Genomic DNA, 288,358 nt, shown 5'->3' on the forward strand with positions numbered 1-288,358 from the left:
CAACCATTTATCATATTTACTTACCTAAAAAACATCTTTAAAAAAATCACTTTATCAATTTCCCCTTTATAGTGTTTACTTATTTCTTTGTTATTTACTTTTAAGGATTGTAATCTATTTTTTTTCAAAGAGATATCTTAGTATAATTTGGTATAATGTAGGTTTGCAGCTTCCAGCCTACATTGCCCCAAATGTTTTTAAAGCACAGGGAAATCTCAGTGTACAGCATATATACTTTTAAATTATTTTTTTAAACAATTCTTTATTTTTTAACATGCACAAAAATGATTTATTGTCAAAATTGTAAGCTATCATGTCGCACAGTAACGCTAAATATAGTCTGTATGCACTACCACTTAAAGGCTTTTATTGTGAAGGCAAACCCAGTTGACTGTAGGTCTCTGGATGTTTGTTGGTTTTTATGCAGCTGTCAGGCAGGTCACAGCCAAATTATGTTAGACCTGATAGGTCTTTTATTCACATTAATTACTAGGGTGCACTTATGTACACCGAGAACTTATGTCAAACATGATTTTTAAATCAAATCTTGCATTGAGTTCATGTAATCCTGTTGAGACAGCTTTGCATCATTTTCGGTTTTTCCTTATCTGGTCTATGTGATGACTGAATTCCTCTGGGATGCACTTATCTGTAGTTAATTGCATTTTCCCAGTTTATGAGGATTGAGGAGTCTGGAAGATCTTTCTCAAGGGATGCTGGTCTCAAGCACCACCATCAGCCCACTTAAAGTATTACATGTGCCGGTTACTGTCATAGCCGCACTGTCAATTTGAGGTCATAGATTTGGTGTCAAAACTCTGGTGTGTCAATCAAAAAAATCAGAGATATTTATCTGTAATTCACTTGTCAGAAAATAATGACCCACCAGCTGCTGGACATATTAAAGTTATTAAGGTTTCACTGAGTGGAAAAATGTGCAGTATTAACATATTTTACATGTAAGAAATCCTTCTAAAATATACAAATACTTTACCTAACGCCAATGTTACCAAGCAATTTATGTCGTATTAGTGTAGTATTTAATGCTGTACTTCCATCCTAATGAGCTGACATTAACCCATTAACCCCCTTGACTTGTGATATAATTTGAACAGATCACACAGACTGAGATGAGATGCTTTCACAACTTTATATAAAATGTACTAAAGCAGCAGGGAACAATATAGCAGACCATCAAAATCCAAGTCATTTTCATTAGTAAAATGTGTATCCAGTGTATTTACATAATTTACATACTCTAACGGTCATTTATCATAACAGGCTCAAAAAGTCACAGCACATGTCACGATTAACAAATCCTGTTCATTATCATGGTCAGTAATCTGTTGTTCAAAAACATAAAAAAATACACATGCTGACTAAAAATGAGGTCAGAAAAGGCACATATAAAAATACAATACAAAAAAAAAAGAAAGAACAAGCCCTTTTAAAGTCCAGAATGTCTTAGTTAAATCCAAAAAATTTACTCATCATACAAATCCCAACCACAGCTGACCATCCAAAGAAAAAAAAAGATGAACTTAAATCTTTCCAAACCTGGTGATTAAGCCTTTATTGATTGATACATCTAAGCATTCAACTGGATGTCCTTTGCATGTAAATATTTAAGCAAATTGCATCCATCTTTTTGTTGTATATCGGGCTCCCACACTTCTATTTCTTGTTTTAAAAGGGAGCATTTATACATTCCTGCAGCATTGAATCACCTCATTCCTGTTCAATGCCCACTTCATTTTCTGTGTTTGCCGCGACTCCCTGAAGTAAATCAGACACCAACAACTGAATGTACGAGTCAGCTGGCACATTTTCTTGCTCCTCTACAATTAATGCATTCTCAGTGTCCTGACATGAGGTTATGACAGTGTATTCTTGGGAGCCTTGTTCTTCAACTGTGACTAAATACTCAACATCCTCAGTGTCCGATTGTAATTTGAAGCTTCCCTCGGTGTCCGGACATACAGCTAGCATAGTGTATTCTTCAGATCCTTCTTGCTCAGTCAGGATGTAATATTGGACATCCTCAGTGTCCAATTGTGTTTTGATATTGCTTTCAGCGTTTGGACATACAGTTGAAGTATTTCCAGAGGACTCTGCAGGGTCACTTGGGACTAAATACTGTAAATCCTCAGTGTTTGACTCTGCTTCGAAATGTGGATGATGTTTTTGTTCAGTGTCTGGTTGTGGTTTCATATTGCCATAATAATACTCTGCTATAATCTGAGTATTTCCCTGGACTTGACTGTCGCAACCTGCGCTCACTGTACTCCCATTCATCTGCGTTATAGCCTGAGAATCTATTAGGGATTTCGTGTCCTCATTATCAAGCCATGGTTCCTCAATTTTGAAATTATCGAGAAAACGGATGCGATTGATGTCTGGACAGTATCTCATTTGCCTCACAAATCTACCCTGTCCATTTGTTTTCTTGGCCGGTTCTTTCAGGGAAGTGCTTTTCTTCTTTTGTCTCTTTTTTATGAAGCTTTGTGGGGCTTTGGGGTCAAACACAAATGGTAATTTAAAGATCTCATGTGCTCTGTCGAGATTTCTCTCATATTGTTTGATCATGTTTTTGATTTTGGTTGCAGTAGATATGGAAAATTTCCAGCTCCTGTAATGTTGTGAGCTAATATCAAAGTTGTAGTCAAGGATTTCAAACACAGTGTGTGGGAAATAGTGTTGTCCTTTCCTATAAGCAAATGTATGCATTTCATACACTACAGCTCTGGTCAATAGCTTCAAGTCCAGTTTTTCTTTGTCCCCTGATGTTGATGTCACATCTAGGTCCAGACCTATTTGTGTGCAAACTGGAAAGCTGGTTCTCTCCCCAAAATGTTCCTTTGTTCTTACAACATGCATATTTTCACTTGGTAATGTGGCTCTTTTCTTCTTTGTCTGCAGTGCAAGCCTTCTTTTTTTGGTTGTTTCCTTTCTTTCCGTTTTCTGCATGGCAGATACCTCTTTTAGTTTACTTACATCTCCAGGGTCTCTGTGAGGACATGGTCGAATGACAAAAACTTCACTGAACCAAGGAAGCCCTTTGTCATTTTTTGCCATCATTTTGTAGAACTGCTGAGCAGGAAAAAAGTCTCTGCTCTGGAAGCCAAAGTTGAAATTGTGTTCAAGGACCTCATTAATGATCTTATATTTTGACATCCCACACAAGGTTTGGGCAAAATTAGTCAGTTCATTCATAATCCCCAGTGTCAGTACATGAGTGCTCAGTTTGTTCTTTGGCTGGTCCTTGTTCACACACAGGCTTAAACCAATTTTCTTACAGCTAGGGTAACTCTGCGTGATTTTTTCCTCTATCGTAGGGAATGGATCATTTGAAAGCTTTTGTCCCGAACAATTAGCACCCGCAGACACTGTGTCAGTCATTGTATTTCGATGAGGATGATTCCTGTAATCGGGACCAGAATCATCCTGATGAAGCTTATGGTTGTTGTCTTGGTAGCATTTAGGGCACAATGTAGTTTTTGCATAATTTGACTCTTCTATGGACCTCAAGTCAGGGAGTTCAAAGGGCATTTTCATTCGAAAGACGCTGGGTTTTCTACATGAATTAAATACTTGGATCTTTCTATGAATTTTCTGTGCAAAGGCAACACGGTGCTGCTCATTATTCAGATTAAGATTAAAATTATACTCCAGTATATCTGTCATGAAATGCTTTTGGGCTGACTGCAGTGCTGTAGCAAAGGTGTAAACTTCAACCATGACACCATTGGTCAATAAATTTGGATCAAGATTTTGGTTTACTCCAGATCCCAATTTGAAATCCATGCCTAATTTCTTGCATCTTGAGTAAGAATACAGTGGGCAGTGTTCTTCATGAGGCATACAGAAAATGCGCTGGACATGATTAGCACGCAATTTCCACAGATATTTATTATCTTCATTTTGTTGATCAATGTCAATAGAAGTGCCTAAATTTCGGTCTGTGGCTGGCAGCTTGGAAGATCCAGTAGTATATCCATCTAAACTGGGGTTGTCCTGGCAATCCAGTTTCGCAACTACTGATACATTTGTTTTAAGGCGCTTCCATTGCCTTCTTTTTACACAATTTGACAGATTCATCCGATCCTTTGCAAGTGAAATTTGCACAAGGAAATCTCTAGCAAGGTCAGAATCTCCACTTTGGGAATCACAATCAAAGTTATGTCTGAGGATATCAAGACATATCTGCTCAAATGTACCACACAACTGTTCTGCAAAGTTTGTCACTTCAGTCATTGCCCCTTTGGTCAGTTTTCCTATGTCCATTTTTTCAGTTGGTGCATGGTTGTTTATATATAGCCTCAGACCTATTTCCTTGCAAAAGGGATGATGGTTCTCACTTTGCTGTGAAATATGCTCTTTGGTTTCAGCATGTGAATTTGGAGGGTCACAGTCCATCCCTGATATACTGCTGGGGTCAAGATTGACACTGCCTGTCTTCTGATTTGCCTTTGTAAATGACAACACAGGAAGTTCAAAGACCTCTTTTGACAATCTGACGGCATCTTCACAAATTTTCAGCTGTCTTACTGTGGTCATAATTTCATGCTCAAAAGTATTCCTAAGATCTTCACTCTGGAGGTCGAGGTCAAAGTTGTACTCAAGAATCTCCATGATGAAATCTTGTTGGGATGAATTCATTGCCAAGGCAAATGTAGCAACTTCAAGCAGAACAGATTTAGTCAAATCAACACTGAGGTTTTGCTTTGGACCAAATCCAACATTGAACTCCAGGCCGACTAGCTTGGACCGGCAGAAAGAACGGTCGAGAGTGGTGAGAATTTGTTTCATGCGGTTAACACGTAACTTCCACACGTTGTTCTCTGTTTCAATTTGCTCTTGTTCCACATTGCTTTTGTTTGTTATATTTATTGGAGTCTGTGGTTGTTCTTCACCTGCACATGGCTCTGTTTTGTCAGGGTAACTTCCAAACAGCGGGTTCACATTTGAGCTTACGATTGGTAAACTGGATGAACAATCAGTGTTGGTAAGGAAAGGCTTGTGGGTACCCAAATAACTTGATTCTTGTTCTCCATGTACGTCTGGTCTCAACAATGAACAACTTGTTGGGTTTTGTGAGTGATCCTGATTACTAGCTTTTACAGAGTTTGTGACTATATCTGAGTCTAGATCAGACTCTCCTAGATGACATGTGTAGCCATGGCCAGTCAATGTTTGATCGGCACACAAACCACTGTGATGTGTGTTCATCTCCTTGTGTTCAGACTGTCCACTTCTGCAATTTTTGGTTATGTGTCTGTTTTTTCTTTGTTGGGCCCTCTTTGCCTGTTTACTTTTTAAATCAGACTGCCTTTGTTTTGTTATTTCCTTAAATTGATATAGCGGGACTCTCATATTGGACAGCACGTTTGTTGGTGATTTTCTGGGGTGTGTCTCACAGGAAAATGGATTTTCTTTGAACTCTTGGCTTTTTTTGAGACCTGTGGCAGCATACCTTTTCAGCAGGTTCAATATCTTAAACCAAAGTCGAGTTTTTGCCTCTTTACTTTTTATGTCAAGTTCAAAATTATGCTCTAGCACAGCCAGAACAATACAGCTGCGGGTGGCAATCACTGTCCTACGGAGGTGAAGTAGTTCTAACATCACACCATTTGTCAACAAACCTGGATCTAGACTTTGTTTTGATCCAGCATCAAGGATCAGACCAATTTCTTCACAACAGGGGTATGAGGAGGAAGGAACATCATCTCTCAAGTCTTCTGTTGACTGTGCACCTGAAGACTTTAATTCATTCTCTTGTTCACTTTCAGTAGCATGGTGTCCATCTATGTCCTCTGAGAGACTTTCTGTGTTCCTGTATTTCTTAGATGGTGCTGGTGACCACTTGGATTTTTCCTCTTGTTCATTGTCGTCCATGGTATCCACTTCCATCAAGAGACCTTTAGTTTTACAGTCTGTAGATGCCATGTTTAGTCCATTTCTGCTGTTGCTGGTAAGTTCGGGGTTAGTTGTGTCAAACAGAGGAAAAACTTCTCGTTTATCTTTGGGTGTTTTTTTGATTAGGCTTGCGACTTTGTAACGAAGTCGAACTGTGAATAATTGTTTGTTTTTCAATCGAAGATCAAACTTGTTCTCCAGAAAATCTGGGAAAAAATGGTCTTTACCCTTGTAAACCGTTCTAGCAAAGTCACAAATCTCAAGCAAAACACCATTCGTCAACAACTTTGAGTCCATTTTTTTCTGTGTGCTGGATCCAACATCAAAATCTAATCCTAATTTATTGCAGTGAAAGAATGGGTCTGGACCTTTTAAGTATTTCTTTCCATGCATGATGCGCCACTGCCATATTATGTTAGTGTCAATCATCTTTTTTTCCTTCAGACTGCAGGTTACCCTTACATCCATCTTCTATGATCTTCTACGTCTATGGAAAAAAAGAGATCAATGATACACGCATCTCAGCTTTAAGTCACACATTATCTGAAACATCATCTGCCATTGTGTGTCATTTAAGAAAAAGGAAGCTGGTAATAGCTGTGGAGGATTTGCAGGTTTGTCTCTTAGTTACTGTAAAGTTAATATCTTTGGATTTTTTTCATCCTGGTTACTTAAGATGGACATTTTCCTTGGCTGAAGTAAACAAAATAATCATTGTTTACAACTCCAGAAACTGTGTTTTCTGGTGCTTATATACAGCACAATTTCTATCTGGCAATATGACAATCAAAAATCCAATCACATGCACAAGTAGATAATGCTTGTTACAAAAACACTAGACTAACCAGGTTGCAATGACAATCACTACCACTGTTTTTAGAGAGGAGATGTAATGATTGCCCAAAGGTTTCTTTTCTAATGTTTTGTATGGTATGCAGCCCATGTGTAATCTTTTGCTTTTTTCAAGACATTCTAACCACTTTGTAATGCCACAAAGCTGCAGCATAAGTCGTAGCTTAGTCTCTCCAGCAAATGTTTTGGGGAATGGGGTTGGGATTGGTTTGTGTCATATGGATTTATTCAGGACGTCACCTCGCACTTAGATCTAATTTCAGGAATATCACTACATATTGCTGTCCATAGGGAAATGTGTGAGAGCTCAAAAAACTGCTCCACATGACAAGGACAACCCCCAGACGTGCTGTTTCACATACAAATCAGGTGTATTGTCGGTTGGTAGTTACATGCTTAGCCATACATAAATGAGAAAAGGCAAAACCAAAAACACTTCTTGACAGGCTTACAGGTCAAAGTTCAAAGTGTGCTTGCTGAGACTGCCTATCTGTCCGAACTATTTTGATTAACTCTTAATTGTTACACTATTTTTTTAAGGCAATAATGCCAAACATTTGTTGGTTCCAGCTTCTCAACTGTTTGGTGTCATGCATAACACTAAAGTGAATACTGAATACTGAAACAGAAAAATAAATGGCATTTTCACCATTTCCTGACAATTTACAGACAAAATGGCTTTAAACTGATTAAATGAAAAACCATCTGCAATAATTGCCCAACACTGAATTAATACTTTCTAACAAACCAGCAAATTTAGTGTGATTTAAGGTAGTACATACCTCATAAAACCTAATTTAGTTAAGCCAAGACATTCCTCCATGATCCATCACATCCTGCCCATACTTCATCTTTGCATCCATCTGGCCACTCTGCACAGCTTTTCCATTTCTTCACGATGGGCGATGAAGCATGCAGGTGTAATGTAGCTCCTAACGAAACAAGTTTGAATGTTAGTTCATTCATGCATGCGGAGCACTACAAAAATAACAATAGCAGAGTTTTGTAAATATGAACCAGTCACAATATGACAACCTATTTGCGTGCATTGCATTTGACATACATTGCAAAATTAGACAAGCACATTTACCAAATGCTGCTGATTCTAAAACATATGTTCAGATAACTGCTGTGGTTCCACCTGACAAATTAAAGGAAGACTCATACTTTCTGCGTCTGCGTGGCTGTGACGGTTTGCATCCCCTTTACTGACGTCCACACGCAGCCCAAAAGTTGTGACTGTGTGGACACAATGCATTGCAAGCATGCCAACTGCACATGTGCTAGAAAAGCAAACAGCACTGCCTGTCTTGTCTATCCTCTGCGTACGTAGGCTAATATATTTCTCTCTCCAAGCTTTTCTTTTTTATGATTTTTTCTTGTTGTTCAGCGATACACACACAGGGGTAGATTCAATGTTTAGGGGCCCCACACAAACACTTTCTTGCTTTATTCTCACATTATTCTTTTTCTAACTGGGAATGTAGGTATTGGCAATGGAAGAAGTACTCAAACCTTTTTTTTTTTAAAGTAGAACTATTAACTTTCTCTGAATCTGCAACACAACGAGTAACATTTATCTGTCATGTAAATACAGTAGTAGACTATTTTCCTTTGAACTAGAAATATACAGTTTTTCAAGTGCTTTGGAGGGTACAATGAGTTAGAATAGTAACATAATTAAATATTTTCCATATAAACCTAAAACCGTTTAGGGCCCCAGACAGATGCATACCTTGTCTAATATTTAAGTCCACTCTTTCATACAGGAACTCATCAGCTGCAGCCCTGTGTGAAACAAACAGGGGCTGTGTTATTATGGGCGTGTTTTTTAAAGAGTCAGTGAGCACAGATTATTGCATTTAAATGCTCATCAGATGAACACTGCACAGCGGTTTGTAATATCCATAGATTGGATTTTAAAACTTAAAATCACATTGTGTTTACTAGCACGCACACGTGGGACGCGTCTGTGCCCGAGAACGCCCGAAAGTATCAAAGAAGGCCACAGCTGACCGTGGACGCGCAAAACATGAAAAGGTTTCACAAGTTTGAAAGAAGGGTTTCAACAGCTTTTGGTACGATGACTTAAACACTTTTATGAGTGCAAGATGTGTCCAGTTGTGTAACTGGCCCCCAACATGGCCCCCAGCTCACGATGTAAACACCCACTTTCAGTGCAGCAACACACCACCATGTAGTTTATAGTCAGACATTCCTAGGTCCGGGGTATCAATAAAGTTACCGTACCCTAAAAGATCACTTGTCAATTGTATTATTCCATCAACATACAAAAGTTTAAGGAGTCCTAAGAAGTAACATAGAAGTTAATTATTGAGCTTTCAGAGCTGCTGCTCTGAAATGGTTAAATCACTGCTTCACATGACCGAAATACCAGGAAAAAACGTACCTTATGGAAGTTAGAAGTGAACAATCACCGACGTACTCTTCTCTCTCATGCCGTTTTCCAAACAATGACTTAACGTGTAAATAAAATCTCTGAACTGCACGAGGAACGATGCAAAGCTACGACAGGAAGTGATGACAAAGAGCAGCGCGCGCAGACTCCAAAATAAAGACGTCTCAGAGCTGACTGTTAAAAACAGATTGTACACATACCACAATCATTTCCATAAATTAGGAAAAAGGGCATCCATTCATTCATTGCTATATTTAGATTTTTAACACATAATTGCAAATACTCAGGGGTTAAATAATCACTGAATGATTATTTGTAAGACAGGATTTAGTTCCAAATTATTTCTGCCTTGTAAATAAGGAAACAAATCCAAACTGAGGACTTCAATAGTTTATTTCAGAAAACACATTATCAAGCAACTGAAATCCATTGACTTTCCAGCCAATTACTCCACAGATAAACTTAAATATTTTATTCAGTCATATCAATCAGAAAGAATTGAACCAATTAAATTTTGCTTTAGTGTTAGGATGATGTGTGATTTTATTTTTTTTTGCTAGCTGTGAGATGAAGGCCTTTGATTTTCAGAGCAGAAGATAAACATAAGTGCAACACTCTTGACAAGCTTACGTGCTGAAAGTTGACATGGCTTCAGCTTTCCAAATACAAAATTTAAACCCAACTTTTGAAGGAGAATATTACACAACTAAACATAAATCAGGAATCTTCTTGTCGTTTGGATACAGGCTGCAGATAAGTTTGAGTTACCTGGTTAAATGTTGCTATTTTGACACCATTTAGTATACATTTCATGTAAATCATTTGTTATGCATCCATTTATGTATTTATGGTTGAATGAAAAAAATAATCCCAACTGGACTGTGACTGCACACTGCTGCTTAGTTGCACAAAGATGTAGTCACTGCAATATGTGAAAATGTCCTATTCTTATTAATTCTGGAATAGCCAGTAGTATTAGTTGAGGTGCGTTCAGGTGCATTCAGAAGGCCCTGAACAGCTGGTTTGGCATGTATCCCAGATGGAGGAACGAAGTTTGGGCCTCTCTCTCGAGGTTAGCCAGCTCACGGACTGTCGGGGCCAGCACATCCACGTGACCCTTGTAGTTACCACCTGGATGAGAGCAACTGGTCAAGCTCAACATAACAGCGATGAATGTAATACATGTCTATAGCCAACTAGCTTATAACCTTGTGAAATATAATGTAATGTTCATTACAATTATAGATATTTCAGTGTATATAAGTGCTTGACTTAAAGATTGGTTACTATTTTTAAAGCCATACCACAACTGTGCAAAAACATACAACCATAAAACAATCATCAGTGGTCTTTGTTTTCATTCCCTCCTTTTATTCACATACCTCCCAATGCTCTGCGCTGACCGTAAGAGACCTTTCCATCAAACTCATCCACAGGTACTTTGATGTCAGGCTCACACTGGGTGATGGTGCACTTTAGATGTTCCTCAATATCTGACAGAAGCTGCGATCAGAGCAAAAGGGAAAAAGGGCACAAGCATGTTGGGTGACGTCATTTAGAGACAGGGACAAAAGTGGGTGTGCTTGACCTTTTAGTGCTATGAAGCAAAACAACTTTACTGCTCACTAGGATTTCACAATGAATATATTCGATTTCACACCCCGACACGCACTGTAAATCCGAGGGTCCCATTTCTACCGGGATGACAAATCATGTTAAAAAGCCCTCTGCTGGTTGGGAGACAGTGTCGCATTTCAAAACAGCAAATTTAACTTGCTGCCTCAACTTGATTCAGTTTGCGTCAAGTGTCTTTGTTCACCTCTTTCTCATTGTACCAGATGGTGCAACCTCCGTCCTCCTTCAGTCGGGTGTTGTAGCATCCTCGGCCTCGGTTTGCGCAAACGTGATACCACACCTGCACACATGAACAGATATGCTTACAACCATGTCCAAAACAAATCAAGAACGTGTATTTTATCATCCAACCTACCTTCTCCTTCTCCATAGCAACCAAGGAGATGGCCAGACCCATTCTGCAAGTTGTAAAGAAATCAGGTAATATTTTTAATTTAATGTCCTTCAGATAAATTGTAAATGATGAGGCATATTAGTGAAATTGTAATAATGAACTTGAAAACCAAAACAACATGCAAATGCACACAGATTTCCAAGTGTGCGACTGCTAACCTTTCTGCTCTGCCCACTCTGCCGATACGATGGACATAGTTCTGCTTCTCATCTGGCAGGGTGACGTTAATCACTGGAGAGAAAAGAAAACATCTGTGACAACCAAATGGCAGGAAGTGGACATGCATGTGTAAAATGCAGCAATCATTTTTATTTTTATTTTTCACTGGAAGTCTGATATCTTTCTGTTACCATAAGGAACTCCGTGGATGTCAATCCCTCTGGCAGCTACATCTGTGCAGATCAGGTGTCTCACTTCTTTTCTCTGAGAAGACAAGGAAACCTTAAATACAGAACAACTGGTTTCATATTTTCAAGCGACATCATGAAATTAGTGTTCTTTTACCTTAAAGCGCTCCAAGTTATTTTTCCTCTCGTTGGGCTTACGATCACCATGGAGACAAACACAGGACAACTGGTGGGTTTTACTGTCTGGACCTAAAGATAACGGAGCATGTCATGGAAAAAAATAAATAATAACATCAGTCCCTTATATTAACGTGTGTGTTTGCGATATATATGCGATGGAATGTTGCCTCTTTTAAAACCTGTGGTTGCTGAAAAGGAAATTCTCAAATGGCACAAAGGCCTCCTACCTCCTCCCTGCTGAATGAAGTACTGCTCCATGTTGTCACAGTCAATCTTGGTGCGACAGAAGATGATGGCCTGGTCCATTTTGTGCTCTTTGATGGCCCTCACTGTGTACTCGCCCTTCAGTACCTTAATAGCTTCTGACCACATTTCTAAAATTCACACAATCAAAAGGTTTGTGTTACCAAGACCTCATTCATGAGTACTGATGGAGGGAAAATGCAAATATAAGATCTGTGTTGTTGTTGATGTGAGTTTCAAAGAACCTTCCAAGACTAAATTTGGCAGGGAGAAACTTTTTTAATCTGTAGCTCTCACCCACCTGCTGAATTGGCTCCTGGTCTGGTGTTATCTTTGGCATGGACTTCGTCAGTCTACCACAGCAAAAGAGAAAAGGCAGTCAGCACATTACTCTAAACCAAAAGAAAGAAATGACAAACAACCTGCAAGATACTCTGCAAGTGTAGGAACCTTCCAGCTGGAGCACTTATAGCCACGCATACTCCTATGTCACCATGAAATGTTTCCTTCGCCAAGCAATGGAGAGAGAGAGGGGGGGGCTCGCTCACCCTGACGTGGTTCTTGCCCAGCCGCTCCCACAGGTGATCATTCTTGGGGTTGACAGGCACCACCACATGGTGGACAGTCTCGGGAACAGAGTCCTCGCCCTTCAGGTCCACCCATGTGGGAAAGTGCATGATGCGCTCAGACAACTTCTTCACGTCAAACGAATGCAGCGTGGCTGAGCACACAATCACCTGGAAGAAAGGAGATCAGCTGATGCATTTAAACTACTACAAGGTGCACCTCACCTTCAGATGTGAAAACTCATACAAGGGTCAATGACGTATAAGGATTTATTTAAAAATAATAAATATGGGAATATCTATTGCAGTAATTCAAACATTAAGAATGTTGAGTACACATAAATACATATGAAAATAGTAAATTAGGTGTTTTATGTGTTTTTCCATCTCGATGAATTAGAACTGACCTTAAAAAAGTCATGTGGTGCGACCATGATCTATCTTAAAATAAATGAATTTAAGTGTTAAGAAAACAAATTATTTGCATGTCTTTTAAGTTTTTATAACTAATAATCTCATATTTATGTTTTTATAATGTCACAGTTGACTTCTTAAATGTATGTAAGACTTATTTTTCCTGTAAATTGCTTAAAAATGATTGAAAAATTTTAAAAATACAATTCAGTTAAGCATACTGTAGCAGTGATTAATATTAAAAGTGATATTTTACTCTGAATTTAATACAGTTATTGGTATTATTGGTCGCACCACATGATATTTTGTCACTTTAAATAACAGAAAAATGACTAATAACTTGTGTTTTTTGAAAAGTTAAAGTGATTACATATAAAGGAAAGGTACTACATATATATGGTATTTTTTTTTATCAATGTAAACCTTTTTGTAACTGAAAAAAATGCAGTTAGACTGAAAATGTAGGCGTCACGTCAGTGACCCACATATTGTGATTTAGTTAACAACAGATGAGCACAACTGTAGTGTTTAGGGTTAGAAAATGAAACATACTCATTGGAAATTTGATCTAATGTGCAAATGCAAATGGTTAATCTAATGTATTTAAAGCCACCACTTGAAAATATGGAAACTTTCTGGGGATTCAGAAAATGCTTTGTTAACTGTTGTGATCATTAAAATTGATTTGTTCAGATCTAACATGCATCTCTACATCACTTCATAAAATATACTGAAGAAACTGTCAGTTAAATCACGCATTCAACTAATAATAAGTGTTACCTGCAGCCTCTTGCCATCAGAAGTGACCTGTGGGATTTGGTTATGGATCCTGTTGATGAAGTCAGTATAGCCTGCTGATAGGAGGCCATCCTGAGGACACACAGAACCCCCAAGAATGTTCACTGAAAATACTTTGAGTTCTCAAGGGATTTTGATTTGAAATAAAATCCAATATTTGTACCAATATTTTTACATTTACACATTTCTTGGCTGTAAACAACCAGTGCTTCTTAATGTAGAAGCACCTAAAAGTTATGTGAAAACACTGTAGATGTGTTGTACATACACACTCATCCAGGACAAGAAAGCGGACTTGGGATAGGCTGAGTTTCCCAGTGGATATAAGGTCGTCCAGTCTGCCAGGTGTTCCCACCACAATGTCGATCTGATCAAACACATTGAAGGCAAAAGCGGAACAGGGAGTAAAACTGTCAGTATCTAGTATCCTGTATCTTTCTACACTATTCAACAGTGTCTAAGACTAATTGAATGTTTATTCAGAGACAGTTCATGTCACGTACCCCTTGTTCCAGAGCAGCCAGCTGCTCTTTGGCAGCCACACCGCCAATTACCAGTAGTTCCCTGCGGTGACAGATTAAAATTACACACTGATGGCAAATGGTTATACTTGAGCGCTGGCCCCATCTCCTGGTGTCAACCTTGAATTACACTTTAAGTGAGAAACGTTGGCAATGCAAAATTTCATAGAAACATTGATCAACAAATTGTTAATTTAGCTGCAGGATTAATTTCTGTCTGCCTCACTACTTTTCACAAATGTATATGAAATTCTTTGTAGAATTCATGGCTTTCTGCAATGTATGTCAGCCAATGTGGATACCAGCGCTATGAAACTGAGTCATACCTGAGTTTGGGATTATCCACATATTTCTTAAAGTGCTTCACATTGTTGAGGGTCTGTTCAGCCAGTTCTTTAGAAGGCTCGAGGATCAGGGCTTTGGGTGCATTGGATGTTGGTTTCAGCTGACTCACTTTGGCACTGCCTGCACAAACAGAAGAGTCAGTTAACATTGGAATGGACCATTACACTGTTTGTAGTGGCGCTTTACATTAATAATGGCAATTTGTATGTGGTTTTAAAAATGTCAAGTAAAAAGAGATTCAATTATAAAAAGTATGCATGCATCATCCAATTAAACTATTATTGCTAATATGAGACATGAAGTAGAATCCACCGACCTGTCTGAGAAGATTTGACTGAGTGACCGTCTGGTGCCTGGTTGAAGGCGACAAACCCACTCTTAGGTTGATGTTTTAAGTCTTCTCCTCCAAAGTTAAACTTCAGCTCTGCATTCTGGCATACAAAAAAGCGAGATAATAATTTGTATGGTGTAACCTGGCACCTCTGGGTTTGTTACCTACCACATTTGAAGTGTTCTTGAGCACTTACCTTGAGCACACAGGAGGCAAAGAAGGCCTGATTCTGAAGATTTTTAGGAATCTCAAAAGCCAAACCCAGGTCATTACCTGGCAGAAGAAAACATAGAGAAAAGGGGAGAGAAACATAAGTTAAGTTGCTATTTACACTGAAACCCCAGATGTTTTACATATTCATGATGGTGAGAATCATAACTAATGTAGTGAGACTACCATTTTTAGAGAAGGAAATTTGGCTCTTGTCAAGATCCAGGTAGCATCCAATAGTATCATGCATGGTAAACTCCTGCAAAGACACAAAGTTAAAAAGAGAACATACGCTTGAAAATTATACTCACAATTTTTTACATATTAAAATAACACAATCATTAGTTAACTGTTACCTCGCCATAGCTGTCAAACTGCTTATTGTGCGATTTCTTTCCAGTCCCACCAAAACCAAACCCATACTTATCGGTTCCTAGAAAGAGAAAAGAGACCAGGATTGAGTAAATTCTCTATTGAGACATTTTATTTGAGCTGCTATATGTTTCTGCAGCATAGATATTGCATACCCAAGTCAAGGGCTGCCTGACTTGTGGACCAGCCAACACGACACAGCCCCTGGTCATGGCAGGTCACCTCATAGTAGTACTTCCCTGAACACAGAAAGACATTGACGAGGACAGGTGAGAGGAAAAAAAATCACTGTCAAAGACTAATAAAAGGATAACAGTTACACAGATAATTTGGTGATTGGGTTCCCTGTGTGTAATCAGTGTGTCTTTAAATGTTTAAATTACCTTTGGTGACGCCTTTTGTAGAGCGACAGCCATGCCACTCTTTAAACTCTCTGCTCTGGCAGCACAGTCCATCCGGACCAATTGCTGTCCAGAAACAGAAAAGCAACAATTGTTCGACAGGGCAAAAATATCAAAACTGGGATATATTGTAACATATGGTTAGACTGTCCTCTAGAGTTTGAATGGGACATTACAGGCTTATTTTTGCTCCACTTACCAAAGGCTGAACTGCGGTCATAAGGATTCATCTGCCAGCTGTTGAAGACTGAGAAACAATAAAGACAAACAAATCAAACATCTGAAGAATCACAGCATCACAGACCTTAAGCATATCTACTTGAATAGTTCCACCACAGTAACCGTGATGACTGACTGGTTGTGATATATGCAGAGGTCTGGACATCAAGCAAGATTAGGTTAGAGTAGATAACTATTAAGATGTATGACACCGAATTTCTGGTAAACTGTGACTTAATATTGTTATTAAAATCCAGAAAACTGAAGGTAAAGATGTTCTCACTAGCTCCTCCAGTTTTGATGGCTGCTCTGCCCTTCTTGCCCTCCTTCTGGTCCGACAGGGTCTCGTACACAATCTGGATCACAGGGATACTGAATGCCTGAAGTGGACAAGGGAAATGATGAATAACTATCACACTATGGCTCTAGGGCTGCAACTAATGAGTATCTTAATTTACAATTGCTCTACTGTTTATTTTCACAATTATTAGTTTAAACAATTTATTAAGAGGCAGCAGTGATGTCTTTAGTTTGCTTGTTTTGTCTGACTAACAGTTGAATCCTTCACAACTTCAAATCACAGTCATATTTTACAAAGGAAAACAGCAAATCGTCACTTATGAGAAGTTGAAACCAGAAAATATTTGACATTATGCTTACAACAACAACATAAATTATTATTTTAAAAATTGCAGAGTCATTTTCTGTTGATCAATGTTGCAGACATCATTGAATCTCCTTTGGGCTTCATTTAAGTCATTTGATCTGAGGGTGAAATGTTAATTGAATCAAAAGCAAATACAATAGTGCTGCTGTCCAGTACTTACTCCTGTTTTTCCGCTACCAGTTTCTGCTGCCTGGAAAAACAAAAAAAAGAAATGTCACCTGTCAAATTTGCAGTGTGCAGTGAAATGGGCAAATGTGTTTGAGACAGCTAAATGTTTACCATAAGTACATCTCCTCCACCAAGAATGAGGGGAATGGACTCTGCCTGGATGTCAGTAGGTAGCCTGAAATCCAGTGATTGGAATAAATCAATGTAGTGTCTACTGTTTTAGGTTAATTGCATTTTCTAAAAGGTAACTACAACATGAAAAGAAATCACATCATATGCATTAGGTTTAGCAATTCTGATGTGCACATGAATGAAACAGTCTGGTGTTTGTAGAGTGACTTACAGCCAGTCCATCTCCTCCACAGCCTGCGCGATTTCAGGCATAACCCCCATTTCTGTTGAACAAATGTCATAATGAATGGTTCAATACGCTTTTAAAAGTCGTTTGGGGGTTGACGTAAACCCCAACAATATAAATGTATTCAATAATCTTACCAGAAAACGCTGCCATCGTAGTTGCTTGCTACGAGTTCAATCCGACCGGATGCAACGTGTTCGACTCTCTCGCGAGATTTGTTAAGAAAGCAGTAACTTTAACTCATCACACTTCAAGAGATTATTTTAACTCAAACCATGATTTTCCCAAACCTTGACCAAGTAGTTTATGTGCCCAAACCTATCCAGGCTTTAACCACAGCGCCGTCACACCATAAACCAGCAAGACAAAAATATTTTGAAGCGGCAAAAGTGGGGTTACCCTACATTGATGGGGTTACCATGTCGACACGGTGCACCCCCAATAGCGGGCCGTACTGCCAGTGTTATCACATTTAGTTCCGGATGGTTTTACATAAAATACTGTAATCAGTTGCGGTGCCAGTCCCACATCAACATTTTTATTATTGAATCTCTCTATACACAGGTTGGTGGTCGCTGCACCTGTGTGGTTAGCAACAATTTCCAAACGCGGTTTTACTGGATACACTTTGTCCCGTGCTGACCGCCGTAGACTTTTGACAGCTGGTTCAAATATGGCTGAAGATAGCTTGTTAGAAGGCGAAGATGAAAACATTTTATACGATTTACTTGTTATTACTGAATGGCCGCCAGAGACGGACACTCAGGTTAGTCATACTTTTATTATGGCTCGTTTTCAGCCCGCCGTGTTGGTTGTGTGTTGAACATTTATGTGTAAAAACAGCTTCCGAAAGTGAACTATAATCAGTTGCACGGGGTCAGCCGCGAAAAGCCACGTAGCATAAACAAACTGTTAATCTGCTGGTTAAACAAACTAAATCTGCACATTTTTATATCACATTGCTAATTAGTGTAGCTCTACTGCAGTATCCATAGACAGACATGCTCCTTTTAGAAGGCAACCATTCATTTGTTGCTCCCTGTAGCAAGTTTATACTGTACTATTAAACCCATCTAATGTCTTATCTGAAGTCCATTATCAGCAAAAGATAAGTGATGACGGCATAGATTTATTAAGATCACCTGTCACTTTCTTTACATTTGCAGTTGCGAGGCAACAAAGAGTACAACACCTCTCTTGTTGCTAAAGCCATCACAGGTAAGTTTCTGTTTTACTTTGACTTGTGGTGCTGTGCATGCTTCAAAGGTGGCAAATTACTTCACTGCAGAACAAGTATTATCCCCCACCTGTAAAGGTTACAACCAGGTTATCTACTAAGGAAAACTTTTGCTCTTACCAGAATACAACATAGGAGTTGGTAGCAATGGAAAATAGACTAGCAATACTGTAAAGGAAAGGCAATTTATTTGTAAATCAGAGTCAACACATCAAGGCAATTCAAAGTGCTTTTCATAAAACATAAAAGGCATTGAGACAAAATCTTTAAGAAACACTTCATGAAAAGACATTTAAATTACAATTAAAAAGAGTTATTTAAGAGTTACGTGAATAGAAAATAAAATAAGACAGATAAAACAGGTGCATAAAATATGCAGTGCAAGAAATGAATCAAAAGCCTCAAATTTGATTTCATGAAAGGCAGCAACAAAAAGAAAAGTCTTCAGCTTTGATTTAAAAGAACTGAAAGTTGCAGCAGACCTCAAGTTTTCTGGAAGTTCGTTCTAGATATGTGGATCATAAATGCTTAAGACTTCTTCCAGCATAAAAACACAAGATTAAATCAACTATTAGGACTACTACTTTTGAAGAAAATGTCTTTATACGCAACATCTGCATATCTACCCTGTTTTAAAATGGAGAAAGGGTGATAGGTCACATATAGATCTGTGTGCAGGATAAGATAAACAAATATGTAATACATTAGATATAATTTGTTGAGGCCATGTTGGCATAACTCCAATGACGCCAGAGCATCTGTAAGTCAAAGAAAGTGTTGATGAACTGTTGCTGGTCTTGTTAGTTGCTAAAATGTTATAGCAGTATAATTTGACCGCCTTTGCTTGGATTTGGTTAAAGAGACCAAATATCATTTCATGCTGTCCCCAGTTTCTAATCTATACTGTGGTAAGAGACCTTCTGTATGCTGATCAATACAATGTGACATTATCACAGTTACCATTACTATGTATTCTAACTGTGATCCATTGTTTACAGGCCCATTCCGCTTGATCCTACACTACTTGTGGTACAGGTAAGTTCATCATCACTATCATATAGTCGGAGGCTAACAGGGAGGACAGTCTGTCCTAACTTACACATGCTGCTTAATTTTAATCAGTGAAATGGACTGACATGCGACATGAAGTTTTGATTATTATAACAGTTTTTAGAACAAGTGTGTGTGGCTGAATACACATTTGACTTAAACCACGTAACACCTAAACACTGCTCTGATTTTTAATGTTGGTACACTTATGTTTGAATGGGCTACCTTATAAATGCAAAGGTGTGTATACATTTCAATAACACTGTACATTTAATTGACGCAGACTTATCAGTTATTTAATGAGTTTTTAATGGCAGGGCTGAACTAGTAAAACAATATTATACCCCTTATAGTATTTGTATAGCACTATTTTAATGTGCAAATCATAAACAGGGTTTCTCACAGGACATTGTTAAGCAGCTGCTCAGATCATGTTACATCTGGTTATCAATTAGTCAGCAGATGATGGCCCAAACTTACCTTGCAAAGCAGCTGGGTTTGTGAAATCATACAATAATCCATCTGGTCAGGCTACAAGTTATGTGCTTGACCATTCAGCGTTTTATGTTTTATGTGATCTTGTGATCTCGCATATCCAGCTGCATTGTAAGGATACAGGGTGGTAGACAGGTGATTCATCCAATCACCTGTCAAGTATATATTTTTTGAAAGTGCCCAGTTTCCAAGGAAAACTTTTCAGATGGTTTCACTTATCAAACCAACTGATGCATCACGTTAGGCCTAAATTATGGCATGGCATGAAAAAGGCATTTGCTGTGTGAAAATAGGTGAGGTAGCCCACATCTGCTTAAAAGTACTGCGAGAAATGTACCATAGAATGGTATTTAAAACAAATGCATTTTTCCCCCTGAATATTTCTTAGCCATGATCTACTGTTATGTCAATATTACATCATATGAAGACAATGAATATTCAAGGTTTAGTTAAGACATTGGTGTATTTTATTTATTCCATAAGACAAATACAGGGGAAAGAATATAACATTAATTTAACAGATGTGAACACAACTGCACTTTGACACAGGCCTTACTAGGCTTAGTTGATCAATATGTCCTGAAATCCACTACAAGGACTCATACACATAGCTTGCATTCAAGATGCACCACATATTTCTGAAGATTTTATTTTGCAGTGTGAATCTGAATAAACTGACCTCGTTCACCCTGCTCGTACTGCACACTGTGGGATGGAGCATGTAGACAGATGGCTAGATGTGGCCTGCAGTGGATTCTGTAATGCTCTACCACCGAGGCTTGTTAAGCTTGTCAGCAGGTGGTTAGCTGGCACCATCAATAACAGTTAAATATTTAAGAACTCCTCTAGCCATCTAACGGCCCTCCTCCTTTGTGGATGAGATCGGATGAGGAATTTAATTTGATTTAACCAAATAGAGTAGGCCCACAGAGGTTGTGCAGCATCACTGGTATCAACTATTCTCAAAAAACTATAACTGAGACTGTAATGAAATAGAAAAAACACTCACACTGTAATTAAAAACAATTACAACAGAGGAGTTAAACAGTGATTAAAATTTATAATAATTTATAATTCAATATTACAGTCGAAAGGGAAAACTAAAATCTTTACAGTTCTGGGACTGTATTCACATCTGGGTCTAAAAGTAATTCACAAAACATTTTAGTGCTAAAAGTTGGTAGAAAAGTTAGAAGAAGTCCAGAAGAGTTAGTTAAAAAGACCTGCTCACAGGCAGTCAGCTTCTGCAGATAATGGACCTACTTATGTCAGTGATTTGGAAAAATACAATGATAGTTAACTTTTAAATGGGTATTCTGATAGCAGCGAATTAATGATCCCATCCAACGATCCAGTCAGCTTCAGTTTGTGGTACAGATAAACTTAAAATATCTCAGCAGTCTGTCAGAATTATTCTTTAAACTAAAACACGCTGCCCAGATTTCTGTTTGACATTTCAATGTCACCAACTGAATTAAATAACTAAAGCCCTGCTTCACAGCTGTGACTGTAATATCTGGTGAATTTGGTGCATATATTTATAATGACTACATCAAAGGATTTGTAGAAGAAGATTTGTGTGTTTATGTGTGACGAAATATCACACGCAGATACAATACCTAATGAGAAAATATTTTCTTTAATTTCATGTATGAAATTAGTGACTTATTTTGAAACGTTTAAAATATTTTCATCTATTTACTGATTGATCATGCCTTCCTTTCCTGTATATTTATGAGTATTTTATTTCACCTACACACTTGTCAACCAATTACATTATACATAGTGATTGATTTCACTCAGCAGCATGATGTCATCCATCAGCCAATGCTGATGTCAACTTCACCCCTTCTTTTACTCTGGAGTTTTCTCAGTCCCTCTTACAAGTAAACTCTTAGTTAGATTCCTGGTAGTAAGATAAGATCCTTTGTAAATATGAGTCTGTGAAGCAGTTATGGAGCTTGTGTTAATTTTCGGATTGTTTTGACCCCTGTGAATCTCAGCCCCACCAGCTCGTCTCTGCCTCTTGGGCTTCACCGCCTGGCAAACAAGCAGATCAACTGGGAGCTGGTGCTTGCAAGGTACAACGCACGCACGCCCGCACGCACGCACGCACGCACGCACGCACGCACGCACGCACGCACGCACGCACGCACACACACACACACACACACACACACACACACACACACACACACACACACACACACACACACACACACACACAGTGATCAATACCTGAATGTGGACTACTTTGTTGCTGACATGCACTAAGCCTTCCTCTCCTTTGGTTGTCTCTCCCTTCGCATACCCTCTCAACCAATCATTTAACTATACTCATTACAACTGATAAACCAAGCAGAAAGGCAGTTTTTAATTGGCTATCGATTCAACCATGTAAGACAGTGTTAAGCGAGGTCAATTGATGTTGCGCATGTCTATTAGTTTGATGTACTCGATCCTTCTGTTTCCTTTCTGTCTGCCCCGAAATCTTCCCTCATTTCATTCCCTCTGAAACTATTTTGGCTCTCTTTAATGCTCCCAATCATTATTGTTCCTCCTCTTCAAGCCGCCTGACCTGGGCTCCAATTGCAGTCTTTATCTATTTTCCATCCATCCTGCCCTTCTACACACACTCATAAACATAAAAAGCTTGTCTTCTCTAATCTGTCTGCATAATGTGTTTACTTCTCAATCTCCCTCACTGATCTCACCTTCTGCTCTCTTTCCTCTCTCTCTCATTTATTTTTACTTTGTTCATTCCTGACCATTCTCTTGTTTTTTTTCTTTTTCTCCACAGTAATGGCAAACTGTTGGCAGTGGTTCAGGACCAGTGTGTGGAGATTAGGTAATTACTGAACCCTATCCTGCTGTGTGAGGCGCTCTGCCTGTGCATGCCAGTGATAGAGAGCCATTTAATTAATGGGGTGATTTATCACATCTACCTTAAGAAGAGCTGCAGTCTCAGCTTGCATCTAAAGAATGAACTTTGTTTGGTTTTTTTTCAGTTTACTTTGAACATCAATACAGTCAGTTACAGGACAATATTTGAGTCATTTTTTGTGGCTCTCATTTTGCTCTCATTTGGTACAAAATAAAATAAACTCAACATTTTGAGAATACTAGTTCTCCCTAAATGTGTATATGTGTGTTGGTAGGTGTGAGAGAGGTGTGTGTTGGTAGGTGTGAGAGAGGACATGAGTATGTTTGCGCTCATTTTGAGTGGTTGTAATTATTTCCAGGCACAAATCCAATTTTCCCATTTACACAGACAAAATGTACTCACTCAGCAATGTGCTCTATTGACAAAATGTAATTCTTTGAATGGAGCAAATTTGAAATGAAAATCAATAGCAATGAAACAGGTATACAAATATGTCTCGCTCTCCAGAGGCTAATGAAGTGCCTTTCAAAATATGTGCAGCATTGGCTCAGGAGAGAGGAGACTGGTTAAAGGGAAAACCCTTTAACCATTTTGATCCTCTTAAACATTTAAATATGTGAAACATGCTGAGTACCAAACCTCACTGTACTCAGAACGGTGCTGTGTGTTCACCTCTTTAGAGCAATCATGTCTTTCCACTCATGCTTCAGCCTTGTGGGTTTCTTTTGTTTTCTTTTTTTCACACAACTGTTGTTTAATCACACAGTGTTTTATAGCCTGGCTGAAGCATTAGTTGATGTGAGCGGGTGTTAAGTCAGCTCAAGGCCTTATCCAGTGAGCTCTGTTAAGAACCAGTCTAAACACTGCCTACTCTCAAGGCCTAGTCGGCTTGATCCATTGAGCTACTTTAGTTGGCAGGCTATCAGTGGCTGTTATAACTCACCTCATATCAGTTCATATATGAGGCTAGGTGTGTGTACTTTTTTTTTTTTGTACTATTTTTGTGTGTGTTTACTTGTCAAGCTGTGTAATGCCACTGCTTTGTTCCTGCTCACTCTCACTTTATGTGTGTCTCCTTCTCAGGTCTGTGAGAGATGACTTCGGCTCAGTCATTGGGAAGTGCCAGGGTAAGAACCTTTCCCCATGTTTTTATCAATCACATACTGAGCTTCATGGTAATGAAAGAGAGGAATCATCATAGCTCACCTCATTTAACACCCCATTTAGTTTATGAATGATGAGGTTACTGTTGTGTAGTTTAGTCAGCAGTGGCGTCATGCAGTCTTTTTTGGCTGGACCGGCCAGTGAGTGAGAGATGACGTTACACCATTGGTTAGCCGGCTGAGTGTTGGAGTTTCCCCATTGGCCATTGCTATTTTAAAATGAATTGATGCGAGATGATGGAAGTGCAGGACAGCAGAACAACACAGGGTGACTTTGTTTCCTGCTCCGAGCTCTGACACTGTCTGCTCGGTTGTTATATACCGTGCAGTCGACTAAACTTCTGTTTAAACAGAAGCGATCAGTGTCTCTACTGCCACCTCCTCTACCGTCTAGTGTGATCAACTCTTCGGCTGACAGCACCGTCAACAGCTGTTAGGAGAGATGCTCAACGCGCTTGGATTTTTATAACTGAACTAACACCAAGAAGCAAACTGTTTATTTATCTGATGTTTTCACATCACAAACGATGAAAACAGCATTAAAAAACAGATCTTGCAAGTAAATTATGTGACTCATGTAGAGTTAACAGATGGGTAATTATAATAGTTATAATAAGTTATTTTTCAGATCAAATATTTCCCCCATAATTGTAGAGGCCTGGTGGGTCAGATGAGTCAACCAGAACTCCCACCAGGCCAAAAAGAAAAATGTTTTAATGCCAAACATCCATTCATTTGGAAATCATTTGTTTTTTGGGGCATATTTGTGCAGCGCTGTTCTGAGATGTGAGTCAACTTTTGTGTCGTTGCCTGGGAAACTCTCTGTAGAGTCACTTCTTTTCGAGGAATAGGGTAGTATGAAATGTGTGTGCATAGTGATTGCAAACAGCAAAAAAGCGATGGTGAATGTGGGTGGAGGAGAGGAAAAGGTTAGCAGTAAATTGTAAGTCTGGCAATAAATGTACAGTACAGGCTACAGTGTGTGAGTTAATAAATGCTACAGCCTCTTAAGACAAAGAAAAGTCATGTTTGTTGGTTCCCAAGTGCTGGAAAAGAAGAATAGTGAAGATGGTTAGCTCAGAAGCCACCTCAGAGGAGTTGACCTAGCAGAAACACTGGTATCAGTAGTTGTCTTTGTTTTTGCTCATCTACTTTGAGTTTATTTCAAAGAGAAACATCGATCATAGCAACTAATTGGAATGTGTGAGTGTGGCTGTTAACAACAACACAGATAATCACCCTCATCCCCTACATTGCCACTCATTAAGCATAGCCTCATAGTGGCTGTTGAAAATAAATTGCTTTGATTGGTTGATTAGCTGCTGAAATGGCCAGCTCCATCGGTCTTAATTGCTCCATCTAAAAATGATGAAGCCCAAACTTTCTGCAAGTTGAGAGGTTTTAAACATATGACACAGAGCTGAGTTAAATAAGCATTTAGCTGAAAATGTTTCTTGATATCTTTTGCATATGTTTTCTTACAGATGTAATTTTTGCACTAATCAATAAGTTTTCATTTTTTTGGGTCAAATTTCTATGTGTAGTGTAAAAGGTGTTGCTAGTAGCTATAAACTCCCAGAGAAGTATCATGTTACCTTTCAATTCCTCTTCACTTTGCAGAACATGTTAGTGTCTTTAAGCTTATTGTTTTGGTTTTATGGTCTGCAACTAAAAGTATTGGTGAGGCTCAAACTTGCATTTTAGGAGCTAAAGACATGGAACGTTGAAGCAAAAGAAGTTTTGTTGACAACACTCCAAGAGCAGAGAAAACTTCTTTGTCTTTTTATGAAGGGACGCCAAACACTCAATAATTGAAGAAGTACAAAGAGAGGGAGAAAGTGCAGTGCTACTTAGCTTACATGAAGAAAAACCCTTCAACAGCGTTTGCTAGAGGTTTTTATACCTCTGCTTCGAAACATTTTTCTTCAATACAGGCTCAGTAAACTGTATTAAAGCACTCTATCAAGTTCCAAGGGCAAAAATAAAAATTAATGGTAATCTTTCAAATTGCTTTAGGCTGGAAAGATCTATCAGACATGGGTGCTGTCTATCAATGCAAATCACCAGCTCTGTTGGCGATTTTCATTGAACCCTTGGCTCAAGCAATACAACAAGATGAAGGCACTGAGGGGGTGGAGGTGAAAGGCACAGAAAACTGAATTATTCGCTGATAATCTACTTAAAACAACTAAATATCTGTCTCCCTAAACTAATGAAATTGTTAGAATCGTATTACTATTCATGTTACAAACTCAATGTGGCAAAAACACATGAATAAATGATAGATTATTCCCCATCACAAGCTATTCAACAAGTAAACGATTTCAGATGGAAAAAATGCAATAAAACATCCAGGAGTGATTATTACACATAACAAAATTGTATAGCTCTAATTATAAGGCTCTAAATCAGGAAATTCAGAAAAAGATATGAGAAGATGGTCAGTACTTACACTAGTCTTTAGCTCCAGGATAGAAATCAATAAGATGAATGTGTTACAGAGAATTCTGTATCTGTTATAATCTCTGCCAATAGAAATACCTGAGTTACAGTTTGTGGAGTGGTTTGGGAGGGGGAAAAAGCAAAAAAAAATAAAGTAAACAACTTTTCAAGTTCCCAAAGACTAAGGTGGGGTGGCGCTATCAAATCTCTGAGAAAATTATTACACTGCAAGCTTTAAACATAGTACAGAGGGATGCCATGTCCAAAGTGTGATAGGAATATGTTTCAGGAAAAGAAGAAAATGCTTGATCCAATCACCAAATTAACTTTGGTTTACAGTGTTTAAGAAATGGAAATTTGGAGAGGGTGGTTACAGTTTTGAGCAGGATGGCTTATGACTCCAAATTTAAAAAAGGGACCCTTGATGACAGGTTTGAACAATTGGCAAACAAGGGCATTACATCAATACGCCTAATAAATTACAGGGGCACAATTAAAAGTTCTTAAAAATAAATAATTTAATTTGGAGAACTGAGATTGGTTTAGGTACCTGGTTTAGAAAAATGCAAATCACACTCATGTTATCCAGTTGAATGGAAATGATAAAATACTGGGATGATGTATGGGGATAGTCGAAGCAATATTGGGTTATGAATGACCAAAGACATGTGTGGTATTATATCTCAGCAACCTGACAAGGGAAAATGTTCAATGTGAAGACCGATATCATGTTAAAGTTCTGTTAGCGGCGACCAAGAAGGCAATTTCCAGGAAATGGTGCAAAGAGGACTCTCTTACTCAGAAACACTGCCTGAACACTGTTGAGGTTATATTTGATATGGAAAGACTCACACATGTACTGAGAATTCAACAACAGGAATTTATTGAGAAATGGGACAAATTGACTACTTGTAAGACACCATTACAGCCTCTGAATGGAAACGGGGATATCTGGAGTTGTTTTGATATGTTATGCATGGCATATGCTTGTTCTTTGTCTTGTTCTAGATGGAAAACAGTCAAACTTAAGTAAAAAAGAAAAAGAAAGGAAGGGTCTGATATTGGATAAAAATGCCACATGTTGTGGATAATTGAAACTAAAAATAAAAAGATCTTTCTTCAATTTTTTTTCTTCACATTTTTCACTTTTTCTGCACGCACTCTCACAAATACACAAACATTGTCCTAAACAGTGATCAGTAAATAGTCCAGATTGAAACTTGTTTGGGTTTTGTCAACATTTTGCCTCCTTCCTTCTCTTTTTCCCCCTCCTTTGCTAAATTCTTTTTCTCATTCTCATCATCTTTCCCACCCATCTCTCTCTCACACTATATTTGTTCCGCTCTGGCTAGCCGTCATTGTGGGCCCGTTGTTCTAATGGTTCATTGTGTGGATAACAGTAGCCCCTGGGCCTGTGTAAACCCCAACCTCGGTCCTATTTTTCATTCCATTTCATCTTTCCTTTTCATTTTATTTTTACTTCATTTCATTTCACGGAGATTTGTCCTAATGGATTTTGCTGTGATCCTGCCTTTAATGGCATTTGCTTTTAATGGAGGAGCGTGTGCATGAATGCGTGTGTTCATTCCCTCATTTCTGCTCGTGCATGCGCTCACGTGTGTGCATCCTTGTGCGTGTTCCTTGCTTCCACACCTGTGTTTCACTCTCTGTCTCTTTTCTCTTTCTCCCTTCTATCTATCTGCTCCTGTTATAGAGGACTCGCCTCCCACCCCCGTACATAATTCATAAGTGTTGAGCTCTGATGAATGCATCTGCAAGGCTTTAGATAGAAGGCTTCTATTGGGTCATCGGGTGTAATTCTCCCCAACTTATGCCCCCGGCTTCTTCAGGAGAGAGAAAAAATAAAAACAGGACAGTAGCATCCAATTTTCCAGCTCCCCAAAAAAGCCATCTATGTGGAAATGGAGCCCTTTCCGCTGCAGAACAACACACTGTATACAATTCATAATGGGAACGAGATAGGGAAGGAGGCAGTGTGAGAGTGAAATAGAAAAGGGATTGAAATAGAAAGCAAAAGAGCCAAACGAACGAGGAGGCGGTGCTTAGTACCTATGGCTCTCATAATGGCTGCATGTTCTTGTCTGCTCCTCCTCAGCTGAAAGTCTCAAAGGTGTGTTAAATTGCCTACTTCCTGAGGTGCTCTCTGATACTTAGGCCTTAAAATTTGGAGAGCTATTATTTCTCTCAGTGGGTGTCAGATTCATTGTTTCTCCTTCTCTCTTTCAACGCCTCTCTCTTTCTCTCATTCTCTCTCTTTGTCTGTCTCGCCTCCCACCTCTTTCCCTTTGTTCTTCATTTAAAATTCTAGTCATACAATATCCAACGCCTCCATTCGTTTGCGGTATTGCCCACAAGGGGTTACAGCAGCGTTCCTCATCCAAGAAATTCAATACAATAACGCCAATAGCACTGTTATGTGATATCAACAAAAACATACCTTCCTTTTCATAACTTTATTGCTTAGCAGGCACAGCACCCCTGGTGGCATATTATGTTTCACACTGTTCGTCAAATCTGAGTCTGTGCTAAAGGTTATGTCTAACTGAATTTAAAAATTGAAGAAATAAAGGAGACCTATTATGGTCATTTCCAGCTGGATATTTTTAGTCTGGGACCCCACTTGAATAGCTTTGCATGATTCACGATTTAAAACATTGTCTTATGCTGGTCCTTTGTGCAGCCCCTTAGTGGAGCCTCTGTCTCTTAACAGGCAGTTTTAGCTCCTGTCTCTTTAAGGCGCCCCTCCCAATGAGGCAGCCTTATCAGTGTTATGTTAAGTTACCGCTGATGCAAACCCAATATTTCCCGCTTTACTGCTTCATATTGAAAACTTTGAAAGGATTAAATAACAAGAAAAAATTTGAGTAAATTCAATGTGTTTCTTACTGAATTAGTAGAGCTTGGTTAGCAGTGCTAGAAACCAGTCGACACAACAACATATGGACATATTTGGAGCTATTTGTTCAGCGGATCAATTAGAAATAGTGCAGAGACGACCAGCACACTGATTTTAATTTGCTGTGTTGTGTAACTCGACCCGAGTCTTGGCGTGACTACCCTCAAAACACTGGAAAAATGCCACAGTGTTAGCTGAGTGGAGCAGTGAACTCACACTGCGTATGGAGCAGATGATCATATAAAGAAATCTGTAACGTGTCGACACCGGCTTGGGCTGAAAGTAGAAAAAATGTTGGAAACCGAGCATTCAAAGCAGTTTGAAGCTGGTGCTTTTTGCTCACAGGGATTACTTCTACCTTGTTATTTGACACTTTGGCCATTTGGTGTTCTTGTACACAGCACATAGTTTGTGCACGTTGTTTAAAGATAATCAAAAAAGAGTGAGGATCAGAGGCTGGCCAGACTGTCCCAGCTCCTCTATCAGAGGGACGTATGACAGCGAATCCTTGAGAAAGTGCCAGCAGGCAGGGGGTGCTTTATCATAGCGATATGGTTACACTCACAGCACTGCTGAGCCAGCAGATTGGTAAAACAGAAGCCTATACTTCAATAAAAGCTGGATTTATGATCTCCGCTCTCCTCCCCCTTTCTCTCTGTCTCTCTTTTAGTCACCCCCCCCACACAATGGGTGTGCGTGTGGATATGTGTGTGCGTGTCTTCGAGAGACAATTATTGAGACGTATTACTCTAACTATCCTTCATAGATGAATTGGATAGGTCCTTAGACACACTGTGTTGATGTATGGCATTAGCTTTATCCTTCTTCTCCCATCTGTATTCATCATCGGCACACCACAGAACACCAGGGATTATTCACAGAGAGTTTTCTCATCTGGCTTAATAAGAAATCCTCGGCTCCCTGAATCTCTTGTCTCGCTTTCTCCGCTGCGTTCTGTTTGTATGAGATTTCAAGCTTTCTTTTTTTTTTGTCTGGTACAGTGCCAAAGGACCCAAACCCCCAATGGCGAAGGGTGGCATGGAGCCACGACTGTACCCTGCTGGCCTATGCTGACAGCACCGGCACCGTGCGACTTTTCGACCTCATGGGCAGCGAACTGTTTGTCATTCCTCCGGTAATCATGCTAGACATCAAACAACCTCTCCCCCCATTAAGCTCTTTTTGTGTCTTTTTTAATTTCTTGTGCATGCATTGATACTAATTGTAAGTGATTAAACCTAGCATATGGAAACCCAGCATTCATTTGGCTCCTTTTCAGTATTATCTCCATATTTTCCTGCATTATGTTGCATCTAATATGAATGTGTGTATAAACTTTCCATGATTTATCAGTGGGAAGTATTGCACAGGATGATTCTGATGTTTTGTTTCTTATTGAAAGCATCAGACAAACTTAATTAGGCAAATGTAGTTTCCTGTCCTGACAAAAAGCATTTTTGACTGTATTTGAAACCTTTGAGTTCCACAGTTATGAGGATTGAGACATCTATATCTTGCCTCCAGACTTGATTGGGCCTTTGCCTCAGCTCTTCTCTTTCATTGTAGCTCACATTTACAGGGCACTTTGAGCTGCCTGTCTCCTTGTCAGACCCCCTCTGCTCTGTCTTTGTCTGTCACTTCTTTCTCATCCATCGTCTGTTGCTTTTTGTCCTGCACATCTCGCTTTCGTCTCCCTTCTTTGCTCAGATTTTCCCTTGCTTTTTCCCTCCATCTCTATTACCACCTCTTTTTAATTTTTCACTCGCCTGCTGCACCTCCAGTCCTCCGCCGATCCTCTTTTCTGTCGCTTGCTTTGTGCTACCATTTTAAGTCCATTTGCTCTTCCCTCTCACTTTAATGCCCTCTGTATGCCACATATTTTCATTCCTCCTTTTCTATCCATCATTCTTTCCACTCCTTTATCCGCTCTGTCTGAGGCGATGAGTGCAGACACTCGTCCTTCTCCCCAGCCACACTCATCTTTCAAATTCTCTGATCGTCATTCCTTTAGTGCATCACCACTCTGTTATGCATCTACAGCATGTGTGCCTGCACACTTCCATCAGCAACCCCCCTGCTCTGCTGTACTGTTTCTCTTGTTTGTCACTGTTAAGTGCACACATCAGTGACTTGCTGCTATTTCTGGAAGAAAATGATAAAGTCAATTTGACACAAAGTGTGCATGGATGAAAAAGATAAAAATGTTCTAATTTGTCACCTCTCTTTCACGTTCTCTCTCTTGTCTAATGTTTTTTGTCTGTCTTTTTTCTGTTCTTTATCAAACACATTGAGTATGCTGTATCTTTGTTGTTTTTCCTTGTAAAAATTTGATGGGGGCACAATCTGATAGATAATTATACATGTTTCTCTAAGTCTTATGATTTCCTCCTCTGTTTACATCAGTCACTTTTACATAACCTCTAACCCTTTTTTTCTCATCTCACTCATGATCCAGGCGGTGAGTTTTCCTGGAGATTTCAGTTGTGCAGTGGCAGGCCTGATGTTCCTGGAGTACACAGCCAGCACTCAGTGGTCAGCCGAGCTGCTCGTTATCACATATGGTGGCGGGCTCAAGAGCTACTTAGTCAGGTGAGAAAGAAATCTTCTCCAACTACACAGAGAAATTGGTACCTCAAAGCCCCCTCTCATTAGTAATGATATCTTAACTAGCACATCAGAATAAGTACTATTGTGGTTCTGAAACCCTGAATTATAAAAGTTTAAGTCATCATAAAAAATATTAGATTTTTCAGGTGCCAGTTCACTTGGACACCTAGAATCACTCTGAGCTGCTTTATTACCACTTACACACAGAACTGACATTTCAACTACCATCATCTTACACTCCTCAACCAATTTTAGTTTTTAGTTTAATCTTAGTCTTCTAGTTTTTGTTCTTCAACTGCTTTCATCGGTTACACATCAACTGACAATTCAACTGCTTTCATCTTTTCAACTGACATTTTGACCATGTGCTTCATTTTCTCTTTAATGCTTCAGTGCTTGTTGACAGACACTTAAACTTCCACTGATTTCTTTCATGCCACTTCAACTGATTCAACCAGCTCAATTCATCATCTACACTTTGACTTATATTGCAAATCCTTTCAATGCTTGAGCTTCAACTCAAGTTTCAACTCCTTACTGCACTTCCATTTCAACTGGTAATCACACTTGCTTTGGCGCAGTTCAATGTCATTCAGGGCTTACAGTTTAACTGAATCTTTAGCACTTCAATTTTAACAGCTATTTCAACTTCTGTCATTTCAAATGTTAAACTGCAAACTTTCATCAGCTGGCTGTTTATTAGCAGTTTATTTCTGTAACAATTTCGAGGATTTTTCACCTACAACCATCCTGAGCTGCTTTAAATGCATGTTCTGTATATTTTAACCTTTATATGTAAATGTTGAGGGGAGTGACATTTCTTTCTGAATACCAATTCCCTGGCTTGCCAATCCTTACTCAATCACATTTTGAATATTTGATTAATGACATCTGATTGTGTGTGTGCCTGCCTCCAACAGTCCCACAACTTCCCTATTAATTTAGCATCATTTAATATCGCATTATTTTATTATTTTATTTCCAATTTGATTCTGCATGATTGCTGCAGTCACACCAAGCCTCGTTGCACTGACACTCCAAGACACAGGATGAGATTGTGCATGCGAGTTGAATCTTGATCAGAGCGATGTCCCACTCTCTATGACTTCCCTTCAATCCAGCGAGCGCACTGTAGTGATATATGCTGAGGACGGAGAAAAACGCTGATTTATTTTTCTATTACAGGCAGATAAATGGTGTTAGCTGCCTTTGAAGCCGTGTGTGTGTGTGTGTGTGTGTGTGTGTGTGTGTGTGTGTGTGTGTGTGTGTGTGTGTGTGTGTGTGTGTGTGTGTGTGTGTGTGTGTGTGTGTGTGTGTGTGTGTGTGTGTGTGTGTGTGTGTGTGTGTGTGTGTGTGTGTGTGTGTGTGTGTGTGTGTGTGTGTTTGTGTTTGTGTGTGTGTGTGTAGGTAATTAAGATGTAAGAGACATTTGCACCGGATTTACTCAGAAAGTGCTGGCTTGTTTTTAAAGGTTCATTTTCAGTTTGGAGCTTACACTCACTCTTCCTCCTCATATGACTGCATTTCAATATTGTCACTTAAACACTTTGAATTAGGAATTCAGTATTAGAGCCGAGACTTGACAGTAAGTCATTTCTCTCTCTCTGTGTGTGTGTCTCTCTCTCTCTGTCTTTCTGTCTCTCTCTCTGTGTCTCTCTCTCTCTGTGTCTCTCTCTCTCTCTCTCTCTCTCTCTCGCTCTCTCTCGCTCTCTGTACCAGTACTTCTATGTGTTTGTGAGTGTGTTTCACATGCACACAACTGCTTTGCTGTGCCATAATCACCTACATGAAGAAGTTTTCAGCTCATTCCTTTGTGCTGTCTTTCTTTCCCCCTCTGTTTTCTTTACCTCTCTGTACAGTTTACATTGCAAGGAAACATTTCCCCAGTGAGATATCCAAACATAAATTACATGACATCTCCTCCAGTGCCAATTTAATTTAGATTAGACTAAATATTTCATATTCATGTCTCATCTTCCCCAAAGCGGTTGTTGCACCATTAGGATTTTGTACACGATTGTTTGGTGTTTTGATTGTTTATGTGCCAGAGTTCAAATATAGGTGATTTATCATCTGTCAATATTCTATCTTCTGTCTGTCTCTGTCTCTGTCTCTGTCTCTGTCTCTCTCTCTATCTCTCTCTCTATCTCTCTCTATCTCTTTATCTTTTTCTTTTTCTTTCTCTTTCTCTCAGTGTGGGAACCAATCAGAACTTCCAAGAGAACCACAGCTTTAGTTTCTCTGCCCACTACTCTCGTGGCATCACCTCAGCTATTTACCACCCTGCCCACCGGTAAGTTAATTGTCACCATCATAACACACTTTCAACTTGTAGTGCCTATGGACCATAGTTGAAATAATGATTCCCAAGACATTTCATTTTCTCTTCTGGCCGCTACAGTTCAAGCCTACATCTATTAGAGCAGCGTTTCATCAAGAGTGTTAAATTCAGACATCCTTATACATCAATCCAATTTCATCCTTAAAATCATTACAAATGATGCTATAAGATAGCATGTAAAGCTCAGATATTATAATTTGAAAGCACCCAAGTGATTTCAAACACTTTCATCATTTGACATTTAGGGGCAAAACAAGTTTACACTAACATGTTGTCAATATGCTCATTAAAGTGTGTTTTCTATTGATCACTGTGCCAGACACTACAGCTCACTTTATATGAAAAACTTGCTTTGTAGATTGGTTATACAGTGAAAACACACAACATTAGGATTCTTTGCAGACAGTCTTGCACAAGGATAAGGTGCTACATTATGGAAAAAGGCTTGGGGGATTACTCAGGAATAAATGAACCAATCATTTTAATGCAGCACCTGCAGGAGTATACTACGGCAGTCCAGAATGTCCTTGGCCTTCCTCACCACATAGCATTCAAAGGTTTCAGTTAATTATGTCTGGCTCACCCTCTGTGACCTTACTGTTTTCACCACGCTTCCCACGTCTGCACATACCATTTAGATTTAGTTTGGCTGGTGAAGCTTGGTTTGGCAGCTTAATGGATTTTGGCAGCTACTGTCAAGTGTTTGCCAACTGATAGATGAGATGAAACTTTAATGATCCCTGTGCGAAAACTGGGTCAGCAACGGAGAGAATAGAATACAGAGAGAAAAAAAAGGTGAGAAACTTAATATTAGAAAACAAAGTTTCGAAAGCTGAGCATACATGTAAAAAAATGCAGTATATAAATGAAGGTGTAACATGTTCAGGTTGAAGTAGATTCTATGGAAGTAGCTATTCATATTGTCTGGTGCACAGATGGGATAGCACATTTTCAGAAATGATTCCAGATGTGCTGTTAGACACTGTGATCTTTCCATTATCAGATTTACAGATGGGAGTTAATGCACTGTATGTACATATGAACGTGAAGAATATGCAAAAGTAGTCTGTTCTACAGAAACCATGGGATCACACTATAAAGAAGGAAATGTTTAAAGTCAAACATGGGCCACTATTTGAACATGAATTAGCTTTTTGTCACTTGACAAAGTAACCTTCAGCTTTTTGCTCCGTCTAAATGTCCACTTTGTCTGCACCAGGGGGCACTGTTGAGCTGAACAGCATTGCCTCATCAATACCCCCCCCCCCCCCCCCCCCGAGTTCCTGATCGCATCTGTTCTGTTTCACTGCAACGAGTATGGAGACCTACAGATCACTGAGGTCACTGTAGTTTTGTTTGTGTCTTAACTGTGCTTAGCCACTGATTGCACCCAGACTTTTACCTTTTGGTAAACAACTTTTTAAATCCACCACTTAAAATGGCACTTGTGCTGTGTGAATGCTCACTGATAACCCAGCTTGAACCCAGTCTGAAGGATGACCTCACAGTCACTACCTTAATTTGCTGCTCTTGTTATGTATTGTCAATTGATCTGTCAGTTAGCAATAGTGGAGGTGAGAACCAAGTGTTTGTGCTTGTTTTCCAGATTGCTGCTGGTGGGGGGATGTGAGTCGGGGGACGACAGTACATCCAAGGCCTCTTGTTATGGCATCACAGCCTGGAGGACTCTGTCTGGTTCACCGCACTACAAGCAGGTCACCAGTTATGAGGATGATGTCAATATGGTGAGGAGACCACACATACAAACCTATGCGCAAGTAATTAATGCAAATGTAAAAAAAAAAAATGCCCACAATTGTCAACTACTTTCCTCGTCATTTAGAATCAGAAGAGAGCTTTCTTCAAGATCCCCAGCTTCAGGCTGTTTCCCAGACAAGGAGATGAAAAGGTAACTTTATCTTTCTGTTTGCCTCATTTGAGATTGTGAGCATTATCCTCATTAAAAAAATGTCTGCCCTTGCATTTGTGTTGACCAGGATGGTGTATTCCGCATGAGTCTAAGCCCTGATGGCACCCTGCTGTCTGTCATCCACTTCTCTGGTCGCCTGTCTGTCTGGGACATCCCCTCGCTAAAACAGAGGGCCACATGGAGCCAAGACCAACAGGTACACCTCTAAGCCACTTGTGTGTATGTTTGTGTATGCATGCATGATTTTGCTAATGCAAAGTATACCGGTGAGCCTTGCAGTTGCGCATCCTGGTAATATTTTGTATATTAGATGCTTGACTGACTGTATTAATGTAATATCTCTCCTGTGTGTGTGTGTGTGTGTATGAGTGTGTGTGTGTGCGCCAGTAAGTGAGATGGCTTTGGGAGAACCTATATTCGCAGAATGTTTTGCAGTGTGTGCGGCGTTTGTGTATGTTCTGCTTCACCGCTGATCTGAGCTGGCAGAGCCTCTGTGTGTACTTGCTGTAAGTGTAAACAGGGTTAACAGATTAATTTCCTCCCCCCCTCTCTCCCTTTCTTCTTGTTTCCCTCCCTTCTTCTCTGGTCCCTCCATCCTTCGGTCCTCCCCGCAGCCAGGATTTGAGGAGATCAATCCAGAGTGGAAGACATCGCTGGAGAGAAGGAAAAAAATAAAAGGTAGTTTGGCCTGCAGGGCTCAAGACAGCCGACTTTATTGCTGACACGGCAGTGCACAGCGGATACAATTGAATGATCTTTGACATGTTTTATTCACTGTATTATACAGTTATTTAGACATAGTTACATACTGTATGCCAAGGCCAGCAGATATTTTCTCCTTTAGTGTCTATGTCTGTGAGTGTGTATTTCTGTGCTTGTGTAATTGCCTGTATGTGTCTGCATGTATGCTGATTTGCGCAACTGTGCAGTTTTTTGTTGTTGTTGTTGGGCCAATAGTAATGACAGCTGTGACAGCTTGTGTAAACAGTGATCTGCGTGGGAATCTTTATCTCATGCATGACACGTAATAAACATGCCCACATTTGTAAATATCTTGTAGAGAAGGAAACCGATTAAAAGAGTTAATGGGGTGTGTGATTCCATAAGGCAGGGTTAGTAACAGCACAATGCATGTTTAAATATGAGGATTGTCCTTTTTATTGTCTTTGGTCAATTTATAATACTACTCTTATGTCTCTCCGTACCTTTTTCCAGATAAGGAGCAGTACTACCCACTGGAGGACGTGAACTGGTGGAGTGACAACGTTTTGATTCTCGCTCGCTGCTCTGGCTCTGTCACTGTCTCCTCTGTCAGGACGCTCCGCAATCTTCTGGGCAAATCCTGTGAATGGTTCGAACCCTCACCTCGAGTCACCGCTGCACATGATGGGGGCTTTCTCAGCCTCGAGGTAAATGTCAAGACAGTGGTGTGTGTTTGTGGTTGGTTGAAGATGCGGGAGGAGTTTGTAAATTCCAGTACGGCTTGCGAGACTCATGCGAGCATCGTTTGTAGATTATAGATGTCAGACTTCAGGGGTTTAAAAAGGCTTATTGCAGAATAGGAGGGTCAATTCACGGGTGCAGAAGGCTGCAGTCTGTTCTTTTTGTTGTATCTGTTATAGATCAAAAACACTGAAGTGCACTGTTTCATGTGCAAGGAGAGTCTGTTGTACAGTTAAGTCGACACAAATGTGTGCATTGATCTGAGATCATTAGTACAGCCAATATGTGAGTGTGTATGAAAATATATAAAAAACTGTGATGATGAAATATCTATCCCTGATTCTTTATTCACCCACAAAGGCCCTGATATCCCATCACCCTCCTCTTTTTTTCAGTATTTCGCTTACATTTTTATTATTTTATCTGATTGCACACAAAATGAGAGAGAGAGAGCCAACTGCCAACTTTTGGGAAAGGTTTCATCAGCCCGCTTTAGTGTGGAGTGGGGGGTAGTTGTCTCTGTAGCTGTATCTACAACTGAGGGTTTGTGTGTGTTGAAATTACCTTGAACATGGGGCTGTGTGTGAAGATAGTGTTTGTATAGTGTATGCTTCCATAGATATGGAGTAATGGGACCTTGTGTGTTTAAGTACATGTGCTGTACATCTTCTCTGCTCCTCATTAATTAAAGCACTTATTGTTTTACAGGTGCTAGATTGTTTCATAAGCCTTGGCTGAGAGCAGAGCAGCTGGATTGGGCATGATTTTCCTCCAGTGAGCTAAAACCTAGAGGGGTGTCAGTAGGATATATGAGGACTTGCTGCAGTGCACAGATGAAAAATGGGCAAATAATTTTTCCCCCAACTGAGGCAATCACAAAACTAGAGAACAGGACAAGACAAGTGGAAGAAAGTACTTTGGACAGCTTGAATTTAGATTTTCTATTGAGGAGCTTGACCTTGCTGTTGTTTTGTGTGCAGACAGCCTGCTGATTAAGTGTGTTTACCAGCTTAAGCACAGCTAGTTGTAAACCGTGCTGCATTGCATTCATTTTTCATTCATCACTTCCTGCTGGCAGAGAAATGTCCATCCTCAGCATCAGAATTGAATTCTGGGCAAAGGTTGTAAATCTGACAGTGTCACTCATCAGGAATGGGTGCTCATCTGTTTTGCAGCCTTCAGTTTATGATTGAGGCCAAAGGGAACAATGTGTTTTTATGTAAAAAAAAACAACTTTATGTCAACCGTGGCTTTATGAACAATTCTAAGCCATATGTTTATAGTGTCATTCAAACATATATTTAAATCACTTATTAATATTATCTTTTTACTGATTCTTCTTTGCATCTGCATCACTGAAACCTACATAATTTTTTTCTGCTTCCATCCTCATCTTCACTTTTGTCATCTGTCTGTTTATCTCTAATCCCATTTTTAATGCTATAGTTTTTCTTACCCACAGTGTGAGGTGAAGCTGGCCCAGAAGCGTGGGCGTCTCGAGAGCAACCTGAGCGGCGGAGCCAGCGAGGACGAGGAGGGCGATGATGGCGGGGACTCTGACTCAGATGACGAGTCCTCAGCCAAAGCTCGCTACTTCGGTTACATCAAGCAGGGTCTGTATTATGTGACGGAGATGGAACGCTTTGCTCCACCACGCAAGCGCCCCCGCACTGTAATCAAGAACTACCGTCTTGTCAGCCTGAGGTCAACAACACCAGAGGAACTGTACCAGAGGAAGGTAGGATGCCGACACACACTTGTAAATGACTGGACTGTTTGTGTTCGTGTACCTACTACCTGCTGATGCAGAACCTAACTCACTTCAACCACTAAACTTGTGGGTTTTGGCAATAGCTTTGATTTTGTTTCACAATGTGCTTTTTGAGTGCTCCTCTTGACATTCCCTTTAGCTGGCAGGGTCAGAGCTGAATTCAGGTGGATGTATGCAGACAACTTTATTGGTGCCTTCCTTTTCAAATTTTAGAAAATGTGCTTTGTGGCCTGAGCCTATTGTCTGTAGGAGTGCTTTGAATTTTGAAAGTGCTCGATCAGAGGAAGACAGTATAATGAGACCGCTGTATGGTTGCAGTTCAACACTGGTTCATTTATTGCCCAGTTTTCGGTTCACTTTACAATAAACTTGTCATTCTGAGAGGCACTACTCCCTTGAAACTCAAGTACTGTTAGCACTGCAGTAGTTTTGGATACATTTTAAGGATGGCTGGTTCCCAGTCGAAGTATCCTAATGGTTAGGGTTAGACTTTTTTGGTGATGTGAGTCAAAAAGTTCCGTCTACTATTAAAAAGATTATTATGAAATTTAGTGCAGGTGTTCATGAACTTCAGTGATGAATTTAACGTCATCAAGTCAAATGTTTAACTTGTCTAACAGGACTAATGACATTACCATCAATCTATTTCACTTTTTTATTTTGTCTTAATTAGCATATGTTACCATGCTAACATGTTAAACTAAAGGGTATACATAAACAGTACGTGCCAAAGATCAATATTTTAGCATTGACATTGTGACCATTTTAATATTTTTTAACTCAAAGAAAAAAAGAGAGGGAGTACAGTTAAATAAAGTCACTTTTCACTTTTCAGGTTCAGTTTACTTATTTATTGGGGCACACACACAAACAAAACACTTACGTGCTTTGGCAAGAAAAGCTTTCATTGGTGTTCATGCAGGAACACATTCATGTCTGGGATTGAATGTTCTTTTAGCTCAGCAAACAAACAACTATTACAGTGCTGATGTGCAGCTCTCTGTCCCATACTGTTATAAATTCAATGTGGCAAAGAAATTGATAACACTATTTAATATTTCAAAGATGCTCAATTTCTAATTTCTAATTATACTTAAGTCAGATGCACTATAATACCAGTGATTTTTTTTTGAGCAGCTGTCAATTGTCTTCAATAGTGGGGATTTCATTTACCATGAAATTCTTCATTTGTTTTCACCCTTTAAAGGCAGAGGCAGTCATTCTGGAGAAAGATTGTTGTTATTTGAACTAAACACCCAAACAAGTACACCGCTCCCTTCATGCACCTTCAGACGCTCCACCCCCCCAAATGAATGGACACGTATTGCTAAGGCAACTGCCGAAAAAGAAATATGGTTTAATTCAGAACAAGGCGTCAGCTCTAGAGTCACTTCTGTTCTTCTCGCTCATTATCAAAACAGAGAGAAAATGTGTCTCATGTGAGCACAACAGTTTGTCCACACTCTCCGCCTCTCTGCAGCCTCCCCACTTTTCACTCAACTTGTTGTTGTGACAGAAACAGACACAGGGTGTAAAAAAAGGGGGGGGTCTCCATAGGACTGTCTCCGATTCATTGTGGGCTGATACATTTAATAAAGTACAAGCATTTATTTTCTGTTTCTGTGTGAGGCGGCCTTGGCCTCTCTCTCCCATCATTCAATAGGGGCTGGAGACAGGAGACTGTAATGTCCTCACACAGACAGATGACTTCCCCCTGTTCTGTGCACGAGCATGAATACCCCCTGCTGCTGACGGGCTGGAGTAGTGTTGTATGGCTCGCTCTGTGCCCATTTACAGACCCCGTACTGTGTACGAACCCGTTTTTAAAAAAATGATTATTTTAGCGCACACAGAACGGACAGCTAGCTGACTGTGAGAGATATTTACTGAATTTGACAAAAAGTGCATTTGATTAGAATCATTGACTTTAGCTTTAATTAAACTTCAACTGTAGGACGTCATATGAAAACATTATAACGGGCTGATCTGCAAAATCAGTTTCCGACTAAATAAATCCTGTGTCAGCTCAATAAAGTGCTATTGTTTTGTTGGATCAGCTCCAGACTGCTGTTGAGGAGAAATGAAAACCAAGCAAGATGTTCAGTCTGCTTTGAGGCTATTGCTCAGTCCCAGGGGTTTCTCTGAAATGCTAATTGCTGCATTAGAAATATGGCTGTTGTTGCTACTCACTACAAATTGCAGCAAAGACAACAACATGCTCTATCATAAAGCACAGCGAGAGTGGTATCGGCTCTCAATGGTCCCAAGTTTGAGCATGGTTCATCAGTCATTTTTATGACCCATCATCTACTGCCTTCTTCATCATTGTCATCATCATTAGATGCCATTAGTCATCACCATCAATCCTAACAGTGAAGAGTTACAAAGTAATATATCATTATTATCTCTTTCTAACACTTGGTACCCGCAGCACTTCCCCAGCTGCTGCCACTCTTTTCCTTTTGGAATTGTTTTTTTCCTTCTTTTTCTTCTGTTCACATGTACCGTATGTAGGCGTTTGAGTGGAAGGGAGGAGGGGTGGCTGTATTGTCTGAATGTGTGTATCAAGTCGACTGTATGTCTGTATGCATGTATGCATTCATCTTTGATTTCTTGTACGTCAATCCTTGCATAATAATGTTTACATTACATTTTTATGGTTTGAAATTTCCATACTACAAGCACACACACACAGACCACACACACTCACTCACACACACACACACAGAAACAGGAATGACCTAATCTTTCCTCTGAGATTCACCTCAGTTGAGGTTTGTGGTCCAATTGATTGTGAATAGACCAGAACAAGTGATTTGGGGTTATTTCCTCAAGTCAGAGGCTCTTCATGTATTTAAGAGTTTGATGGTGCGTTCGGTGGCGTAACCCTGCCAGTGTGAGTAACTTAGCTCACTGGCAGGGCTGCTAACAGTTTTATTAGCTGAATCCGGAGAGAGAAAGAAGCTGTTTTTGATGTCCTCCTACGTGAGGTTTAACTGTGTGGGGTTCTTATTGCCCTCGAGGAACCACAGTCTGGCTAATGTGTTGCTTTATACTCCTACACACAGAAAGAGATGGATACTCAATGTGTGTGTGTGTCACTCAGTGTATTTGCACACACACACACACACACACACACACACACACACACACACACACACACACACACACACACACACACACACACACACACACACACACACACACACACACACACACACACACACACATAGTTTCACAGACATTAAGTGGGCCAGTGTAAACTAAAGTGTCATGCTGTTGTTGAATGACACTGATATAACACAATGCCTTCTTTTAGCATCATTATGTTTTGATGTCTAACCCAGGGCATATTTATAATAATATTAATAATGATAAGAACAGCCACTACTACTACAAAATATATGCTAACAAGACTATGAAGTAGACAAGCCACGCTAACAGCTCTATACACCCCTGTCCTTTGAGCTAAATGTTAAAGTCAGCATGCTAAGAAGCTCAAAATAAAAATGGCATCATCAGATCATACCCTCCAGTACATTGACCATCAAATGCCAGAAAAAACTATTGACATTTCCCTCAGTCTCACCTGTATAGTTGTGTTTAGAGCTAAATAGCAAATGTTAGCTAACACGCACACTAAGATGATGAACAAGCCAAACATTGTACCTGCTAACAATTAGCATCGTCATTATGAGCATGTTAATGCTAGCATGTAGACCAAAGCACAGCTGTTTCTGAGTACAGCTTCACAGAGCCACTGGTGTGACTGTAGTCGTTAAGTCTTCTTTTTTATTGTACTTTATTTAATTTTGAGTTCCAATATGTACTCTTGATTCCTCCTTTGGGTTTTCTCACTCTATTTAATTTTCTATATTCTTCATATATTCCCAAATATTTCATTCCCTTTTGGCCATTCCCTTATCCTTCCATTGCAAACTCAATTCAGACTGTGTTGCTTTCCTACACAGATTGAAATCTGCATGTTTGAGCTGTTCCTATTCAGGCTTTGAATATTCAGTGTGCACACTCAGGATTTCAGAAGTGCCAGTGCTTGTGCACAGGTTTATTCAAACCTTGGTGTCTTTGTCCTTCAGTGTGATGGAAAATGGGTCCTTGGACTTTTCTCTCGCCTGTGCTTTTTTTCCATAGATATTTGGTTTTAATACTATGTGCTTTGAATTCATTTAATGCATTTAAACGATGTATTCTGTTTAGGACCACAGTGCATGGAGATTGAATCGGTAAAAATACCCTTGGGACACTAATAGGATGAAACAAAAAAACCTAAATATACCTCACAGAATATAAAAAGCTGTTTTATAGTTTTGTTTTTTGTACCCAACTTCAATTTTACATCAGAAAACTATCTGTGTTCCTTAATTAAAATTGTTGTCTGCTTAATTCCTGGACAAGCTCTTCATCAGCTGGGTTGTTCCTTTCATTTCACAAGCAGTTGTCTGCATCATCTACAAATTAATGTTAGTTAGTTAGTTGATGTCACCTTGGTGCAAATAAATCCTGCTTGTACTTTGCTCATATCCGCATTACTGTGTATTGTGTGCATTTTCTTATCCCACAGATTGACAATGAGGAATATGGTGAAGCCTTGTCGCTTGCACAAGCGTATAATCTGGACTCTGACCTAGTCTACCAAAGACAGTGGAGGAAGAGTACCGTCAGCATCGCGTCGATACAAGATTATCTGGTAAGAGATAGAAGTAAAGAGAGTGATGGATATGAGGAAATGAGGAAAGGAGGAGGTGGGATGGTTATCAGGAGAGAGATGTAAAGAGTGGTATCAGAGTTTTGTTGTTTTGTATGAAACGTCTGATAGGAAATATACAGGATATGTGTGTGGGTGAGTGGGGGCATAGCACGCATTTAAGTGCAGCACAGCCCCCTTACTCTATTTCACACATAATTTTAACCAATTTGTAGCAAATTTTCACACCCTCCCTTCCTAATTCTGTATTTCATTTTACCCCATCATTTCTTCTAAACTCATTCCCTCTGCTTCCATTCCTTACATCCCACCCAGAGCAAGATCCGCAAGCGTTCGTGGGTGCTGCATGAATGTGTGGAGCGCGTCCCAGAGAATGTTGATGCAGCCAAGGAGCTGCTGCAGTATGGCCTGAAGGGAACGGACCTTGAAGCACTCATAGCCATAGGAAACAGAGAAGATGGGGGCAGGTAGAGAATGCAAGCACACACTAATGTGCTTCCTGCACATGCATAAGTCTGTAAATGACAATGGATTTTTGTCAGTGTATATTTGCCTCATTGCGTTCGTACATGTTAATCTTTATGTGTGTGTGACTTTACTGCCATCTCTCAGGTTTATTATGCCTGGTGATGTTGACCTGGATGACCTCCCATATGAAGACATGCTGTCAGACAACGAGGAGCTGGAGATGAAGAAGGAGAAGGAAAACAAGAAGAGACAAGAGCTGCTGGCCAAAGTCGACTTCAGCAGGTACACTGCCTGTCATAGTGTAGTGTAGCGTAGTCAGCTCAGTGAATCAGCTAGACAGCAGATGAACACAGAGAATCAAAGTAGACAGAAACGCTGTCAAAGTTCTGAACATAAGAGAGGATTTATTTGAACAAAATCACCAGGGCAGGCTGGAAGTTAGAGAGATCATCACCAGCTGGAGGACCAAGACTTAAAAAAGAACTCCAATCATTTAGTTTTGCACTTTTAGAATTTTGGGAGACTTGTAAAAAGAAAAAAAAAGAAATCCTAAAATTAAACCCTCGTATGAGTGATGCTTCAAAAACACAGATTCCTAGATTTCCCATAATTCTCTATCATAACACCCATACTGGTAACAAAGATATCTATTGAACCCCAGACCACCGGTTAGTGATGCAAACCTTATTTTAAAAATCTAAAGTCTACAAGGCCGACTCAAAATAACGTAATGACATCATCTAAGGTTATTTTATCACTGTTGAGAAAGGTCCTCTCAGGCCATCGAAGACATTATGCAACTGTTTTCACACGCTGAGAAATACTTGTGAAATGTAAACTGATTTTTATGTGTAAAATCAGCTGAATGCCCTTTTAAGTGTTCCTGGGCAAGTTTCTGAAGCCCTAATTTCATACATATAATCCTGTTACAGAATGGTACTTCTTTGGAGACGGGCGTATAATTTTTCACTAAACTTTTAAGAAAAGCATCTGAAACAACATGACGCAACACCAGCTTCTGACTCTCAGTAACAGCTGTTGGGTGGGCGGTTAAAATCCCACGAGGGGAACCTGATGCTGAACCATGTAAGTTGCCTTGTCAGCAGGGTTTTTGCCCACTGTTTATAAAGCTTAAATTAAGCCATTATTTTTATTCCCGCTATCACTGTAATGATGTGGCGTAACGACCAGAATGGGATTTTGTTGAAAGTGAAAGAAAGAAGAGATTGCAGAGAAGGTGCAGACAAGAAAACCAGGGAGAAATGTGTGAGCAGGCTGCCAAATTTAACACTGATTGTTTGATTAGGTCACAGACGGGAAAGGGGATCATAAAGGCAGGGACATTAATGAGGATGAGGGGGAGAGAGGGGGAGAAAGCGTTGGCGGAGATTAGTGGGTAATCTGCTGGAGGTAATTTATGCCTTTGTTGTTAAGTGCCCAGGGAAAGACTAATGAAAAACCCTTTAGTGATCACTAATCACTCCTCATACAAACACACACACACACACACACACACACACACACACACACACACACACACACACACACACACACACACACACACACACACACACACACACACACACACACACACACACACACACACACACACACACACACACACACAATAGCTTACCCCGTATTATGAAACATTCCATTATAATGACTGAAGGGAATATGCATATACTGAAATAAACAATGCACATTTAAAATGCATCTGTGTACTGTGTTTATGCAAGCAAGCATTGTGCATATAGGTATTTCAAGCTTCAGTTGCTGGATTGGGCTCTCTCTATTGTTCTTCTCACTTCAGATACTAAACCAGTGAGCCTCCAGTCTGCATTTGAATGAGAGACCAAAAAGTATAATACCTCCCCTCTTCAGTTCCCTCTTTCTTTTTGCTCATTTGATTTTCTTTCTTTTTAGCTCAATTTGCAGTAAAGCTGTTTAGCTTTATTGCAAACGTGTAGTCCTTACTGGATAAAGTAAAGATTAAGGCTATGAAAAATATAGAAGAGTGGAGTAAAAAAATCAATAATTTGCCAACATTAAAGAAACCATTACATTAAATTGTCAGTGAATTGCCTTCTTTAAATATTCCTATTTTTCTTCTTTATCTCTGAGTCAGGGTGTCTGCCTGGCAGCTCATACACATGTCCCCAAAATGTGTTTATACATATTTGTGTATGTGCGTGTGTTTGGGTGCAGAGAAGCCCCTTACTAATGGATCTAACCATGGTGCCTTGAGGCCTGCGGCAGAGGCCAGAGACGCATAATAATTCTCTTAATTTTTTTTTAACTACACCACCATTACAGAAATGGCTCGGTATCGATCACATCTGCTCTGAGTACATCCCAGTGTGTCTGTGTGCACGTGTGTGTGAAGGCTCTTGTGTATAGATATGGACTGTATTTAACTCCTGACTGTCACATCTCATTTTGAGGTCGATTGTGCATGAATGAGAGAAATGAATCCACCAGACTTAAAAAAAAAAAAATCAGTCACTACAGTGAACCAAAGTTATTGGTGATTATTCTTAATCACACTGATTACTTTTGAGTTAAAAAGAGCAAAAATAACTTTTGGAAGTCGCTCTTAAAGCATGTTATTGACTGTTGTTGTCTCGGAGAGAATCACATTTTCAATAATTAAGGCAATTTGACAAGCAAATGAACTCTTGCTGTAAGATGCTGTTAGAAGTTCATTTCAGCTCTCAGCACCTACAGATTTTTTAAAGCACCTGATAAAAAGAAGAATGTTTATGTACCACTCTGGCCTCTCTTCCATTTTTAAACATGCATTTCTCCTGTAACTACCACTTTTACTACCTTATGCAATGTGTTGCACTTGCAGAGCATTCACTTATCCTGAAAAGTAATGACACATAAAATACAAACTTCCTCAGGACTTGGTTATTACTTTGTATTTTTACAGTAGTTGTCATGTAATAGGTCAGTGTCTTGCATGTTTTAAAGCAGTTGTATTGTACGGAACCTGAAACCGGCCCTTGCTATTATTTTTTAAATACCGTTATCTCAAGATCACAAATTGATTATCTCGTGATCCTGAGATAACAAACCTAATTTTCTCCTGATAACTGGTTAATTTATCTCATTATCTTACGAAGGCAAAAGACGACTTTTGATTTCTCGTGATCATGGGATAATTATGGAAAACTCGAAAATGAGTGCCTGGTTCATTTGAATGAACATATGAGAGAAAACATCCAATGTCAATGGTGTGTTTACAACTACAACATTTTACATGTTTTTTACAACTTGCCCTGAATCCTTACTTATAAAAGCAATGTAAAAAAAGACAATATCTGTGCGTGTCAGTGAGCAACAAAGTTGCCCAGTAGATGTTGCTATCTTGACGGTATCAAATGCTTTGAAACTGAACAATTTACAACACAAAAAGAAAGCTTTGTGTCTCCCATTACTAATGCTGGCATGGCACTCCTGATCTTTGATTAACATTACAATACTAAAAGGAAATGACCTATTGTTTTCCCATGATAACTGATTGATTATCTCATTATCTCAAGATAACACATTTTCTTGAGATAAGGGAATGATTAATTCCTGATCTCAAAGTAACGGCACTAAAAAACATAATTGCAAGCACAGCCAATATTGGCTTCCGTAGTTTTGACAATATGCAGGCAATTTTATCGTTTAGTTTCCTCTCGTCAGTTTATGTTCATATTAAAGTGTAATTCAAAATCCACCATGCTGCTTTGACTTTCTGCATACAATAACAAGATGGACAATACATCAGTTGTGGTGTGTGTGTGTGTGTGTGTGTGTGTGTGTGTGTGTTTGTGATAGAGAGAGTGGAAGGGGTGTGAAGATGAGAGTGCAGTTTGCTGCAAGGTGTTTATGTCCTTATCTGATCTGATTCAGACCTCAATCAGAAGTCTCATTTTCTCATTTGCTCCAGCACTGGTCACGTGTATATGTTTGTGTGTGTGTGTGTGTATGTGTGCACATATACTGTGTTACCTCGAGCATGTGAAGGCTTGAGCCGATGTGTTGGGGGTTTTTTTGTGTCAATTTATGCAGTCCAATTTTGTCTCTCTCATTGTGTGATAATCATTTTTATCACACACTGCATCTCTGTGCACACGTGTGCACACACACACACACACACACACACACACACACACACACACACACACACACACACACACACACACACACACACACACACACACACACACACACCTTGAAGCAATCAGGGTCCAGTCTCTTTACATTATTGTAAATATGGAGGCTGGACAGTTAGATCTGTTGTGTTAGATCAGTCCTACACAACAGACTTAACTGTCCAGCCTGCAATCTCCATTTGGATGCATCGCAGTGTTTATGTTCATTCTGGCCCTCTCTTAACCATGTTTCTCCCTTGAGTCACTGTTTAATGTAAGGGCAATTCAGGGAACCAATATACTGTAAACCTTTACAAAGGCAGAAACACTGCTCCCCTTTTTGTGTACAGCCAGGTCGCACATTTGTATGTGTAACAGTGCACTACACAATGTTTATCCTGCACCTCAGTGGAATTCAGTACTAGGAATAGCAATTTAAAAGCAAGAGATGTGGACCCGAATTGAACATTTATCCACCTCTAACCTGTTTGTGGCCATTCCTTTTCCACAATACACTGTATCTCCCTGGTGTTGTTCAGGTAATTACACTCATGACAAAAATATTAGGCCTTTAATCAATGACTGACGTGCCAGATGAAAAATTAAGGGATTTCCAGGTTATTACATTTAATCGTGAGTGGGATATGGATGTCTATATCACATTGCATGACACTCCATCTAATAGTTTCTCTATCTAATACTCAAAACTACAAATGTAGCGAACACCAATGTCATTAGGATACATTGTTTTGGAACCATGAATGGCAACGCCCCCACCCCCTAAACCAATGCCTCAAGCATGGCCAAAAAAAAGTGCTTCTACAGATTTGATTTGATAAATATTCTTGCATTCAATAAATAAGTTTAAACCTAAGTAAACCAAATTAAGAAGGAAAAATATCTTCATGTTTTTTATTCTGAAGTAGACCAACCATTTTGTTTATTTTTAATTTATGATGGAGCCATCATTTGATAATCCAGAGGAAAAACAACAAACGTGTGAAATAGCTTTCTAACATCTCATCTCATCTCCGCTCCTTCTCTCCCTTGCCGCCCCTCTTCCACTTTGCTTACTTTGCTCTGAAGAGGCAGAGCAAAGCAATAATTACCACTTGTACGAGTGCTAAGCCGTCACTCTTTGATGTGCCAGAGAGTGTGTTGAGCCAGTGTTAATCTCTGTTAGTCTGTGTATAGGAACCCTGATGAGGCCTGATAGCATGCTCTGTAATGAGGGATTATAGATTAAGACAGCGGTGGAGAGGTCAGCTCCCCTGTGGTCATACTGTGCTTGATCCAGGCCAAGTTTTTTTAGGGAGCTTTGGCCAGGTCAGGTTGTTTCCTTGTGGATTTAAGGTTGGCATGGAGAGGATCTTTAAGTATCTAGTGAAAAAAGGTTCTGTTTTACATTGAGTTTGTGTGAACCAAGGAGACGTACCGGACCACTAGCAATAGTTTGCAGTCTTGTGGTTCCTCTCCGTTGGGCATTCCTTGAGTAATAGAATTGTTGGTTGATCCTATATAGCTTAGTGCCTTGGTGTTTGTGGTCATCCAGTTTAATTTATGGTCATGATTAAATGGCATTGAAAATGGATTTGATTCTCATAGGGCAGTCAGTCAACTCATTGACATCCCATACATAACAACTGAAGGGTTCTTGTGGTCATAAGGAGTTGATTTGTTCCCCTTAGAAAATGATTAGGTCTAGAGGGCACTGTGTGGTATTGTATTCACCAGCCCCAAGCATTGTTATATGGTTCCCTGTGGGCACACTGTATAGGGTCAATTTACAGTTAATTTAAAGCTTGAGTGTGTATTAGTGCAGCGCGTAGACTCGGAATGGAGTTTGGTTTGAGTGTTGTTAAATAAAAAGACTATTCAGATCTTGTAATTTGACTTGTCGAGGTCACGTTTTAGATTGGAGATTTTATGTCAATTGTAATGTGTTGTGATTTGGCTTGCATGCTGCATGCTGTGTTCATTAGTGTTTTATATGTGTGTGTATGTGCATGCTTAGGCTGACTCTGGAGCAGAAGGAGTTGTGTCGGAGCCGACTGAAACTACTCTCCTACCTGGACCGGCTGGCAACATACGAGGTAACGACAATCACCTACCATCATTAGTACCTAATCATAGTACATTGAATGAATCCTTCGAAATCATGGTTCTTAAATCACTTGAAGTCATACAGAAATACGATAATTTGCCGTTTTAATTCAATAGGTGTAATTCGTGTTGAAACTAATGGTTAGTTTCCAAATTAAATGATTAATTGTTAGTCTATAAAAGGTCGGCAAATAGTGAAAAATGCTTATCACATTTTCCCAGAGCCAAAGTATGGAACAAACAGAGTGTAAAGCGGCTACATCAGTTTCAGCTGTCACTGTAGTCATCCCCACTATAACACAATAACAAACACTGCATGAACAACTTTCTTTTTTTATTTTTTGCTTAACTTACTCAAACAAGCAATTGACTATCAAAATCGTTGCCAATTAATTGTCTGTTGAATGGCTAATCCATTAATCAACTAATTTAATCTAATATTTGAGAAATGATTGTAACCTACAGTCTACACTGGCAGCATATTGTCATATTGGAAGTGAACAGTGCAGCAGCAGCCTTAAGCCTTTTAACCACTGTCACAACTACACAATCACTATAAATGTGCACTATACATGTGTTACGTATGTAAAATGGAAGAGACCCACAGAATTCCGTTCCACTTAATCTGGTCTAACAAAGCAACATAGGCATCGCCATCAAAAGTTATTTGCATTATCTGTAACCAGTCAGAGACATGCACCATACAGGATGCTCATTGCAATTTAAAAATACAGTGCTTCCTGTTGTCAGCATTGTTGAAACTGCTTCTCTGTGCCAATTGGTCCAACTTGGGGCCTTTAGGCTCAGTGGAGTCTGCATGAATGTTTTCCAGACTAATGTCTCATTATGAAAACTGAGCTCAGGAGATTTAAGCCTTTTTCTTTGAGGCTGTAGTACTTTTAACTACTGTTAAAATTATATTAAATTTAAGGGTCACTTAAGAACCGGTTGGCCATTGCAGATAGGACACAAGCTCATCTCATTTTTTTGTTTAACAGTCTTCATTCCTTAGTTGGCTTCCCATTTGCAAACCATACTTTCTCCTTTCATATTCAATCCCCCCAAAGCACAGAGGCTTTTCTCATCTGTCCACTATTGACACTCTCTCTTAACCCGACTAATCCCATTAAAAATATTGAAAAAGCTGTTAAACATACTTGTGTGAGACGCATTTTAAGTATGTAAATAAAGGAATCAACCTAGCTGAGAGACAAATGAGCCTTATTTGAACATATGGAAGTAGGGTTTTTTAATACAATATTAATAATAGCTCCACAGTGTAGAAGAATCAGTGCTGCAAAGATGGATACATGCATAAAGTGTTACTTTGACACCGGCAACTACTTAACTCTGGATTTCAGATTTATGACGAATAATGTTAACACACACACCTTTTTCTTCGTCAATAAATGACAAATGAACAGAGCCACACTTTTTCACACGCAGGAGAGGAAAGATGAGATTTTATCCTGCCAGATATTCAACTCAGACAGAATGACGTGTCTCTTTATTCGGACATTGTCATGGTAACTGCAGCACTCGTCAGATTATTTTTGCCCCAATCCATTTTCCCTGGCTGTCTATGAATATGATATTAAGGGTTTTATCATCCCAACTTGGGCTGGCTCTGTCTGCATATGGCCCATTCAGAGGCTATCCATCAGACACACACACACACACACACACACACACACACACACACACACACACACACACACACACACACACACACACACACTGGTAATAGGGATGCTACAGAGGATTTTATACACATAGACACAAATAAATCCATCTGTGCCAAAGGCCAGGACAACAAATATTCCCTCCTGACATATGCGTGTGCACACCCTTCCACACGCACACACTCGTATCTTCCTCAAATGGCCCCAACTAAAAGGACAAGACAGCTGTATGCTAGAAAGTTAAATAGCGTCTCTGTTGACTTTGCCTCAGTGCATTCATTTGCAGTCACATCTTCTACTTGCTCTTTTCCTCTCATCTTTAGTTTGACTTTCTACCCACTCACACCATTTTCTCTGTAAAGATTACCCTGTGCTTTACAAATTTCCTTTTCATGAACTACAGTTGTACTCTGTCTGCTCTCTCTCTGTCTTACTTGTGCTCTCCAGGAGATACTCGGCGGTCCTCATGCAGCGGAGGAGAAATATGACGCAGAGTTCTTCAAGAAGTTCCGCAGTCAAAACATTGTTTTGTCAGCAAGAAACTACGCTAGGGTAAAATCAGTCTCTCATTTTCTCTTACAGTCTCTCCATAATCATTTAACTTAATCATTTGGTACTCTTGATATATTTTATTTGACTTTTTAGCCTATTTGTTTTCTAGTATAGTGTATTAGAATGTACTAAAATAAATTTCCATCAATTTTCTTCCATTTCTTTCAGTGATTTAATCACATAATGTGCAATTTGTCTCTCTTTTTCTCCTCTTAGAGTTAAAAATGAGCTAAATGAAAGTTAAGATTGCAATATGCATTTGTTTGCCTGCAGGAGAGTAACGTGCAGGCTCTGGACATTCTGTTCACGTACCATGGAGCAGAACTTCTCCAGCATCGGCTAGCTATCCTTTACAACTTCCCAGAAACCACCTCTCCACACGAGTACACCATCTTGCTGCCTGAGGCCTGGTGAGACGCACATAAATACCTAAAAAAACAATGGAACAAAACGTTTAAAGTGCACTTTAGTTAGAAATGAGCAGCCAGGTTGAAGCCCAGCATGAAACACTTGCATGGTATTGGAGTCTACTCACTGAAGACTCAAAGGAAACATAAACACTATCTTCTGTCATTGAGGATACTGTTTCAGTGAGATTTACCAATTCAGTTATCCTGTGGAAGTAAATAGATGAACAGGGGAAGAAAATGTTATTTAAATTGCACCCTGGGTGTTTTTACATACATTGACAGGAATGTGAGGATTTATGTTTTTTGAATTACAAATACACATGAACCATTTTATTCTCTTTGTTTGTGATGTCCTCAATAGGAGCAAAAAAATCCATTACAATGTCTGACGAAAATTTAGTCAGATGTTAATGTTGTATATAAAACACCCAAAGTCTGAACAGGGACATCTAGACTGGCCCAAAACTTGTTGTCTGTCATTTTATATTTTCTAGTTTTAGTTTTTTAAACTTCCTTTCCCCAACATTTCACTTGAACTTGTGAACATGGCAACAGTGTAAACATACATGCATTATCACAGGGGACATGCAGCTTCTATCATGTCTGAAAATCCACATTTATAGTTGCACTTCTCACTACATTTCAAATCAAAATCACCTAAAACTGGAATCACACCTCTCTCAGAGCACACTCAGAGGTCTTTCTGACTTCTTGTTTCTTCTCACCTTCACACAGCAGGAATCTTTCTGTCGTGCTCTGTTAGCACGCACGCACGCACAAACAAACCTGTCATCTGGGCGTTCTGATGTTACATACACACACACACCTCAAGGGTTGACAGTGCCAAACACAGCAGAAGTACAAGGACAGAGACGTAATTGCTACTTCCAAATTTACATACAAACAAAATTTGGACATGTTAAAAATGATACAATACTAGCTGCAATAATTGCAATTGCATGCCATTCTAGTTTTCATTGCACAGCACATAGCTGCTTTAGGATTGGAGTAACGCTGAATGGGGGGAGTTGGGGATAGGATATGTGAGAAGGAGATGATACTCCTCTCTATTTCCCCTCGCTTTTTTCCCCCCTTCCTCCATTTTTACCATTATCTTTTACCATATTTTCTCTACTACAATTTTTTTTATGTGTTCAAAACAACATATGCATTTGTATTTAGAGAAATGCATATACAAACCCAAACTCCCCTGCAGTCATAAGCTAAAAAACACAGTTATAAATGTTCTTACAGCTTCCAACCACACACACACACACCCACACCCATTCCATCGCTGCTCGCTTTTATTAGCCATGTCTCAGTTTGTATGGAGGTCAGGCGGCTGTGGCTCTGCAGTGAGCATCCATCATGGCTCTGCTGCTGTGGGGCAGTTTCCTATTTTCCCCAGCTTGTGAGCACCAACTGCTGCTCTGACAGAGCTAACTCCTGCACTGCAGCAGACGGAGTCGGCTCAAGCCATCTGTTTTTGAGCTCACTCGCTATATACTAAAGTCTTGTTTCTTTGGAAGGTGAACATTTTCTCCTGTAATACTGATCTGGTTTGTAAGGGGACCGCTTGCCGTGTGGAAGAATGCAGAGTAGCAGTATTTTGTTGTTGCCTGTAGGTTTAAAGGGTTGGCCCAGTTGAAATAAAAATAAACTCTGCTCCAAGTTTGTTTTGCATATCCATTTCCCTCCCTGCCTCCCTGCCTCTCTCAGGCGGATGTGAAGTAGATTAGGAGTGCGGATGTAGAACAATTAATTCCTCCCATCGATATCTGAGCTCTCACACCAATATTTACTCTCCACCCTCAAACCTGGCTCTCTTTTAATGAGGAGAGAGAACCAGGAAGGTGGTGAATGAGGTTTGCAATAGAGGTTGAATTTCTCTGGGACCTCTCAATCCTTGTCATCCCGGTGTTAAAATTCCAATCTTAATGCATGAACTTGTGCTGGAGTGTTGGTTTAAAAAAAAAAAAAAAATCTTCCCACATCTGCGCGTTAACATAAATCATATCTGCTACTTGGACACTTCTTATGTGTTTTGTGATAGGATAGAATTATGGCGATGTTCAAAACCGTCGCAGCACGCGTGCACTCGGCCTTTAACTGCACCAAAGCTATAGATGATTTGTAGCCTGCGCTATCTCCTTGAGTTTTACAGCCACTGTACATATTTTTCTGTCTACAGACAAATAGATAACAAAAAGAAATGCATTAATCGTAGAACAAGAGATAAAACGGTGTTTGTTCACCCCAGTGTCTCCGTATGTGTGCATCCATTCGTATGCGTCTGTGTGTGTGTTTGTTTATTTGTTCGTGTGTGTGCGTGTGTGTCTCGGTGTCAAAGTGTCTGAGTCTCGTCTGCGCTGACATGCGAGGTTACAGAGTCATTCTTCACTTTGGTTTCTTTTCTTGTGTGTTCCCTATTTATCTCCCTCAGACCTGTCACCCTCAAGGAGACCAGGAAGAAGTAAAGCTTAGCACCAACATGGCGTTTAGGAAATAAAAAGCCCTTGCTATTTACAACCAAGGCACGACTCAGACTCTTCAAAAGTTCTTTGACTTGTTTATTGTTGTGTTTTCGCCCCCCTCCCTTATTATGCTCCCACTGTTTCCATTTCGCATATGTTGCTTCCTCTCACCAGAGTTTCCCTATAGTTTATGACCATGTTCAGTTTGAGACAGTAAATGTCTTCACTGATTTATGAGGTGCCATTATGGGTGTGGTGAGTGAGACTAGAGGGTTGCGGTTTATCTTTTGGATCCTGAATAGTCATTGTTCTGATTGATATTTGCAATTGTGTATGTTTTACCCTGAAGCTGAAAATCCAGTCTCCTTCTTCTGTGCTTTTTTCTGGCTTTGCCCTTTGCCTTTGCTTCTCTCTTTCTCATTATTCTGTCTTCTTTCTGCCTCTCTGTTGTCCTCCCTCAGCCTGGATGACAGAGATGAGTTGGTGTTGATTCCCTGGGACGAGCAGAGACACAGAGAGATGGACTGGTGTGAGACAGAGGAGTGCAGGTAAACAGTTTACATCACCTTTGACTTAAAGATGCCACATTTTGGCATTGGACACAAATGAACCAAACTTGGAACAATACTTTAATATAAATTAGATCCATCGCAGTAAACTCTCTCCATGCCCATGATGACAAAGACCTTCACAGAATTTTAAATAGAATTTTTTTAAATTCTCACTCCATACAGGCCAGATGCTTGTGCTGGCATCATTACGTGAAACAAAACATGACATCCTTATTATCCAAATGTTAAACAGGACCATAACAAACTAATACCAAATCATGCTGTGCTGCCAATTTATGCCATTTGCTTGTTTTTGTAGGGAAGCCAGCCTCATTTACAATTTTATTTAGCACGCTCTTTTTATTGTTCTTTGGTGTAGAGTCATAATATCAGTGGACTATTGCGATACACTTGGCCTGGAATTACAGGGTGAAAATTCAATACTGTGATTGCAGTTGCAGTGATGCCAACAATGTCTATGATTGTGCCTATGACATGGTTTGTCACCCTCACTTGCTTTATTTTATTTATTTATTTTACTTTCCTACTATTTTTCTTTCTTCTGTTTCAGTTTATCTTCTTTTCTCTCATCCATATGTATTGTTATTCTCAACAAATCCCATAAAAGGACCAAACATCCCTCAGTACCTTTCAACTTCCCTATCCAAATAATAGCGTTCAGCCCCAAGGCCATTGGTTCCCACTTATAATGTAAGTCATGTAAGAATATGTTGCTTTCATGCTTTTGTTGGGACTATTTTCAGCAGTGGATTTGGTGGTGTTGTGAGTATTTACAGCACCATAAATAAACTACAGTGCCCATGATGTTGTAATGTCACCCAGTACAATGATGTTGTTCATTAATGTGTTTTCGGGGAACAATCAAACTCTATGGCACAGAGGAATAATAAGTATTCTATAACACTACTTGTTAGTAGTGTTATATTTAGCAGAAACTCCAGGAGTAATGGATGTCTTGTACAAAAAGATCCATTGACAAACAAACTTGATCGATGAAGGACACAACAGCTACATATCAAAGTGCCTGTGTTGACACAGTGAAATCATGTCTGTTAATATATCAAGTCTGAAGGAAAAGAGTAGAACCACTCTCAGTTATTCAGGCAGCGCCCAGGTGACCTTGCCCCTAGTCACAACATCCCTATAAAATAGTTTACTTTAGTGCTGTCTCTATGGCAACAATCACAAAGCTCGGTCGGCTTTACCGGGAAGACAGCTGTCTGTCCTTCACTGCTGAAAATAGGAGCATTTCATATGTAACACATGAAAATTCCTTTATAAGTAGGATCAATCCATCATTGGTTTTGGTCTTTCTATGAGATTTGAGATTTGTTGACATGAAGAAAAGTATAGAATAATACTAGACAAAAAATAAAATAAAATCCGTATTAAAACAATCTCCTCAAACATGCACTAATGTCTTCCTCAGAGCGGTGTTGGACCAGAACCTGTTTGATGACGACAGTTTCCTGTACGAGGAGACTTCAGAACGGCTGAGGTTCCGCACGGCTACACCCTCCATCCAGCTGCTGACCGACTGGTACCAGACCAGAGCTCGGGATATCGATTCCTGCTCCAGACAGGCATGAACACTTTTGTTGTTACGTCTTCCAATCGTGGCTGGAAACCGACAAGAGCTCTGTGTATCAAAGAGGCACATACGTAACTGCTATAGCGACAAATAAGCTTTTGTCTGGAAGGGATTTGGCTTTCGCAACTTAATTTTCACCCTTTATTGAAACGCAATTTGTTTTTTTAGTGATCAAAATCAGCCACTAATGGTAAAAAATTATTGATTAGAGTGTATCTTTTTTCCGCACGAGCTGTGATTCAGACAGCAGAAGAGATGATGCCAACCTCCATCAGTCAAGGTCACTTTGATCCTATCTGTGGCAGTCATTATCATATTTGCCATATGGACTTCTAATGAAGAGTAACCAAAGCTTCTGTCATCTGCGTTCTGTTGCTGTTACTGAAAAATAGGACTTGATAGGACATGTTTACTGGAGTAATGGGATGTAACCGCTGGAGCTGCCCTCTCTCTCCACCCACACTATCCACACCGCATCTCTGTCCCCTCTTTACCTCCTTCACAGTCATGGATCAAGGTTGTCAAATCTCTTTTTGTCTTTGTGAGAGGACTAACTAGGGTTCAGTCAGATCTTTCCCCTTCATTTCTCCATTTCATCCCTTTCACTGGGTTGTAAGGACGATGGAGGAGAAGAGATTTTGGGGTCCATTGCTCATTTTTGAAGACAACTGGGGAATCATGTCTTTCATCATCCACTCAAGGGAAAGAAAGAGAGACAGAGTTTGTGTGTAAAAGGAAGTCTTTGTTAATCTCCAGGAATCACACCCGTACTTTCTTTCATTCTTTCCCTTGTTCCTTTTTAATTAGACCTCATCTTCTTTTTCTCTCTTTCACATTACTCCAGGAGCCTCTTGGGACTGCCCCAACTCTCTCGTCTCTTGCTTTTTCACACACGCACACACACACACACACACACACACACACACACACACATACACACACACACACACACACACACACACACACACACACACACACACACACACACACACACACACACACACAGAGACATGACATAAAAAGACATTGGAGCTGCCATTTGCCAAGCTTTTTTCCTCCTGCCTGCCCTCTTCACTTTTTCATCTCATTTGTTCTCTCTCGTTTGTACCATCCTCCCATCCCTCATCTGGCCGTGTTTATGCTTGGGAGAGCGTTTTAATGGAGGAAAATGGGGTTTGATTAAAAGGAGCCACATCAGAGGAAACTGAGGTGGACTGAGCCAGTCACAGAGCGGCAGGAAGCGAGGAGCTGAATGGGAAGATTGACAGGATGACTCAGATAGAGAGACAGGTTTGAAAAAGCTGAGAATGGAAGCGCAACCAAAAGAAAGAAAAAGGATATAAATACTGGGGCAACATCCCCAGTTAGGTTAGAGTGTATTGGAAATGTACAAAGAGTGGAGGACAGTATAGCGTAGGGGATGGAAAAAGATGTTGAGGTAAAAAGGGAAAGCAATCTCATGGAAAGAGCTGTCTTGTGCGAAAGAAAATCGCTGGTTATAACGGGGTAAAGGGTAGAAATATAGGATATTAAAAACAAGTGCTGTTTGAAACACTGTTGGCCACAAAATAACACAAAATGAGAGGGTGGCTTAGGAAAGCAGACAGAGAGGAGAGACGGGTATATAGAGAAGGCAAAGGGACAGACTGGGCAGTTCAAATAGAGGCCAATCATGGTGAATGTTATAGGTGTTAAGGATGAAAAATTGAGCAGAGTTGAAAGAGAAAATGTGAAAATGATGTTTGGTACTGGTAAAAGAAAGGGCCGAGATGGGACACGGAGCAGAGACAAAGAAGACTGAAATCTCCTGGTGTGGTTGGAAGGAAAAGGCAGAGAGAGACAGAGAAAGAGAGAGAGAAAAAAGACAATGTGACAGCGCAGAGAACGATGAGGGGAGGGGAGGGAGATGAGGTCGTAATTAAAAAGTGTGAGATTTTAACATCTGAATTGTCTGTGGTTAGCTGGGGAATCTATCTCTGGAGAGCAGGAAAAGAGAGAAGGAGGGAGGGGTGGAGAGAACAGAGGATCTTTACTCACAGTTAGATCAATAGACTTCTCTCTCTTGTTGTATCTAATTGCACAGGCTCTGACTCAAGGTGATTTGGGTTTTCTCTTGTTGTGCACAAGCATGTGTACATTTTACAAATGAAACTGTACACTTCTTTATTCAGCAAGAAATGCATTGAGATAAGGTGGAAATGACAAGGTTGCAAACCCAGCGTGTGTGAGTGTGCGTGCACATGCTCATGGGCAAGCAAAAATCTGCGCTAACTGCTGTGCCAAAGGGCTCTCCTTCACTAAAAGGTGGAGAGAAAGCAATCATCACTACATGGCCCAGCAGCATCTGCTATTGATTGGCTAACATCCACAGGTGGCTGAGCATCGATTGGCTAGGCATGCTGCCAGTGTATAGGTGGCCGGATATCGATCGGTTGCTCTTCTGGTTGGAATTTTATCGATCAGAGTGGCAGGAAGCCTAAATCTTCTTAGTTTTATTGTCCAAAGACTAATGATTGGATTTTTAGTAATGACTGACAGCTACTTGTTCTTGGATTGGTCAGGATATTGTTTTGTTCATATCCTAGTTCAGTGACCGCAGCAACAGTATTTCAATGATGTGGCGCCTGGTGCACTGCTGTAAACACCCTCTTTATGCACCTGTTGCACAAGTTACTTTGACTGGGTTAATTAGATTGTGGAGAGAGATACAAGGTAATGTATAGACATGCAACACAAAACAACTGCACCACAAAGTGCAGCCACAGAGTTAATCCACACAACACAAATACAGTGTCCATGTTATATTGTCCACCCTCTGTACTTTGCTTAGTTAGACAGCATCCTATCAGATGCAGAATTTGAATGTGATCCTTTCCTCATCATACAGGACTTCTGTAGTTATTTTTTTTGCTGAATGTAGTGTTGGTCAACTTAGACAATAGAGTTGAACATCAGCATAGACATTAGAGAGGCTTGTTACCCCTGTGTTTAGGGTTGCTGTGATCCCGTCAGTTTAATCTAACTTACACCTGACTTCATTTGGGATATCCTGATTCTTATCTAACATGCTTGGTATTGGTATATGCTGTATATATCAAATCCACCACCCCCACCTCCTCCCCACCCCCCCGATAGTCCATGATAGTATGCTGTCATACCAACCAGATTGGATGACCAGTAAGCTAGTCTTAAAAAAAAAAAAAAAAAAAAGGTCTTCCGAAGATTTCAAGAAAAGTAGAATGATGTTGATATTTCGCACTGACTGTTTGAAACTCAGCATTTTTCTTTTGTTGTTTTGTCTCCTTTCTCATTTCCATTTCTTTGTGTCCATCAGGTGGACTGTGCCTTGTCACTGGTGCGTCTTGGGAAGGAGCGAGAGATCCCAGGGCTAGAGCTCTTGTGTGATGACTTGGTCACCATGGAAACACTTGTGTATGAGACATCGTGTGAATTGAGTCTGACACTCAAAGATTTGCAGCAGCTCAGCGACATTGACAAGCTCCGCCTGCTCATGAAAAATGTAAGTGGCAAATTTTCACATTCTCATTTTTCTCCATTGTATAATTTGGAATTATGAAAGTCAAACATCCAACTGACAGAACAAAAAAAAATATTAAAGGTTGTCTAAGGGGAAAATGCCACCTCAGAGTCTGTTTAGTACCATAACTAATCATTTGAACTAAAGTAAACCGCTACTATACTCACTTTGTTCCAAGGGAACCCCTGCTGCTTCAAATACCTAAATGTGTTGTCTTGAAACATACATTGTCACCTCTTTGTGAAAGTAATTTACAAAAAATGCCAATACAGTCAGAATACTAGATGCATACTATACAAATATCAATATCTGATATCCTCTGCCGAAAGAGGACAGACTTAAAGTTTCCTATATGTCTTTTCACTGTAATGTCTCAATATAGAGCAAGCAACAACTGCTGAAAAAGACAAGAAAAGTAAGATAAAAACTGACCCTAAATATTATGGGTTTTGATCATAAATGCTCAGTATTTTGAGACAAGATACCTTACATTGACCATGATAACACCATTTATGATCTAGGTATGAGTTTAAACCAAGGAACAGGAAAGACTCCATAAACCTTGGGTTGAAATCGACACAAGTGTGAAAAGGGAACCTGTTCAAGTTGTTGGTTTGAGATTTGTATCGCTTATACCATAAAAATGAACCACCAGACATTTGCTGATGTACCTTTTTCTTATCCAAAATGGTTTAGGTATGAAAGATCATTTTGTTAATGAAACTCTCCATCTGTGCACCATTAAAACATCATAGAGATGTGTCATTACTATTATTATATTCTAATAGTTTTGCATCTTTACATTGAAACATTTTTTTTTTAAAGTATCCTCATAGTTTTGATCAAATGCTTTTTGGAGACAAACAAAGCTTTTTGTTTTAGTCTCTGCTGACAGAATATCGCTTTAACAACATTCCACTGTGTTAAATGTACATTTCTCAGCAAGCTGCTTTGTGTAGTTCACAGTGTGTGGGGGTGTTTGTTGCCAGTAAAAAGAAATCTTGCTTGTCATTTCTGTGCGATTACATCTAATTTTCAAGTTCCACAGTGGGTTTACCTTTATTGTTGCTTAGAAGAACATAATGAATGCAAATTGCATCTTCAATGGTCAGCAACGCAAATAGAAAAATTGCACTGAATAGCAGTTTCACAATAAATTTCATTTGATTTGATTTCCCTGACATTTGACAATCCAAACTTTACGTGCAACAGCAGCGGGAGAGCTGAGAAAGACCGTTCATAGCAGGTACTACAGTTTCAAGTCCCCTTAGAGTACATAATACGAGCTGTCCTCTAAATTGTAGCTAATAACCGCCGGCTTTAGCCTGTGAGGATCACTGCCAGTAAGATCTGCCATACAGGCAGACAGCCAGCAAATGTTGTTGACTGCACTAACACATGCTGTTTGACTGGTACTCCCTTTGGGCGCTGTGAGTATGTGTGAGTGTGTACGTCTGTGAATGTTTACCAAACTCGCCTAGATTAAATGTCCCTCTTTGCCTGTGTCTGATGTCTTTCTTTATCAGAGACACAGTACAGCAAAGTTGTGTGTGTGTGTGTGTGTGTGTGTGTGTGTGTGTGTGTGTGTGTGTGTGTGTGTGTGTGTGTGTGTGTGTGTGTGTGTGTGTGTGTGTGTGTGTGTGTGTGTGTGTGTGTGTGTGTGTGTGTGTGTGTGTGTGTGTGTGTGTTTGTGTGTGTGTGTGGATGCTCTCTTATCTGTATATCCTGAGTCAGAGCTGTGACAGGGTGGGTACGAGGCCCTGTGTAAATGCAGTTTAAAGTCATTTGCATTGTTACAGCTGTATGCACATTTTTGGGCAATCCTTGACAAATTACATATTTTGGTGGGTTTTTTTAAATTGAAAAGATGTAAACAGCCTCTAAGTTATGGAGAACAACACACTATTTTCAACAAACATGAATGCATCGATATTTTTTATACCATTAACTGAACAACAATAAAAAAAAAAAAACTAAAATAAAATGTGAAAAAGTTTGGGCACCCTACATAGTCAGTATTTAGTAACACCCCCTCTAGCAGATATCACAGCTTGCAAACGCTTCTTTTACCCAGCTAAAAGTCTTTCAACTCTTGTATTTGGGATTTTCTCCTATTCTTTGCGAAAGAAGCCTTGCAAATGGCTTCTAGCTCTGCAATATTCTTGGGCCATCTTGCATGCACAGCTCTTTTAAGATGTACCCACAGATTTTCAATTATATTTAAGTCAGGGGATTGTGGGGGCAATTCCAAAACCTTCAGCCTGTGTCTCTTGAGGTAGTCCATTGTGGATGGTGGAAGTATGTTTAGGATCATTATCCTGTTGTAGAAGCCATCCTTTTTTCAGCTTCAGCTTTTTTACAGATGTTTGCTTCCAGAATTCTTCACTCCACCCTTGCAATGTTTCTGGTGCCACTGGCTGCAACACAACCCCAAAGCATGATTGATCCACCCCTATGTTCAACAGTTACAGGTTCAAGGTTCAAGTTATTTTTATTATTCCCAAGGCAATTTGGTTTATAGCCAGCAGTCATACCACCACTCCTGACCACCTCCTGCTAAATCTTCCTGCAGCTTTTTTGCAATCAGATGGGGGTTTTGATTTGCCTTTCTGACCAGCATATGAGCAGTTTTCACCAAGAGTTTTCTTGGTCTTCTGCATCTCATCTTGACCTCCACAGTTGCCCTTCACTGCCATCTCTTAATTACATTTCACACTGTGGAAACTGCAAGCTGACAACTCGCTATCTTTTTGTATCCTTCCCCTGCATTGTGGGCATCAATAACTTTCATTTTCAGAGTCTTACACAGCTGCTTAGAGGAACCCATGGGTGCTGAGTGTTTGCACAAGGTTGGAAGAGTCAGGCCTCAGGCCTAACAAGCTGATTAAGAATCTGAGACTTAAGAACTCTTTGGGTGTCCAAACTTTTGCACATGCCACAATGTTTATTTTATTTAATTTAAATTTTTATGCATGACATAAAAAAGTAAGTAAGCATTAATGTTTGCAGAAAATAGTGTTTTGTTTCCATATCATAGAGGGGCTGTGTTTACATCTTTTCAATTAAAATATCACCATATATGTTATTTGACACATGGTGCCCAAACTGTTGCACATTAAAATGAAGAAGGTAAACACGCTGCCTTTTGTTTTCACAACCTCAACCAAGTTGAATACAACAAACGTCTCTGGGACTTCATGCTGCTGAAGTTCAAATATTCCCCAAAATTAGGCAGAAAGACTAAGCACATGATTGTTATCAACAAAGAAATGTTTTCCTGATGCCCTCTCCAACCCCGCCCACTGGCTCCCTGGCCAGGAAGCCAAACCAACCTCACCAGCAGGAGGCAGAGAGGGGCAATAATTCAAAACAGTTTAACTGTGTGGGATGCAATTCTGAAAAAAATATCATTTCAACCTGCACTTTTCTACTGTTTTGTCAAATATGTTGGTGAAATGTGTTCAAAAATTGGATAAAATACCTAGAGCATAAATTACAGTAAAATACTGTATGTCACTGCACATTCACTGTTTGACAGATCTGAATGCCATTTTAAACATGTGGCATCTCGTATCTAAAGGGCTTCCAAGAGAATTTGATAGCAAATGGAATGAAGACTGATTGATTTTGCATATTTAAAAAATATTGTGACTTCTCAGTGGTTGGTTGGTTGCAGTGAGGCAAGCTTTTGTCACAATTCGGTGGATGTGCTGAAAAAATCTCAGCTCTGTAGGACATACAGATGATTTATTTTGATTTTTATGAAATGTATTATGTGAAATATCTAGAAATGTAGATTTGTTGTAAAAGGCCCAACCCACTATAATCTGTAATTACCAAATCATATGTATTGACTGAGTCATGACCCTATTGTGTTAATTGAATTTCATACAAGCCCATGAAGCTGATTACAAAATAGGAACTTTTTCTTATATGTGCTGCCCCCTAGTGGCAGATTATCCTGAGACTGTGGAGCGAAGTATGGATTTAGCCTCCGAACACATGCACCAAGTTAGGTTAGAAACTCTTCAGCCAGTTTTGATTTATGAGCAATTATATAAAATTTAACTTAAAGACACAGGTTTAAACATGTATCATTTCCAAATGGATTTATGTATTGAAATTTCAAGTCATTAGAAAATAAAAAAAGAAAAAATCAACTAGTGTCATACTTGCACCAAACAGATACTGCACTCACTCACAAACACAACTTGAAGGCACAACAACCTCTGGTTAAACAGTAACAGCTCTAGGTATTAGTGTTGACAATGGAGAAGGAACAAATCCATCAAAGTGCACCTGTTCATATCAATTTTAATACACTTATAAGCTGCCTCTTCATTTCTTGTTTGTAAGCAAATGTCTTTCTACCACCAGTCCAGCACAGAGCGCTATGTGAAAGATGCCTTCCAGTGGATGGTGCCGTTTCTGCACCGCTGCGAAGGACAGAAAGAGGGTGCTGCTAAAGCTCTGCTCAGAGAGTACCTGGACAGCCTGGCACAGCGAGACCTCAGCCTGCCCCTCATCATCTTCCAGCATTCCAAACCTGACGTAAGTATCAGAACACACCATAATACATGTAGGATGGGGGGGTGGGGGCCGTCACACATGGATGGCTACCCATAGACGTAGGGACAGCAAAATGAAAGTGCACACACAATCTTCCTGTTTGGCTGTTTGTGCTCTGTCAGGGCCAGTGTCATAGCCCTGTGCTGTAAATGTTATATTTATGACCCCATAAGGGCAAAGCCAAGGACAGGTCTCTTGGCTATTAGGAAACATGCACACACACACACAAACACTCAAGGAGAAGAAAATACTCATAGTACAGGCTGCAGGGTCAGTCATTCATGTCTTGATACACACGTACTGACCTCCCCTCCCCTGTGTCTCCCCTCCAGTGCCAGCAGAAGATCATAGGGGACCCAGACCAGCTGATGGTTGTTGCTCTGGAGTGCATCTACAGCTGTGAAAGAGATGACCAACTCAGCCTCTGTTATGACATCCTGGAGTGTCTGCCGCAGAGGGGCTACGGGTCAGACACACGTCCTCATGCACATACACACTTTGAAATGCCCACTCTTGATATTTCTTTGATTTAATAAAAAAAATTAAAATACGTTAAATAACAAATGACAGCACTAAGGGCCCTATTCTGACTGCACAAGTGCAAGGTGGTAGGTCTTAACTTCACGGACAGTATAGTTGTCTCCATGTTCCCTCACTGTTTTGGTTCATGTATGAGGAGCAGCGCAACGTGCAAAGGGCTGGGTGAAAGTGAATAGAGATCTGTGATGTGGTGATTATTAAATACTCTCTCAACCAGTCATCACTGCTCTCATAGCTCGGAAACAGTTGTGCCAATCACAGTTAAGTACAAAAACAACAGCTCAGCAAACGGAAAGCTTTTCTTCAGGAAATGTCTGGATGGTTCAGAGTGTCACGTCATGAACACACATCTCCACAGATCTGCAGCCAAAGACAGATGGCTGCAGATTTCATCAGATTTCATCAGGGTCAGTTACTATAATAACAATTTGGTGAAGCTGTTTGTATGATTATATCAGAGCAATGCTGTTTCAGCAATAATTGTAATATACCTCACCTTGCAAATTGTCACACAGTTTAGAAATGAATGATACACAACAGTGTTTGCATCAGAATGTGTTTAAGAATAAAATGGAACTCTACTTTTGCTAAAAAAAAAAGAAGTTGGATAAGAGGCTGTGATCAGCCCTATTTAACTGATGCCTCCTTCATAAAAAAAACTGAATATATTGAGTTATAACTGAGACTGGTCAGTTATTGTGTCGGAGTGCGTGTGGTTATACTGTAGCAGTCTGTTGTCATCAGACTTAATCAAGGTAAACACTGAACGGCCGTGCATAGCGGCACTGCATTCTAGGGCACTTCAGGACTGCAGGTCTATCAGCATATCAGTCCTGCTGCCCTCAAATGCTGCGGAAGAAGCATTCAGTATAAAGCAGCTATGGATAGATACTTTAAAAATCACCCACATTCATTCATAGATCAGTGCAGACTAGTTTACTGACTTTCCTGCTTTAACCACATTAAACGTTATTTTCTGTGCAGATTTTGGTTGGAGAGGGTTTCAAGCATTAATCTGTTGTTGCAGCATGTTTGCTGCAAGTATTTAGTTTGATCTTGTGGATAAAATCACCAAAGCAGCAGCAGATAGATATTGCACCAGAAACAGACAAAGTTCTGACATGTCTGTTTTCATCTAGACCAAATTACAACCAACATACAACAACTGTCTCCTACCACCTGTACAAGGTGCGCTCTCCACTGGGCACAAAACTAACACACTGACAGGTAAAGCGAGTTTCAGTGCTGTTTGTGCTGGTTGTTACGCCTCCATGAAAATGCAACTCTAAGATTCATTTAAATCATGTGAACCATGATGTTAAGTTCAAACATACAAACATAAGAATACATTGGTCTCACCATTCCCACCTTTTTTCTTTCCCTCTACCTCTCCTCTCTTCTCCTAGGACCTACAATAAACTTTAGTACTTTCTGTATTTCTGTCTACCACACTTGACACACCTTTTCCTTCTACTCCTCTCTCTTCCATGCTTAACTCTGACTCAAAGGGGCCATCAGTTATCCTAGCTATAGTCTATACAATATTTTCTACCTGCTACAATTGCTGTCTGCCCCTCTCTCCCCCAACTCCTCTGTAACACATTTTATTTCATATGGCAGGAGGCCCTGTCCTTTAAGTCCCCCATGAGGCTATGTGGGTATGCAGTGCATTTGAAGGAGAGTGAATGATGAGAGAAAAAGCAAGAGTAAGAAAAGAGAAAACTGTTGATTAAATGGACCTGTAGAGTGTCAGAGTAGCTTAAATGAATTCAAATGACTCATTCTTAGATGGATTATCCTTTCAGTGTGCACTTTAATTGGAAAATTGAATTACTACTATAAGGAGTACTTCATATTTGCTCTTGTCAGTTGGCTGCAGTGAGGCAACTACTCTTTTCAACAGTGACGTCTTTTGCCCTTTTCAACTGGCGCACATCACTCGTTTTAGCTACACATGTCTATCGCACACTCACAGCAGGGAATAACTGCACTGACATCCGATATCATGGTCCAACCTGGGAGCATTGCTGACATAAGCCAAGATGTATTATTTTACTACACGGTGCAACAATACAGTCTGATCATGCAGGCAACCATTTTTAATGTCTTGCTATTCAGATTCAAAGTAGTTTGTCGCTCTGTGGTTTTGAGTTTTGTTCCCCTCATACATTCCTTTTCCTAAGTTCATCTGGCATTTTTTGTTTTCTGGTCCATTCTTTTTTTCCAGACATTCACAGTTGTAATTTCTGTATTATAGTATTATTTATGCAAACTATACATTTCCTCCTGTCGGTGCTTTAAATTAAAGGGTTGTTTCACTCAACTGCAAAACCCCCCCCAAAAAGTCTTCCTTCCCCTGAGTTGTACCTAGCAAGGCTGATTGTGTTGGTTTAATTTGCCCAAATTTAGAGAGATTTCATAGATATTTTTATCCTGAGATTTCTTACACTACACTACAGATTCAATGGAGATAAATGGATTTTTGGTGTCCTATTCGCAGCAATAGAAAACAACAACATTTAACTCTACTACAGGAGAAATTGTACCCATTAAAACTGTAGATATAGTGATGTATGTAGTTCTGGAAGAAACCTAACTACTTTACAGTAACATTGTATTATAAATACTTGGCTGTATGTAATACTGCATGTTTCTGTCAAAATCAGTACAGTACTGCATTTCATACTAAGCATTTCACTTGAGTCAGAAAAGCTCTCTTTCTGGACTGTATGGATTAGCAGTGCTGCAAAGCTCTACTGTATATGAACTGCCTTCAACTTCACATTTCTCCCAGGAGTGATTTCTCTGACTTACTAAGCTCCAAAATTGCTATCCCAGCTCAGAATATTACAGATTTGCAAGCTCGGAGAGAAAACATGATTTGGTAGTTTCAACCTATTTTTTAAAATGTTTCTGTGTGTGTATGTGAGCGAGAGAGACAGCTTAATTAGGTCTAAATCTGCTCAGAAGAATGTAATGTTCATCCACCCTTAGAGAGTGGGACATGCAATAATGGTCAGGGGACTAGATGGTGAGAGGGAGAGAAACAAAACGAGGGGGGAAAAAAATCAAGTCGAGGAAGAGCTGGAGGTGGAGTGAGAGACAGTCAGAGCAGAAGAAGAGAAGGATGCAGAGAAATGGATTGAGAGGTCAACTTTCTGTGTGTGTGAAGAGAGAACTGGTGTACCCCCCCCCCCCCCCCCCCCCCCCCCCCCACACACACACACACACACACACACACACACACACACGCACACACTCACACACTCACACACTCACACACGCACACACGCACAGAAGGTTGTTTCATCAGGGTCAGTACACTAGTGGGGGACAGGCCAGCCTGACCCAGAAGCATCATGGGGTTTTATTTTTAGTGGGGAATCGGTACAACCTCACAGTGGTAGGCCACACACACCCACACATACAGTACACTGTGAACAGTGTGCAAGCACAAACACAAATACAAATACACTAAAGGCAAGACACTGCATTTATCACTGAATGCAAACAGTACTTTATGTTCTACTTTATTTATTCCAAGTAACTTACTTTGAGGACATGGACATAAATTAACCTTTTGTTTGTGTGTATGTGTTTTATTTTATCCTACAGGCCAGAGACAGACAGCACCGCATCACTCCATGATCAGGTGGACAAACTAGAGAAGCATCTCAGGTACAGTAACACATTCACACTAACTTCGAGCTGTCATTCCATCCCCCATTCCCTCCAGTTGATGTAATTAAAATATCTTTTGGTTTTGGGCTGCTTATCAAAACAAGGATTTTTAACAGCATTTTTCACAATTTTTGTACATAAAATGGACTAAATGAATCTTCATAACCAACAGATTAATTAATAATACTTCTTCTATCTATACATCTCTCTCATCCCTGTTGGCCAGCAATTCAAATTGCTTAAGAGAGCAGCTCTTCAGTTTGGTGATTAGTGCTGCTTTGCTCTGGAAATGTTCACTTCGTAGCAACACTTATTACTTCCCTCCCTCATAATGAGCCTGATAGAAAACACCAAGAAGGAAAGGAGACATCGATGTGCCGTCAGCACACACACACACACACACACACACATACACCTAATATCAAAGGACCGCTGTGTGTCCCATGGTATTCAAACAGCCTCGGGCATTTTCTCTGTTACAGGTTAAAATCACCTGCAAGTCTCTATCTCTCTCTAACCTCCTCCCCTCCCCCCAGGGTGAACTTCCAAATACCGAGAAGTGATGAGGAGGAATAAAGGAGGATAAGGATGAAGGCAGGGCAGAGGGTGGGAGCCTGAAGGGAATGAAAATGTAGATGGTAATGATGATGAGGAGGAGGGGGAAACAGCATCAGGAAAGCCTGTGTTGGAGTGTTGGCCTTTACAGACAAATATCCACACATATTTACATGTAGACACACACAACTACACGAGAAACACACGCACACACACACACACTCACCGAGATGAATCAGGCAGTAAATGCAAAGTGTCTGCTCTCACAGTGCCTCCAGAATAAAAGCTGTTTTCAGCTGTTGCCACTACCGCTCACTGGCATATGAATATGTGCGCAGGGAACATGAAGACACTCCCACACACACACATTAACACTCGAGCAAACACACATACACACACGGTTGTAAATATCAGACCTTGTTGTCTGTCTATGTCTCTTGCGCACATACACACATCCACTCACAGGCACCTGTTTACTATGGTAATGAGTTGCAGCAGAGAGTGAACATCTGTAGCAGCACGACCCTGTTGAGACTCGGGGTGCCATGCTAATCCCACACCAACACACACACACACACACACACACACACACACACACACACACACACACACACACACACACAATATCACACACACACACACACACACACACACACACACACACACACACACACACACACACACATACTCACACTTTCTCCCCCTCTGTCAAATAAGACTGCCAGCGTTCACATCCTAGACACACAAACACACACACTTACAAAGCGATGCTGTCTTGTTGGCGTGCCGTTTATCATGTTGCTCTTCAGTCTTGCTCTACACTTTCTCCATCTGCACTGTGGTTTGCAAATTACTTTCAGCTGCCAAAATAATGAACAGCTCAGAGCACACACATCTTCTGTCTGTTTCCTGTGTGCTCTCCCTTGGTTTGTTCAGGTTTTATTTTCCCCTGTTTTTTCTCTGTTGGCATTTCTTACCGTAATACCTACATCTGCCAATCATCCTGTCTACCCAATTTACTGAAAGAATATGTTGATCAATGTGACTCGAAACTGCATGTCTGGTTTTGTTGTGCAATTTTCTGACTTTTTTATGTGATTACATGAGTGGGTAACTGTGATGCTTATGATTATATACATATTTGTGTATATACTTTATAGTGTGGTGGAGGTTCTGGAGAAACACGGCCTGCAGAAGCCCATCTCATATGTGAAGAACAGTCAGAGCAGTGAAGAAGAAGCTCACCAGCTAATGATCAAACTGTGCCGCCACACTGGACGCAAGTATGGGCTTAAAAAGACACACATAAAAAGATTCCCATGAACTTGGAGCATGGTATATTTACACATGTTTGTCTGTGTCCAGAAACCCTCCAGTGAGCGAGACTGTGTGGAGAGGGCTGTTGCAGGATCTGCTAGACATGCAGCAGAATGTCTACACTTGTTTAAAACCAGAAATATGCCACCAGGTAATGCACCCAGGCAAAAAACAGCAAAAGAATATATTAAAATCATATTCTGTACCCAATTGCTATCCAGATTGATATGTTGAATAACAGTATTTGTACTAAAACATATAAGAAAAAGTGGACTTGTGATTTAAAGTTTAATTGTCACACTAAATGCACATTTCTCACCTTGAATAGTCCATAATTCACACATTGAGCTCCACGTGTCCATCTCTTGAACCACTACCATACAACTACTCAAATTATGACAATATCTCTTTTTTCCTCTCTCCTCCCCGACTGCTGCAGGTCTTCGTGGAGTCTCTGTTGTGCTCCAGTCGTGTGGAGAACGTACGCCTGGCAGGGCAACTCATGCACTGCTCCACGGTATATTAATTATAACTCGCAACTGTATTTCAAACAGTGCATTCACGCTGCCCATTGGGGTCTCCAAATATTAAAAACACCCGTAATGAATGCCACAGTCTCATTGATCTCTCGATTTTTAAATGTATTCTTCCAGGTCAGCCAGGATGTCCCTGTCAGCTTGTCTTTCCGTGGTAAAGTTTATACTCTGAAGGTGGCCTACAACAACAGCGTAGAGTTAGCATTGGCTGCTGCCAGGGAATACTTCAACTCCTCCACAACGCTGACGGACCCCTGCATGGGCCTGGCCAGGTGAGGAGGATAATGAGAAGTGTTTGCATGCTGAAGAGAACCAATTTGAAATTCTGAACATTACAGTGACTGACTTTGTCCAGAAAGGTCTTGCTACTTCTAACTTCCTTTAGGAGCTCCTTCAGATTTAGAGCCGAGCTTTACATTTAATTGGAATAGTTAATGGTTAAGGTTAAAGGTAGACTGTACTTCTGTATTGCTGTAAAGGTAATTCATTACCATGTAATAGTGTTTGCATGCTGTCTGAGATGTCAACCTGGGTTGTTGTGATATATGAGAAACACCATTCATTTGTGTGTGGGTGGACGTATGTTTGAGTGCTCTCTGGGCCGACCAGGAAAAAATAATTGCATTTCATTTCCTATGTAATACATTATAAGAAGTTTATACCAAATGTTACGTTTTGTGTGAGTGTTGCATGTCTGTTGCTCATTTCACATTACACAGGGGTCCAGTGGGTGTCTAACCTTACCGTCTGTTCCTAGTGGGGAAGTGGGACAGTAATTGGGTCGTCATTCATTTATAGTAACTAACACAGAGGCCCCCCACCACACATTTGGACAACATCATCCATTGTAACCCTCCCACAGTGTGTGCATGTGCATCTGTGTGTCTGTGTTGTGTTTGCATCTGAGATATGAGACAGAAAGTAGTGTCTGAACTTGTGCCCATTGCTCTGAAATAAATAGTCTATACAGACGGACTGCCTGTGCCCGTTAGATTAAAATAGCTGCTCCACAGACATACATTTGATCTTGTGTACTAAATATCAAAGACACACACGCTCGGACAAATACACAAACTGCACCTGCTTGTGTCCCAAACGGTTGCGGTCAATGGCACCAGGCACAAGTTTACACAAGGACAAAGAGACTGTTTAAACAATCATGGGAATCCCCTCCAACTACTCAAGTGATCCAACACCATCACTCAGAAGAGAGACACTTTAACGTGGACATAAAAAATTGATAGAGAGAGAAAATATCAAGCATGGTAGTATTGACAGCTCCTTGAAAATCAATTACAAATATTTGAATTCACATATTTTCATTTAAAGCTGTACTAATCAATATTTTCATATGATCAATGGGTTAAAATTAATATGAGTAATGTGAAAGGTGTTGCAGAGCAATGTCACCCAGTTGCCCTCAACACTATGGAGCTTTTTTATCATCTTTCAGCTTCTTGTTTTAGTTTTATGGCATGCAACTTAACTGTTCTGGTTCGTCCTCACAGCTCTCATCAACATCGTCTCCACCCACAGTAGCCAACTGTTTTCAGAAAAAAAAGCTCTCCACTGCACGCTATCAGCCCAGCACCAAACAGCTGGCAGTCAAAGTCAGCGACAGGCATTTACTGTAGCTCCTGAAGTGCTTGATATTTCTCTCAGGAGTGGATAGCTTAATGGAGAGTAAATATTGGACGTGCATTTGCCAAATGGCTAGAAACATGACTCCAAATGAATTTTAATCAACAGTGTGCAGACGTGTTCTCCATAACAGCTTTATAAGGTGATAATATGTCAATTTTATGATTGTTTCAGTGGCAAAAAAACCCTCCAGAAAAAACAACTGATGCAATTTTAAGGCTTTAAAAAATTCAGAAATAAAGACATGCTTGTTTCAGTAATGGAAAATAGACTTATTTGTACGGTTGTACATGCAATACAAATTTACATTTATTTCTGTAGGGTTCTTTTTAAAACTTTTGCTTCCAGTTGGTCCCGGTAAGTTTGACCCATTATTCTCGAACTTAATAAAATATTTTCTTGCTTTTCATCTTTTTATCTTGGCTTTTTAAACTTCAGGCTAGTTATGGCTGTGGCTTACACTTTCCTGGTACTCTGCTAAGAAAGGATCAGATATTTCAGCAACTATATTAGCTGAATACATTTGAAAGAAGCCAAGAAATGAGCATTGAAGGGGGTGATTTAAGTTGCTGGTTGTTTCTCCCCTACAGTATTTTAGAAATAGCTTGAAATAGCAAAAGCAGAACTAAAGAAAGAAAAAAAGAAAAGACTAGACAATTCACCATCTGGTATGTTCAAGAGGTGGCAGGTCTCAACTACGCTGTTCCATTGACTGTTCCATAAATGTTTATCTGTGCCCTTGTTTGAGTTTAACAGGAAATAGTTATCTGAAAATTATCGAGTACATCCTGCGAAGCACACAGTGACTCTTGAAACTGAAATAGACATTTTTCCATCGTCTTTTCTCTATGCACTAAGGCACACACCCCTGCAGATACTTCACAGCTTGAGTACATAATCAACATGACCTCCTTCTGTCTCTCATTCGGCCCTCTGCAGCCTTTCCTCTGCTCTCATTTGCCAGGACAAACCTCTCATTCCGGGCAAGAACACAAGCCATGCTCGAAGAGTGGGGAGCTGTGTGCGGAGTGTTTTGCAGAGTGTGTGTCCTCTAATTTGTTAACAATATCGAGTCAGCCGGTTTTAAAGATGTGTGCTTTGGATCGCTTTCATTACGCCATTAGAGATTCTAAGACCCCCCCCCTTGTCTGTAAGTTGTCTTTGTCTGAACACTTTTAGGATTAACTAATACTGTGGGTCAGTGTGTGATTCTTCATGAATGCACATTCCAAGGACAAGTTTCGTCTCTCCTTATCTCACTCAAGTGACGCTGTCGTCAGATCTACTCTCTGAGCTGTTGTTTTATCTGGGATTTATGCTATTTATAAATTAATCATTTTGTGTTCTTTCTTCTCTCTCAATCACTGCTGTATTTTGTTTTCCTGCGTAATTGTGATATAAAAAAAAAAACAGGCAAAAGAAGGGAGTACTCTTGCATTTTAAGCAGGCAAACACACATTCACTGCAGTTTTGCATATGCTAAGTGATGTGCTACATAATCCTATTAAGGGTAATGAGTGTGGATTGTTTTGCAAGAGAAAACTCCCCTGTTGTAGATCCGTCAAATTAGTCTAGACTTTGTAAATAAATCCATTTGAGTGGTCTATCCATATTTCTGATCAAGCTGCTGAAACTTCACAGACTTTTTGCTGACAGTAAAAAAACAGTCTTTAACTTTGCCAGCCTGTGCCAACATAAGTAAAACTTGTTTAAGCCTTCCCACTCAGTTTGTCGTGCCATCAAATGAGTTTCTTCCGCTTTACAATCAGTTGCTGGAGTACTATCCATAATGATTGAATGTAAGTGACTATTAATGCTTCTTCATACTTAAAAAAGTACAAAAACAACTTTGCTGTTGTTGTAGCATCTCCTGGCTTTAAGAGTAAATACACAATACCGTAGCTCAATAAAACACAGTGAACACCTCTTAAGTGCAGAAGGACACAATATATCACTGTAGCCTTATTATATTGCATTTCAATAATATTAACAACACTCTTAAGACTGACTGAAAATGAATTACAATTCCAACCATGATGTATCACTTTCAACCCTTTTAACTCACAACTCTTGGATAGAGTGCTCACAGGTGAGCATTTTTAAATCCACTACAAAAACACATCAGTAATTCAGCTTTAACCTTTACATTGCAGTCACCAACAAAAACACAGTAGAATAGTGCTGCAGTTTCTTCAGACTAGCACGCAAAGCTAAACACAACATAATGACAAACATGCCCTTATCAGCCAGGTGCTAATCAAACAAAATAAACAGTTTTGCGTCATGTGGCAGACACGCACTTACAATGTTTACACACTTTATGTTCTACTGTGAAGATTTTCACCTCCAAATCGGACAAATTATAACGTTACCTCAAGAAAACATCTTGGAAACGAATAAACATGAAAAAAAAAATCGGAAACAAAGATTTTTCCATGTATAAACAATAATTGATGTTAATGTATTTTGATTTCAGCTTTCCTGCCTTAACTTAAACTTCCCTCCTTCCTTCATATTAAGTTCATATCATAAGAACGTCAACTAATATGTAAATAAATTCCCTCTTCTGCATTCCGCAAGGTTAACTTGGGGACAGATTAATATAGCTGATTAGTGGTCACATGTTCCTGCTTTAATTGGTTGTTTTCTGCATCAGGGCGTGTCTCCAGCTGATCACAGACTGTCCTCCAGCCATCCAGGAGGAACTGGACCTCATCAGTGCCCTCAGCCAGCTGGAAGGCTTCAGCGTCAGCATCCTGCCATTGCAAGGTACAACGGTGTGTGTGTGTGTGTGTGTGTGTGTGTGTGTGTGTGTGTGTGTGTGTGTGTGTGTGTGTGTGTGTGTGTGTGTGTGTGTGTGTGTGTGTGTGTGTGTGTGTGCGTGCGCGTGCGCGTGCGTGTACGTGCGTGTGCGTGTGCATGCGTGCGTGCGCGTGTGCGCGTGTGTGCGTGCGTGTGTGCGTGCGTGCGCGTGTGTGCGTGCGTGCGCGTGTGCGTGCGTGTGCGTGTACGTGCGTGTGCGTGTGTGTGTGTGTGTGCGTGTGTGCGCGTGTGCGCGTGCGTGCGTGTGTGCGCGTGCGCGTGTGCGTGTGCGTGTGCGTGTACGTGCGTGTGCGTGTGCGTGCGTGCGTGCGTGTATTTATAGTGGGAAAAGAAATGCTCAATTAAACACAGAGGGCTCATATTCCGGAATTTGGCATCTTAGAGTCATTCATTCAAGTGTTCTTAATTTAAACTCAGACTGAGCTCATATAAAGGTTGAAAGGACATGCAACATCCTACCTGTCTCACTCCCTGCCATCAGTTCCACCATCCCTCCATATGTCACTTCTTCTTACCACTATACCTCAATATATGGTTATTTATGGATCAACTGTTGAGCAAACAACATCTGCCTGATGGCCTAATTAGGATTGAAATGTTTGGTGTCTATGTGTGTGCCGTGTATCTAATTCCTCCCTTTCTCTGTCTCTCTCTCTCCATCCTGCACAGACACACATACACCTCTTTTTTGCCCCATCTGTACACTTGACCAATCAGTATTCACCTCCACGCTCTTTCTTTCACTCATTTCTGGCTTCACATCGGCACCCTACCCAAGCTTTTTCCAGGCACTGCTCTCTGTTAAAGAGAAACAGTGGAGCCAGAATGAACCAGCTTGGCCCCTCATCACCTCACCTCTGAACCGAGTTGTTGTTAGCCCCTGAGGCCTCTGCCCCCCCCCTTCCTTTGCCCTCATCAAACTGAGCTGCCAGTGTCACAGTGCCACTGTGACAGAGAGCACAATGAACTGCCATCTCTCTTCCTCTTTCCCTCTCCTTCTTTATGCCCTTCCTTTCTTTGCATCAATTATCCCCTGCTTTTTCTTTTTTTCATCACTCCTTCATTGCCCCACTCTCTCAATCCTCTTTCCCCTCACGCTCAACAACTATTTTCTTCACTGCCCACTTATTCTCACCCGCTAGACAAAGTGAGAGCATAAGAGAGTTTAAGAAAGAAGGAAAGGAGGAGGGAAAAAAGTAGTTTAGGACAGAGGACAAAAACCTACAAAGAGAGGGGTGAAAGGGGGGAGTTGTATGGGTTTTGTATCAGTGATTACTGTCTTAATACCTATTTCATTGCTTGGAGCCAGACTGGCCCTGAGCAGGGTCTGTATTGCCTGAAGTGCCCTCATACTATTTATTTCATCCAACTCAAGGACTCACACATACACACTGGATATACACAAAGAAATAAACTTTATTTGTTATTTTCACACCAAAAATACCCCTATCCCTTCACATACTCACAAACACACACAAGTATAAAGCGAAAGAATTTGAGCATAAGTAATCCGTCTCCTGCAGCCCTCCTACTGCGCCTTAGGTGATGCGTCACACACAACACCCTCCTCAGAATTCCCTTTAGGCCTCGCCTAAAGTGATGCCAAGCCATAGAGATTCTCAGCGGGGTGCAGAGAAGGCACAAAGGCCTGCGGAGGCACTTAACATGCCAATGCTCAGGTTTTACAGTGCAGGTTTAGAAATGAATATGGAAATAGATTTCTGGAGTTTTTGAGCTCAAAATTCTAAAAAAAAAAAAGAAACCTGTCAAAGAATCCCTACTCCGAATGTGGAAGAACTGATATGCTGCAAGATATTATATGTACAATTTAAATGCATATGACTAGTTTTAAACAATTTGAAATGGCTAGGGGTTATGTCCTGAAATGGTATATAAATGGAGTCGTGCCAGAATAGATAGTTCCCACACCCAGACTGTTAAATGATGAAGGTACAGCCACAAAATAAAATGTGCCACTAATTAAAGGATTTCAAGTAACAAAAGCTAAACTGTTAACTGGCTCCCTCAATTCTAAGAGACTTTTTCTTAAGATGCTTTTCTTAAATGTAGTGATTTACATTATACTGGATTCATACTACCAGTGTTCTGTTTATGTGGTCTGTGTCTGTTTGTATTTTGATGTTTTAATGAACCATGTTTGAAAAGCCATTATCTACTTTTGTGGACAATAAGGTTGTGTTCTACTCTCATCAGCATTGGCATATACTATATGTTGGCCAATGTGCAAAAGGAAATTGCAACAGGATGCATTTGAACAGTGCCTAATTAATTTACATAGATTTGTGGAGACCTGTTTTCACTGCTTTTTCTATTAATCAACTTAAAAGACGATTCAATGTTACAAAATACAACTTTTAAATACTCTTAACAGTCACTATATGTTAATTTGAGTGTTATTTTATATAAAATACATACAATACAAGTTGATTTGAAACGTTTATGATTCAAGTTTTTATTTTTTTATAATAACTTAGTTTCTATTTGTTTATCGATCACATTTTGCTTGTCATTTTGTATTTAATATAACTGTCACTTTGATTAATAAGCATATTTTTCAAAATGTAATAATGGGTACATTTGAAGGATTTTTGCTACTGATAAGTAATCGTGTTGAAAAAATATCCACAGAAATAATTGTCTGCACACTGAATATAGAAAGTTCCCAGAAATAAACATTGATAGGGTCTGCTTCTATTAAGGCAGCAGCTGCAGCCATCATTGTAGATCATTTGCTACCATTCCATCATCAACTGTAAACTGCCCAGATTGAATAATTAACAAAAACATGTCTGACACCCTCCTCTTCTGCCCCCCAGTGCGTCTGCGGTCAGACCGTCTGTCTCTGATAAAAGAGTGCATCGCCGACTGCTCCACCGCCTACAAGCAGTCCACCACTCTGCTGAATCTGGCCTCACTTCTCAGAGTTGCAGGTATGACAGCTGACACTACTGGTTTCATCACATCACTCTTGTTTTACTCTTTGAGTTTTATCATGTTAAAAATGTATCTGAGGCTGACATTCAATATACCAGACGCTTCTCCGGTGGCGGGTTTCATGACAAAACTCATGAGATTAAGTGAGAGGGACCGCCCACACGAGGCACAGAGACGTAACCCAGCTCGCGTGGGTACTTTCAGCGAGTGCAGTGGCAGTTCTCACACTAGAGGGAAATTCATCTTCATGAGCGGCTTTGCAGCTTGCAAGCAAAAATCCATACTTATGCACACACACATACACATACCCCGGAGGAGCGAGCAAATTTCATTCCCCAGACACATTGCTTGGGTGCATTTTAAACCTTTTTTCTGCGCTCAGGTTACATGTAGTTTTGACAGTCAGGGATGGGTTCAGTGCTAGGTCATTAAGTCAGCTACGAATACCAGGGTTTGCAGAAGATGAATGGTAGATGTTGTTTCTGAATGGCACCCCATTCACAAATACATACAAGTCATTTTTACCTTTCTGTCCCCATTTTAGCCCAAATCTCAGTCACTACTCCTCATTGATGATGACATTTAATAGAACATTTTATGATTTTGAAGCTGGTACTATTTCCATGTAAATCATTTTGCAGTTCTTGTGTCTGTTGTAGAACTGTAAGGGTCTTCTGAATCTCTGTTTACTGCCTCATGCATCTTTAATAACTAACTGATAAAAGTATTGATCTTCCAGTTTCTTTCATAGCTGACAGGTGCTGATAAGGGGCATGATTTGTTGAACGTGTTTACGGTTTGCAATTTGTAGACAATATTTGGGAAGATTATTGACCACTCACAATACTTTTTTAAGGATTGGCATCGTCTAGGAGAACGGCTGATGCATGCAGCACAGTGCACATGTAGACAGTGAACAGTGAAACCTGCCAAGCATTTGGCTTTGTACAGACTGTAGAGAGAAAAGGTGAAATTAAACATTTTTTCAGGTTATTTCTCAGTGCACTTAAGGATGACTCAGCTTTTTAAGCAACATCCTACACACTCACGAACCTTACCAGTGTGGAAAAAGATTCAAGTTCCTAGACTTAGCTTTGGGACGCCTCTCCATCCTCTCCTCTCTACTTTCTTCAGGAGGGAGTGCAAACTCTTGACCGAGAGAAGTGTTTACATCTAGTTGTTATTCCAAAAGGGATTTTCCTATTTCTAATTTATTCGTTGTTTTTGTTTTTTTAAGTTTTTGTGTGAGCTTTCCTATCTCCCATTTGGCATCACAAACTGCAGTAGCAATCAGTAAACTCTGCTGCAAAGTGCAAACTGACCATAAATGCAGAAATTGACACAACAAATAACAGTTGAATTATTTAACATTTCTGCTTAAAATTATTTTAGTGAAACTATATATAGCTATATAATAGTAAATGTGACCATTCCAACCCTCAACACTGTCAAAATAAATGGACAAAGATGTCATCCTCCTCTTTCTGTCCTTCAGTATGACATGAACAGTGTAGACAGCACTCTTCTGTCTCTATCACGGTGTTTGTTTCATCTTTCTTCTCCCTTCAAGAATATCAGTTGGACTGTTATGTGACTGTCTGTCTCTCTGTCTCTTAACTTACTGCTCTAGCTCGCTCTCTCTTCTTCCTTCTCAGAGTCCTGTCACCAGCTAAAGGAAGCCTGCTAACTGGCCTTGTGGCATTTCTGTGTCTGCACTGCTCACATTCAGTCAGCAGGCAGCTCTCACTGTGTGGTTTCGGGAAAAAAAAAGAGGCAGAGGGAGATGAGAAGAGGAATAAACACATTTTTAAATAAATAAATGCAGGGGGGAGGCTTTTGAAGGGCGCATAGCTCCAGGGCTCGGTGGTGAATATTTAATGCAGGTATCACTGGCACACCCGTTAAAAAACCCTACGGCTTTGGTTCCTGCCTCAGCCTACGTAAAACATTCAGTCGTATGGATTAGGGTTGAGAAAAAAATTGTTTTTGTGTGAATGAATCAATAATTATCATACACCAAATAAGAATTTAATTGTGCTGACTTGGAAATGATCTGGATGATAATGTCGTCATCCAGTAAAGAGCCTCGGGAGGTCACGTCGTAGTCTAAGCTTATTAACTGGAGTGTTTTTTCATTTGTTGTTTGTCTGACATTCCTCACCTTTGATCGGTCCGTCAAGGACAGGTAAAGTCTACAATTGGATTTCCAAGATGTGTGATTTGGATCTTGTTGAAATAAGGCCAGAGTATGTTTTGATAAAAGCATCTGGTCTAAAAGAACGCAGGGGGAACAAAGGTTCGCCGACACACGCACAGCACACAAAAAGCTCCACTATATTGGGGTCTTGACAGCTTTTGAAAACACCCTTTCACCAGTCACCCTGAAAATATTTGACCAATACCTCTTTCCCCCTCACAGTAAACATCACATTTCTATCCGTCACTCTCACACACACACACACACACACATACACACACAAATCCAGTGCCATCACATCTCAACCCGGTTCTTTGATCTTCAGTGTGCAAGTTTGTTCAGAAGTCCTGTTTCTGCCCGTGCCTCTTTTGATCGCCCTGTCTTCTCCTTTTTGTTTATTGAGCTTCGACAAAGATCAAAGGTTGTCCTGAGCCGCCACACAAATGTTAACACCCCAACCAATCCCACCAAGATATCACACTGAGCTTATTCCTGTTTAGTGAGACACCAAGATGTATATATATTTTTTTTAAATATTTCATTTTCCCTCTTTTAGACGAACAGACACTGCAATAACTCCATTTATGGTCGACACTGATTAAAATTTAGTGATGGGGGGCTGGTCTGGTGGTGCTGCTAATTTATTTAGATGTTTCAACCTTGATGTCTGTTTAAATGAGTGTGTGTGTGTGTGTGTGTGTGTGTGTGTGTGTGTGTGTGTGTGTGTGTGTGTGTGTGTGTGTGTGTGTGTGTGCGTGTGCGTGTGTGTGCGTGTGTGTGCGTGTGCGTGCGTGTGCGTGTGTGTGCGTGTGTGCGTTCCAGGAGATGATGAGACCACTCGAAAAGGCCAAGTGCTGACCTTGTTGGCAGAGCAAGCTCTCCAGTGTCTGGACTTCAAGGCCTCCTATATCCACTGCCAGGACCTCATGGCTGCAGGTATGTAGTTGACAATGGAGAACTGAGAACAGCAGTAGATGGCAGTAGGTATCACAAAGTGCAATAAACCCTTAAAAACAACAACAAATGTAGCTGTGCCTCCTGACTACATGAGCGCAGTGGTTCCACAACACACAGAAGTCTGTCACACATTACACCACCAGCAGGGGCCCTTCTTTGTGGAGTTTGCATGACCACAGACCAAAAACATACAGATTAGGTTAATTGGTGACTCTATATTGGCTGTAGGTGTGAATGGCTGTCTGTCTCTAATATGTTAGTCCCATGTTTTACTAGCAACCTGTCCAGGGTGTACCATGCCTCTCACCCAATGTCAGCTGAGATTGGCTCCAGCTCCCCTGCATTCAATTTCACTGAGGTCCAATATGTGAAAATTTACTCAAGTGAAAGTCTGGAATATCATAATGTCCATCATGTTATTTTTCAGTACCTTGAAGTAGCATTGTAGTTACATCAGCATCTGTGTCTAGTGGGTAGATTGTAGACTGTCAAATAAATACAGTATAATTCATTTATTAGTATTTACACTGAATTTGTGGGATTCAAATAAATAATAATTAAATAAGAATAAAAAGAGAATAAGATACATTTTCTTTTCTTATATCAAATAAAGATATAATTTTAAAATAAAGTGCATGACAGTTTTGATTGTGCTTCTTAAATAAAGTGCTTAGTTTTAGAAAAATAAAAAATAATCCCTTTTTACTTTTAAATTTAACTTAAACCATAAACTTAATTTCACATATAATAACTTTATAACAAAATATTTCAACACACATTAACTCTTTTCTCCGTGTGTATCTCACTGACATGTGTTGGATGTGCACGGATTTAATTGGCTTTAATTAGCTTCACGTGAGAAGATTGGCTATGCACAGTCGTCTGTGATTTTCCAAGGTCTGCTCCACTCTTACCGTAATAGCTCAAGAAGCTCGACCAGGTCTGGATAGGACGGCGTCTGGGTCTGGATCCGGACCGCAGTCTGCCCATTAGTGACCTCTGCTCTAGAGGATAAGTGGTAAAGAAAATGAATGAATAATTCATTTAGTCTCAAACTGTCAATTTGGAACACTGTGGACTGTGGAAATTCTGAATACTTAAATTAATAACTACAACCAAAATTACCATATCAATAACTAGTATAGGTTGAAAGTAGAGGTTGGAAGCATTCATTCTTGTGCAACATTAAATAGACCAGCATTTCTTTAAAAGATAATAAATAAATAATAATAATAATGCATTATATTCAAAGGCGCCTTTCAAAGCACTCAAGGATACCTAAATGTAAACTATGTAAATAAAATAAATATACGTCTAAAAACAGAAGTGCGTGTGATGAGGTGAAACAAAAGGAAATGGTGACCTTGAACCCAAAATGGTGGAGATGAGACTTGTGTTTGTTTGTGTTTGTGTGTGTTTCTTTGTTCTGCCTCCATATGTTTCGTGTGCACAGCATGAACATGTATGAAACAAAGGAAGTATGCAAAACAAGAGCTTCGATTTTCCCTTTCCTTGTTTGTGGTAATGTTTACGGTCCATTCAAAGTATATAATCTGTGTAGGATAACAGTGTCAGGTTAGGAAATACATTAATTTACATGCAAGACATAATAGTTACTGGATGTGTATCCAGTTCTATGAGCACATTTGTGAAGCATGATTAACATCAACACAGCAGGCGTGGCTACCAAATAACATAACTATGACAAAACATCACAATAACAAAGCTCAGTGAATAATGTTAACCAAATCGATACATGTACAATGAGAAAAGTTAAGCAGTGCTGTGCTTAGCTGTGTACTCCATCATACTATGTTATGCCTAGTAAACATTATCAGTCCATGAAGGGAGTTCCTCGCCAACGGAAAGTTGATAGTTGCCATAATAAGTGAGAGTAATAATGGCCAAAACTGCTAAAAAAGGAAAAGATTGAGGTTGTTAAATAAAAGTTAAATTAGTGATGTAAAAAAACCACGAGAATGACAAATATACGTCACTGAATCAGCAGAAGACACCAGAATAAATATCACTGTGCTCTTTCAACCACAATTTTCCATAGATTATCATGGCTTGTGGCAACCCCCATGGTGTCCATTCCAATGTTTTTCTATGGTTTCAAACCTTTTGCTTTGGACTTCTCACATCCTGTCTTCATGCAGGAGAACAATAATAAGGAGAGCTGTACCCATGTATGTAAATCTAGTCCAGTATTTCCCTGAAGGTTTTTAAAGTGGTACTTAGACAATGATATTTTGTCTGTCCCCATCTCGTGTTACACCACTAAAAAATTTAACTGGAGAGGATTTCACCGAGTCTTCCCACAGTGCTGAATAACGGGAGACAATGTGGATGTGAAAAAGATGTCGGGTAGAAAAGAAGGTGTAATCAGATAAGCACCAGTGTTCTCTGTCGGTGAACGTAGTGGGAATAATTCAATCTGTTTGTAGGAATGAAGTCAGGGTGGTGTGTTGGTTTTTGACTGATAAAGCTGGAACAAATGTAACACAGTTATTACAGTATGTCTGGCTGATATTTGCTTCAAGGGGAAACATGTTTTAAATTTAAATACATATTAATATCCTGAAGGTTTAGAAGGTTACACTTTATTGTATATTCATATGTAAGGTTGTTTCCTCTGCTGTTTTGTTTGACATATTCTTAAATTTCAGTTTAAAGTATGCTCTACCTTATGTCTGTCACAGTATGTATTTAAACACCTTTATCTCCTATCTGATGCCTTCATTTTAACATTATCACATTATCTCTCTCTCTATTTCGACTTGCCTCCCCTACATATTTCCTTTCATCTGTTCTTCCTGCAGGTTACAGTCCAGCATGGGAGGTATGCAGTCTGCTTGGCCAGTGTGAGGGTTACGGAGAACTGGACGCCCGGCAGGAGCTGTTAGCCTTTTCCCTCACCCACTGTCCCCCCGACAACATCCACGGCCTCCTGGCTGCCTCCAGTGACCTGCAAACTCAGGTTGCTCTTTCCTTTCCATTATAGTTCAAGATCAATATTGCTTTTCATACACCAGTACTAGTTCTTAATAATAAAATGTGTAAACAAACAACCATAACATGTAATTGGAGAGACCCAGTCAATACTGACAATGTTAATAACATTAAGTAACATAATATATAAAATTGTATGGATTCTGAGCTCCAAGCCTAGCATTAGTGTGTCACCACACATCCAGTCCCACTGTGGTTAACCAATGCTGTCCTATCTAAACACATTGTTGTTAGGGGAAGATATATATATTTCAATTCCAACAAGAAGATTTACCTTTTGTGTTGTGTCCAATTTGCCTCAAAAATACTGCATGACATAACGTTTCAGGGACAGGATTTAGAGAAGCACTTAGTGCAGTTTCATGAAGAGCCAATAGAAGATGGGTTTGACAAAAACAAGCAAACAATTTGGAGTCTATTTCTTCTTAAACAACAACCTTTTACATAAGTGAAAAAAGACATTAGCGCACCAAAACAGATACTCCGTAAAAATCCCTCTTTTACTGTACAACTATACCAGCGTAATGGAGGTAAAGATGGTTCAAGGGGTCAGTTTCCTTTTGAATTTTGTCAGACTTGTTTTTGTTTTTCATGAACTACTGCAAAGGAACAGCAGAATTTAATTTGCATCTGAGTCAAGTAAAAACATTTTAGGGAAAAACTGGGGCTTCTGCTTTCTCACCTTTTAGTTGACCCAATTGTATTTACCTTAAAGTTTATCTATCACATTGCTTGACTGAAACAACAGGTTATCTAATAAAGTACCGAATCTCATCCTTTGTTTTCCACCTTCATGCTCTCTGTCCTCCAGGTGCTGTACCAGGCAGTTAACTATCAAATGGAGCCTGTTATTACAGAGAGTGGACCAGAGGCCGACATGACAGACTCTCTAAAGGTTTGTTTGTGTTAGCCTCCACATGTAAATCTGTGTATTTTTTCTGTGCCTTGTCTTATATCTGCTCTTTGTCTGAGTTGTGGCTGTCTCTTCTACTATTCTTGTGTGGGTGTGTCTCTGCCCTTAAGATGGGTTTGTGTGTTTTCCTATTGCTCCATATTTGATGAGGTGTAAATCTAGTGTTAAGGTTGCACAGCTCTCTTGGTTTATTTATGCCTCCCTTCTCCTCCCCTTCAGCACCGCCAGCTTTATGATGCCATGAGTGGGTGTTAATGTTTCATGACTTGCATTGCATCCCCTTTTGTGTGTGGATGGGTGCTCATTTGAAGCTGTCTGTTGTCATTTTATTGTTGTATTGATGTACCTACGCTCCACTCCTAAGCCCTTACGATGTGTGTGTGTGTGTGTTCTCTCTTGAGGTGTTCTCGTATCTATATATTTGTGTGTGTGTGTGTGTGTGTGTTGTTTTTTTTTTTTTTTACTAAAATCTTGAGCGTATATGTGTTTGGGTCCCTTTCATTCCCTGACCCACAATCCCCTGCCATATAAAGTATTGATGAAAGGCACTAAACGATTTGGCTGCAGCCCACTGGCCCTCTAAATTCTGATTGTGCAGTAACTAACATACCATGAAGATCGGTGGGACACTTTAAAAAAAGTATAACATAATGCATTTTGCAGTACAATGCACCATTCTATTTTTTCAATTTCTGTTCATTTAAGAATGGAGGGAACTTTCTATTTCTAAACTAAACTTAATCTCTCCTTTAATTCTCATAATTCTTAGAATGGCTGAGCAGTGTGTGCAGATATAGATTATTTTTTTCATGTTAATCTGGCAAAATCCTGCTTTACTTTACTAGCTTTACTGTTTTGTCATAAAATTATAATAATGAAACTGTTTGATTCAACTGTGTAATCTTAGAGACTACAGTTAAAGAAAATCACAAATGAATCTACCCCCCATTTACTCAGAGTAGTCTGCCTGCCTTTGTGTGCCTCTTGGCACATTTTGTGCATATTCAGTTTTATCCCTTATTTCAAAAAAGGTAATATTCCTACTAAGCTGTTAACATGGCTAATGAAAATGAATATTCTACTAATATTCCCGTTTGCATGCAGAAGGTTTTCAGGGTTTCTCTCTGCTCCAGTAGGAACGGGAATCACAAAATCTCTGCAGGCATTGAATTGAACCAGTGAGGTGAAAAACATTAGTGAGCCATTGCCTAATATGTATAAGGGATATTGATGTGACTGATATTATAAATTTATAGTTACAGGAACTAGGTTGTCCCATGATGTTTACTACACAGCTGAGTGTGTTTGGTGCATGACACTGAGTCGCCACAGTCAGTCCACGGCTGCATGTCAGGAAAATAACCCGTCCCCTCAACACCCATTGTGGAGAAGGCACGCTCTGTTTTTCCAGCCTGTCCTGAACAGCTCTCCACTTTTCTCTCATTCCTCTCCTCTGTCTGCCTTCCTGTTCAAGCATAAGTCATTTAGCCTGTGCCGGAGTGAGTTACACAGCCAGTCTGTCATGCCCTATCTCAGCCTTGCAAACTGTTGGCTAGTGGATTTGTTTACAATGCACAGAGCTGACCGTGAACAGGCAAGAGGCCATGTGATGCAAACTGTGGTAAAAAACCCCAATTGAGGCGCATATTCTGAATGAGCTGTATACATGTCTAAACAATGCTCCTAAAACCTGAATAATATCAGTATATCCCACGTGTCTTAATTAGGAAATGCCATATTTAGAATAAGGCCAGAATAATAGTGGAATATAGGGGGTGTGTAATACACTAATATTACGCTGGATTAGAGATGCATGCCAAAAAGAACATTTCTAGTCAGAAGGAAAAACACACCTAGTTTTAAACATTTGAAAGACTTCACAGCTGAACAAATCCGCCACTGGTGGAAAACTTTGAAAAAATCCTATTTTGATGCAAAGAAGCATAATGGCACAAGCAGCTCCAGCTGTTCCAGTTATAACGTGATAAACAGAGTGTGCACAGCTGCATATAAACAGGAATATTAGTAGAATATTAATTTTCATTAGCCATGTAAACAGCTCAGCAGGAATATTGTCCTTTGTTAAATAAGGGTAAAAAGCTGAATATTTTGTGTATGTAAAAGTAGTCACTGTATGTCTCTCATACAAGGCTTAGAGGGCCCTGTGCACCCTTAGCAATGTAATTGTACACAAACAAACAAACAAACACATAGAGAGCCCTGCTCTTATCATGCCTCTCTCAGGTAACTAATAAAAAACCCAGAATACAACCATATATAATACCACTCTGATACTCAAGAGTCCACAGCTCAAAATGTGTCCCTTAGTCTAATAGCAATACAGATGTAATGATGAGGAAAATGAAATGTTTAGAGGATCCTGCAGCACCAGAATAGGATAATGAAAGTTGAGGACATTTCTCAGTAGCTGCTTCTGCAGAGACACCAGATCCACATATTAGAATAACATGGCTGTCTTTTGTTTTCTTTTCTTTTTTTTGTCCATTTGGTTACTGCTATCACCTGCTTCACCCCAGGCCTGCACTCCCACTGTGGGCTCCTCTGTGGGCACAGCAGGAGACTTGCTGCACAGAACTACAGCTAAGACAATGGAAGTATTGACCACAACAGGAGTGACGACCAAGGCTGTGCTGACCGCCGTCAGTGATCACCGCTGGTGGAAGGAATCCCTCAACTACCTCCGGCCTCTGCAAGTAAGAACAGATTTACATCTTTTATGTGATCAGCTGTGAAGTTACTAATGAATGAACTCACTTACTTACTAAATGTGTTTTGTTTTCATGTGTTGTATTGACATATTTGTGTTTATGAGTGCATCAGCAGCAGTGGGATGTGAAAGACACAATCAAAAACTTCATCGGCAACCGGGCTACATAGTCTGTTTGTGTGCGTGTGTGTGTGTGTGTGTGTAAAAAGACAGTCTGTCACATTTCTTCTCGTGCTCCTGTTTCTCACACACCCTTGCTAACAGACCTCATCTGCTTCATCCGAAAACAACCAATCAAGAACTCATCTCTTGCATAATTAATTGGCCCACCTGTTGAATATTTCAATATCTGGTGGTTGTGGTCACAGGTTTCTAAGGAAAGAGAAAAGCAGAGAGAATGTGAATTGTGGGACAGAGAGAGATGACAGTGCTGTGGGCATGTTGTGAAAGTTTAATGATGTTTTGATGGCTCCTCAGGGTCATGATGCTGGGACCAGTAGTCAAGGAGGGGCGTGTGAGAACTCCAACCTTGAGCGTCAAGGCTGTAGCCCCTTTTATCAAGAAATCATTGATGACTCCTATTTAGACCTGGTGAGTGGCTTTAGAACAGTGTGTCTCATAGCTCATTATTTTTTTCTTCCTTTTACATTTACGTTGTCCTTATTTCTCCTTGTTACATCAGGGTACTTTCTGAGGTTCTAGCAAAAATGCCTGAAAAGGTTCACGACTTAAGACATTTAATTAGATTATTTTTTCCTCCAATGACTTATAAATTCCTACTAAAACAGTGTTGAGAGAAAACGAATATTGATTTCAGACTAAGTTATCTAAATGCCAAAAGCAATTTGGGAGTACTAACGTAAGAGGAAAAGAAGGGTAAGTGAAAATGGGAAGAGATACATTTAAGAATGATGGTATAATAGCCAACAAAGCTGGAAATGTGCTGAAAATATGAAATATAACAGTAGAGTTTCTTTGTGTGTTACATGGAGGGTGAGAGATGAATATTGTAGAAATCAAAAGGAAAAGACTGTCCACAGAAGAGAGTTATGGAGGTAGAAAAGAGCAAAAGTAAGAAAAGGAGTTGTTTGACCTTTATGCCTAGAAAATGGTCGCCCTGGGCTATGACTGGGCTTTTTACTCAGAGACACAAATCATGTGGATAGCTAAAAGAGTGGACGCGAGGGGAAACAGAGAAGGCCGATACATCTCTTCTCATGACATTTTAATAGGCCTCTCCAAATCCCTTCCTCCGCTCCATCTCCAACATTCATCCATCTTCCATCATCCATCTACCAATAATGGCTCCCTACGTCCATCTGTCTATGAGCCGGCTGATCAATGGGATTGTTTTTTACCTTAACAGTTCCAATGAAGGAAGTGGGGAGGGAGGAGAGGCTGATTGAGAGAGAAAGAGAGACAAATGCAACATGACAGAAAGATGGATAGAGAGAGAGCAGCAAAGATAGACAGGGAACTTTCTGTGTTAAAGTGATAGCTCTAAAGCCAGCGAGAGCGCACATTTCATTGTTCACCTCTCAGACACTTGAGAAATAACTTGGTGTACAAGAAACCTATAAATGAATTATCAAAAGGCCCTGTGTTGAAACACTTTATTTGACTCTGAAGTTCATTTGTTTACTCCATCCCTCATTTGTCTGACTCCCTGGGAATTGAGACGCTCAGTCAACTCAATCACATCTCCTTGTGTCATTTTTTGATCTGCTCCCCCTTCTGTGGGGATTCCCTTAGAACAATAAATATTATGTGTTCATCACTCTCTTTATTCTCTGTTCTTTCTTTTAGAGTCAAGATGTGTATTCAGCCTGCAGAGACGTACCTCCGGAAAACTTTGCTGAGGTTTTGCTGAGGACTGGTAAACTGGCTGAAACCAAAACTGAAGGAAAAACCCCGTTTCCTGCTACAGAGGGTAAGCATGCACAAAAAGCCTACATATAAGCAGACATACTGTACAGTACAGATTAAGCTTAAATTTAACCCAGATTTGGTTGCCCCTATTTATTTCAGAATTGGGCTACAGTTTATTTTTGCCAGATTGTTTGACACCCGATTAAATGCCCAAACAAACAACAATCTGAATGGATTCATGGAATGCGGAAAATTGGAAATTTTGGTGGGTATCATGCAGTTTTAGCAGTTGTCTTGATTTGTTTATTTTTAATATTATTAGAAAATGTATAATACATGTTGCAGTTACCACAGTGACTGAGAATGTGCTGTGCTAGAGATATAACTGAACTTCAGTATAGAACAGACAAACAATGTCTGTATCTTTGCAGCCATATATTTCTTTTTTCCCCGTCTTGCACAAAGTTACACCTCCTGTCTCTTTATTGTCAACATTTATTCAGGCATTTTGTTTGAATGAATGAATTTTCTGTTGACAATTCCAATAAAACCAATCAGAGGTTTTAGGGTTCATTTTCTGTGTGGGTTAGGGTGACTACTGACTACCCTACTGTGACTGGTGGACTGATCCATACAGTGTGAGAATAGAAGTCACATGTTTCAGATGTGCAGAAAGGTCAACCAAAACATACTGTACAAGAGGGAAAAGACATTCATACAGTGTCTGCCCAGTTTTAATGTGAAAGCTGAAAGTTATGCAATAAATGTCAGAGTTGTCTATAGCTGTTCACTGCATAATTTGGGGAAATCAGATCTTAAACATTATTTATTTTTTGAATATTTTGTGCTCACTTGAGCCCTCACATTGATTTTTTTCCAGAATTTATGAATGCTTTTTTTATTTTTTTATTCAAGATTAAAACAGAGGAAATCCCCAAGAAAGTACTCTGTGAATGTTTTGAGACAGCATGAGATAGAGTGAAGTGTTAGCCATTGCTCTCTATTAGTGAAGCTGTATTTGCTGAGAGTGCAACATGGTTCTGTCTGAGATTTCAAGAATTCAAGATCTTTTATTTGTTACATATGCATACAATTATGTATATTGAAATGTTGTGTCAAACTTTCAGGCAGTGCACAATGCAAGTACAAGAAATTATAAAGTTATGGTCATATTTAAAAAAGCTATATGTTTATTTATGAATGGAAGAGCCAACAATAGAACAATAAAACAGACAAGTATTTAAATAGCAGTTGTAAGCATACTATACAATATAAGCAGTAAACATGGTTATAAAGTAAACAGTGCAGATAATAGTGTAAGGTAGTGTATAGTATAGTATAGTATAGTATAGTATAGTATAGTATGGTATGGTATAGTATACGTAGGTGAATGTCCTTGGGTATATTGTCCTTCAAGAGTTTGTTGTTCATCGTTCATGGCTCTGATGACCTGTGGGAAGACTCTTTTCATCAGTCTCTTAGCATGTGATTTTTGGCAAATAGTCCACTGCTTGGGTGGTGGCGGTACTTTACTATCCTCCCGGCTCTGCTTACACATCTCCTGTTGTATAGGCTCTGCAGGGACGGAAGCACAGAACCCATAGTGCACTCAGCTGATCACGCAATCCTCTGCAGGGCCATCCTGTCCTGAGAGGAGCTGTTCCCATTCTAGGCGCCTATGCTCCCCATCTCCATCAGTATGTTCTGCACTGCAGCAGAGGGAAGGATAGCAGGACATTTTGTGGGACCTTGAATGTCCTCTTCTCTTTTAGGTGATACAGGTGCTGTCTTGCCTTTGCTATCGCAGAGTCAATATGTGTAGCCCATTTTAAATTCTCTGTACATTGAGGTACTTAAAGCTGCTCGCCCTATCTACTGATGCCCCGTTGATTTGCAATGAGGTGTAAGACCTCTGTCATTTCCTGGCATAATCCACAACTAGTTCCTTGGTATTACTGACCTCCATTGAAAGGTGGTCAGCCTGCAACAGGCCTGTCACCTCCTACAGATGGGCTGCCTCATCATCATTCAAGATGTGCCCCACTTCAACTGTGTCATCGGCACACTTTATGATGGTGTTGGAGCTTTGTTTAGCCACGTAGTATATGTATGAGAAGTACAGCAGAAGGCTCGCCACACAGTCTTTGGGGACCCTAGTGCTGAGGGCGACAGGGTTGGAGGTGTGTCCACCCTCCCCTGTTGTCAAGGTGCAAAAGTGTGGTGTGCAGTACCTGGAAGATAGTGGATCCGTTTGGGCTGTAGGCAAATTGCATGGGGTCTAAGGTGCTTGGTAGAAAGAAGCAGGTGTAGTCGTTTACTAAACTCTCAAAGCACTTCATGGCTACTTAAGTGTGGCTATAGGTGTTAGTCATTCATGCAAGCAAAAGAAGCAATCTTTGGCACAGGGATGATAGTGGACCACTTGAAAGATGCAGGGACCATGGACTGGGCATAAAAGAGGTTGAAGATCATTATGAACACTGGAGCCAGGATGTCAGAGTAGGACTTAAGAGCCCATTTGGAGATGCTTCAAACTGAGCAAACTGTACAAGGCATTCAGCTCTTCAACCTGCAAAGCATTGGTACTCACTAGTGGGGCTTGCTTGTTCTTATTGTCCATTATAATCCACAGATCCTGCTACATGTGCCTGGAGTCATAATTGCTGGCAGTGTGATTCCACTCTGTCCTTTATATCCTTCCGTAGCCTGTAGGACACCGCTTTATATTCCTCTATATCTCCACTGACGAGTCCTGCGTTGTACACTGCAGTGCAAGCATTTGCCACTGTCTCTCTTTACTCTGCCCTCTCCTTTCCTCATCTGTCTAGTCAGGGAGCCCATATGTGGTGGACTAGGGAACAACATGGGAAGAATAGCCACCTATTGATTAATTAATGTATACCCATGCATCCCTCGGCAACAGTAAATAATGATGTGTCACTGTGGCGATACCAGAGAGATAGCATCAAGTCAAAACATCAAGGCCATGCAGTGTGATGGATCACAGCTGCTCGCCAAAATCAATGCCACTACAAAAATAAAGTGTGTGCCTGTGTATGTGTGTGTGTTTGAATACTAATACATGGGTACTGAAGAAATGCAAGGACCACACTTTGCCCATGGAGTGCCAACGCTTCGATATGCATACACACAACTCTCTCTGTCACAAATAAATGCATTCACACACTCACACATTCCACCAAATCCAAGCTTTCCCCCCCCTCTCTCTGTCTCTCTCTCTCTCTCTCTGTGCTGCCGTCATTCAAATTAATATCTCTTTTCTTAAAAGTCACCTTCCCTTCAGAGCTGCTGCGGAGTGCAACGTGTCGAGAAAGAGAAAAGCCGGTCTGGATGGCATCACGTCCGATAAACCTTCGATTAATGACTCCCGTATCGGCCCGCCACGCCGGCTGTCCTCAAAAACAGACTAGGAGTTGGCCTTTAAGAAAATAAATATATTGATTTTTTTTTCACCTGGCCCAGATAAGGTGGAAGTAATTAATGATGACACAAGTGGAAAGTGACTCAATAGGATTGAGCTGAGTAAGGTGCAGAAGTGGGCAACTCGGTGTGAGGAGACACAGAGAGAGACACACACACACACACACACACACACACACACACACACACGCACACATACATACATGCATGCATACCTGACTACACTCTACACACACACATGGCCGCATGTTGACCGGGCCATAATCAGTTGTTTTTCACACTACCTGCACAAGTGAAATACCGTCCCACTAACAGTGTGCCCGATTTAGCTGACACAGGAGCAGAGGTGTATAAATATGTGAAGACACACAATTCTCAAAAACAAGGCACACACACACACACACACACACACACACAACACACCCAATCTCAAATGCCCACTCCTCTACGTGGCACCTCTTTATCACTCTCTCTGTTTCCCTCCTTCTCTCACAAGCAGAAATACTGTATGCTTTTAAGTCAGGGTTATCTATTCTGTGTGTGTGTGTGTGTGTGTGTGTGTGTGTGTGTGTGTGTGTGTGTGTGTGTGTGTGTGTGTGTGTGTGTGTGTGTGTGTGTGTGTGTGTGTGTGTGTGTGTGTGTGTGTGTGTGTGTGTGTGTGTGTGTGTGTGTGTGTGTGTGTGTGTGTGTGTGTGTGTGTTTACCCCTCTGGTAATTCCTGTCCCGATGGTATCAGTAGCTTTAGAGAGGCGTGTAATCAGCTCATTCTGAGGTGTAGCTCATTGAAACCCGGGGGGTAGGAGAGGAGGGGAGAGAAAAACGAGAAAAGGAGGAGGGTGGGCACTCCGCTTAAGAAAGCTGTTATGGCTCTTTAAACTGGTGCATCACTCCACCCCTGCTCAAACACAACTACATGCGCACACACTAAACCTCCAATCATATGTGTCAGATATGGGCCTGCGTGTGCACATATGCATATTAGCATGCATTTTGTTCTGCAGCATGTGTCTCCCTTTGCCCCAACCTCTTTCTCTCTCCCAGTGTCCATGCTCTACTTTTCTCTGTCTGTTCCATTTTGTCTCAACTTTTATCACCAACACAGGCTTTTGTTCTCCTTGGGTCTGAGACTACAAAGTGATTATGTCTGCCTCTGCTTTTCTCTGCACTCTCCCACAGTTTCCTTGGAGTGACTGAATATGTGAGCGAGTGAGTTGATTTAGGAGTCCATGTATGTGTGGTGTTCGTTTCTCATTGAGTAAAATTAATGTAGTTAAATGAATATAGTTGGCTGTGTGTGTGTGTTTTTCTGCCTGTTGTGGTCTCCGGACCCAGCAGCTACAGATAAAAGTCCATCCTTGTGCCCAAAGCTCTGTCTAGACTCCAAATATCATCAGCCTTAGAGGCACTAGAAAACATGGGCTGTGGCCTAATTCCATAATACTACTCCTAAGCAGGTTTTGAGTGTGTACTGTGTTCAAACTGGAAAAGTGACAAAATCAAGTCAGTCAGTAAGCTTATTAAAATAACAGTTAAGTCCATTAATTTCTTGCATTCTTATTGCAAAACTGTGTATTTTATATAATATTATGTAAATATTATTAGTAGAACTAGTCTACCAATTATTTTCTCAAGTAATCAATTTAATGGGTAAAATGCCTGCAAATAGGGAAAAATACCCATCAAAAGGAAGAGAGGGAGACAGAAGCTAAAACGGCCTGTTTTAGACAGAGGCTCAACTGAGGGGCTGCATGTAAGTCCAATATAAGATAAATACGGAGGTTTTTAAAACAATGTAAGTCATACAAAGATATTCTAGTCGATCACCAGAATATAATTATAGACCTGGAAATGTGCATGATATGTCCCCTTTAATCAGTATATTGTACGTACTGTAAACCTTGAGTATGCATTATAGAATTGGGACACAGCAATAGATTGCCCAGGAAACTTTTTGTTGGAAACTACTTATCCCCAGTCGACATCACCAGGTCTGCCAGATCGCTGGTTCAAATGGACTAGTTAAACACAGACTCTTATAATCAAACCTCTCTTGTCTTCTCTGTGGATAGATATGCATAGGCTAATTCTGCATTCAGGGGACTCATCCTTAAAGTGCACTTAGAAGTTTTGATTCATCTGCAGTGCACTTATTAGAAATGGACATGTACTTACTCCTTAAAAAAAATGATTATTTTTTATGCAAGAAACTACATGTGCACACACACACACAAAACCAACACTTGTAAGCAACATATGCAAACACACACACATACACACACACGCACAAGCAGACGTGCACACAATAGCCTGGCAAGAAGATGGACAGAATCCCAGAACTCAGGGGGGATTGCTAATGACGCTTCTTGAATTCATCTCCCCCTTTCTTTTCGTCTTCCTCTATTTTTACCTTAGCTCTCTTTTGTCAGGCCCACAGAGAGGTGTATACTGACAGGCTCTGTCGTCTGTAATCAGCTAACGTGGGATGAGACTTGTCCAAGAGGGGAGGGTTGGTTGTTAATCTTCTGTGCTTTAGTTAAAATATTTTCTTCCCTCTTTCTCTCTCTCTCACTATCCCTCCATTCTTCCCAGTTTTGCTGCAGCTGGCCAATGATGCATTTCCCAGGGACATGATGCTGGCTCTGTCCTACTTACTGGCCCTGCCTCAGGTAGGTGGACACAGTCATGCACACACAGCTTTATTTTAGACATACTGACAGACACTCTTGTCTTTATGTGAATGTAAGTGTGATAGTACTGGCTGAGTAAATCCATATCTGCTATAGATCCCTTACCATTCTTTCTGGATGAGTTATTGTGCCAGACAGTCTTTGTCATCAGTGTGTCAGAATCAAAATCATTCTTAAAATGGTGCAAAAAAAAATGTTGCTGCATAGCACATAATGGTAGCAGTTCATCAAAAGTATCACGCATCAATAATTCAATGTCGTTCTTAGTTCAATCAACATTCACACAGACTGTAAATGTCCACTAGTTCCCCCTACCTGCTCTTGCCACCTGCTTTGACTTTTAAAGTATGATTTCATGTTTATTCACGATGTGACTGTTAGCTGTCAAAGGAACAGTCAGTGTACTCTGATAATAAAGACAATAAAATGCTATACAGAGAAACTTACCAACGACTGCAGTAAATCATGTTCAAGTTGAGGGACTGAAATCCCTTGTGAGTCTCAACACTTGCAGCATAACCAGTAAAACAGTGCTGGAGTGAATATTACATAGATATTTCCTGGAAAGCTTGTTAGCTCCCCTTGGATTATACCAACATTACTGACAAACTGACTGACTGTGTGAGATGAAATTAAAACACAAGAGAGATTCTGTGTTGGTGCTTAGTTTTTTTTCTGTGACATTGAAAAGGTGTATGGCAAAGTATAATTTGACACGTGTATCCTTTGTGCTGGTTGACTGAACTACAAATGATTACATTTTTGTCAGGGCTGATTTACATCCCAGAAAAAAAACAGTTGTAGGGAAACAGCCATGACATGAGCTTCAAACATCTTTTTCAGTTCATTTTTCACATTTTTTGTCTTAACTACAGCCACCATGAAAATCCTGTGATGACAGCATCTCACTTTCTTCTTCTATCCGTTCATCAATCCAGGTACTGGATGCCAACAGGTGTTTTGAGAAACAGTGTCACTCTGCCTTGTCCCTCCAGCTGGCTGCCTACTACTACTCCCTGCAGATTTACACCCGCCTCATGCCCTGCTTCAAGGACAAGAACCACTCTCTCTACCAGGTTAGCTGGAACACCATCACAGTTCTGTGTTTGTGTGGGTGGGTCGTTGAGTGACTGAAAGTACTGTATTTGGTTATATGCTCAGTTTAGAGCTCTCAGAGTCTATGTGCTCCACTGTAAAGGTAATTAGATACAGATAACATTGAAAAACAACAGGTATTTGTAACACTGATATGAAATTTAAAATTTAAAGCTGTGTCTGCAACAGTGGCCCCTGAAGATTGATCTGTTTTGAGCAGAAGGGTTTTGAAGACGTTTTTTGAAACCTAAGAGGCCAGTATAGGTTTTAGCTCTGTAGTCACAGCTTTTTAAAGCCAGGGAGCACCATAGTAAAACACTTTGTCACCCATGGTTGAAGTCTACTGCAGGGTTGCTGGAATAACTAGCAGAGCAAAAGCAAGCAGGTGTCTGGGTGGCTTTTGACAAGATCACAGAAGTTACAGTGGACCGAAAACAATTGATACTTTGGGTTGAAGTTTCAATGTCAGTGTGAGACTACACAGGTTTATCATAATTACTGTATATTGTACTCCCCGTACATAGCCGGAATTTTTGATCAGGCACTGGTCGGTCGCAGGAACATCTTAAGCGAAAAGTGAAAATTAACCACCGCACACTGAACTGACTTTACTGTGACTTTTTTTTTTTTAAGCAAACAACACGTTTTGCCTGCAGCTATCTCATATTATCCCAGCAGAAAAGGTTAGGTTTATTATTATGTTCAGCAGAGGTCTGTATTAGAACATATGCAGCCATATTATGTCAGTATTAGAGTTTGAAAAGAAAACTTACTAGCATATATAAAAACTATTCAATCAGGTACTGATTCTGTAGTTTCTACAGAAGCTACAAATGTGGCAGTGAGGTCAAAAACTTTGAGAGGAGGGCTATACTGGGGAATTAACAGTGAGAAAATGATTTAGTTAATGGATGATCTACTGCCAATTAGGTTTCCCTCACTTTTTGAGTAGTTTTAGGTAATTATGCTGAATCCAAATTCAGGTGTCATTTAGAGCATTTAGAGAGAGACAAGAATAGTTGAGCCAGACTTTAAGTGCAAATTAGTGTGTCATCTGCATAGCGCCAATACACAACTAGCAAACTAGTAAATTTTCTTTAAGGGGTGGACCGCAATGTTTTATTTACATAACATCTCACAACATGCACAGTGCTCATTCAACCACATAACGTATTCTAGTGTATCTCGTAAAAAATGTTCAAAATTTTAAAGTCACAAATAATAAGAAAGTTGAGTCACTGTAGGTAAGTGTTATTACTATCTCTCTTTTACTGTTTTGAAAAGACGATCACTTTTCAGTTCACATTCTCAAACATTGTTTGGCCTCTGAGACGTAGACCATTGTTCCTGGCAAAGTGGAAGTACAAAAGCCTTTTGTGCTGTGATGTACAAATAAAGCTACAAGTCATCATTAACGGAGCAAACTTGGAAAACAATGCCCAAGTTGAAAATATCAAATTTTCTTTTTACACATTAGAATAGTAATACACTCATTAATACTTTAATCCAAACCCCCCACCAGAATGTCTGTCCTTTTTTTTGTGCATGATTGTTTTAATATATGTGTGTAAAAATTAATTGTTTTCCTCAACATGCAAATTTAACGTATTTGTTCAATATGGTGACTATCTAATGTCACACATGTAATATTCTGAAGCCATGCAAGCCATAGGTAGCCACAACAGGCTATAAAAAGTATTTTAGGAAGGATATTATGTTCCATTTCTTGATATAAAGTGCGATAAAGTAAGCAGGAAAGTGCAGAACAAAAGATCTGAATAAATAAGTGAGAAGTGAAAGAAATGGGTAGTGGTGGCAGTGATATCTCGGGGTGATTGGTTGAGAATAAAAGAGGAAATGGCTCTGACCTTTTCCTTGAGTGGACTGTGGCTCTCATGGGTTTTAGTCCAGGTGGAAGGAGGGAGGTAAAATGTTGAAATAAAAGAACAGTAGCAGGAAAGAGACCAGCGAAGCAAGTGGATAAGTGTGTCCCAGTTGACATTCAAGGTCAGGACTGTGCGCAAATGTACAAACACTCCCACTCACACAAGTACACGAACAAGTTATTCTCAACACCCCACACACACACACACACATGCACAAGTGCTCATCCCCACACATTGACACACACATCATCCCTGCATCCTAATGGTAGTAATCACTCCCCAACCTGCCACAAGTGAAGTTCAAGTCCATTAACTTAAAATATATACTGCTTTTTCTCCTCTGCTCTACACTTTGGCAGTTGTTCCTTCATTTTTACTATATATTTTTTTATCTTTCATTTTAGTGTGTTCTACCAGAATGAGTGCTTGTTATCGTTGTGCTCCAGGTCTTGACTTCACTCAACTCTTATTGACGAGGCAGTGGCGACTTTTACTCTAACACTGAGAGTAGCAAGAGGGAGGAAAACCTTTCAGCCCCTTTACCTTAGTTCCTTTCTCTACATTCACCATTTAGCCTTTTTAACTTCTCCAGTATGTGCTCTGTATGTCTTCCTCATTTTTTCCCCCATTCCTCCTTTCCTTCATTTTTTCCTGTCATTTAAGTTTAATGAATTGCTTTGTTGGCATGACAGTTCTGTGTTCATGTGTCTCCATGCTGCTTGTATCTGCCCGCATTATGTGGTCTTTCTGCTATCGTTTCTAACTCTCCCCTTCTTCACTCTGTTTAGAGTCTTTTTTTCCCCCATAGGCCTGTCTTGCTCTTGTCGAATCATGGGCCTCTCCACAATACAATCTTGACTGTGCATACTTTATACATTTCTCTTGTGCTTTCTTTAGCTCACTCGCTTTCTCTTATCTTTGAATGGCACACATGGTACAGTGTGTGATATTTAATTTCAGATATGTATGACAGGGTGCTCGCATGTGTTTCACATCTGAATTTCTTGCACGCGCCTGCTTTGCATTGCAAATGAGGTTAGAAGGAGAAGAACATGCTTCTTACCCAAGCATGTGTTTTTATTGATTTTGTATATGTACTGTCTGTCTTTTTTGTGCGTTCTTTTGTGTATGGTATGTGTAACTTTAGGCTAGCATGTTTGAGTGTCAGGATGTTACATCTGTCTTTGTGTGACAGCGGATAGTGTATTTGTGTATGCGTGTGTATGTCTGTTGTGGTGTGTCAAGCTTGTCTCCAAGTGTTTCCCACTCCCATTTGAAGAGCAGTAACACTGTGTCTCAATAACTCTCCCTCTCTTTCAATTCTCTTGTCACTATCACATAATTTCATACCCAAGCAATAAGACACCAAACACTCAAGCCACTGAAGTCATTTAGTTGCAAATAGGAACAGAATCCTCTGAGGGTTTACTTGAGGTGTTTGATGTGTTTTTAAAGCTGCAATCAACAGCATGTTTCCTCACTACGCTGTAGATGTAGAGGTTTTGGAACTGAAGCTGCCTGCCAAGAGAAAATTGAAACTGAAGGCGAAACAAACAATTCAATCAATTCAATTCAACTCAATTCTATTCCTTTTTTTAATCATAGAACCTTACCACTTAACTTAAATATTTAAAGCAGTTGTATCATAAAATACTGTATATGTCACATACAATACAATTCAAGTAAACACACATACATTACATGTACATACACGTCACATAAAATTAATCTTGTCAAATTCTCAATACTTAAAATATACCTCATGCACCACAGTTGCATCTCTGAAGTAAAAATATGAGCAGACAATATTATCCACATAGCAAGATTGTTAGTGCCTGTAAGTGTTTGCAAGTGTCTGCTCTTAACGTCCACTATCAATGAGCAGACTACATGAGCATACAGTGAGCAGAACAGATCTTTACATCAACAAAGCACATTTCCATACCATAGTGCCCATCAAGATTCTTTTAATTGCCCCTTGAAAGGATTGATCTGTCATTTGCCACTTTAAAGATGCCACATGTAGCCAGTTTAATTTTTTTAAAGAATAATTACTCCATAAAAATAAAAAAAAAAGGAGTGGATTGTCTACCAAGAAATGTTTTATTGACCGTAGTCTCATTTGTTTACCGCAGTCATACTAATATATCTCAGTTAAATTGACAACAATGTATCAATGTTTAAAATGTACCATGTAGCACACAAGTTAAGTTACACTTTATTAATCCCGGTGGGGAAATATAAACTCTGTATTTGACCTATTACACTGTAACTTACAGCATTTGGCAGCCTCAGCATAGCCCAGGGACCAATTCAAGTTCTGAGGTCACTGCTTTGGTCAAGAGCAGTCACAGGATTAACACAGAGATCTTAACATACATGTATGTAGACTGAGGAGGGAAACCCACACAAATATGCAAACTCAACACAAAGACACCACTGTCAGCCCAAGAGCTGTTCAAATCTAGGAGCTTTATCGAGGGAAAAAAACTACAATTTCAGTCTTATATTTAGTAGTTTTTGCTATTATTACTGTTTGTAATAATATTATCTCCATCAAGTCAATGAGATTTAGGAATGCTGCAACATCAGTAAAAATGAGTGCGATGAGGCAAGAAACATGAGCAGTCAAACCCCAGGTGTTAGTCAAATTTAATTGCTGCAGAAATTAAGAGAAAGTGTAAAATTACATTGATGATGGTTTTGGCGCACAGGTGCTTCTGACTCTGTGAGTTCTGACATCCAGATTGGCAAAATACACAGATTCATTAAGTAATGATGCTACCAAATTTGTTATCAATGTATCTCTCTGCTCTCCGTCTTATTAGCAAAGAGCAATGTACAAAAAATTCAGGTAGCAGCTGGCAAGTCATGTCATGTTCACATTATTTCCAGTTCACATTATTTCCATGAGTAACTTCATAACAGACCAGAATTAAATTTTGCTGTTGTCAGGTTCATGTTCTAGTGTCTGTACTGGACCAAAGACTTTGTAAGGGAAGAAACTCCTCTGTAAATACCTATGTACAATCACAAGTGGTCTCCGAGGGATACATCTTGTTTAGTAAAATGAGTCGCTGATTGTGTTACATTCTCCCACTTAAACTTTGATTCATGTTAAGCTTATCAATTTAATAGTTTTGAAATAGGGCCTTTAACGTTTTTATCAAGTAACAGCAGTGGTTTGAAAATAAATTAGAGTGTGGCCAGAGGGGACCACCTCAACAGTATAAGACTGTTTTGAATATACAGGAGCATCTACAGAAAGGCAGCTGTTCACAATCATCATATTAACCTACAAGAAGACACAGAGTCTGTGATGGATTACATCAACAAGTGTATTGATGACATAACAGTGACTAAGACGATCACTGTGCTCTCCAATCAGAAACCATGGATGACTGCCTTCAGAACAGGTGACAAGGCAACTCTCAAGACAGCAAGGAATAATCTCTTTCAGGGAATCAAGAGAGCAAAATGCCAGTTCGCTCTGAAGATTAACGGCCACTTCACAGACAGCCTTGACGCACAGTGCCTGTGTCAGGGGTGTCAGGGCTATCAGGGATTACAAAGCTGCCCCACAGGTCTGACAGTGACCCCTCCCTGCTTGACCAGCTAAATAACTTCTTCGCACGCTTTGAGCCCGCCCTGAAAGAAATGCTGCTGCCTGATGAGCAGACTCTGTCTCACCCCAAACCAGTGTTAGGAGAGCCCTGTACACGACTGATCCCTGCCAGGCTGCAGGACCAGATAACATACCTGGACACGTACTCAGGGACTGTGTGGTGCAGCTGAAAGATGTCCTCACAGACATCTTCAACACCTCTCTGCACCAGGCTGTTGTACCCAAGTACCTCAAGTCTGCCACCATCATAGCTGTGGCAAAGAAGTCCCCTGCATCGTGCCTACCGATGACTACCATATGCATATGGGGCCAACAGGTCCACTGATGATGCAGTATCCTTTGCCCCTAACTCACCTGGAAAACAAGGACACACACATCAGATTGCTGTTTATAGACTTTAACTATTTATTTAAGACCATCATACTAACATTTTAACACCATCAACAGCTGATAGAGAAAGCTGAGCACACTGGGCTTCAACACACCTCTCTGCGACTGAATCCTGGACTTTCTCTCACTGCCATAGAGAGGGTCAGCAGCACTAAGTTCCTTGGGGTGCAGATTGTGGATGATCTGATGGTCCATCAACACCACAGCTCCGACCAAGAAAGCCCAGCAATGCCTCCACTTGGTGCAGAGACTGAGAAAGGTGAACACCTCACCCACCTATCATGATCAAATTCTATAGAGGAACCAATGAGAGCACCCTGACACACAGCATCACTGTCTGGTATGGGAAAGTTGCTGACCACAAGTCCCTGGAGACAATAGTGAGAATAGCACAAAAGATAATGGGGGTCTCTCTTCCCGCCATAGCCGACAGAAAGGCCTCCATCATAATTGCTGACCCCTCCCAACACCTCTTAGCACTCCTGGCGTCTGGATGGAGGCTCCAGAGCTTCCGTGCCAGTCTGCCAGACTATGTAACAGCTTCTTCCCTCAAGCCATCAGGAATCTGAACACCCTCCGGACCCTGCCCCCTCCCTGTCCCCCGACACCACTGAACCAAACAAACTAACATGCACACACAAATGCACCAGCATCTTTTTCTGACAGATATCGCTTCAACCATTCAAGTACTAGCTGTTGTTAGTGGCCGTATATTTAACTGCTACAGCCACTTTCCTTCCCAGGGACTGATGTCGCACTTTAATGACACAACAGCAGTAACCACTTTCTTTCTATCTCTGGGACTGATAGTGATAGTGATTGTGCACAGGTAGAGCACCATCTCTCTATTATTTATTATTTTCCATTTTTGAGTGAGTGTACATTATCTTCTTCTTCCCAGTGATTTAAATGACAGCGTTTTGTTTGTTACACATGTTGGAGAATGGTATTTTGCTTCCATGTATGCTAAGTGTGTGCACTATGGAAGTGACAATAAACATGATTCTGATTCTAAAATATGCTTTGCCAAATTCAGAAAGCTAGTACTGTTATTTCAATAGGTTACACCTGTACTATCTGCTAAAGAACTATCTATGAATTTTGTAACAAGGGAACCCCAAAACTATTTCTGTTCCATTTTGAATATTGCTTCTTTTTGTTCTAGCCTTTTTAAACTGTCTAGTATTACTACATACAGAGGTCTACAACATTCAGCTCTCTGCCTCTTGAAGATTCTGTTGCCCACTATTGACTTTCAAGATCTTTAACTGTTACTTTCCCATCTGATTACGGCCTCCAGGCTCGACAGAGCAGCACCAGGCTCAGTGACACAGAGGATGGGTTTCCATTATTTCCCAAGGTATAATGAGCTGATTTCCACTGGCTCGCACTGGAAGTTTTCATTATACCGACTAAAGTGCTCGTTTGCGAAATAGAAGCGCTCTTTACTATAATTGTACTGCTGGTGGTGTTGATACCAAATTGCACTATAGCCTCTGCTTATGTAAGTATTAGGTAATGTCTGTTTGTGCTATGCTTGTCAATGTTTGAATTTACTAGTTTTTCCTTGATTGTGCATGTGTGTGTATTTGTGAAAATGCTTTTTCTTAGCGTAATTGTAGTTGTGAACGTGCAGCCACTGTATAGCAATATGCTAGGTAAAGGGAGTGAATTTTTTCACTCAAGCATTTATCTTTGACCGCAGTTGCCATATCACACTCAGTATTGATCGCTGGCAATTTTGACACACACACACACACACACACACACACACACACACACACACACACACACACACACACACACACACACACACACACACACACACACACACACACATGCATTTAAAAAAATTACACAATTGTACTTTTGTCACACAGATTAAGTATATTATGCAGAAAAACTGCTTAACTCTCATTACAGCATTTAGCTTTATAATAAAATCCCACAAACCATTGCTTTACCTTCAGTTCACAGGTAGTCACTGAATTGGAAAGACAATTTTCATCTTTATAAAGTATATAAATGAGTTTTTCTTTACCTGAAGGCAATCTGAGTAGTGTGGATAGAGTGTTAAATTTTTCAGGCTTTAACGATAAAGCACAAAGTTTACCAAAGCACTCAATAGATGGGATTTATATTGGGAGCAAGGATGAAAGCATTTTCCTAATAGCATTGAGATTGCTTGATGAAACAGCACTTTGCTTACATCTAGTGACATTTTGTATTACCTGGGGCCATTGCAGATGCTTTTCAACTTATGGCTTTGACAGGATTCAAACTGCCGGTTGCGGGAGCCGACCTTGGAAGTGCCGGACCATTGAGTCAACTCCCTGTTGTTGAATTGACTGGAATAATGAATTAGACTGAATGACTTCTCCATCATATAAACGCACCGCAGACCCAATGACTTTGCTTTCCTCTTTTTGTACAAATTGCACCCGTGTACCACAATCATTAGCAGTCTATATTTTACCCATGGGAGCCGTGTAGAGTAGAGTGGCTGCAGAAAGGGCCCTATTAGACAAATATGCACTCTGAATGCACTGCTGCAGATGACTGGGGATGTTTGAGACTAAGTAGATTCTAAATCTTTGATTAGATGCACTGGCCTTGACTGTGCTAGGTTACAGCTGCTCTTCTTGCTCGTGCATTTGCTGTCTTTTTGGCAGGCATGTATCATGCTTGTGATCAGTCCCCGTCACGATATATTATGACCCACAGTGCAGCTGAGCCTGTTTGTGGAATGATTATTCTTTCAAAATCGGTGCTCAGTTTGTCTCCCCTTTGCATTGCTCCTAATTATGTGCACATACTGTTTACACCATTTGCCGAATTAGTGCTAATGAGTCCATTGACTGTATAGCTAAGTGTTAGGCATAACATAAATACAACTCATTAAGATCATTACTAGCTTATTCTCCAGAGGGGGAAGGCATGTCTGTTTCTTTATAACCTCTGTGTGATCCTTACCACACAAAGAGACAAAGAGAGTGTGAAAAACGAGGTTAAGCTCAGCAATTGTGTGTGTGTGTGTGTGTGTGTGTGTGTGTGTGTGTGTGTGTGTGTGTGTGTGTGTGTGTGTGTGTGTGTGTGTGTGTGTGTGTGTGTGTGTGTGTGTGTGTGTGTGTGTGTGTGTGTGTGTGTGTGTGTGTGTCATTGAGGATCTGATAAAAACACACACAGAATTGTATTACATTGAGAATGTAACAAACAATGCTTTTTAGGGGTGCTTTGTTGTAATTAAGACAAATGAACTCTTTCTGAGTGTGAGACCCCTGCAATGCATTTAGACATGGATTTATTGGACTGCCAGACTCCTCTGAAGTGGAGCTCCAATGATTAGTCAATTAATCGAGTAGTTGTCAACTATTAAAATAATCGCCAACTATTTTGATAATTGATTATTTGTTGATTATTTGACTCTTTTTTTCTTTTCTTTTTTTTAAAGAAAAAAAGTGATTTCAGCTTCTCGTTTTTGTTTTTTTTAGTCCTTTATGACAGTAAACTGAATACCTTTTGGTTGTGGACAAAATAAGACATTTGAGGACGTCTTCTGGTCCTTTGAGTAACAGTGATCAGCACTGTTCACCATTTTCTAGACCAAAAAACTTCGACAAATCGACAAATTAATGGATAATGAAAATAGTTAGTTGCAGCTGCACTTAGAAGGTAGGGAGATACCACACTTGTCTTCATGCTGGTGACAGTCTGTCAGTTTTTCAGTTGGTCTAGGCTGGGTATCTTAGCAATTACTGGCTAGATTGCCAGGATATTTGGACATTATTTTTGAGTGAAATGTCAAAAACTGTTGGGTGGATTGCTTTTGGTTCAGACATTTATGTTCCCCACAAGGTGAATTATAATGATTCATTTTTAATCCAGCATCCTTATGTCAAACTTTCAGTTTGTCCAATACTTTGGTTTATGACCAATGCCTGCACAACTATTAGCATTCGCATGAGCCTTACATGTTCTTTGTGTTTTCTCCTAATTAGCAAATGTTAGCATACTAAATGGTAAACATGGTAAACATATAGATGAACATCAGCATGCTAGCATGGAGATCTCATTTCTTCTTTCTTCAGTTTGTTAGGATTTCAGTTGTATACTCTCTCAAGAATTTTATAGGTAATTATGTTTGAAACTAATAAATATGATCTATCTTTATATATATGGTTCAAATTTGTGAAACTTTTTGTATCACTAACAGTCTGGGGAAGGTTTACATATGGCACAAGTATCCCACATGAGGAACAGTGGGTGGCAAAAGATTAATGTGACTGATGATGTGACTTTAATCAATTTGAATAACACACAGTAGTTACTGGAGCATTATCTTATCTCGCATATTCAACCATGCAGCTTGGAAGAGGCAAAAGAGTTCTGACTGAAATATAATAACACGGGAAATTAAGACGGAAAATGAGAGAGCAATTGAGAAATTTGAAACAGAGATGTAGACTTTTTATTTTTAAACTGTTCCTTCTTAAGCAGCATCACAGTAAGGAGGGGAGTATAGAGAAAAGAGCCTGTGGCAGTGTTGGAATAGCTAAAGGGGAGTTGGAGAGAGCTGGCTTCCTCCCAGCTGTGTAACATCACACTCTACCTCATGCAATTAGACTTTACATACGGTTTATACATTCTTTCCTTTGATGAAAGACTAGAAGTGGCCTTTTTAGATACTGGGAAAGAAAATAAGCAAGTAATTAGATAAGAAGCGGAAGGGGAAACAAGAGGAATTAGTGTTGCCTTTGCTTTATTTGCAGACAATTTTGATTGTAAATAATACTTATTAGAAATATTCTGGAGATGCTTTAGTAACAAGTTGGCAAGGATAAAGAATTTAAGATATGCAAGAAAAAATACTGTGTGTAGAGGTGAGGCGGGGATATGTGGATACATCCAGATAGCCCAAAAGGATAAAGACTGTAGATGAATGACAGAAAAAGTGAGCGAGAGAATGCAAACAGCATTTGAGCATGAAAGCCTTATTTCAATAAAGTTCTTCAAATGTCAGCCTGTCCATCACACCACCAGCAGGCTTTCTTCTGTCGCTCTCTGTTCTCGCTTTTCTGTCATTCCTCCCTGTCTGAAGATGCTGTCCAAAATGGTGCCAGCATTAACTAACACCACCCTCCTCTCCTCTCCTCTCCTCTCCTCTTCTCTCTTATTCCCCCCCAGATGTCTTAATGTCTTATCCATACACTTTTAATACTCTCCCCTTTTTACCTCTTCTCCTCATTCTTCCTTCTGTCCTGCTTTTGAACTGTGAATCCGCCACCAGGACTGCCACTAAGGCCACTTTTAAGGAGATACACATATGCTAAAAAGGAGGAAGAGATGCACACACTTACACTTACACATACACGTACACACACATTTCCAGCAGTCATAATTACCTTATGCAAATAAGATCAACAAATAACCATCACATCCTGCTGGGCGACAGCATATAAGATGCCAAAAACCAAATTCAGGAGCTCATTTAATTAGAACAGAGGTGATGAGAGAGATACAGCATTCAGCTACCTCTCCCTGCATTTGACACTCTCAATCATGAATGTGTATCCACTGTCGAATTCCCCATAGGCCTGAATCACAGTAGCAATTATGGTTCTTGATACATTTACTCATATTTTCTAGGTGTGCATGAAAACGGGGCATATTGAATTGCCTGATTTAACTCTGGTGCAGCAGTCAATGTCTTCCCAGAAACAAAATTATAGCAGTAAGGCCAGGATAGTTGGTCTGCCCCTATCCTTTTCCGCTGTTTTTTTTTTTTTTTTTTTTTTTTTTTTTTTTAAATTATAGCCGTTTTTGAAAATAGCCTCATTAGTTTGTCACAGCAAAGCAGAGGAGGACCTGTGAAGTTTTTGATACCACACAGTGCAGGGTGTTTGAAGCTCAGTGTGTGACATGGTTAAAAGATGGATGAGCCTTAATGGCAGTTTGCATTTGGTCAAACCTGGTTGAAACAGTGTAGTGCACCAGTCTATGGGAAAGAATTGCACTTGAAAGCAAATAAGGTAAAAAAAAATAAAGATGAAAAAGAAGTATGACAGACATGAAGAAATAGTTAAGTTGTTTATGGTGCATGGTCATGTTGAGTAATGTACAAAAAGAAAAATACCAAAAGGGTATAACTAGGGACACAAGGGATTATAGTCATATAAGAAACACAATATATATACCACATTCTTTTAAAAAATATCTGAGAAACAGGACATTTCCATAAACATTCCTCTATCCTCCTAGAATTTCATGTACTGGCCTGAGAGGTTTGGATTTTTTAGTAAAAACAAAACAAAACAAAACAAAAAAAACCTTGCCAAAAAAGTGTAGCTTAAGAGTTGTGCTCTGTTGTAGCTATAACATTCCATAAATTGTAAATATTTAAAAGATTGGATATTGGAATTGTTATTTTGTTTTCATTACTCAAATACTGATAACTTGACATCTTTGTATAGAGCAATAATTGCAGTAATTTCAGCTTATTTTGTTTTGTTTGTTTTGTTGTTAATGAATTTCTGGGGAAAAAAACCAGAGTAACAAAACTTTAGTTTCTCTAATTTGTGCAACCTTCCAATATGCAGATTTTGCCACATTTTGTTGGTTAACACTTTTAACATGCAGCCTAATGTAAAACAAAACACCATGCTTATGCATTCAGAGCTTTCAGGAATAAGCTCACTGGCCAAAGTATTGTGTTCACTCCCCTACGGCAAATTATTATTATTTATTTGTGTTTGTAGTGGGCATGATAATCATACTCAGGATAACCAGATTTGACCTTTAGTAAAACCAGCATGAAATAACTTATTCAGCAGCTTCTTGTTGTGTAAATGTAAAAATTGTTCCCCTTGTCACAGGCTGACCCAAAGGAGCTGATTCGATTGGTCACACAGCATGTGTCTGCATATTCGGGTTGGCCGGAAGAGCTGCAGAACTTGATCAACCAGCTGCAGGTGTACAACGAGCGACTGACAGACTTTACGCAGGCACAGGTGTTACAGGGTCTAGGCCGTGGAGTGGATGTCCAGCGCTTTAGCTCCGATTCTGACTACAAGAAGGAGACCATCCTGGGTCTCACAGAGTAAGTAGGGAGGGGACAGGGACCATTTTTTGTTGCTTTGTGTTCAGGTTAATGGTAATAGTTGTAATTAATCATATATATATACAGTAGACAGTGTGCTGTACTGTAGCTGGTAAGATATGTTTTATTTTGTTGAAAACATGTATTTTGTATACCACATATGCATGTGAGTGGGAGTTATGGCTCTCTCTGCTTTAATGTGATAAAATTTGATCTTCTTTTTTCCCTTCTCTCTGCTCATGTGTCGACATGTGCTTAGGACACTGGATGACAACGTGTACAGAATCTCTGTGTCTCTGGCTAAGCGCTACAGTGTTCCTCTGTGGGAGGTCTACATGACTCACCTCGAGTTCCTCTTTACAGATAGCGGGTACAGTACATGCATACACACACAAACACACCAACACACACAAACACCATACAAATGTACGCTCACCATCACATAAGCCCTACCAGTGCATCTTCCATCTCATATCATCTCTTACTAACTTACAGATGTGTGTTACTTCACATCGTCTTATCAATTTAAAATACATAATGCTTAAATGCCCCTGCAGGACATTTAAAACCTGCAATTTTGTTTTGATGAAAGCAAACGTGTCACTTGTACTTATGTATTCCAATGTCTGATAAATTTTGTCTGTGTCTTGTTTTGTGTTATGTTCTGAAAAGTGTAATAGAAAAAGTGAATCTAAGTAGCACCACTGCCTTTGAGTTATGGCAAAACTTGCCTACATAAAATGCATGCTTAAAACACCCCAGAGTAAATCAAACATGCAGTGAATGTATGTGTGTTTGTGTTTTAGAGGGAGAGAGGTTTTGTGTGTCAGAGTCTATTTCCATAATTTATTTGCTCTCTGACTTCATAGCTGGGGATCTGACTAGCTCGGCACCTTTCCTTGTTTTAATAGAATGCCTTTTCAGCAGAGTTGCGATGCGTGTGTGTGTGTGTGTGTGTGTGTGTGTGTGTGTGTGTGTGTGTGTGTGTGTGTGTGTGTGTGTGTGTGTGTGTGTGTGTGTGTGTGTGTGTGTGTGTGTGTGTGTGTGTGTGTGTGTGTGTGTGTGTGTGTGTGTGTGTGTGTGTGTGTGTGTGTGTGAGTTACGCGCACATGTGTGTGCATCTGTGATAAATATCCTCCTGTCGCATTCTGATATAAGGAAATGGTTTATGGACTCTACTTAACAATAAATTACAACCTATACCTTCCTCAAACCCTACCACAGCTGCTCTGTGTGTGTGTGTGTGTGTGTGTGTGTGTGTGTGTGTGTGTGTGTGTGTGTGTGTGTGTGTGTGTGTGTGTGTGTGTGTGTGTGTGTGTGTGTGTGTGTGTGTGTGTGTGTGTTTGTGTGTGTATGTTTCCACCAAAATCTCTAGATCATGACAAGTCCTTGAAGAATATTGATATTATAATCTTGACTAGAAGCATCTGTAGTATGTATATTGATTTAATGGATGGATGCTGAGAATAATAGAAATAGGAAAAAGTTTAGAAAAATATTTATACAGACAGAAGCATAAATGCAAGATAAAGATGACTTTTATTGATCCCTGTAGGGAAATTTGTTCTTTTAATTTCACTCATCCTAATTATTTAGGATGCTCTAATAAAGCAGTACTAATACATTCAAATTTTTAATTTTTGTATTAATATTTAAAACCTGTCTGAGGGCATTGTAAGTACTCATCCAGCAATTTCTTTTACTGTAAAAACAAGGCAGACTGACTATTTATTAAATTATTCAAATTTATTTCAATCAAACATCACACTGTTTCAGAAGGACACAACTGTTATCATTTTTTATGACATTTAACTGAGAATATTAGGGGTATTGGATGTAAATGCAGGAGAAATTCATTGTCAATGAAACACACGGACATTCATACTGATATTGATGAAAGTGCTAATGTTACTATATGGTAGACATCTGCAGCAGATATGGTAATATCTTGGTCTAATGGCAACGTATGGGGGAAAAAATGCAGAAATGTATTTCAGGTCGAATGAGTAGAAAGACGCTGCGCATTCATCATTAAGTGTTTAAGAAAAAACAGAGAGCAGAGAAAGGTCTTTAGGTAGAGAAATACCCACAGAATCAGTGTGCGCTGGGAGGGAGGAGGGGAGGCAGGGCCAGATAGATGGAGGAAGAGGAGATGGATGATACGGCCAGAGTGTCCCTGAGACAGTCCTATTAACGCAAAATAAACGCTTTAGAGGAATCAATGCTCTGCTAAACGCCACCATCGTCAGCTGTACTTTCTCACCCTGTGTGTAGGTCTTTGTAGATGGACACAAGAGCCTTTTAGGGACATGAATTTCAGCCACTTTTATTGACACTTTAATGATGGCTATTAAAGCATTTAAATGACTAAATGACAAAAACGGAAAGGTACTGACGTGTTTCTCAGAACTCACCTGTCATTTCAATTGTACTCTATGTCTATTTTCTTTGCACTGCAATACTTTCCTCTGGCTCAAAACGAAACTGTCCAGATACATTTTTTAAAATACCTTGTTTGACTTTACCTGATCCAAACATTTTTGTGTAAAACTGTGTTAGGAAGCAAATTACTAGGGATGCTTTCATCAAAATATCAAGAATTTGTTGCTAGTGTTGCCCGTTAATGACATAAATGCAAGATACAAGATACATAAATGCAAGAACATAACCTGTCTTGTTTGGTTTGTTGTCTTTTTAGAATTTAGCTGATACATTTAGGTTAAATAAAATCAAACATGGATTACTTCAGGCAGCGCACACACGCATAATGTGTCCCACATAGCTGAAAGTCAGCTGATCCAAAGAAAACGCGTTTGACATTTCAAACAACACTGCTTCGAGCTCCTGTGCGGCTTTCTGTGTAGATCAATGTTTTCCCATGATGAGAAATAAATAGTCTTTTGTGGTACCTTTTTCTGATTCATCCTCAAGATGTGGTTTTCTTTGAGTCTAATGAGGACTCCTCAAAGAAACAGGATGCCTTGGAATTCTGTGCCCGCTCAACCCAAACGCACATCTGGCAAGTAAAAGTTCAAATTATATCAGCAATTGGCAGTGTTATGCACTACACTGTGCAATCATAACTATTTGGCTGCACAGCTGGCAAAATGATATGACTAGTCTGTTACACTGCCAGATATGAACTTTTCAGCTCTTAGTAAATAATGTTCTGGATCAAACGAAAGTGTCTCCTGCTCTCAGGTTTTTTGTTCCTGCCACTGCATCATCATTCTCTCTGTGATTTCTGCTGTCCCAGAATGCAAATACTGGTTGATGTAGACCAAGCCAGTCCAGACTTCACCTAAACCTTACTTCTAACCTACTCTCTGTCTACACAAGGCACTTTTTAATTTCACCTTAACAACTCTGCACTTGATGGACTGTGCTATCGGACTCAGTTAGTCTTATGGCACTTACCTATGTTATTATCTCCTGACTAAATCCCTGCTTGTGTTGTATCAACTCTCACATGTACGTCGCTTTGGATAAAAGTGTCTGTTAAATTAAATTGTAAAATGTATAAATCATATATCAGTACCTTTTAAGAACATCGCAAAGTGACTTCAGCCCTGCTATAGCAGTTTTACCTCAGTTTGTTTGTCCTTTACTGCCATGTTGCATGTGAATTATCACTGGGCTTAATTTTCAAAAGAAAATGTAATTAAAGAAACACTGCCTGTTTGCATAAGCATTAAAATAATGTCATGCTGCTACCTTAGTTTCTAGCTGATACTTGAAGATACATACTGCCTGCATCATACTTTTCTAGAAATACTATGTTTAAGTATTTTTATATTTGTCTCATATTCATCTACTGCAGTTATGTATCATGTTGTGTCCTCATTTGAGTGTGCTTAGCATCTTGATGAGCTTCCCTGCTTAGCATTAAAAAGCATATTTGTAGTAGTAAATGAGAATGAGGATCATGCTGTTGCTACACACAGGTTAGGTACAGTTCATTCTTTGTTCAGCTGCAGTTGTTCGGTGTTGTTGGTTCTGCTGTTTAACCATTATTGATGAGCTGTCCACAGAAACTCTACAAGTTAGGAGCATGAGCGTGACCTGGAACATGCCTGTTAGTATGTTCGTTGAAGTCATAGCAGAGGACAACAAAGGGCAGTACTTGGACCGGTGAATGCAACTGTCCTGCTGCATCACATTTGGTTCACTAATGATTTCTGTATTCCTGGCAGAATTGAACAGGAGGTTATTTTAGGCAGGACATGCCACATCCATAGTACATTGGCAATCAGGTTTGACACGTCGAACAAAGCAGTCAGTCCATTTATGCTGTCAGCTCCTCATTTGCCCCGCTGTTATAACCGTCACATGCCACCATTGACTTGCTGTGCAGCTTTCTCCCTCCACCACCTCCTAATCTGGTTCTTTATTAATCAAATATACTTGTCATAGAATCTTTAATATCTTAAACTTGTTTATTTTGTGCCATCATTGGGTCAAATTTTTAATTTATGTTTTGGTGTATGGCAAAATACCACAGACATCACTCACTGGTTTCTTTGTATTAGGGCTGGTTTGAAGCCCAGAGATGCAGCATATGCTCAGCGCCCACTTTTCTGTTGCAAGGGGTGTTGCCTTTCATGCTCTGGAAACAAGCCCTGCTACTTTGGACTGAAGTGAATGTTAGTTTACTGGCATAACTGAGTGGTGCACACTCAGTTATGCTAATGTTAGTTACTTTATCTAAGTCCTGCCAACAAAGCAGGTATCGTAATCAAGTAACATTAAACTTACTGTAATGTCTGACAAAGTGCAAGTCCTGGAAGCATGGAAAAGCAGCATATAGTAGACAACAAAACAACTACAAATCTTCAAATCTTACTAACAGAGAAAACATTTCCAAAATAACAACCATCCAAAATTTTGCAATTAAGACCATACTATTTCTAGATAGAAGTTGGCGCTTTTTTAATAGGAGCCAATTTGAGTCAGTGGTTATAAGCAAATCTTAGCATGCTAACACGCTTAACAAAGATGCTGAACATGGTCGACATTATTATACTTAACATTAGCATGTTAACATCGGCACTGGGAGCATGTTAGCATGCAAATGTTAGCATTTAGCTCTGCTAAGCACTGATATACCAGTAAAGTTCACAAAGCTATTAGCATGGCTGTAGACTTTTAGTCTGGTTACTTTGCTATTGATAAAATTATTCGTATACAGTGCACTTATATGTGTACTTGTGTATTTTCATCAAGAGAATGTCGTAGCATAATATGCTTTAACTTATATAACTTTAAATAGTATTTTTGTACGTGGTGTACTGTATATAGCATTGCTCTTTACTAGGATCTGTAAATCTGTTTGCTTATGGTGTGTGAGTAATCAGTGTTCACGCATGTTGGATATGCATTTGTATAAACGTATGACAGGAAACCGAAACAAATTGCATCACAATGAAAATGTGAATCACTGTATGCCTCTTGCTGTCCTTTCAAAAAGGCAATTACCATGTGCTCTTTTCCTGCACTGAACCTCTAAATCACAAAAAACATGTGCACAGCCCAACCCCCTGCTGGACAGTAATTTGTAAACAAATTAGCCACACAGATCATAAAAAATATAGCTTGCATAAATTCAAACAACAATGATGTGTTGAATAATCATCACTGCTCTGCCATAGCCCCCCTAGAGTTTAATTCTGACTGTCTGTCTGATTATCAGGGCAATTAAATATGCCTCTGAATTTCATGTGCAGCCTATTTTAGTTCGGACAGGGTGTAAGAGACAACTAACAGAATATGGTAATCCAGGATGGAGAAAAAGTTGCCTTGAAGAATAGAGGGATGAGAGAAGAGAAGAACAGCACCGAGGATGAAGAATACTCAACCGGATTAAATTGGTTCCTCACTCTGGGTTTTAAAATGAACAAGAGGAGATTGTTATGAGAAGCTCCTTATATTACATCCACATGAAAAGAACAGCGATAAAGTGGGAAACTGTGCTGTGTACAGAGAAAAATACAACCAAGCAAAGCGGGAGCACAACAAACGTGCCGAAGACAACTAATAAAACCATCAGTTGGACAAAGAAACGCTGACAGCCGAAGAGAGAAGGGAGGAGGTGCTCACAACCTGAGCAAAAAGAGACACGAAACACCTTTTTTTTACTGGATTTAGAAGGAAGACAGAGAGGAGATGGCAACTTGGCTTTGAAGAACTACAGTAACACATTGCTGATACTCGGCTAAATCAAAGCCCGACATGAACGCTGAACGCAAACTAGGCATCGCATGTTTTTGCGTGTATGCAAGCATTGACGCTTCCATGTGTGTACCTGCCAAGGAAAACTTTTAACGCTCCTCAAAGAGTCCTACCTAAACAAGCTCCCATTGTTCTTGCTCCTATTGTTCTTTTGCCTTGCTGCCTTCAGTCACTTTGGAGCTAATGTGATTAAATAGTGAAACATCAGACTTTGATTGGGGTCTCAAGCTGTCTCAGTGTGTGTGCACTTAGGTAAGAGACATAAGGGAAAGTGACTGAGAGAGTCAGTTCTCTTGATTCCAGTCTTAGTAGAGTCCCTGTTGTGAGGATGATTAGTGTTATTTACATTATTGAGCTTATTGTCATTTGCTTCCACAGCCGCAACGATGCCACTGTCTATGTTTTTTTCATTAGTGAAAGTCTCCCAGCTAGCTCTGATGGAGAACCCAGAGGAAACATTGTCCTCTTTGATGTTGCCCTGTTCTGACAGATAAACAGACTTGCACTCACACTAACACTATCTTAGACATCCACAGATCGCCCAGAGCCCCTCAGTGACTAGCAGAGAGTAGCTTTACTTCGCCTTGGCTGTTTCATTCTTTGTATCTTTCCTTGTTTAACTTTTGTTTGTGCCCCCCCCCCCCCCCCCCCCCCCGCTGCTTCCCGTCTCTCTCTCTCTCTCTCTCTCTCTCTCTCTCTCTCTCTCTCTCTCTCTCTCTCTCTCTCTCTCTCTCTCTCTCTCTGGTGTTTTTGCTTGTGTTCTTTTTACTTGATCTCTCAGTTTTCAGACCACCTGCTGCTTTTGACATGTAGTTCTGTTGCAAACATGTTCTTGAAAAGCAAAGTAGTGCACAACTCCTGCTCGACATGACCAAATCACTAAAAAGGTTTCTACTCACTGAACATATCCCGATCATACTCACTGCCTTACTGTCTCTCTTCTCTTTCTTCCGTTTCTTTCACAATTTGTCCTCATTTTGCCCTTCTTATGTCAGAGCTGACCGAGTCCCTGAATGTGTACTCAGCTGTAATCAAAAAGAAATCCTCATCTTCTTTTTCGAGGGACTGTATCTTTGGTGATAAGCCTGCAGATTGCGAGGCTGTTTTTTCTATGCAGTTTTCAGAAATTACTTTACAACCAAGTTGTTGCCAGTGCTGGTTGTCTTCTTCCTTTGATTTCCTGCTGAGGAAATGCAGGGTTTTTGTCAGTTATTCTGTCTTTTCTTATCTTTTTCCGGCATGGTGGCTACTGCTGCTATGTGAACTACTTAGATCTCAATTTGTTTTTTCAAACAAACTGCTGTTTCTGAATCCAGAAGCTTTAAGTGCTTCAAACCCTGTGTATCAATGGATATTTTCTGTAGAGAAAACATATCTCACACAGCAGGTGTTTACAACAAGCTTTGAATTTGGGATTGACTGGATTATTGCTGTGTATTTATTGGTATAAAACTTCAAGTATTACTTTCCATGCAAAATTCTTAAAAACATTCAGTTACATTGACTTATGTATATTCTCTTCTCTTCTTTTTTCTCTGTTTATTTCCTCCTTCTCCTCTAGTCTTTCCACTAAGGATATTGAATCCCGGAGTGAGTCCCTCGGCCTGTTTGACACTTTGAAGTGTAACCCTCAGGCATTTAACAGCCACATGAACAAGTATGTTCTGCCCAGTGTGGAGGGAACAGACCTGGGCCGCCTCCTCTACTACTATACCTTATTAGAAGCTGCAGGATGTGAGCATTACATCACCACCACCATCAAGCCAGACTCACATGTCAAGCTGCTCAAGAAGCTTCAAGCTGTTGCCAAAGGTAAGACAAACTTTTCTCGTTCACTGTAATGCTGATGGCACAACTACTGTATAACTAAATGGCGATTTGAAGGAAAGATAAAGGCAGGGATAATATGCCGAAACACATTTCAATTGCAATCACTTCATCAGACCAACATACAGTTGCCTTTTGAATGATACAGTCAACTATTCTTGCTTTTGAAAGTCAGAGTTTTTCCTTATCTGTGAATATTATCAGCACATGAGAGATTTCATAAAGAAAGGAACAAATTAATTTGTTTTTGAGCCAATTTTGAGCAAATTAGCCACAATCCTTTAATGTCAAGAAATCAAGTCCATTTTTCAAGACTTAAATATTATCCCTGTGACATCATAAATGGTTATGTACAAATGTTGTCATTCCTTTCCGCCGGTAGATAACATCTGAAAACACTGATCCTGTCCATTACAATCTTAAAAAACATTCAACTGCTGAATAAAAGTGGCAAAACTGCTAATATTTCTCCATGAAGGACAGATGAAACACCTCTGGTGACATCCTCATGAGTTCTGTTGTACACTTATAATCTTTTATCTCTACTTCATCTTGTCCTTAGATCTTCGTCCTCCTCTTTTTCTACACTGGTTCTCATGTAAAGTTCCAAAACTGAAAAGTAGCAGAATTGAAACAGACAAAACTATTCAAATTTTCAAGCACTCCACCTTTGTATTTCATGTAGCTGTCAATCTACCTGACACACCTAGCTCTTGAAACAGCAACAGAAGATGCTGTTTCCACTTAGATTTTTGTGCCAGCACCCTTTCCAAGGACATTATGTCCAGGTTGCAGAGTGTCACCGGTGTAGCGCTCAGCCTGGAGTACTCAAACTTTGTTGTGTACATGTGGAGGTGGTGTCACTTTCTCTCCGAAGTTCAGTAAAGGTCAGTCATGTCGTTTTCACGCCTCACTTCCTCCTTCTGCTCCTGATAACACCACAGCTTTTACCGGTGACATGTGTCTCTGTTTAACATACATGCACACACATACACAAATCACAAACACACACCTTTGAGTCATGCACATTAAGACTTAGATGCTTTTTTTGCCTTAAAAAATGCACTTTATTTAAGCTCACTTTTTCACTGCTACATTTCAGTTTTACTCACTTACAATCACAGTGACATGTCACCACATTAGCAATTTTTTTCAAAGTCATTTTTTCAGACAGAGGTAAACAAAAGCAGTTTCTCATTTCTAACACACAATGGGTTTTTTTAGCGGCCAGAAATGACTCCAGGAGTTGGTTGAAAACACCATCTCTTTGCTTATTGTTAAATACTTCTAGCTGACTTGTTTTAAAACAAGAAACTTATGAAGGATGCTGAGCCTAAACATGCATGTTGTAGCCAAAAAAGCAAAATCCTAACCACATGATGACCCCTACAGAAGGTGTGGAAATAAAGAAACAGCATTGTTTCTGGACAGTAGAGTAGAACTAATAAGTACTAGTATTAAATTATATTTCGATTTTTTAAAAATACTTCTAACACTGTTTGGCTGATAAGCTTACATACTTGTTTTTGGAAAAGGCACACAATGAATTCCTCAGTGTGTGCTATAATGACCAAGACAGCTGAGTTTTCCTGCCCACTAAGCCATGCTGGCAGTGCCTACATGTACCAGGATGCATGGCTTATGACCTTCTGATGCCCAACACCCAAATCCACTCTGGCTTGAATAAATACTGCTAAATATCCGAGTCAACCAAAACACCAAAACATGTATCCTCCTCATACATAACATACTCCACAATCATATTTTGGGATTACATTTTCCCTGTTGGGAACGTAAGTAGTTTGCAATACAAGCGAAGAGAACAAGGAAGTTTTGTTTTTGAGCGGCATCTAGAGCACGCACCCAGGCTACCCCGAGGCGGGGACTGAATCCAAGCTGAAGTAGCCTGTAATTCTTCCTTGCCCCCAACTATGTCACTGTACATGTCAAATGATGGCACTGGTGCCGGAAGAACACGGATTTTGCAGCTACGGCCCAGAGACACAGGGAACATCAGCGACAACTTTCACACTTTATCCCTAATTTAGATAGCTAGAGATAAGATTGAAAATCGACAAAGTGGTCCTTTAACGTAACTTTAAACTCTGCAAAATGATGTAGTTAGTTAATGAAATCCTCACTGGCCATGGAGGGAAGGCTTAATTACAACCAAGCTAGTTAGCCAGACATGCTAACAGTTTCACCTTACACTAGAACAGAGAAACACACTGTTTCAACCATACCTTACACATTTGCGCTTGTTTTTTTTGATTTTGCAAAGGCTTGAAAAAAAATCCTTTCAAACTCTTGGACCCCATTGTGATGAAGCCCCATGCAAGGAGCTTCATCACGCAGAGAAATCCAAAGCTTAACAGACCTGCTGTGCCTAGTTCTGCTTGCTTAACTATAATTGGACAATCCCTGTTTGGTGGAGGGGTTTAGCTAACAGTCAACTGCACAGCTGCAGCAACATTAACACAAATAAACATACTCACACACATGTACATACATGCTGTCCACACCAAATGGACTAACACTCATGTACTAACACATATACTGATTTTTTGACACTTACAATCTAACACTCTGTATCTCTTTCTCTCTCATATACACATAGGCAAACACTGTTCAAACCTAACCCACACTTTCACACTTCTTAAGCAAAAGTGACACACAGGCTGTTGAGATGTCTCCAAGGCCACCGACTTTCTACTAACACTCCAACTCAAAGACATGCACACACTGAAAATGACTCATTGAAATCATGAAAAGAAACATGCGAGACACATTTGCAGAGGCATTCAGACAGTGTAGAGACAGGGAGTGTGTGTCCAATATTCATCACAGTTTCAGACACAGTACCAGGTGACTGTCTGAGTGGGCTCTCCTGAGTAAAGGGATGAGATGCTGCTTGGGTGTGGAAGAGATGGAGGCAGAGAGTAGAGTGGGTGGGGCAGGAAAGAGCCAGACAGAGAGAGAGAGAGTACATGTGTAAGTGTATGTAACTCTTATCTGCAGTTAAGTGTCCGTCTGGGCCTGTCTGAAAATATTGTGCGGGTGTGTGTACCCATCAGGGTTTTGTGCGTGTGTGTGTGTGTCTGTGTGTGCATGCGTGAGGGATCCCGAGCAGCGTTGACAGAGCCCTCCCCACAGGCAGACCCGTGTTAAATATTTAAAGCCCAGACAGGCTGTGGTGTTGCCACAGTAATATGTCTGTCTGATAGCGCTGGAGACCAAGAGCACGCTACTAGCTCTCTCTCTCACACACAAAACACACACATGCCCACCCACAAAGTAATGCAGTAGTAGGGGATATGGTGCACACAGACAGATCCACAAACAAACTGTACCCCTTTTCATGCAGACAGCACCACTTTCACACGCAAGCTGTGTTGTTCATGTCAACCTTTTAGCCCATTCTGTGTAGTTGCTTCGGTGCATCTCTCTTGTAATGGAATATCGAGCGTGCTTTGCATATCAAATCACTGTAATTACCCTGGAAGTGCTATATGGCTTGCAAATATCACGTGTAAAAACGGTAGTATAGAATGTACTGTATACATAGTAGAAAGCGTCTTCAACTTGACCTTATTTGTAAAGTGCCACTTTCTGAGCAGTGTTGCGTATGTTGTAGTTGTTTGAATGCAAGGCTATATATAAAATGTAGCTGGAATGCATTCATTATTATTTAAATGTCAGAATGTGTTATCAGAATAAATTTTATTCTTAATATCATTCTTTTTTTCAGAAAAAATGTTCTCTATCTTGCAGGCTTGAACTACCGCAAACTGACTGATGAATCACTGGATCCGCTGGCTGCTCTAGAACCAGTTCTGACCAGTCAGAACGTCCTGTCCATCTCCAAACTTGCCAATCGTCTTCCTGTACCTGGTGGTGGAGGGGTAACAGTCTCCCCCAGTGGAGTCCATGCAGTATGGCTGCAAAAGCTGTTTTGGAAAGGAGACCCTCAGTTGCTGAAAAGACCTCCGCAGAGTGACCAAGACTACCTCCATGCCTATGACACCTGTGCCAAATACCTGGACAGGCTGGTTCCTGCTGACACTATTAACTTCCTGGATAGCATTACCTTTTCTGCAGATGCAGCCAAGGATGTAAGCATAAATTGGGCTTGTTGTTCAGTTTTCCCCTAAGAAACAGCTGTCTTTTTTAATATAGATTACTACAAGACAGTAAAAAGCAAAGAAACAGAGGGAGCAAATAGTATGACACGGTACAGTGTAAATAAGGCTCTATTTTCTGTAGCTGTCTCTGACATGAACTAGTGGGAGTTGGGCAGACAGACAATTTGTAATTGCAGCACAGAAGGTACAGTTGTTGGTTCCAGCCAGCCACCCAGAAACTATTCATATGGTGTAAAGGGAAAAATCGTGGGGATTTCCAATCACTACATCAAACTGTCATACTCCTCACTCCATACTCTTCATCGTCTGACCAGTGTTCTCTCATTCCACTGGCTCAATTCTTTTTGGAACGTCAAAAGCCCTTTTTTCAATTTAAATACGTTATTCTGTCCACATCCACTCTCTGTCGCCTCAGAGCATATACCAGTCATGATTTATAAAAGAAATTATAAAATTGCACAAGAAATGTCAGCCACATAATTACAGCACTCTGAAAAATTGTCCTTCAGAGGAGTTAAAGTGCCTCTGTGCACCTTATCAATAGCAGCCCACTGTTTTTTTCACACAGGCAGACTACCATTTTTGTCTTATGCCCCCTCTCTACTTCTGTGAAACCGAGAGCGCTAATTGATACCTCTCCATTTCAGAGCCAATTAAACTCCAATTCCCAGCAGGCACTGTTTTCCCACTGTGCTTTGTAACATGCAGAATACCTCTCAGAACCCCACTGTCATCTCCCTCTGCTCTCACCCTCCTTCTCTTTTTCTATCCTTTTGAATCCTCAGAGGGAAAACCTTGACCCATCTCACTGTCTGACCTTTCTTAACGCCATTGCCCCCCATGGATTGATCTATTTCCCACAAGGCCAAGCAATGAGATGGATGGCAGGGACTTATCTTACATCCTACTAGATATATATATTTTGAAGGGAAACAGAGTGCATTGGCATTCTTCCTCCCCCCTCTGGAGTATTGATCTTCAGATCATCCTCCCTTGCTTCACCTCCAGCTTGTTTTCAAACCTTGCCCAAAGCTTTGACTGATGTTGGCTATCAGGCTCTATAAGACAAATACAGTATGGACACACTCATACACAAAAATGCATAAACACACTTATCCATAAAAGACATTGTACAGGTTTGTCAGGAAACACCATTTGAGTGATTATCCTGTTCGTGTGAAGAAAAGTGCTGTAAGTCTGAGCCAAGATGTCTAGCAAATGCAGAAGTTTGAGTAACTGTGTCTGAGTATGTGGTGTGAAGTTGGGTGATTCTTAAGTGTCTCCTTGGCGTTTGTGTATGTGTGTCCGTGTGTGTTTGTGTGTGTGATGGTTGTCAGTGCCTGCGCTCTTTCATGCAAGTGAGTAAAACCTCCTACAGCCAAAGGCCCTCTTTTCTCCCCATGAATGAATGGTTAACCTGCTCTCACTGAAAATAATCAATTACACGAGGCTGGCAGCTATGATCTTTCTCACTTACTCACTCACACACAGGCTTCTCAAATTTCTGATGCTATTTTGGTGCAAATACATTGCCTCCCCCCAACATGTTAAGTTTGAAATGTATGTACATAACCCACGCACCTCTCTTTTTCTCTCAATCTGACCCCCACCCCTTCCCCAATGTACTTTCCTCATCGCCTTCCTCCAACTCTTCTATTCCCTCCATCCTTTCCATTCTGTCTCCAGCTGAGCATTCAGGCGAGGTCGGAGGTGATAAAGCGAGCCACCAAAGCCCTGCGCCAGCTGGGTGAGAAGAGCAGGAAGAGAGGAGGCGAGAGTGGCGGGGAGCAGGAAGGAAAGGACCCAGCAGGGATGACTTTTGATGAGGCTCTAGCACACCTGCAACAATCACAAGCCCACCTGGACACTCTGAGCCATGCCTTCATTCTGTCACTCAAAGACAGCCAGCAGGTAGACCCCATCTGCCAGCCTCTTACGCCATTTTATGTTTTGAGAGTGAGAGGCACTTCTTTTTGTATATATGTTGTAAATGATTGGTTGAGTTCAATATATATTCATCCATTCAATCAATACACCAAGTCGTGTAGACACAGACATTTGCTGCAGTGCTTTGCAGTCGTGCTTTAGCATACGCTATGTTGAGCAATCAGTTCAAGCACTAGAGCTAATATGTTGACTCATTCTTAGAATTTACATGAAAAGTGATAGAAAAAATGAAAAAATATACTGTACTAAACTGTGATGTGGTGAGTGGGTGAATATATATTTGCTCACCTTAAAATAGTTCTGGAAATAAACCTATCTTCATTGGGTGAATGTATGTGGGATGATGCTGATAATGACGCTTCTTTATTTTTGAAATTAATTAATCTGCAGAACCTATATGAAATTACAGTAGCTTTTTTATTGCTAAAAGGGCAGAAGTCTTACTTTGAATAAAGCTTGTAACTCACTTTATTTTAATGTAAGAAAAGGTAATACTGGCAGAAGTAAGCACTAGTAATCATATACATCTAGTATGTTTGTCCATGTCAAATAACAGGTAGATTGACCAGTCAGCCAATCTATAAAAAACGTTTTATTTACTGACTTACTCACAACTATTCAACACACACAAACACACACTTGATCACTCTCACATTCCAATCTCTTTCCTTTTTATGGGGTCACCTTTAGCATGACGTACAGATTGTGTGTGTGTGTGTGTGTGTGTGTGTGTGTGTGTGTGTGTGTGTGTGTGTGTGTGTGTGTGTGTGTGTGTGTGTGTGTGTGTGTGTGTGTGTGTGTGTGTGTGTGTGTGTGTGTGTGTGTGTGTGTGTGTGTGTGTGTGTGTGTGTGTGTGTGTGTGTGTGTGTGTGTGTGTGCTGTATATTTTCGGGGTAGTTCTGCTCGACTAAGCTCTTCCCAGGCTCACTGGGACCAGTCAAGGCTATATTAATGTAAATCTATGGGCTGCTGTTTCAAATGAGCCCTGCCGTATGGCCGTATATACAGTATGTACACCATGCTGTATCTCATTAAGCAAAGTCACACTGACTTACCCCACTGTCACCTCCCTGTGGCTATGTGTGTGCGTACACAAAATGAATGTAAGGATAGAGGGCAGAGACGTTCTGATTTGATGAGCTGAGCGTTGCTATGCAACCAGGAGATATGCTCATGAAAACTGGCCATTTCTGACCCCCACACTGTGCAAGTTAATAATATTTAGCCCCTATTTTATCAGTGTTTAAAAGCACCTACACTCCATAATAGAGAAGATACAAGCATTATAAGACATAGCTGTAGGCTAAAGTCACAGGTGCACACACACACACAAACAAATAGACACACATTGCAACCTCTACTATGTAACTTCCCTTCCACCGGTGCAGGAAGTGATTTTATCCTTGGAGATAAATAAAAAGGATATAAGAACCAGGAAAGGGCAGATATGTGGAGAAAGATAGATAGAAGGAGCCCTGTAGGCTCTGTTTGGCCATACTGTGGTCATTCATCAAGTGTACGTGACCAGCTGCTGGGAATAATAGTGGATTGTAGAGGAATCCACCACAGACGCTTTGACCTGCGATGGGGACAGCAAATTACACACTGCAGATATTGTATATGGTACTGTGAAGATTTTTTGACATCCTGGGTCCATAGAATATCTCTTGAAAAGATAACGACAGTGCATGTGGACAAATTTGTGTCTCAGTTTATATTTCTGGAGTAAAACCTTCCCATACTCCTTTTATATTATGTATCATGAGTCCAATACGGTGTAGAGTATGAAAATCATTCCCATGATGATTATAGGCTGCATAGTAACGGAGGCAAATATGTTGCCATTGCTGTTTTTATGCCAGTATCTTATGTTAGCAGAATGTAACACATGTCCCCATCCGTCCTCCCATCCATTGATTTTCAAATACCTTGGCTGGTAAGGGTTGTGGTGGCTAAAGCCACACTGACCAGTCCTAGTTTCTTTTTTCCGACCAACTTCCTTCAGCTCTTCCAGGACCTTCGTTTTTTAGTTATGTAGCTCAACTCTGTCCTCAGCATATGCATTGCTTCTAACTGGTGCACAAATTCCTCATTAATAATGAATACCACCAAAAGATTCATTTGCTCTTCAATCCTGCGGCAGGTGCGTCCCTATACTGAGAGGCAACCATGGTATCAAACTCAACTCACAAACTGTGTGATGTGCACACTGCTGCAGTGCACATCAGAGATTACAGTGATGCCAAAAGAATCATCATCATTTACAAAAAGCAGTGATTCCACCCAAATGTTACCCAATAGACACTTTCCCTTGATATTCTTACCATGACTATAATAAGAATATCATATATCAGGAATATATGATATCCATAAATCATGAATATCATATGAATATTAGGAATATCATGCATCATATGAATATCAATACCCTGCCCTGAATTTCCTGTCTATGAATATTACAAAGATGAGAGGTGACAAGGAGCACTATTCTCAGGGTCCTATGCCAATGCTAATTGTGCTTGACTTAATGCCAAGAATGTCAATATCTTGCACAAAGTGTACAGGGAATAAAGCACAGCACTCCATAACGTCCCAGAACCACCCACAGCATACTTTGGGTTCAACGATTATACTGTAAGCTTTTTCCAGATTTATAAAAGAGAATGTAGACTGCTTTAGGAAATTCTCGTGCCCGCTGATATGTATCGGAGAAAGGGTAAATACCCCTTTTCCAGATCCACGGTCACTGTTTTTGGTATCCATGTGACATAATAGCCAGACAAAACTGCATTTCAGGGTGAATCCACCTAACTATTGTCACCATTGCAACACTAGTTGTCATTTACATGTCAAATGTTGTTGTTTTTTTCTCAAGACATTAAAGTGGCACATGGTACATCACCTGTTCTCCAAAACCTTGCATTTCTAGCAGTATTGTGCATTTAGCGTCTTTGAAGCCTGTCACAACCCCAGGTTTTCATGCTGTTACTACAGTTCATTCAGACTTGTTTTTTACCCACTGATATTTCTCCATTTACTTTGGTGTTGCCTGTGTCAACCAGTCATGAAAGGTGTCAATCTCAAGCTTCTTGGCAGCTTTCCTTGCCACTTGTGTCAACTAGTTTGTTGTACTGATGGTGCAATAACAGCCACTTACACCTTCAGAACATAGCTCTTTGCAGCTGCTATTAAGAAGAGGTTTGGACAGGATCCATTCAGATTTAATGTACTCTACCTCAGGAAAATGTTTGCACCATTTGACAATTCTTTTAATGGATGAAGAACAAGAATTACATTTAGAAAGTAGTAGATTTTATGTTAAGATAAGATAAGTCTTAATTGCCCCAGAGGGAAATTTGCCTTGTACAAACAATACTGCTGCTGCACAGTACCAAATAATTCAACAGGAATACACTTCATGCATATCCTGAATAACAAGATAAAAAATGGATATACAATATATATTTCATGATAAATACTAAAAATCAATACACCCAACTAACCAAACATTGCTGATAGAAACATAAAGATATTACCATTGTTCAAGTTCCATATCCTAAATCCTTTGGCACTAACACACATACGCCAGACTAGATATCATTTCTGACTTTTTCTAGGTTGAGATTCTCAGCCTTTTTTATTGGAAGAGAGAAAAACCAGCAAAGAAGAGCAGGATAGTAGAAAGGGCGAACAGGTTCCAGCCAGAGCCATCCTCTGGGTTAATACCTGTAGAAAACATAACCAACAATAAAGTTAACTCACTAAACTTCTGTACTTCCCACACTTCTCTGCTCAATCTCACTTTTCTGTGCACTCCTTTCACTCTTACTTTATTTTTTCTTCAATTTCGTTCTCTGAAATCTTGTGTATTGTTTCTGACTTTTGCCTTTTGGAGACTCTTTCCTCTGCTCTCTGGCGTCATTATTTATTTGTCACTGTCTGTCTTTTAGATATTTTACCAATGTGGTCAAATATGTTGGCTCTACCAAACACTATCTTCTTGCCTTTCTTTCTTTATTCCAGGAACAGCTGCAGGGTTACAGTCAGCTATATGATTTGTCCCGATCTGAGAGGTCAAAAGTACACGAGCTGGCAGTCACCATGGCAACTGATGGGCAGCCTCTGGAGCGCGTTGGAGAGCTTCTGAGCTTGGCTGTGGGATCCCTGGACATGTCTGTCAAAAGTGTGCTTCATGATGCGGTAGAGAGAGTAGTGGCTGCACTCAGGTATTTGTTTCTCTCCTTCTGTTGGCTCTTTGTCTCTTTAATAGATAGAGATAGAAATAGATACAAAATGTTCCTATTGAGAAAGTTTACACTGTAATGTAATGTAACGTCAAATGCAATGATATATTAAACTATGAAGTAGTTTCTCTTTAGGCTACACTGTACACATGACATGGAAAGGCTACATTTTATACATTGACATTTTAGGCAAAATAAGGAATTTTAAATGACAAAAAGATAACCTTACATATTTTAACAAAAACAAAATTGTGTGTGTGTGTGATATAGAGAGTGAGAGAATCTATGTTCACTTGGTTATTAATCATGGAAGGTGCTGAACACTGGAGGTTTCCTGTTGTTTTTTTAGAAAATCAGTTAATAATAGGACGGCGCTGAGAAAATGACACTGTTGTAGGCCTGTGCACTGTATGCTACCAAGATATCACCCACTGTGACAAACCTAACAAAGGAAGGAGGAAAATCAAGTCATCAGATTGGTTTATGTGCTTCCTATTTTGCCTATTTTAATCTGTTTCACATTTACAGTCGCACCTTGTCAAACAGCGTTATCATCCACATGTACCGCTTTCATACCTGTCTGGTCAGATTACATACAGTATATATGTATAAAACATATATATCTGTCAAAGAAGTCAGATTAAGAGAAGGCGGATATGTATATCTACCTCGAAGCAGGCTATATGATGCATATTCTAAATTACTGAAGGACACCGGCCCAACACACCACCTACTCATCTCTGTTGGTTCTTATGTGGAAAATATACTGTGTATTTGGCCACTTTGGGCTCAGCGTGTTGATGGGGGAAAAGCACTGTCAAAACAAATGCCTGAAGTGCTGAATTGAATCTACAGTAGCTGCCTGTGGGAGTTGAGCTCACAGCATTTTATTGGTGTCTTCCTGCTCCCTGCATTCAAAACGAAGTGAGAGATGATTCACCTAGACATTTCTGCAGAGCTACTCTAATTTACAGCCTTGGAAAATACTTGAATATTGCACAACTTAACATTCACCAACCACAATTTGGATGTTATTTGAAGTTTGATTATTGATGTTACTTAGAAAAAGAAAAACTAAACTCATGGTAGTAAGTTTTTTTTCATTTAATATCCATTTTTTTATGTTTGTCTATTTTGAAGAACCTTGTGTGGTTATTCTGACAGACCAATGATTCAGATTTTACTGACAGAGGCAGATATCATCAGGCCATCTGATTGGCTTGATAAATGAGTGCCGATCGCCTTGATTATATTCCTGCCTCATTTCCTGCTTCTTTATGGCTGCTCAATGGCGCATGGTGCAGATAGATGGCACCTGCATTTACACACATACACACACACACACACACACACACACCTGAAAATACTTTTTGTGTGTTGCATTTGTAGTTAAGTCGACATGTGCACTGTCCCCAGCGAACACACACTCTATACACACACTTTGTCTGCATGCGCACACTCTTCTCCTTTCTCTGATTCATTATCTCCTTATAATTAATGCAGCCTGATACAGCCTGATCTGGAGGTGTTCACCTCCAGATCTCACTGTGCTCCCACACCAATACACACACTCACTCAGTCTCTGTGTGTGTGTGTGTGTGTGTGTGTCTGTGTGTGTGTGTGTTTTGGGTGTTGGGTGCAGCCTTACATATTCCCTGGGGGTTTTCTTCCCCTTGAACATGTCGCTCAGTGTTTTTGCATATGAATATCCCTATATGGATTCCAGTATGAGTATCTGCGTGCATGCTTTTGTGTGTCTGTTGTTGCAGGGGCTTCCTGAAGCATTGTGTTTGGCAGGTATGAATGAGCCGGTCTTGTTTTTGGCTTTCTCAAAGCCCTCAGTCTGATGCAGCAGGCATTCCTGAGCCTCTCACTAATGGCCATCTTTTGTATCTGTCATAACTATTCTGTGTTTGTGTGTTGCTGTGTTATGAGCTTTGAAGAGAAAATGTAAGTGGTAAAATGCAATAAAGAAAATGCTGCGTCGCCTTTTCACTTTTCGCCAGATCATTTGTATGTTGTGTGTGTGTGTGTGTGTGTGTGTGTGTGTGTGTGTGTGTGTGTGTGTGTGTGTGTGTGTGTGTGTGTGTGTGTGTGTGTGTGTGTGTGTGTGTGTGTGTGTGTGTGTGTGTGTGTGTGTGTGTGTGTGTGTGTGTGTGTGTGTGTGTGCCGTGCGCCGTGCATGTAAGGGGCCTGGGTGATTTTTTGTGTGTATGTGAGCGCACACGAGCCCAGCGGCAAAGTGGAGTCGAGTCAGGGGAAATCACCATTTTTTTCCCCTTTCTGTCTTTGTGAAGAATGGCCTTCCTCTTGCAACATACTGTACAGTACACACGCGCGCGCTCTGCTGCATTATTCACAGCCACACTGGGAAATACACTAATGACGCTGCAGAAAGATCACAAATTTAAAACACCTTTTTAAGCACACCTACAACACTGTGCTGTGCCTTCATCATTGACACCTCATTTGAAATAAGAAACCTCTTTTATCAACGTTAAATGATTAATTAATATATATTCTGGTGAATTTCTCCAGCATCATCCTGGAGCCTAAGAAGTTGTTGGAGACAGGTTTTAAATGTTTTTTTGTCGCTTTGTTTTCCTAGGACTGAAAATAATTTCATGATAGTTCAGTTTTACAAAGCTGCACTTGCTTCAAACATTTTAATCGCTGCCAGACATGTTTTTAACTAACACTGTCCCTGAGAAGAAAGCCTTTGATTTTCTTTTTTCTCTCACTACTTGTCCCTGGACGTTGTGGTAATTTGAAAATCTTATCTTAATTAGCGTATTATGTAAGATGATTGTGGTGATGTGGTTTGTTTTTTCAGTGGAGACCCAGACGCCTTGACAAATTACCCACAACCCCTTAGGGTCCTGGAAGCCATGGTGACCGCTGTGCACAACAGCGTGCAGAGTGGGTAGGTTACATATGTCCACACGCACACGCAAACCACATATATATGAACATACACTATATACAAACTGTAGAAACTTACTCTTAGTGACATTTATTTATTGCTTTCCTTAAACTGAATTGTCCTCATAGAGCAGAGGGTCAGATTAGACACTTGTGAATCAAATAATTCAAAAGCATGTCTAAATAATCCAAAATAGTGTTATTTTTTTTCAGTCATACATAAATCAAACAAGCCTCTGTTTTTCCACCCCTGTCAATCTCTCTTTACACTCTGCCTCTTTTCAGCTCTATTCAAGGTTTGAAATTAACACCTGCAGAGGGTCAAATGCCAGTAAATTGCCTGTTAGGCAGTTAAATCAACAAGAGTCACCTGTCAACCTTTTTTTGCGATGACAGCATTTTGACAGCACCGGTTATACCCTGGTCTGCTCTTTGTGACCATCAGCCAATCAAAATAATAATCAAAATAGCATCTAGTTTTTTCCCCCTATGCGGTCAACATTTATTTTTACACACAAATGCAGCAAGGTATTGTTTTTGTTTTGTGAAAGATAAGCAAAAAATATATATATATAGTCTGCTGTCTATTTGATAACTGAAATTATTATATTTTTTCTTACAATAGCCTTAACACCTACGCTTTATCTCTGCCACCTCATTTTTGCCTCACTCCTCCTGTCTGACTGCTGTCGTTCCCACCCTCTCTCTCACAGCATGGTGACTTCAGATGACCTGCTGGCGTGGCTCAGTCCATTCTGCGGTGACGCGTCGTTACCTGTGCGGCCTCGGATTGATGTGCTGCAAATCCTGGAGAGTAACTTCAGCCTCCGGGACAGTGACGTTCGTCTTCTACTGCTCTACAGAACTCAGGCTGTTCTCAAAGACCGAGAGGTAACGTGAAAAGATGCCTGTGTCCCACATGCACACACAAATGACACATCAGTCACTTACTACTGTAACAGATTGTGAATGAGAAAGATATTAAGCATACATTACTTGAGGAACAACTTTAAGCTAAAGCACTTTAAAACAGTGAACTGGTGCTTGAACTGAAGGAGGCTACAGATGTCTGGATTCTTTTCTTCTTTTCTTTTTGTCCAAGGTCATAACATCAAATACTGGGTCATTAATTTTGAAAAGGCACTAGGAATTGATTGGTGGAGAGACGAGTTAAGTGGAAGGAGAACAGAGTAGAAATGCGCTGGTGAAGACGTGATGGGGATGGATAAATAACTGACTCATCCTGTCATGAAACATGTGAATGTTGACATGTGCCTTCCCATCAAGTAACATTATGGACGAAGGAGGAAGGAGCTCTTTACTGATTTAAATTTGTTCTGTGAATTACAAGGATATGTGTCATAAGTCATACATTAGATAAAATGATGTTCCTCTTTATTGTAATCTTTATAAAAGGAAATGAATATTAAATCTCAAGAGGTGATTCACTCCTGTCATTAAATAATTTTTTTAAAGTATTTGTGAATGGATTTCATAACAGTTGAGGCATTGCTGCAAAAATAATCATACAACCTGTAAAAAGTGAACAAAAATTTGATCTAACAAAATCCAACTGAAAATAGCAGTGATGCATCAGAGTAAGAGCCTGAATACGTGTGTTCTGCACTAAACAAGACATTTGAAGCTTACAAAGACTAATGCAGTTCTGTGTTTACTATTTTACTATATTTCACAATCATGCTTGACAAAAGAAACATAATACCAATTCAAGAGCTCACACACATTCAAGGCATTTGCAGTGCCAAAAACACACAATGCTGTGCTTAAGATATGGGCCCATTTTTGGATAAAACATTTAAGAATATGCAAACTACAAATGATGGTGAATCACTTGTTTAAAGAGAACATCATTAGCTTAAATTGAATCTGTGGAAACAGATCCTCAGCAGTGATTTGAACTGTGCTTTAGTGGGCTTATCACAACAGAAAATGTCCTGCCAATGAAGATTCTGGCTCCTTTAGTCTTACTAATAGAGATAAATGTATTGGCTTATTTGTTAATGTAAATGTGACACAACACTTACAACACTTAAAATGTAAGAGAGCACATAAATGCTTGTAAGCATTTGTTAATCCACGGTATTGTAGTATTGTGTAATACTGTATATATAATGTATATATAGTGTCTGTGTTTGAGAATCCTGGTTGTTGGCATTTTTATGTTTGCACATATGCTTCCACCTTCCCTCCCCGCTGTAACCTACTATTGAATGGCTAGTCATTAAGTTTCCTGACTAATTATTGGTCTGAGCTGGTTAATTAATGTGTAAATGTATGCATGCAGCCGTGGGCCATTGTCAGTGCAGGTAGATAGGTGTGTGAGCCCAGACTCTTTAACTAATTGGGTGCACTCCCGACATTTGGCAGGCTCTGACGAATCACACTCACACAGGCGGGCGCACATGTGCAGTCTTAAGGGAGTGTGCATCCAAGGGATCAGTTAATTAATCTTGTAAAAGAAGTCTCGATGTAAGAGCGAGACTCATTTCAGATGAAGTGCCACTTTCTCTTCTCTTACATTTTGCCCCCTAATTGGAGTGACACTTCATTGTCTCCACTAGCTGTTGCCCAGCTGAAAGCAGTGGCACAGTATTCATATTGGCTAGCCTGGTGTCACCCTTAAGAAGAGCTGGCATTAATGGCAGCATGTTGATGCCCTGAGGCCTTGCCAGAGACATGGTAGTGCCCCTCTCTGACCTCATCATGTTGGCCGAACGCCAGAATGACAGGAGAAAGCAGAGGAAGTGGAAAACAGGGAAGTGGTGTGCTCGAACGCCACTGACACGACAGGGGGAAAGAGGGAAGGAAAATAGTTGGTATTGTTCCCTCTCTGTCCCTTAAGTCCCTCAACTAATCAGCAACTCCCTTCTGTGTCCCACAGGCTACCAGACACACACAAAGCCACTGTATCCATATTTTGCTGCAGCCCTCCTGTGTAGTACACACATACATACGCACACTCATTCAGTCACACACAAACAGACTGCCTGCTGTGATTTCCATGACAACCGGGCTGTCGAGCCACAGTTTGTGAGTGAAACTGATAGCAGTAGTATGTTTAAGTTGGAGTTTCTCTCATCTTTCCTTTCCGCCGCTGTCTGTTTGCTTTTCTGACAAAGGCGCCTGATTAGTACTGTCGTCTGCGATCAAAGGCAGCCGCGAAATAGCTATATAAGCTCACACACACATACAGCTTAGCCACATGTATATGTAAGTACACACATACACAGACAGACACTATGTACGTCTTAATTCAGAGATGAGACGTAACCAAGTAACCAGGGTTAGCTAATATTGCTTTGATCTTAGAAATGAATCTGTCCTCTCTATCCTTTCTGTCTCTCACTCCTCTTCTTTCTTTCTGTCTGTCCTTACCTCTTCCTATCTCTGATGTGCCAAGTGTAAAACTCCACCTCTCTGTGTTTCTTTTTCGGCTCTCTTTTCTCCTCAGTATCAACAATACTGAAAAGCCATTTATGAATCAAAGGAGTAAAGCAAAACTTATTTCACAGAGTGCCCATGAACCTCAAAAGTCTTTATTTTCATTAATTGTTTGCTCCAAATTAAGAAAAAGGAAACTAATATTTTATTTTGGAAAGAGTTATTCCACAACAGAGAATAAAACAGAAAAATGTGAATAGTAGAGGAGAAAAAACTACAGGCTGTATGTTTTTTAAAGTTTTTGATTATTCAAGATCAAAATTGCCGTCATTTGGCCCTTTTATCATGCAACAACTCGGCTTGGTTAATTGTCACTGATAAATTACACCCATTATGCTAGACTTACATTATGTCTGCCCATGTTTCCCTGTAAAAACATTTTGATTTATGTACGGATGTGGGTGTTATTTAAAATGCAACAAGAAGACTAAAAAGCAAATAATTAGCTGTGGGTTTGGCTATTAAATACTATTAAGGTTTATTGGGAGGAAAATGGTAATGTCACAGATATAAAGCATAATATCAGAGTGATGTTGTTTAGCTGCGCCATTATTATTGTATCTGAATTCATCTGCCCTACTGCAGTGACACCACCTGACCACAGCTGCTGACTTTCTGGCAGACAGGGCAAGCCGAAAGAAAATGATGATATTATTTTACAACTTAACAGGAAAGATGTAGTTTCTTGAGATATTTTTTGACACAAGGATTTAATAATATTAGCCCAGGCTGTTATTCCTTTGGTTAGAGATCTTCCAAGCAGTTGGCAGCCTGTCAGACCAAAATGAACTGCAGCAAATAGGGTCAATGGGGAAAAAAACAAATACTTCAAGCCAAAAACACAATATTTCAACCAACATAACCGAATAAAACTATATTTTTTATTAGATTTCATAAAACCTTACTCTTCTATCTCTGTTCAGATGCATGAATGGTTTGACATTTTGGAAATACACTTATTTGCGGAGAGTTTGATGAGAAGATTGAGAGGGGTCAGTCTTCTCAACTAACTCTTAAAAAAGCATATAAGATTTTTACCAAAGTGTCAAACTTTTTTTTTAAACTAGTTTATTAATTGCAATCTTTTAGTAAGAAGTTTCTCTTATAACTTTGTCTAATATGTTGCAGAGAAATCTTTTCTCACTTCCTACTTATTATTTTTGTCTGATAAGCCTCCAACAGACTCTTAGATCTCTGACTGTGGGGCTCGCAGCCTGAAAAGAAGTCAAACCAATTTATGTTAAAAAAAAATCAGAATTATCCCTTTACATTTTGCCTAAATAAAATAAGCAAACTAATATCCACCAGCTCACAAAGCCCTCTGATAAAATTTCTGAACCACATTTGAATTCAGGGTGCAGTATAGCTAAAAGGCTGTTGGCTTTCCAGCTTTCTTTTCATTCTCCCGTCTCCTGATAAACTGGTTGTGTGTGTTTCAAGGCTGCATTGTGTATTCCTACATATCTGATTCACTTGCTGTGTAATCCTCTATCCTTGCCTCATTGCCTTTTGCGCACACCTCTTTGACAGTATGTCAAAAAAAAAAAAACAGATCCTCGCAGTCTGTTAGGATCTGAAAAGTGTTGTAGTATTTACATGCTTGTCCAAGCCTCCTTCTCCCTCTGCCTGCTTGTATCTGCATGTTTCTGCCTATACATCCTCTTCAATATACAGTATACTGGCATTTTTGTATTATTCATCCCAGACAGACACACACACATGCATTTATGCATGCCGGCCTGCAAAAGGACTAGACGAACACTAGTATGATGGATGCTGTTTTGCCCAGTGGTGTCCAGACTGGGTCAGGCCAGGCCATGTCAGTGGAAAGGCCACTGCATGATTCACAGCTGCTGTCTCGCACAACCCAGCAATGATAGATCAGAGGGAAACAGATTTAGAGAGAGAGGTAGTAGGGAAAATAATGATAGATCAGAGACATAAAAAGAGAAAGATTCAAAGATGCTATTGAAGCAGAAAGAGAGAACAACAGGCTGCTTACCATTCCAATACATCATGCTTCCTTTCACCTTTAGCATCCTAACAATCTCAGTCACACACACACACACACACACACACACACACACACACACACACACACACACACACACACACACACACACACACACACACACACACAACACACACACACATAAACACAAACACACCTAAAACAAGGGAGGTATTAATGAGCTCAATTGAAATGGGTGTGAGGGGTGAAGCCAGAGATAGATTTTGTGACTTCATTATGAATGATTAGTCATAACAGCAGGGCATCCAAATGTCACCTCTGTCAAGACTGGAGGGTCATTTTGTCTGTGTGCCTTTCTCTGTGTGTATATTGTGCATTTAGCCTCCATGTCACTAAAAACAATATGCCTAGGGTTATTTGTGTATGGCATTTCACAGACAAATGTCCCCTGTGTGTGCGCTTATACTGCATGTGTGCATACAGGCTTGTAATTCACTCTTTGCTGTAGCCTTGATTTTATTGTGAGAATATAGTAATTACTGTGCTAAACCCCATGGCAGTGTTAACATTAATGCCCACATACACATAAATACCACAGTGAAGGTAGGTGAACCCGGTCATTGCGTCAAGGTCTTCACACCTGTGTGCACTCTAAATCATGCAGAGCATAGGGAAAGGTTGTATGGGAAAATCTCCTGCATATGTGTGTTTCTGTGTGTGTACATGTGCATGAAGTCATCATCTGAGCTCGTCACCCCATGATCATCAACAGCGATAGCTGATTCAAGCTACAAGCCCCTTTCCCCCCTGTCAGTGTCATGGATCATTTGCTGTGGCACACTGTTGTGGTGTTGTGCTGTTTGGCCTTGTGTTGTGTTTCCTGTCTAATATGGATGAACTGAGCAGAGCAGAGCAGGATGTGTAGTTGCACTCTGTCAGCCTACAGTCTGCAGCTACATAGCCTCTGGACCCCACATGTTAGCCTGATCTAGCCTTCATTTGACTTTCCCAAAGCATGCCTTCATTCTTGTTTTATTTTACCTCTGCTTTGAACAGATTTTTTATGATTTCATGCAAAGTCACATGGAATAAAGTACTGCATAATGCATCTGAGAGCAGGGGCGCTGTAAGTGGGCGAAAAGTTAGGATGATTCTAAGCCCTTGATTGACAAATGGTTCAGTCCTGTCTCCTATCAATGTCAGTAGATATTGTACTATGTATATATATATATATATATATATATATATATATATATATATATATATGTACTGTATATTTGTATTTTACTACAAAATAATTGCAAGCCTTTGCAGGTAGAGGTGTGGTTACAGCAATTGCGCACTGGTGTTGCCTGGTGTTACCTATATGCATCCCAGAGAACAAAATTCTATCTTTACAGTATTCGATTTTGGATTTTTTTTTTTTTTTACTTAACGTGTTGCTTTTCTTTCATTACCACCGTATTTAGCACCTCACTGTCATCATGGCATCCAGACACACTCAGCATACGCCAATCAAACTCCTGCATTTGCTATAGACCACACGTCCTGCTTATGCCTCTCTCCTGTTGTCTTCTTCCTGGTCTCTTAATCAGTCTCCTGGTGTCTCACTCAACCTTTATTTCTCTTTCTGTAGAAGGATAAGATGGTGATTCTCAATTTGTATGCACCAATTAAGCAGAAAATTACAGAATTCTGGAGTTTCTGGACATGGTGTAATGGGGAGAAGCTTACACACGCATGCACACACAGGGACAGACCTGGACAATTTAAACGGATAAGTCATTTGCATATGGACCACATGCACATTTGGTTGATACACATAGTTTATTACATGATTAGTAGTGTTAGGAAGTCTGAATATTTGTCTGGGTTTTTATGCATTCATGAATATGTGTGTGAACATGTATGTACTGTATGTTCTCCCCTTTTGCTTTAGTGTAGTAAAACCTCCATCTCTGAATATTAAGACCGCAGTTTGAAGTATGCAAAACCACAGTGCCAAGATTACCCACGATTCATAGACTTAGCCCTGAAAGACATAAAAAACCCCACATAAAAGCAAAGGGTGACAACTGCACAGATGAGTGGCACATTTCATTGTGACTAAAGTATCTGTTTGATAGGACAGGAATATATACAGCGTGGGTTTTGTTGTTGGTTGCCAGAGCGATATGTTTTGCCGATTATTGCCATTTTGCGCCTCTGGTGCCATCATCATCATCATCATCATCATCATCTGCAGTCACTCGAAGCGAGTATGACTGTCCGTTCATTTGGCTCTACTTGTGGATCTTCAGATGGCTCTAGAGGCCAATAAACAATCCACATACTTAGGTGCAATGTGGGCAGGGAAGAGTGGTGGTGGTTGGTGGTTGCTGAGCCTTTTTCTCTACTTTCTTGCGGTGCTGTCGCTTTGTCTCTGCGGCACCTATATGATGTGCAACTCCCAGTTTCCAGCTTGATGTGATGTGGAATTTCTTTAGTCCAGCCAGTGACTTGCTGACTTCCTTCAGCTAGGAGTACAGGATCTGTTTGGGGAGATGTGTATTGGACATGCCTGGCCTGTCCATTGGAGATAGTGCAGCATTATTGTGGTGGTGATACTGGTTGTTGGCTTCCTCCAGAACCTCCCCTGAAGTTGGTTCTTTTGTCATCCCAGCTAATCCTCAGAGTGTTTCATAAGGATCTTTGGTGGTGTTGTTCCAGGGTTCTCCCCTGACACCCCTGAGCTCTGGGCGAAGTAATTCTTTTCCCCAGACATTGAGTAGGGCATGGATGTGGTACGGGAGCTGTGGTCCACCTTCCTTTAAGATCTCAGCTGGGATTTCATCTGGACCTGCAGCCGTGTTGTTCTTAAGGCTACTGATGGCATCTTGAACTTCTGTCATGGTGCGAGGTTCCTCCATGGCTTCTCTATTAGGACTCGGTGGGATGTGGCTGGCAATGTCTGGTTCAGTTGTGCTGTCAAGTTTGAGGAGTTTGTGAAAGTGATCCTTTCATCAGGCATTAATGGACTCAATGTCCTTTAGCAACTCTTGTCCATCCTTTCAATGCAGTGGGTTTAAGCTGCAGTAGCTTATACCATAGATGGCCTCAGTAGCACTAAAAAAGTCAGCCATCAACCGCCGTCTGTTCTGTGTTGAGGTCTCGGTTGGATTGCTCTTTGTCAGGGACCTCCCTCTCGACCTTACTGCCATGGATGACCCTACCAGGGGCAGAGCTCCAGACAGCTCCACTCTCGGGATCTCAGAACCACTCTTCACCATGACGAGGTGACAATCCATGGAGAAGGGTTGTTACCTCTGGTGCATACACACAGACGCACAGACACATACACACTAAGATATTACACACATATAGACAAATGGGTTTAATTTCGTCCTGATCCAGTGCAAGTTGAAACCTGTAAAAGAACTTTAGGAATTGTTACACCAGGGATTGTGTGGAGAAAAAAAAAAGGATTTGCAGAGGTGAAGGCCAGTCAGAGAGGAGAAGCTGGACAGGAAAGTTGAAAAAGATTTGTCTGATGAAAGCAAATGAGCCAGGACAGGAGCGAGAGGGTTATACAAGACGAGAATGAGAAAGCATAGTCTCTTCCCCAAGTAGATAAATAATAAATGTGATGGGTTGATGATTCAGTCAAAAAAACACCAGAGAGGAGGCCTGCAATAAAATAAACAAGAAAAGAGGGGTTGTGGAGAGGGAGACAGACAAGAGGAGAAATAAGGAGAAAAGAGCCTGAGAACAGTTAAAGTGATAAGAGTGGGCAGCACAGAGCCAGATAAGAAAGAAGGAGAAAGAAAGTAAAATCTGAGATGAAGGCGGGCCACTCATGCACTTTTATCTTTTTTGGCAAGCTCTACTGTGTAGCACCAGGTAAAGGCTTTACTTAAAGAGGCATGATTCAACCTGAAAATATGTGTGCTCAACCTTAAACATCCTCTCACATCTACATGTGAAGTACTGTTTCAACTCTGTAATTTAAATTTTACATTTATAGCATTTAGCTGATACTTATCATCATGAATGTTTTTGAGTATTAGTGCACACACCACAAATCTTTTAGTAGTTTCCCTTTTCCTTGGCCTTCCTCACTCCTTGAATAATCATTAGCTCCTACATGTATGCATGATTAAGGACAGGTTGGAGTCTTGTGCAGAAATGGGTTTAATATTAAAATATATTGTAATTCCTGCTTACAGGTATGTGTGTGCTTATTATTGATGTCACCGTGGTGTCATGCCAAGCGTATGTCAAGATATTTCAAGCTACAAGCTTGTTCATTCCTTCTAACCTTAATCTACTCTTTCTCTCTAACTACTCCTCTTCTGTGTTTTGTCTTTTGAGCTCCCGCTTTTTATCTTCTCTCCTCTCACTCTTCTTCCCCTCCTGAGGCGTGTACCATTATGTATACTCAGGTGCCATGTTATACAACGTGGATGTACCCCAGATTACAGAAGGAGAGAGAGCAAAAAAAACAAACCATAACAAATAGAAGGAGCGGTTGGAGAAGCTGCATTTGTTTGTCATTGCACTCATCTCGTCATGTCATACTTTGCATGCACAAGGGTGTCTGTGTGCATTTGTTTGTTCTCTACGGTTGTGCGTGTCTTTATCTTTGTGCTTATGTTTCATATGCATGTTTTATATGTTTCACTTTCAAGCTGTAATAAACTCCCTAACCCCCACAGGCCCTGAGGCTTTGCCCTTTTGTGTTTGCTTCTCTTTGCTCTCATTTTGTCTGAAACCTGCACTCTCTTATCATCCCCGCTCGTTTTCTCGGCATTGCTCAGTCTCTCCCTCTCTCTCCCAGCCTCTCTCTCCCCTTGTGAAGTGTGCGACCTCTGCAACATTATTCTGCCCGTCGCTTGGGACATTAGCCAGAGTGGGTCAATGAATATTGATAAGCTCATTCAGAGCACACTCAGTAAAGGCCAGACACAGAGATCTCTGGATCCCACGGCTCAACCGGCACTCCCAGTCGGATACATTGACATACCCACATCCAGTGTTCTCCCCCTCTCCCTTCCCTAGCTTTTCCTCTCCCTCTGAGGTCAAGGACTCACATAAGTCACAGAAAAGATTATCAGGCAGATTTGTTGATGGGGGCATAAGTTCACTTGTATTTTACTAGCTTCTTTTGTCCACAGTGGCAGCTAAAATAACACCAAATGAAAGTTCCTTGTAGTGACTTTAAACAATCTAGTTAAAATTGACAAACATTTTGAAAGAACATATTTTGTTTATAGATAAGGCATTACCAAAGGCAATGTGCGGTATCTGCATTTATTTTTATTAGTATGCAGATTCTATGGCAATCATTCTGGGGCAAACATAATCAGCCTCAAAAGGGGATAAATGGATGGCACTAAAACTTTTATCTCTACACCAGACTCAAAACTATAAACCTTTTTTCTCATCTTCACTGCCTCTGTAGGGACTTGGTCCCTGTCTATGAAGGCAGTATGTTTGTGAATAAGGAACATTTTAGTAGAATATCACTTACAAACCTGGTAACTACATTGGCACCACCTTTAAACAAGTCCCTGGCCAGCTCCACTAGTGCTGTTGGGGGTAGAGAAAGAAAATATTGTCCAAGGTGAGAAGTCAATTCTTGTCGTGGGAATGACAGTTACAACATGTTCAATAATTTACAAGTCAGGAAAATCTTTACAGTAAAACCCTCAACAAAACCTGAACCAGGAGTTGGGTGATAAGTTGTTCTAATTGAGCAAACTGAGATGATTAAATGACTGCGTTGACTCCTGAGCATTTTCTATGCGATTACACTAAATAAATAAAGCTATCCTCCATTTATTCAGCTCATTTGATACAAAAGCGAAATTTATCATGCTCACTATCATGATTGGCAGGAGTAATAAGATGTGTTGAGTGAGAAGGAGAGAGCAGCCAAGACATTGATAGTATCGCTCATCATTAACCTTTCTTCCACAATGTTAGTGCACAGAGGTGATGATTTTTTCACCGCATCCTTTAATAAGTAATTCACGGGGTCAGCTCTTGTCAGCTGGGAATTCATGGCACACAAGACATGTGTGTAGCCTAACATAACAAGTGGTGTGTAAATGGAGCTTTTGCTGAGATTATTCTTAGTTTTATCGACTATATGAATTAGTGTATGTCTGATGTTTCTGTTTTTTAACACATGTACCTGTGTCATTCCCACCTTGAAATGTGGTAAGTGTCTTTTTCCATTAACTGGATGTTTAACATCAATTCCATTACTGGGTTGCTTTGAAGCAATCAATACTGGAAACCTGATTCAGGATTCCCATACCCTAAGTTTCATCTAGATGTGCTTTTAAATTACATTTATGCCAGTTGAATTGTCTGCTTGAAATATTTTGACTTGTGTACTACACGAAAAAGAGGCTATTATCTACTTGTACGATGAGATGTTTTAAGGAAAAAATGTTCCACATTTCATGTCGATGTCCAATCAGCACTGAAGGTAAATGAATTCCTCAATGTGTGCTATATTGACCAAGACAGATGTGTTTTCCTGCTTGTTGAGCCGCTCTAGTAGTGCTTACATGTACCAGGATTCACAGCAGCAGAATGATTCAGTTTCTGTTGGCATTAAAGGGCAATTTAAGCAAAGGCACTGCCTGTCACCGTTTATTCTTGATAGCTTAGATTCTGGATGGTCCATGGCAGCCATATCCTTTTGAACAGCTAATGTAGCCCGGGCCTCTCCCTGTTGCATTTCTTCAGCCGTTTACTCTGGCTCGAATAAATATGGCTAAATATCCACGTCACTCAAACTACTGTTTTGTTTTTGAGCAGCATCTAGAGCACGCACGCAGGCTACCCAAAGCCAGATTTCTACTTTGGTTTATGACCAAATAGTAGCAAAACTAAAGTATCCCCATCAGCCTCACAATCTTATTTTGTGTTTTGTACTAATTAGAAAATGTTAGCATTGTAACACCCAAAAACCTACAGTGTGTTCATACAGAACACAAAGCGTATTTTCACCTTGTGTCATTCACACATATTTGACCACAGGACTGTTTGTTTATTCACCCCAAAAAGCTAAAAAATACCTTAAAGTAGTAGGTATCCCAGCTACAGGGTGTTGTCAAGGGGCAACAATAGAAGCAAAGCAACTATAATTGCTAGATTTTCCTACATTACTTCAACTCAGTACTTTACCAGCAGCACTAATTGTGCTGCCTCACACATGCAGTGAGTTATACCTCACACATCTCCTATTGATTGTGAGCAATTGGGCTATTTGGCTTCAACATTTCCAGACTTGTTTTTTTGTTTTGATTAGTTACATCAAAGCATACATACAATGTTTAAGCCTAATTGATCAATCACTATAATCTTCTCAGCTGCATCTTATAGACTCTACCAGCTTCTTGTCCTGGCTGTAATCAATTTAAATACGAAATGACTGTAGCCTCTAAACAGTCAAAAAAAAAACAACACTCATTGCTGTGTGAAATAGTCAGGATCTGTTTCACTGAAAGTTTTATTTTGTAAAGCTGTTTGAATTTCTTCTCATTTTAGCCATGGAGGTGTGGCAATCAGTTGTGGCAAACATTGTTTGCTGTACCAATGAGAATTATCCATATTAAGTACTTTAAATGTTTTTGGTTGTTCGTTCATAGATGAGTCAAAGGTAGATCATGGTAATGAACACGGTGGCTTTGCGACACACACTGTCTCTTCAGAACCTCAAGCAAAACAAGTATTCCATGGTTGCTCTGTTAAATGTTTAATCATACACTTGAAATGCATCTAATATTACCCTAACCCCCTGGCTTAAATATGAAATCTAAAGTAAGTATATGAAAATAAGTTGCATCACTAACAACATAAATCAGTCATTGATGGAGAGTTAAACAGACATTTATATTTGTAACAGCTAATATTCAATTCGTATGCGTCAATGTTTATATTTTATTTAGGATTAATGAAAAGCATGACATATGAACAAAATAGCCACTGTTGTTTCTCTTCTCTCAAGTGTCTCTAACAAATTGAGCATTCTGTTTATTTGTTCAGATTTCACTTCAGACACTGAAATCATGTCCATCTAATCAGTGCTGGAGGAGGATTCTCATTACAAAAGTGGGGTGAAATTTTTCAAGGAGGCCCCTAATTTGCACATACTGACTGACACTTTGATCCCAGTTTTCTCATTTAATATCTTGATTGTGCAATGCTACACTTCCTCAGGGTACTGAATGAATTAGTGCTTGACACAAAATGTAAAGGACAGCTGATAAACACACACAATGTATATTGTTTTATACTATTCAATTGCTGTTTGCTATGACAGAACATTAGGCCATTGAAAGACACCCACTGTACCCAAACATAGCTTCATTCACCAAGCATTTTTATAGCCAGAGGAGCCTTTCAGCACAACGGGCAGTGCTTATTTACCAATAAATGATGGTAATTTATGCGTTTTTAAAAAGATATGGTGAAGTACCACATTCGTGTTGACAAAATGTAACAAATATAAAGCAACACCTTTCACTGGTGCGATGAGTTCTGCAGTTCTGCATGAGCTTGACCTTGAATATTCGTGCTGCATTCTTAATTTACACTGTAGCTGTTGAGGTATAGTAGGTGTTGAGATGAAAAAGAAATCCCCAATGAAATTATTCTTCTTTGTCTGTTTTTTTTTGTTTGTTTTTTTTCCGAGAATTGTTTTTCAGGGCTGATGCCTCACTTAGCTAGCTGGTAAATCCAAAATGATTTGACACCATTGATGAAGGTGACATTATGACAAACAGCTTCAGTGCTTTATTATCAACCATTCATATCAGCATAATGTTTTTCAATAAAAACAGGAGCTATTAAGTTGTTACAGCTTGTTTCTGAGGTGCTTCTCTGAGGGTCTCACTGGATGAGATTGAAATTGCTGCTGTTTGAGACCGTAAGCAATTGCAATAATTCTATGAGATGGCCGTATTTCAGGTGAGCAGTAAATCGTCAGAGATTTTCAGCAGTTTACAATTCACATCACCATTGTTTTTTAAAGTCCTTCAGTTGGATGTATGAGCGTCACTGAGCAGAATGATATGTGTCCAGAGTTTTAAACTAGTAAGCTGTTTTCAAATTCATCCATTGAAGGAGTAAAGTTTCTCTGTGCTCACTTTAAAGGTGTGTACCCAGGTGGATGATTTGTGACATCACAACTAATTTGTTTTCAACTGGTGTCCAGTATGCAACATACACAAGTGTGATGTGGAAACCTTTGTGCAGACACTCACCTTTGATACCAAAACAGTAGCATGTGGTGAAGTTAAGCTAATTCATCAACTATCTTTAAGGATTTCCGTAGGATTGCTTAGACATATCTTTTCTTTCTGTGGTGCTATTGACTGTTTTTGCATTGCCAAGTAATTTTTCCCGATCAAACCTTCTAATTTTTCTCATTTAAAATGTTTCTTTCTTTAAAAAAAATTGAGATAAACGTATGTTTTTTTGTACATATTGTTTCTATTTCCCAACTCAAACATCAGTGTACTTAAGAAGAAGAATACATAGAATTATTAATAATGACAAAACTTGCTAGCTAGCTAAAGCTTCCTATGGCCCCTAAATATGCGCGTTAGCTCTTAACTGTTTTTATCAAACATGCGTATTGCCTGCAAATAAAAATACCTCAAAGCCTGGTTAGGGGCTCAAATCACTGGATGCCCACCCTTGATGTTTTCCTATGAAAATGTAGTGTATTTCCAGGCATTCTTCATTCATTCTGTATGTGTGTCTAAAATTATCTACAGTATTACCTTCAAGTGTCACCTGTTTGTTGAAAGCAGTTCAAATTTTAAGGACTATGGTAGAGTGCTTTGATGTTAGAATATTTATTTACTGAGTTTATTCCTTTAGGAAAGGCGGCGACATATGGAGGAAATTAATTCACAGGAGTTTATTGAAGCTCTGTTTCAGTGGCATTCAGCTGATTGTTTTTGATTGCATGTGCACACCTGCGTGCTTGTTTGCATGGTCCCCTATTATGTTTTGGTGTGTGTGTGCCTGTTTGTGTGTGTCTGTTTGTCTTCTAAATGAGAGTGAAAGAAGTCTCATGCCAGTAACTCTCAGGAGGAATGGATGACTTTTCTTTCATCTGTGTAGCCTCTCTCTCGTATATTCATGCACACACATAGTTTCACTTTATGTAAAGAAAACACATCATCTGGACGTGTCTACTTAAGTCTTTTATACTTCATCTCCATTTCTATCCTTTTGTGAACTGTGTGTGTTTTCCCCTACGTGCATTCTGACAGTTTTCAATTTGCCCTAAAGCAGCTCACATCTCTCTCGTATCTCTCTCTCTCACGCACACACACGCACACTCTCGTTTTTTTCCTGTTTTATTATCATATGCTGATAGCAGAGTTAGACTGCATTGCAGTTTTTAATCAGTGGAGAGATACCCCATCTGACTACACAAGCTTTTTGGGTTAACTGCAAGACACTCTGTGATTGCGGTTAGTCTTATAGAAATGTGACTGTGTTTCAGAGGTCAACTGGTTAATTGGTTTGGCCGATTAATCTGCATCAATACGACATTTTTACAAACTATCCGATTCAGTGGGACTTGGCTTTGATAGTGGCCGTTGGCTGTGCAGCCTACACCAGTCATGTGGGGACCTACATCAACATTTTGCTTGTAGGCTTCTTATATGAAGTTAAGCTAATTGAGTTTGTCCTACCATTGTAAGACTTGTCAAGTATCTTTTCACAGTGTCTAAGCTGAATGAAAAGAAAAAAAAACTATGCTAAGAGTTCTCTGCTGCATGCACATCATTTATGGTCACACTGCACCTCTGTCCTATCCTCTGCTCTCTGTGTTTCACCGAGCGGGGGGGGCTTACATACACGCACACACGGAGGGAACAGCGGAACAGAGAGGCTGTGTTGAAGATCTCTAGGTGAGATGAGGATAACTCCAAGATTACTACGCTTGTTACTGTAACCTTCACAAGGAAGAAAGCCAATCCGAGTAATTTATCAAAACACCTGTTCAACAATGTAGAAAAACAATATTTTCAACTGCTTTGGACACAGTCTCCTGGCATGTTTCACACAACCCGAGCACAATTGTTAAGCTATTAGCAAATTGTTACAAAAAAGCTGAAAGAAGAGCTGTCTGTATGTAGTCTAGCTGTCTATTTTAGTTTGCCATGAGTCTTAATATATTGGCAAATTCTTGTAAAAACTTAAGTTACAAGCTGAGATGGCAGCCCCCTCCCTTATCCAGCAGCAAAGGGAGGAGGACAGAGGACAGGATGAAGGACTGATACTGACTGATGTCTGTGTTCTTCTCTCTTTGTAAACTTCACTCAGTGTTTTGATGTCAGAAATATTATTTATTTTACTGACATTTTAGATTTGTTTCCAGTGGGATATTATTGAGTTTGTTCAGTGACTTTGCTGTTGTGAACATTACCGTTGCTGCTGTAGAAATAGCATTTAGTTCAGAGTTAATCCTGCTCTGAATTCATTCTTTTTTTTAAATAGTATTTTTTTTAAAACACAGTTATTTAGTAATGAAAAAGAGAGTAAGAGTACTGATAAAAGTTTGGATAAGGTGAAAATAAAACATACCTATCCCTACACTGTTTAGTGATTTTGCCCTGACTTTTGGAGGAGTAGCAGGTTTTTAAGTATTTATTACTTTGAGTTTGATTTTCAGTAATCCAGATGTGGATGGCTGATTAATTGGCTATCAACTTGTTCCTGCCCCATACTATAGTTGTTACTGTATTAGCCTCTACTGTGTTCTTGCACCTCATACCCATGCTTTAGAGGTGATGACATATTAATGAGTGTTTCTAGTTTAGGGTGAATGTATGGCTTTGATCAATGAAGGTCATCAGAGGTAAAGTAAAACAAGTGTGCATGTGACCATTTTTACAAAGAGAAAAGGTCTGCGTCAGTTCTACTTTAAGAAGACACCTTGCTTTAAAAAGCAATATGGGCTTCAATTTTATAAAGTTCACCTTTTTATGAGGAAATCACATCAGTTGAGAAAATGCAACACTGAATTTATGATATGTACAATAAAGTTTTCCTGCTTTTTCTGGTACAGAAAGGTAAAAAGGTTGTCAAATAGCAATAATGCAGCTGCTGGTTACTACTAGTTGTCATGTTTCATTTACTTTAGTCTCCCCCTGTCTACTTACTTCATTTCCATGCTTTCTTCTCACTTATTGGGTCCCTGTATCATTTTGCTAAAAGCTTTTCTACTTCCAGTCACAGTGGGTGAGCATGTAGCATGTGGTCGGCATAATTTAACAGTGCTGTTTCCTGTGCCAGCACAAAAAAAAAATGGTTTTGAAGCTTGAAATTATAGGCGGTGAGAGCTGGCAGCTTCTTGTTTGTGTGTTTGGTTTCATGTGAATGCACTGCTCTCTGTCACACAGCACTGTTTTTATAGTGTATCATTGTTTGCTGACCCCATAGTGTCAGTGGTTACAACTGGTTTATATTAATTGATACAGTGACAGCATATATATGTGTGTGTTTTCCTGTTTTTCACGTTTACCTCTCCTGCATTTCTATATTCTTATTTCTATATATACATTTTCATACCTTCTTTGGTGTGTTATCAACAATAATAATAATTAATTAATCATTAGAAATATAAATAATACAAAAAATAGTATACTAATTCTGCTACTTGAGGCAATAACAGTAGGCTAAAGGACCATTTGCTAATCCCTCTCCATCTTAGTTACTGTTGCTATGCCTGTCAAGCCCTCCATCCTCTCTTTTGCAGTTTATAATGACAACATTGGCAGATTTACCACTTAAATTTCTTAGTCATTTTTGAAACAGTGGGTCTTTGATTTTAGACAGAGGTAGACAAAAAGAGGCTTCTCATTTCTGGCTGCTGACTGTTCATTGTATTGACTGAATGGCAGCTGTTTCTGGCACATTACATCAGCTGTATCTAGCTAGGTAATTACTAATGTTAGCTCTACAAGTTGTCTAAAAACGACTTTTTAGACTTTCCAGCTGACTCTTGTAAAACCTAATGTCCTAACGGCTTGATGGACATATCTCATAAAAATGTCAGCATCCTCATCAATTGATGATGCACGTAATGGACGAATAAACAAAATAAAGACAAAGTGTTGTTCAATTGGTCAATTTCGTTCAGATTAGACTCATTTCATTCTAATGTAACCCTGTTTGGATGCTTTGTCAAAATATTTGGATGCTCAGCAAACATACTTTTTAAACCCCCATGCACACCACTTCAGCCTGTGGAGGAATATAATAGTTGACACACCTGCCCTGCAGGGGTTTAGCAAATTGTTAGTTGGAAAAAATTCCACCCATGACCATAGGAGTGGTGATGGGCCATAAAAAGAAAAAAGGCAAATAAAAAAAGTCCATGAAGTTCATAAATATACTGTGCCATTAGCATTTAGCCAGCTGTCTAGCTTTCTGAACGTGGGATTGACAGATGGGGAGGAAAGAGTGAGACTGAGACTGAAAGTGAAAGAGTGATGGCTGGAAAAAAGAAGCACATTTATTTCATAAAAATACAAAGAAAACAGTTGCAAAAGTGATATAAATAGACATGGAAATGGAAAGATAGGTTTATAAAGTACAGTGTGGTTTCATATTTACATTGGCTGATTGACTGAATGTCTGATCTAATTTGCCAGCACTTCTCCGCTAAGTGTTATTGTATTGGCTGACAGTCTCGTCCCTCCTTCCTCCCTCCTGCCCTCTTGCACGCTCCTCTTTGTACAACACCACAGAGGAAATGTTGATTTTAATCACTAGACATAATTAATTACCATCCTTCCTTGTTAAGAAAATAACAGCCTTACAGCCACATAGTAATTGGCAGTGATTTAATTTGCGGTCTACTGGAGGTGAGTTTTGATGAGTGTGTGCATGTCGTTGTATGAACAGAGTGCATATATGGATGTGTTTGTAATATTTTGTTGGGACAACATGAAATCATAATATTACCGGTCTTATATACATTTTGAATTTTCAAAAATGATGAATAAATGTGGCCATAAAACTTTATAAAATACTTCAATCTCATGAAAGTGTTCAGGACTCGGTATTCATAACACAGTCAGGCAATAACAATGACAAACAGGCTTTGGGTTGCAGTTTACATCCACTGATGGATTGGATAGCTTTAAATTGCACTGAGGGCTTTTTACAGGTAGTTAAGATTCCATTTCTGTTTCCCAATTGACCCCAGTTTCCAAAGGGTCCTGAGCTTCAGCTCGGCTCTTTTATTGCCCCATCCCCCATCATAAGCCACTACAGCGCTAGGCATAGATCTGACCTGCTGCCAGTTATTTAGCATTCACTTTTACTCCTAAATTAGACCACAAATGTCTCAGAACCTGCACAAAGATCAGATTCTTTAATAAGGGCATCAACCAAACTGAGTACTGCTTAATTAACAGCTACCCATTGCACCAAGTGTTGGTCAATTGCAATAGAAGTATAGGATCAAGTGGATTAATTGTCTCTTCTAGTGAATAATGTAAAATCACATTACGGCTTGAACATCAAATAAAGGCAAACAATACTAAACAGAAAAAGGTATATAAAACAGGCCTGTGTATTCTGATCTTTTTTACTGCAATATTCATCTATTTCTTAAGCAAGGGTCTATGTATATTCTTCCACTCTTTGAAACATAATCTTGAATATCTGTGTTATATTGTCTATCAAACTCTCTTTTTTAAACTCTTACAGCAGTTTACAAACACAAAATTTTAGGGCCATTCAAAGACCATTAAATGGAAGGATACGATGCATACATTAGCTATCACCTGGCCAATGGACTGTTTGTGGTTGTTCTAAATCACTAAAATAAGTGCTTTTATATTTCTGATTCATCAACATTCAAGCTGTCACATGGCAGCCTCTGAAAGCACATTTGTGTTCCATCAGGTATTGTGCTTTAATTACTTTCACTTGTACAGTAATCTACACAACATAAAACAACTCACCTGCTTCTCAACAAATATGTCCTGGGAATATGTTCTGTTAAAAAGCTTTGTAAACCAGGGATATACTACAGGTTTGCATATGTAGTGGGGCAACATGAGCTCAACTTTACAGAATATTGGCATTTGTACACTCATCACTGCCTTCTGCTGTCCAACACGGCACAAAATTGTTTTTAAGGCAGTTATATATGGTGGTCTTTGGTATCTAAAAATAAAAAAGAAACATTGTAGAGTGAGGAACACCACCCAGATTGCTTCAATAAGCTCAAATAAATCTTCCCTTACAGTACTGCCTCAAAACACATTTCATTAAATTTGGTTCTGAGACAGCTTGATGTGGCAACTGAAGCATGAATAATACAGAGCTGGATGTTGAACAACACATAATATTTAAAACTAATCATTTAAAACTAGCCTATGCATGGGAAAAAGGGATTTAATGAAGAGGTGGGTATTTACAGGTTTATTCACAGTGCTCTTAAAACGTTTGAATTAGAGTGTGTGTAGACCTGTATACTGATAATACATTAACAGGCCTTATATAAACAGCTCATAATACACATTTAAGCACACCACTCAGGCTGACACTGTTTAATGAGTCTGCTGCTTGTAATGAGTGTGTGTGTGTGTGTGTGTGTGTGTGTGTGTGTGTGTGTGTGTGTGTGTGTGTGTGTGTGTGTGTGTGTGTGTGTGTGTGTGTGTGTGTGTGTGTGTGTGTGTGTGTGTGTGTGTGTGTGTGTGTGTGTGTGTGTGTGTGTGTGTGTGTGTGTGTAATTTGTTATGGTTAAGGTTATAGTTTGGATTAGGCTGTCAACAATGAATGGAAGTCAATGCAATGTCCTAACAAGAATAGTTGTGCAAAATGTGTGTGTTTGTGTGTGTGTGTGTGTGTGTGTGTGTGTGTTTGAGACAGGGGCCTGTCTTTGCCGCAGCCATGCTTTGGCAGGTTGTAGTTTTCCCCTCAGAAATCAGCCGCTCTCTGAACTGTTAAATCACACTAGAAACCAACCTTTGAGAAGAAAATTAATTACTTTCCCTCCACCTCCTCCTCCCCTGTTTTTTTTTCCACATTAAACCTCCCTCCATCCTTTTCTGTCACTCTCATAATGATATAGAATAAGTTTAGCCACAGGTGACATATTTTAGACTAACACTGAAATATGTCATTACACATGACACTTTGCTCCATCTTTTCATCGCCATGTTTGGAGTTCCGAGGCCTGTGGTAGTCCAGATTGAATGTTTGTGGTAGTGCATTTCATTGGGGTCTTGTTTTGGCAGGAATACCTTGCCCACAAACTCTAATGCGATCATTAGGTTGTCAAGTTTTACCATCGCAATCTGGAGCATGCTTCATTTAAAAATCAATGAAAGTTGCTGCCTTGTGTCTGTTGTTTTTGTGTTGGATGGTGTCTAGTGGACGTGGCCAAGATAACCACAGATCTTTGATATTCATAGCAGAATTTGACAGAAACAGATGGTTACTCAAACCTGAAAACTCTTTTAACTAATTTCTACATTATGCTCAGTGACCTGGGAATATCAAGATTATATTTATACAAATTTGATATCTTTCTCACCTTGCTGATTTCTTTCCACCCTTCCCCTCCCTACCCATTTTATCTTTTCCCAACTAGATCCAGATAGAAGATGTGGAGAATGAGGAGAAAAGATGTACGCTCTTCCTGGAGCTGTTGGAAGCTGCTCAGAAGTGGGAGGACTTTCAGATGCTCATGTTGCTCCTACAAGCGTGGCCACCCATGATGAAAGAGGAAGTGTAAGACAAATGTCTTTTTAAATATTAAATATTTTATTCTTTTTATGGTTAAAGCAACAAAATAAATGTAGCATGACACATTATGTCCTGTTTAATCTATACAAAAACATCACAATCCATAAAAAAGTGGAAGAAATGTTGAAATATTCGTTTGAGCACTTCTAGTACATTTATTACTTCAGTTGTTCATTTGCTCACAACTCCAATTATTAGTAGATATTTTAGAAATCGCACAAAAAATATAACAAAACATATAATGTAATTTATAGACAGATTTCTAAAGGATAGAATTGCAATGACCCTGTTGCAACAGTCTGTGCACCGTACAGTGTATCAACAGTGTAAGAGCTGACTTACTGCAACCTCAATTCTTTCTTTTCTTTTCCACCTCACTTAATGTTCTCTCTTCGCTCAATTTGTTTGATGTCCTCTCAGCATCTTCTTTGAACGTCAGTCTTAAAGTTAACACGTATAATTACATTAGTCTGATTATTTCATTAGTCTGTGTTAAAGAAGTCTCTTTTACAGGCTTAAACTCAGTGCTGATGGACATGTTTTGCTGTGTAACAGTCAACCACAGTCACTAAGACTCAACTGGGTTTATAGTGTACGTTTTTTTTTTTTAACAAAATCAGTGCTACTCGAAGACATCGATATTTTAATGGGAAACTTCTGCACCGTGTTTTCTCAATTCTGTAAGAGTTGGAATGGAGAACTGTGGCTCTTATCACTCAGGGGCACATATCGCTCATAGACTTTTAGACTTGGAAATGAAAGCAAGCGTCTTCACAAAGCTTCAGGCGCTGGGCTTCTTGCACCAGCTGGTGTCTTATGAGCCTCAGCAAGTGTTGGCTGTATTATCGATAAGTGCCTAATGACGTGATTGCTCTTCTCCTGCTCCATTGTTCTCGATTAAAAGTGAGCGGCACTCTGAGGACCGCTGAGACAATACAGGGCTCTGCTGTTGAGGGTTTATCCCTCCAGCTCAGTCAAAGCAGACTGCGTTTCAAACAGTTTCGATCAGCAATTTAAAGTGGAGTTGTTGTTCTCCGGTAGTTGTTGAAAACTCACACACAGCTGTGTATGGGGGAGTCAGCTTTAGAGTAAGACTCTGATGACGTGTTAGGCTTGATCATTAAAAGGATTTACATACGTTCTTCAATGATGCATCAGTTTAAATGTCAGCACAACCTGCTTGATTTGATACTTGATCCTTTAATCTGAAGTATACATAATGCTGGGAGCAGACTGCACCATAGTTTTTCTTCCCAAATGATCACTATGGGGATGACGGTCATGGATCATGGTGACTGGGAAAGAGAGGTTAGAATGCCAACAGTCAACAGTCTGCATCATTGACTATGTCGTGGACTATGTCAAATTAGGTGAGACAAGGCAAAACTATTCTTACATAGCAGTAATTCCATTAGTACCTTGTGAGGTACAACTAAATCTGTTGTTTTCCACTACAAACTGCAAAGTGTTTGACCATTTCCAGGCTGATATGGTGTAATCTGATTGCGCATAAGAGGAAGTAACAAGCTGATCATAAAAAAAATCAAGATTTAAATTATACATATGAGAATGCTAAACGGGAGACACAGTGAGAGATACCGAGATAGGCTCAAAAAAGCAGTAAGATTGTTTGGTCCAAAGGTGATAACAGATAATTACTTGCAGTTGCCAGTTTAGGAGGTACAGTACACCAAGCTAAAAACTAATGCAGTCTAAGACAGCAGCAGCACCTGCAATTAATTATACCTTCATGAGGATTTTAATGTTTGAAGAAGTGCTGATTTTTGGTGGCTTGTAGTTTGTTGTGCTATTTGGTTTGTATTAAATGATACTAGATATACTGAGCCTCAAAAATGAACATAAAGTTGAATCAAAATCCCACAAATAAAACAGAACATTTGAACTCTCACTATAATTTGCAGGGCTCTTGTATTAGACTGCATTAGTTTTTAGACATATTTTATTGAGATGTGGCATTTCATGTACAGTAATAGACATCAGGAGCAAGTTTGAAAAGTAGTTATTATTTATCAGCGTTTTTATAATGGGAAGCAGAGTTGTCACTGGTCCTGGGTGAAGTCAGTGTCTTTTCTGGCAGGGTGCTTTTCAGCAGAGAAGCAGCAGGAGAAATGGGATTAGGTTTGGACAACACAGCTGCTTCAAGTTCACCCCTGGATTTCACTGACAGTCCTCTGACTTTGTAAGTGTAACAGCTGTAGTCAAACCACCACTGCTGGGACAGTCAGCTATAATCATTCCTTTTAACTGCAGACTGAGCCACTGTATTTCAGACTTAAATGCAAACATAATGCTGAGTACAAACTCCGTTTTTGATTATGGATTTTGTCCTTTTATCGTCTCTCCTCATTTAAATTGCTCAAGGTAATTGGCTGCAACATGCATACATACATTAACTAAGCTGTCAGGTAGCTCTTTGAGCAGCATATAAGACTGAAATTTAAGTCTGATCTTTGTTCACTGTGCATATTATGTGTGACGGCTGCTTCCTCCGACAGCCATAATTTGGGACACAAAACTCGGAATAATTTAACCTTCAAGAGCGTAATTTGAGATGTTCAGTTAAGTCTTAGAGGCATTATCTTTTACTGCACGGGACACATGGTTAACCTTAAACATCAGTCTGACTCAGCACTTAATCCTGATGAAACGGCAGTCTGTTTACTGTGTATGTGTCTGTAGTGAGATGATTTGTTTCAGTAAAACCACAAGAGGCTGTTTTTTGGAGCTATATTGAGTGTTGCATCTCAAAAGCTTATCCTTTAGTCTGTCCGCATCGACTGAGTCATGATTCAAAGCACGAATGGAGGCTGACTGTGACTCATGCTGCACCCTGTGACAGATTTGGCGAGCATGCAGGCACTCATAAGTCGCTTACAGCAGTGCCTCGCTGTCCCCTGGTAAAACACAGGATGCAGCACTGTGCATGCAGCTCAGGTGGGCTCCGTTTGCTCCCATGGCCATATCATCCGAAGGTGAAGCAGCTTGTTAGGACAAGACACCCTGGTAGCTGGATGGAGAGCTGTCTTTTCTTCTGACAGACACACACAGGAGCCCTGCTGTTCTCCCTGCTGAGGTTTTTTCCTAACCTCTTCCTTTCTATCCTCCATTACTCTCACTCACACATTTTTATTGCAGATGTCCATAGACACGTACAGCAGGATCTTGCTTGTACTGTATTATGCTTAAATGAGACACACTTCAGCAGCCTAATGTAACATTAGGTTTCAGCCACTTCTCTATTTTTCATCACATAACCAAAGATTTATCAGCATGTTAGCATCTGCCCCTTGTCGTGTAAAAACACAAGAGTGAAACAAAGCACAGATTCGCATCAGATGTTGTCTTTCCTCCTCTCAGACGCAATCTCCTCCTTTTCCCTCTCTGTCCGTTCAATATTTAATGTGTGCCGCTTGTCATGTTAATCACATACAGTACATACTGCAACTTCCAGCAGTGCTTCTGTGTGTCGGCGCCTATTTTCTAACCACAGGAAACATGTCCCCCACTTTACACTTGTGCTCGCCTGCCTGAAAATGATTGATGATTGGCAGGGATAAAAAATATTCCTCCATACACCATGTGAAATTTTGCAGCTTCACAACAGCTCAAAATGTGGTTTGATTTCACTGCTTTGGCTTTACACAGATATAATGAGACCGTGGCTATGAGTTTTCAACTACATTTGTGGAAGGAACCTCCATAACCACTAACACACATGTTAGCCAGCAGTAAAGTAAGGTTGGAATATAGCACTGACTGCTTCCAATTCTTATGAAAATCAAATAAAGAATCATTTCAACAGGATACGTCCATCAACTAAGATCCAATTAACAAATAATGAGTTGTACTTTGGTTTCAATCTTTTTTTCTTCTGAACTGATATTTATTAATAAAAATCCTTGAAGGTCCTATTGCCTTTGCATCGCTTGTATTTGCTGGCCTTGGTGGTAGCTAATCTGTTCCTCTGGAGGCATTAGCAAATGTCTGGAAGAGCCCATGAAGGAGCGTGTAAACAAAGCGGTATTTGTCACTGCTGGTAGCTGAGAGAGAAAATCCAGCATGTTGGTCTTTAATATTTACTGCTGGAGTATTGTGGTCTAAAACCTTTCCTCATCACTCACATGTCAACGTCAGATCATCTGCAAACTTCTGTCTGCTTTCATGGCAGCCTGTGATTTGAAGGGATGCCGTTGCTGTTATTCTTTTGTGTCTGCTGTATTTATATTATTCATAATGTATATTTTGATGCAATATGGTGTACTACCATACTCTAGGCACAGCTGCTGTGTCCTGGTCATTGTCTAACAGGATTACCATCTGGTGACACACTGAATCTCTGAATAGGATTGCAGAGTAATGGATGAATAACATTACAGTAATTTTTCATGTTGCAATATTGTTTTTGGCGTGCAACAAGCTTTTACTGTTAGTTCTTGCCAACTGCGGTTGTCCTAAACACACTCACCAGTAATGGCAGATGTATACTTGTGTCCTTTGTATTTACTAGTGTTTGTTTTCTCTACTGTATGTTCACTTCAGACGAGACAGAAGCTCAGCAAAAGGCATGCACTTCACATTTATAGCTTTGTCTTGCTTTCCCTCTCCAGGGCAGAGTCGGAGCATAACCCCTGGGTGTTGCTGACTTCAGCCTTTCTCACCCAATGCCAGGGGTCGCAGGTCAAACTAGACCTGGGTCAGCAAGTGGTCACTATGGTGCGATCCCTCTATAACACCAAACACAAGCTCCCTGCACAGGTAAACAACAAACACTCCTTATACAGTCTGTGAATGCTTATGTCTGCTTTACCTCACAGTAATCTGAAAAGTAGAATTAGTTCAAAAAGTGAGAAAATAAATTCATTCTGAGCCTCAGAAAATGTCAGACTCTGTTGACTGAGGTTCTGGGGTCAAGAGAAGCTTGATTTTTTCAAAAGTAATTTCAACTGTGTTATTACTCTTAACAATGACAATGGCTGATTCTGTGAAAATGAAGTGAATACAGGAAAATAATTTTGCAATTTCATGCAATACACTGAGAGTGGAATATTTTGGGTCAAAGAAATCTGCCATCAACATCTTTACAACTCATCTGCTATAACCATTGTTATCAAAAATATGGGACCAAGCTTGTTTGCATTCAAGTGTACCCTCACTGCAGTGCCACCGTTTTACCCTTTATCTTAATACAGAAGCCTAAAGCTATTACGCATGTAACCCACAGCAACGTGTTAGCATCAGCTCAGTGCTTTTTGCAATGTACTATAGGCATTCTTTGATATCTGACGGCCCCTAATGCTATTCATGCCTTGCTGAGCACCATGGAAGTGGTAAGCCTAATGCCATTCTGTATGTCTAGCGCCAGCTGACTGTGATATTAGTTTAGCGCTAATGCTATTCAGTGTGAATAGGCTAGTGTCTGCCTGGCTGTCTAATATTAGTGTAGGAAGGGGGTGGGAGGTGGAGAAGGAGGTCTTTTACTCTGTTCTGAACAGCTTTAATTTGAATCTGCTGGAATGAAACCGCCAGAGCATGGGGGAGTCAGATTGCATTGTGATATCCATATATTACTGGATAGGACTGTAACAGGACTATGCGTCTGTGGTGTGTGTTTGTGTGTGTGTAGACCTTTTTAAAAGTATTATGTGCCTGTGCGTCTGTACAGTATATGCACATCGATTAACCTTCACTGTTCCTCGCCTACTCTCTTCCCTCTGTCTCCTGCTCACCCCCTTTGTTCTCCCTCCCTCTTTTTTTTTCTTTTTTTCTTCTGATTACCTTTCCCTATTTTCATCCCATTTTTGCTTTTATCTCTCCCCCTCTTTTTTTCATCCATTTATCCACAAATCTATCCATGCCCTCTCTCTTTCCTTTCTAGTGTATCAGACACATAGCCACTCTGCTGCTCCAAGACCAAGCGAGCCACCAACAGCCTGCACTCAAACTGATGGCAGAGAGCGGTGATGAGCAACTGCTGCAGCTGACTCTGGATCAGATCAACAGCATGACCGCAGTAAGTGTCAGTGTAATTATCTGCATTTTCCATATTCAAATGCAGACCAGGTGAACTCCACTGTACGAATCACAGTTTGAATTCGGACGTTGGATGGCAACCGATCATAATTTTCAACATTGGTTCGATTGTTTGTTGTTTTTAAAAAAAAAAAAAATTGTTGATTCCTTTATAAAATAAGCCCACGGTGATATCTTCAAATCGCTTGTTTCGGCTGACCAACAGTTCAAAACCAGGAACAGCTCAACATTTGATGATAATAGTAATACTTTTTATTTATCAAATGCTTTTCATGATAATCAGATACACTTTACACAGCAAGTTTAAATCCCAGTTGATTAAAAAACAGACTTGATTAAAAAGAAGAGAAGATTGATCCTTCTTATGTCTATATGGTAAAAATTAAGCTACAGCAGCAGTCAGTTAGCTTAGCTTAGCATACAGACTGGATACAGGGGTAAACAGCTAGCCTGGCTTTGTCTAAGGTTAACAACATTCAACATCTAGCACCTCTAAAGCTCACTAATGAATAAGTTATATCTTTTTTGTTTATTCTGTACATCAAAATGTAAAAACTGCACAGTTCGGTTTTACAAATGGGAATGTGACAATTTCTCGACTGTGTACTAAAATAAATGAGGTAACCGTGTTCTAGCAGGCCTTAGAGGTTGTACTCAATATGCTGCATTAGAAAAGTGTGAAAACGAGGTAGAAAGGTGGAACACACAAAAAATGCAGGCAAGAAAGATGACTGATGAAGATGTGATAAAGTGAAGTCTGCTCTATTCACAGAAAAGAGGAGCCAAACATTTTTTTTAAAAACCCTTGACTTTTTTTTAGATAAAAACGAAGTTCTCCAAAGGATTTTAACATTATTATAACCCAACAGCATTCGTCCACTTGCTATAAGTGCCCTGTAGTTTTTGGAAGCCTGCATCAGATAACAGCGTAATCGTTCAAGAATGTGTGGGCCGCACTCCACTGTTTTCCGATCAGATAAGCAGTTGTCGTAAAGCAGGTCTCTGAGACCCCGCAGACCCTCTTTATGTTCTTGGATCAGATAAAAGAAAGCTTCACTATTAAGCAACAGAGCCCATTTTAAATGAAGTGTTCGAGCTCCTAGATCGGTACACCTGAGCAACACGCTGCTTCTATCCCACAGAGAAAAGAGAGTGCGACCAAAGATGCTGCGGTGTTAAAGGGAGAAAGAGGAAAGATAATGTGATTTAGATGTGGCAAGAGGAAATCAAGTAGATGAGGAATGGTTGCTGAGATAGAGAAACAGGATGAGCAAATGTATGAAAATGTAAAGTTAGAAAGAGATAGAGCAGGATACACAGTCTGACTGAAGAGGGGATGGTGCTGTACGGTAGATGAAAGACAGAAAAGATAAATCAGGGAGAGTTGGAGAGGGTATGTGAATGGAGTAAGACAGGCAGTGTGTCACACTGCTTTTCAGAAATAATCTTGCCTCTGCCGCCTAAGAGCTGAGTGAGCAGGGGCATGTTCGGAGCAGCACAGAACAGTGTTCATCTGAAGATAACATCAACCGAGACAGAGAGAAATCATCTTACATCTAATACATCTGATAATGTGTTGGCTTGCTGCTCACTGTGGAGTTGTATGTATGTGGATGTGGGTGTATTTGTCTGTGTGTGCGCGCCTGTGTGCATCTCTTCTCTTTCTCTGTGGGTGTGTGATTACTTCTCTCTGTCTGTGTGAATCAGAGTTTTGCTTTGGTGTGTTTTTACCTAGTGCTTGTTTTGCTGTTAATGTCTTTTCAAATACAGTGTTGCTGACTGTCTTAGATAGAGTACATTAAAGGGTCTCCTCAGACAAATGATTGAAAAAAACAATAACACATTTTGCAGAAAGATAGTTGTATTAGGGCAGGTACAGGATAACAGAAAAACATATTCAGACAGTTTAGATATCATTTGTTAAGGTTTGATATATCTTTCTCTCAGATTTCAGCTATCATCTTAATCAATGAAAGTGAAGAGAATTTCTTGTGTGGTGATTAGAGCATTGAAAGGATTTGGCAGGTGATTTTCTATATTCTTATTGTCAGCAAAGCTCTTGTGCAGACTCAAGCCAATATAAATGGATTCTACTTAGAAGTATTGTGTGTCTGTATTTTATTCTCTTGTGCCGTAGACTTTAAAAACATGTCAGTGAGCCACAAGTTTGCAGTTGGGGATTTGTTTCTTCACCCTGAAAATTACAGTCAAGTTTCCATGTAAGTTAAATGTCACTGCACATGTGATTCCATATACAGCACTTTGTTAACTTGGTGTGCTACATATCACAATGTCTTAACTTTGTACTAATTCTTTGAGAAATTAACAATGTGGTACAAAGTCCAGAGGTTTTGATATGTAGCACAACAAGCTAGCGAAGCTCTGTAAACAGAACCCATTCCCTCACATGTGCGGTGTCATCTTCTGTATACAAAACTACTCTGTGGAGACTGAAAATGTGATTGCTATTAGTAGTTATTATTAGGCTTTGTATCAGCTCCTAAACAAACTAACGTGCCAATAATCTTGATAATGAAGGAACGTGTGAAAAGTGCAAAAGTGTAGCTCGTTTACATATTGACACAGTCGTCCACAGCACAGAGGATTACCATTTATCAGGCTTTGGATACACACACAACACTTGTAAGTAGGATCATTTCTTTGTTGGTTTGGCTCTGCACATGAGATTTGTGGACAATAAGAAAGTAAAATTGCCAACCATATTATTTTAATAATTTCAACAGTAACCTTTTTCATTTTTATTTAGCATCAAGTAGTTTAAATGAAAATGAGAGTTACTGTCCATGAAATATCCAAGATAATCAGGAAATTGCCGCTGGAAAAAACCCCAAGTTGTTAAATGTTAAAGATATTTTAAAATTCTGTGAAATGTCACCAACCTTGTGTTTTTTTTTTTTCTTCTTTGTAGTGGTAGTAGTAGAAAATGTATACACTGCACCCTAACTTATGGTGTTTTGTATAGGCATATTTTTATGCACGAAAGAATCAGAACTCTGAGATGGTGGTTGGGGTTTTTCTGTATGTGTGGGAAGGTGGAGGGTTCTGAACAATACCTTTAACACGCTTTAATAGATCGCTGCTCCTCATCACACTATTTGGTGGCTCTCATGTCATTAACCATCATGACTAAATATAACCTGATACAAGAGCACGACACTCAAAGGCCTTTCATCAGATCTACAAATAGCCTGGACCTGTCAGCAACTATCCATTAGAGGATCAGTAGATCTCATCACAGGAGGATCAAGAATAATTGATTTTAGTTCAGCTCTGCCCGAAATTTAGTGAGTGTACTGAGAAAGCTTGACTGCCAAAGTTACTAGGCAGTGACTTTAATTGTTTCACTGAGGTTCTGTCACACTTTGTTGCACTCCATGATACAAGACAAAATTAATTTATCATTGAAAACCATGTGAAATGTTCTTAAATGTCACTCCTAATTCACCTGGCTTTTCATGTCTAGATTAACAAGCCTGATGTTGATTTTGGCCTCATTGCACCATCAACTCCACGACACGCAGCGCTCTTGATTAAATACATGAAAATGGCACGCCACTCTGAGTGACTGGCAGGTGTTATCTTCCAGCGCTGCCCCACAGTGTGTGTTTCCTGCCACTCTGCTCTGTACCTGTTGTCAAAGATTACTGCGCTCATTGTTTTCCTCACTATCAACACATTTCTTTTCTTTCATATAAGACTTGCCCCTGAGATTACAATAAAAATAAATAAAGATTAATTCTAAAGATTAGTTTTTTAATTAAAATGGTGCTACAGAAAACCACTTGACACAAGAAGTAAATGAGAAAAAGTAATTTATTTGGCTGTAGTGTGAGCTATGTGTTAATTTGCTTCACATTTACTGTGTCTTGCTTGGCTGCGATGCAGCGGCGGGTTAATGTATGCGAGGCTCTGTTGGAGGAGACCACAGTGGGCGTTGGAGAACAGAAGGAGGGAGGAAGAAACGAAGGGGTGAGAGTAGTGTATATGATTTGAAAGGGAGACCGACAGAGAGCAGGTAATTTAGATTATATTACATTGTTCTTAATGAAGGATGAAAAAAAATAGTGCAGTTTTTTATTTATTTTTATTTGGAACACAAACTTTCACACTCCCTTCTTTTCTTCCTGTCTTCTCCACTCTGTTCCCCCTGGTGGAGATGTATGGTCTGTGGAGATGCGCAATGGAGCAGGGAGCCAGGGGTTAACACCAGCCTGACTAATGGGAGACAGAGACAAGGGGCTGATAAGAGCTATCCTGCCAATATGAATGAGCTGCCAGTGCAGTGTACAGCATATTTAGATACTGCTGCATGTTTGCACTAACGCAGTGTGCTGCAGTACTCACCAAAATTTGCTGCGATGAAATGTTCTAGTAGTCCTTGCATGTTTTCACCCTCTTTTTTGTATTTGGCTCTTTATCTTTCTCCAACACATTTAACTGGAATTCATTCATGAGTCACCCGGTCTTCCTTTACTTTACTATTGTCATTTATCACCTGTGTTTTCATTTGCATATGTGCATCCTTGTGTATGTGTGTAATCAGGTCAAAAAACACTGCAGAGAATCAAAATAGGCCGTATCCATCTGCCCAGTAGAGTGAAGTGTGTGTGCGTGTGTGCGTGTGTGTGTGTGTGTGTGTGTGTGTGTGCGTGTGTATGTGTGTGATTGAGTGATTATGTGTCTAATAGCTTGTTTAAGTGGGCTTGTTTACAGTTTTTGTGCCATATTGGACCTGTTAATCTGGCTGTGTTTGCTTGCAACTCAATGTGTTGATCCCTGATTTGCTTGCCACGTGTATGTGTGTCTGTGTGCTCATGTGCGTCACAGCCCACTTTTATTTTTACTTTTTGGCTCCGCAGCCTCCTCTTCTGTCACTCTCAATCATGTCGTGCCGTAAGCAAGGACTGTTTGGTGTTTGTGTGTGTGTGTGTGTGTGTGTGTGTGTGTGTGTGTGTGTGTGTGTGTGTGTGTGTGTGTGTGTGTGTGTGTGTGTGTGTGTGTGTGTGTGTGTGTGTGTGTGTGTGTGTGTGTGTGTGTGTGTGTGTGTGTGTGTGTGTGTGTGTGTGTGTGTGTGTAGGAAAGCCTAGGGACAGCTAGGATGGAAGGATGGGAAGCAGAGCCTGAGGAAGGAGAGAAAAGGACGAGAGAAGGAGGAAAGGAGGTGGTTGTGTGTTGTCTGGCATTCCCAAGAAGCTTTATGATTTAAATGATAAAAGAAGGCTTGGCCATGCATTATGTATTAGGCATTGTACGTGTACGGTAATTCCAATTAAGCTTTCAACCGGGTTTAGCTCAGGGAGAGAGAGAGAGAGGGCGGAGAAAGACGTATACAGGAAATGAGAGATGTGCAGAGCAAGAATAGAAAACAAGAGTGTGAAAAATTGACCAGACCAATCAAGCAACATTTAGCAGCTGCTGAAAACAAGCAGGAGAGACAACCTTGGCTGTCTTTCACAGAGGGAGACAGCAAGAAATGACAAGGTAATAACAACAGCAAAGGGGGGTTGGACATCTTATGGCTGCAGTTTGATGTGTCAGTCCTCTTGTCACGCTGAGTGTTTGTGCATTCTCTCACAGCCCACGCCAGCTGTGAGTAGGAGCACACACACACACACACACACACACACACACACACACACACACACACACACACACACACAAGACAGAAGACGCCTCTTGTTTTCGCTTCATTGAAGAGACAGACAAGGTGTTGTTTGAACTTTTAGAGAAGACTTGGAGGGGCTTTTAACCTGACACATGCATACAAACACACACACACAAACACACACACATTTGCACCAAAAATACATATACCCCAGGACAGGTTTTCATGTTCTCCAAGCTGTTGACCTTTGAAAAGGAAAGGAGGGCATGATGGATGTATTCCCTCCTCAATCAGATTTTGTTCGAGCTGAAGTGTTTATAAAGGCGAGGCCTGGAGAAACCACTGGGGAAACTCAAAATCAGAGAGAAGAAGAAAGAGTGTTGAGGAGGAACGAGTCACTGGAGGAGGGATGTATGGATGGATGTACAGGGTTGTGAGAGGTACGGCAGATGGGATACTCGGCTCTAGTGTTTGCAGAAATAATGTACTATGGCTGAGCAGTATATTTGAAATCATTTTCACAATTTACAGAAAATACTGATTTTTTTATTTTGCTGTAATTAAAGGAATAGTAAAATATTTTTTTAATATATTTGCTCTCTTGCTTAGATACAAGAACGTCAAAACCACTTTATTGTTTTCATGTGTAATTTGCAGCTACAGCCAGCAGCCGAAGAACTTTTCTACAGATTTAACAAACAGGATTCAAGGTGTAGTGATCCTTAATTTTGGACAGAACCAGGCTAGTTGTTTCCACCTGCTTCCACTATTTGTACTAACTAAGCTAAGCTAATAAGCAACTTTTGTAAAGAAATCAAATCAAATAAAAAAGTTTAGATTTTCCCCCTTCAATTAGAGCTTCATCATTCATTTGTAAAATAATATGATATTTTACACACACGTTCTTGATATGACTCCACTGACCAGGCTATTAAGTTTGACAGTATTACAGTTATAGATAGTCATTAATTAGTATTGCATTAGATTGTACCCAGTATCTTTGTCAGCTACAGATTACAAGTGTAGAGTATTCGTGGACAGCTGTAATTGTGTCTCCAGTAAATAATATATAAGAAAAGTAATACATTTTTTTGATTCAAGACAGAGTGTAGTTAATGATCATATGAACCCTGTCATTATATCCTGCCGCCACCATATATTGCATAGTTACAGTACAGTAGGTTTGAACGTTGGTCCAGCGGCAGCGCCTAAAATGTGACAGAGCCATTCATTCTGTAAAAAGGACAAAGTTATCTGCTCCACTCTGATTTTAAGATTCCCCTCCATCCCTCCATTTCTCTGCTGCTGCTTCACATCTATTTTCAGCTCAGCTGTCAATCCAACTGACTCTAAGACTCAAATCTGCTTTCTCTCTTGACACAGTCAAACAGTAATAGCCTGGGAGGTGTATGTGTGCGTGTGCGCGCACGTGCGCGTGTTTGTGCGTGCATGGACAACCAGCTCTTTCTCAAGAGATGTGTAGGTTCTGTCTTTTCCATCTGTCAGACTAAATTTGTGTACATTAATGCATTACGTCTCTGTACAAGTACTTACATTGTGTTTTTTCTTGTCCCTAAATTTGTCACAGCACCCAACAACAGGACAGACTCCTCGTCCTCTAAATCTGTACCCACCTAATATTGCCCAAACTTACTGGATGTACTAGTTTATGTGTTGGTTTTTCCTTTCTGAACTGATCTCCTCTGCAGAGCCCTGCAGGTGCATCAACAGCACTAACACCTGCATTTCTCTTCCCCGATGGTTGATATTGGAACACTTTTCAATCAGAGTGACACAAATATGTTCTGCTTTTTATTTTTGGACACCACCTGCTACTGTAGAGCTTTCAGAACAGTGGTCCCTATGGATGAGCCATCAGGATTCATGCATATGCTCTAGGTGTCAGCACTCATTACCGCTACACACTGCAGAGGCTGATTTCTGTGATTAGCACGCCTTCAGGTCAAATCAAGTTAAATTTGTTTGAACAGCCATATTTAATCACAGTTAGGGTCTCAAAGGGTACCACAAGGCCACATTTAACAGTAAAACCATTAAAGAATAATTACGCATTATTAAATTTAGGTCTCATTTCCATAGTTTTGTCCATCATTTCTATTGGTGTAATTGTATTCACCAAGTTAATTGCTGGGATCAAGGAGTGTGGTGACATTGCTTCAATTTCAATGAGGCAAGAAAAACAATTGGTTAGGGGGCGTCGTGGTAGTCTAGGGATTAAGGCACCAGCCGCAGCGCAGGTCATGTCCATCCTGGGTCTTTTGTTGCATGCTATTTTCCATCTTTTTTCCCCCTCATTTACTGCCATCTTTTTTACTATAAAACTGCCTTTAAAAAAATATAAAGAAAGTTACATAATCATTGTTACAGCCACAACAAAAGAAAGCTTTGGCTCAACCACCAATGGATAAAGAGGACGCCATACCTGAGTATTAGGTTCAAAGCAAAATGTTTTTAATTACAAAAATTACCATAAGTTAACCAAAACTATGGGTGTCTGGAGGCCTGGCCAAACTGAACAAGCAGATGGAGGAAGTGTGGGCTGTGAGACTCAGACCTTTCCCCCCTAAACTACCAAAACAGTGTATAAGCTAAACAAACAAAACTGTAAAAAAAAAAAAAAAAAAAAAAAAATGGACTCCATCCTCAAAAGAGGTGAATACAAAAAAAGGAACAAAAAAAAAACAAAACACTAAGATGGAAAGAAGTTCTGCTAATCACCCAATCAGCACCTGAAAGAGTGAGAAAAGAGAGGGAGAGGAACACAACAAGGGGGAGAGCATAACATTCACCCAGGTAGGAAATGAGGCAAAAATGTAGTCAAATTATTGAAAAGACCTTATTTGAAAGAAAACCAAAATTGAATGGACGTGTAAGTTCAACAGTTCAACAATCTAACAGGTTTTTACAAATTTATTTGAGATTGAACACAAAGGCAAACATTAAAATAAATCTCAAAACCGGCCACTCTGCTCTTACCCAAACTTTGATTTCTGTCTTCTGTGAACTTTCTGTGCAATCATGGATTTTTTTTATCGACATTACAGGTGCATTTAGACTTGAGTCCAAATAATGTGGTGTCTCAGCTGGTCTGACTTCATGATTGCACCGTCACCGCATTAACAGATCTCAGGAATTACTCTGGTGATTACAGTGTTATCATAACCATAGTGGCCAAAACTTCAAAAATAAGACCCAAGTTGTGATACACAGGATGTGTTTTGTAAAGTGTAAAGAGTTCTTGTTGACACACATTCAGACACAAAAGAGATAAACTATGAAATGGATGTTATTTGCTCATTTACCCGCACAGTTTGAAATCATCTTTTTAAGATACTGACCTTCAAATTAGGTCCGTGTTCACTGCAGCTCCAGAAACCCCACAAAGAACATTTGTTCTCAGCCTCTGTTGATGCTCCAAAATCAACAGTTTGAAGCTGAAGTTATTTTGAAGTACCTCTCTTTGGTTCTAGTGTTCATTTAACGACTGAAAACAGTTGATGCACTTAAAAATCTATGTATCTGATGCTTTCAGTGCATGTCTACCTTTTTCCACCTCTCCAGCTCTCTCCCCCTGTTTTTCTCTGTCATATATTTTCCACACTCCCCACTCTCCGTCACCCTTAATTCTCATTATAACCGGATGACCTCCTCATCTGGCCTGTCTCAACATTCAAAAATTTTTATCCGCCTGTCTCCTCTGTCCTGCTCTCCTCCCTCCCCCAGCTTGTCATGATTCATCTGGTCATGTCTCTCAATGGAAGGGAGAAATTAAATTATTAGTCATGCATGACATACTGTATCGCCATAACTATTATACATTAACTCTCCACAGTATCTTCCTTTCCTCCACTACTAAAGCGAATTTAAAGGATACAAGCATCCAAAGCCAGATCAGATCTAAAGTAAATATGAATCTTGTAAACACTTGTTCTTTTTCAGATCAGCTCCTTTTGAAACAAGGTTAAAGCATTTTTACATGTAAAACACAATCAACAATACCAGTAGAGGACAGTGTCAGTGTCAATGGCAGTTCAGGACACTTGACACTCTCATGTTAGATTTTCAGGTTTACTTTTAACCATCATCATGAGCGTAAAATGATAAATGTTTACATTTTTCATGTTTTTAAAGGTGCAGTGTGTAGAATTTTGGCAGAAATTAAATATAATATTCATAAGTATGTTTTAGTTAGTGTATAATATAAATAAGAATTGTTGCCATTCGTTACCTTAGAATGAACCCTTTATATCTAAAAAGGGAGTCGACTATGTTGCACCACCATGTTTCTACAGTAGCCCAGAATGGACAAATCAAACAATTGCTCTAGAGAGGACTTTTTTAGTTTTTCGCGAGTTTCATGGACACTTACGCGTTACACAAACATTCAGGTTGTTGCATTCTGCACTTCAGAGCTAGATGCCACTAAATCCTACACACAGCACCATTAAGGCTGAATCAAAGGGAGAAAAACAGAGCACGGCCTTAACAGAGATGAGCGTTTTGAGAGGTGAGGGAGCGAAATTCATCCAGCTCTGCTCCCTTCTTCACTACAGAAGAGAAGACATGAGCTCTACATTTATAATTGATCTGCCTCAGCTCCAGAAATACCCTCTTGCTGTTGCCTGTGCACGCACACACACATATGCCTGTATAGTTGTGCAAGTGCAAGCTTAATAATAGAGACAGCAAACAGGTGAGAAGGTGTAGGGGAGATGGGCTGAGTCACAGAGAGAGGGAGCGAGACAGCCTTTCAATCCCAGCACTCAGCCTTGCCTCTCCATGGCCTGTAAAACACTCACAGCATCCCCAGCAGCAGTTTAGCTGTTTTGAATTTGCATGCAATTCATTGATGTAAAGAGGTGGAAGATAGGATTAAAATATTACATAAAAATCTGTTTCTTTCTGCGTTAACATGTGTTCAGAACTGTTTCGGTAACTGAGAATGTTTTTCTCAAAGCGGCAAAGCACTGCAGAAACAGACAAGAAGGGTTTATGTGTGCGAGTGCATGTGTGTGTGTGTGTGTGTGTGTGTGCCTGTGTGTGCGCGTATGTGTGTGCACGTGTGTGTACACAGGCACATGCCATGGGAATGGTGGTCAGCCACAGGGTCAACACAGGGTGTGACCTAACACTCTGACCTCATCAGGGTTATTCAAGCGTGTAACATTGTAATCACACACAGCCTCAAATACTGCTGCTGCAGCAGGAAGCTTTAGTCCCTATAGTTTCGACAGGCCACTGTGGCTGGTATAATTCCAAATGTACCCGCCACTTTCAGTGTTTTATCTGCCAGGAGGTATTTAGAGTAGAGTAGGTCTGCAGAGTGATAGCTAGGTACCTGGCAGAATGACTAGTTTCATATTTGCCAGAATTCTTGCTGTTACTCCTGGCACATGTTCATAGGGATGAAGAAAAGGTTATCACGCTTAAAATGGAAAGTTAGTTTCTCCAGACTCCATCACCACATGTTTACACATTAACATCTCCCCTCTCTTTATCTTTCCCTCTTCTCTTTTTTTACTCCAGGAGACAGCTTCATGCTGCGATGCCGAGCTCCTGACGTTGCTTCTGGACGCAAGGCTCCTGGTGGGCTGTGTCTCCTCGCCCCTGTACCCCCTGCTCAGCTCCCACATGCTGTCCCACCAGCAGGAGGGAGGCTGGGACGTAGAGAAAGCAGCCGCAGAGCTGCTGGCAGCAGGCCATGGGCCCGAGGCGGGCTCCCTGCTGCTGGCTCACCGTGGAACCCACCAGGCCCAGTTCACCTTCAACTCAGCCTTGGCCGTTCTTAAGAAGTGGTTGTGAGGGTTGGGAGGATGTGGAGGGGGAGGAGGAACAAGGTGTGGGGGGAAAGAGCATGACAAGGAGGCAGTCTGGACCACCGGCACAGGCTGCAGTGATAAAGTAGCTTTAGGAAAGCAGAGGGGGAAGGTGTTGAGAGAACAGTGGAATAAAATTGTATTCAGATCTGAAGAAATTCAGCAAGAGGTGAGATTGCAGTAGATATCAGGCCATACGTCTGCATTTTGTTCTGTAAACTGGTTTCCGGTTAATCAACTACAAACACGTCAGCAGCAGCTGCGGTGTCTGCCTTGAAGGTATAAGAGCGGATACTTTTAATACTGAAACATCTGCTCAATTAGAAACATTATCAGACTTCATACATGCAAATAAACACAACCTGTGCTGTCTCTCACTTATGAATGAATATTCAGACTGAGGGCTAATCAGAAAATGCAATGACTGCTCGCAATTATTTGTGTGCGTACTGTGCCCTATTGTGTGATAAAGTAATTGAGCAGTAGCCGGGAAGCGGTGGGTGGATATTAGCCTATTGTTCCGTGACAGGTTTGTCTCTTTGACGTCCCATCGTTAAACACCCTGCCTCTGCTCCATTGTTTTCCCCCTAATAATGTCTAATTAATTCCTTCAAAACAAATTAGCCCCGCAGCTGCCCCGCGCTGTGTCGATGTGTGTATGTGTGTGTGCGTGTGTGTGTGGATTCACAAATATTGTATATGAGCAGTGAGCACCGACACTCCGTGTAGAGCTAACGATGATAAAGAATAAACCTGTACATGTGTACTTATGCACACAGTAATGCTGTCACCATGGTTTGTTTTGCTTTATAAAATACATATTTTATTCTGGCTCACCTTTCAGATCTGAAATAAAGAATCACATCACCTGAGAATGAATCAGTGTTATATATACATTTTTTGTTTTAATTTTGTTCTCTCTTTTTTGGGATGGATAAAATCATGTAACTATCTGATGTTCTCAGTAGAGGTTTGTATGTTTTTTTTGTTTTGTTTTTCAAAGTTGACCCTGTTAACATTTCAGTGAGTTTTCTTTATATATAATGAATGGGTTTTCAAAAGATTCTCAGTTCTGTGTCACCATGAATTCAGTCAAAACATTTGCATTATAATTGCAGCATTTCAACACTGTTCCAAGATAATTACAACCCCCTGACCCAAACACCCGGCATGTATTTTTGCTCGCCCTCAAATGCTCCTTTTTGTTTTGTTCCACAGAATTTCATTCTCTAAGTGAAGTGTTTTCACTGGTCACCACGCAAGAATCCGTAGAGACTGCTTTCACCTGCACTCAGAATCTGCTGAAGTGCCTAATTTATCTTGTTTGTCAAAGCGTTAGAAGTGTGATTTTTAGGCTGCGTGTTCAAAACGAAAGTGCTGCTGACTCCAGGTCCCCAGAGCAGCCAGTTTTGTAACCTAACCTTACATCAAAATAAAACATTGCTTTAATGAACAGCAGGATGGAATCAAACTTTTTCCCGCTTGCACAATCTTCTGAGCTTAGAAATATTTATATTTTACACATTTTTATCATTGAGTTACTAGGGAGACAGCAATAAGCACTTTGGTAAACATGATGCACTCGTTTCTGCATTGTGCTCTAATTAATGATCCAGATGCAGCTTGTTTGAAACTAGCAGTAACTGTGCTTGATGGCTACCTCATGGAATTGTGGCTCCAACAGCTTCAAGGCTTGTTTAAATCTGCTCAGATAAGCAGATCATGTTTCCATATTTGCTTGTTAACTCTCTCCTTCTGTACTTAATCCCTTAATTTAATGAGTAAACTTCATAATGATTTCTGCATAGCTTTTCTGTAAAGACTCTGCTTTTCCTTCCCCCTCCCAAATTTCTTTTAATTCCCCCATAGTTAAGTTTCTGCTTGATGCATTTTGTTTGAAATCCCTTTATCATTTTCTTCCATTTGCCTGCCAAACCCCCATGTCATTGGCAATACTTTCAGGCTAGCACAAATATATATGGTTTCAATAACATGAAATATTCGACAGTAATTCACTTTGGCAGGCAGCATTTAAAACAGCTGCCGGAGTAGAGTAGCTTGTATCCCTGACAGGCCCGAAATTGAATAAAGGGGCCGTGGCTTGGAAGTATATACCCTTTTCCTGTGTTTCAAGCCCATTCATGTGAGGTGGGGATGGAGCGGTGGGTGGGCTGTATATGGCAAGTAATGAATCCCCTCACCTGTGGATGGGAAGGGGAAAATGAGACAATGCTCGTGTCAGTGACGGGTCACGTGAAAATACAGCCAGACTCCAAGCAATCTGATGGGCTTTTTCTGCAGCACTGGCTGGCTGTGTTGAGGAAGTGTCACCATTATACCCTAAGAGGATATAATACTGTAGAGATTAATGGGTCAATTTCACAGCCTTCCAGTCCTACACTTGTGGCTCTGCCATTTAGTGCTACTCTAGGCTAGTAACATTGATAGGTTTAAAGATGACTGGGCTTGGCAGTCTTAAGAAAATACACAAAAGCTCATTCCTGTGTGTCAGACAAATTCTACCAACATTTCAAAATGAATTAAATCGGTCGCAGATAGTAATTGACCCAGGTTTGTTCGTACCCTTGAGCTGCAGTAAGGGTCCGCATTTGGTCATGGCCGGCATGAAATCAACCCTTTGTGCCAAACTAACAAGATTACTGTACATGAAGCCTCATTGTAATAAATCCTGAAGTGTTGATCAAATCAACACTACCAGGCACACACTCCTGGCTTTTGATACAGAGTTGAACATCTCTGATCATTTTTGAGGAAAAACGACTGCATCAGACTTGACAGACAAATCATTTAAGTCCCAGTGAAATTGAAGTTAGAACGGCTTTATCTTCTTTACTGTGACATATTTCCCAGTGAAACAGAATATTTGAATGTTGTACATATATAAGAAGGATTTAAATCAAATATTTTGCATTTGATTGGACTTTTGGCTCCACACACACCTCCCTCACTTGCTGTTAGATCAGGAGGAGGATGGGGGAGAGAGTAATAAATTAGACCTCAACCACATTGTTCTGGAAATGACAACAAAGTGTTTGCCCACTGACATCCAAACACACACCTCTTCCTATCTCTCTCCATACTGCTCTGTTAGTTACTATGGCCCACACATGGTGTGTGGTTTTATATGACCGCTGTGGCTAGCTACTTACCCAAAGTCACATTTTAGTGGATGAAATTTTGTGAATGCCCCTGAGTGCAGGATGAGCTATCCAACATTTAACAGGAAGAGAAAAGACAGGGATTTTGATGTAGAAATACTCCAATACTGATTTTTTTGACATATACAGTATTTGGCATATATAACAAGAGGGGGCAGGCTGGTGGATTAATAGATAGCTGGAAAAATGAGACTAGACAAACAACATGTGAAGTGACAGAGGAGAAGAAAGACAAAGTGGATGGGCGAGGTGTTCTGACCCGATGTGATTAGCAGAGTTGACCCTGTGAACTCCTGGGACCATTTTTGTGCGTGTTTGCTTAACACACACATAACACTCAAGATACTCAAAAGCCTTTGAGAGCATGCTCTCAGCACCTGCATCTTATTACTCACCAGTGATACAAGGTAAAAATGCAATTGTCTAGTTTTGAAGCTTAGTTCAAAGAGAAATCTTTCACATTTTAATTCCCTCTATTTATGCTGTTTCTTTTCTCACTTTCAACTCCATCGGCCTACTGAGGGTGCTTCCCTTGTGCTCCTTAACCACTCCGTTTGTGCATCATTTTGTTGCCTTCAAAAATGTTAAATTGTTAAGCCTAGTCCCTATGGCCCCCTTTATGCACTCACAGACTTTGACTTGCTCCGGTCAAAGTCTGACAGGAGTCAGGACTGTCCCACTGTGAAATCAGTGCATACTTTCTGTAAGTCTGCAGCTCCTCAACACATGAAAAGAAAGAGGAGGACCTCCTTTTAAATATTAACACGTGTAAGTATTTGCTTCATGATGGCATAATTGTGTGACTATTTTGATTTGGCTCAATAGAACACAATTACAGGGAAACAGGGAGCAAACAATGCAGATCTTCACCCCCATATCTGTCAAGACTCCATCAAGGTTGTTACACTCATAATTGTGACTAACTTGTGTTGTGAGGATGTGTTGCATTTGTCTTAGCTTTGAAAGCTTATGTATTCTTCAAATATGTAACGTGTGTGTGTGTGTGTGTGTGTGTCTGTGTGTGTGTGTGTGTGTGTGTGTGTGTGTGTGTGTGTGTGTGTGTGTGTGTGTGTGTGTGTGTGTGTGTGAGAGAGAGAGAGAGAGAGAGAAGTTTTGCAAAACCTTCCTTCAAAAAGGCCTTGCCAACTTTCATTATGCCAGGCCTGACACCCTGTAAATCTCTTTTGAATATTAAAACTTTTTTTTTCAGAAACTCCATCAAGTCCTGCATAATATTCATGCTTTTAAAAACTCCTAAAAAGTTGATGCTGACAAAGACGTGCTGAGGATTAAGGAGCTCCTGTCTGGATCTCGGCCTTCAAGCTCCCTTTCAGCGTGCGCCACCACCCTCTTATAATTAATTGAAATATAATTTCGCTTTTATTGACTTTCACCTTGATTTAGCATGCAAGTCAGACCTTTTTACTAACGCAATTTTTAATCCATATAGTGGTGCAAGCTTGCAGACACACATGTGGAGTAAAAACAGGAGGAAATACTCAATTTTTACAGTTTTATTTTATAATGACAGGATCTATAGCCTAGTTTGAGATTAATAGGGTTTCATAACACCTGCTGATTTTAAATAGTGAGATGATATTTTTCTCATGCATTGTTTTTCGTTCTTTTTTTGCTGTCGGAAAACAGATCACAGTCTCTTTTGGGTTCTGTTTGTGCTTGTCTGCACAGATAGACAGCAAGCAACTCTGGGAAATGTTGTTAAGGCCTACCTCCCCTACAGCTGGGGTTTGGTAAACACAGTGTCACAACCTGTCAAGTGTCAGGATCCTTTTTTTTATCTGTCAGACAAAACTCTTGGTGGAGGCAGTGTGAGCCATCAGCGCAATCCATCCAGAAGGTGAGGGAGAGAGAGGGGGAGAGGAAAAGAAGAATTTGTGTCCCCCCAGGGAGAAGCTGATTGAGACGGGATCTTACAAACTCTCTCCTCTGCTGAAGAGAGGTTATCTCTTTGAAACAAGGCATTTAACTTGAGCCTACGAGTCCTCTGTGGAGTTTCCAGTTTGATAGCAACGGAGGAGAAAACATGAAAGCAAAGAAAGGGGGTAAAAATAGTGTTTGCATTCCAGGAAATCCCTCACATGCCTTATACCTTGTCAACAGACTGAATCATTGGAAATCAGTCCTCCTCCAAGGCCATGTTTGTTTCCTTTACCTCTCTATTTTTCATCCATCCTGTCTTTCCTGTCTTTGACCTGCAGTATTGCCCTCCACATAGTGACCATTGGTCTAGAAACCCCTGTACATGAAGTACACAGCAATACATACACACACACACACACACACACACACGCACACACACACACACACACACACACACACACACACACACAAACAAACAAAACCTTTCTAACAGATACGGTAGGAGTAAGAAAGGAGTGAAAGGAGAGTGCTAGCGTATTGAAGGAAAATAAAAATAAAGGAAGCTGGAGGTCAGATAAACAAGAAGGATTGGAAATAACTGAAGGTAAAAAATGATAAGGACTAAAGAGAGGAGGGAAAGAAATAGAAGAGGGAGTAAAAGAAGGTCTTGGACGAAGATTACTGCAGGATTTACATCACATGGTGGCTTCAGAGAAACAGAATAACAGAGCAGGAGAGAACAAGGACATTGATGCAGGCTGCAACCTCTATTAGCACTGCAGTGAAAAAGGTAACAGCTGAAATACTGTTTTTATTGATAGCCTATTTAGATTTAAAAATGGCTAATTTCCTTCCTTTTTCTGGAAATAATATTCAAACATGAAGCAACTGCATTTATATGAGATTATTTATTGTATACTTACTGACAAATTGGTTGTGTTAGGTTGAGTAATGGGCTCCCATTTTCTTCTTTTGGTGCCCATACATAGCAGTGTTGAGGGCTGACTTTGTTAAACTATGTTAGACTGTGAAAGAAACTACACCTGTTTCTCCAAGTCTGATGCTAGTCACTGTTAGGCCAACTACCTCCAGATTTGTATGGTTCAACTGAAACAATTAAAACTTGAACACCTCAGAGAGCGCTATTTGGGCTTGCTGCTCATGGGTTCTTGAGCTAGCCACTGATGCTAACTTGAAGTTTATTCAAAACAACCCACTGCCAGTTAAACTCTTTCCTTTAGTCATGAATATTTTCTTTCTCACACACACATGGACACATCATGTAACAGAGTGGATGTAATCTTGACATTATAACATTATTCTCATACTATTACTGAGGCTTGTCAACTGTTTTTCCAGAAATTAAGCTATTTTTTGCTCTGTATCCATGTAGCTGATTACACAGTATCATATGGGCATTTCATTTTACAGACAGCTATACTTGGTGTTGTATTCTGCTCACCAGACAAGAATCTCATGCTGTGAAGCCATTAGTTCAGGAGCTCTTGTGCATTTAGAGTGTCAATTAGCCTGTATTGACTGTCACAAAAACGATGCCTGTATAGGGACTGTGTAGTGCTGCCAATCCTATAGTTGCCAAGGTAACAAAGTGTGTCCTTGTTTTGTATAATAATAACATATTGCTGGTGTAAAATAGTAATTTGTGTAGAAGTTGTAGAGACCATTGGCAGGTTAGCTTAACCTGTCTGTTGACTGCCTGTGGGCATGTTTTTGGTGTTGATGTTGCCTGTGGCTTGTGGGTGATTAAGTTGCCCATATGATAGTTTAGTTAGCTAAGTTGGCTTTGTGGCATCTGTTTGTGGTATAAAGCTCAGCAGGTTTCCGTGTTATGTAAGGTTTACTTTTCACACAAACTTTAGTATACTGTGTTTACGAGCACACTTAGTACGCATAGAGCTCATACATGTATTGTGCATGTATTCTGTAGAAACAATAACAGAAAAACTACAGGGTTTTTTTTTACACTTGCCTTACATACTCACCCACACTAAATAGATGGTTCTTAATGTATAGCCTACAATTGGTATTACAGACTCAAGTAATATGATACGGATGATAGACACAACTAATATGATATATACTTCTACGTAATCATGTAGATGCATGTACACAACCAGCATTTGACCACAACATTTGCCGGATCCTACAGAAGAATACACCATCAGGGGTTGATCCCTGTATTACCAGCCAAAGGTATTGAAGCTTTATGTGTTTATATGCGCACCTTTGCATGCCAGCTGAGCTTGATGGCTTGCCATGTTTATCTGTTAGATACTAAAGATGGCTACTTGTAATGTGCACAAAATTGGTTGAACTGATTTTGGGTGCAGTGATTCATATAAACTTGAGAAAGACCGGCTTTTTTCAGTGGTTAAGTGCTTTGAGATAGAAGTTGATCCACAGCTAAAAAATCATTGATGTTCTCGTAGATCTTTCCTTGCGACTACCAGACAGCACATTGGAACAGCAAGAAAAAGAGAGAAAACAGGAAAGAAAAAGAGAATGTCAACAGAAACAGAAAAAAGAAGGATTAGAGAGAAGGATATTGATAATGCAAGGTAAATGATATGAGCCTACTACTCAACCAAACAATCGCTTCTTTGTAACTAGCAGCCATTATTGAGATAGCATCTGTCTCTGTGATAATGTTAAAATAACTTGAGACTCTTGACATCAATGTCATGTTCAGCTTTAAAATCTCTTTTTAAGCATATGAAACATTATTCCAGCAGCATATGGTTCCTCTCATATGTTGAAACAATGGAATGAAACGATGTTGATAAAACAAGTTGATTTGCAATGGAGAAACATGAATTGAACTCCCATAGCTGTTAAAAGTCTGATGGATTGTTTCATTTAAGAATAGATCATTGTGTTATGTTTTTTTCGCAGTGATTCTATAGAGGCAGTTCTGTACTGCTGTGTGAATATGACCGTGCAAGAATAATGAAAGTATTAAAGATGTCTTACACTGCATTAGAATTGAAGAATTGCTTCATGTGAAAAGACAAGAGCAACATGAAGTTATGACATCATGTAAGCATCAAATGTTTCATAGGAGCTGTTTTATTACAACAAGGATGGGAATAAAAAGTCAGTAATAGGTTGCATTTCACACATTGGCTTTAACACCCCATCTTTATTTACAAGCACAGATGTATTCACATCCTCCAAGCTGTTACTGACTACCGTATGTTTCCCAAACTGGAAGGTTGCTCACTTGTTTGAGCGAGAGAAAGAGAGAGCTGGGGAGGAGATGGAGAGCTGATTTGAGACCTGGGACAGTGTGGGTGGGAGTGCAAAACTTAGGATCCACAGTGACTAGAGGATTATTTCTGCATGTCAAAGGACAGAGCTGAAGCTAGAAGCAAAGGAGGAGATGGAAGGAGAGAGGGAGAGAAGATGTGAACCAAGCTGATCTGCCAAATCTATATTAGCAGCAGGGGAGATGATTTTAGATTCTTTTTTCTTCTCAGCCCTGCTGTATAGAAAAGAACACACAAGTGTGCTATCTCTTTTTTTAAACGCATCAAATGGAGGGAATGAAGAGAGATGGAGGAATGGAGGGATTCAGAGATGGAAAGAAGTGAATGTCTGGGTAATACTTCAGACTAAGTGGCGCAAAAGTTTCATCAGCAGTGCGCGTGTATATGTGCATGTGCAGATGGGTCAGGGATTATGCAGGTAACTGTGTGTTCATGCATGTTTCTGTGTGTGCACCAACATGTGTGCAGAATATCAATTCTGTCTGCTCTTTCTGTGTGTATTTGAGTGTTTCTCAGTCTTTGCATGTGTGTGTATGTGTACGTGTGTGTATTTAGTATCTCTTCTCCTGCAATCAGAGTCCTTGATTGTGATCTCCTTGGTTGAATGAAGACAATTACCTGCTTTGCCAGCAACTGTAATCTTCTCTGCACCCATGTTCGAGCACAACTAGATCCTGACTTGGCCTGTAACACCTCAACGCTCTACTAAACACACACATGCTGGTTCAAGAGACCTTTGTTACCTTCCTGAGTGCAGGATGTAAAAAGGATCACCAAAACCTTTAGGAAAGTTGGTTGAAAGGGTTGACCATAGTATCTATTGTATTGCTTTTCATGAACTCTTCTGTTTGTTCTATATGTGGTGTATTGGTCTCTACAGGTGCAGTATGTACATTTTATGAATTAGACCAGAAATTCTTTGTGTTATTTTGTATAGCTTCTGACAGTTTGTTTGGACCATGTAGGTGTTTTCTGTGTGGTATTTGTCTAAATAGTATTTTTAGGCAGCCCTCTCACCCAAGCCTCTCTTTAAAAAGCTTTTTTAAAAATAAAAATAAATAAATGAAAATTTGAACTTCTACACATCTATTACAATTTAGCTATTCCATCTGCTGAGTAAGATCATGGGATATGATCGGAGCTCCAGAAAAGTCACTTAAGTATTGTTTGAACTTTCAATCTCAGGATTTTTCACTTTTCACGCCCAGTTACACTGTTTTTTCATTTGTTTACAATGTATGTGGTACGTTCATGTTTGATTTGATCACAGAACCTTACTTTGAATTCTAGTGTTGATCTCCAAAAACACCAAATATATCAGGCTAAATTTGGGAGATGTGCAGGAAATGATGCACAAGACATCTAGAATATTTCCATTTGATGAAATGGTGCAGCCATAAAAAATGTAGCGCTTCACTCAGTGTATGCATCTTGCTACTTCAATGAAGAGCTGAAATACAGTATGTGTGATACTTACAGACAAAAGGGAATATGATGATTTTTTTCCAACCCTAAAGCTAAAGGAGTTCAGGGAAAATGTAAGGGGAAAACTAGATTTCAAGCCCCTTAATCACTGATCAAATTAGTTTTTTGTCACTGTTTTCTAAGAGTTAAAAACACTCAAAAACATGATCAAATAAGCAACATCAGCAACACTACAACTGTCATCACACTGTGATTCAAATGTTGCTAAACTTTGACTATTACATGTAATACCTGGCTTCCTCTCTTTCTAAATGAGCCCTGATCAGGGTAAATACAAAAATGTTTGAACGTAAATGTTTAAAAATAAAGAAATTTGTAGCGCCCTCGTAGTTGGGTGCCATATACCCACAATGTCCCTGGTTCAAGTCCGGCAAGGGGCCTTTGTTGCATGTCATACCCATTTCTCTCTCCCCTTGATTCCTGTTGGCCTCTCTGCCACCAACTGCCCAATAAAGGCAAAAAATCCCCAAAAATAATATTGAAAAATAAAAATGACCTGGTGGAGTAACAGAAGAGCCTGTTTCGATGAGCATATGTGCACTACAAGAGTGGCTGGTTTGCTCTGAGCAAAACTTTTCCAAACACTCCAACATAATGACCATGTCTGCAGCAACAACAAGAACAACAGGTGTTTATGTTTCTGAGGAATTCAAGCTAGAGGAGAATGAGGCAATCAGTTACCATGGCAATGGTAAAGGAGGAGGAGGAGGGGTGGGGGACGCAGAACAGTTTCGTTTGTAGAGTGTCACTTACAGGCTTTGATGATGATAAGGGCTGCTGCCGGGGTAAACAACATCAGAGCGTTAAAATACTGAGAGAATTGGGCACTCCAGAGGATCAGGTTGTGCTCACTAACAGTTCTTTTTTTCCCCCTCCTCCTTCTCTCCTCCAACTAACCTCCCCCTGCTTCTTGCTTACCTCCAACATCTGCCTGTCTGCCTCCATCTCCTCACCTACACACACATACACAAACACAAACACTCAACCATCAGCACAAGCTATCTGCTACTCCCCCCCTGCAGGTGTCCTGCCGGCCTTGTGATGAATGGCAAGGATCACCGTAACCATGGCAACACTCTGACACAGACTTCCATCCAAGTGCAGGGTGGGCATTTGGTAAAAAAAACAACAAAACAAAACAAAAAAAATATATATACATATATCTTTTTGGAAGGTGTGACGCTCTCTGGGGCTTGTAAATGCATCACACGCAACGGATGTCATACTGCCGCTGGATAGATGTCATCAAGCATGCTCCAGTGAATGATTTTCTGACTTTCTCAGGGAAAGAGAGGGTGAGGATGGGGGATTGTGCAGGGAGTAAACCAGAAGCAGTCTGATGGACTGAAAACCAGTGAGGCAACAATCAGAATGGCAGGCAGTGCTTTTGAAGCACATTGAAATGGCAGATATAGAAAGCGGAGAGTGTAGAGAGGGCAATGAAAAGAGAAGAGGCAAAAAAAAGCCCTCTGATGAGATAACACTCCTGGTAAAAGCAGAGTGGGAGGATGATCCAGAGCAAGACAAAGAGAAGTGATAAATTAAGAAAGGAATAGCTGCAATGGAGATACGGGCAAAGTGAGAGGGATGTGTGTGTGTTTGTGCGTGCGCGTGCGTGCGTGTGTATGTGTGTGAGAGAGAGAGCTGAAAGAGGAGGAGTGTGTATGCAAGCAAAGGAAGAGAGATGAGACAGAGAATGAGTGAGAGGGAGGGTGAGGGAGAGATGAGAGCAGTGGAGGATGTTGAGCTGAAATCTTAACTAACAGAAGCATTGGCACCACACTGAGAAGAAGAGCTGAAACCAGACATCAACGCTTTAGGCTAATTAAGAAAAGAAAGACACTATAAGCGTGCATGAGTATGTGGATGCATCTTTGTGAATATGTGTGTCTGTGTGTAAGCCAATGTGTATATATCCGTGCATGTGTTTGAGTATGAGAAAGAAGAAAAAACAAGGTGTTTATGTAATGGAAAAGGAATGTGTGTTTATGTGTGTTTGTGTTGTCTATGTCATACTGTACCTCATAATGTTACCTCATGTACCTTAAGACAACTTTCCTTTCTCCCTCCCTTTCTGTTCCATATTCCTACCTATCTCGCATCTTTGTCATATGCTAAACTGCTTTCTCTCTTTGTGTGTGTTTATGTGTGTGTGTCTTCGTATCTTTGCAGGTTTTTTATCAGCTTAATTACCAAAAGATATCCATCTGGCAGTGGAATAAGCTTTTGGGATCAGTCAGCAACACAATATTGTCTCCTTCTTAGTTGGGTCATAGTGCTGATTACTATTCAACATGACTGAACTGCAGGCTGAAATGATATCTTGTGACAGTGAGTGAGCAATAATGCCCTGCTTAAAGCGAAATTGCATCACTTTTAAATGATGTTAAAAAAACATAAAACACGCTGTCTCATAAAATAAACAAAATATAGATTCCTGAGCAATACAAATAATGCAACATACTCATCCTAACATCTGTTATTGGCCACTACAGCTTTTTTTTCTGCAGTGGTTGGGTACAAACAGTTTTAAGTACAAGATTAATTCCTATTTGTTATGGTAACATTTTATTCAACAATTTTGTCTCAAAATGCACTGCAGAGCCCTTTATTATAAACTCTAGTGTAGATCCCAGACATTTTCAAATGACACAGAGTATGTCAGCCTGAATTTCATTTAAAATGTGTATTAAGGGATGTACAAGACATCTGGAATACGCTATTTGATGAAATGGTGCAACCATAAAAAGATTAGTCTTGGGTTTTAATATTTCACTCAGTGTAAACATCATGCAACTTCAATGAACAGTAATGTCAGACAGGGTGGAGAAAAATATGAAACCACTAAACCAATACAAAAATGTCAAACTAAATGTTAAACCAATTGTTAACACAACCAAAATGCTTCACTGTATTTTTGCACAACAACAGCGACAACAGTCAAAGTTTGACCCTCAAAATAGAACATCAACTATAAGCAGATTGGTTATAACATATGCCTTTACACCATGCACTAAAACGCGTTTCGGGTGATTACAATTGGATAGTCGGATAGTGCTCAACCACATGAAAGTGCAGGTGTAAATGTACCCGAGGCACATTGAATCAAACCACAGTGAACACAAGTGTAAATGCAATTGCATTGTCAATCCACATACAACAACTACGTGGATGGAAATACATAATTGTGCGGGACTGTTCCAAACCAGCGAGGCAGCAGCCATTAGCAAGTTAATGAGCTAAGCTATGAGCAAGAAAGCTATGCATTTTCAAAACACTCGTGGATGGAGTCAAATGACCAATTGTCGGCTTCACAGATGGCAACCATCTTTGTTTTGTTGTTGTTGTTGTCTTTTTGGACCTGCGCAAATGGTTGTTGCTGGACAGAGCTTGACATATTAATGTTTTGTAAAAAAAAAAAACACAGCCTAATCAAGCATCTCATTGACATTCAAATACAGGCTTTATTTTCAAACAAAATTAGAGACATAATACACCTGTTTTCAGAAGCTGAGTTGTACTTCCCATGAACTGTCCTTGACACAGTGCTGTGGAGATAGGTCTGGCTATGCAAGACTACACAAACAGTGACCAGATTTTTGTGTTAAATCTTCTGGAATAATTGCCCTTTAGAAGCTCAGCATCTGTCACCGGTCAGGGTTAGTTCGATTGTCAGTACATAGCTATTTCACTTCAACCTTAGCTGGTTGTCTCTGTAGCCACCGGAGAGGTGCTGTGAATTCTCTTTTCCCAGCGTTCCACTTCCTGTCTTACATCTCCTCTCGGAAACCTGTACTCATTCTGTCGCATTTCTGTGTGACTCAGCGTCTGTGTCAGAGTCTGGGTCATCATGACCACTTGTTTCTTGTCACTGTGTGACAGTTTTCGCTTCATATGTCTTCCCCGGCTGACGGGACATGTCTGTTTATGTCTTGTTGATTCCTGATGCCTGAGCGCGACTCGAGGTAGTTCGGTTTTCATAGGTGTCCTAGTCCCTGCCATGGTCATTTTCAATCACCCTAGCCTCCTCCAACCATCCTAATGTCTCATCAAGGTTCTTGAAAGTTTCTTCATATCCTTACTCTCTTGGTTCTCTTCTTTGATTATCTACAAGTGTTATTTATGTACTGTAGTTTTTTACAAAATCCAATAAAAAATGTCATGGCTCTATGTTCCTCCACCAGTCCACCACATGCTTGTACTTTTTCCCTGTTTGTTGAACTGGACTGAGTGGCAGTTGGCTCTTGAAGTTTGCTTTTACACTAGTTGTGAAATTTGACTGAGTAGTTTGACACACCTAGTTAGACATTGAAGATGCAACAATTTACACACTAGGCAGTTAATTTCACATTTCCTCTGTATTTACATTCAGGGCATTTAGCAGATCTTCTTATCTTATCTTAGAGACTGACGGGTGTTTGTTCAATGGGTGGACTTTCTAACTCAGTTTGTTTGGCATTTGTTTCTGTAGATTTGAGTGATTTGCATTTGCAGCCTCTGTGTGCCATGTTTGAGAAGCTGCATTATCATGAGATTGTAGATAAGAGTTTGCAGGTGGTGTGCCTGGGTGTTTAAATTGTATTCATGTGTGTGTTTTTGAACTGGCTTATCTATGTCATTTGATTATGATGAGGATTGTGTTTTCCGGTTTCTTGGTTTTCCTCCTGTGTTTCTGTTCTGCTTTTCCCTCCACACTTCCCCTTCATACCTGCCCTGCATTATCCTCATTAGCCCTGCCCTGCTCCCTCTGTCTTCCCCAGCCAATCAGCTCCCAGCCTGCCCTTGTGTCTTGCCACCTGTTCCTTGATGTTTCATTACTTCAGTTTGTATTTAAACCCTGGTTTTCAGTTCAGTCTTGTTGGATCCCTTGTTCTGCTCTGACTTGTTATGCCTGTACACCTGAATATTGATTATTAATCATACATTTGGGTTGACCAGGGGTCCATTCCATAAAGCAAGCTCAGAAAAGCAGCGCTTATTGTAAAGCACCTGACTTGAATGAGCCTAACAAATGAGATCAGGCTAAAGCGGTTCCATAAAGGCCAATCCACGTTCACGCAATCAAACTAATTCAACACAGGCTCGAGTTTTCAGACTAATTGCGTGTGCACACCATTCACATGCAGCCCATGACGTCGAACACAGATCAAACGGATTCACAATGACAAAATCCACCATAACAGAGCCACAGAGCAGCAGCAGTCTCCAGCACACACTTCTGCTGAAGACATATGAAGAATTGATATGTCTGATCTGTCTCTGAAGGTGCGCTCTTGTTGCAGTGCCCTGTGTACTATGACAGCTCTGTCATGTACAAGCTCCTCAATCAAGTGACATGCCATGACTAACAGAGAAACAGTGCATGGGTTGTGGTCGTTATATAGACTGGACCTCAATCAATTAACAGAAAAAGGGTAACGCTGAGCGATGCATCTACTAAACACGTCTTAGTTGACTTTTTAGACATTATTTTAAATGTACTCATCAATAACCAATACCTTTAAAACAGCGCTTCCTACCAGTTAAAGACGTGGATTTAAATATTACATCTCTTGTCCAAATATTTTTGCAGTTGTTCAATATTTATGAGGCTGTTATTCTGTCAGGCCTCAACGTTCAAAATTATGAACACACACACACAGACACAAATACATATATATATATATATGCACAAATAGGCACAAAAACCACTTGATAAAGTTTAGGGAAAGATCATGGTTTTGGTTAAAATGATTATGTTAAAGTTACTTAAAATTAGGTGACCTTTTTTTGTCCTGGCTACAATAATAACCATGGGTTTAAGGTTAGAGGACAGTCATAGTTACAGTTTTGTTTTTTTACTGTCCAGAGTTGCAGTTGGAAAAAGAAAAACAGTCCACTGTTGGGCTATAGCATCCCACCATGCCTCCTCCTCCTCCAACTGAGGAAACTGTCAACTTTTATATACATCATCTGAAGTGTGCCATTGCTCCTGGTCATAATTACTATTTCTGCAAGATGGCAACTGTCACTCTAACATAACTGCATGGCGCCTTTGGGCAACTAGCATTATAACTTATTGTGGTGTTTTTCTTAGGAGGATAGTCTTGAATGATGAAGGTATAATTTGTCTCGCCCCAAAAAAGGTACAGCAAATATAACAGGAGATTGATGGAAATGTCAATCAAGCAAAGGCCCACACAGTCCGTATCATCATGTCCTATTTTACTTTTAAAACTAATTATTCCAGTGCTTCATTGTTATGTACTGTGAAACATATTGTCTGTATCTTTAATAAGATATACAGATAAAATTGTGTTTTCAGCCTCCAGTGGTGCTGCTGATTAAACCATCTCTGTTTGCCAACGCACTGTCTGTCCCTCCATCTTTTACAGCTTGTGTTCTTGTTAGCACATTGAATTATTGCACATCCCCTTACAAATCAATGTATGTTCACATTTCAAACTTAATCTTCACCAGCCGTCAATCAATCGGCTGAACCATAATCAGCCTGCCTGATTGGTCGAGGCTGTGGCCTTGGTTCCACAGGGAGCTGCAGCCAATCAATGGGCGTTAACCTCAAACAATTCAAAACATGAGGGGATCACAATAAAACTTTCCCACCTCTTTTCACAAATCCAATTCAATACCAGTGGAAAATGAGAACATGTCATCTCGAGAAAAGAGCAAGACCACTGAAACAAGATCAGGTCAAAAGCTGGTATAGAGATTGTGAAGCTGACGTCACACCGTGTTGAATTTTGTGTATGTGCCATGGAGCTATGAATCGGTTACTTTTACAACATTCCTGCATCAATGAAAGTGTGTTCTATAACTTACACATGTAGGTATTTGTATCATTGCATAAAATATATTTTAAAGTAAGTGAAGTTCTTTGAAAAGTACAGCTTCTAAAGAGCTGTAAACTGAAGCTATTACAGCAAAGTTGACAGTTCAGAGACAGGTGAGCCAATGCAAGCTGAGCTGACAACACAATGATATGAATACTACTGTTTTAATATATTTTACACCGATATCTCCAGTGAATAAATATGTTGCACCAGTTTGGACTGAAACTGTGACACTCAATCGCAATGGCCAAGATTGAGTTAATCCCTGCTGCTTTATTTAGTAATCAGGCATCAATTTGCTGTTAGTAACTCACACATCTGCCTTTTTGTCAAGCAGTAACATTGTCATGCTAGCAGTTTACTGTCAATTCACATCCATCGATGTTATACAATCAACCAGATTACTATAGCTCAGATTAGTAAATTCTTAATTCTTTGACTACTGTTTGACACTTACTGTTGATAAGCAGTGATATAACTGAACAATACTTAATGATGGATAGTTTAAAATATACAAACATGTTATTATTATATATACATATGGAATTTTCACATGAAATATGTGATACTTTGGAACATCTTGTGTTATATTTCTGTCCATGAACAGGCCCACACCCTGCAGCGAGGAGCAGAGCTGCATCCCAGTGAGTGAAGACCACACTCTGAAGAGAATGAAGCTTGACGCAGGACTGAAGCAGAAGCCACAGGACATCCACCAACTGTTCCTTAGATGAATATCATCCTCCCATTCTGCCCAGCCAGGAGAGACAGTGTGATGGTGTCTGCGTTGGTGTGCTCATGGGAGCATCAGCTTAATTGATTGTTTCAGACAGAAGCATCCAGGGTTTGGGCTGTTGCTGCTGGATAGTACCGTAAACCTTCACTTTTGTTTTAGGTTTTATTCTGATGTGGTGTTTTTTTCTTCATAAGATACACTACCTGTGCTTAAGTGTTGAATGTTACATATAGAACTTGTGAGTACAGTTTTGGGTAAACATGCAGAGAGCCTGAACGTAATTTATTTCACAACAGTTTACTAAAAATGATCTAAATGCTCAATAATCCATGATGATCCATGATTATATTATACTGAGAAAAAGAGAGGAGTCGCAGCCAGGTTCGCTCAGGTGACGAGTACATTAATAAAATATAAATTTTATTAAAAAAAACTTCTGTAAATGCAAACTTTTGTCCATTTCTACATTTCTTTCATAGACTGTCACATGGACAGTAGAGAGTCCAATGTCCCCATCTTCTGCATGGTACAGATACTGTGTTACAGGGTGTCTAAATACAATCACAAGTGTAGATCAGTCTGAGCTCAATGGAAGTATGTGTGACCACTGAAATACAAAGGATAATTAACTTCCTACCTCTGTTCTGTATGATTATTATTATTGTTACTTCACAATAAACAAAGCTAAAGCTGAGATTAGGGTATTCATGCTGAACAAATGCTTCATCGCTGTCTGTCCCATTGACTGTCTTATAAGTTTTGTATTTTGTTTGGTTTATAGTTAATAATAATAATAATAATAACTTTATTTATATAGCATCTTCACAAAGTGCTTTGACAGACAAGGCAAGCAAAGTATTACAATAAAAAACTAGACACAACACAGAGAGAGGTAACAAGACTGGCATTGACAAGATGAGAGTAGAGGACAACGAATAAAGTTGGAGATAATGAGAATATAAAAAATATATAAAATAAATAAGACAAAGTAAAAATAAGATTAAATAAAAGACAGTTGCAATATGCAAAATGAACAAACAAGCAGATGACATCACATAAAAGCTAGTCTGTAGAAATGAGTTTTGAGTAATGATTTAAAAGAAGATACTGAATGTGTCAGCCTTATTTCCTCGGGCAGGTTGTTCCAAAGCTGAGGGGCCCTGATGGCAAAAGCACGGTCCCCTCTCGATTTCAGCCTTGACTTTGGAACAACCAGACAGGCCCCACCCGAGGATCTAAGGCTGCGGGCCGGCTCATACGGAGTCAACAGATCGGTTATGTAGCTTGGAGCTAGACCCAGGCGTGCTTTAAAAGTGATCAGTAAAATCTTAAAATCAATTCTAAAATGAACAGGGAGCCAGTGAAGAGAAGCGAGGATTGGGGTGATGTGATGTCATCTGTTAAAACCAGTAAAAAGCCTAGCTGCTGCGTTCTGAACTAGTTGGAGGCGCGAGAGACATTTTTAAGGTAACCCGGAAAGGAGAGAGTTGCAGTAATCTAAACGGGAAAAAATGAAAGCATGAATAACTTTTTCCAGGTCAGAGTGGGTGAGCATCGGCTTGAGTTTGGAGATTGTTCTTAATTGTAAATAACAGGACTGGACAGTTTTTGTGATATGAGGAATCAAACTTAATTCTGGGTCAAACAGGACTCCAAGATTTCTGGCAGTGGGCTTGATGTTCGCGGACAGGGGACCAAGACTGATGGGATTTTTTGTATTTGGGGGATTGAACAGTATTATTTCTGTTTTGGAATTGTTAAGTTGAAGGAAATGTTGTGCTATCCAACAGTTGACATCATGGAGACAGTCTACAACAGCAGCTAGGCTTCTTGGCTCACTGGATGTCAGGGGAAGGTATATCTGTGTGTCGTCTGCATAGCAATGGAAAGAAACATTGTGTCGTTGGATGATTTGGCCAAGTGGGAGCATATAGATAGAAAATAATATAATAAATAATTGAGGCAAAACGGGGAGTGCCATCTCACCTTTGTCAGTGTGACTGTAGTCTCGCAATTTGCAGGCTTGTGAATTAGCAGATCTCATGTCCAGCCACTGCAAAACTATTCATGAGCCTCTAGGGATTCATGACTATCAAACTATTTAATAATTTAATCAACTTTTTAGCCAAAAAAACAAAACAAAAGGTAAGTAGGTAACTGGTGCTATGGCACTTACTTGCTTACCTTTAATTATCATACACTTGAAGATATGATAATTATGTTATGATTTTAATTTTAAATATATAATTCATGAATCCCAAATTATCCATTGACCATAAGAAAGAAAGCCACACTAGTAAAAAAAAAAAATTCATTTTCATACATCGGCTTTCAAATAAATTACAACTCTGAAGACAAGACAGTCATTTACCTATAGCAAGCAACTCACCTTCATTGATCAACTCCAAATAGGTGAAACCTAATTGTATTATTGTGTACTTCTTGGTACTCCTGTATTTCATCTTCAGCAACATGATGGCATCTCACACCCAAGTCATATTCTCCATCTACATTTTGAAAACAAGTTACAGCGACAGAGGCCTCCACATTAGTTCTGACTACTTAACTCAGGCATAAATTCAGGCCAAGAAAGCCTCCCACCCAAGGAATCAAAGGAAAAACAGAATTTGACATTACCTAATCACCACACATCACTTATATAAATAGCCAATGTTGCTAACTGTTAGCATATTACAGAGCTAAATTAGCAAGTTTTCAACACATTGCATTACACCCAAGCTGACATCATAACATGGCCATTTTAAGTTAATACATTATGTTTTTAACTTTATATATGATGAAAATGTCTGAGGCTCGCTCATCTGTTCTCTGTAACCATGTGCTGAAAAAGAAACAGCGCACATGGCATCATGTCACTACATCTCTAAGTAGCAAAACCATGCAAATTTGCACATCATCCCATTGACAGATGTTAGACTTAGTTTAAGTGCATACATTTGAAGGTTACCTTACATTCTACTGGAGTGAAATGTAACAGTGTATTTCACCGACATTAGATAACTAGTTGGCTTACAGCGATCTAAATTAGCACGAGCCATTGTGCTCCAGCTTCAACATACCATTAGCCACTGCATCATCATACCCATCCTGAAATTAATTACGTAAGTATATATAATGATTAATTGCAGTTATAAGTAAATACATTCACATAACCTTACCTTAATGAAGCTTAAATTGCAGACACTAGCAGACACCGTCTCTGCCGTCACCATGCTGAAAGAGGCCAACTAAATGTACAAGTAACTCAATTGGGAGTGAACGCAATCAACTCGCTCAAAGAACACCGCCGCCAGGGCTTTTCAAGCACTGCCAGTGTTAAAGTAACTCTCAAATCAACACCTATCAACTCAAAATAATTTACACCAGAAATTTAACACCAGTTAACACAACAGAATGTGCTGTGTAGCAGGCACAGGCAGGTAACGTAGTGTGGTGCCCCCTGTCCCAAAGAGCAATGCAGCGTGACGTACCTTCACATTCCTAATATGGTTGCACCATGTATAAAATGCTTAAAAGGCTTTTAATTTGAAATGACAGATACATGAAGTGGGGACACGTAGTGACATCCAGCTGAGGCGAGTGACGATGGTAAGACTTTACTAACTTCATCACTCAGTCAGTCAGTGACTCACACACTCGGGTGGTCACGGACCTTCATGTTTTTAGAGCTGGCCCCTGCAGTCCAGCCAGAAAGTAGATTAACTGTGGTTTGTTTTGGTTTTTAGACGAATAAGGTGTTGGTTAAATTTGAAAACTAATTGACTTCAGCCAAATTAATGTAGCTCTCCAGTGACTAATTAAGTTGACATCTGTGGTGTTTTGTGTACTTGTTAATTCAAGTACGAAGCCTTTTCCAAAACTCCAATAGTCAATGAAAAGCTCACTAATGAATGACACTTTTACCTGTAGTGCTATGTATTAGAAAGAAAGTCTCTCTTTCCTCTCCCTGTCTCTGTTTGCAAGCACTAAGAGGTACTGCATGAAGACTGTTTGTCTGATTACAACCTGATTGAGCCTACGCCTCTCACTTTATACCCAATCAGTACTGCAATGGACACAATATTGTAAAAGCTTTCTATCAATTTACTAGTCCTATTTCATTGCCATAGTGACTAAATACAAAAGCAACCCAGGTTGTCTCTTGTTTTTTGTGCTAATTTTACTGATTGGAAAAATAAGAAGCAAAAACACAAGTAAACAGCTGTTTTATTGTCAATTTATGGAGGAAAAAGGTTTTGCAAGCACCAAAAGCAAGGTCAGTACACACCGGTATTGTACGAGTACCTTTTTTTTTTGGACACACATTGCTTGAATTTTAAAGCCCATACAAGTCCTGTGTGTGTGTGTGTGTGTGTGTGTGTGTGTGTGTGTGTGTGTGTGTGTGTGTGTGTGTGTGTGTGTGTGTGTGTGTGTGTGTGTGTGGCAGGGTTGGAGAAGAGTCAAGTATCAAAGCAAAAACAACAGGCCTGTGGTATTTTCAGTGTGGAATAATGTTTCAGTTTCTCAATGTTATATGTGAATATGTGATTAAGAAGTATGCATCTTAAAGTGTGTGTGTGTGTGTGTGTGTGTGTGTACATTTTCAAGTGGATCTTTAGTAAATGTATTCTCAAGTCTTGGCTGGCTATGAAAGGATGATGACTGTAATCAACCGGTTGCCTTTCCATCACAGCAAGCTCAAATACAGAGATGACATTTCCAAAAGGTGCACGCTAGATGGAATATTAAAACACCATGTCACGCCAACTCTTTTAATGGCTTGTCTTTGTGCCTTAAAAGCCACTTGACATTTCCTATCAGGGTCCCCGGCGGTTTGGTTTGGCTTTTTGATGTTTTGCTGAAGTTTAATCCATTGCTTTGGAGTCTTATGTGCTTTATGCGTTATTTGTTTCCTTTCCATTCTCTATTTTGTCAGGTGGCTATAGTTAAATGACCTCACACTGAGCGAGACAGAAGCACATTACATTTCCTCCAAAGGTGAGAGAGATTATATAATGAATAGATGGATAAAAAAAATCATTTATCAGCTTATAGGGTGGCAAAAAAAGGTATGTAGGTATGTAGATAAAATTAGACAGAGCAAGGGAAAGAGAGTGTGTACAGTAGGTAGGTCAGCAGCTCTCCATTACTCTATCAGCTCGTTGACTGAAATAGAGCAGGACAGCCCCTCAAAATACTGTTTGTACTGCACGCACACACATTCACAACCTCATACCTGCTGACCCGGTAAGATCAGGACTAACAGCGTACATGCCTGCAAAACAAAAAACAAAATCCCTGAGGTTCTGGAGGCGAGTCAGTAACCATCATACCTTGTCACACCATGCTTTTTTTTTTTTTTTTTTTTTTTTTTTACTGCTTGTCACCTGCTTTCTCTCTCCCTGCAGTAGCTGTTGGCCTCTGTCCTCCCTCCTTCTTTTCTCATCCTGAAGCGCTTTTGCTTGCTGAAGCTCATCCACAAACCAGCAACGTGCTTGGAATCAAATGTCTGATTAATACAGGAGACAAACACAATTAAAAATTGATTTATGGCACATTATTGACCAATGTGAATAATTAACTGAGGTCTCATGGCTGTGCACACAAATGTGCATGGCTCTGTGTATGTGTGTAAACGTGAGATTTTACAGCATATTCAGATATTGTTGAGACCATACGTGTACAGTATGTGCTATAAAGCAGCTCATACACAAAGACAAGCAGGCTGTGGTAAATCTTTAGTGTTGAATTAACTGCGGATGTGGATGTATATAAACATGGCAGGGTCTTAAATTTCTCACTGTTAATGAGTGTTGATTTTTCAGTGACATTCTATTAGGTGCTCAAAGTGTTGATTGTTCAGTCTTAAAGCTGATGTGGCTCAGGGGCAAGAGTTCAGCTTTACTCAAGTGTTAACATCAAGTGTTAATTTCACACAATGGTTGTTAGACGTATATAAACACTGTCAGAGTTCACTGAACACTGATGGATTTACAATTTTTCCTTTTTGGGTTGTGATTCTAAAGATAATGTCTGCCTGTTTGTGTTTGTTGAAGGGGCTGGGTACAGTATGAATCGTGTCCATAAATTCATTAAACATGATATTGTATCTCTCTGACATCAGTGGGTCTTATTTGAGGAAACATTGATGGATGAATTTTGACACTTTGCTCCTGCAGTGGAAAAATCGCACTGACGGCCAAATTGGGTACATTCTGATTTCACCAGTCTGTGCATTTCTGACAATATTTTGCTGATGTAATTTCATACAATTTTGGAGTGATGATGCATTTTTCCCTGTCGTTTACAAAATGGAATTCATGTTTTAAAGAAGCCAACCTTGGCAGATGGTATTGCCAATTCTGGTATTGAAAACACACAGGTTCATTGCCTGTTGCACACATTATGAGATGGAGCAGATGAAATCTTAATAAGAATCTGTGTCAGATTGAGGGATGAATGTCTGTTGAATCATAGCACAATGATGTTAACCTAAAAAATTGAAACAGGGAAACGTCATAAGTTTGCATCTTTCATCAGCAGCAACTCAGATTGCAGTGTTTACAGTAGGACTGAGAAGACTCGCAAGACCAAAGATTGCTGTGAGACTTATTTCACTGGCTTTTTTTTTTCATTCTAATGCAAAAAGTCAACATCAAAATAGTTTTGAATACAGATGTATCATGTACATGCACAAATAAAATACAAATCTTGCCTGTCTATGCAGCCCTTCATTTTAGCCTCTGTCTGAAATGATTTATGCATACATAAATCTGTATAGAAATAATGGATGTTGCCACATTGACATCACCCACTGGTTTGTGGACAGGTGTTTTGAAGCCTCAAGTTTAGGATTTTGACTGTCGCCATCTTGCATTTTTGGAGGCAGAAGTGATGAGAAGTGATCATATTCAGAGGGGGAAGCTGACCTAAAGCTTACTGCTAGCTTGGTTAGCACATTGCATTAACAGTCTATAGTTAACTGCGATAATGCTGATGCTAACACAAATTTTCCAAAACAGGCTTAAGAATATTATAACAAAATGTAGTTACTGGAGAAACTGACTTTGTAGGTGACCAAAATGTTACAATTAGCATGAAAACGCACAGAAATAGCTACACTTAGGCTACATCTGTACCCTGTGAATCTGGGGTTATGCCATGTTTACGTTACCTAACGAACATTGTCGCCATGTTAGTGATTTGTCAATCACAGAGTACCAACTCCCTAAAGCATAACCTGCTTTATTGTCCATATAGTGTTCAGAACAGACTAGAGCTCCTGCTTTTGACTTTCAGGGAGGGAGCATTTTAACATACCTCATATTTTGGAACTTTGACTATGTTTATTAACAGACATCTGACATTGTAACAGTATGAATTTGATAGAAAATCACAAAAAGCATATTATGTCCCCTTTAAGCATTTTAACAAATTACCAATACTGATGTTTTTCTGGTGAGGAAGGTCCATTAATTAGATGAGTTGAGTTCTTGGTGAATCTAAGCTGCAGTGAAAATGCGTAAAATGTAGGCTGAAATGTCACAAGCCAGAAACATGTTAAGGGATTCTTTAGATGGTTTTCATAGTTTTTATTGCATCTATTTGATTTCAAGTTGGCAGCATGCCGCGTTATTAAAATGGTATGAGCCAGTCCAGATGTGTTTCTTTTGTTTGCAAATTGTAGTTGTAATTGTTTTGCAAATGTTTTATGTTCATGTTAAAAGAGCGCAGGCTTGTGCAATATTTATTTATTTATTTTAGAAGTTATGCACGTGAGTCAATTGACGGCACTCATTTTATTTGATATAGCCTACTTTTCAATAAAAAGATTACGCTATAAATTGACATGCCTTGATATCATTCTTATATAGCCTGCATATCATTTATCATTTTAAGCTCAATAAATTCAGATAATATTTGACCGGAATTTCAAACATTTGTCCCGTAAATTGAAAACTTGCTGGTCACGTTGTCCTGTGCCAATTTTTTCTAGCGGAAACCCTGATTACTAGAATAGAAAAAAACCCTGAAAAATATTTCTTTATAAAAATTTAAGCCAAGTCTGTTCAGAATATTGATTTTTCCATGGCCTCTTCTTCTCTAGCTCTGCTTTAAACAAACCAGGACTTCATCCATCTATCTCACCTCACTGTCACTTCTGACATTTTCCACATCTAAGCACCCACCTCCTCACAATTACCTATCATTGTGTTGTCATTGCTTTCACCATCCTATTATGTACAAATGGAAGAGAGGGTTGACAGTTTGTCAGGCCAGAGAAGATAAGATGGCCATTTAGCAGGCGTTTGCTCTCCTATCGTCTGTCTAGATTTAATTACACTGTTAGCTCTCCTCCCAGAAAAGGCTTTGAAGTCACTATGTCAGGAGAGCAGAGAGACTAAATGTGATCTGTTTTACCAGCAAGTGTTCGGCATTGGAGCTTTAGGGAGCTTTAGGAAGGATTTTTATGCACGGCACGCATGCAATTGTGATCTTGAAATTAATAACCTCGTATAATTATTTCACTATTGTGCAGAATTAAAAGTGCCCTACCGTATTTAGACCTTGATTTAAGACCCATCCACCAAATTACTAGAGCAGCTTTGTCTGTGGCAGCTGCAGAGGAGCACCGCTGCAGAGCATGAATGCAGCATTCCCATCAGGACAGCACAGTCTGTAAAACATGAGCTGCAGTCATAGCCAGAGGCAAAAGAGGAGTGACCCTTGTAAAATGTGACAGTACAGGGTGGGGGTGTTGTGAAATGAGATCTCAGACTATCCTTCAAATCAAGGACCTGAGTTCTGGTAGACATCCTGCCGCGGTAAAGTGTCCTTGAACAAATCACTGAATCTCAGCTGAAAAGAGAATTTCCATGAGGGATCAATATGTGTCCTTATTATGGGAGGAGCATCCTTTAAAATCAAGAGAAAGTATGACAAGTATGTTTACACTTACGAAGTGTCCCTGTGCATGATTTTCTCCAGATAAACACATACAATGCTCTTGTTTGAAACTACAGACACTATGTTAATCCGAACTGTGAGAGAAAGTGATGTAGAATCTTCACTTGACTTGTCCTCCTCTTTTAGCAGCAGAGATACACTCTGTGGCTTTTTATCAGTTCCCTCTTGTTGCCCTTTCCCACCTTGCTCCTCTTTTCTTGTATCTGTTGTTTCATTAGACCCAATCTATTGTTGCATTTGCTCTTTTGAGCTGTGCTTCTTTTTCTTTCCCTATCAGTTGTTTGCCAGGTGGAGAGTCTGTGAAAGCTGTCTGATTTATAGCAGCACAGAGAGCCATGCTGGACAGGGTATTCAGTGTGTGTGTGTGTGTGTGTGTGTGTGTGTGTGTGCGCGTGCGTGCATGTGTGTGTTGGCGAGAGAAAGGAGAGAGAGAGAGAAATGGAGAGTCAGTGTGTGTCAGTATATACAAGTAAAGAGGAACATTTACTCCAACTTGATTTGTTTCCCAGAAAATGTGTTTGTGTTACTATCTCAATCAATTATTTTCTCTTAGCATGGCTATATGCTTTTGAACCAGTCACAATCTCTTGCTTGTTATCTCTCCTCCTTCCTTTAGTATTGGATCTGGTGTAAAATCCAAAATATTTCTTAACAAATTGTGGGAAGGCGTTCATTCGGCTCAGCTAATCAGCTGTCTCATTTCACGTTAGCAAAGAGATGTATAATTCTGATGCGATGACAAGGCATATAACACATAGGACTGTCAGTGCCTATTAAGAATGGAGTACAGGGCAAAGCTTGTTGTACTTATACATCTAAATTTAAACAAATCACAACAGTTCGAGTTTTAAATGTTTCCATGAAGTTCAAACTGTATTGAGTGTCCTGGCCCCAGCATGATTCTCTCTAGAACTTAAAATTAATTCTTCTAAATCAGTTTTGTTCCCAGTAAACTTAAGAGAAAAGTGGGAAAGATGAGAGAGAAAAAGGATAGGAGCTAATATACTCTATGTGCCTGTCAGTCAAACTGACTGACAAGTCTGCAGTCCACACAAGGGGTGCTGCATTAATCATCTACACACATTTATGTTTGGGTGTATTTACAAGAGCCTGTTTGCATAGTGTTGTGTACAGCCTGCTTATATAAATGCACGTAAATTATATATTACTGTGTGTACCTGTATTAATATTTATTTACTGACATTTGTGTCTTCTGTGTTAAAGTTTTCAGGACTTGATTTGGAGCTCTCTGACATTGTTCCTCAATCATCTCCTCCGCCCTCCAAGCCCGAATATTTTTCTCTTTTTCTTTCCTTACATTTTACTGTACATTGCATCATTTTTGAGCTTTTCAGAAACTTAAGATCCCCTGTACTCTAATTGGGCTACAAATGCACAACTCATGGCCGTCTGTCTATATGGTTGCCTGTCTACCCGCCTGTCAGCCAATCTGCCAACCATCTCGTTCTCTTTCTATGTTTCCTACATTTTCTCACAGTGATATAAAGGAACCAAAGGTGCTAGGTTGCTAAGGTAACCAGTCTTCCTATCATTCCAGGATCTATCGCAAGTGTGTTCAACAGGCCAGTTTGAGGTTAAATTCGTTTGAATTGGGGAAATCTGTCACACTAACATTAAATGATCCTGGAAGAATTTTAAATGCGGATAGTCTTTAACAAACCCTATAGTGATGGGTGATATTTTCACAAATATATCATTTTTAAATATTTTCTGCAGTGTTCAGTGTCAGATTTTGAGAGTTAATCCTATGATTTTATGGTTTAATGTGAACATAGTGATGCATATAGTATGTTTTAAAAGTGCAAATGTGATCAACTGGTAAATAAAACTCCTGCTCCATATTAACTGTTCTCTAGCTAGATATAATTTTGGTTCCAATGACATGTCTTAAATCAGACAAAAAGTCATTTTAATGTTCAAGTATCAGTGAACCCAAATTATATAAAAACTGTTTTTCAAGCTTGATGTGTGGCAAATTTTGGTTTTACTTCGTCATGGTTTGGAAATATACTCTTTTGGCTTCACTTTAATGAATTTGAAGGGAATTTATGGTGCTTACTGTGTTGAAAAATTACATTTAAAGGCCCTGAAAACCTATTTTCTCCATCAGCTTTTGAGTAATGAGTAATAACACAAAACACTTTTCTGCTTAAGTTAAAATAAGTTTTCTTATTTCATATGAGAGATTTCTGTATTTTTTTAGGGGTTGTCTCATTGTTTTTACATGAGCATGGCTCTGTTGGAAACAGATGATGTCACATATTTCTGGGTGTTCGTTGCGTCAGGCGAGTGTTGGTCATATCGGATGAAACCACACTCAAAAATGTCTAATAAAGCAGAAAAGTTGAATTTCAGAATAGCTCAGTTTTGTAGTGTTAAATGCTTAAAATAGGATGTTCTTTCCACAAACTACAACAACTAATTTGGAGCCAATCCTGGTCCTATATTCAACTTGTGACGTGGAAACTTGAACTTGGACTTTACAGTGAAGTAGGAGACATTATTGTGCATCAGTTAACCTTCTGATATGAATAATATTTGCATCTTTATAGATTTTTTTTTTTTAATTTGGGAGAAGGAGTAGATGCCATTTAACGTATTTTAACAACATAATTGAACTAATTCTGTGTGTGTGTGTGAAAATACATATTAATCTGAGTATTTTACATACATTTTAAAACATGTCTGGAGGGGATCTTTAACTTTGATTGTTGCTTTTGTCATTAACATTTAATGTTAATCAGAATTACTTAAGTCCAAATAAAAAATCATATTAAAGCATACATTTTTACATAAATAATATCAACATGTTTTTTTGTTTTTTTTATAGTTCATACTTTTCATTATTAAAAGGAAGAAAAAAAGGTCTTGTTAGAAAAATATCAGAAATGTTCCTTTTCGTCTCAGCCAACTGATCAGTAGCTGGTAGACTGAGTGACGCCAGTCTTAAGTATTGCACTGATATGCATTACATGGACCCACAATTGTAGTTGTACTTCTTTTTGGGACCACAGTTGTAGTATTGTTAGCTTAACCTGTTAGCACCTGCTACCACCTATGTTACTGAGAAAAAATATGCAAAACAGCTCCCAAGCTTATTAAATATGTATCTATGGAGCTACAGCTGATTGTCCATGTAACACTTGTAATACTGAGTTTAATTTTACATAAAAAATGAAGTTCAAGCAACCATCTTGCCACTCTTGCACAGGCTTTACTTGATAGCTTCCCACCTGAGCATGACATGAAAGGGAAAATGGCCATCATGTGAATAGGGTCTATTAGATGAGAGAGACAACGTGAACAAACATTGGGCAGACCAGTGAGTTGTTAGCAGTGGTATTAAAGAGTTGAACTACACAAGCATCCAATAAGACCAATGTGACATTTGCAATTACGTTTTGTTTAATGTGTGGTTGCTGAACAGCTAATCAGCTATCTAGCCTGCAAACTAATGTTAGCTAAGCACTTTTACCCAGTAAATGTGTGCTTGGTGGCTCATCCAACACGTTAAGGTGCAGGACAAGATGTGTTAATGTTTATAAATTAGACCACAAGGAGACTTTTATAATGTCTAATGGGGTTTAATCTTTGCAGGATCTTAGTGAAGATTAAGAAAGAAGAGGGATAAAACTAAAATATTAACAGAAACCTGAGAAAGGTGCTCATCATCATTGTTATGTAATACAGTGGATCAGATCTTTTGTCGTATGTACTATAGCAAGTGCTTCATCTTAGATTGCCCATCCTGTAAGAGGATGGAGCAGAGACACACCAGAGGAAAGTCTGCCAATGGTTAGGAGTTAATCAACCTGTTAATTGCCCCTCCGTGACGGGTTGATGTTTTTGTTTTTCTCTCTCTCTCCTTCCTTCATCCTCTCCTCTTCTAAGCTTCTGCTGCGGTAAAATCGGACCCAATCAGTCATTCGCAGAAGCAATTAACTGCAATTGGCCGGGGCTGGATGGGAATTGTGCTCCATCACTCTGTGTGTGTTGGTGTGTGTGTGTGTGTATCAGTGTGTGAGCTCTAGTGACTTTCTGTGACTTATTGTTTTCTACAGCATTCATTCAGGAAAAGCTCTGTGTGGGCTCAGAGTTTTGTTGCCAAAGAGACTGGCTGAGTCTCAGGTCACAAAGTATAAGAATGCAAACTGCTGCATGTGGATTATTCTTCTGTGTTTATTTGAGAACTATTTAGCAAGATTATTTATTTCTGTGATAACGGACAGAACATACAGTACCAAAGGAAAGAAAGCAGTCAGGAGAACGCAATAACACTAAAATGATTAGTTCCAGGTACATTTAAAGGTCGAAAACACATCTAACGGCTGGGGGAGGGGGGCATGCACATTTTCTCTGCAGGGTGATGTTGTGGCTCTGAGAGTTTACATTTTCTGGTAATTGCCTTCCAGCATGATCTCTGGACTACAACTCCAGGGGGGGAAAAACGTATCTGTTGCACACTTGTCAGCTGTTGGTGGAATTCCTTTGCAAAAAAATGAATTACTCTAAAGGTATTGAAGATTGAGAATTGTTGTGGACCTCATTAGGATAAAAAAAACAAAGTAGAAAATAGTAATAATAATAATTATGAACAAAATAAAAACAATTAGATTAAATTAGTTTTCCTTTCATTTTCTTGATATCTGATTTAATTTAAATTTAAATGCATATTGTTAAAGGTCAGCTGGGTCCTTTTAAATGAAATATTCCTACACGTGCGCACACACACACACACACACACATATATTTATATATGCTAACTGTTGATGATGAGCAGGTGTTAACAGATGATTGGGAGTGTTGAAAGGACTGGAAGCAACAGGAACTTGTTGTCAACCGCCTGCTGTGTTCATGTTTTCATACCAATTCTGTGGTTTGTGCTCTTTCTTTCGTTCCGCTGTGGCTCTTTGGTTCTATTGAGACTCAAGGTCTTCAGAGACTCGTGTCGAGCGTGTCAATTCTATATTGTTGCCTTTTGTTGTACACTATCCTATAGGCTGTTCATAGAGTTGACCTCAGGGTGTTGATAATGAAAGGATTTTTTTTAATGGAAGCTACATTGAATATATTAAAGGGAAAAAAAAGATTTGGAAGATAGTCGGTTACTATTTTAGAATGTTGAAAAGCACTTCTGGGAAGTGGATGGGGTTGTTCTGCTGAATCATGGTTTTGCAAAAAATTGTTGTTGTGCGTGCGCATGCGATTGTGTATGTGCAATTTACTCATCCACTTTATTGTTACACCCTGCTTTATGCGTGTGTGTGAATGTGTGCGTCCTTTGCCCTTCATTGGAAATGCAGAGGCGCTCTATTTTTGTGCCTCACATTTCTCATCAATATTTCACTCCCTCCCCTCCTCTCTCTTTCTTGGGCATCAGAATAAGGTTTTATCTATGCTCCACCGCACACCATTGAAAGACTGGCTGGCTGGCTGGAATCCCGTTGGGATGATATGAGTTGCGTCTAGTGCTATAAAGAAACTGCCACCGCCAGATGGTTGCAAACAATCCTTTCACTATTTGTTTTTAACCTTTGTTTACCCACAGTAGGTTGACAGAGACCAACACATACTTGCGAAGTTTTCAGCCATCAACAGAGGAGGAGTCCGGTACAACCAATCTCTTTGACACAAGGTCATTTAGAAAATCCACTGGAGCAAGAACGGTCAAGGGCAGGTCAGTTGATGATTGCAGTTGAATATAGTTTTTTCCAATTTCCCCAGCAGGATGGTCAAATCATACAACCCCCCCAGTCCCCCACTGAGTCAATTCCAGCTGCCCCATCAACACTAATGACGCCACACAGACAGAAAGAGACAGTGGCAGGGTTAAAGACAAGAGACCCCATGTAGTGCAACATAATAGCAACATACCCCCCATACTGATGAGCCAGGGCAGAAACTACAAATGTAGCTGATGCTCCAAACGTTTAACCTTTGAATGGGCATATCTACAGGTAGCTGTGTTCAGTTTAGTTCTCTGTTTGTGTCCATTTCAGCGCATCCTGCAAGGGCAAGTCCAAGCTGTGAGTGAGAGACTGGCTCTGTTTGACCAATGGATAATTGTTTATTTTATACATCTGTAATTCCTGGAAATGTCTTTGGAAAGGTTCTTGAAAGCACTATGTAATTTTGGACCAGTAATAGGTCAAACAGAAACAGAGTTTGATTAGTACACCTTTCGGATTAGTACACATTTCAGTTAAATGTTAATCTAGTGTAATTTGGAGGCAATGCACAGTAAGTCAACTGAATATGGAAAAATGTGCTATACTGGTTGACTTCAGGTAAAATGGCTGCAACTAATTATTCTTTTAATTATTGATTAATCTGTTGATTATTTTACAATTGATAAGTTGTTTGGTCCATATAAAATGTTGATCACCGTTTCACAAAGGCCATGGTGCTACCTAAAATGTCTTTTGTCCCGACCAACAGTCCACAGTCCAAAGACATTCAGTTTATTGTTATAGAGAACTTAACTTTTTTCCCACAAATACATTTACTGTATTTGAATGTTGTTGTTTTTTTCCAAACTGTTGAACCTGCATTTACAAACTGCTTGTCATTTGTGAACTTTACTGCATTTGTGTGTGGGTGACTTGAGACTAGAATGTTGACATGCATTTTTATTTATTAAGCTCTACGGTAGACTCCTATACAAACAAATGTGTGTATCACCAGCAATGTGTGTGCATGCAGACTACAAAGTAAAGAAATGTTCTAAATAATAAATATCATGTGTCCCCATTTGACAGATGTGGGTCCACCATGGGTAAGCTGATGCATAAACTCAGCCTATGACTGCAACAGGATAACCTGGAAACAGCCAGAGGGAAAGTAGTAGCTGATAAGTAGAGAGCAGAGGCCATCATTTAGATGGTGACACATTAAGGTTCTTTTGGCTCCGGCACATTTGATTTGAAATGAAACAATGACTGAAAACAAAGTACTGACCTGACTTTTAAGTAGTTTTATTGTGTTCACTTCCATACTTGGTTAAACAGTGAAGCAACAGTAGCCCATTTTTTTGATATTCTGACAATTTTAGGCCAATACAGGAGGACAATCCTAAACATACAGCAAATGTAGCCAGGGAGTTTGTATGATCCAGCAGTGGGATGCATTGTCATTCACCTGACCTCAGTCCTGTTGAGCAGGTGTGTCACTTGCTGAAAATCAGACTGAAGGCAGAAGTCCAGTTTGCAATTCAGGTCTGGCATAGAATGACCAGGGGGAGATATGTGTCCTCTAGTATCACAGACTTCAGACAGTTAACAGTTTGACACCAAATATTACATATGCTGTCTAAAGTTTGTTTTAATTGCTCAAATGTTCTTTAGTACATTTAAATTGGAGATATAATTAAGTAAAAACTGAGCCCAGCACATAAATAATTGTCAAATTCACAATATGAAAACCATATCCAAGTCTTCAATTTCCAGTACAGCCATAGTGAGGTTGTTGGCCTGCTTTCAAAATTCCTTGTATCACATAATATGTCATCACATTGTTTAGGTGTTATCAGATATGTATTGTAAGAGACGTCTCCCGCCACATACACGTACATCCGACCACTGAATTATTAATTAATGGAGTATTATAAGAGCTGAATAGAGCTCCGCTGCCCAGCCTTGCAGCATATTTCCCAGTGGCCACTCATGGTATTGTAGTGAAATATCCCCTTTCGGCCCAAAAAGCACCACCTCTGTAAAAGAGACACCTCGAACTGCAGACAATTATGAATCATTCTATTATGAGTTTTTGATCCATGGAGGTTTTATATTTGTAAAACTTTCCTCAAGCTGAGAAAAGCAATTTAAAAGTCTGTGTATGTCTGTGAATTACAATGGTAAATCTTTGGGCTTAACAGGAACTCACAGGCAGGGCAGCGGGGGAAACACTACTGCACATATTCAGTGGGCTTTATAACATCCTTCTTCTTCTTCTTCTTCTTCTTCTTCTTCTTCTTCTTCTTCTTCTTCTTCTTCTTCTTCTTCTTCTTCTTCTTCTTCTTCTTCTTCTTCTTTTTTTGCATGACTGCCATTTGCTGGCCTGCCCCTTGCCCCATCTATTCTGGTATTGGCATGGCATGTGTGAAAAGGTGAAAGATAAAAATGATCCTGGTGCATGAAGGGTTATCCCAGTAATTTACCGGGAACTATGTGTGAGATAGGCTAGCATCTTCTGGCTGATCCTCTGCAGGGCAAGGAAGATGAGAAAGATTAAGAAAGAAAGAATTCATTAGAAAATGAGAGATGTTTGCAACACTTGAGGCCTGCTGAATGATCTATGATACATTTAATAATGTGTGATCTGTCTGTGTGATCTGTCTAAAATTCTACTCATACTCTATGAGGAAGGCTTTGAACTTGCAATAATTCTCTTGATAGAATATGTGGGTCTGAAGAATCCCAGACAGGGTTAAGTAATTCTGAATTTGGACTCTGCCACATTTCACTTCGAGTAAGCCTTCTACAAGAAATTCTCGAAGAAGAATATTCAGGAATAAGGGCAAAATTGCCAGGATTATGTGGTCACTTCATACCTGACATTATTAATAAAAACATCTTTCACCTGAATGCAGAAAGTACTCACACGTAGTGACGTTGCATTAAGGATTATGCAAACCAAAGCAGAGTTGTTGAAAAGTTGAAAATAATATTCATGGTTTAATATTCCACACATTGTATTAAACTATATAAGGACTGAAGTGCTAAAGTAAAGTGAATGAAAATGTCAACAACAAAGAGTGATCATACTTTTAATTTATTTTGAAGACTGAGGTCATATGACAAAAACAAGACCAAGAATTACTGTAATACATTTGTACATCAGCTGTACAAAAATAAACCATCTCTCCGAATCCACTAAATTAACAGGCTGCTTAAATTAAATTAAATCAAATTAATGTTTTAGTTTTTTGACATTTTCAGAAATGTGATCATTCAACTTGTTTATTAGAGGCTGTAGTGGTGTTCTGAAGTACATTATTTAAAAAAAGGTTTCTAATGTATTTTTATTAAATGTTATTTTCTATTACCCTGAGTGAATAAAGACTAAACTTTAAAGTATACGAAAACTTAAAATGATATACACAAAATATATATTAATATAAACACCATTCAAATCATTTCAATATACTTGGCTGTTAAATTCAACTACATACACGTCATGAATCACATCGTAGTATTATTTGTTGAAATAATAAGATAATTGAATGATGATACCAGATTCAAAAATCAATGTTTCAGTTTAGTGATTGATTTAATCCAATTAATCACTAAACTCAAAGGTTTGGCAGAAGTCCCTTCATCTAATAACATTTGCCACTGAAACCTTCAAAATTATAATATCCCTAAATTAAGTGGGGCACTTACTAGACTGACTTCATCACAATTGCATATTATGGTTTCTGTAATAAATTTAAGAAGTTGGTCATCAGATGCAGATTATAACCTCTGATTTTTGAAAAATGTTTAACTTCAGAGGTACAATGACCTGGACTTGTGGTTATGATTGCAATAACAGAGATCACAAGTTAATCTAGCAGTTATTTTAAACTTAAAAGATAATGTGCAGTTGTTTTTGCTGTGAAATAGGCTGTATGTTTGAATATATGAGTTTTCCTTGAAGCCATGGAGTTCAGTGGTTTAGCCAGAGGTCGTGTTAACAGAATATACTGTATGTATGTATATGTATGTATATGTCATGGGCTTAATCTTTTTTTAACAATGACAGAAAAATCTGAAGGCTGTTCGTCATTTTGACAGATTACACTGAGGGTGATCTATCATAACTGTAATTGTGTAATTCACAACCCTGTCCAGTTAATGGTGAGTGTACATATTAATTAGCTATTTGTTGACAAGGATCAGCTGTTTGACAAAATAAAAACTTTAGCATTAAACATGTTTTATTACTTTGTTCATTTTGGTGATATGCCACATTGTCGAGTTGAAAAGTCCCTTAAAAATCAGCTGAAATTGGTTGAAATGATACTGCATCAACAGTAGTTTGAAGTCATCACCTGATACATTATCAGCATTTTGATTGGCTGTTGAATGAAACTAGTTTTACAAAGTTGATTTTTCCAACCGTTGCAGTTGAGTTTCAGTCAAGCATCGCAGATGTCTTTATACCATGCAACTCAATTGCAACTTCACCAAAGTTTCAATCAACTAAAGTTGCATGAAAGTTTCACCATGCCACCCCCCCCCCCCCCCCCCCTTTTAAGTGTATCAGTATAAAGGTGTGATTATAGAGGGCAATAGCTTCTCTGCATGCTTTTATTAGGCCACACATGAAGAGCTGACACCCTTCCTAGGAGTCATTTCTTTTTGCAATTTTCTGCTCGGTTTCATGTTCCATTACCGTCAGATAATGCTTTTTCCTCTGTCTTGCACATACACTCATTTATGGATGATCTCACGCGTCAACACATTTGCATCACTTACACTTACACACACACACACACACACACACACACACACACACACAGACACGCACACACACACACGCACACACACACACACACACACACACACACACATGAATACTCATGATCCTGTGCACTGTTGTTATTGGACCACTGGTTGCTGTATGGTGAATTGGAGAGCTTGCCAAGAGGAGAGGACAGTAATTAAACCAGCAGTGTATTGCTTTCTTTACAATGAAAATAATACCAATTGCAAAATCCATTACCCGTGTGGATGAATTAAAGCCTTGTGTGAAAGGAAAGGTGAGTTTTTTCTCTAATTCCTCAGTATGGGTTATTTTTTATGTGTGGATGGAAATAAGCAGGAATATCATTGCAATATTATACTGACTGTAAGAGAGCTGATTCAATATTTGCTGTGGATCTTTTAAAGGGGCACTCCCTTGATTTTACATGTCAAAGTCAATTTATGAATCATGAGGAGCACTACTCTGCAAAAACAGTTTTAGTCTGTAGTAGTTGTTTTGATGTAGTCTTTGACTCTGGAGGAGCCTTGTCAACTCTGAGTGTGCCAACCTCAAATTTTTAACAGAAAGCCGACATTACAAACAGGGATATCGGGTATGGAGGGTCTAATGATAGAACTGTATTATGGGATTTTTTTAAAAATGCAATATGTAGCGCTCTGACTCCTGATGTCTGCCAGCCATCTCAACAGCCAATGGATAGATTTCCATGACATTTTGTACAGACATTCATGGTTCCTAGAGGGTGAATAATTCTGACTCAGGTAAGAAGTTGAATTTTTTCCAATACTTTGGTTTATGACCAAATACTGCAAATGTTAGTGCTCAATAGCAAATGTTAGCACACTAACAAACTAAACTGAGAGGGTGAAAATAAAACATCAGCATCTTAACATGATCATTAAGAGAGGATCATGCTAACATACTCACGGCTAAAAGAATAGCCCTCTAATTTAATACTGCAGTTTTGATAGTAGTGTTCCCTAGTTGCTATTGAATTGTGATTTCTGGTTATTTTGCAATACTACATTTTGCAGAACAGTTGTTACTGTCGGTATTTTTCATGATCCCAGCTATGAATACGTCTGAAGACACCTCCCAGGCTTATGTGTGTATTGCTTTGGCAGGTAAAATATCTGGTTCCCTTATTTTGTCTTCCTCAGTGTTGAACTGTCAAGCTGGATCTGCCTGCAGTGCTTTAAAGTGCTGTATAATCACAAGACAAGTTATATTGACAGTGTTTACACATAGCTTTATTCATCGAGCTTCTGTTTGTATGTAAAAATCCAAAATAGCTCCCGACCTCAGATTTAACCTGGACAGGTGATCTCGGCTGGTGTCTCATCATCCCTCATGTTTTTCTCATGTGGTGCTGCATATGTTTGCTCATAAACAAAACAAGTGAATGTTTTTTTTCAGACATTCTGGTAATATAAAAATTGGCAAATCAAAAATTGAGTTTTTTGCTGTGTTGACTTTTTTTCACATTCTCTGTGTTAATGTTGTATATTTAAATTTTTCTAGTATAATAGCATGTCTGTCTCTGTGTTTTCCTGCAACGTCGGCCAAAAATTGTGTTTTTTCCAAGTTGGTGATGCTCCAAATGTATCAGAGAAATGTATATTAAAACACATTAACACATTAAAAACACATGATACTATTTGGAGGAGTGCAGACAGACTTGAGAGGCGGGGGAGCCAAAGTAAAAGCAGAGCCTGTTTTCCTATTTTTCTTCCTTTTTTTTCTGATCCAGATCTGGTGTGATGGTGGGCGAGAATAGAAAATCCTACATGGGTCACTGAGGTGAGAGTGAGAGACTGAAGAGTACAGGAGTAGACAAGAAGTGATAGACAGAATAAATGTGGAGGAATCAGAAGATGAGAAAAATACCAGAGGAGGCAGCAATTTGTGAGTGTTTTATAAGACACATCACTGAAAGCATCAGTGTTTTTTTGTGTCATCAGTAGGAATATGGGTGAGGGAACAATTGTTGTCAAAAATAGTAACCTCTTTAAAGGGAAATTGCATATTTAAATATGTTTTATGAGCTGTAAGCTAAATTATATGACTATACTATTATGAAAGACATTAATGTTAGTATTACTTTTGACATTGACACCAAATTTGTGAAAATCAGCATTTTGTGGGTTGAAAATGGCTCAACCCGCCATCTACTATTTTAAATTAGCCCTGAACCTTACAAGGCCAATGCTGACATAGAGGACTTATCTACGTCATGAAATTTAACATCCCAACACCTACATACTGACACTCCCCCAAAGTAGCACTCATCAACTCCCCAGGAAATGAAGCCTGCGAGCTAGTTCACTCACATGCCTTACTCCCCTCACTGTAACATATATTCATTACACCATTATAATCATGATTCATGACTGTGTATTCAAGTGCTCTGCTCACACTTTTCTGCATGCCTGCTGCCACAGTCATGCACTTATGTGTTAGGTGCTAGGAGTTTCCTCTACTTCCGCCGTTCATATAGCATTTTGAAAATCCCTCCACCTCCACGTCAGCAACCACATGAAGGCTATGATTTTAGCTCTCCCCAGGTGGGAAATTAGTGTCATTGGTCCACACTCTCTGAGAGATGGTTCTGATGACAGAGCAGTGGGACAGGAACACCCACGTAGATCATTGGTTTACATAGAACAGCAATGCCCTGCCTTTTGAATTTTTAAATTTTTTTTCTTTTAATTGGTCTAGGCCTCATTGGTAATTTGGTGTCCTGCATAAAAGAGAAGTCAGTCCGATACATGATATATTTATTTTTCATACCATTACAGACCATGGATGTTCAGATGTGCTGCACACAATAGATTATATAAAACCTACCTCCCACAGTGCATTGAATAATTCTGGGAAGTTCTAAGTTTTTTCATTTATTTATTTGAGTCTTTGAATTAAGGTCTTGCCTACCACTGAAAAGCGTAGAAAAAACAGCTCTCTCCCTAATTTATATGCCTACTTAAGATAAAAGCAGAACCAATTTGAGTATTATTATCATCGTCATCCTATTCTGCCCACATTATTATATTACATTATTATAGTAACGTAATTTTGATACCATTTAAATATTTATCTCACTTCCACTGTTTGTATCCTGTTTACAGTACATGTGCCTCTATTCCAGCCAGCTGGATGCCTTCACACAAGCATAATATTTCAAGGGTTTTGGGAAGTTCCCAGAAAGACAACCTGCTGTAATGCAATGTAGTATTAAACTATAAAACCTAAAAGTTCACATTCAGAGGAAACATTCTGACAACAAACTAGACGTCCCATCTCTTCATCATCTGCCATCGGTACGTACTGACAGACATATGGGGCAATTTGCAGTGGCTAAATCTTTCTCAGGCACTGCAGTGCCTATTCATGTAATGAAAAAGACACGTGGACAAAACCCTGTGGTTGTTAGTGAATCAACAACATGCTGAAACAAAAAGGATATTGCTCTATCCAGTAGTTTGATGTCTTTTGAGTGCTGCCATTTAATGTCTGTTGCCTGTTGTCCTGTGACTACACCCACTCATTTTCATCTTCAGGAGGACGTGCTGTCTGATATGGCGAAGAACAAATGGTTTGGACATGTGAAAAAGAAAATATGTGTGGAGTACTTGGAAAAACACAAGGCCCCCTTTGAGTAAAGAAGTGAAGCTTGGTAACACAAGTAATAAGACATTTCCATGTTTGACACTAAGTGTCATTTTGAAGTAGTGTAGAGAGGTTTATGTCCAAGTATGACAGAAAGAGAGGACAAGGAACAGTTTAAAAATGTTTCCAGGCCTGTGTGACAGTGTGACATTTAAGTTGTATTAATGGCAGAGATTTACAATATTTATATGTCCTTTATATATTTTAATTGCTTACATCATACTTTCCTAGACCTCTTGCAACTTTTACCTTGTGGAAACAAGAACAAATTGGGCAACTGAGACTTTAATTTCATCTAGTCTTTATGCTAATGCTATGACAATATCATTGTTCAGTGAATAACTGATATTCCTCGTAACATATGATCACATAATAAGATCTGTCGATCCATTTTCGAGCTGCTTATCCAGATCCAATTCAAGAAAGGGAGGAAAGGAAAAGGAAAAGCAGAGCAGCCCAGATAACTTTTGTTGAACAACTTGTTCAAGTTCCTCCCAGGAGATTCCCAGGTGCTTCCAGACCAGCTGGGAGAGTTGCTGCAGTGTGTGTTTGAGTGTGTGAGTATTGTATGTTCCCAACCAATCAAGTTTTCTAATTAACCTGAAAATATTAAATGAACTTCTGTCTAATGTATAGATTAAACATAGTTGTACAGTCAGATCAACATCAGTTCTTGGATTTGATTTTTCTTAGACATAGTTGTACAGTTAGATCAACATCAGTTCTTGGATTAAATTTTTCTTAGACAACACCCAATTTCTAGATAAAAAAAAACAAACCCAAATGAGTATGAAAAAATAATCATTTTTAAGATTACAATAATTGTTACATTTTTAAAAAATCGATCTGCAGAAAAGTTATTTCAGTGGAAGAAGGAGAAGTAGAGAAGATGAGAAGTGGGCGTTCTTGTATCCCATGAACCAATCAAAGCAGGAAACCCCCACAGCGGCTGCTCCCTGCTGTGTGAGATCAATGTTCCCATGTGGGGAGCGATGAGGTCAGAGCCCAGACGCCCAAACACAGATGCTCCATGCTACATTTAAATGGTGCATGCTGCATTTAAATAATGAAATTGGTTTGTGTGTGTGTGTGTGTGTGTGTGTGTGTGTGTGTGTGTGTGTGTGTGTGTGTGTGTGTGTGTGTGTGTGTGTGTGTGTGTGTGTGTGTGTGTGTGTGTGTGTGTGTGTGTGTGTGTGTGTGTGTGTGTGTGTCTGTCTGTCTGTCTGTGGTGGTTGCCCTACACAGAAGATTTCATTAGGCACTGTTAAACTACATCAACACTAATAGATGAGTGTTAGTGCCGTTATTGACAAGCTAGCTATGAAACTCTTCATCTGTAAGAAGTAATAATCAATATTGCCATGATTTAAAATAATTTTGCATGCATATGTATCTAATCTCCTTTACTGCCATGTTTAGATGACAGATTAAGTCTGCATGCAAACAAACGCATTCAGTGCAATCATGATCACGAGTGAGTTAACAGAAAAATCTATTTTGACCTAATGAACAGGCGAGCACATGTTGGTTATCCTGGTTTATTTCATTATGTAAAAAATGTATTTACTATGGTAAAGTTATGACAGATAAGTCCTGGACCACCCTTCCACCCAGGGGCAGGTTGGAAGGGTGGGATGCTGGGATACTAGGATGTTAAAATGAGCTGCTAGACTGCTATGAACCCCTCCACTACTACTCAAACTTCAAGGACCCCACTTTGAGAACCACTGCCCTATTCCTCTCTCTCTCTCTCTCTCTCTCTCTCTCTCTCTCTCTCTCTCTCTCTCTCTCTCTCTCTCTGTTGTGTTTAGCTTTTCTATTCAAGCATAGACTGTATACAAATACAGGTGAGCTGTTATGGTTATTAAATTAAACACACCAATCATGTACTATGCTAAATGTAAGTACAAAACTGAAAAAAAAGTATGTCTCAAAACTATGACACGGGTCCTTTTTTCAGACAGAGCCTCAAGATCAGCAGGCCCACCTGATGACCTTTTTTTACACAGAATTTTTCTCAACTTGACTTTACATTTGATTTTTGTCTTGTCATTAAGCGGTCATTAATGTTAGTGTGTTTTGTTGTATTTTTGAATGAAGGAACATGCAAAAAGTCCTGCAAGTTTATGTTGAGGAAGAAAGCACCAGGTTTACAAGTTGCACTCTGTGTTCGGTAAGTTGTCAGCTTCCTTTGATTATTTCAGTGTTCATGATTTATTACAGTACTTTGCAGATGAATACATCCATTTAATCTGCACCAGATTTTGAACTACTCTGCCTTGTTACTTAGTAAAAAAGTAATTTTGCATCTAGCTTTATAAATTATTGTGCTGATTACAAAAGTCCTTTTGTAAAGCCATTATGGAGACAGTGAATAAATATTGACCTTTGCAGTATGTTGTCAAAGGACTTGAAATTATTGAGATCTTATTTTTATTGTCCAGCCCCCCCACACAAACATTGCTGTATTGAGCAGGGAATAAGCAATGGTCGTAAATATGCAAACACATGCCTGGATGAGCTCTATGCTTATTCTCTCACCTCTTAAATAGCCTTAACAGGACACACACTGGCTGTCAAATGACCACAGGCTTGTTTTTTGCACCACTTCTAAATTCTTATTCAGAGAGAGAATGAGAGAGATTATCAACGTCCTTGCATGAACTTCTGCAGTATTAAACCCTAAAGAGAAGGGGAAAAAATCAAGGATCTTTGTTCTAACTCTTTCTTTGAAAATAAAATCGCTAAGGACATTATTCAACAGTGTGCAATAGTAAAAGATGGGAAATTTCAGATGCAAAGAGTAATGTTATGAAATGTAAAATATAAACCTTTACTGGGGAAACACTTCAGAGGATAACATGACAAAATGTTAAGAAAATGAAATTTAGCGGCGGTTTATTCAGAGCAGGGCAGCCAGGAGGTTGTGAAATGCTCATAATGACATTTACAGTAACCTTTTCCCGTGACTTTTTAAGAAGGGTTAAAACCACAGAGACGGAAAGATGGGGCTATGTTAGGTCTTTCCCATTAATCAAACTGTAATTGCACTGGGCCATAGCCCGGGGACAATTTCTCTTCTCACTCGTTAAGAAGTGAGGAAGAGGAGGATGGGGCCACATGCATAAAACAGTGAGGGCAGCAGAGTGGACTGATGGGTACAATATTTGTCCTTTAACCCGCAATCAAGCCTCGTGGCAGATTTGCTAAAGTGTCTTGTGATCTTTAATAAAATGAATTTATACTGCACTCTCTTGTTAAGAATGTTTTCATGAAAACTCAGTTTGCATAAATGTTTTATCGTCACCAAATTGCTCATTATTATGTACAAATGTATTTTGGAAAGCTGTTTGCACATTAATTATGTAGAAAAGGCCATAATATACTTCATACTTTGGTTGCTGCTCTGTAAAATACTGTTTAGGCAAGACCTCAAAGAACATTTGTTAAGACATTTACAAAATGTTTGTGAATGGGAAATAATTTCTGCAGTCAATTTCTTCATTTTATTCTCTTCAAATTCGATTTCACCTCACAAATGTCATCCTCAAAATATCTAAACCCCACGATAGCTGATTCTTTCTTTCCCTCTGAAAGCAATCAAATAACATCATTTTTGCTGTTGAGAGTAAACATAAAGGTAATGTCTTTAAAGCAAATGAATGAAAGGTGCACTTATACAAAATGTAGTTGTTGACTATATTCTACTGACATTTAGGAGTCACTGTCTCCTGACAGAGGTGGAGAGGCTCTGAGGACAGAGCAGCGCAGCTGTGGCAGAGCACATATCCTGAGGCAAGTCAGGCCCTAAACTCAGCAGAGCACACTCAAATGTTGGAACACCTGTCCTTAAAATTTATGGGCTGTAGGAAAATACTGCTGGTGTGTTTTATCACCTAAATGTGAGGTTTTTGCTACTTCCCTTAAAGAATTTACTGAAAAAACACTGCTATTAAAAGAGCTTGAAAATGATAATACTGACTTCATGAAGCTGTGGTTTGAAGGCAATGTCCCCTTAAGATCATTCAATATAGTTCCCCAACCAAAAAATTGAGAAATATATGAAGTAAATCCACACTTGATGAAAACAGCTTGGTTGAGTAAGATTATGGCTAAAATATTACCTTGCTATAGGTACAAGAAACATAACTGCAGTGCAAAATACACATAAACTCTAAAACACGTGTCATGCTGGATACTGAATTTGAACTGAACAAACACACTTTGACAGAGTTCATCACTTAATCCACAGTGGCCAGGTGCAGACAAAGGATCTTGTTTGAACAGGGGTTTTTATTTGCATGTCAGTTAGTCCAACCGTTGTGCTTCAAGCTGGGTGGAGCTAACGAGTAGTGTTGCATCCAAGTTGCTTCCAATAGGAATACTTTAACAATTGTTTAGTATTGGAAGCATGTTGAATAGAGCGGTACAAACACTTAACTATTACCATATGTACCAACAGTGCGTACATTCCCTTCCTTTGTGAAGTGTTAGAAAACCTGAGACCCCCCATACCACTTTAACCTACACATACACACTCAGTGGACCAAATCCTTTTTCTGTCCTTCAATAGAACTGAAGTTTATCTTGATGTGGAGCCGATTTTGCAGTAGTTTCAGACGTTTTGTGTATCTCAGACATGCTGTTATTTCTATTATTGGCATGGTATACCTTCATATGCTGAAACTTAACTTCATCTTAAATTGGCAATAGAAGTGACTGATAGTGTGCTACAATTTTAATTCGTTCTTAGCTTTTTTTGTAGTATGCTTCTGTCATTAAAGAATACAGCTGCTGATATTGTATATTTTTGTTATTGTCAACAAATTACATGAAAATCCAACAATGAGCTTAGTCTAAGTTTAACTCCACTGGTTCTTAGTAAAGTCGTAAATCTTAGAAAAATATGTCTCATATACATACTTTAATTTTAAAATAAAGCAAACAAATTTCTGAAACAGCTGGGCACTGCAGTTTTTAGCAAATGCTACATAAACAAAGTAAATAGCACATTTTTGGGAATTTACTTCACAGTGTATTCACTATCCATATGCCAGCAATATGGAGTTAATTTAACTGACTCCCCTTGTTTATACCAATCTATTGCAGATTTAATCAGTCTTTCACAAAACTGATGCTTTGAGGGCATTGATATGAAATTCTATTTGTAATTCAAATTACAAATGTGCTGTAGCATGTAATCAGTTTTAAATCTCAGTATGTAGGTGCCCATTGAAACATATACTGCATGTGATGTATGCACACATTTTAAGAACAGATTTCTAGAGGGAAACACTGTAATCAATGGTTTAACAGCATGTAAGCCCATTTACCACTGTCACGTTTACATCACCAGCTGTATAGTCATTGTTGAATACACCGCCCATCCTAAAGTGCGGCACAAGAGGAAAGCAAGACAGTCAAGTCCACTGAGAGACCAGGCCAGTGTCTAGATTAGAGGGAGATCCTCTTAAAGGCATTGTGCAGACAGGATATTCTTTCTTGTTCCCTCCTCCCCAGAACATCTCCTCTGAGACCACTGATGTAGCTGGCAGCGGGCTAGTAGGGAGCTTTTGTCCAGATGCACTCACACACATGGGAAACAAACCCCTATGTGAATTGAATACATCCACAAGACTGCACAAAAACACAAAAGCTGGTGAGTTAATGTTGGTGTGTGTGTGTGTGTGAGAGAGAGAAAAAGAGAGGGATTTTGCTGTCATATGTTTGTCTTACATGAGTAGCTATTAAGGCTAACAACTAGCTTTGAGCTTTGGAGGGTTTGCACACATGCAGTCACGCACACATGCATGCAGACAAAAGACCTTGGTGGATATACAGTACGACAGTGGCTGGAGTTTCCCTAGTAACAGTGTTTACTTTCACACGGTCGCTGATGGATACAAAGATGCAGACCCTCATGAATATACATGCACATAGCATATGGGTAAAATATATATTTATATACTGAGTCTTCTGTGCTCGCACAAACAACCTGACACTCACAGCTTTGGTAGTTAGGTCTCACACTTTCACCCACACACACACACATATGGCATATAGGCATGCATACACACACAAACACACACATACACACACATACAATGTCATGTCAGATGGCAGAAGCTTCTCCTCAAGCTAACAATGTGTTGTGCATTATCTGCCTGGAGCTGCCTTTTTCTCTCACACACAAACACAGTAGTAAATCGTTTTTCTGAGGCCAATTAGTCACAGACCACAAACACCCATACAAACTCTTAACACCAGCTGCCCCAGTACCCTGATTTTTCAAACTCACAGGGGACATCTGACGCAAACACACACTCGCCCACCTGGGGCAAACTCAATTTAACATGGAGCCTGTTAAAAATGTACTAAACAGACAGAACAGGAGTCAGCGGGAAAAACAGAAGAAAACGCAGAGATAAAACAACAGCAGAGGATGTTTGTCTAATCCATCCAGAATAGAGGTTTGTTAACAAGAATGACATGATTGGATTATTGAAATGTTTTTCAAAATATGACCAAAACATCAATTTGAACACATCTAAAAACATAATTTCCATTTTTTTAAAAAGGAGTGGGTATTGGACATGAAAATGATGTCGGTGTGGTTTTTGCTATGCTGGAATTAATTTTAAAAACAGTTTTTTAGCTTTGGAGCAACAGAGTTCATGAAAATAAAGTAATGTAGAGCAAGAGCAGAAAAATACAGGCCAATAGAAGGTTAGATGATAGAATAAGAGGAAAAGGAGGAAACAAGAGAAGAAATGTGTCAATATATTCAGAGCAAAGCCAATAGAATAAAGGATTTGGGTCAATAGCAGAGGAGAAAATCTTCTCAAGGCACATTTACAAGATTACAAGGAGAAGCCTTATTAGTCTGTATTTTGACATGAAAACATGTCTAAGGGGTGAGATTGCAACATCTGCACACTAAAAAACACACAATGGACAGAAGACCTGTGTCTAATTTAACTTGTCAGTGCAGCCTACATAAAGCTGAGCATCACAGAGAATCAGCACCACCAGAGACACACACGGTAAATCCCTGCTTGCTCTTCATGCTCTCTCGCTCACGCACATGTGCACTCTCTCTCACACACACACACACACACACACAGACACACATGTGCACGCATGCACGCACACATCCACAAACTCTTTGTCTACCGCTCCCTTCTGGTTGGATCAATCCAAATCACCTGAGGCGCTGTTATTTATGTCAACACTGAGACACATGAGCCTGAAGTCTTTGCATCTGGAGGTTGGGCTTCAACCAGATGAGCTCTATTGTTGTAATATCAAATTTATAGAACCCTTTCAGATCCACTAGTATGCACACTGTCATTCACATATCTATACATTCAACAATGAATCACAGCTGTAGCAGGCTGACAGTCTGTACAAAAACACACATAATGGCAGAACCTTTTCATAAGCTTAATCTTTGGTCCTTTCAGACTCCATCAAGCTATGAAGAGGAGACAAGCGAAGGTAGTCGGACGTCTTTCGACTGATTGTTCCCACTTTCAGTGATACTACAAAGGACCGCAAGGAAGACACTAATTCTCATAGAAGAGGAGTAATAACATCAATCCAGACATAAAGCCACTGCAGACTACTACTACTGTCACAACAAAACAATGTTTTTCCCCGAGATAGACATTATATAGAGGACATCTCATTAGCGATGCAGATGTGCAATCTGCCCTAAGATGCCAACATAATTTAAGTAATGCCGACTGCTGTTCTTGTGAGGTAGGAAATATGTACAATCAGGAAATCAACATGACTGTGAATGTCTAAATTCTAGCAGGATAAAAGCCACATGAGGAAATATAGCCTTTGGCCAAGTACTGTATGTTCCCATTGACTCTATACAGCTGCCTATATACTGTAGCTCCCAGATACATATGGATTTCTCATAAAGCCGTTATGGGTTTGATGCAGATGACCATTTTACTGCCTCCAAATACTGTGGAGATATATGGAGCCTATTTGGCTTGAGGCAGGTCAGGAGGCACTGGAACATCAATAATTCATACATCCCTGTGTGTGCATGTGAGTAAGAGTGAGAGTGAGTGAGAGATCATGCTTTGTGTGTAAGGTGTTGTGTTTGACCACATAAGCTTTTATTTGTGAGCAAAACTCAAACAACACCTGCTAGACCAAGCGATTATTTTCATATTTCAACCTCCATTTATTTGAACCAAAAAAGAGATCAGGGTTAAATCCACTAAACTTAAATACAAAAATAAGGGACTCAAATTGAAATCAATATATGAACACCATTTACACATACATCCAGTGCTGTGGAGCAGGATGACAGCATTGTGAAATGACAATACTCTTGATATGGCAAAGGGGAGCTTGAACAAGCCAAATGCTTTGTTTAGGCAACTGCGTAACCATCTGGGACTGTCAGAGGTCTATGAATTAGTGGCTTGGATCTGTGTTATGTCAGTCCCGGTCTTAAAGCTAACAGTAAAAAAATAGAAGGGAGACTTTTCGAGAGCCATCCCAGATCCTATCTTCATCCCCCCCCCCCCCCCCCCCAATCTCTCCCTCTCACCGTCTGGTCTGCCGCAGCAGGCGCCCTATGCAGAGAAGGGGCCAAATCCATTATCCCGAGAAATTAAACAGAAAACCAAACCGAGCCTGTGTGCAATGTGGGGGTATTAAAGGTGATTTCGCTGTTCAGGGCAATGGGTTTAGTCGAAATCGTGTATCCCACTCAACAAGAATTCTATCTGAAGGGGCGTTGTCTGTTTTTATGGCCGCTATCTCTTAGTTTTCAACATTCTGCAATTTGATGGAAATTCCACTGTGCATCCGTGGTCCAGACGCAGCCCGGGGTCCATCCGTGACCTGCAGACAGTCCAAAACCAACAGGTCCTTGCATGTTTGCGTCTGTGTGCTTGTGTGCGTGTGTGCGAGTACGTTTGTGTGTGCGCGTCTGTGAGCAAAAATGTGCGTCCGTGCGCGTTGGCAAGAGGAGGCAGGGGGGGGGGGGGGGGGGCAGAGAGAGAGAGGGAGAGAGGGATGGGGGAGAGGATATCAAACGGAATCCCTGATCACTCCTTGCCCCCGTTAACCAAAGACAGCTCTTTGAGAATTCCACTGGCGTCCACTCGCCTCCTCTCCCGAATCATGTCCTCTAGGCTGCGAAAGACCAGAGTGTGCACCCCGCTGCCGGACAGATGCACTTTGAGGAAATACTGCTGCTCCGCTGAGTGCGCCTCTCCCCCGGCTTTGAACTCCCGTTTCCCAAAGCGGCACCAGGCTGCGAAACTTTCCGAGTTGGTCCAGCATATCTCCTCGCTGCTCAGACCCAGGTGTCCTACTGCGTTCTGCATCACCAGGTCAGGTGGTAGCGGCCGGTACCGGTACCGATTGTTGACTATCCTCCCGTGGCGACCGTTGCTGATCTCAAGCAGGCTGTCCTTGCGGATCTCGCCCTTGTGCAGATGAATGACCTGGTCGTCCTGCTCGTAAATGGCCCAGTGGGGGGCTTGCGCGGTGCCCACCAGCTCCAGCAGGTCCCCCGGTTTGCACGTAGTCAGCAAAGTTTTGGCCGAGTACACATTTAAGTCCTCGTTCTCCCGGAGCTTGGAGAAGATGCATTCCTGTGCGCAGAACGCTGAGTACTCCACCTCGCTGACCGAGAAGGGTCCCTCCTCGGCCGGGCTGTGGTCCTTGGTGAAGCCGCAGTCGGACGGAGTGCGGTCGTCCACCTCCTCCTCTTCGTCAGAGAAGAAGTAGGCGACGCCGACCCGAAGCTCGTCCTTCTCCAGCCCGGACGGATCCCCCGTGGGCAGCTCGCTGTAGTTGAGGTGGGTGATCCGATCCAGTTGATTTCCCATCAATGACCTGGCAAGGCAGAGGCATGGACTGCGGTGTCTTAGTTAGAGGGAAGGAGGAAAGATGGACAGAGATAGAAAGAGATGTCAGTGGCATAAAAAACGCCGTTAAGCACATTCACCTTTCACAAGACAAAACACATTATGCACACACGCTTTTTGTCAATAGATAAGAGAGTAGGCGAAGAAAGCACTCAACAGTTCTCGGCAGTCACCTATATAAAGGGGCAAAAGCTCTCTCTTGTTATTGAGCCGAAAGAGTACACTAACACAATCAATGATCCACTGCTCCTTGCTCCCTTCACACCCATTGGTCAATCATTAATTCCAGTGGAATGTAAAAATAGCCTGTGTTTCTCGTATAGAAAAAAACAAGGAATGAGAAAAGAGGGAAAATGTGTCTGAGGTTTGTAGCAGTAGCTAAGAGAGAGTGAATGGACCACAGTAAATAAAGGCCAGTCTTGTGTCTTTACGTACGGCGCAAAATATAAAAAGAACGGGAGAAAAAGAGGATACCTGTGCGCTTCCAGGGCAAATGGTTAAATATCCTTATGGTCCATTAGAACAGCGGGCGGCACGGTCCACTGCTCTCCTTCTTTCTGTTTCTACTTTGTTCTTTCTTCTCACACTTGTCTCTCAACTCTTCGCACCGCGCACCGGGAGCTCCGGCTGTCGTGCGTGCTAGTACTTCACTTCTTCCAGCACCAGCTCGATTTAAGTACCAAGGAGAGCTCCGCCTCGGCCGGTGCGCTCCGCCTTCAGTGGGTTTTAGTGGTCGGCAGTCACGGGTCTATTACCGCCGAGCCAATGGGAACCTCAGAGGAAAATGCCAGTTAATCAGAGGATCCAATCGGATGTGTGTAGGGCGGCTGGCGGCGATAGGCAGCTGTTACTGTGGCATGGTTTTTGTTGTCAGAGAGCTGTGGAATTCTCTACATGATCAGCGGAGTCCAAGTATGCAAGTTCAAGGCAACAATCACCAATGTTAACCGCCTGCATATCTCAAGATGAGCATAGGAGAGAATTTTCAGATTTTATTGCTCTGATGTGCTATAAGCATTTCCACTGCTCCAGAACTACAGTCTAAATGCGCACTGTTGCTGCAGGACATGACACATGTATCCCCACCTTCCTGAATACATTAGTATGTGTTCTGTCCCCCAGTTCATGTGTGAATTGTAAATTACTTCCACATGCTTCACTTGTTGTCCCGTGTGTGTGTGTGTGTGTGTGTGTGTGTGTGTGTGTGTGTGTGTGTGTGTGTGTGTGTGTGTGTGTGTGTGTGTGTGTGTGTGTCCTAGAGACTGAAGGGAGTGACTGGAGGTGTAAGTTTGTGTGCAAGGTAGGAACAAAACAAAACAAAACAAAACAAATGACTCCACAGGGAGATTAACACAAAGTGTATAATATTTATTTCTGATTTGATGTTGTGTCACAGAAGAAAGTTGATTCACTTTTGCATGCATAATATATTCTACACTTCATATTGTGCATGCAAGATAAATGCGAGTACACTTATGTCATCTACAATCTGCAGGCATGTCTCTTTTCATCACCACTGCCCAGAGCAGATAGCCATCGAGCCATTTATATTAGACCCCCTCTATATGGAATGAATGTTTTCTCTGTCTCCCTCCACATTGGAGGCATTCTGGCAGCATTCGGAGAGCTCCTCAGAGTATCTCTCTTTTTCTATCCCAGATGGTTGGAGATAGCAGCTCTCCAGTTGCTGACATAAAACAGTCCCTGGTATTTGTTTCCACCGGTGACAGGCAGAACGGAGGGTGGCTTTTCATTAGGTGAGAGGTGATTGTGCAGATTTACACTCTTTCCCGCACACACACACACACATATATATATTATATATATGTGTGTGTATATATTATATATACTTCATGTATCTGAAGTTCTGTATACAGACTATACCTTTTTGTGTGTAACAATATACACATACATATAAAGTTAGATGGTGATAGAGATAAATAAGTTGTATAAAGATGGATTTCTTTTTCAGACCCCCCCCCCCCCCCCCCCCCCCCCCCACACACACACACACAGTGTCATGGGACTGTCAGCAATTGGCTGCAGCTCCTGCAGGCATGTGGTTCTGCCACCTATAATCTACAATGAGCAGAAATTAGTTTCTTTTGTAGACACCGCCTTTTGTGGACACACACATACTGTACTCTCTCTCTCTCTTGTTCTCTCTTTCCTTCCCTCTCTTTCTTTTTTACACACACACACACACACACACACACACACACACACACACACACACACACACACACACACACACACACACACACACACACACACACACACACACACCTAATCATATATGCAGCTGGTGTAATAATAAGACAGGGTGCAGACGGTACTGGAATAACTACTGAGACAGGGTGATATTTCACAACCCCAATAATTGGATACGTCTCTATTCCCTAATTACTAACTAAATCATATACTCTGCAGCACTATACCGTGCAGATAAAACAGAATGACACACATACACACACTTATTCAACTGTCCGCAAATATATGCACACATGTATTCCAACATCAATGTGTCTGTCTAGGTGTCTCACTTGGTTGAAACACATGCAAACATGAACAAATACACACATGCATTTCACCAGACATGTTTTGAAAGCAATCTCACTTCCTGTCTTCCGTAGCCTACATATCCAAACACACATTTCATACAGCTCCATAGTGTGTGCTGCACTGTTGTGCCCGTGCATGCATTCACTTTCAGTTGTGTGGACTATAGTTTCATGGAGTGTGAGACTGAGAAAGTTTTGGTTATATACGTGCAACATAAAAGGTGTGTCTTTTTAGAAAAAACTGTACAACATCAAGTTATAAACCTTTGAGACCGAAGGTGTGCCAATTCATAGCAGCACTATGCATGTGTGTGTGTGTAGAGCTGCTGGTGTCTGATTGTCTGCTGTTTTTTGTGTGTTATTTGTAAATGCCGATGTCAGCACACAGTAAAAAGGCAACCTGTCATATCAACATTTTAAATGCCTATATCAACTGCATACTGTGTATCACTTTATATGTTTGTGGCGTTCTATCCTCTAAATCACCAAATTATTAAAAGGCGTCTTTCTTTTGTCGTGTGTATAAAAACCAAGGTAGTAGAAAACACATTGTAAGCGCTTTTTTTTTTTTTTTTTTTTTTGTAATACTCTATTGATTCCTGCAGGGAAAATAATCTTTCTGTTTGTGCCTTTCCAGGGGAGGTCAGAGAGCTGGGTCGGCTACAGAGCAGTGTCAGGTAGAAACTAAGCATTGTTATTAGTGGTGGACAGCACAAGTCTGAGTCAATGGCCTGTTGTAAGGTATACATGGTGGGGTGACTGATGTTTGGTAAGCCTGTGGTCAAAGGTGAGTGGTGAAACTGTGGCTCCCTGGTGGAGCAATGAGGTGGTGTATCCTCAGTCACAACCCATAAAATTCTCTGTAATGTATTTTTTTTCTGTAGAAGCAGTGTTTTCTGCATTCCCATTCTGACTATTTTGTGACGGAGTGAAAAGCGTAGAGAAGATCCACCACAAAAAGCTTCTCCTAATAGGAAACTGAATATCATTTGTGGGAGTGAATATGTGGCACCTTAAATCAAATTAGCTTGCTTAGTTACCATGTTTTCATTGTAAAAACAATTGTAAAAACAATTTTGTGATATATTAGGAGAGTCAAAACAGAACGGGCAGCAGAAAAGCCAAACCATGTATCTCTGAAGGTTGCAGCTGCATCCACAATTACACAACAATGACTTCCTCTGTCTCTGTGTCATGGTACATGAAAACACATATGCAAATACTGGGTGACAATTATTTGCACCACATGTGTCTATAACTGGAATATGCCGTTGATGAATGTTGTTGATATTTGTTTTTTTGCTTATATATCTTGTGGATATATATCGAAATTATATTATTTTTTTTATTCATGACTGAGATTTTATCATAGTTATTCATCCTTATATTAACACAGCAGGGTAAAGCTAGTCAAACATTTAATTGTTGTTGTTTTGGGGTATGCGCATAAGAATCAGGTGCCACTTGTGTCGAAAAACAATGTATAAACGCAATTATAAAGGCAATTACACCGTCCAGGATGCCTTTTGTTGTGATTGTAGGTGTTTATGTGCTACAGATGGTAGCCATCAGCATCATCATCATATCTATAATCACGGTGCAGACTTTCCTCTGGGGTGTTATTTCTTGAACTGAACATAGTCTTTATCTTAGTGGGAAAGGGGAGACATGAGGCTCAGGGTTTTTGCTTGGTTAAACTGTATAATAAGCAATCATAGTACAAAACTGTATACTGGCACAGTTCTAGTGGCATTCATGAATGAAAATTATATTAAAAAACTAAATTATTATTTAACCACAGTATTGTGGTTGACAATTTTGTTTTTTCATCTTTTTCAGGAAGACCTTTTTGTAAGATGGTTGTTCAAAAGCATGGTATGTGAAATTAAGTTATGCTATGCTGTCATGTTATGGAAAGTCATGTTATACTATGCTATGATATTCTACGTCACGTTATGCAATACTATATTTTATGTTTTTTCATGTTATACAATGTTATGCTATGCTATATTATGCTGTGCTGTGTATGTTATGACATGCTGTGCTATGCTATGCTATGCTATGCTATGCTATGCTATGCTATGTAATGTCTGTCATGTTATGATATGTTTTGGTGAATCCATGTCCATTGGGAAAAAGGACGTCCTGTCTTCTTATAGCTTCAGAAACCTAGGCAATGGTTTATATATTGGGTACACATGGTGAAATACCTTCTGAGTTTACGGCTATTAATTCTCTTTTGATTATTATGCTATAGTATGTAACGTTACCATGTTGTGTTATGCTATGCTTTCCTATACTCATTTATTTTATTTAACTTTTCCCCCAGGCTATGTTGTGTTATGTTAATAAACTTTTATCTTGCTCTTACAGTAATATCCTAAAATATATTTCTGTTTTATTTCTCCTCATTGTCAGCACTCATCATTTTGATTTTCATATAAACAAGTGAACATTGGCCCAAATTACAGTATAAATAACCGTAAATGACAAAAATCCTCCTAGCCATCAGTTAGGCTGTCTCAGCCATGTGCCATGAATGATGGTTGCCATCATGTCAGAGCAACAGCTGTTTGTCTAAGCAAGAAGAGAGTCATGCTTAAAGATGGTGAATGTTGTAAGTTATAAAGGCAAGGGTTTAGCTTTTGATTTGGATAGTGCATAAGCAATCTGAGAATTATTCCTTAAAGTTGTCTTGTTGGAACTGTATAGTTTTTGTTGAGATGTTCAGTAATGTCTAAACAGTACTGGCCTAAAGACCCTGGTCCATGTCCAGGCAGTCACATATGGTATCAAGCTGTCCCAAGACATCTTGCAATTCAACAGGGGAGGAAATTGGAATAGTTTGGTCACGAAACATTCGTTATGCCAGTATGAAGGATTGAATTGGCAAAGTGTTTCCGTATAACACCAGTTCCAAAAGTCTCCCTCCATGCTTCTCCAAATACAGCCGGCCCTCCCATTGTGATACGTAACAGCTACATCTGTTGTGCTGTGTTCATTTTCATGAAACAATGTTCATCTCAAAATGTGGTAAAAATATTTTACCGTCAATAACTTTGAATTTGAAGTTTTGTCATCAGATTAGTTTTTGTTTTACTGTGTTTCTCTAGACTTTTGTGTTATTTAAAGCTGAGCATTTTTACATTATTCTTGTACTGAAACATTTAGAGTAAAACAAGTTTTAAAAAGCATTTCTGAGTTATAAACTGTTTCGGATAGTATCTTCCCATATTTTTACAATAATACTTTCTCCAAAACTCTCTTGATTTGTCAGACACTACTTGTTTATCTGATGTATGTGTCTGTGTGTGCATTTGTGTGTGTACGGCCAGGTTTTTGTATATGTGTGTGTGTGTGTGTGTCATGTGTTGTCTTCCAACTCCATCTGTCACTCATTGAAAAGCAGGTCTTCTGTCATGTCTTATCAGCTCTCCTCAGACTGTGGACTGTGACTCATTCAGGAGGCCTTCGTCTGACACATCTGAAGCCCATCGATGTGGCCGTGAATGTTAACTTCTGCAGATTCAACTCCTCTCCATCTCCAGCTTATTGCTGCTACCGTCATTCTCCTCTGAAAAGCCCTGTACCTTTCACAGACCTGTGTGTGTGTGTGTGCATGCTGAATTCTATCTTTCTGTACCGAACTGACAGAGCTGAATTATAACTCAGTGTGATCCTATGTAGTTAACAAAATCATAGTGTGAAGGTCCAATATGCTGAGTTGACAGAAAGTTGTGGCTCAATGGGCAGTGCAGCAACATACATCAGGTAAGATTCAGCTCACCAAACATGGTTTATTGACTGCCCCAAGTGTAACCTTTAATCTGTAATTTCTTTTGTACTTTTCATTTCTTAAATGCCTTCAATACCTGATTCTAGGACTGGTCAATAGAATTGATATATACAGTATATAGCCCACTTATCCCAGCACAATTTTACAATATGAAAATAAGAAACTTGAGTTGGTAAGGAACATTTCTCCATCACACACACAAAATTGTTCCTACTGAATCATAATACAATTGCATAATATAACTACAAGATAATGGTAAATGCTAAAACATGACGTAGCATTTAGAGAAGGGTCATCATTGAATTCTGCTAACATTAGCTGCTAGCTGTCATACCAGAAAAAGTAAGATTGTAAAAGAAAAATGCCTAAGTGTATTGAATGCATTTTATTTATTATGAATTCAGCTTTAATTTTAGAGGAAGAATGTGTTACAGTATTTCTTGTTTTAAAAGTTACAGTTCTCACTTTAACAACAGACAGCCCCAGAAATGCACAGGACGGTGGGTTTATTTAGCTAAACATATATGAATGTTTTTGCTGTTAGATATGGATGAGTGACTGCAAAGAATGTAACACTTAAACAGCCATGATGGTTTTAAATGTAAAGAAAGGATAGATTGTGAATAAACAAGGTAAAAAGGTCTGTGTATCTGGGTGTGGCAGTGCTTTACTTACATAAATTCCAACACAAAATACCTTTTGTGAGGTACATAAAAAAGAAAAAATGGAGGAAAAATAACATAAGACACAAAGACAACACACGGAAAGTACAAAATGACAATAAGAGACTCAAGCAGGTGAAAATAATTTACTCTGTAGAAGATATGTTCACCTTGACCACACACATTCCTCTAACATATGACTTATAATGACAAGAGTTAACATTCATGTACAGTATATACACACAGTACATACTGTGTGTGTGTGTGTATATGTATATGTATATATATATATATTGTTTGCTGCAAACACACACCGCAGTTATTTTTCAGGTTCTGAATCTATGGCAATTTTGAGTTTAAGGGAACTTTTAAGCCAGACAGATTTACTGACTTGATATTGATAATCAACAAATATGGCAAAAGATTTTTTTCCCGACTCCGCTTACTTTAAATAATCAACATTGGATATGGTATCTGCCAGAAGAATAAGCACACTGCATTGCACTTTTACCTACTGTATCCCCTCTGTACAGAGTGATGTGAGGTTGGGACATTTTGACCTGGTTGATGCTGAAACTCTCTGGAAAATAGTAACAGAACTGAAGCTGTCCACATGTTCCCTTGACCCAATTCCTACCTCCATTTTTAAAACTATTTTTAATTCGGTATCCGAAGAAACCCTCTCCATAGTAAATCATTCCCTACAGCTTGGTGTCTTCTCTACTCATTTAAAACTGCTTGAATAATTTTTTATTTTTTTTGAAGAAGAAGAAAAGGAACTTAGATATTTTAACATCCAGCAATTTTAGACCAATCTCAAATCTCCCATTTCTAAGCGAAGATTTTGAGAAAAGTTTTTTTTAAAAACTCATACACTACATTACAAATTTAATGATGTTTTAGGCCACATCACAGCACAGGGGCCATCCTACTAAAAGTAGTGACAATATCAGAACAAATCTTAACAGCAACAAGCCTTCAGTACCTGAGTGCTGCCTTTGAAACTGTGGACCACCGGATTCCTTAAATAAATTGAGCATGTGTGACTGTCTGAAATAGTTTTTAACTAGATTACCCCTTTGAATAATTTTCTTTAATCTAAAAATGACCATTCCTTCAAACACTATGAGATTACCCCAAGGTAACCTAAAGATCAATTTAAGGACCCTTACTTTGTTAATTTGTATTACATCTAGACATCAGTCATGGCCTCTCTTTTAACAGCTATGTTGACGATACTCAGCTCTATGTGGCTGTGTCTCCTGATGACACCATGTCGTGGACTCACTTTTTTAACTGTGTTTCAAATATAAAGGCTTGGATGTGACAGACTCTTTTTTTACAGCTCAACCACACAAGTGTTGATCACTGGGTCAAAGGCTCAGAGAGAGAAACTGGCCTCAAAAGTGAATACACTAGGATTCAACTGAAGCCAAGAAGCATTTTTGACTGAATTTCAAGGCTCATGTGCAGGATGTCACACGAACAAGCATATATCATTAAAAGAACATCTCCAAAGTGAGGCCATTTCTCTCTCTGAGCAAAACAGAGAGACTGATGCCCACTTTTATAACTAGCAGGCTGGACTATTACTCTTCTTTCTGGTCTACCGGAGAATACAATTAACCAGCTACAGTTAATCCAGAATTCTGCTGCATGAGTACTGCCTAAGACCAGAAGGAGGCTACATTACACCTATTTTCAAGTATTTACAATGGTTACCTGTTAGTTTTTGTATTGATTTTAACATTATTTTATTAGTTTATAGGGCATTACATGGTCTTACACCAGACTACCTCTCATAAATGCTTTTGGTGTAAGGCCCCTCTGATGGTCTGGTTCTTCTCTTTTATCTGTTCCACTAAGCTGAACAAAAACCTCTGGAAGGCTGCCTTCAGTTTTTACGCTCCACTAGAACAGCCTTCCAGAGGATCTAAGAGGAGCTGAAAATATTAATATTTCTAAATGTAAACTAAAAAGCAATCTGTTTAGTCTGGTTTTTCATGTAGTGTTTTATAATATTATAGTTGTATTATTATATACCTCTTATTTATTATCATCATTATTACTTATTCTAGTCAATTTTTTGTTTATTAACATTTCACAGTTTTATTATAATTGTTTATTTTTTAATGTTTAATCTTTGTTCAGTTTGTTGATATATTTATTACTTTCATTAGTTATTCTTTTTTATTTAAAAAAAAAAAAAAGGATACCCATCTTTTATTGTTGTCTTATTCAATTAACTCTTTTGCTTTTTAATTTTTTGCTGTGCATTCATCTCCAAATTCACATTTACCATTCTGTACATTTTATGACACTGGTGGAGAATGAAGACCCAAATGCAAAAAGCAGACAGTAGAGTGAGGCAGATTCAGGTACTGGAGGCTTACGTATAGCAGGCATATGACGAAAATCAACCTCTTAACAGAACGTGAGTCTAATTAAAGGAAGTCTGGCTGGGAGCTCAGAAGTATGTCTTAATGCTAAGGGACCAGGTGCTAAAATAAGGGCTCTATATATAGTCCCACAGACTAACGAGCTGATAGAGCAGGGCTGGTGATGGCTGATAGAGGGCAGCTGCAACAGTGCAGCTTGCATCCAGGGAGGCAGCTGGGGACCTCTGGCGGATTTATAAGAGACGCGGGGCCCTTGTCTGTAGTTGTGACATGTTTTGTCAATCACTAGTGAACTTGCATTTGATTTGTTTATCCATCCATCCATCCATCCATCCATCCATCCATCCATCCATCCATCCATCCATCCATCCATCCATCTTCTTCCGCTTATCCGGGGTTGGGTTTAAAAGGTGCTATATAAATAAAGTTAGATTGATTGATTTATAGCTTTTTCTTTCTTTAATTTTTTCCTTCCATCTTTCATTCTTATATTAATTTATTTTCCCTCTTTTCCTCTTTCCCTTTATCTCTCTCTGGTTGGTGTAGTCCATTGGTATGCAGGGTGATGTTGGCTGGTGTTTGCAGCGGAAGGATAAAGCAGTAATCAGTGCCAATGAAGCAGCTCTTGTCCCAGAGCGCAAATGTGCCAACATCAGCAACACTACCAGACGATGTGTGTCAGTGTGCGTGTGTGCGTTTGTGTGAGTATGAGAGAGAGGGATCAGTGTCAAAGAGGTCAGACAGAGGTCACTGTCTTGGACAAAAATGTTATACGACTGCATTTTTTCCTCTTGTGCACAATGCAGGCAGTGCAATATGATCACAGCTGTCAAAACACAATGGTTAACTTTCTCCTTCTTTTGGGGTCTAGACTAATTGTTCTTTCCATGGACCTATGTCACAGTGTAATCACTAGACATGAATGCTACACCTATACAACCTTGGACACACCGGCCCAATATACATGGGTCCTGATGCAACTGTTGTGGAATTTGGAAAATATGGGACTTTTATTGCTTAACATCGGAAAGCCAAGAAATTTAACAAAGGGAAAAATACAAATAATTGTGCAGGTTTGAAAATAAAAATGAGACACATATAAAAACCTAATCATGCAAAATATCATTCATTCAACACATTTACCTAACCGGTCATATTTAAAAAAAACCTTTTTCAGAGACAGAAATCCAGGCAAATAAGGGCAGGTGTAAAATGTGCCAAAGTGCCGATGAGCACACCATCAAATGCCTCAGTAAAACAGATAACTGCTCAGTGGCTGGCTGGGATTGCAGCTTCCAGCTGGCATCTCCATCATGTTAGTGTGTGTAAGCAAACCTCACCCAGATAAATAAAGGTTAAAATAATTAACTTGTGTCGATCAGTGGCCTTAACTGTGATTATCCTCCTCTGCTGTTTGAACCAAGCACATTCATCATCCTATTTTCTCAGCACATTAGCACACACACATTAGCACACATTAAGTATGTTTTTTCCTCTCCATTTTTGTTATCTCTGTGAATTAAACTGTTGGATTTGAACTGTTGACTGAATTTCTGGCTGAGCAAAAAGTATTGACAAAATGGACTGTTAACACATTCATGACGTGATGCTCAAATCCAACGTATTGTTTTCTCTATGTTCACCTTCTCCTCTTTCCTATTTCTACCACTATTATTACGCATGAAATGTCATGTGAAGACCTGTGGACAGGAGTGAAAGAGGTCATATTGGATTAAAATGGCCTGAAATTTAAAGAATTCAAATTATGATAATACGATCAGTGAATCAGTTTTCAGCCTCAGGTAGATATGTCAGTCTTTCCATTAGTCCAGGAAAATATCATTATATATTTTTAAATTATATCTGTTGCAACATTTGGTACCATAAAGAACAATGCAGTCAACTTGTTTCGATGTTATTATGTTCTTAATTGAGACTCTAATTATAACAGTTAGTATGAACATATAATGTCAGTAATATAAGAGGCAGGCCCAGATTTATTCCTGACCACTACACATTTCACTGCGACATTCAATGTGCTTTTCTTGGATATTTGTCTTGAAGTAAACAGCTTGAATTCTCCTCTCAGTCTTTCCTACTTTATGTCTTCTTTAAACAATGGTTAAACCTCACCCACTGCTAGAAAAATATAATTTGCACAGCAGCAGAAGGAACAAACACAGATCAGGGTAAATGTTTATACTATATGACATGAAAATAGAAACAATTTTGAAATACTGCCTCTGTGTAACCCAATACCACACATACAGTATGCATCATTCAGGATATTATGGTTCATATGAAAAAGCTCAGAACAGTTATCATCAATTAAAGTTCTACAGAAAGTTGCATTTAAGTGTGTTAATGGATCCAGAGGATCAAAGTTCTCAGTCAGCAAGTCTTTCCAGGAGTAACAGAGGAATTAACATTCATGAATTTAAATTACAAACTGGGCTTTAATTGTGAAAAGATGGATGGCATTAGGGGCTCTCTTTTTTCATGGCACACAGTCTGGATTTCAGTGAAATTGTGTTTCAGCTCAAGGCACAAACAAGCTGTGCTCTCACCTCAACACCGATGCTTTTTATTGACTTGCCCTGAATTTCGCTGTTAGGACAGACATAGTAGGGGGGTGTCAGTTATTATCAGGCACCACAGTGCAATATTAATGTCAAGCGTTTGTGTACTTTGCGCTCCCCACCCTAGGAGAGCATGATTTATTGTATAAGCATCCAGTTTATACTATTATAATGTACATACCAAGAAATGTGCACATGAACTGACAGCATCCAAAGCCTTCATGTGGATTACATGGTTTTCAACTTGATGTTATGTGACATGAATTAAACAAAGCAAGTTTAAGATTTTATGGCTTGAGGTTGCTCCTATCTCACAGATATGCCAATGTGTTGCTTTTCATGTAATATTTCTTAGGTGTTTCTCACCTAGTGCCACAGTTCTCCTTAAACCTCCACACCAAGGTAAGCAAAAGTGTTATCTTCCCCAAGTTAATTTAGGTGCTGGGTATTTACTTGTGCCGATTCTGCACCTCCTGCACAAGGACATCAAATTCCCTTTGGGTGAAGCTTTTGTGGCAGCTGTGCTGAAGATTGTTCTCATTAGAAAATGCAGAGTGCACTGCTTTTGCAGAGAAGTAAAGGCGTTGATGATAAGTTTGGTGATGACTGATTCCAGCTGCTACCAAACCCATTGAAAACATTTTCCTCCATATTTCAACCCGTTTGATTAAGTACTGTTGTTGTATGCCTCTGGCCTGAAATGTGTCAGTTACTACAGCTTGATTCTTATACAAAGAGAACTTTATTTGTTTAAAACTGCAATTGCTAAACTGCCACATTCAAGATTCCCACTTGCAACCAACTTACATCAACAGAGTTAACCTTGGAGGGTCTAACTTCAAAAGCATTTGTGCGTTAGTATTTAGTTTCTTTCAGAGTGGGCTAAAGCATTCGCATATATTTTCCGCCTTTTCACTTTGACCTTAGTGGTGTGGGTTTATCTGTGTGTGTGTGTAGATTCAGCATGTGACTGCCTCCTGTGTGGTCTGGTCCCTTGTCTGACATGCCAGCCTAATCTGCTATCAAACAGCCTTGCAGACCTTTGCCTCTTACAATGACTGCCTAGCTCTGATTAGTGTGTGTGTGTGTGTGTGTGTGTGTGTGTGTGTGAGAGAGAGAGAGAGAGAGAGAGAGAGAGAGAGAGAGAGAGAGAAAGAGAGACTAAAAGGAGACGTGGAAGACAATAAGGCATGATGTAGGGGGTTCAAATCAGGGGCAAGGTGGAACATTCTTGTTAAGTGTTGTGGGGGCCTCGAGACACAGGCATACACATATAACTCCAGTGCACACATGTTAATATCCATGCATGACTGCACACACGAGCACACTTTGATAAATTAAAGGCAAAGCTGTTCTGGGGAATTACCTATATTTCACTGTGCTAAAGCTGCAACAGTTTTGATGCAATTTTATCACTAGAGCCCCTAGTGACTCAGTAATATCAGGAGGTGCACAGATGCAGTAAGTTTAGGAGCCAGTTCTGTACTGCTGCATGATCCATTCAATCTTCATCATGTCTTTCTGCACAGTCGTTCAGCTCATGTTCATTTATGCAGTTTCTGTCATCCAGACACTATTTCACCTTGGATTTTTGCATTTTCACTGCTCAGCAAACAGTTAATAAAAAAAGAGCACAGTCAACCTCTTGCATTACTGTAACTGCACTTGGGATCAACTGTGTCAGAATATACGATTTCTGTCATTTCATTTAGCCTATTGAAAAAAAGTATTGCATTAGTTAGTTAGAGAGCAGGTATTAGCTGTTTATTGGTTTGTTTGGTGCTGCATTCATGCTTAACCCCCTACCAGGTTATTCCTCAGATGTTTGGCAACTAGCTAACTCAACTCATATTGACTCATATTCATACAGGTGTACTAGAGTACTCTATAGTGTGAATCTGTTGATACACTCATACCAACATCATATGCTCATGCAACTTCCTCCACCACTCCAATATCTACCTTTTGTGTTTAACCTTAGCTTTTGAAACGACACCAGTACACCTCTTCACATCCTCAGTACACTCACACACAGTTTTTCAAATTGTACTAGGCAGGTTGGTTGTTTCAAGCATCTTGGAGAACTTAAAACAATTCTTCTGTAGATTTAGGCGTCTCAGTTGCTTCTGTCTCTTCATGTATTTCCAGACTGACTCTATGATGTTGACATCAGGGGCCTCTGTTGGGGCCATACCACCTGTTACAGGCCTCCTTCTGATTCTTGTGTCTGAATATAGTCTAGTTCTTTATGGTACTGGCTGTATGTTTAGGGTCGTTGTCGTGCTGCAGAGTAAATTTGGGACTGATCAGATGCCTCCCTGATGGTACTGCTTGATGGATAAGAATCTAAACAACTTAAGTGTCTAAAACTTTTGCACAGTAAGTACATCAACTTGCTCTAAATGGTAAAATTCTTAGTGCAAGTGTCTCTGCCGAATAGTGATTCATTTTATAATTTTGGAATTTAGTGTAGGTTTTCAAATGTAGGTAGTGCAATGATGCTGTCTGCCTGATACTGCCTGAGAAGATCAATATCACTCTGTATATGGTAAATATGAAGCTGCTGAGCTTAGTTTAACTCAGCAACTGGAAACAGAGGGAAACAACTAACACCACAATGTGTCATTTTTACACCTTGTCTAAGCTAAGCTTGCTTCATGTATACCATACAGATATGACAATGGAAATTCTTTCAAGTATTGTTATCTGCTCAAGGGGGATGTCTTGGTGATGTCTTGGGGAGTTGTTTGTGCTGTTAAGCGGTGAAAGGGACTCTTTCTGGGATGCCAAGACAGGTTTTGCCCCTACTTGGCGCCCTTTAGTGGTGCTTGGGGGATTGGATTGCTGTTGGTTCAGGTTTGGCTCAGACACATACTCAATACACTTACATGCCTCTCCTCATATGCTCTGTTCACATCCTCTTTACTTTGTCTTTGCTTCATTCATCTCTCATCCTTACAATCCAAAAACAAACAAACAAAAGCACTGACCACATCCATCCCTGATGAGAGTTCTTCTCAGATATCCACCAGAGGCTCTACCCTATGATCCTTCTCACATTCATAAACCCATACAACAGCACAACCCCCATGTATATGCATGAATAATCTGGCACTGTAACCATTTTACTTATGTAGGTGACAATGATATTTGCTAACCTCTGTATTGTTTTATTTAGGTGATCATTGGAATGTGTCTGTGGCTTAATATTCTTTACCCCTTTGTCTCACTTCCAGTGTATATTCTCCACACACAGAGGAAGATAAACATAAAAATAACAAATGTTAATACAAATAAAGTCTCTTCCACCTTGGTGACAGCCAACAAATAAATAAATAAATAAATGTGTGCATAATAGGCTACGAGAAACCACCAAATGCAATTAGTGCAGCTGCAGTTTTTGCTAATTAGGAAGTCAAAGGAGTTGCACAGAGACTTTCCTAAAAGGACCCACTTTGTACAGCCACAGACAGAAAATGGAGAATGTTTCTTTTAATAACGTTTTCTAAAACTTGGGAGATTGAACTGAACTGCCTTGGTCATGAACAACATATTGTACAATGTATGAGAGTTCATCCTGTACCTTAATGAAATGTATTGAAAGAACAAAAAAGTCAGATAGGATTACAAGAGAGGGAGAATAAGCACATTGCTGAAAAAATATTGCTTGAAAAACCTGCACTACAACTCCAAGACGAGGTATGTTGAGCCAGTGTAATGCCTGATATACAATATATAATGAGATGAGAATGTATACTTTTTGTGTTATTGCAAATTTACATTTACTCTTTTGCTGAGGTACACTGATGTTACAGCTGCTATAATTGAGATTTACTTTAATAACAATGTGATAATGTATAATGATAGAGGCTTCGCTCGCAGTGAGAAACCTGCAGAGAATTATCCATTTTCCTTGGAAGTCAGACCTGGGAATGATGACACACCCGAGTTGACTGTGTTTCGGAAAATCACTTCCAGCCAGGTTAGATATAGATAGATAGATAGATAGATAGATAGATAGATAGATAGATAGATAGATAGATAGATAGATAGATAGATAGATAGATAGATAGATAGATAGATAGATAGATAGATAGATAGATAGATACTTTATTCATCCTGAAAGAAATTAAGACATCCAGTAGCTTATATGACGGTGAGGTTCTTCTCAGTTCACACAAAGTGACTTCAACACTCGTTTCTGTGGAAATGTGGACCTTCCAGCTCAAATTGAAAACACCATCATCACCGACTATGCAGCCTCCCTTGGCTTTCCAGAGCTTTATAGTGAGTTACAGCCCATTGCTCAGCTGTCCAGCTCACAATTTTACTGTTTTAGTTCACTTTCACCGCTATTATACTGATGATTTCAGTTGCAGCAGGCAGGTGTTTAAGAAAAAAATAAAAAAAATAAACGCTTGAAAAACACACTGTGCATTACCTGCTCAGCCCCAAATGGAAAACAGACACACTTAGCAAATAGCTAATGATCACAGTGGAGCATTTAGCGACTAAAGAGACAGATATTACCTTTAGGAGTTGAAAGACAGCAAAAACAGAGTTAACAGTGAGTGGATATGTTAAGATTTCAAATGAATAAAATGAAGACAGTGGAAAAAAGTGACATTGTTTAAAGGCCTCAGTATACGACAACCAAAGTGCTTGTCAGATGGTCAAACAGCATCTGAAACCCCAACTCAACTACCTGTCTTCTGAGTGGGAAAGGCTGCATCTAACAATTTTCGTCACTTTCCGAAACTAACAATTTGGCTAGCATGCTTTAATTTGAACAAACATCTTGCCCCTCTTTGCAGCAGCAGGTTTTTCAACCTGGATGTGGCAAAAGAAAACAAACAAACCAACAAACAAAACACCCAAAACAGTATGTAGAAAGCCTGGGAGATTTTTTTTAGTTGTACAAGAATACAAGCAAGATAATTGAGGATAAGTGCACAAATAACAGAAAAGCAGTAAAGTTGCAGTAAGAAGCACTGTTCAGCCTATAACATTCAATTTACAATATTCAAGAAATGTTTCAAAATAACTGGCTCACAGTCATTCTTACCCCTCTGTGGCTCACACTGGGCCTTGTAGCGAGTGGGAAAAGGTTGTGAAATGTAGGGCAGTAAGCCCACCCTCTCCCAAAGAGCTGGGGGTAAAACTAGCTGCTCAGTCAGTTAGAGGTCAGACATGGACTGCCTGAATAGATTTTTTATTCCAGACACAGGTAGTGCCAGAGAGTCCTGCTTCCCACTCTCCCCTGGGCTTCATGTAGCCTGTTAAAATGCTGAAGGCTAAATGCAGACGCACATGAACATGCACAGGCTCACACAAGCAGGAACACATTTGAACACATTGGCATCGCTCAGAGCCTGCTCTGATTTCCCAGGTCATCTTCAGGCATAGCAGGTATCTGTGCATGTAAGCATGTGTGACTGCAATACTCCTCTAGATAAAGACTTGAGTGATTTCCTCTCCACTACCCTCGTGCCCTTGAAAAACTAATGTTTTCTTCTCCTCTTTAACCCTTCACTCTCTCGTCCTCCTTTGTTCTCCTCATCAAACCTCTGAGTATAGCTCACTAAACCGCTCTCTACAACCTTAAGTCACTTCATTTTTTTCTCTTTCTATCCCTCCATCCTCATTTTTACATAAGCTATTTCACTTCCCTTCCCCTTCTCTTTTCTTTCTCCCTCTGCCTGTTTCTTGTGTGTGAATGTTTTCTCTACCACTTGCTGACATTTCTAGTCAATAATCTCGGGATATACCATGTGCTTTGAATCTAAAAAGGCCTGCCATTTTCTGCAGCTCTGAGTGCTTCACTCTAGGCTCTTGTGGTGTCTTCCTTTTTCGTTTCCACAATCTTACTATGTCCACTTCTTATCCCACCCTCTATTTCTGCTTTCTCTGAATATGCTTTTAAACATTTTCCTGGTAATATCATGCAGTATCTTTCAATTTCTTTACACCTTCTTTCCCTTCATTTCTTCTTTCTAGCCCCCACCGTCTCTGTGTGAAGGAGCCTTTGTTAAATGTGTGAAAGGAGCAGAGGGAGAAGTTGGCAGAATAAGAATTCAATCAGTGAATACCACCAAAAAATAAGCACAAAAGGTGATTGCCAGCTTATACACACAATAAAGCCATGAGCGTTGTGAAAGACAGCAGCATCTTTTTCAAAATATCTCTATAGTTTATGATGATCGTGTTATGAACATACATTGTAAAAACATGAGCCATCCTGCTACACAAACAGCAGGCATTTGCAATTACCCCTCTCATGTAAATTCGGAATTATCCAACCACATCTGCTCAGCCAAAGGTTAACCGAATATATTTTTGTTTAAAATTATTGCTGCGGTGAATGTAAGATTAACATACAAGGTATTGTTGTCTTTCCTCATTCACTCCAATAACTACAGCTTATTATCATAATCTAGGATGTTTGGTTGCAAAGAAATGGACTGTTTAAAGAAGTAATACAAATTTCCCCCCAACAATTTAAGTATATTGGGGGCTTTTTTGTTATCTTTATTAGACAGGAAATGAATGAAGAGAAATGAGGGATGGAAACCAACAAAAGGCCCTGGCTGGATTCAAACTGGCAACTTTTTGATTATATTGTCAGTGTCTTATAACCATATAGGCCAACAGGACGCCACAAAATATCTTCTTCTGGAGGAGTTTCTAAATGGCAATGGTTCGTCTTCTTCCTCTACTTTTTTTTTCTTAACAAACTAATTCAGATAAATTCAGATGGTGAATAATGGTAACAGCCGTTTGGGTGACAGACAAAAGAAACACAATTAAAGTAGGAAAACCAGCTTGAGAGCACATTTGTTAGAAAATGACTTACTACTCCATGATAAACTAGAATACTGAAAGTAAAATAGAAGCATTAGTTGAACAGCTTTTGTTTGTAGTCAACGGTGTAATTAAAATAACCAATCAAGGCCCATCTTCTGTTTCCAAAATAGTTAATAATCATTATGTATGACTTCAAGCCATTCTGAACATAGGCTATATTTGCAAATAAAAATATCTATCATATGGACAAAAAACTTTAAAGATGACATATCATGCACATTTCTATATACATTTTCATGTTTTACAGTTGAAAACAACACTTATTTATCTTATACTGGTCTTTCATGCAGCCTTTCAAAAGGCTCTAAGTATATTGATTTTTTAATGTCAAATATTTGTCTGGGTCCAATGTAGGAGTTGTCTTTCAATTTGCCTGACCAAAGAGCAAAGGAAACAAAAGTAGGGTTTGTGTTTGGAAAGGGTCAATTGACTGCAGTAACTCACCACTGTTAGCAGCTACAAATCCATACAAAATTGTCAACTGCTCTCAAATTTGAAACTTGGTGTTTTTTCAGAAATATTTTTGTTTAGTCATGGACATTTTATAAAATTATCAGTACATTTGCAAACAAGTTTTTGTCATTTAATTTTAATATCGACTCCGCTTACATTGATTTAGAAATCTTCAATATTGGATTTTTTTCTCTTATGTTGTTTTACCTTTGAAGACCTGGATGAATACTAAACCCAGATCTCAGGACACAAACACAACCACGAAGGCCTACTTTTTTTGGCCTTAAATAATTATATGTGTGTTTTATCTGTAGGCCCCCATAACATTCAGTCATACAGCAGCCTCTGCCAGTAGGCTGCACTTCACACACCAGCTGCTATATGCAATGAAAGCTAGTGATGAATGCTATGACACTGTTTTCCATTCACCCTTCATGGTAGCTGGCTTGTAGGAATTCTTCATGTAAGTTCAAAATGGATCCTTGATAGTGTTTGTGTGCGTGCCTTATGAACATGTTCACAGGATATTTTTTCAGATGCATGTGCAAATGTAAGGGATTGTATGAGCCTGGCTGCATCTGGCCTCAATTTTATGATTCTTTGTTTAGTTTTTACTTTACCTGTGTGGGATTAGACATATATGTCTGTGTAGGGGACATTTCAGACTCCCAGGGACTCTTTCCCTCCTCCCATGCATCCTACATCTTTTTATTGCCCTACATCCCTCCTTCCTAGTTACGCATCCCATTTTCTTTACTCTATGATATTTCCTTGCCGTGTGGTGCCTGTCATGCTTTTTGCTGTTGTGCTGTCAGTTCAGCCAGTCTGTGGCCTATGCTACTGTATGCATATGCATTTTCATTACTGATGCTCCCCACTGACAGCAAGTTCAGCTCTGTATGGCCCTCTGCTTCTTTGTAATATCCCTGGAGATATTGTCTGGTGTTGTGGTTGTGGTGCAGAATGTGTGAATGTGCGTGTGTGTGTGTGTGTGTGTGTGTGTGTGTGTGTGTGTGTGTGTGTGTGTGTGCAATAGAGAGCAGATGGTTTTTGTTTGTATATTTCTATGTTTGCACAGGTGGAGTTTATTGTCATAGCATGGTGTGATTATATAATGTATACAGGTCAAAAAATACATGTATGTCTGACAATGTTAACCAAGACTGCTACATATAACCTTTACAAGAATAGGATTTATTGAAGGAATGTTGCTTTGTTTTGTACGGTAAAGGTTTACCCACCAAATGATTTTTAGCCATGCTAGTGGCATGAATTGATTATTCTGGTGGTAGTCTGTTTGTTTGTTGATAAGTTGGTCCACTGCTTTGGTTCAGACTGAAATATATCAACTATAAGATTGGTTACCATTAAATTATAAACAGACATTCATGGTGCCATAGCCTACGATGAATCTCAGTGAGTCAGTTGAGACTCTTTTCCTCTAGCAGCAGCATGGGGTTGACATTTGTGGTATTGAGTAAGATGTCATAATGACTATTGGATGGATTACCATGAAATTCATGTTTCCATCAGGATAAAGTAAGTAAGACTAAGTAACAGAATTTTCCTCTTGAAAGAAAATGAGATTATGGTTTGTGGTCAAATACGCACCAAACTAATTACGTTACTAATTACATTACAATTACGCTAATTACTAAAATAGTAATTACATTTGCCTAATCCCTATTGTGCTTTGTGTTCATTGCTAACTTGCAATAGTTAGCATGCTAACACACTACACTAAGATGGTGAATCTCCTAAACGTTATAACCTCACAAACATCAGCATGTACAGTAAGCATTGTCATTGTGACCATGTTACTGCTAGCATGTCTGTAGACACCTTTTTTGAATAATAAATGTTAACAATTACAGAGCCTCATAGACACGTTATCAACTCATGCTGCCAATTCGCAGCTTGAGATGAATTCTTTAATACCATTTGATCAGAAAATATACTACATATAGTATATTTTTCAGCTTTTGATGTATATGTTCTTAGGAAAGAATAGCTCATGAACTGTGTGTGTCCATTTAAGCATAGGATGACAGAGAGACACTGAGAAAGAGAACAGGTGCATGGACAGCATGGAAGTCAGTGAGGGACAGTCCTAATCTCCCCATACACAGACAAGTTGTCACTTGTCAGACAGCCAAGGCAAAAGGCGAAATTAAATGTGAAAGTTATACTTGTTAACAATGGCGTCCATTTGCATTTAAATGTGTTTGACCTCCCTGGCAGCAAGGCCCTACCTCGTCAGTCGGGCTGGCAGTAATTATGGACCATTACAATATATCTGTTTCGCCTTTTCTTTTAATTCCCAGGTTGCCCACGCGTAAGGAAGAGGCCTCGTTTACCCCGAAGAACAGAACATCTTGCCTCATTTTCTTTTTCTTTTTTTTTTTTTTTTTACATGTATGCTGGCACACTAAAGCAGAACCTCAACAGTATGGGTTTCAGACAACTAATCCCCTGTCTGCCCAAGGAGGACCTTGAGAAGTAGAGTGGGATTCCTGGTTAATAATTCTACTCGCTGTGTTTATCTGCCCAGAGTTGAATAATTAAATAATACCCTCTCATAAGTCTACATCCAAAACCACCAATTTCACCTCACCTATCTGTAAAAAGTGCAATATCTCTGTCCAAAGAACTGTACAATAGCAGTTAATTTAGTTTTGAGCAGCGCAACCTTATGCAAAAGCAGCCTGTCATTCAAGATGCATATTCAGTATCTACCTTAAAATGTCACACACCCATGTTTATGGTGTAGAGTACATTCACATAAACACTGTTTACCCACATCTCAAAATCATGTACCTCATATGTAACATTCAAACTCATACCTCAGCCTGTTTACCCATGGTTCATGTATATTAGTATGTTGCACTTTTAGTCCTGGAAATGTTATGATCGCTTGTGTTTTCCCCCACTCAATCATGGTATCTTCATGTGAGCACAGAGCAGCCTTCAACACACCACCCACTCTTGCTAGTTGGTGATGAAAACAAATGAATCTTTCTCTGCAGCAGTCAGCAAAAGCACCTACTGACGCCAATGCTGTGGGGCAGACCAGAGACGTAGGTAAAAAGACAGAATGGATATCTATCAGTGTGTATCAGTCTATCAAATGTGCTGCAATAATAATCATCTATATGTAAAGAATTATCAGTCTTTATTTATAGCTTAAGTTTGAACTGTGTTGTTTTTAAAAAAAAATATTTGTAATTATTTACATGCAAGTTGAAACATGTTAGAGTTTTTAATGGTAAATAACACATTTTAATTGTGTGCATTCTGTAGGTGATTGTGTGCACACAGTAGACTGTCTTGCCTGCACTTAGAAGATAATAATAATAATAATAATAATAATAATAATAATAATAATAATTATTATTATTATTATTATTATTATTATTATTATTATTATTATTCATTATACACAGAACAGAACACTAGAATCGATACTCAACAAGACTTAGTACGGTAGAATTGCTTTCATTATTTGGGATATTCATGGTGAAACAAGATATTGTTAAAATAAACTCTAATCAATCAAAATTCCATCAAGTTTGGTCGAGTGATCTAATATTGTCTTATGTGACTTGTGTCAGCTGAGGACAAACAAATCTGTTTTAGATCTCAATTAATTATCATCAGCCCTCTATGTATGATCCCAGATTAAATATTGTTTCATCACTGCCTCTGTGCCAGCTTAGTTTAATACAGTTTTCAAGTTTATCATACATCAGCTAATGATAAAGGCAAGTCTGGCCTTGCATTAATAGTGGTTTTCATTAGCCTTGATGCAACTAATGTCTCAGCTCATTTCATCCTTGCTTCTGAGTTCTTTGTTGTCATTACCACTAAACCAGCTAATGACTCAATCACTTTTGACTACACTTTCAAAAGAATCATAATTCTTTTCAAGGACAAGTATGAATTCAACTAAATAAGGAGTAATATCTGTCGCACCTTTACCTTACTTTACTACTCATCACCCTTAAATTTCCCAAAGTCTTATTTCATATTTTGTGTTCATGAATATGTGTTTTCCATGCTTTTTTATACCTGAGACCCATTTTGTTTGGGTTAGAGGGGTTTCAATCAAAATGTAATTAAAGTCACATTCACACACACACACACACACACACACACACACACACACACACACACACACACACACACACACACACACACACACACACACACACACACACACACGCACACACGCACAAACACGAGCACACACACAGAATGAAAATCCTTCGGCCTATAGTTATTGGATTCTTTTCCCTCAACTGTACAGAGTATCATCAGCTGTATAAATATTTTTCATTATATCAAATAATTGACTAGAATCTGTGAAGCTGCCTGTACATCGCCCCTCACCTGGGGATTGTCACTTCATTTGGCGACTCTTCTGTGTGTGTTTGTGTGTGTTTGCGCGTTTGTTGATGTGTGTGCTCACAGACAGCGAATGCAGCAGAGATAGCGGATCTTCCCATTTCCTCATGTAAATAGAATCTTGGTTTCATTTATGAAGGCTTTCTGAAAGCTTAGGGATCAAGGCCTGATATCCGTCAGATTTTGCACACCCACACACACTAAGTCAAAAAATGCACACAGGCAGAAATACACACATAAGTACGAGTAACTACTAATAATCAGTGCATGGTACATCCTTAAACTTTGGGAAGAGCTTTTCTTTTCATCTTACAGTCGGTCACAAACAGGACCTGTGCCACTCACAAGCTTTTGCACACATTCAGGACATGCAGTGTTTATAGGACAGTAAATGCTGCAGCTATTAGCAGTAATTATGAGTGAGTGAGCATTTGTTACTTACACACCAAGGAACACAAACAGCAGAGCAAAGAGGGAGGGAGGATGAGAAAGAAGAGGCAACTCTGTTTGTCCGAGTGACACGCAGAGAAACGTTTCATGTAGCAGCTGAAGTGCACTTGGATTTGTCCTTCCCACATCCTCAACTGTGCCCCCAATGATCAGTGGTAAACTCTGTGAAAGTGAGAGGTGCAACACAAACTGTGACAGCAGAAAACATGTTATAAAATGAGCACGACGATGGCTCTCAGTGGCAATGTAACAGCCGGGCCGGATTTTTCTTAACATGTATGTACTGTGTGGCAAAGAAAATGTCTTGTTATAAAATATGATTAAAACAGGGACAAGAGATCAATAATCTGCATGTGATACAAAACAGGATTGTGTGGGATACATTGAGAGGCTCATAAAAAACAATAACATATCCTCTAAAAACAAACAGACAAGCCAAATTCAAGATGACAAGTAAAGGCAGAACTGCACTGGATAACAGAATCTAATTGACAGCACAAAACAACATGGTGGAAAATAACAAGATTCATGAAATGACCAGGAAAAATAAACCATAATTAAAGTAGCCACAAGGCAAGAAAATAAACCCTGAGGGAGGATTGTGTTGTAATTAGAAGTAAAGTGTGTATGTCATGTGCAGGAAAACATTTTTGTCAGTGTATATTGTGACAAACTATAAACAATTTCTCATAAAAACAAATCATTGTTTTACACTTTAACTATTATGTTATTAATATCTTGAAAATATATACATGTATATATCTGTTATATTTGGAAAACACATCCAACATGGGGTTAGAATTACAGTAAACGTTTTGCTGTAATATATTTGAATCAGCAAGTCATAACAAAATGATCTAAATTCCATCTCTCTTATATAAAATTATAAGAAAAGAGTCTAATTCAGTTTTCTACTGCATGCTGTGTATTGTCCTCATTTTAAGGCTGAGACAATAAACTGATGGATCATAAGAGGTTCACACAGATGGCTGAGTAACAGTCTGTTGGGATTAAATGTTTGAAACGTGTGGAGCTGCAACAAATAGTTGATAGTTGACAAAACATTCATCTCCAGATGATTTGATAATTGATTAATAATTAATCATTAATCATTTTTAAGAAAAATTATCCATGTTTTCTGATTCCAGCATCTCAAATGTGAAATTTTGCTGGTTATTTCCTCTATGATAGTAAACAGAATATCTTTTGGTTCTGGACTTTTATAGACCAACCCATTAATAGATGAATCAAGAAAATAATCAACAGATTAATTGATAATAGTTTCAGCCCTGTAAAGCAAAGAACACTGAAACTTCTGCAGCAAGCCCACAAGAAGAATCGGTTTATGAGGCCACAATGTTTCCAGGTTGGAAAAATACGTATTCTTCATTCACAAAACCTCTTTTTCCATTACCTTGAAATTACAATATTGATTCTAAAGTGTTGCACACAGCAACAGCTAGGACAGGCATCCTCTGATTGGTCAGTTACCTTGTAGAAATATTGACCCTCTGTGGTAAAAATATAATAAAAAACAACTGAATGCTACTAACGAGAGATACTGTATCTCTGTTCAAGGCTGGGAGGAAGCACTGGTTTAGTACCTAGAGATGTTTTTTTTTGTTTATGTTTTGCTAAATAAATTAAATAGATGGTCCATGTGTTTGTAAATTTAAACATGTATTTAATAGGAATCTGATCTAATTTCATCTGTTCATAAGAGCTTTCAGCAGCAGTTGTACAAAACACTGTAGGAATCTGCACTATGCATGATTCAATGAAAGCAGCAGAAACCAAAATTCTACAGGGAATAACCTCAAGCTTATTTGCTTCATGCTAATTTTGAAATATGAATGTCTCAAAACCCAGGATGATTGTGCACTATTCAAATGCATGAACTGATCCTACCAAGCCATATTGTCTCCATACCATAACCCATGTTAGTGTCCTATAGTGGCAGGTAAGCCTACAGTAAATATACTGCTCTTTTTAAGTTTTTATTTACTAATCTCCATTGTCATTGTGATGAGTAAAATCTGCATTTTCTTCAACATTATCTACAAATATCAATTTCATACATAATACAGTATAGCCTTGACTTATTTCACTTTAATGTTATGCTTATATTGTATTTATAGTCGGTCCACCACCAGGTCCAGAATTAAATATCTCAGCAACTATGGATTGCTGTGTAATTTTGTACAGACATCCATGATCCACAGAGGATGAACCCTACTGACTTTAGTTATCCCCTGACTTTTCCTTCAACACAATTGTAAGGTTGATATTTATCGTTTTGAAATGTGGTGCACACATTCATGTTCATCTCATAGTGAGTTATGGAGCTTAGCATTAGTTCAGGCAGTTAGGGAAGTTATTAATAGTCACGTGTCTCATTTCTGTCCATTTCATGTCGACGATCTATTCCCTAGTCTTATATGATTAGAATTAAGGTGGTGCTCATTCATTCTACGCTTACTACGCTCCTGGCTCCTGTATTACCAACTGACTGCAGCCTCCTCCTGTATTAGCATCCAGTTGTTGTGAAGCTGAATGTTCAGTCATACATGTTAATTTTCTTCAATCACTGTGTATCAAAAGCTCTGCCGGGGGTTTGTGAGCTCAGGGTCAGTCTGATTCAGCTTGCTCAGATTGCTCCGGAGCATCACAGGAGCCAAGCCTCACTGCCGATCAAAAATGCATGTCTTGCTGAAATAAATGTTTAAATCTGACGTGACTGTCTTGGCTGAACTTGTGTTTTTGGTGATCCCCTGATGTTACCTCCAGCACCATCATTGGGTAAAAATCTAAACTGTGTAATACAATTATTTTTTTCTTTTCTTTTTTTGCTTTGGTTTCCCAGTTGCCAAAGAAATGTATTTTCATGTGTGTGCAATTAAATTATGTGGAAACACACAAAAATGGTGAGAAAAAAAACTATTGAAATATAATAAAGAATCAATAACATATAATGGTTTACCCATACCTGTACTTATCAATTTGCACATGTACATATCAACATTGAGGCACACTGTGCATCTCTCTTACATCACACAGTTCAGGGAAACACAGCCAAGACTTTTTAATATGTATGCAATACTAAAAACCCATTTTTTCCTATACTGTATTACATTCGTAATATGTTCACGTAACCTCTTAACTTGATTCTTGCAGCATCTATTCTTTTTAAAATTGTCACAATTTGAGTGCCTCTCTACACCCTGTAAAGTGTGATGACCTTTTCCAAAATTAATTTCCAAACCAAATGATCTTAAACAAAACTCAAAGGCACTCTGAGTCTTATTATACTCAGTAGTCAGAGTGCCTTGGATTATTTTGTCTTGTTGGCAATCATTATGGCCCTTGACTCCAAACAGGCATTTTTTCCTCCCAGAGTGATTAAAAAAACACCAAAAAAAAGCTTTCATTTTTTTGTTATCTAAAATGACAAAATCACGGTTTTAAACTTGAAAAGAGTTGTAGAATGTGAGGAAGGTACAGTATGATGCAGAACAGTAAAGGGTAAGGCAGATTGACAGAAAGGCAGGAGGCATGGGCACATGATGAATAATACTCACCATCTGATTTATTGAAAGACAGGGTAGCACTGTTTATTACGAAATTACAACTAGCTTTCGTGTCCTGTCTGTCATTAGAAAAGACACTGTTATTATGGCAAAGCTTTCATTCTCTTATTGCATTAGTTGTCTTTTATTTGACTTTTTTTGTCGATTTGTGTTGTTTCTCTTTCTGCTTATTGTGTATGTGCACTATATTGGTGCATTTGCTCGGTTACTGTAAAGTGATTCACTCTCTCGAGTAATTCTCATTCAATCTTGGAAAAACTGAGGAAAAATCCTACACACAGACACTAACATGTGCATAAAGGGGGAAAATGTATCTTTTATGTGTTGCATCTGCTCTATTTTTATTTGATTTACACTCTCCTGAGAGATCCATCATAGAGAACAAAGTGCTGCATACAACACTATGTATCCTATTAATAAATGGAAATGGAAAAACTGCAACAAGGGTGTGTGTGTGTATGTGTGTGTGTGTGTGTGTGCACTGTGGGTTCAAACATGTGCTCACATTTTATAGTATTGATAAACAGAAGAAAGAAGAAAGGGAAGAAAAAGCCTGAGGTTGTGCGTATGTAGTGATGTACTCGTGTGTTTGTGAGCTCTTGAGCATGCTCGCACATATATCAAAATAATATCTCTAAAGCCTCACTTATCTTCAGCCTCGCTTTTCATGCATGACTATGTGTGTTTACAGCGGCCGCTTGATGCAAGGGTTCCTATATTGATTACTATGGCAGGTAGTGAAGTGCATACCCAAGAATGCTTAGCACTTGTCATACACACACACACACACAAACCTACACACAAACTGTGGAGAGTCCTTCTCACAACCTCAAACACAGAAAGGCAGAGAGAGAACGATAATGGCAGTGGTAGGATGTATTGATGAGAGGATAGAGGGTCGGCATGGAAAAGGAGATGATGAAGATACCATGGAGACATGTGGAGATTGGAAAAGCAGGGAGTGTGGGGGTGGGTGCTGGTCGTGGAGGAAGATAGAAAGACAAGGAGCTAGAAAGAGGATACAGAGGTTGGGCGACATCCTGGATGATGAAAATTAAAATGAGGATTAAAAAGACAGGCAGGGCAGAGAGACAGAGAGAGATGAGGCATGGTGTCAGAAGAATGCCCTCACCTTCCTTCTCTCTATGACAAGTAATATTTCTTTGTCCCTCTTTCCCTCCTCCTCTGCAGAGAAAACCTTTAGCCTGTTTGCTGGTCATGCCCTTAGCGCCTGATGCTCATCCTACTGAAGCATTACATTAACTGAGGGCTGTATGTGCATGTCTGTGTGTTTGTGTGTGTGTGAGAGGGAGAGAGCTCTGAGGGGGTTTAAGTCAGACGGAGAATTTCTTCCTTCATGGACACAGATCTGGGAACAGCTTCCCCTTAAACCAAATCCTTATTCTTATCATCCAAGTGGAAACGGAACTACGGACTTAGAGTCAGCGCGTACAAGCAGCTTCGCCCCCAGCCTGTGGGAAGCAGCTGACACACACACACACACACACACACACACACACACACACACACACACACACACACACACACACACACACACACACAGTCTAGACACACACACGTGACTGTGTTCCCTTTTCTATATCAGCAGGTTCCATCTTTGATGTTATTTTTCTCATGGTTGGCCACACAGACTGCTCACTGTGCCGGGCAAGTCTTCCCTTTTATGTCGTTTTGTGAATGTGTAGTTATGCGTGTGTGCGCGTGTCATTGTGGGTGTGCAGTGTGTCTGTAACATCTCAGTGCCATAACTGTGCTCTCTGCATATGGCAAAACAACTTGAGTATAGGCCAAGATTAGCATTTTACCACCACGATTAGCATTTTACGCCCACATTACCCAGTTAATGTTCACATTCAGCAAGCAGTTGGTCAGTGTGAATATTCAACAGATGCCCAAATTCACTATAACACATAGAAATGCTGTGTTTGTGTGGTCAGTTTGACAATTTGGGAGAAGCCAGCCTTTCTCTGCTTCTCTCTCTCTCTCTCTCTCTCTCTCTCTCTCTCTCTCTCTCTTATCTCTTTTATCAGCACACAGGGTGCCTTGAACATCTTTCACTGTCATCATTAATACAGATAACACTCTCCTCCATATAATACTTGACTTCAGTACCATTAAGGGGCTTGTGTGCAAACATTGAGAGATGTGAGGTATTCAAATCTGCATGTGTGTGTGAGCAAGTGAGCTTGTCATTTACATGAAAATTCTTGGAGGGAACGTGGGTTTCATGCAAATGTCGATGCCCTTATCTGTTCTCATGCTTATGTCTTAATGTGGTTGAGTGTGTATTAGTTTTAGTGTGTTTATGAGTATTTGTGGGTAGCCAGCGTGATATATGAGGAGGCTGACCTTTGGGTGCGCCGATACTGGATGAATAGTTCATTAGGGTGCTGAGGCACTAGCTAACGGTCACATTCTCAAACAGCGGACAGGCGCTCTGAAGAGACCAATTAGGATTGATCATCAGCTCATATTAACGTTGTTATACCTCGACATGGTGTGACTGCTTAATGAGAAGAGTCGCAAGAGAGATGAGAGGATAAATGAAGGAGAGATACAGAGTGTCAGTCTCCTTTGGGTAGAGTTTCCCCAAAGCTTTATGGGTGTGATAGATCGTTGAGTCATATAGTTGGTCTTGGGGAAGGAGGGGATGGTTTTGATTAGGGTTTCTGTGTTTGTGGAAGCTAAGCAAGGTGTTAGTTTTTTTTTCTTCAAATGCATAAATTCATTTATACTGTAAATTCACATTCACAAGGTTTCCTTTCAATTATAATCAACGTTCCTCAACATACAGTACAAAGCCTCATGGATACTATATAGTAACTACATGATATGTTTATGTTATGGCCATCAGGTTGTATTATTTCAACGTCTATTGTCAGGTTGCAATGGAGAATGACTCAAAAATTATGAATTCTGTGGAGAAGAGGCCACAAATTCAAAACACAGAAACAATGTAAGGTAATAACAATGTAATAATGATCCACAATACAAAAGTGATTCAAAGTAACTGTATCGTCAGTGTTCTACAAATCTTTAGCTGTAGCTTACCATTAGGGACACATAGCAGAATTTTAAACTTGGTGATTAGATTTTTTTTCTTTGCTACTACTGCAACGCTACAGCTGAGTTCTAGCTGGCTTCTCTCCATAAAGGAAAAACTATGATTTATTACAATTTAAAGTAGATTTTATTTCTGATGATAACATTGTACTCAACAAAATAATTGCTGAGAGCTTGAAGCATGGGGACATCCCTAAAAATAGGTTGAATAGGGTAAGAAAAACAAATGGTTTTATTACTGAAACAAATTTATTTGGAGGTGAAACCAAGAGTGACCGCAATAATGTCCCTTATAATCCTCCATTACTCAACTGCAGAAAGTGCAACCCATAAGCAAAAGGGGAGTATGTACAATAGATTAAAGATAAAACAGAAAGTTTGTCCTAACTGTGATGGATGTTTACAACTGATTTTAGAGGTCATTTTCTAGCTTTCTTTACTTTTCTTTTCCAAATACGTTTAACTAAGTTATAAGGGTTTGTTTAAAACCTGACAGATTATCTAACTGCTTTTGTTTTTTTGCCACATTCAACCTTTTTAGTACTGTCTCTGTTTTCTGTGTTATCATTACCAACAGAACCAATGGTCCAAGCAGCCTAATGTGTATTAAAATGTAGTTGTTACTTCATGTTTTTATGTACAGAGTCAACTTTTAGTTTTGTTCCAACTGTAACAGTTTCAAACCCATCTACGCCTTGGAAACTGACCATTGACCATGCTGAAAATGAAAAAAAACTTGTAAATGAATCTCAAAAATACGCAGGATAGGGTTGAGTGATGCAATGAAGTGTTTGTCATCCAACTCTAAATCACAATCCAAACCATTTTGAAGATGTAAAAGATTCCATCAATGTGTCCAGGGAACCTGTAAGATTTCATCTATAAGTTTAATATTACATTTCACCAAGCTGATCTGTTTTTATACCAGATTTTAAAACACCAAAGCTTGCCTTGCAGCTATGCTTGGATAATTCAGTTAAAATGCCAGTGGCTAGATATACACAAGGCGTAAAAAAAGAAACTCCCTTTAAATGTCTTTTATGAAAAGAGAGAAAATGGCAAACACTAATGCAGATGTGAAAGGTTTTCTAATTTCATACCATGACAAATAACACACGGTGCACCTACAGGGAGTAATCATCAACAAGTAATCAGTGCATGATCATGCTCTGACTCTTGCTCCTCCTCCATCCGTATACTCTCCAGTGTTACAGTGACAGATCCGAGTGGCACGGCTTATCCCAGCATACCGGAGCAGCTCTTTGGATCATCAGCCTCTGTGGCGTTAAGACCCAGAGATGAGAGGGGGAGCAGAAATACTTTTTTTTTCATATTTTCCCCTCTTTCCAGCACAATAGAAAGCTATTATTCCTTCCTATGCTTTGTTCTATTGTTCCCCTAATAGTGAGCACTCATGGATCCCACGTCTTCTCTTTTGACTTTTGAGAGGCAATTCTGACACCTATTGACTCACAAGCCTTTGTGTTTATGTCTTAAACAAGAAAGCGGAAAAAATATTCTATTTTCCAGCATTATGACTTCCAAATAAATGTTTTCTCTGCGCCTAGATAGCCTTGAATCCTGAAAGGATTTTATATTTATATAATGTATATAGAGTATTGAGAAAATTGAAAAGTATAGGTAAAAAGCCATTCAGCAAGCATATCCGTACATGCAGTAAATACAAATGTAGGTCATGTGATTTTTCAAAGATATGATTTTCCTTTCATTTCAGCTCTTTTCTCATAAAACAATCAATAAATTATGAACTACTCAAGTGTTGAATAATTCAATATATTCTGTCCAATCTGACATTCAACTAATCACTTCTTCAAGGTCAACCTAAAGACATTTTCGTCTTTCTATGCCTATATTGCTGTAGCAGCTGTGTTGGGGGGGGAAAAGCAGGAGATAAGTGGAAAAAAAAACCTTACAAAATGTGGGTGAAAACTGTTGCAAGAGTTAAAGTTAAAAGTGAAACACCCGCTGAATAATAATCCTGATTCTGTTTTGATTTTTACATTTTAGTGATTTCTTTCATCCCAAGCAGGCAGGTAGGAATCAGAGTAGTGCTCAGGGGAATTTCAACTTTAGGCAACCTTCCCTTTTAAAGGCTGGTGTTACTTAATAGATTTTATTTATTATTCTCAACAAATTCCAAGAAGTGACTAAAACGAACAATATGTTTATATGTCTATCGCCCAATACTGTTATACCCCAATGCCAATTATTTCCTATGCCTTTCATTTAACAATGTATCGCAATTCACAAATATATAGTTTAATTTAAAAAAAGACAAAACAATTTCCAAAAACACCTGGGCTCTGTATTTTTATATATTTTTTGCAGCAATCTCAACTAAAACAGGAATAAATGCATTTGTTGGGTACTATTTTCAGTGGCAGATTGGTGGACATTGGGACGTCACTGAGGATTAACACCAAGCAGACCATATATGTTTCATTCAAAATAAACTACTTTGCCCATGTTCATGCTTTATACAAACTTTTCAATGTACTACAACAACGTCTCAGATGGCTTAGGCCTTTTTTTATTTCCATATTGTTGTAATTGTATAAACACATTAGAAAAAATGACGGAAAACTCTGCATTCATATCCATACATTATTCCTCTATGTCTTCTATCTAATGTGCTTTAAATAATTAGCTGTTTAAATGGCAGAATCCACATATTTTTAACTGCATGGAAATAATATCAGAAAAGCACGACCCTCTTAAATCTTTATGCCTATTTAGACAGGTGACAGGTATTCAATTTAGCATGAAAGCGAGCCCATTATATCTTCGTTCTTTCCACTTGTCAGCTGGGTCACCTGAAGGTTTGCTTCAGGTTTTCTTTTTCAAGAAGACAGAGAGAGATAACCCCCCCTAACGATGCAAGAGCCCTAATTAATTTTTCATATTAGTTACTTTTTAAATCTAACTCTAGCCAATAGGCCCAGGGCGGTGCTTTGAATGTGCGCACTAATGTTTTTATGCTCTCCCTTACCACTGGCTATGATTTAATAACGTCTTCCTCAGTGCTATGTCCAGGGCTTTTCTTTTTTTATTAGAGAGCCTTAATTAGCTACGACTTGGAGTCTCCCGTCTCCATCTCGCTGCTTCGCTCTCCCCCCCTCTCTCCATTTCTTAAGGCTGGAAGACAACTACTGCCTGTCACTCTTCTCTTTTCTTCTCTTCTCTTCTCTTCTCTGCCCATCCCATCTCTTTGCAACTTGTTTTTGTCCTCCTCCACCTTCTAGTCACTCACAAATATAAGAAATGACATGTCCCTTCCTTAGGCCATCAAACTCTGAGCTATATCAGTGTGTCTGTGTATGTCTGAGGCTGTGTTTGCATGAGTGAGTGTGTGTGTGTTTGTGTGTGTGTTGCTTTGTGCTGCTAATCTCATATTCACATGTCCTCTCTCTAACCTGTACACGTTGAATACCACAGGGGACAGCTCAGAATTGCAAAAAAAAAAACAGAGACACGCAAACAGCCTGATGTGGCTGCACATACACTCTCAAAACATTGGATGGAAGTTAAACTTAGTAAACATTCTGAGAGTACTTCACAGCCCATGGACATCAGGAAGAAAGAGCTTCCATAAGAGAAAAGCAAGAGAGCAGAGAGACAGGCAGGCAGGCAGTGAGATCGATAAACAGCAGGGCAGACAGAAAGAGAGGTATTCTCCTCAAGCTCTTGTTCTTATAGCAGGATTTGCTGAGATTGCAACTTTGTACAGATGGGGCCATATTGAAGTATGAGACTGAGTGTCTGTAGTGTATGTATGTGTGTGTGTGTGCATGAGTTTGGTTAAGCAGATTAGTGGAGGTAATGGTACCATATTGTGGTTATGGGGAGTAAAGCTGTAAAGCAGTGCAATTTCTGAGTTGGAATTGAAAACAGGGGCAAGAGCAGCTGTATGTAGGTGTGAAAGTGTGTGGGAGAGAGAACGAGATAGAGACACATGAGTGTGTTTCATTGTTGCTTGCATACACATATGAGTCATGTTCCAAATAACCCTTTATATCCTGCTGATACACACTTGGACTAATCAGGGTGACTGACAAAACAACCAAGGTCCCAGGCCACTTTGCTATGACTTGATTAAGATGATTGTAGATGGTAAATAAACACACACACACACAAACACACACACACACACACATACACACAAACACACACACACACACACACACACACACACACACACACACACACACACACTCACACACACACGCACACACACACACACACACAAACTGATTGCATCTGCTGAAAAACAATCACTCCCTATAGCCAAGCCACTTTCCGCCTGTGAAAGAATAGGGGAAAATTACCAGTTGAAGGGGCCAGCCTGCAATCTTGTGGTGCGCAAAAGGCTTTGGGTCTAATTTGAAATAATTCTAATTTCGAATGAGTCTTGTGGACAGAGTGTATTATCCCACCATGCTATTGTGCCTGGAGAACACTCTACTAATCAGGATTTGAGTAAAGTGTGTTTCTGCTCGCACAGACCCAGGGAGTAAAGGAGCAGAGCTATTTCAGCCCACACAAATGGCCCCTCAGCCCTGCCATAATGGTGAGGGGGTCTGAATCATAGTTAAAGACTGTGGTCACCAGACTTTGGAATCTGCATGACCAGTAAGTTTTTGTGACACAGACTGTACAACTGGATTTTTTTTTTTTTTTTGAGGGAGGGTTGATATTGAAGACAGATAGGATTTGCATCAAAGCTATGGGTTTTATATCTTGCAGTGGTACTGCTTGTTCTGAACTTGAAAGAGAGTTTTTTTTCTTTTCCGTGTTGTTGAATATGTAAGGCTGCAGCTCCCAATCTCTTCATTCTGCAAATCCACAAGTGTCTGACGCTTATGTCCCTGCATGCCCATACACACACACACACACACACACACACACTCACACACACACACACACACACACACACACACACACACACACACACACACACACACACACACACACACACACACACAAACACACACACACACACACACACAAACACACACACACAGATAGCTGCATGTATGCTTTTATACACTCAAATGCAACACACTAACAAAGACAGTGAGACAGTCCAGACCAGCAGTATTATTATTCAAAAGGTTCTGTCTTGGCTCTTATCTCCAGCCACAGCAGCGGGATGGCTTTAGACCGAGGTCTTTGTGAGAAAGAAAAAGTATGGACTTAGTTTGAGGGACCTCTGTCGCCGTCAACACTTTCTTCGACGAGACAGAAAAACACAAAACAGAAGGGAAACGGCTTATATCAGCTATGGATTTGTATGAATTGAAAATGAAAAGCAGGAAATGTATTGAAATAGTTATAGTCCTTTCACTGGTCATCTTTTTCCTGTCTCTTTCATGGGTTGACTCTCACTTACTTTCTCTCTCTCTTCTTTATTATCTCATCAGTGGCCACAGGTGCCACATAACTGTTAACATCTTTTTCCATTTCTTTCTTAATTCATCTCCCCCTCCCTCCCTGAATTCAGTCCACCCCCTCGTCCATCCCTCTCTCCACCTCATTTCTGGCCAAAACAGTTGCAGCTACGGCCATTTTGACCTACTTCTAGACAATACCCCTTCCACCCCCTTCTCTTATACTTTTTCTTTCTCGCAGACACTGGTGTCTTTGCAGATGCGGTTAACTTGTGAGGAGGAAAAACTCATGGGGGAGTCAGTGCTCCCCTGTGTCTGAATGCCTGAGAGGTAACCTATTTAGAAGCAGGGAGAAAAAGGAAAGATAGTGGGGTTGAATATCAATTCGGTTTCAGTGTATTAGGTCAAAACCATTAACGTGTTTGGGACAACATATCAGATGAAAGATATAGGCTTTTTTTCTTTTTTCTTCGGTGCAGATTTATAGCAAAATCAATACCAGCACATGGATCATATTTATACACATACAGACAGATGGAAGTACATTGAAGGAACCTTTCCCCAACAGGTTTGTCTTCCCTCACATCAAGGCTACTCTGCATTTTTTTTCTAATGCAGAAAGTAAGGGTGGAATGTAACCATGGGCTTTCATTACCCTGCTACAGTACCACTCTAATTTGATGTCAAAGGTAGCAAGACTTTTTTGATGCTCCACCTTCGATCAAGACAATCTCACTCCTTACCATCAGATTTAAATTGGTTTAGAACACAATCTGCTTCATACACTGTAAAATATATATTTTAGTAAGTAATTGAATATTACTCATTAAATGTTAGATTTCATAAGAAATATCTGCCTGTAGGTTGATTTAATTTCCACTGAGCACAGTGCAAATCGGCTTCTTTTAGCTTTTGGATGTCATATCCTTCTGCTTTGTTTTATGATACTTCCTGAGAGTTCAGCTGCACTGAAAATAGGAGGAATTATCTCATTCCAGTGGCAGAGCTCTTCAAGTTTTGAGGGAAAAAAAGTTAAGGTCGAATATGAGACTTAATGACTTGTAAAGCTCTGTAACCATTACAGTAAAATTGAGTTTTATTGCGCTGTGAAACTAATTCCAGTCTGGAGCAGTAAAGATAATGATGTTGTAGCGTATCTCAGGCCAGGAATAGTCCCTGAGAAGAATTTTATCCCCTGCATCATCTCTTGACACACAGTCTGCATAGCTTAGTGGATCTCTTCCCCATACTACCCACTGACAGTCTTCTGCTTGGTCGTCCAGATGGTGCAGCTGGCAGACAACACATTTGACGGAAGAGGCATAGCATTTTCTGTGAAACCCTATCGAAATGCAACTTTCATCAAAAGCACGGAAAGCCTTTTAGTATATTTACAGTATGGTGCCATGCTGACAGAGCTACTTTTGTAACATCAAATGAAGGTCAGCCAGCAAAAGTGAAGTGTCAGAGGGATTATTTGTAGTGGATAAAAAATGCATACAGTGCATGTGTTAACAAGAAAGCTGATGTTTGTCTTCATGTGACTGGATGTCTGCTAATAGATTTCTGATGGTTCTCTGTGACAGGGAGCAACCACGGCATCCAACAGTATTGATTTGAGCCAAACGCACATCGAGGGAGCTATCCAAGACACACAACAGGCTAACAAGCTACATGATGGTGCAAGGTCAACTCTGAGAAAGAAAAAAAAAGGAGAATTTAATTATTTATTTATGGTTTATTTCATAGCGACAGATACAGTGTACATAGACAAACAAGACAGAAGAACAACAAAGGCAAGAAAACTCTTTTCTTTCCAGGTCACAGAAACGTTACCCTTCTCAGCAACACTGCTGAGACCAGATGCCCCGAAGTGCAGTGTAGATAAGTGATTTTATGCTCTATTGTGGATACTGCACGCTTGGCATTAGATAGCGGTTAAAGACAAAAATGTTTTCCATTCTCATTCATTTAAATTGATTCACTCAGCGTGACACAGGCAAGTCAAGTTGTCACGATTGCTGCCTCAGTCTTGTGTCTCCATACCTGTTACCACTTCCCTGGTGTCCCCTTTCTCTTTCCCTGTGTGCGTGATTGTGAGGCACATGTGCTAGAGTCAGAGCAGAGCCCCACCAGCTGCAATCAGTTCAATATCAAGACCTCTTCTTATACTCATCCCTGCCAGATCCACAATGCCTGATTGTAGCCTCTGCACCAGTCAGTCTACGCTTAAAGCCATTATACCCTGCATTTGTCTTATTATTTTATTGCTGCCTGTTTTTTCTGGTCTAACTCTCTCTCCTGTTCCCTGAAGTCCCGTCTGCACTGTCTCCGGTCCCTGTCTTCTGTCCCTTGACTCACTGGCCCTGCTTCCCTGCCCTGGACCCAAGTACCAGTCCAAGCCCCAGTCCCTGTTTCCCTGCCACCAGCCCGAGACCCAGTGTCCCCGCTACAAGTCCAAGCTTCCCCAGGCCTGCATCCCATTTCCCTCCTCCTTGCAATAAATACCTTGTCCAACTGTATTCCTATCTCACGCCTTTGAGTGTCTGCACTCCGGTTTATCTGCTCCGCCCCCACGTAACACAAGTGTGTTCAGCAAAAGAGAAAATTAATAAGATACAGTAAACATTAAACATTCATTTCCTCCAGGGCATCTGCTACATTCCATTATTCATCTAAGAGCATGCTATATGTAAATGAACAAATTCTGCTTGACTGCGACATGAAACATGAACACTTGTATCCCTCTCTGCCTTGTATATTCCTTAAATGAAGGATTTGAAATGAGACGTCATGCATATTCATTCATTTTAAGCTTTTTTCATCACCAGTAGGTAGAGCAAAGGGTGATTATTTTTCTCTATATTCACTTATCTATGTTGCTCCTGGTGCACATGGCTGTTAAAGATGCTGAAAAATCCTGGAAAAAATGGTGCTAAATTTACATGGTATTCTTGAGGTGTTCCAGTCTGGTTTTAAGGCCTTTCACAGCACTGAATCTGTGCTTTTAAAAGTTTTTAATGATCTTCTATTAGCCACTGACTCAGGGGATTCTGCCATTCTTATGCTTTTAGACCTCTCAGCTGCTTTCGATACAGTTGATCACAGTATCCTTATCGCTCGCCTAGAGCATTATGTAGGTATTAAAGGAACTGCTCTGGAGTGGTTCAGGTCTTACTTGTCTGACGGAAGTTTTTCTGTCAGCCTTGGTCCTCCTCAGTGCCTTTACAGTGTGGAGTGCCTCAGGGGTCCATTCTTGGGCCTATCCTATTTTCTCTTTATATGCTCCCCCTGGTTTCCATCCTTAGAAAACATGGCATTGCATTTCACTTTTATGCAGATGACACACAAATGTATCTGCCCTTGAAACAAAATGGCACCCTACAGTGGTTGGACTGCCTTAAGGACATTAAAGCTTGGATGGCATTAAACTTTTTATGTTTTAATGAAAATAAAACAGAAATTCTGTTATTCGGACCTAGTAGTGCCTGTGTTGGCCCCCATATAGACCTGAGCTCTGTAAGTCCATACGTAAAATCTGGGTATGATTATGGACAGTGATTTTAAATTAGACAAACACAAATTCATTTGTGAAATCTAGCTTTTTCCAACTGAGGCTTTTATCAAAGGTCAAGTCCTGCCTGTCTTTTAATAATTTTGAAACAGTCATCCATGCTTTTATTTCGTCCCGTCTAGACTACTGTAATGCGCTTTATATTGGTGTTAACCAGAACTCCCTTTTATGATTACAGTTGGTCAAAATGCAGCAGCTTGTCTTTTAACAGGAACAGGTAAGCGAGAGCACATTTCCCCCATGTTGGCCTCCCTTCACTGGCTCCCCTGTATGTTTTAGGATTGATTTTAAAATATTAACATTTGTTTATAAATCATTAGATGAGCTAGCTCCATTTTACCTGTCGATCCTTTAGTGGCACACCCGGTTGACTTTTACTTTCTAATAAAGACATTTTTTTGGTACAAAACAAGCACTATGCATTTTGTTCCATGTCACTTTGAAAGCACATTAGGAAACAATCTTTTAATGGCCAGTTTCAGGAAAGATGAAAACAAGTAAAACTTGTTGCAGCGTTCATATACACTGTAATCATCTGATTTAAAGTCAGAGCAAGGAACCGATAAATTTAGGCAGAAATCTAAAAAATAAATATCGAAAGAGGCTTACTTCATGCGCAAGATGGGACACACTGACATTTTCAGTATTTAATTAAAACTTGTAGTTTGTGGGCTACGCCCTGGACTAATTCCAGGTTTATGCAGTGAGTCTGGTTGTGATTGTGAAGCAACCAGTGAAGAGGCTATAAAGCACATCTGTAAAATCAAAAATTGTCATTTTTTACACATCAAGATATAAACATTTCATTTGTGATTTTTATAGGTGCTGTTCGATTCTTTTACCTTTGATACACTTTCTCCAGTTTTTGTGTTAAGCTAAGTTAACGAACTGATGGTCCCAGCTCTATATATAACAGGCATTTGTAAGTGGTATCAATCTCATCTAACTCATGGCAAGAAAATTAGTAAGGGTATTTCCAAAAATGGAAAAAAAGAGTGGAAGAGTTGTTTACTTACAGCAGATTTCTATGCTTCCTCTGCACCTGTTTTTGTGATAGCAAGTTGCATTCACCTGTCCACCTACCACTTCTTAGATTAGATGTTTCAGTCCCTACATGTCAGATGATTCAATCCCTCCAGTAATACAGATTTGGATGTTTCAATCCCCCCAGCTCATATGGAGCTGAGGTCGAAGGCACAGAATGGGCACAGAAAATATATCCAGCAGCTTGAGAAATCTGACATCAAATCTCCAGTCTCTATTTCAGAAAAGCGTTGACCCCATGCAGGATATACTGCATGAAAAAAACCACTTTGCCTTTGGCTGTTTATGATACTCTTTTAATCTAAAGCTGCCTGTGTTTTTACCAGCTGCAAATGTTCCTCTGCACGTACAGAGACCCACTTAAGTGGCTCATCGCACACAGTAACACCGGGCACACAACCCCTGCCATGCGCTCTGTTGATGCACCTGGCAGCGCATCCACTCGCACCATTTACATTTCAAAGTCAGACACATTTGCGCAAACACACAAACACACACGCACACAAACACACATAGTTGCCATCTGGTATTTCTCTTACACCCACCCTACGGTTTCCGGACCGTATGAGTGAAGCTTCCTTAGTGTTTGTAGTGGGATAAGGCTATAAATGCTTGCATTGATGCATGTTGGAACACAGCAGTAGGTGTGAATGTTTCTGCATGTCTTCCTTTAAAATAAGATTGTGTTTCTGTGTGTCATAACCCATGGCTGTGTGGATGTACGTGTTGCAGCACCTGCTTTTACAGTCTACAGTTTATACGCATCCAGCTGTGCATGTCACCAGCTCTTTCCTATGTGTTCTAAAAATGCATGTGGGTGTTGCGCAGGCCTCTTTCGCGTGTGACTATGTGTGTGTGTTTGCTGGCTTATGGTAGAGGCTGTGGCATTGAGGAGGCCTTATCTGCTGTGTTCAGAGAGGTAGCTCTCACAGGAGATAGAGCTCTCAGCCGGAAGCATGGGTGCCACTGAAAAGACTTCTGACACACACCTACAGCTCTGGCTCAAACAGCAAAAGAATGAACCGAAGGGAGACGTGGTGGAAATATCGAGAAACAAATTTCACAGTCAGAGGTGGGAGGGCGGATGATTGAGAGGTGTTCTTGTGTGCATGTGCCGATGTGTGTGTAACCTCTGTAATAAATGAATCCAATGTAAATGTTTTTTAATCTATAAAATGAGTGTGTGCATGAATACTTCTGTTTATAGATCTTGCTTGAATACTTGTCTCAGTTTTATGCATTTCATTTATGCAGTCCTATCAGTGTGCCCTTGGTGGTGGTGCGCGCATATTTACCCAGAAACATGCAACTATGGGTGTATTTGTGTGTGTTTATCTGCAAACAACAGGGTGTCCATGAGGCTGAATGTGAGTTGGGGTTAATGTTCTCACCGCTGGGCAAACGAAGCAGCTCTCACTCTCTGTTAAACTGTCCTTCATGTGGGAGCAGATGAGCCTCATTATATTAGAGTCCCCAGCTAATGATCACTAATCCCCTCCCTACTGAGGAAAAACAGAGAGAGAGAGAGGAAGTTGGGTTGAGAAAGCCAAACTCTGAAATGTAAAGAAAGATGGATGGAGTGGCAGAGAGGGAGGAAAGAGGAGAAAGAGCGTGACTAGCGGCAGGCATTTAAAATTCTAATGTTTGCTGTTATTGACCTCTCCCTCTCTCCCTGCTCTTCTTCCTCTCTCTGTTTTCAATTGCAGACACTCACACTCACACTCACACACACACACACACACACACACACACACACACACACACACACACACACACACACACACACACACACACACACAACACACACACACCTCCCATACCCATCCCCTCTCCTTCGTTCCGTCATGCAGAGATCAGTGCGAGGGAAACGGACTGTGAATGCATTAATGCCATCATCATCATCAGGGGACATGAGGATTCATCTGTCATCATCCTGCGACAGCTAGGGCAGTTCTCCATAGGGCAGGCTATTACTCTCCATTACCCACCACACATGCACACATACACACACACACACTGGGCGAGCTAATGACAGGGTGCATCAGTGGGCGTCTTGCCCTCCGAAATCTGGTATATAATGTTTTTTCATCACCGTCTGGTTAAAAATGTATAAATCAATTTCCCTCACAAAATACTGCACCATCTACCAGAGGCTTTAAGAGATTTTTTTTTTTACCAGACTCATGCCTCAACTGATCCAGAATGAAATTAAATTGTCTTCTCCCAGCCTACATGGTTACTGTTATCAGTTGGAGATGGAAAAATCTGCGCACGCACACACACACACACACACACACACACACACACACACACACACACACACACACACACACACACACACACACACACACACACACACACACACACACACACACACACACACACACACACACAATGATGATGAAGAGAGATGGGGAAGAAAGGTGCGAGGGGAGAGATGAGAGAATGAGGGTGGGTGTAGGAGGTGAGGATGGCAGAGTAAGAAGACGTTTTTCAGCAACCAGTATGATCAATATTTCTCTATTCTTCATTCTATTAAAGCGGCTCAGAAACAATTTTCTGTTAGCCTTCACTCACACTGGAATCAAATCGTCTTTCTCTCCCTGACAGTCTCACTCTGGCTTAATTTCCACTCTCCCACAGAGGTGACAGTTGTGAAACTGTTACCATTAGTTACAGTGATAGTTCGACCAGTATGGAGATATTGATTGGAAGCATCTTAATTAAGTGTAGGATCATATGAAGATAAGAGATGAAAAAGGATCTCTGAGGTCTAGATGTTGATGGTGGTGGAGTCAGCAGATGGTTGATGGAAAGGTGGTAATAGGGAGGTGGTTGGTTGCACAATAATTGGTGACAGAATTACAACACTGTTCAAATAACAGTAGTAATTGGCTCCTTTAAACAATGACATGTATTACAGCTATTTTAGGTCACTTTAGACAAGTCCAAAGCAACTTAAGCATAAGTACTTTAGGGAAAGTCCAAGTCAGGCCCCAAGTCTTAAAGTTCAAGAAAATAGGACTTTGACTTAGTATGATAGCAATATCAACTTTGAGCTCACATTTGAGCTCATAAATCTAACCTAGAATAACTTCATCTTCTTATGTTGGGCTGAGGGCAGACTGGATAGTACAGTAAGAGGCTAGCTGGTTAGCATGTTAATTGCAGTAGATATCTCTGCATCACAATACATGGACGTCTATGACAAAATGTTATTTCTTCACATTCTGTTGACAATTTTAGTTAATTTTTGAAATGTTCCAACAAAATTATAAGATAGAGCCCCTTTAATTCTGGCTCATGCATCAACTCTAAAATTCCACTCTATGTGTAACCTACGACTGGAGAGAACTCCACCAGCTTCATTACACCTAAAATGCAGTAAATGACAGCTGTCACACAACAAACACGTCCTGTAAGCTGCTCACATTCACACAGGAATGCATACATTTTAGATAACAATCCAAGTATATATTTCATTTTTCTTGTTTTTTCTTTATATTCATCTCTACTGTAAGCAAACTGTAGAAGAGTCAGGTTCATTTTCATCTTCTGCATTGTAGCATTGCTGCTGGGTTTGATGCATCCTGCTTGTATCCCACTTTCTCGTGTGTGGTTGACTTGCAACTGATTTATCCGACATCAGTTGTCATGGCCCTGAGGGGGCCAACCTTCTCTGTCAGCCATGACACTCAAATATCACAATAACTCAAACAGTCCAAGGGGAAGATTACATGGTGCATCATGCCATGACAGCAAAAGACTCAGCACTTGGCAGTACTTGTTAGCTACAGGCACAGCAGGCTCACCAGTACACTACATACTTTTAGAGATTTAACTTACTCCCTTACTCAGGCTCTTAAATTGGGAGCTGTGTTCTCAGTCTGGCTTGAGGGACACCAGTGGGATACAGGGTTATATAAGAAGCTAAACACATTTCATCTCACTGTATCTAAATTTGAAAGTAATTTTGCCCACAATTTAAACAGTATTTGAGCCACACTGCACACATTTGTACATACTTATGTACAAAAAAGTGCATCCAAACATGAATCTTGTAAAGACAAGACAATACTAAGATCAAAAACTCATAAATCTTTATAGCTCAAACTCACAACACACTCACAGCACACAAACACTCAACAGTTTACTAATAGTTATTTAAACTTTAAAATTGCAAGAAGAAGTTATAATATATCTAATAAACTTTCTGAAGAAATGTTGAATGATCGTATAAGCACCATCTTTATCTCAAGATATTGCCTCTTTAAAATAAGTCATAAGAAAACTTTCCAAGTAAGTGTATTGAGATGAGTAACATCCTCTCATCTCATTGGAAGATTATCCATTTGCTTCAGAAGTATAATTTAAGGACTGCAAAGAAGTTAAATACTGTGTAAAATGGATATTTCTGAGGCACGCACTAACACAAACCACTTCATATCTAAAACAACTCAGTCAAGGGCATGCCAATTCTTGACTCACTGAAAAAAACACAGCAATTTTCAGTAACGATTACCCAAAGCCAATCACACAGGCGCTGATTAGCACTTCAGTACATGCTTTGGTTGGTCGCATTCATTTCCAGGAATGAGGAGGCCATCTCTTGGAAAATAACACAGAAAATACACGTACGCTAACTCCAATAACACTTACAGAACCGATGATGTTGTGTCATAAAAAACAAACAAAAAGCCAGACAGAGTCGAGAGCACAATTTAACCATGAACTTTCTATGACACCCTTCAAACTCATTGATTGTGTGGCTTTAGAAGTTTAGTGGGAGCAACAATGCAGCACACAGCTATCGGGTGCCATTTGTGCATATGAAGAGGATAAGGGGGTCAAAGAAAAAGGGACAAAATGGAAGATCAATTACTCATTAGAAACCATGTCTTCCCCTCTGTCATTTGTGTGCCATTAAGCAAATGTTTGTTTTCAGACCAGTGAAGCTGCTTGAATCGATGCTAAGAGAGGTTAGAGAAGCAATGATAGAGTGATTGCAAGAGAGGAACAAGAAGTTTTGTGTGTGAAAAAGAAGTGAATAAAGAGGAAGTCAGTGTGTGTGTTTATGAGAGAGACAGGGAGTATGTGAGTGGCAGGGTGTTTGCAAGAAGGATTTGCACATTATTGATCTGTTGACCCGGTGATCACTTTGATTTAGTGTCACTCTATTCTTGCCAGATTCAGTGATTTAATTAGGAGCATTGAAGTGATAGTATGTGACGTTGTATATCCGAGTATCCCTCTCCTTTCAGATTTTGCCTAGTTTTGCCAAGCAGTCGTATGGCCTTGCCACGTTCCATTCAATTTAGATCAACAGCCCTTTTTAAAACAACCAAGCTATCATTAAATCTGCAAGTAGAGTAGAGTATTAGAGTTAGAGTCAGATGCTTGGCGGATTGGCTCTTTTGATCTCATGAAATGAAAGCAAATCAGAGTTTGATGCTTTTGTCAGTAAAAGTAGTTCAGAGGCTATGCTTCGGAACTTTTTAGATTACGGGTTTAACATTTCTTCTATTTCCCCAGGAGAGAAAGTTTCAATAGACTCAGAATAAAAGTCTGGCACCTTTTAACAGCAGCCATCATTTCAAGGGGCTATTTCTGTGTTTGTTATTGTCACTCAAATGTCCTAATTCTCTACGGATGCAATGACCTGTGGAGGAAATCTAGTTGTTTAGGACTCAGAGGTGGATGGACAGATGGATGGATGTGCACAAGGATGCGTGAAAGAAGGTGCCCTGAAAATTGGATTTCTCTCGCCTTGGCCTCTCAGAGGCGGGAGGCTAAAAACAACAGAAAAATAAAGGGTAGTCTGAAAATGAAGAGAGCGAGAGAGAGAGAGGCGGTGGAACCGCCAGGGGCCCTGTCAGAGAAAGTGCTGAATCGTGGAGTGGCTCTTTTTCTCCTGCCTAAATTCCACACCCCATTACTCCACCATAGCTACACCTGGCCTTAGCCACAACGGTGGAGGGGTGGCTTCGGGTGGTGGAGGCAGAGGAGGATGACACATACCCACATACCCAAACACACCTTCCCCTTAAGACAAGCTGTAACAGCAAGGCCGGTGCGTCGAGATGAGGTCCCGGTCTGCCAGATGTAGGACGCAGACGGAGCTACTCAAGTGAGCCAGAGAGGGAAAGAGGGATTGAGGGAGGGAAAGATTGGAATGGGATACACAACTCATGATAAACACATCCATCCTCATTATTGTAATAACCCGCCTGCCATGCACCAGTGCAGCCTCTCTCTTTTTCTGTATCTCTGTCTCTCGCCATTGGTTGCTTCTCATCCCTCATGCACGTGCATGTGTGCGCACACACACCCACACACTCATGCACACACACGAACAAACACACACACACACACACACAGCAGGCAATACATTTCAAACACACGTATCAGTGCACAAGAAATCCTGAATTCCAGTTTCATACACAGCCCCTCCTCTGCTATCCATGCAGACAAACTATGTAATCTCAGAACTGCAGAACAAAATCACTTTTCGGTGCAATTTTGTCAGTCAGGAGAGGTTCCACACCAATACGTCTGTTAGATTACGAATGAATGTTTCCTGTGGCTTCCGCATTGTAAGCTCATCACCTATTCCTGCTCTGTCTGTGGTCCATGAGAAAAGCTGAGGAAAGCACTAGTAGGATTAGTGCCCTAGCCACAGGGTTTAGGACACTAAAACACACACACACACACACACACACACACACACATACACGGATATACAACTTCCTGTTGCCTCTTTACTCCACTCCCAGTGATCTAGGAGGTGCACCGTATGGTCCTGAGGTTTCATGTGAAGTTGAATTGTAGTTTTATTTTTTGGGGGTTTGTTTTTGCTTGAAATCACTATATATTTTTAACTTGATAAATTAAATCCTTTTTTGATTTGTGTGCTTATTGGGCTAAAAATGCAGCATTCAGCATTTTTGTCTACCCAAATACTGAATGCTGTAAATACAGCTAAAATCAGTAATACTTGACAGCACATCTTCTAGCGGCTCCAGCTCTCAGATGCAAGCAACCGCTGCTATGGGAAATGCCCACCATGAAGCTCAGTTATGTCTTAAAACTTTTGTCCTCTTAAAAATCAATTTAAAAAATAAAGAACAAATTCTAGCCTTATTGTGGGCCTGCAAACTATAATTACACTTATGTGAACAACAGTGTAAGGACGTTGGAGCAGGGAATTCTTAAATTGTCAATTATTAGAGCACCAGTAACAAACATCTGAAATCAAGATTAAGTTAAAATTAAGAGGAGAATAGGCCAGTTGACAGCACCTGATAAATGTGTTCACCTCTGAATGTTTGTTCGTCTCTTTGAAACTGCTCTCCCACACTGTTTTCGTTTTGTTACGCATCTGTTGGTTCATCAGAGGATGAGACGGATAGAAGTGAGAGGGAGAGAATAATCAATTTCTCCTCCTAGCACATCTCCATCACTTGTGTTATTAATAACTAGACTGATATGACAGTGTTGGGGCCTCAGGGAGGACCTGGCCTATCGACCCCATCAACTAACAGAGCGAGAAGAACAAAGATGTAGGGTGAGAGTCGGGAAAGCATAGGGGATAAGCAAGGATAAGACAATAATGAGGCAAAGGTCAAAGGGAAGGACATGAAATCAGGGAAACAATTAAAGTATGTGTATAAAATATTACAGGCAAGTAAATAGCAGAGATAGCCATAGACCGTTAAAAAGCAATGAGTACAGGGAGGAAGAAGAAGAAGAAAGGAAGATAGCATTGTGACAGAAAGCTGACTATCAGCTGTCAGTGCACCTCAGGGCCGATGGTGAGTATCTGTGGCAGAACTTTGGCTGTAATTTTACGGTGTGTCTAACACCTTTGTCACTAATCAGGCCTTACTGGGCCCCATAGGCCCAGATAACAACCATTGCAATGTCAAAATTAGAAGAGTCTAGCCATGGTAGCAGCTCTGATAATGTACTCAGGCACAGTGGTAGTACTGGACAACTGACCTAATGGTGGCAGTAAAAAAAGTCAGAGGCTCACCAAAACTGTTTCATCCTGAGAGGGACACAAGCTAAATGTCAAGGACAATCCATCCCATAGTTGTTAAGACGTTTCATTGAAAATCAGCAAGAAGGAAAGTCATGGAATTATCAGTCAGTAGGATTTATCCTTTTAAGATGTTTTAATTTGGACCAAAGTAGTGGTCGAGTAGTAGTACTTGCTTTGTTTAAATTATGAACACACGCAACTGACAAGTTATTTACTTTCCCAAATTAGAGTGATCACCAGACCATTGGATGACAATGTCAGTGGGGCCACCATTTTCTTCCAGACATGAATATCTCAACAATTATTGGATAAATTGAAACAAACATTTTGCAAATTCATCTTTGGTCCACAGATGAGGAATCCAGCTGATTTTGGTGATAGCTTGACTTTACCCCTAGTGGAAACATGACATTGTCAACCATGGGATAGATTTCAATATGAAATTCAATACAAACATTCATGCCTCCCTCAGGATAAAGTGCCACTTTAACAGAAGACATGTGATAGCACAAAGGAATTTATCAGCATTAGTTGCTGCTTATACCTTTAGATCAACTTGGTGTCTACAGAGGAGAAACTGGGAGTAGAGGAAGAAAGTGAGAAAAGTTTTGAGCATCATGTGATTGAGAGAAGTCTAGAAAGTGCAGAAGCAGAAGCACTCTCTTGAACAGCACCCAAGTTGTTGGTGATCCCTCTGTTGGGGGTACCTGTCAGTCTGACAGCTGGTATAGATCGCATCTAACCCCACTCCATCTGACAGCTTTAGTATTTTTTTAAACACAACTGGCGCTGTCCAGCTGAAACAAAGTGTGTGTGTGTGTGTGTGTGTGTGTGTGTGTGGGTTGCCAAGGCCTTTGGATGATTGTGCAGAGCACATGGAGGGCCAGCAGGGCAGCTGCCCTCTGGCTTCAACTAGTGCCAGGTGTTAGAAATCACCTGCTGCTTTGTGCACAGGTTTCAAGAAAATGCTGACACACACACTCGCTCACTCATAAACTCATACAAGGCTCAAATGTAGACAACAGATGCTCACCAAAGAGGGGATGGTATTTTCAGGATAGTGATGTTTGCTTGTATAAAACATTAGGGATGTCCTTCACATACTGAGCTGCAGTCCCTTTGTACAAAGTTTTTATGCATCTGTTTTTACTCCTTCACTCCCTTGTTATTGATGAGATTTGTTTATTTTGAGTCACATTTCTCTAAGGTTTTGTACATCCAGGCTGCATGTATGTTTATATGCCGGAGCTGCTGTATCGTGGAACGTCATTTAACACCAGTAGCCAGAGGCAGAGAGAGTGTCTTTAGATGACAAACTACTGAACTCATTTATAGTTTCTGGACACTCAGACATTGCTAATGTAATATTAATGTAACATGTTGCATTTTTCTGCAACTTTCTCAATTACACTCATCTGCTTTGTAGGCTATTTTCATCAATAATTTATTTTCTTTCTATACTGCAAAAAGCAGCCCTTTTTTTTTTTTTTTAAATAAAGCTTATACAGTGTAGATTCAGGAGCAGGATCACACCATAACTGCTCTGCCTCTGGCCATTCTTACAAATGCCATCTAGACTTCTCCTCCCCTTCTGCTCTCGTATTCTGTGCCCCCAGGATTCTGTAAAAATATTGTTAATTTATTGCTTGTTTCAGAATCAAATATAATTTCATTTAAATTGCTCTTCTGCCCAAATGAATGTAAATCAAAGGTTTGGGATAAACTTCTGAGTTGCATATACCTGAAACATTCTTCATGAGACAAACCAAATTTGTTCTTCAGATCATGCAGAGAAATAGATTTGTTTACATGTATTATATCATTAATGGTTAGCTTACAGTATATAGACCAGCTTAATGGTGAATTTCAAAGAGCTATCCAAGGATTATTCCATAAAGAAGTATAACTGATATCTACTCTCTAATAATACTCTTCATTTTTCTCCACGTTGCTGCTACAGTACGTTTGCTTACTATAAAAAAAAACAGTTTTTATCCTTTAACAATATGAAAATGTTTTTGGCTATGTGGCGTAGGCAAATTGCTTTAGTAGCAAAGTAGCACAGTACTTTGAAATGAGATTTGAATTTTATTACTTCATAAACATTTGTCTTGTGGGATTTTACTTTAAGCTGCTTTTTTGAAGTTATAAATAAGTAATGAGTGATAAAAGACTATGAGATAACTATCTGCATGCTGTAAAAAATTGACATCTGTTGAAATTTAAACTGTACAATATGCAGCCACTGGAAGTGAAATATGTGAAAGTGAATTTAATTTTTTAAAATACATTTATTCTGCCTTTTTCACAAAGTTGTATTTTTGTCTTATCATCCTCCTTACAGGGCCTAGACTGAAGATATTTTAAACTATCACAACAGAGAAGGACATGTTTTCATTACCAAATTTAACTATTTTTCCATACTATTATTCTTTGAGTATTTCCTGATAACAGAAGGTATTGTGGAGTACTCCAGATGCTGTCAACAGGAACACAATAAGTTAACTGAGTCAAAAAAATGTCAGGTTTTTCTTTAGCTTGAATACACTAATTATGAAAAAAGTCAGTCATTTCAGCCAAAGAAAAGTGTTTTTTAGACCCTGCTAATGCATTTTGTGTGATTTCAAATAACATTTGCGAGAGGCTTTCAAGTTCCTAACATAATAAAAAATGTGGTCTGTGTGTATGTTTAGCATAATAAAATGTGTTTCACAACAACAGAGTGTAGTGGGAATCATAGCTTGGTGCACCATATCATATCCGCTCATGCATTTTCTATGGTGCTAGAAGCAATCATCAGGCCATCAAACTGATTTGATGGTAGTGTAGGTGGAGAAGGGCTGCAGGCACAGCTGTGCCTCCAACCAGCCAGCGCACACAGACAATGTGACTACTGTTGTATCTTGAAATTCACAGCTTACTGAAGAAATTAAATTATTTGATGACCTATTTAGGACTACAATGACTGCCTGTGTAGATGCTTATAGCTTCTCAGGTGGAAAATGGCAAGCAGAATTTTCACTTAAGATGAGGAGACAAATCCTGCAGTGAAATTGTTTTAAAACATACTGTCCCACCATCCTAAGGTGGAACAGTATGTGGAACACAAACTGGCACAATCTAAAGACTAATCAACGTGTAGAGAAAAAAACACGCTGGCACAGTCAGACACACGAATATTGCAGGACAGATGCAATAAAGAGTGGGGAGGCTTAAGGCTGTATACAACAAACTTGATGGAGTCAGAAAAATCGGTTGACGATAAAATAGATGGCCATGAAAAGAAAATAGCTCAGCAGGTAGAAACAGCAGGACGTGCCAAGCTTGTCTCTCAGGCAAAGTGGGGTCAGTGAATGACCCACGAAAGCACAGAAAGTAGGAAAGTTAGTTAAGGTTGTGTGTTATGTATTGAAACCAGTGTATATTGATTACTCCTGCAGTTTATGGTGTATTACAACATCCCCCGTGTTTTGATAAGAGTTTAAATGAAGATGTGTGATGTTAAACGGTGCCTCAGTAGCACATGCACAAGTAAATTGCAGATAATAAAATTTCTATTCTATTATGCAGAAATATATGAAAAATGTATAACAACGTGATTTGAATTCAGTAAGACTGCACAGGGGATCTCTGCCAACCAAACCCACATCAAGGCCATGGAGGGAGGCCAAAGAACAACTGCTGATGCCTTGTTATGAAAACGGATGAGTGCAATGGTGCCGTCAGTTGGACTGTGGCATTGTTCCAGATGGGGAAAGTGACACTGTTCACCAGCCAACGCACTTGAAAGAACAGATATCAGAGTGGTAATCAGTGTACAAAGCCTTTTCCTCTGCAGATCACTTCTCTCTTAGACCAAATTGTTGGGGAATTTTTCACATTTACTTCTGTAGTTTCCCATGGACATTTATCAGCTATTAATTTCATAGTTTAGTTGTTGGGGGTCAGTTTGGTGTCTTTATAGACAAGAAAAATGTGTTACTTTTTTATTTAGCAGTTTAATAATGCATAGTAAATGTACCCATTGTTGGACTAATAAAGGATTATCTTATCTTATTTTGAGGCTGCATAAGTACATACACTCACCTCTCCTCACCACTCTGTTTCCAATGACGTAGAAGAAGCTATGGTGGCCTTCAGGTGCCAGAGGCTGTTTCCAAAATGATGTTATTGACAGCATTAGGGAGCTATATGTCAAGTGATGAAGTGAAGATGTTTTTAGTTATCCAGTCCATAATACTAGGTCATAGCTTACAAGTTAGATATTATTACTTCTTATGAGTGTTCATTTTTCTGCATTGTGGTAGCGATTTATTGCAAACGTTATCAAGCTGCTTTGTGTGGTGCTATTTTATTCTAAGCCTTTATTCCGATAGTGAGATAGCATTAGCTGGATACATAATTTATTATCTGTTTGCAGAGTCAAGGACTGGATAACAACCCAGTAACATTACAGGGGTTAGAGGGAGAAGGAGGAGAGCAAACACAGCAGCAGTTTCTAGATAAGAGGAGGAGAAAGTGGAAACAAACCAAAGGGCCCTCCAAAGAAGTAACAGAGGTTTGTATAATTTTTGTATAATTATCCTACCCTGTCTGAAAAATATGAACAATACCAATGCAACACGAAGTGGTATTTACATAGCAGCTCTGTGTGTAGTATGTAGCAATGTTACTGTCTATAATTTGATGTGTTATCACAGTGTTATGTGAGTCATTGCCTGGGAAACGTCTGCAACATGACAGAATGATTATATTAATACAAACTGTATCATGCAACAATATTAGAGAAACACTGGACAGCCTACAAACCATAATCTGTCAATACCATATTTCCAATATAATATCATGCAACTTATAAAGCCTTATCTGTGTTTTTCCCCCATGTTTGATATTCTGGGAGACTTCTTCAAGAGATGGAGGAGCAGAAAACTCACCACCCAAATACTTGAGAGGCAGCTAGAGCTACCTGTAGATATTATGAAGCATCAGCGCAGGCATAGTGCCCCACCTTTCGCTGGGGGGATGCAGTGGCCAGGAGTTTGCAAACTGTGTGAACCTTCTACCACACTTCTCCCAGTGCTGCCTTGAAGAAGGTTTTGTATACATTCGCAGGCAGTACCGAGAGGACATCATGGTATAAAGCCAAATCAGGGAGCCTGAGGATGACAAGGTGTACTGTTATGCAGCCTGTAGACATTTTATCTTTTGGAAACACGGTTCTTTAGGCCAGGGAAACCGACATGTTATTCCCAGCTGCTGTGTTTGGAGGATCAGGGATAAGTCTGATCCCCAAGGACAGCACACTGGTTTCACACCTGGCCTTGGAAATTCCTTCCAGGCCCTTTGGGATGTCCATACAGTACTACAAGTTCTCACACACCTGCACATTCATCCTCAAGGCATCAAACCTCATGCAATTTATTTGTTCCATTTGTGATATTTTATTCCTTATTATACTTTATCTTCTACATGTCTTACATTACATTACATTACATACATAATATTTACAATTATTTAACTTTTGGTTTATTAATTCATATTCAAAATATATTATTAACATTTGTTCCATTGATATTTGAATAATGAATAAATGAATAAAATATCTTCAGATTTACATACTGTATTTATTGCAATGATGTACATATAAACATGTGCTTATACATTAAACATGACGGTACTTACCTGCAGTGTCAATACATTATCATTATCATTACCATTATCAGTTATAGTTATTTACATTTTCTATAGGGGACAGCTGTATTTTACCAGTTTGAACCAAAACATTTTATAAAAAAAACATTATACACCACAATAATACAAATATCTTTCGTTTTGGACATCCTTTTTAATCTTGACAATAAAAGGAGAACATAAACTTGCAGCTTTTAGTTTACCAACAGTCGGACATTTTGACAGCTCATTCTGTCTTCTTTAGAGTCGACTCGGATAAAGACAGAATAAGCTGTCGAAACATTTGTCTGAACACTTAAAGCTGTGTGTTTATTGTTGTGCTCCAGGTCTTTCATTCTGTGGTCCTGCTTGAAAAGCACCTTAATTCTGCCGTTTATGTTTGGGAAAAGCATGGTTTACTCCTATTTGGATCATTCCATTCAGCAGCTGCAGGGAAAATAATGCTATTTCACTAAGAGTATGAGTTAAGATAAGATAAGATATTGTGTGGTAATATGCCAGAGATGATATTGTTATTGCACAGATTAAAGTGAAGAAAAAATATATGTATATTATATATGTATATTGCACAGTTGAATTGAAATTGGTATTATAGCCTATAAGAAATACTAATATTGCACAGCATTGGACATTAAAAGTGCAGTGTGTCAAATTGTCCAGGTTAGGGGGTTGTGGTGGGTGGGGGGGGGGCTACTGGGAGCAGTGCTGTCTGACAGCTGTAGGGAGGAAGGACCTGCGATATCGCATGGGGTGGTCGTAGTTGTTCATTAGAGAAAACAGCTTGGCCATCATTCTCCTCTCTCCCACCACCTCCACTAGGTCAAGGGGGCATCCCAGGACAGGGTATGTTAATATGCTACAAAGGCAAACTAATGTGTGTCACTTATCTAGACTTCTCCTGTAACACTTCTGATATGGCTGGTGCAGGTACACCAAACTGAGCCCTCTAGGGGCCTTTTGGTTGATGGCTTCTCCTTCAAGGCATTCCCACTCCAGTCTCTTGTTGACAATCTTCACTTGTATCCGGATGGGTTTTTTTTTTCGATTTGAGGGCGTATATGCTTTATCTTCTGGTGTTTTTCTTGTACACCCTTCTGAAACTGTAATTACACAAATTTCAACTATTCAATATCTGTAATTCATTATAACAACTAGCAATTTTGAGTACATAATGACTTGCATTCAAAACATTTATTGTAGAAAACTGTGTGTGACAGTACTGTAAATGGGAATATTTCAAGTGTGAAATTTACATCTCTTTTCTTTGTTGGTCTGTTCCAGTAGAAATTATAGTCCAGAGCTGCAAGCAGAACTCTTGCCTCGGAAACTGGGGGGCTGAAAGTGGAGTGCTTGCTGGCATACATCAGAATATGATTTTGCAATGGCTCTAGTATTACAGTTGATCTGACTGAACAAACTAACAAATATAAATAAATAAATATATACATCATTCTGCTATCACGCTCATTGAGAACAATATCCACTAAGCTTTGTGGCACAGATAAGTGCTAATTTTGTCACCTTTTTATTTTTTACTTGTTCTTAGTCTTGTGTCAAATGTCCTTAGTTGGTTTTTACAATATGTACATACTGATAATTCTGCGAAGACTGGGCGGTTATGGGGAGGTGTTGACACCAAGAGAGTACTAAGGCAGAGAGGGGAAATTTAAAAAGATAGCTGCAATATAAAAGGTTGTAAATGAAGGTATCTCACCGTGCTATTGGTTAGATGTGACCAGGTGATATGAACAGCTGATATCTCAATTAATGTCCTGGAAAATGACAGCAAGGAAATCATGAGTGAACTGTGTGAAGGATCGGAATGACAGAGGGTTGAGAAATAAAACTACAGACAAGAGCATGCAAAATGATAGTTTCCCTGGCTGAACTTTCGCTAAGTTTTGTGTATATTGTATTCATGTTGCTTCTCTCTCCTGTCCTTCCTCTCTCTCCTCTCTACCCCAACCGGTCGAGGCAGATGGCTGCCCACTTTGAGCCTGGTTCTGCCTGAGGTTTCTTCCCGTTAAAAGGGAGTTTTTCTTGCCAGTGTTGCCAAGTGCTTGTTCATGTGGGAATGCTGGGTCTCTTTAAAATTAAACGGTTTAGACCTGCTGTATATGTAAAGTGCCTTGAGATGTCTTTTGTTGTGATTTGGCGCTGTATAAATAAAGATTGATTGATTGATTGATGTTGTATTACTCCTAAAGAGAGACTTTTCATTTTGGCTAATGTTTAACTATAACAGTTCTTCTGTGAACCAAGTTAAATAAACTAAAGTAAGATGTTGTGTACTGTAATGATACTGTTTGACATCCTGAAACAACACCAGTTAGCATGTCCACACAATTTTTATATCATGTGATTTCATTAAAGCAGTAGTAGACAATGGTGTCACTATCTGCAGTGATGAATTTTAATGCAAAGAGATGTACTGCATCTAAAGGTTTCAGAGTGGAACTGGCTGGCTTCCCATAAAGAGCATCCCCATAGTCCAAGGTAGAGATGAAGACTGCTTCAACAATTGTTTTTCTCATAAATCAAGGAAAGCAAGATTTATTGCTAACACCCCCCCCCCCAACCACCACCACCACAATTTTGATCTTAGCTTTGATAACAACATGGCAATGTACTTAGTACAAATAGTAAGTTTCAAAAAAATCATTTCAAAACTGCCATACATATTATTTCTTGAATTTGAAAACAACATGCATTTTGTTTTTGCAGAGTTTAGGGTCAGTTTCAAATTATGAAGGTGTTTTGTTTCGAAGGAATATAAATGATAGCTGTAGATTTCGAAGAGGGAATATTCTTTATATGAATAATGAATAAAACTGGTCCAAGGACAGGACCTTGGGGAACACCCTTTGTAATGGGGAGGGGACTGAATATTAACTATCTTGATGCACTGCAACCTATCAAGAAAAAATACTGAAGCCACAGGTAACTACCATTTTCAAAACCCAAAGAAGAAAGTCGTAAAAGCAAAGAGGGGTCAACTGTTTCAAAAGTTTTAATTAAATCAATAAAAAGAGAAGCACAGTGTTTTTTATATGCTGAGACTGTATTGTTAATCATTGAAGAAGCAGCAGAAATAGTGCTATGCTTAGGCTTTAAACCAGACTGAAATTTAGTATGGAATGTGTGGTTAAAAATTATTTCAGGTGTTGAATAACAAGTGACTCAAGTGTCTTTCCAAGACAAAATAGATGAACATAGGCAGCCATCCAAACTGTAGGATGCCAGAAGTAATGCTAAGATCCATCAGAATACATCAGTTATATTCAGAAATTAGCTGTGCTGAGGATTTCAAAGCAAATGGTTCCTGTTTGTCATCAACAGTTGTTCAATCATTGATATAAGATGCAGTAAAATGATTGTTAAAAGCAACACAAATTTCAGTTTTCAGTTATCTGAGGAAGGCTGTTAACATAGACAGGACGAGGAGTGCCAGAATCATTAGAGGTAGATTTACCTACATGTATTTTCTGAAATTTAATAAAAGTGCAGATAATAGTCAGTTTTGACTTTTCTGACAGCAGCAGTGTACTTATAACTCAACTGTCTAAAGGCAGGCCAATGACAAGGGTCTTTGGTGTGCCTAGCCAGAGCCCATACTTTGTTTCTGGAATAAAATAAAGTAGAAAGCTCAGCAGTGAACCAAGGAGTGGAGCTACATTTTGTTCTTGTCTTTTTAAAAGGTGCCTGCTCCTCTAAAACTGATGTAACCCCAGCCCCAGGTAGCTAATGAGTATTATTTGACAATTGTTGGGGTGTTGTAGTACAATGGAACGGGGCCTGAGTTCGTCTGGTTTTGGCGCAGTATGCTTGTAAAGAACTAAATATGAATATGAAATAATTTGGCGGTGCCTCCAATAATATGTAAGAAGTAACACAAATGTAGGTACTTCCCTTTAAAGTAAACAACTAACCTGTATTTTAAATGACCACAAAGTATAAACCTTATAATTAAAACACAGATGTAGTTTCAACAATAACAATTATTTATTACACAATTAACTAATTCACTGTTGACCTTTAGATGTCTATTGGTAACAATGTTCAAAAACAATATGCTGATCTCACAGTTTTGACCTTCAATCAATCAGTTATAACCCACAAGAAGGTGAAAATGACCATAAGCTAAAATGTCCACAGCCCACACTCACACACACATTCACACCGGGCTTATAGAATAAATGCAAATTAAGTTAACACGTTGCAGGCCCGGTCGATGCTCGTGAGCGGTGAGGCCAAAAACGAAAGGCCGCTTCACTGGGTTTAACCAGCACAACTAAAAGGCACGTGCACAAGTACTTACAGATCCAACAGTCAGAGTGGAGGATGGGGGAAAAGGGCAGAGGGCACGAGGTTTGAGCGGCCAAGGTGAAGCTAGCGGCAACACGATGCAGGAACCACACGCTCAAGTACAGCAGCTACAGTCTCTCTCACGGTCCAGGGCTTTCCCGGTCCTCACTCTCTCCCTTATGGCAAATGTCCAGTCCTGAATCAAATAATTCCTTTTAATATCAAAACTACAGGCTAACTCATGGCGAAACCCCACAGTATACAAACTACACAAATTAGCAATTGCTAGTCGCAATGCAAAAGTAGCAGTGTAAGGCTATGAGCATGTTTAGCTAACGGCTAGCAGAGATTAGCATTTTAGCTCGTATTTACACATTTCACATAAAAGTGAGTACATAAAACACATGTATTTACCTCTGACAGCTTCTCAGAGTACACACACCTCCACCACGCGACGACTCTTCGTCAGTCTTGGGAGCTTAGAGTGTTTTACTTTATTTTTTAATATACAGCTTACAGCTTAACTCTTAATATGCTTGACGCCGATAAAATGGCTCTGCCGTAACTATCTTTGATGCGCCGTAGTGGACGCTAAACACCTCCTACCTGATCAAGGTGAGGACAGGATTGGCTAAGGACTGAGGGTACACAGATGAGAGAAGGAGAAGATGCTCCACTGCCCCAAAAATAAACACTTTCCTGCTCACTGTGCCAACAACCAACTATGAATTGCTTTTAAACTAACAACACACTTGTATCTCTGACTTTTTAACTTGTACATAGAATGACGTTTTACATGTTATAATCCAACATGTTTTAAAAACATATTTATGCCTTATGAACTGTTATTTATTATCAACTTAAAACATTTTAATCTCTGTAAATAAATGAAATAAGAGCCACAGGGCTACACTGAGTTTAAAACATTGGTAAATGACTTAAAGCTAGTAAAGGATAAGGGATTGATTGAAGGTCACATAGAATGGCTTGGTCATGGTTTCACATTTCTAATACAAACAATGGGGTAATTGTCACTAACACCAAGGTCAAAAACACAGCAGGCAGGATATTTCTCTAGCGTGTTTGTTAATATTAAGCTTTATTCGGAGGAGGCCTTCAGGTTGGGGCAGATGTGAAATGTGAAATAGGCTGTGTGAAAATAAGATTGTAAAAACGTGTTTTAAGATTATTAGATGCCAAAGTAAACCAGCCGAAAAAGGACAATCACCTCATGATCAATCAACAGTGCAATTAATTCACCCAATTTTTCAAGGGTTTTTCAAGGGGCAGAAGGAGGTCTGTTGATACCAATCATAACTTAATTATTATTCCCCAGATCAATTTTCAAGAAAGTTAATTCAAATATTTAAAAATTGAGACTGAAGTCAGCTCAAGTACAGAGAGAAATGATTTTACATATATTACCAAACCACCTCGATTCCCAGCTCTATCTGCTCAGAAAATATTAAAACTATTAAAAGAAACTTGCAGTTATCTCTTTTTTTCAACCAAGTGTCTGTTAAAGAATCATAACATCCTGACAAGTTTGAGGTAATACGATACTTAAGTGATCATATTTGTTATGACTTACTGTAGTAAACTACATATATTTAGATGTATGTGACCAAAATTACTTCTAGTCTTAAAACCCACCAATTAGCATCAAGCAAGGAAGACCCAGAAGAAGTCGACTTTCGAGCGAAATGAGCTGAAATAACTAGTTTCAGACAATATTGAGGCTGAACATTAACAATAATGAGGTTCCTGGGACATGCACCAGATTGTTTGACTACAAATCTCTATAAGTGATTATCACAGGGATGTTTAAAATGTCTATGTATGGTCCGATAGAAAAGTAACCAGTGTTAGATTTGGACCCAAATTGATAGGGACTGGATGATGTTTGTGGTGACAAACCCTCCCTGAGTTAAAGTTTATGCATAATAAAATTAACGAGGGAAATAACAGGGGAAAAAAATGTTTAAATTGTTTATGGTTCTTTTGTTATTAAGACCTACGGTTTACACAGATCCCTAAACTAAATGGTGAATCAGAAAATAAATAAAATAAAAAACCTGGGAGTCATACACTTGAGTTTAATCTGTTATCTCTCTCCATGAAACCACAGTGCTGTTGTGATGCATTAGATCAGTTTGTCTAAGTTTCTGTCCTTCTTTCAGTTTGTGCATTTTGGCAACAAAACTCAAGAGTGTAATGCACAAACTGTGTGTTTATGCAATACATTAAGTTTCATTTCTTAGCTAAGATATATGCATTAACTTTTACGGAAAGACACTGAGTCAATATTTATGTGCAGGTTACCAGGTTACCTTTTCTGACTTTCTTTTTCAAAATAAGTGTCTTATGTTTTATCCTTGAAACAGATTGCAGTGCAAACACTGTCGTGTAACATTGAGTGCTAAAGTATGTTATTACATATGAGGTGAGATATAATAGTTATTGCTAAAGAAGCAGAAAATAAAATTCCTTTCAACAGATTTCGCAGCGTTCACAGCTGCTGTGTTGACTGTTGCAGTCAGTCACATGTACCACCTGGTGGTTCTTAGTGCACACTTCAGCTAGTGCTGGAATCAGATAAATTAAATAATAGTCCCCCCTCCCTACTACAGCCGCAGGGCACCTTTACCGCTGCAGCAACCACATCAAATGAAATGAGTGTCATCGGTATGAGCAAACAGATGATGGATGTTGAGAAGGGAGGTGAAAAAAGGTAGAAAAAGCAAAGGTAACACATTCTGACGGTAAAACAGAAGAGAACAGAATGCAAGCAATCTTGGTAATAAGGGAACTGTGTTGGAGCAGGAAAATGAATGTGGTTTGGAAAGCAAAGAGATAAGCAAGACAAAGAAGCAAAAGACCAAATGAAGAAAAATGGAGGTAAAATAGAAGTGGAGACAGAAGTAAAGACAATGGGTGCATCATATGACCAAAAAGGTTTTCTTATACCAATGAAAAGTCCATTTTGATTTCACTGTTTAGAAACAGGTCCATTCTAATGTAAGAGTAGCCTTACAATTAATAATGAGGCCTCAGTAACGAGTCTGGCTTCGCTCTGGCACACCACAAGTTCTAAATTCAGGTTCCAAGAATTTATTGTTTTAATTTATTTAATTTATTTATTGTTTGTGGTTCAATCATAGCACAGAGACATTAAATAGTTTTGAAGCTTTCAGGTAAAGCACAAGTTTAAGAGATTTAATTTGAAAATATATGAATTTGAATAAGATTTAAAATCTTTAGCCGAGCTGGCATACAGCTGTTGGAGGGAATGAACAAAATAATTATGTTTCTGTATACTTACCAGAAATGAGACAAAACAGTATGTTAAAGGACAAGTGTGTAGAATGTAGTGACATCTATTGGAATGATCTTGACAGAAATGGAATATAATATTCATAAGTATGTTTTAATTCGTATGTAATCACTTGAAAATAAGAATCGTTGTTGTTGTTACTTTAGAATGAACCTTTTATGGGCCCATATGGGTACACTACTTCCTGCATTGGCACTCAGCATTGGCATTGGACATAAATAGTGGATTGCAGAAACACAATTATGAACATCATTCTACTGGTCTGGTACCTTGGCAGTGATGTCACCTCCCACTTTGTGACCTACAAACAAACAACAAATTAAATTTAAAAAACAAGAAAATAAATTGGGAAACACCTTCCTGAAAGTCACAGGAGTTCACCGAATGGTTCGATGAGAATGTAAATAATCTGAATCATATGTTGTGGCCTTCCTAATCATCAGATCTTAACCCATTCAGACACCTAAGAGTATGTGGAGCAGCATTTTGTTAAAATAAGACTATTATTAGAAAGTGCTGTCTACCACATCATCAAAAGACCAAGTGACTGAATACTGGTGACTGAAGACCAAGACTTTGATAAGCTATGGCAAGGAAAATTGGATCTGTTCTTGGGCCCCACAGTGAAAAATCTGACCAAGCTCTTTCTTTTAATGTATAACCCATTTGTAAAGAGCTGACAGCTCTTAGTTAAGCTTTGTATTTGGTGATAGAATTTCATTTTCAAACTGCTAAACGGGCTATTTCAATCAGCACTTTCACCCATCCAAATAGCCAATAGTGACTTTAGAAATTATTGGATTTTTGTGTTAACAAGCTGGAAGCCAAAGTGTAGGGCAGTTTATGTGATTACAGAGGGGGGGGTTGTTGCTGGGATGCCACAACGTATTACCCTGCCTGGTGTTGGTGTCAGGGGCATATCTCCATGAAATATTGGTGAAGGAACATGTGCCTACTTGATAAAACCACTGACAAATGCGTACTTCCGGCCAGCATTATTAGATTAGGTGGTAAGTGAATGGTGCTACTCGCCACATGGTCTTGTAGATCTGTATCAACTCAGCTTGATGTCTTCCACCATAGCCATATTACGTGGGATAGTAAATCATTTTGAATTGGGTTCTGTGTAGCTGCTATATGTATTATGGTACAAGGGGGTTGTTATGGGGTTGTTGATATTAAAATATAATAGATGTAATAGACAATAGAGTAAAAAAGGACCTAAAGTAGGAACACTATTAATCATTTCTGTTGTATGTCCTCCTCTTCGTGCCCTGAGTACTTCCCTATCCAAACTGCATACATCATCCATGACAATAAACATGTACATGCGTCTCTGAGTCCCCTGCAATCACGACGATAAGAGATAGAGCAGCATGCCCATAGGCTAGTAGTGCTTCACATTGGTGAGTGGATTCCAAAACGAACAGATGTGACCAGTTTCAACGCTCACACTGCAGAACAGATAGCAAGACTCATAAAGGTAATAAACGGATATGTCAAATGTATGTCTCCACTCTGAGTTACAGTTGTACTCTGGACGTGTTCTCCCTAAAGCCCATTACATCCAGAATGACATATATTACTTAGTTTGAGGGGAAGCATTATTTATGTGTGCAAGATAGTTGTACACAAGCGTAAAAATTGGATTCACTTTTAATGGAACATGAAAAGGAGGCGATGGGGAGAAATGGTCCAAACACTGATATTAGATACATATCATTGGCTAAGACATGCTATGTCGCATCATAAGAAAACAAATGGGTGAGATACACTCTCTCCCAAGAGTTACACAGCTAGAATACAGTTTCTGCCCTACATAATGCTTTATTCCTTTTGTGGGCATTAAAGATGTAGAAAAGGAGGCCCAAGGATGAAATAGCAAGAACACAATAAAAGTCAACCAGAATTTACCGTTCGCAGTTATAAGCATTCATTTCCTGTGATTTAACATGGCAGATGCTCCAAAAGGGGGAAGACCATTTGCAAGACATACAGCTATCCTCTGTATGAAACACTTTCTAGCACAACTTTTCATGATCTATGACCATGAATAATACATTACAACTATTATGACTTTTTCTCTTAAGGCTAGTTCTTCTCCACTGATGAATCAGTCAGATTTGTTTATGTGACCTGGACATAACCTGAACTTGTGACCCTTGGACTTGGAGTGTTAAGACAACCAACAAAATAACAGCTACATAATGTAATGCACCTCACTGTGAGGCATTTAGAT

General features: G+C 39.6%; 3 protein-coding genes across 5 annotated transcripts; 1 reads left to right on the forward strand and 2 right to left on the reverse strand.

Annotated features, from left to right (window-relative positions):
• Positions 1–9,562: 9,562 nt before the first annotated feature.
• On the reverse strand, positions 9,563–17,547 carry ddx1 (DEAD (Asp-Glu-Ala-Asp) box helicase 1). Its single transcript, XM_062437512.1, has 26 exons — positions 17,494–17,547; positions 17,342–17,393; positions 17,110–17,173; positions 16,991–17,020; positions 16,447–16,543; positions 16,144–16,191; positions 15,927–16,010; positions 15,699–15,782; positions 15,528–15,604; positions 15,358–15,430; positions 15,158–15,234; positions 14,947–15,061; positions 14,612–14,750; positions 14,268–14,328; positions 14,033–14,131; positions 13,747–13,836; positions 12,535–12,723; positions 12,288–12,339; positions 11,971–12,117; positions 11,721–11,812; positions 11,567–11,639; positions 11,375–11,447; positions 11,178–11,220; positions 11,007–11,102; positions 10,570–10,690; positions 9,563–10,318 (listed from the first exon to the last, which is right to left on the reverse strand). The coding sequence occupies exons 1-26, from the start codon at positions 17,507–17,509 to the stop codon at positions 10,188–10,190; spliced, it is 2,223 nt and encodes a 740-aa protein (XP_062293496.1). The 5' UTR covers positions 17,510–17,547; the 3' UTR covers positions 9,563–10,187.
• A 467-nt stretch (positions 17,548–18,014) lies between these two features.
• nbas (NBAS subunit of NRZ tethering complex) lies at positions 18,015–174,329 on the forward strand. Of its 3 annotated transcripts, XM_062437119.1 has the most exons (53): positions 18,015–18,122; positions 18,523–18,574; positions 19,592–19,628; positions 22,142–22,219; positions 22,939–22,986; positions 24,106–24,149; positions 30,546–30,679; positions 32,000–32,133; positions 34,346–34,444; positions 36,099–36,237; positions 36,336–36,401; positions 36,490–36,618; positions 37,037–37,100; positions 37,638–37,831; positions 39,328–39,603; positions 44,219–44,344; positions 44,678–44,829; positions 44,975–45,112; positions 50,993–51,071; positions 53,211–53,315; positions 53,589–53,725; positions 56,661–56,747; positions 58,201–58,354; positions 61,697–61,882; positions 66,278–66,451; positions 66,802–66,935; positions 70,625–70,687; positions 72,406–72,528; positions 72,611–72,713; positions 73,002–73,079; positions 73,216–73,370; positions 77,396–77,508; positions 80,400–80,513; positions 83,537–83,650; positions 86,494–86,651; positions 87,495–87,578; positions 90,134–90,310; positions 90,802–90,915; positions 92,131–92,254; positions 98,224–98,300; positions 99,260–99,397; positions 112,190–112,413; positions 112,673–112,783; positions 120,203–120,453; positions 124,240–124,580; positions 126,297–126,521; positions 130,581–130,783; positions 133,635–133,724; positions 134,437–134,614; positions 155,791–155,930; positions 160,574–160,721; positions 161,842–161,976; positions 173,170–174,329. In XM_062437119.1, exons 1-53 carry the CDS (start codon positions 18,030–18,032, stop codon positions 173,443–173,445), a joined length of 7,116 nt encoding a protein of 2,371 aa, XP_062293103.1. In that variant the 5' UTR covers positions 18,015–18,029; the 3' UTR covers positions 173,446–174,329. The 3 variants fall into 3 exon arrangements, with proteins under 3 accessions (XP_062293103.1, XP_062293104.1, XP_062293106.1); XM_062437120.1 differs by lacking the exons at positions 161,842–161,976; positions 173,170–174,329 and having other exon boundaries at positions 160,579–160,715; XM_062437122.1 differs by lacking the exons at positions 126,297–126,521; positions 130,581–130,783; positions 133,635–133,724; ... (3 more) ...; positions 161,842–161,976; positions 173,170–174,329 and adding an exon at positions 125,396–125,734.
• A 48,270-nt stretch (positions 174,330–222,599) lies between these two features.
• Positions 222,600–224,510, reverse strand: lratd1 (LRAT domain containing 1). Its single transcript, XM_062437566.1, has 2 exons — positions 224,358–224,510; positions 222,600–223,881 (listed from the first exon to the last, which is right to left on the reverse strand). The coding sequence occupies exon 2, from the start codon at positions 223,842–223,844 to the stop codon at positions 223,056–223,058; it is 789 nt and encodes a 262-aa protein (XP_062293550.1). The 5' UTR covers positions 223,845–223,881; positions 224,358–224,510; the 3' UTR covers positions 222,600–223,055.
• Positions 224,511–288,358: the final 63,848 nt, after the last annotated feature.

Source organism: Scomber scombrus, chromosome 17 (genome assembly GCF_963691925.1).
Source record: "Scomber scombrus chromosome 17, fScoSco1.1, whole genome shotgun sequence".
NCBI classification, from domain to species: Eukaryota; Metazoa; Chordata; class Actinopteri; order Scombriformes; family Scombridae; genus Scomber; species Scomber scombrus.

Coding starts and splice junctions, on each gene's coding strand:
- ddx1 (XM_062437512.1), bottom strand. Junction 12,724..13,746: donor CTGATGGCAAGAGGCTGCAG/GTAACACTTATT, acceptor CCTTTCTTCCAG/GTGATTGTGTGCTCAGCCAC. Junction 11,103..11,177: donor TTGCTATGGAGAAGGAGAAG/GTAGGTTGGATG, acceptor TCATGTGTGCAG/GTGTGGTATCACGTTTGCGC.
- nbas (XM_062437119.1), top strand. CDS start 18,030: ATGGCTGAAGATAGCTTGTTAGAAGGCGAAGATGAAAACATTTTATAC. Junction 44,345..44,677: donor CGTCGATACAAGATTATCTG/GTAAGAGATAGA, acceptor CATCCCACCCAG/AGCAAGATCCGCAAGCGTTC. Junction 155,931..160,573: donor CCCATGATGAAAGAGGAAGT/GTAAGACAAATG, acceptor TTCCCTCTCCAG/GGCAGAGTCGGAGCATAACC.
- lratd1 (XM_062437566.1), bottom strand. CDS start 223,844: ATGGGAAATCAACTGGATCGGATCACCCACCTCAACTACAGCGAGCTG.